Source organism: Lynx canadensis, chromosome Y (assembly GCF_007474595.2).
Source record: "Lynx canadensis isolate LIC74 chromosome Y, mLynCan4.pri.v2, whole genome shotgun sequence".
Taxonomy (NCBI): domain Eukaryota; kingdom Metazoa; phylum Chordata; class Mammalia; order Carnivora; family Felidae; genus Lynx; species Lynx canadensis.
In genome coordinates, this window is record NC_050200.1 from 226,752 (window position 1) to 497,072 (window position 270,321).

General features: G+C 37.5%; 2 protein-coding genes and 2 long non-coding RNA genes across 7 annotated transcripts; 2 read left to right on the top strand and 2 right to left on the bottom strand.

Annotated features, from left to right (window-relative positions):
* Positions 1-25,323: 25,323 nt before the first annotated feature.
* Positions 25,324-43,803, bottom strand: LOC115508055 (ATP-dependent RNA helicase DDX3X-like). Its single transcript, XM_030306462.3, has 17 exons — positions 43,620-43,803; positions 40,794-40,854; positions 38,083-38,130; positions 35,353-35,482; positions 34,087-34,242; positions 33,909-34,008; positions 33,012-33,147; positions 31,414-31,499; positions 31,063-31,161; positions 30,816-30,976; positions 30,387-30,531; positions 30,138-30,282; positions 29,374-29,555; positions 29,179-29,296; positions 28,652-28,805; positions 28,001-28,134; positions 25,324-27,801 (listed from the first exon to the last, which is right to left on the bottom strand). The coding sequence occupies exons 1-17, from the start codon at positions 43,662-43,664 to the stop codon at positions 27,722-27,724; spliced, it is 1,980 nt and encodes a 659-aa protein (XP_030162322.1). The 5' UTR covers positions 43,665-43,803; the 3' UTR covers positions 25,324-27,721.
* LOC115508056 lies at positions 30,881-31,834 on the top strand. Its single transcript, XR_003966922.1, has 2 exons — positions 30,881-30,967; positions 31,422-31,834. It is a non-coding gene; the product is annotated as an uncharacterized LOC115508056 (long non-coding RNA).
* An 11,692-nt stretch (positions 43,804-55,495) lies between the features above and the next one.
* LOC115508045 (probable ubiquitin carboxyl-terminal hydrolase FAF-X) lies at positions 55,496-240,244 on the bottom strand. 4 transcript variants are annotated; one of them, XM_030306445.2, is made up of 45 exons: positions 239,839-240,244; positions 202,304-202,558; positions 195,972-196,117; positions 194,147-194,226; positions 191,427-191,539; positions 189,965-190,183; positions 183,604-183,719; positions 182,952-183,203; positions 182,742-182,880; positions 180,733-180,885; positions 178,947-179,051; positions 165,470-165,676; positions 163,525-163,661; positions 161,879-162,012; positions 156,183-156,270; positions 153,651-153,993; positions 152,568-152,663; positions 151,884-152,095; positions 150,473-150,713; positions 149,793-149,942; positions 148,681-148,801; positions 137,895-138,025; positions 137,490-137,768; positions 134,437-134,562; positions 127,578-127,703; positions 127,184-127,353; positions 107,225-107,333; positions 106,646-106,792; positions 105,723-105,869; positions 103,710-103,932; positions 101,406-101,626; positions 95,885-96,075; positions 87,274-87,447; positions 84,033-84,174; positions 82,194-82,941; positions 81,673-81,796; positions 80,870-81,095; positions 80,227-80,356; positions 75,260-75,445; positions 74,635-74,855; positions 74,460-74,548; positions 71,584-71,740; positions 71,233-71,445; positions 70,459-70,554; positions 55,496-55,705 (listed from the first exon to the last, which is right to left on the bottom strand). In XM_030306445.2, the coding sequence occupies exons 2-45, from the start codon at positions 202,397-202,399 to the stop codon at positions 55,667-55,669; spliced, it is 7,563 nt and encodes a 2,520-aa protein (XP_030162305.1). In that variant the 5' UTR covers positions 202,400-202,558; positions 239,839-240,244; the 3' UTR covers positions 55,496-55,666. The 4 variants fall into 4 exon arrangements, with proteins under 4 accessions (XP_030162305.1, XP_030162308.1, XP_030162304.1 ...); XM_030306448.2 differs by lacking the exon at positions 55,496-55,705 and adding an exon at positions 67,873-69,420 and having other exon boundaries at positions 81,056-81,095; positions 239,839-240,243; XM_030306444.2 differs by lacking the exon at positions 55,496-55,705 and adding an exon at positions 67,873-69,420 and having other exon boundaries at positions 239,839-240,242.
* Positions 240,245-240,378: 134 nt separating this feature from the next.
* On the top strand, positions 240,379-242,336 carry LOC115508047. Its single transcript, XR_003966916.1, has 2 exons — positions 240,379-240,916; positions 241,156-242,336. It is a non-coding gene; the product is annotated as an uncharacterized LOC115508047 (long non-coding RNA).
* Positions 242,337-270,321: the final 27,985 nt, after the last annotated feature.

Below are 270,321 nucleotides of genomic sequence, written 5' to 3' on the forward strand. Positions count from 1 at the left end.
GGCTCTAAGCTCTCAGTACAGAGCCTGACATGGGGCTCGAACACATGAACTGTGAGATCATGACCTGAGCTGATATCGGATGTTCAATTGACTGAGCCACCACATTTTTTAATCCAGGAAGGAGGCAAATTCATGTTGGGGCAAAACCTAAATGTTAAGTTTCCCCATTCTGTTATTACCTTGATAGATGTCAGAGGGCAACACTATCACATGCTCGGATTCTACAATATCAGGGACTGCTATGTGAGAACCCACAAACAATATTGAAAGCTGTAAAAACTCTAAACCCTGCCAATTTCTTACCCACAGCATTGGGACTCCAAGAGTATGATTGCTTAGAAGTACTTAATGAAGTCTATTCTAGCTGACCCAACTTATGAGACAGGCCCTTACAAAATCCTGACCTTATCCTGTACACCCGTAGCAGCAGCTTAATGAACAAAGGCAAAAGATATGCCGATTATGCAGTAGTCCCTGATTTTAGGGTCACAGAATCAAAGGCCATTCCACAAGGATGGTCAGCCCAAAGAGCAGAACAGTGGGCCCTAATAAGAGCACTAGAACTCAGGAAAGACAAACTGGCCAACATATACGCTGACTCACGCTATGCCTTTGCCACTCTACATGTACGTGGGGCTCTATACAAGGAGAGAGGACTTATGACCACAGAAGGAAGAGAAATAAAAAATTGGGAAGAAATGCTAAAACTATTTAGGGTAGTCTGGGAACCGAGGGAGGTAGCAGTCACCCACTGCAAGGGACACCAAAGAGCAAAGGACTCCGCGTTGGAAGGTAACCAACAAGCTGAAACTGCAGCTAAACAAGCAGCAGGAAAACAAACAACACCATCAAAAATCCCTCTGGCCCTGGAACTGCCAACTTCCCCAAAGTACACAATCCAAAAAACAAAATGGGCACAATAGGAAAAAGGAAGACAGACAAAAGAAGGATGATGGGTACTTCTAGAACAAAGAGTCTTTATACCAGAGCAGCTAGCCCACCAGGTGGTTCTCCAACAGCCTGAGCTCACCCACCTAGGAAGAACCGCCCTTGAAAAAATTATTAAGCTGTTACTAGTAATTGTTCAACTCTCATCCCTCTGTGCCTTGGTCTTTCAACACTGTGTGCAAAGTAATGCAAACAAGGATCCACTGGGCCTATGGGAATCCAGTGCTGTGGTCAGGCCCCTTCAAAGATTTATTCTGGTTTACCAGAATAACCCGCTAACCATAGACTCAGACAATGGCCTAACTTCCATGGCCAAGGTGGTACAACAAGTAGGCAAAGCCCTAGGTATCCAATGGAACTTACATGCATCCTACCAGACCCAGAGTCCAGGGAAAGTGGAACTTAAGAACCAGGACCTTAAATCAGCCATGGTAAAACTATGTCAGGAAAGTAACTTGTCCTGGCCAGATATACTACCCCTAGCTCTTATCCAAATATGCTGTATACCCCGGGGAAAAAGAGGATTAGAGATCCCATATGGAAGACCCCTCCACTAGTCAAATTCAAGGGGAACCTGACAGAGCTAAGGAATTTAGAAATACAAAAACAACTACAGGGGCTAGGGGAAACTGTATTTGAGACACATAGATGGGTGACAGACAAGATACCTATTCCCCTGGGAATAACTGTACACCCCCACAAATCTGGGGATCAGGATTGGATACAAGATTAGAAAAAGGACCTGTTTAAACCTACCTGGAAGGGATCTTATTTAGAATGCTAACTATGCCCACAGCCCTCACAGTTGCAGGACTAACTGCCTGGATCCACCATTCTCTAGTAAAGGCCTGACCTTTAAGAAGATAGCAGGCAATAAACCACCTGGAGCTAACACCTGAGAACTCTCTGTAATCAGAAGCTTGAGAAAAATAAATCACCAAGCACTCTCTCAGATTTCATTGTTATCCCCTACCTCTATACTCTTTGCTATAGGGCTGGACCTGATCCCTGTCAAAATGGGAGGACTATGTCTCTTCCTAAATGAAGAATGTTGCTTCTCTGTCAACCAATCAGGAATAATCAGAGATATGGTCCAGCAGTTAAGGGAGCAAATCAACAAATGAAGCAGGACTAGCCGACTCATGGAACTCTTGGAGGAATGTATGGAATTGGGCATCCTGGCTCCTTTCTATAGCTGGTCCTCTCCTAATGCTTTTCATACCTCGCCTGTTTGGTCCTTGTATTCTTAATATGCTAACAGGTTTATTTCCTCTTGTCTAGAAGCTATAAAATTCCATATGATATTCCAGTTGGACCATTCTAGCTGTCACTACTCTCCTTTGAGTGACTAAGAACGCTAGCTGCCTCACCTCTCACTTCAACATCCCTGTCCAGCAGGAAGAAGCCAGAATGGTTTTTGCCCTCCCTCCAAAGGCAGCAAAGGGTTCTCTAGCTCCCACAAACTGATTTTCTCTCAGTCTGCTACAGCAACTTGAGAATCAAGACAGGGGGATGAGAAGAAAAGCTAGTAAAAACAAAATAAAAGGGGTCAGCCACATGCCCAAGGCTGGATACTCTCCTTGTGTACTTTTGGCTACTGTAGTCTGCCTCCACCAACTATCTGTGTAACACCACTGATAACGGGCCCCTCCCATTTTTCTTTTGTCTCTCAAACCTCTACAATTCCAGCCATGAAAGGAAGCTCAGCCTTTGGAAGTGACCCGCTGGGCCAGCACCAGTACACAATAAGTAGTCTTTTCTGATTCCCCCAGTGCATGTGGCTTGTGTCTTCCTGGGCACCAAGTATTTGCTGTAACATGTCTATATGAAGATTTTTAACTATGTATTAAATTTCTTACTGGATTTTGAACTATTTGGTAACATTTCTTCTTATATGAGATTTGGAGGTTTGTTCCATTAAGAAATTTATCTGGGGCGCCTGGGTGGCGCAGTCGGTTAAGCGTCCGACTTCAGCCAGGTCACGATCTCGCGTTCCGTGAGTTCGAGCCCCACGTCAGGCTCTGGGCTGATGGCTCAGAGCCTGGAGCCTGTTTCCGATTCTGTGTCTCCCTCTCTCTCTGCCCCTCGCCCGTTCATGCTCTGTCTCTCTCTCTGTCCCAAAAATAAATAAACGTTGAAAAAAAAAATTTAAAAAAAAAAAAAAAAAAAGAAATTTATCTGTTCTGGGGGCACCTGGGTGGTTCAGTTGGTTGAGTGTCTCACTCTCGATTTCAGCTTAGGTCATGATCTCCCACTTTGTGGGTTTGAGCCCTGAATAAGCTCTGAAATGACAGCAGAAAATTGTCTCCCCTTCTCTCTGCCCCTCTAAAACGCCCATGTTCATCCCTGTGTCAAAATTAATAAAATTTAAAAAAATTTTTTTTCTAATTTATTCATTCTGGGGGCACGTGAGTGTTCAGTCAGTTAAGCGACTGGCTTCAGCTGAGGTCATGATCTCATGGTTCATCTCTTTGAGCCCCACTTTGGGCTGTGCGCTGATAGTGAGGTGCCAGCTTCAGATTCTCTCTCTCTCCTCTCGCTCTGTCCCTCCCTCTGCTCACTCATTCTCTCTTTTGAAGTAAAAAGCTTAAAAAAAATTTACCAGTTCCTTCCAAGTTTATAGCACACTGATTATAAGTTTCACACACTGTTGTTTTTATTGAAATAATTGCCTTTTGAAAATATTTATGGATGAAGGAAAATATCCTAAATACTTATCCATGTAGTTATCATTTCATGCTGGTCATGCACTCTATAGATAAATATTTCCATCTGCTATCATTTTCATCTTGTTTGAAAAAGTTTCTTTAAAATATATATAAGTCAGGGTACCTGAGTGGCTCAGCTGGTTAAGTATCTGACTCTTGATTTCAGCTCAGGTCAGGATTTTAGGATTTGTGGGATTGAGCCATGAGTCAGCTCTGCACTGATAGCATAGAGCCTACATGGGATTCTCTCTCTCTCTCCCTCTCTCTCTGTCCCTATCCCACACTCTCTTTCTCTCAAAATATATAAGTATTAAAAAAAAAAAAATCTAGGGGTGCCTGGGTGGCTCCATCAAAGCATCTGACTTCAGCTCAGGTCATGATCTCAGGGCTTGTGAGTTCAAGCTGGGCATTGGGCTGACTGCTTTTTGGATCCTCTGTCTCCCTCTTTCTATGCCTCCTCCACTAGTTCTCTCTCAAAAATAAACATTAAAATAAATAAATAAATAAATAAATAAATAAATAAATAAATAAATAAATAAATAAATAAAATACATTAAAAAAGTTTAAGTAAGATAAAAAATAAAATCTATGTAAGTCTGGTAATGATTTATTTTGGCTTTTACATGAATAAAGCATCAATTTTTCTATATTTTTTGAAAGATTTTTTACAGAACATAGAATTCTGGGTTGGTGTTTTTTAATCAGTATTTTATTATTTTTCTTAAGTTTATTTAAGTAATCTGTAAACACAATGTGGGGCTTGAACTCAGGATTTGAGATTAAGAGCCACATGATCTTCCTGCTGAGTCAGCCTGGTATTCCATTCCTCAGTACTTTAAGGATGTTATATCACTGTTATTTCATTCATTATATATGTTAAGCAACCCGGGGATGCCTGGTTGGTGCAGTCGGTAGAACAAGCAGCTCTTGATCTCAGAGTTGTGAGTTTGAGTCCTACCATGGGTGTAGAGATTATTTTAAAATTAAACAAAAGAAAAAATACTACCTTTGTTCCTGAGTATAAGAGATGTGTCTATTTCCTCTGGCTATTTAATCAAGACTTGTGAACAATTTAATTTGGATATGCATTGTAATTTTGTTCATATTTCTGGTGCTCGGAAAATTTGAGATTCTTGAATTTCTGTGTTTGTACTCTCAAGAATCTCAAATTTTCTTCTTTAACGTTATCATACACCAAAAACTTGTAACTGTATGAGGTGATGAATTTAACTAACTTTGTTATAGTAATAATTTTGCAATATATATATTAAATCATCATGTTGTATACCTAATATGTCAATAGAACTGGAAAAAATAAAAATAATAGAAATAAGAACGTGGGGAAAGCAAATCTGGAAATTTATTTTGTCTATATTCTAATTTTTTTCTTTTTTTTTTTTTTTAATTTTTTTTTTCAACGTTTATTTTTATTTTCGGGACAGAGAGAGACAGAGCATGAACAGGGGAGGGGCAGAGAGAGAGGGAGACACAGAATCGGAAACAGGCTCCAGGCTCTGAGCCATCAGCCCAGAGCCCGACGCGGGGCTCGAACTCGCGGACTGCGAGATCGTGACCTGGCTGAAGTCGGACGCTCAACCGACTGCGCCACCCAGGCGCCCCTAAGGCTTATTTAGTTGGGACGGCAAGGAGGGATAGAGAACCTCAAGCAAGACCTGTGCTGCTAGTGCAGAGCCCAATGTGGGGCTCAATCCCATGAACTGTGAGATTGTGACCCGAGCCAAGATCCAAAGTTGGAGGTTTAAATGACCAAGCCACTTAGCGGACCATTCTAATTTTTTCTATTCTCTCTTCTTCTGAAACATAATTTTGTGTATTTTAAAGTACTTGACACTTTGTTCATTTTTTTCTCTCTCTATTTAAACTTTGATCATTTCTATTATTACACTTTCATTTTGCACCACTAGTCCTTTTATGTCTCTAATTGACATTTCAGCCTCTAATCTCTAAACATATTAAATACACTTGTAATAATGTTTTCCTGTCCTTGTTGGGCATTTCCAACACTATCAGTTTTGAGTGTATTTTCATGGGCTTAAATTTCTTTTTTTTTTTTTTATGTTTATTTTTAAGAGACAGAGATAGACACAGAGCACAAGTCGGGTGGAAGTGCAGAGAGGGAAACACAAAGTGAAGTAGATTCCATGTTCCCAGGTGTCAGCACAGAGCCCAATGTGGGGCTCAAATTCATGAGCTGTGAGATCATGACCTGAGCCAAAGTCGGATGCCCAACCAACTGAGCCACCTAGCTGCCCCATTCATTGACTTTACATTTCTGATTATTATATTAGTTTCATCCATTCTGGCATGCAATTAAGTTACTTGGATACAGGCTGATGCCTTTGAATCCAGTCTCTCTTACACCACCTTGAATAGAAGTAGAAGCCAAAATTATTAAGATTAATCATTAAGTATCTTAATCCCTTGCCTGTCCTATCCCAACTTTAAAAAAAGTTTGAGCCTTTTTTTTTTTTTTTTTTTTTTTTTTTTTTTTAAGTAATCTCTGTCCTCATGGTGGAGACAGAACTCAAACTTGGAGATCAAAAGTCACATGGTCTACTGACTGAGCCAGCCAGGCCCCTTTCTTCTTTTATTGTTGAAATAGTCTCATACATATAAATAAAATGATGTCACAGTGCATTTATTGCTTGTGTCTCTTGCCTTTCCTTGGCATCCAGGATCCTCATAGAAAGCTTTCACCAATGCTGGTGGCAGCCACTGAGGGTTCTGCCTTTCTGAAGTACAGAATAGATACATGACTTTTGATCTTTGTTTGAACTGGTAGAGCCTAGAATTCTTACTTGCTCTCTTGACAAGAAGTTCTTCTTTTTCATGAAAATATTCGCTTTTTATTTTTATTTTTTTCTTTTCATTCTTTGGTATTTCTTCCATAGTAGATGAAAGAGGGAGAAAACAGATATGAGCAGGGGAAGGGCAGAGTGAAAGCCAGTGAGAGAGAGAAAGAATCTCGAAGCCTAGTGAGGAGCCTGACTGGGATCATGACCTGAGCTGAAATCAAAACTTGGGGGCTCAAATTATAGAGTCAGCCAGGTGCCCCCACAATAGGTGAATCTTTATTGTTCTAGTCCAAGTTCCCAATCTGTTGGGGTATCTCCTACTTCATGGTCTACAGTTCTTTTATTCACTCCTTCTACAGTTCTTTTCTCTTGAAGAGTCTGTCCTCTAGTTCTTATATTCTCAGATACAGTAGTCCTAGTCTGTGCCCATTTGCTCCTTCACTTCCTATGCTTAACTGACTGAGCCCCCCAGGTGCCCCCTCCTTCACTTTCTATGAGTGCTCTCCTCAAGGCCTGGGAAAAATCCTGAGATCAATCCATGCCATTCACCTGGCTCCCAGTGCCAGTTGCAGCCTGAGCTATTCCATCCTTATATTTCTTTTGGAGATGATAAGTGCAAATGGCTAAGACCTACATTCAACAATTCTTTTAACAATTATGAGTCATGCTAACTAGATATACTTGGTGCTTAGAGATACACCAAGAAAAAATAAGGAAAAATTCCTGCCCTTAGTATGCATACAGTTTCTTGGACTGTGGTTCAATCATTTGTTAATCAAAGCTGAGAAATTCTCAGCTCTTATCACTTGAGGTATTACTTTTACTATATTTCCTTTTTTTTTTTTTTAATTTTTTTTTTCAACGTTTATTTTTGGGACAGAGAGAGACAGAGCATGAACGGGGGAGGGGCAGAGAGAGAGGGAGACACAGAATCAGAAACAGGCTCTGAGCCATCAGCCCAGAGCCTGACGCGGGGCTCGAACTCACGGAGTGCGAGATCGTGACCTGGCTGAAGTCGGACGCTCAACCGACTGCGCCACCCAGGCGCCCTATATTTCCTTTTTAAAAATTCTGGAAATAATTTATATTTTGTAGACACTTTGAATCTGTTATTCCTTTTGTGTTCTGTGTGTGTGTGTGTTCTTTTTTTTTTTTTTTTTTTTTTTTTTAGAAAGAGAGAAAGAGATGGTGCAAGTGAGTAAGAGGCGAAGAGTGAGCGAGCAAGAGTAAAACAGAGCTTATGCTCTCCAGGGGCTTGAGGTCACCCAGGCAGACTCAAGATCAATCAAACCATGAGATCAGGACCTGAGCCAAAGTCAGATTCTTAATAATGACTGAGCCACCCAGGGACCCCTGTGTGTGTTCTTTTCTTAACTTTGCATATTTTAGTTCTCTGTTCTTCATCAAAGTTATTTTTTCCTTATTTTTTTAACCTATTTTCTCTGAAGCTATGTTTAACTTGCTATTAAATCTATTCACTGATTTATTAAGTCTAGTTCTTATGACTTTTAGGTCTATGTCTATCTTTCCCATATATATAGACTTCCTTTAATGTTTAATATTTCTGTTGAAATACTCAGTCTTGTGTAACTCAATGTGCATAGCCAAAAATAGTTAAAACCTATATTTGAATCCCATATTTGAAGCTCCCAGGGTCCATTTCTATTTTGTGGTGGTTCATACACCTTTTTAGTTCATCTTACCTTTTTTGTTTGCATTATTTTTTTTTTTTGCTTTTAAACATTTTAATGTTTAGAACAGTTTTAGATTCACAAGAATATTAAGCCTCCTCCATTACCAAAATACCTCAGCCAACTATAAGCAACATTTGTCACAATTCCTAAAATTGCATTGACACATCATTATCACCCAAAGTCCCTAATTTTACAGTAGGGTTCATTTTGGGCATCCTACATTTATTGACATGTGAAGAGTGTATCAAGCATAATAGTAACATACAGAACAACTGCACTGCTCAAAAAGTGAAACACCTATTTTTCCACTCTCCAACCCGTGACAACACTAATCTTTTTACTATCGCCATACTTTTATCTTTTTCCAGAATATCACATAGTTGACATCATATAGCATGTAGTTTTTTAGGTTTACTTTTTTTTTTTTTTTTGTAAGTACAGTATGTGATTTTATCAGAGCGCCTGGCTGTCTCAGTTGGTAAGAGGATATGACTCTTGATCACAGGGTTGTCAGTTTAAGTTCCATGTTGGGTCTATACCCAACTTTTAAAAAAATTTCTTTGGGGCGCCTGAGTGGCTCAGTCGGTTGAGCGGCCGACTTCGGCTCAGGTCATGATCTCGCGGTCCATGGGTTCGAGCCCCGCGTCAGGCTCTGTGCTGACAGCTCAGAGCCTGGAGCCTGTTTCGGATTCTGTGTCTCCCTCTCTGACCCTCCCCCGTTCATGCTCTGTCTCTCTCTGTCTCAAAAATAAATAAATGTTAAAAAAAATTTTTTTTTAATTCCTTCATGGCTTCATAGCTCATTCTTTTTTAGTCCTTTATCATATTCCATTGTCTGAATTATCTATTTATCCATTCACCTACTGAAAGACATCTTGTTTGCTCCTAAATTTTAGCAATTATAAATAAAATGACTGGAAACCTTTGTATACAGGTCTTGTGTGGATATAATTATTGAATTCCTTTGGGTAAATATCAAGGAGTGTAATTGCTGGATGTTTAGTTTTGTCAGAAACCACTGAATGGTCTTCCAAAGCAGCTGTAACATCCATTCCTACCAGCATTGAATGAGAATTTCTGTTGTTCCATATCATTGCCAACATTTGGTGTTGTCACTATTCCAAATCCTGGCAATTATAACAGTCATTTCCTAGTATCTATCTCACTGTTATTTTAGTTTGCATGTGCATAATGTCATATGACGTGAAGCATATTTTCATATGTTTATTTGCCATCTGTGTATCCTCTTTAGTGGTTTGTCAAGGTCTTTGGCTCACTTTTTTATTAGATTTTTTGTTTTTATGTTAAATTTTATAATTTCTTCATATATTTTAGGTATTAATTCCTTATCAGATGTATCTTTTGCACATATCTTCATCCATTTAGTAGTTGCCTTTTGTTAATGTTTTCCTTTGCAGTGCAAAAGCTTTTTAGTTTGATTTAATCCCATTAGGGATGTACAAGTAAGGTATTGAATGAATTACCTGTTTATTTGCCTTACACACAAGTTGTACGGTGAAAACTCAAAGTAACACTGATCAATTATATCTCATGATACGGAAGAGAGAATTCTATCATATATTGTAATATTCTACTATTCTTCTGTTATAGAATTTTATATTCTATAATATTATTTCTAGAATATGTATACCCATAGGAAGTTTGTTTTCTTTGTTTTTTTTTAATGATTATTTATTTTTGAGAGAAAGAGCATGAGCAGGGAAGGGGCAGAGAGAGAGGGAGACATAAAATCTGAAGCAGGCTCCAGGGTCTGAGCTGTCAGCGCAGAACCTGACATGGGGCTCGAACTCACAAATTGTGAGATCATGACCTGAGCCGAGATTGGATGCCTCACCCACAGAGCCACCCAGCTCAATAAATTTTTTTAAAAATTTTGAAAAATGTTTATTTAAAAAAAATTTTTTAAAGGTTTATTCAGTTTTCAGAGACAGAGAGAGACAAAGTGTAAGTGGGGGAGGAGCAGAGAGAGAGGGAGACAGAGAATCTGAAACAGGGTGTAGGCTTGAGCTGTCAGCACAGAGCCCAATGTGGGGCTAGAACTCACAAACCGCAAGATCATGACCTGAGCTGAAGACAGACACTTAACTGACAGAGCCACCCAGGCGTCCCTTAAATATTTATTTTTGAGAGAGAGACAGAGACAGAGACAGAGTGCAAGCAGGGTAGGGACAGAGAGAGAGGAAGACACAGAATCTGAAGCAGGCTCCAGGTTCTGAGCTGTCAGCACAGAGCCTGAAGTGGGGCTCGAACTCACAACCTGTGACATCATGACCTGAGCTGAGGTTGGATGACTAACTGACTGAGCCACCCAGGCTCCCCTCATTAATTTTTTTTAACATTTATTTATTTTTGAGAGACAAAGAGAAACAGAGCATCAGTGTGGGAAGGGCAGAGGGAGAGGGAGACACAGAATTCAAAGCAGGCTCCAGGCTCCGAGGTGTCAGCACACAGCCTTATGTGTGCCTGGGACTCATGAGCCAGTAAGATCATGACCTAAACCAAAGTTGGACACTTAACCAACTGAGCCACCCAGGAGCCCCAATATACCCACAGAAGGTTTTATATGTAACTTCCCGATTCCTGATGCTAGTCCTAAGAGTGTCTGTCTTCACACATAGCTATAAAACAATTTTTTTAATGTTTATTTTTGAGAGAGAGAGAGAGAGAGGGAGAGAGAGAGAGAACAAACAACTGAGGAGCAGAGAGAGAAAGAGACAGAATTTGAAGTAGGCTTCAGGCTCTGCCAACCAAATGAGCCACTCAGGTGTCTTCACACATTAAAGAACCCAACTCAAGAACTGCCAAAACTCAATGCACCTGGGTAGCTCAGTTAGTTAAGTGTCTGACTTTTGATTTTGGCTCGGTCAAGATCTCATGGTTTATGAGTTCAAGCCCTGCTGTGGGCTCTGCACAGACAGCACAGAGCCTGCTTCAGATTCTCTTTCTCCCTCTCTGCCCCTTTTCACCCCTCTCAAAAATTAGTAAATAAATGTTTAAAAAATATATTAAATACTCGACACATCCCCAAAGGCAAGGGAATTAAAAGCAAAAGTGAATTACTGGGACCTTATGAAGATAAAAAGCTTCTGCACAGCAAAGGAAACAACCAACAAAACTAAAAGGCAACCAACCGAATGGGAAAAGATATTTGCAAATGACATATCGGACAAAGGGCTAGTATCTAAAATCTATAAAGAGCTCACCAAACTCCACACCCGAAAAACAAATAACCCAGTGAAGAAATGGGCAGAAAACATGAATAGACACTTCTCTAAAGAAGACATCCAGATGGCCAACAGGCACATGAAAAGATGTTCAGCGTCGCTCCTTATCAGGGAAATACAAATCAAAACCACACTCAGGTATCACCTCACGCCAGTCAGAGTGGCCAAAATGAACAAATCAGGAGACTATAGATGCTGGAGAGGATGTGGAGAAACGGGAACCCTCTTGCACTGTTGGTGGGAATGCAAATTGGTGCAGCCGCTCTGGAAAGCAGTGTGGAGGTTCCTCAGAAAATTAAAAATAGACCTACCCTATGACCCAGCAATAGCACTGCTAGGAATTTATCCAAGGGATACAGGAGTACTGATGCATAGGAGCACTTGTACCCCAATGTTCATAGCAGCACTCTCAACAATAGCCAAATTATGGAAAGAGCCTAAATGTCCATCAACTGATGAATGGATAAAGAAATTGTGGTATATATACACAATGGAATACTACGTGGCAATGAGAAAAAATGAAATATGGCCTTTTGTAGCAACGTGGATGGAACTGGAGAGTGTAATGCTAAGTGAAATAAGCCATACAGAGAAAGACAGATACCATATGGTTTCACTCTTATGTGGATCCTGAGAAACTTAACAGGAACCCATGGGGGAGGGGAAGGAAAAAAAAAAAAAAAAAAAAAAGAGGTTAGAGTGGGAGAGAGCCAAAGCATAAGAGACTGTTAAAAACTGAGAACAAACTGAGGGTTGATGGGGGGTGGGAGGGAGGGGAGGGTGGGTGATGGGTATTGAGGAGGGCACCTTTTGGGATGAGCACTGGGTGTTGTATGGAAACCAATTTGTCAATAAATTTCATATTAAAAAAAAAATATTAAAAACAAAAACTACCAAAATTCAGTTGTCTTTTTTTTAAACATATTTACTTTTTTTTTTAGCACTTTATTTTTTATATATTTTTTATTTTAGAGGGAGAGAGAGAGCATGAAGTGGGGAAGAGGGAGACAAAGAGAGAATCCCAAGCAGGCTCCACACTCAGTGCAGAGCCTAAGGTTGTAAGGTTCCATCCCATGACCCTGGGATCATGACCTGAGCTGAAATCAAAAGTTGAGGGCTTGGGGCGCCTGGGTGGCTTAGTCGGTTAAGCGTCCGACTTCAGCTCAGGTCATGATCTCGCAGTCCGTGAGTTCGAGCCCCGCATCGGGCTCTGTGCTCACGGCTCGGAGCCTGGAGCCTGCTTTGGATTCTGTGTCTCCCTCTCTTCCTGCCCCTCCCCCATTCATGCTCTGTCTCTCTCTCTCTCTCTCTCTCTCTCTGTCAAAAATAAACATTAAAAAAAATTTTTTGGGGGGGCGCCTGGGTGGCTCAGTCGGTTGAGTGGCCGACTTCGGCTCAGGTCATGATCTTGCAGTCAGTGAGTTCGAGCCCTGCGTCGGGCTCTGTGCTGACAGCTCAGAGCCTGGAGCCTGTTTCAGATTCTGTGTCTCCCTCTCTCTGACCCTCCCCCATTCATGCTCTGTCTCTCTCTGTCTCAAAAATAAATAAACGTTAAAAAAAAATTTAAAAAAAAAATTTTTTTTAAGTGATGAAGAAAACCTCACAGTATGTTACCTCACAGAAGTTATGTCTAAATTGACCAAATGATAGAAGTTGTATAGCATGAGAACATCTCTTTTTTTTTTACTTTTATATTTAAAGCCACACGAAGAAGCCATCTGTAGGATTATGATCTGCCTTAGTCTAATACAGTTGGGTATTTTTTGTCTGTTAGACTATTTACACTCCTCACAAACCTGCTTTTTATAGTATACTTCACTGCCATCATCATGTTGACCAGGCAGAGAATCAAGGAGGTTTTAAGAGACCCATTCTTCTCTACATGTCTTCATTCATGCATGAAGTTCATCCATGGTTCATGTTATGAAACTACATATTAAGGGAACATAAGTTCCCTTAATATATGTGTCATAGACTCTAAGTTTATGTGTCATAAACTCTATGTTTATGTGTCATAGACTCTAAATATATGTGTCATAGACTCTAAGTTTAAAGTTCTCTCATGTCTAACAAAAGAGCAGGATGCAGGATGAAAAGGAAGAGATGGCTAATGTCTGGGAATAGACAAGAGCCCTGTGTCAGGGTCTTTCCCTGTATTTATTAAGATCAGAAGGCTTATAAATGTGATGGGCATGCACAAAGAGACAATGAATCGATGAACATTAACTTGGGGATGTGAGGGAAAGAGAGGTTTTGAAGATATATGCTGTTTGGGGTTTGGGTCAATATAAAACAAAATCCTGGAGCCAGGCAGAGGGGCAGATGGTTGTTAAAAGTCAGACATGAAGCACGCTGGGTTTGTACATCTTAGCTAGCCTAGGGGGTGAGACAGATAGGGGGAATAATCTTAGGGCTAACAAGCCACCTTTTCTTTTGTTAATCAGCTCTGTTCTGGGCTGCTTCACCTGCAGCGCGGCAGTCCATAGTCTAATTCACCGATTTACCTGACCTGGCCCTATCCTCCTGTGAAAGCAGCTTTTTGGCTTTTGTGCTAAATTGGGGGGCATTTTTTGCCCTGCATGCCTGATCTCACTTACCTCACATACCTTTGTTTTGGGAGCCTTTCTGCCTGTTCCTATTTTGGGCCTTTGCCTTCCCCCTCTCTATTCTGGGGTCTTGCCCCTCCCTCTCTATTCTGGGGGCCCTGGCCCCTCTCAATTCTTGGTACCTTTGCACCTCCTATTCCTGAGTGCCAATCTTGTTTACCCAAACTCGGTGTGAGCATCCTATGGCTTTATATTTCTTTATGCCTTGTTAACCCATTGGTGTAAGGCCAGGAGGATTCCTAAACTTATTCCCCACATAGATGGGAGAAATTAGAATCCTAAATCACATTCAGACTACAATAGGTATGAGTTCTCTCAAACAGAGAGCCTAACTTTTTAATTTGGAGAATCTCAAATTATTTCTTTTTTTTTTTTTTTTTTTCCAACGTTTATTTATTTTTGGGACAGAGAGAGGCAGAGCATGAACGGGGGAGGGGCAGAGAGAGAGGGAGACACAGAATCGGAAACAGGCTCCAGGCTCTGAGCCATCAGCCCAGCGCCCGACGTGGGGCTCGAACTCACGGACCGCGAGATCATGACCTGGCTGAAGTCGGACGCTTAACCGACTGCGCCACCCAGGCGCCCCTCAAATTATTTCTTTAGACTGCTTAGTTTAGATATACAGTACTTTGTCAAACTCACAGATTTAAAGCTGTCAACACAGAGCCCAATGTGGGGCTCAAACTCAGGAACCATGAGATCATGACCTGAGCCAAATTCAGATGCTTAACCAACTGAGCCACCCAGGTGCCCCTAAAGATTTTATTTTTAAGTAGTCTTTACACCCAACACGAGGCTCAAACCCACAATCCAACAATTGATGGTCTCATGCTTCACTAAGACATCTATCAGGTAGGTATTTTCATCAATGAGAGTAGGTACTTTCAACAACACCCCTGTTTCTCACCTCTGAAGAACTCAGAGGAGATAGTGATTGGATTATAAAAATTTTTGAACAATGATACTCAGAGAACTTACTGCTGGATGAACACGTCAAGGTGTAGCAGGGCACCAAAAATGTATGGAAGATCTTTGTCATCCTTCCTTCTCTATACTTACCCTATGCTTCTCTTCCACTTAGATGTTCCTTTGTAAACTTTATAAATAATTGGTAATAGGAAATTCCTTCTGGGGCACCTGGGTGGCTCAGTCAGTTAAGTGTCTAACTTTGGCTCAGCTCATGATTGTGGATTTGAGTCCTGTGTTGGGCTCCGTGCTGACAGCTCAGAGCCTAGAGCATGCTTTGGATTATGTATCCCTCTCTGCACTCCCCCTCTTGCACTATGTAAAAAATAAACATTTAAAAAAAAAAGGAAAGTCCTTTCCTGGGTTTGTTATTCTAGCAAATTATCAAACATATGGTGGAGAGTGGGGGCTGGGGAACCCCAAATTTGTGGTTGTTTTTTTTTTTTTTTTTTTTAATTTTTTTTTTTTTTCAACGTTTATTTATTTTTGGGACAGAGAGAGACAGAGCATGAATGGGCGAGGGGCAGAGAGAGAGGGAGACACAGAATCGGAAACAGGCTCCAGGCTCTGAGCCATCAGCCCAGAGCCCGACGCGGGGCTCGAACTCACGGACCGCGAGATCGTGACCTGGCTGAAGTCAGACGCCTAACCGACTGCGCCACCCAGGCGCCCCATGTGGTTGTTTTTTAAAAATGTTCAATGTTTATTCATTTTTGAGAAATGGAGAGAGACAGAGCATGAATCGGGGAGGGGCACAGAGAGAGAGAGGGAGACACAGAATCCAAAGCAGGCTCCAGGCTCTGAGCTGTCAGCACAGAGACCGATGTGGGGCTTGAACCCACAGACTGCAAGATCATGACCTGAGCCAAAGTCCGATGATCAACCGACCGAGCCATCCAGGTGTTTTGTAATTTGTAATTTTGTAATTAGGCAAAAATATGTGTAGCCTGAACTCCTTCTTATTTTCGACTGACATATAAAGTGGGAGTCATGGAGCACCCAGCTGGCTCAGTGCATAGAACATGTGACTCTTGATGTCAGGACCGTGAAATCAAGTCCTACACTTGGCCTAAAGCTTACTTTATTATTATTATTATTTTTTTTAATTTTTTTTTAACTTTTATTTATTTTTGAGACAGAGAGAGACAGAGCATGAACGGGGGAGGGGCAGAGAGAGAGGGAGACACAGAATCGGAAGCAGGCTCCAGGCTCTGAGCTGTCAGCACAGAGCCCGACGCGGGGCTCGAACTCACGGACCGCGAGATCATGACCTGAGCCGAAGTCGGCCGCTTAACCGACTGAGCCACCCAGGCGCCCCTATTATTTTTTTTTAATCCTCATGTTTTTATGTTTTATTTTTTTAATTAAAAATTTTTTAATTTAATATTTTTATCTATTTTTGAGAGAGAGAGAGAGACAGAGCATGAGTGGCAGAGGGGCAGAGAGAGAGGGAGACACAGAATCCAAAGCAGGCTCCAGGCTCTGAGCTGTCAGCACAGAGCCTGGCACAGGACTCAAACTCACAACCTATGAGATTTTAACCTGCGCAGAAGTTGGATGCTTAACCAACGGAGTCATTCAGGCATCTCCATAGAGCTTACTCTAACAACCACAAAAACAAAAAACTAGGATTCTTGGCAGTGGGAGCTGGCAGTCTTGTGGAACTGAGCCCTTAACCTGCATAATCAGTGCTAATTCTAGGAGTTAGTATCAAAATTGAACTGAGTTGTGATGAGCACTGGGTATTATACGTAAGTGATGAATCACTAAATTCTACTCCTGAAACCAATATTACATTATATGTTAATTAACTTGGATTTATAATACATACATACATACATACATACATTCATACATATATACATACATACATATATATAATATATGTACACACACATTGTATTTAATTGTCAGAGAACTGAAAAACTACGTGCAGAAACTATCCCCCACCTCCACAACCCAACTTAGTGTCAGAATTTTATTAAAAAAATTATTTTAAGTTTATTTTTGAGAGGAGGGGGGGCAGAAAGAGAAGGAGACACAGAATCTGAAGCAGGCTCCAGGCTCTGAGCTCTCAGCCAAAATAGAACATCAACTGACTAAGCCACCCGGTGTCAGAATTTTAAAACTGTAGGCTGCAAAAGCTTACTTATGGTTTATTACTAGCATACAGCCATCATAATCAGAGGTGGGTTGAGTGAAACGGCAGGCAAATACAAATACCCCAAAACTTTGGCAGGAGAAAAGAAAAGAAAAATTAGGACAGTAGCTACTTCTATTTCTAAGACAGTTACTTTGAAAATCCAGAAAATAAAAATATACATCTAAATTTACTAAGAGAAGTATACTTTCCCATGTTAAGAGAATAAGATTTTCTAGATAAAATTACAATATTGAGATTTTTGAATTAGATAAAAACAATAGGATTCTTTATTTAAGTACATAAATTTCATAAGTACAGATTACTAATATGTGTAATGTTATCTGTTTTAGGTATCTATATCTCCATATATTTACAAATTTTTAACATAGAATATCCGTAGGGGCACCTGGGTGGCTCAGTGGGTTAAGAAACCAGCTATTGATTTTGGCTCAGCTCATGATCTCACGGTTCTTGAGTTCGACCCCTGATTGCATCTCTCCACTCTGACAGTAAGGAGTCTGCTTGGGATTCTTTCTGCCTCTCACATGTTTGCACTCTCTCTCAAAGTAAATAAACCTTAAAAAAATATCCCTAGAACAATTTTTGAAAATGCATACCAGAATACATGCCCCAAAAGACTAGTTACTTATGGAGGAGCTTTCTGATATTTTTCCTACCTGGAAATCTTTAGTATAATCCTTAAAAGTTTCAATTCCCTGAGTTCTGTTATATGTACAAATATTCAGATTATCAACGATATTTTGATATTGTGAGGAGGCCTTATTCTAAGTGGTCTAGGGGCACCTAGGTAGCTCAGTTGGTTAAGTATTGGATTCTTCATTTCAGCTCAGGTAACGTTCAAGCCCTTCATTGGGCCCTGAACTGACAGTGTGGAGCGTGTTTGGGATTCTCTCTTTCTTCCTTCCTCTCTGCTCCTTCCCTGCTTGTACGTGCTCTCAAAATAAATAAACTTAAAAAAAAATTGTCTAACTCCTTGTCAGAGCACAAATTATCTCATACATTTCAACGTTGCTTTAGACATTTTAAAATTTTTATTTATTTATGGGTTTATTATTTATTTACTAAGAAGACATATGCCCAATGTGGAGCCCAACACAGGACTTGAACTCATGACCCTGAGATCAAGACTTGAGCTGAGATCAAGTTGAACATGTAAGTGAGCCACCCAGGTGCCCCATAAGCATTTTTCTTTAGATTCTAGGGATAAATCACAAAATAGCACAGTGAATCATAGTTTGTTGAGGAATTATATGCAGTATATTTCTAGTCAGAATGTTATGGGTAAGAAACCAGGGAAAATAAAGAAAGAACAATGACAAATCCTTCTTAGATTTTTTTTCCCCCTTCTAACAATTTTCCTCTAATGTCCTTTTTGAAGGTACCAGGACCAGCTCACTTAGGGTCTGGTCTAAAGAAGCTGTGACTAGAGTAGTAGTCAGTGCACAACTGGTTAAAAGAAGGATAAAACAGGCAAGATTGAAGGTTAGAGTATGTGCAGGAAATGAAAGGGCTTCTGCATGGGAATGGTGGCTTTATTAAGCCATCTTGTAGGGAGTAGCTTTTACTAAGAGGGGAAGGTTTCCTCAATGTTTGTCCATCTTCTCATAGCACATTAGATAAAACTAGCTATAAAGTCTCCTGTAACAAAGTACCTCCTTTGCTATGTTTCCCTGCATTCCATTTCCAGGTTTTAGGCTATTGTGAGAAGGAATAGGGTAGCCTATAGTTAAGGCAATGAAAGCAGCAAGTAGTAAAAGATGGTGTAGTGGGGAGTGCTATGGATTTAAACTTATGCTTTTGATGTTTATTTATTTATTTTTGAGAGGGAGAGAGACAAAGTGCAAGTGGGAGGGACAGAGAGAATGGAGACAGAATCAGAAGCAGGCTCCAGGCTCTGAGCTGTCAGGACAGAGCCCAACGCAGGGCTCGAACTCACAGACTGCAAGATCAGGACGTGAGCTGAAGTCGGACGCTTAATCGATGAGCCACCCAGGCACCCCTAAGCTTATGCTTTTGAATAGGGCTAAGGAGTGTTCTTCAGTTTCCAATGGGTGTCAAAAGTTGTATGGTAAGGAGACTCTTAGGCTGTTTTCTTAGATTACCTGTCTTAGAGCCCAATGTCTGTGTATACTCATGCTTTATATTGATCTTCCCCACATTGTAGCGTATCTAATAGGTCTTTCTTAAGCATTTGATGACTGGTGTCTAACTAGACACAGGTGGGTCTTGCTAAATATTGTCAGGCACTTATTAAGGTGGAGGTTGGCAGCAGTCAGCATGGAAGCCCATAGTGAATCAGAAATTGAATGTGCTGAGTAAAAAAGATATAAATTGGCAGATTACATATTGTCTGTAAAGCAAGTTTTATATGTTTATTTTGTTTTTGAGAGTACATATGTGTGTGCGGGACCGGGAGAGAGAGAAGGGACCAAGGGAGCTGAAGCAGGCTCTTGCTCTGTCAGCATGGAGCCGGATGCAGGGCCCAAATTCACTAACCATAAGATCATGACCTGAACTGAAGTCAGACGCTCAACCCACTGAAATGCCCAGGTGCCCCCTACCTGGAAAATGATTAACGGCAGGGCCCAATGACTCCATGTGATTGTGTTACTAATTGGAAAGTTCTGGTAACTGCTGTCCAGAAGTGTGATATAAACTAACCTTTAGTTTCCTGTTAAGATTTTGCTCTGTCAAGGGAACAAGTGGATACCACACAGAACACTGTTGGTTTTGCATCAGATAAACTGAAAACACTGAGCTTAAATCTTTTATCATGGGCAGTAATCAAACTCATTTGTTTTTGTCTAGAGACATGCATTATCTTTATGTATGGACAGGAAAGAATATGCCCTTCACCCCAGAGGGCATCATTATTTCTAACTTTTAAACTTACTGCTGTAAAAAAAAGTATCACAAAAATGTGCAAAAACAAAAGGTTAGAAATTGTCTTACTAACATGCTGGATTTTTCAGGCTAATAGTTACTGTTCAGAAACTCAGTTGGCAAGCAACTAAAACTGTCTTGTTGTTTTTCTAAACACAGTATTATCTTGTTCTTTCATCTCCTGTCCACTTACATTATGTCTATGTCTCCCCAGTCTTGTTTGGCAGTTTCCCTATGAGGTGGGTTAGAGGAGAGAGCGTTTTTTCCCCCTCTGGGCCGTTACTAAACTCAAAGATTGAGTGTGTACATACTGACAGCAGCAAAATTTCCATAATAATTTTACATTTTGAGATTGGATCTGTATAGAGTTGTTGAGAGTAAGTAATCATTCATATAGAAGACTCAATTCTCAACTACTGGAGGCCTTTTAGAATTTTAATTCTTGGCTTGAGATGTGCATTAATTTGTGCCTATGGAATGAAAACTTAAAAAAAACAATCAGTGCGGGCACCTGGGTGGCTCAGTCAGTTAAGGATCTGAGTGGCTCAAGTCATGGGTCCAAGCATTCATTGGGCTTCCTGTTGTTAGTGGCAAACCTGCTTTGGATCCTGTCTCCCCCTCTCTCTCTGCCCTTCACATGTGCTCTTTCTCTCTCTCAAAAATAAACAAACGTTAAAAAAAAAAAATCAATGGACACACTTAACTTTTGTTAACAATTAACAATGGTATCCTGAGATAATGTACTGGGTCAGTCTTAGGGCAGACTGAGGTATGAGACAAGAAAAAAACAAAAAACAAAAAAACACAAGATATTCCATGAATTTTCCCTAGTGAACAGTTAGTTAAACATCATCAAAGGTCAGGGAGACCCTCACATTTGTATGCCCACAGCTTTAGCCTTCTTTGGAGTCTGGATTAGAAGCTGCCCATATCGGAAGAAACAAACATGAATCCCATAGTTTATGTACTGGACTGGCAAGCCTCTTGAGAGCAGTTTTTAGCCTACATTTCACACCACAGCACCTGACATTGAAAACACTGGTACTGGGGCACCTGGGTGGCTCAGTCGGTTATGTGTCCGACTTCGGCTCAGGTCATGATCTCGCAGTCCGTGAGTTCGAGCCCCGGGTCGGGCTCTGTGCTGACAGCTCAGAGCCTGGAGCCTGTTTCAGATTCTGTGTCTCCGTCTCTGACCCTCCCCCGTTCATGCTGTGTCTCTCTATGTCTCAAAAATAAATAAAACGTTAAAAAAAAAAAAAGAAAACACTGGTACTCCAGAGCACTTTGGAAGATGATAACGGGAGATGGCTCCATAAGACTTGTGTACCTTATCTTTTTTGTTTGTTTATTTATTCTTGACAGAGACAGGCAGAGCATGAGTAGGGGAGGGGCAGAGAGAGAGGGAGACACAGTATCCAAAGCAGGCTCCAGGCTCTGAGCTGTCAGCACAGAGACCGACGACGCAGGGCTCAAACCCACAGACTGCGAGACCATGACCTGAGCCGAAGTCAGACGCTCAACCGACTAAGCCACCCAGGCGCCCCCCCACCCCTTATCTTTTTTGTGCCGACTGGTCACAGGGAAAAGGAACATGTTCCAGAAAGACAATACAGTAAGTACAAGACAAAAGGCAGTTTTCTTGGTCATGCTTCTGTTCTTCTGCTAAAATAGTAACCATTTCAAGCCAGTATATATATTTTTAATTTTATTTTTGAGAGCAGGGGAGGGGCAGAGAGAGAGAGAGACACAGAATCCAAAGGAGGCTTCAGGCTCTGAGCTGTCAGCACAGAGCCTGATGTAGGGCTCGAACCCATGAACTGTGAGAGCATAACTTAGATGAAGTTGGACATTCAACTGACTGAGCCACCCAGCCACCCCTCATGTCAGTATTCCTCAGTGGACATGGAATATAATGGCATAGCTGCACTGGTGTGAATATAAAATGACATGGACTCTCAGGAACGCTGAAAATTGTTGCAGGCCCTAGGTGGCTTAGTTGGTTAAGTGTCTGTCTTGATTTTGGCTTAGGTCATGATCTCATGGTTCATGGGATTGAACCCTACAATGGGCTCTGCACTTATAGCAAAAAGTCTGCTTAGGATTTTCTCTCCCTCTTTTCCCGCTTCTCCCTTCTCTCTCAAAAGAAATAAACTTTAAAAATCTAGACCTGTTCATTAAGATTACCGCAATCAAGCACTCTTGGCAAAACAAAAAGAGACAGTGGACTACCAAACTATTTTGGTATATTGGTAGTCAACATTTTTCAGTGTTAACAGAAAAAAATGTATCATAAATGTACATGAATGTATTACCACCTCTCTGTTGCACCTATGCCTGAAAAATGAACATTCATTAATTAGCATACCAGAGAACGCCTCTTCACTCTTCTCCTCTTCAAGCTACTTTTCTTCAAGGTAATTTCTATTCTCATTCCCCTAGTACAAGAACACATTCAGAGGAATATGTACTTTTGGCCATGGGTCCCAGATTCTAAATCCAAGTTTCTGAAGCTTAGAATAAATGATATCCCTAGAACTTGGAAAAATGAACTGTCATATTAAAAAGGCAAGAAAACTCTCCTAACTTCTGAACAGGCTCTGAGTAGTGAAGGAGACAGATACAATACATAGTAAGCAGGCATAGTAAGTGAGTGACATTCAAGATTGGGAGAATTTTTAAACTGTTAGGTAAAATAGCTTTTAGTTACTATTAGTTTCACTGCCGTATTCTCACACAGAATATGTTCTATTGTCTTTTTAAACTTAAAGTATTTACTTTTCTGAGTGAGCACAAACTGATAAGGGACATAAAGAGAGAGAGAGAAAGAGAGAATCCCAAGCAAGCTCTGTGCTGTCAGTGCAGAGCTGTACACATGGCTAGAACTCATCAGTCATTAAGACCATGACCTGAGCTGAGATCCAAAGTTGGATGCTTAACTAAGCCACCCAGGGACCCCTTATTTTTAAACTTTTAATATAGAAAACTTTCAAGCATCAACATGTTTATTGAAGTACCCAAATTTCAACAACTCATGCATAACATTGTGTTAACCCAACTTCATATACTACTTTTTTTCTAGAAAAACGTATCTCAGCTACCAATCCCCTTTGGCTATTATCTAAGTTACTAACTGGTAACACCAAATTCTGACTGCATGAACCTAAACAAAATGGTTCAAGTGTAAATAACTAATCATCAGGATATAATAAATTATTGGGATGCTTGGCTGGCTCTGTTCATAGAGCATGTAACTCTTTATCTTGGGGTCTTGAGAAGTCCTGTTGGGTGTAGTGAATAATGAAATAAATGAGTGCGTAGGTGGCTCAAGTCAGTTCAGTGTTCTGAGCTGTCAGCTTAAGTCATGATCTCATAGTTCAGTTGCTGCCCCATGTTGGGCTTTGTGCTCACAGTGTAAGGCATGGTTGGGATTCTCTGCCCTCTTCCCCATTCACTCTCTCTGAAAATAAACTTTAAAATAAAACTTAAAACGAAATAGAGGCTCAGTCAGTTAAGTGTCCTGCGTTTGTTCAGGTCATGATCTTATAGTTCATGAATTCAAGCCCTGTGTTGGGATCTTTACAGACAGCCCTGAAGCCCTGAGCCCACTTCAGATGCTCTGTCTCCCTTCTTCTGGCCCTCTACTGCTCATGCTCTCTCCCAAAAATAAACATTTGAACATATAAAAGTAACCAACACACACCTACTTAGAATCTAAAATAAAAAATAAGCCAAGTATAAAGCTAAAGATGTGGAATAACCAGCTCCTTCAAACTATGGGAGAAGTCCAAAATGATAGAAGGCTGGTGGTACCTAACCTAGCAACTGCACTTCAGAATGCACCCAAAAGAAATGGGTCTATCATAATTACTAGTAATTGTTCTAATCAGGCTCCTGGAGATTTTTCAACTGGGCAACTTCTGGTTTTCCAGGTTTGTCTCTGGGCTTTTACCCAGCACCCAAAGTCAGGGTAGCCAGAATCTCATCCTCAAAATGTTTTCAATGACGTGTTTTTTCAATGCTACCAACCCAGTGTTGTATATGACGACCCTGGTCTGCTTTCAGCTTGAGTCCTGTTATCCAGAATCACTGTTATCATAGTTGTTACTCTCTTAGGAATTTTCCAACTGCCTCGACTAGAAATTCCTACTATGAATGCTGCATTTGGAGTTGAATCCAAGCTCTCCCTGATACACAAGATCCCAAAGCACAGTTCCCCACCCTCCTTTTTTAAAATTCAAGCTACTTAACATACTGCAGTATTGGTTTCAGGAAAACCATAGTCCCTCTTTAATAGTCTTCTCTCTCTGCCAACAACCACTAGCTAGAAACCACCCAACTCTTCAGTACACAACGGATTCTATAAATCAGAGCTTACAACTACATGAGACACCTGGGTGCCTCAGCAGGTAAGCTCAGGTCATAATCTCAGGGTTTGTAAATTTGAGCCCCACATTGGGCTCGCTATCAGCTTAGTGCCAGCTTCATAACCTGTCTCCATCTCTCTGTCCCTCCCCTGCTCTCCCTACACTAGACATATTTTATCTCACAAGTGCAGAGTTGAAAAAGTTAAAAGCTCTGCCTTCATTTATATAAATTTTAAGGACTGCCTTCATTTATATAAATTTTAAGAACTCAAGGATAGTGCTTATTGCCCTCCAGTAATGAGAGATAAGTTCCAAAGGGACAAAAGGCGGAATCACTTTTAAAAAAAATTTCAAAATATTTATTGTAATGTTAACATGTTAAGCTCGTTTAGTTCTTACATTAAATATTGGCTGCCTGCATCAGTATGTGGTAATAATTGAGACACAACCGAACAAACCAAAGTTGGGAGTCTGGGAACCCAAGCCATCTCTGCTACCATTCATCTGTTTCAATTTTTTTCTTTTAAAGTTAATTTCTATATTTTAAATTTCTATAAATTTAAAATAAATTTCCTTTTTTAAAATTAATTTGTGGAGCTTGAACTCACAACTTTGAGAGTTGCAGGCTCTATAAACTGAGCCAGCCAGGTGGTCCCAAATTTATTCTTTATTCTTACATAAATCAATGTAATAAATGCTCTATATAAGCCTTTTACGTGACTTGTAATAAAAAATCCTGCTTCTACATATTCCAATCTCACACCACCTTTATCATTTATTCCAATACCTAAAAAGCATAGCACTGGCTTCATGAAGAGGAGGCATTTCATAAACAGCTTTGATGGTTAACCAAGAAATGATTTCCAATCCTCCAGGCTAACAGTACCATTTCAACATCTCACAATTAAACCACAAATGGCAGCAAAAGATGGTGTTCAACTTTTTATTTTAGTAAAATCAGAATAAACACACCACATGCAGTGCTAGCATCTAAAACTAATACAATAAGCAATTACTAACTTACAGTGACTTGAGGTTCAATGTCTACATTCAGCAAGTTTAAATCCATTCTTATTTACTGAAAATGTTGCTGGATGAAAAAAAACTGAATGTAAAAGTCACTAATTATGGCAACACACAAAGATAACCACATGTATGAGGTTTGCAAATAGGCCAGACAGTCACTAGGAAAACCAAACCAAACAAAACACATAACGAAACAAAACTCACAGAACCTTTGAGAAACATGGACACTTCATATCAATGTTTGGAAGTGTTTCTTCAATATTTTAAGACAAGTATATCAAAACCTTGGCATGTTTTAATTTCAAGTTGCCAATTTTGTCTTCAATTTTGTCAGAAAGTTATAGCTAGCTACATCACCAATGCCGGGTCTGCTTAATTTGACTCAATTGTTTAATAGAACTTAACATTAAAAGCTCACACTACCCCGAAATATATTATTTCACATACGGTGACATTCAACATTCAAGTGCCAGTGTTTTTGTACTGTCTTTTGGTCAAGTTTCTTAAAACTTTCAAAGAATTCACTTTTAGGCTTACAAAAATAAATATTTGTCAAAATGTTCAATAAATATTACACAAACTAGCAGCAAAAAGTATCTAAAATCTGACGTGTGCAAAGTTTTCTTCTCAACTATCATTCCTTGGTCCCCCAAAAAATGTTAGAATCTAGTACTAAACAACCTGTGTTCAACAATCTCCAAGAGACAAAATAAGATTGGAAGTTGAAGGACACGCACACGAGACATATATATAAAATTCTCTGAATGTGCAATAAAATAAGTACTTTGTATAAAGTTATGGGCAAAATGTACAAGAGTCTAAACCTACACTAATTGAAATAGCACCATAACAAATGACCTCAATACTGTCAAGTGCACCTACTTAATGGTTTTTAGAACAAGGCACAATATACTTGAAAATCTATTGCACTTTTAAGAAAATTTTTGCCTGCTTATGCTATCACAAAGTTTAGTTTTTAAAGATCACTGTTCTGGCCATAAAATTAGCACAGAAGTCCATGTGGCAGAAGCATTTTTAGTAGTGGATAATAATCTTTGGCCAAATTTATCATAAAGAGACTATAAATACAATGGAAACCTGTGCAACTAAAATAGACTAAAACTGCACTATATAGGAATAACATCTTATGCAGTTTAGTACCTATCCAACCTGTGTGATCTCAAGGATTTCAGTTTGTTGTTCTTCTGATCTACAAAGTCTACAAGTGTAAGCCATTGTTAACATTTCCAAGCAGCTTAAAGAGAGCAATGTGAATCTGCATTAAAATAAAGCCTGCTGCATAATCTGTCCTGCTCATACATCCTCTTGACCAAAAAACATTAACACTAGCATGCATTAAAAACCAAAATCCAACCAGGTCCATAAAAGACTGGACTTCTATGGTCAACCATTCTAGCATTTCAATTATATTTACGGCAGGCATTAAAATAATCTAATTAGAAGAAATTTCCCTCCAACGCTTTTTTTAATCAAACCTGTAAACTTTTCCTGTAGTACTATGCCCACATTTGCTTAACTTAAAATTAATAACCTAAATATTAAAAGAGAAATTGCTGTATTTATTTCTATTAACTTTGAATAATGCTTTGAAAAATATATAAATGTATTCATTCAAGTCACATCCTGACTGGAATGGCTTATTTTATAACTACAAGATTCTAAGTGCCTATCCAGGATAGAGTGAGCAAGTCGGAACTTTAAACTTAGTACAGTTTGCCACATTAGAAACTAAATCTGCCTTAAGATGTTTTTCTCCCCAGTCTGCAAGAACCAAAAATTCCTAATGCAGGCTACTGTCTGTTTTTCCCTCATTAATATCTGCAGATGAATTGATGATTCCTGTTAAGTTGGATCACACCTGTGTGCCAAGGTTTGATTTTAGCCCAGGTTCAATAAACTTACTTTTTCAAAACAACTGGTATCTTGAGCAATACTAAGCCAACAGGACATCAAAATAATAAGTTGTCTAAAGTTAAAGTCACAGTACATTAACAAACAAATGATCCTCAGCCACAAAATTATAAATGCAATTTGGGGTGAGAATAAGCAGGAGGGGAGTTTTTCCCAACTACAGCAATTAAATCTTCAAACCAACTTCTGAATAAGGCTGCTAATTGTTCCTTTCTTCTTGTGACTTTGAAGCTCCCTTGAATTTTCAGGAGAATCACAGCTGGTAATGTACTGCAAGGTCTTGAAGCTATAAGATACAGTCTGGCTAAGTTACATGTGGTTTCCATATTAGCTTGTTTGAAAGGGTGACTTTATTATTGCAAAGCAGATTCAGTTGCCCCACCAGTCAACCCCCTGGGAGTTATAATTGCCTCCATATCCATCACTGTTGTAGAAGCTTCCATAGCCACCTATTAAGAAATGTGTGAAAAGAAAAGTTAGGTCAGCCATTTTAAGTTTCTTCCTTCTATCTCTTTGAAGCCTAATTTAAAAAACGTTATTGCACTGATTTTGTGTTCTTTGGAAATAAAATTTCTGACAAATTATGCTTTAAGGGTGGAGGGGAGGGGGAAGCACATGCCCAAAGTAAAAAGGAAAAACTAACATTACCTCCACCATATCCTCTGCTGCTGCTGTGACTACCTCCACCACTTCGGCTGCTGTTTGCACGACTACTACCAAAGCTAGAACTGCTGGATCCGCTACTTTGTCGATAGTCTCTGGCACCAAATCCTCCGCTGAATCTAGTATGAAAAGGAAAACATTGTGGGTGGCTTAACAGTATGCAATTCAATTAAAATGACCATTACCAATTTTTCAGTACCAGATTTTCAACTCGATTACCACTGTGGTCAATTCTTGTAACAGCGTTTCCAAAGCCATCAGCAGGTAAGAGCTGACACTTAACTCTTTATCACCATTAGTTTCCTTTCTTTTTTCTCTATATTCTTAAAATAGCTTTTAGATATATATATTTTCAGTATTTATTTGAGAGAGACAGCAGAAGAGCATGAACAGGAAAAGGGCAGAGAGATACAGAATCTCAAGCAGGCTTTGCACTGTCATCACAGAGTCCAATACAGGGCTTGACATCAAGAACCATGAGATCATGACCTGACTAAAATCAAAAGTTGGATGCTTAACTGACTGAGCCACCCAGGCGCCTGTCACCATTTCTAATATCTCTTGCCAAAAGTATGCAAGTAGTGGCAGTGTTTTAGTTAACATGGGATACAACTTCCTGCGCAAAGCAATCTGTACCTCTTCGAGCGTCCACGACTGCTGCCCTTGTAGTGGTGTTCGTAAGCCATGTTTTCTAACCAAGATGGCACTTCTTGTTTAGCTTCAACAAGAAGATCCAACAAATCCTTCGTGATATTTATATTTCTTTCATTAAAGAATGAGGTAGCAAGGCCTATAAGAGTCCAAAAAGTACAGAAAGGTGAGTATTCCATAAAGTAATCTAGTCTTCTCACTTTTGTATGTTAAGCCATAAATAGAACAAAAAAATATGACATTACAATTTGCAATGTAACCAAATTAGATTTAAATGTTTTTAAATTGTTTTCAAGTAAGCTTCATGCCCACCATGGGGCTCAAACTCATGACCTGAGATCAAGAATCACATACTCTACCAACTGAGGCAGCCAAGCGTTCCACCGTTGGAAATTTTAACAGTAATTTTTAGCTGACATCAGATGTCAGCTTCACCTTAAAACTAAGTTCTAGTATTTAAGATTTCATAACAAACTCAAAGTTCTAGTATTTAAGATTTCAAACAAACATACCAAGGTTTCCTACACGTCCTGTACGGCCAATCCGATGCACATATTCCTCAATGTCACTTGGCAAATCAAAATTGATTACGTGTTTCACATTTGAAATGTCTAGTCCTCTCGCTGCCACCTGAAAAATAACTTTTGTTAAAAAAAAAAAAAAAAAAGCAACACTCAAACATGTTTAAATAAAAAATATATACACACAGCTGTAGCCACTAGAATAGGGCTTTTTCCTGAGCGGAACTGGTGAAGGGCCTCCTCTCTATCTCTCTGTGATCGGTCACCATGGATACTGGTACAAGCATATCCTTCATGGTATAAGAAATCCTCCAGAGAATCAGCACCCTTTTTGGTCTCCACAAACACTAAAGTCAGTGAATCCTTTCCTGAAAAATTATATAGAAGGTCTGGTTTACCAATAGCAACTCAGTATCATTACCTGATCCAAGTATTAAGTGACTTAGTTGTCTTTGCACACAGTAAATAAACACACAGAAATAATAAGTATTAACTGCTTAGAAAAGTGAACAGAAAAAAGGTTAGGAGCCAAAGAGATGCAAATACCATTATAAGGCTGTTTTTTTAAAACTAGGTTTCATGCCCAGCGTGGAGCCCAATGTAGGGCTTGAACTTAGGACTCTGAGACCAAGACCTGAGGTAAGATCAACAGTTGGATGCTAGGGGCGCCTGGGTGGCGCAGTCGGTTAAGCGTCCGACTTCAGCCAGGTCACGATCTCGCGGTCCGTGAGTTCGAGCCCCGTGTTGGGCTCTGGGCTGATGGCTCAGAGCCTGGAGCCTGTTTCCGATTCTGTGTCTCCCTCTCTCTCTGCCCCTCCCCCGTTCATGCTCTGTCTCTCTCTGTCCCAAAAATAAACAAACGTTGGAAAAAAAAAAAAAATTAAAAAAAAACAAAACAGTTGGATGCTTAACCCACTGAACCATGCCCCCGCCCTTATTTTTAACTTTACCTGTTGCATTTAAGAGGTCAAGAAGAAATGACCGTTTGTCTACTTCTTCCACCCAAACTACTTTCTGTGTGATGTTCTCAGAGGTAGAGCCAACTCTCCCTACAGCCAGAAAGATATATTCATCCAAAAAATCACGAGCAAGCATCTGCAAAAGGGGGGAAAAAAACTTCTTATACTCTACTTAAAAATGTAAAATTATCTTGAAAATACTTACTTGCAAATGCTCTAAAAATTTTTACCAGACAATACCTGTATTTCCTTAGGGAAAGTAGCACTAAACATCATAGTGTGGCGAATACCCTTTGGTGGCATGGTATCTTGTTCAACTATACGACGTATCTGAGGTTCAAATCCCATATCCAGCATCCTATCTGCTTCATCCAATACTAAGTATCTATTATGAAAAGTACTCATTTTAGAATTTGATGAGAACTGACCACTGAACGTAGTAATATAATATTCATTCTAATATTGGCCTCACAATTTAACACTTGTGAAACCCATACATCCTGTAATATTTAACTGTGTCCCAATGAATAGTACAGGTAAACTGATTTTCAAAAACCATGTTAAAAGTTTAATCACTAAAATTACGTTTTAATGTTAAAACAGTATTTCTGAAACACTACAAAATGACCATCAGTGTAAAAGAAGTCACATTTCATACATAATACATACTTGCAGAAGTCTAATCCAATCTTTCCTCTTTCCATCATATCCACCAGCCGTCCTGGGGTGGCAACTAACAAATGACATCCACGTTCTAAATCTCGAATCTGCTGACCAATATCAGCACCACCATAAACAACACAAGGACGAACTCTTGACCGGTATGAAAACTATAAACAAATAATTAGATGTTCGTAAAAAAAAAAATTATTAGAATGAATGAAAATTAACAATCATCAGTGCAATGCATACTTACTTTTCTGGCTTCCTCATAGATCTGTACAGCCAATTCTCTTGTTGGGGCTAAAACCAAGGATATTGGATATTGTTTACGGCGTCCATATCTTCCGTTTTCCTAAGAAAGGAGTACAATTTATAAATTAAACTCAAGGACCCTGACTCTTGTTCTTTAAAAAAAAAACTCATTACAGTAAAATGACCTCTATAACAGTTTAAGGATTATAACCAAAAATAGGTCTTCAGGAGAAATATATATTGAAAATCAAAAGGAATTAAAATAAAACGTATTTAGCGTTGCCTAGGAAAGTCGTAACGAATATTTATGAAACTTTTTCTAGGACAACTTATTTCATAAGGAAATCTTTACCTTCACAGCCTTCAAAGCCTCGCCTGGACCGTCTCTATAAATTTGACTTAAGATGGGCAACAGAAATGCTGCAGTTTTTCCAGACCCTGTCAAAAAAAACCTTGTATTTCAAATACATTTTCAGTGAAATAAAATTTTCACTGCCCAGTATTTTGAGAAAATAGATTTATAAAATCAAGCAAAGAATGCCAAATGAATTCTGTAATCCATTTTAAACTATGCCAATACTCAATTCTTTACATTTTAAGGTATATGAAAACAATCACCTTGCCTCTCCCATGGCATCAACTTCCACTTCTATATACTATTGGTATGTACAACAGGAGTCCACAAACTTTTTAAGACTTTAACAGTGAAGTCCTTTGTGCACTGGTCTCTACTTTTGCAGAATAAAGCCTTGGTTTTAATTGTGCCAATAAAACTTTGTGTGTTTTTAATTTTTAAGTTTTAAGTAATCTCTATTCCCAAGTAATCTCTGTGCTCAACATAAGGGCTTGAACTCACAATCCTGTGATCAAGAGTTTTTTAAAAGTTCCACAAACTCCACTGGCTGTCAGGCTGGCACCCATCAATAAAACTTTTTTTTTTTAATGAAAAAATTCTTAAACATTTATTGATCTTTGAGAGACAGAGAGTGAGTAGGGCAGTAACAGAGAGAGAGGGAGACACAGAGTCCAAAGCAGGTGCCAGGCTCTGAGCTATCAGCACAGAGTACGATGAGAGGCTAGAACCCAAGAACCACAAGATCATGACCTGAGGCTCAAATGACTGAGCCACCAGGCACACCTCCACCCTGCAATAAAATTTTACTCCTAAAAATAGACACTGGATGGGCATCATTGATTTCAGTTCAGGTTGTGATCCCAGGGTTGTGGGATTGAGCCCTGTGTTGGACTGCACGCTAAGTGTGGAGCATGCTTGGGATGCTCCTCTCTTCCTCTGTCCCTCTCCCCGGCTTGCATGCTCTTAAAAAAAAAAAAAATTAGCAAAAAAATTTCAAAAATAAAATAAAAACACATGCCAGATTTAGCCTAACAGTCACACTTAAGTAAAGAAGAGGTAATCCCTAGGTGGCTCAATTGGTTAAGCGTCCTACTGTAGCTCAGGTCATGACCTCATTGTTTTGGAGTTTGTACCATGCGTCCAGCTTGACAATGACAGTAGGGAGCCACTCTGGATCTTCCATTCTCCCTCTTTTTCTGCCCCTCCCCTACTCTTTCTCTCAAAAATAAACGTTAAAAAAAAAAGTAATCCTTAAAGAAGGAAATATATTACAAATGGCAGTGACTGAAGTTTCCTTTTTCTATATAGAAGTTTAACACACACGGAAAAAGTTCTGCCATCTCTTTTATTACTGTAAAATTCTCATACAGAACTAAACTGCCCCCGTCCAATTCCCAAAATATTGGAGAATGAGAGGCACAATTCCCTTTCCCCACCTATGTTTTTATGGGTCCCAGGCTCTTGACAAGACCTCCCCAAATAATCTTTATCTAACTCCAAATCAGGCTGAACTCAGACCCTCCCTGTACTAAGTACTAGTTTTAGAGCAAGCCCAACTGAGATCTTAGCTTTACTTCTTCATGGAGTCAGTTTACCTGTCTGGGCACAAGCCATCAAGTCTCTTTTTTCTTTGATGATTGGAATGGCATGTTTCTGCACTGGAGTTGGACGAGTATAACGAGTAAGCTCAATGTTTCCCATGATGATTTCTCCCATCTCAACATCGCTGAACTGTCAAAGAAGAAGCAAGTCAAACACGCCATTATCTGTTGCAACTTGTTTTGTACTAATAGGACAACAAAAACAAGTTTTATTTATTGCTGCTTTTGGTTGTGTTTACATATCTGCTATAATCTTAATTTAAAAGTGCTATGGTGGTTTTTAAGACTATATACTTTTGGTTGCACACACTAGTTTTTAAGAAAATAAACTATTAAAAAAAAAGGAAAATAAACTACTTTAGGATTAATATATTTTCACACATTTTGTATTTCAGCATAGTTCATTATGATGACATAAAATCTGAGTCTCTTCAGGGTGCCTGAGTGGCTAAGCATCCAACTCTTGATTTCTGGTCAGGCCATGATCTCATGGTTTGTGGGATTGAGCTCCATGTCAGGCCACTTAAGATTATCTCCCTTTACCTCTCTCCCCCAGTCTCTCTCTCTCTCTCTCTAAAGTAAATAAATAAAAAAATCTCAGTCTCTCCTTTTTTATACCCTAATGAAAAGTTAAAAAAATTTTAAATGTTTATTTTTGAGAGAGACAGCACAGTTGAGGAGGGCAGAGAAGAGGAAGACACAATCTGAGGCAGGCCCCAGGCTCTGAGCTGTCAGCACAGAGCCCAATGTTGGGCTTGAACTCAAAAACCGTGAAATCATGACTTGAGCCGAAGTCAAGGCTTAACCGAATGAGCCACCCAGGCGCCCCAAACTAATGACACTTTTAAATGGTTAACAAAGAACTGTTAAAATGCCAAAAAAACAACTTACACTTTCAATATGTGGAGGACAGTTATTGCCAGTTGCCTCTACTGGAATATCATCATATTTCTCAAAGTTAATTCCAGTATTTCCTCCAGAAAAGAGTTCCCTGTAATCAAATGATCATTACATAGGTTATACTAGATTGTAAGTTTCTTATCAGTCACCACATGTTTCAAAAACTTACTGCTCTAGTCGTTCACTTGGTGGAAGTGGTTTTGACCAATCATCTTCATCTGATCTGTCACACCAACGACTGTGTCCACCGCGTTCAAATTTGCCAAAGCCAGTCCTATCACGACTGCCAATACCATCATAGTCACTCCGTCCACGATCATCAAACCTGAACAGCAAAAGCAAATGATCCAAATATGTTACTTAACCAATACCATAGTATCTCTCTAGATATGTACCGTGTATTAACTGAATTGTTTGGTCACAAGTACCTTTCAAAGATGTCAAAAATTCAACACTGGCAATGTCGTGTATGAAATAAGGCTAATTAATTGTTACGTATAAGTTACATATCTTCAATTAAAAAAAACCCACATTGGGGCGCCTGGGTGGCTCAGTCCGTTAAGCAGCCGACTTCGGCTCAGGTCATGATCTCACGGTCCATGAGATCGAGCCCCTCGTCGGGCTCTGTGCTGACAGCTCAGAGCCTGGAGCCTGTTTCAGATTCTGTGTCTCCCTCTCTCTGACCCTCCCCCGTTCATGCTGTGTCTCTCTCTGTCTCAAAAATAAATAAACGTTAAAAAAAATTTTTTTTTTAAAAAAGAGAAAAAGAAAAAATAAAAAAACCCACATCCACTTTTACCTTATATAAAATTATATACAGCTTCAATCAATGTCTCATATGCTAAGCATTAAGTTTTACAGAACTTACATCCAGAATGCACTTAACACCTTCACTTTAAACGTGATAATCTAAATACACTCACTTACAGAAAAGATAACATCAGTTATCCTAGTTATACGTGAATATAAAATAAAATCCACTAACGTGACACGCTTTTAGAGTTTTATTCTTAGTACTGAAAAACAATACGGGACTGACCACAGACACAAAGCTCTTATGATCATTTCATCATACTTGTGAGGTCATAAACTGTGTTTAAACTGCAGGGATACTACAAAATAATTTAGTAAAAACACAGATCATGTCAAATAGCACATTCTTATTGCATATAATCGGACTCTTCCCTCCTCTTCCCTTATACTATGGGGGTGGAAGGTGGGAATCAAGCTTATTGCATGTAATTTAACAGATTAAATTTAGGGAAAAAACCTTGCATAGCTGACAATAAACCAACATTTTGCTTAAAATTAAGTAACAAAAAGATGGTTTGTGGTTAGGGAAAACACTGTGATTAAAGATCAATAAAAGGACAAAAGAATGAGAATATATGAAACTAAGAGTTGATTCTTAAAACTGTTACTTTCAATAATTTACCTTCCCCTTGGTCCACTTCCACGATCACTGAAGTAACTGGGCTTTCCTCTTGAATCTCGGGATCCAAAACTGCTGTAGGCATCCTTATCTTTACTACAACTCCACCCTGGACTCTCTTTATCATAGAATCCTTCAAAAAAAAGTTAAGGAAAAAAAAAAAAAAGCTGACAGCACTCTTACATGAGTAAGATTATTTGAAAAAATAAGCTCTTCACATACACAGCTTCTCTTTTATTTTATCCTTCTGGAATCAAACATCAATAGAATTACTTTTATCAAAATATAAGATTTAAAATAACTGGTTTCATCAGCAAATAGAATTTTTACTATCTTTAATTCTCTTTTCCACCAGAAATTATCGTGTAAAGCAAAGCCACTTCATCCTCTCAGCAAGGACAGTGAACTTAACGTATATCACATCTAACATAATTTACATGAAATACAAGTATACAATTCTATAGCCACTATCAGAGTAACAATTTATATTCCATTCTTTCAGTGTCTTTCCTATACACCAAAAAGAATGAAACAGCAGCCTATTCCAATAAAATTATTGGAATATAAGGCTGTGGCAAAATACCTTTTTAAAAGTGTAACTGCTTTCAGAGGTATCCCAAGTGCCTCCCCACAATTTTTAACCTCAAAGGCAGTAGCCAAGGAAACTAAGTCAGTAAGCTTTTTAGTTATGCTGCATCTCTAAAAATGAATCTCACAAAGCTCTGCGTTGATAAAACTTAAGATATATACCATATAATGTATATGATACACATTCTGAAATTTCTAACCTAATAAAAGGTTATCTCAGGTAGTCAGAGAAAAGCTTAAATTAAGAAATACACTATATAATTACCAGTAACAATAAATATGTCAGATGCATGAGGACAACTTGGTTGGTAGCCAACAGATACAAATATAACAAGTCAGTGAGTATCTTCAATACATAAAAAAGCAATCTGGTTTGGGGTGCCTTGGGTGGCTCGGTGGGCTGAGTGTCCGACTTTGGCTCAGGTCATGATCTCACAGGTCTGTGAGTTCAAGCCCCGCATCAGGCTCTGTGCTGACAGCTCAGAGCCTGGAGCCTGCTTCAGATTCTGTGTCTCCCTCTCTCTCTGCCCTTCCCCTGCTCATGCTCTGTCTCTCTCTGCCTCAAAAATAAATAAAAAACATTAAAAAAAAAAAAGCAATCTGGCTTAGTTTAACACCATTTAAAGGAGATTCAGTAAATAGAGGGGTGCCTAAGTGACTCAGCCAGTTAAGGTAGGCTTCTTGGTTTCGGCTCAGGTCATTATCTCATGGTTTCATGAGTTTGAGCCCCATGTTGGGCTCCATGCTGACAGTGTGGAGCCTCCTTGGGATTATGTCTCTCTCTCTCTCTCTATGCCCCTGTTCCCCACTTGCACTGCCTTAGTCTCTCTCAAAATAAACAAACTTAAAAACAAAGAATTCAATTTACCGAAATAGCATGGACTTTCACACTGAGGTATTGCCAAAGCTTTGTTTCAGTGCTAACAACAGAAATTTACTTATACTACTGTGAAAACCTAAGTCCAACAGTAAGAGTTTTCAGCTCAGGAAGAGCTAAGTATACCAGGGAAAAAAGAAACTATCATCCTTGCCTAATTTCTACATGGACATACCTCTAAGGCAAGTTACAGACTGATCAAATGGTGACAAGAGTAAACCCACTGGAGTTGAGAACTCAGCTAGATTCAGACATTTCTTTCATGTTTTGAAGCTCCCTAAGTAATGACATTACTTTTGCTCTGCTTTACAGTTAGGGTTAGTTGACCATGGCCTTTATTAGGAAGAAAAAGATGTTTTAAAGTCTCTTCCATTTCTTGCCATGCTGCCATTCTCTTTGAAGCATTTAATATACACTGGATGCAACTCTAGACACATACATTGAGAAATGAATACACATTATGAAATAATTTCTGCAATTTGAAAAGAAAAATCCTATTATTAGCTCTAAGTGACCCTGTGGTTTTATATATACACTTTTATAAACTACAGACGATGTATAAAACCACCCGCCAAATCCATAAGCCAGTTTATTTTCCCTCTCCCCAAATACCTGCCCCATTTACCCACCATCTTTCCTTTTGACTTTTCCTGAGTCTCTTGATAATTTCAGATCATTCATGATAGTGAATATACAACACTCAATATTATCATCCTAACACTATCACTCTACGTGAAATAACTCAGTGCTAAGAGTTATCAGGTGTTTTCAAAACATTTCAGACAAAGCCTTTCAAATGAAGCAGTTGAGGCAAAAAACAAAAACAAAACACAAAAAACAACAACAAATCAGACAACCCTCCATCCTACTGACTGTGCCATAATTGCAATTCTTCAATTGTTAAATACTGTTCAATAGCTCATTTTCAGTGTGGCAACATTTCATGGAGGACTTTATTGTTCTGCAGTTAGTTTTACAAAATAGGGCACATTCTCCTTTCAAACTGAAATTATGTTTTCAACGTTAAAAACAGAGCAATAAAAAGTAGTGAAACTTTGGGCTCAAAGTAAGTCAGAAGAAATGAAATATCCATTACTCAACAGCAGCTGAATGTTTACAAACCTAAGAAGTGTCTGAAAACAGAAGCTTAAGGGCAAAAATGTGTATAATATACTCCTTAAAGTTACACCTCGTGTTTCCCTAGGCTTTGACTAACTTACCTAATGTAAACACAGAAAAGATGGACATAAAGTTGCACAATTACCCACCTTTGGAGGCTTCTCTGTTCCTTAAGTGAGGAGGTATATAGCGTCCTTCTGCAAGAGAAAACTAAAATCATATCCTCAAAGACACAACTTTTTGCAAAAATATCTATTAAAACACTGGTGATGGTCAGTTAAGCACTCAACTCTTGATTTTGGCTCAGGTCATAATTTCACAGTTCACTATGTCTGAGCCATCCAGCAAGCGGGCTCTGTGCTGATGGTGTGGAGCCTGCCTGAATCTCTTTCCTCTCTACCCCTTCCCTATTCTTTTTTTTTTTTTTTTAATTTTTTTTCAACGTTTTTATTTATTTTTGGGACAGACAGAGACAGAGCTCGGAAACAGGCTCCTGGCTCCGAGCCATCAGCCCAGAGCCTGACGCGGGGCTCGAACTCACGGACCGCGAGATCGTGACCTGGCTGAAGTCGGACGCTTAACCGACTGCGCCACCCAGGCGCCCCTACCCCTTCCCTATTCTTATGGGTGCTTGTGTGCTCTCTCAAAAATAAATACACTTGGGAGGGGGTGGGGAGGGGGAGGTAGTAGAGGGGAAAGAAGAAAATAAATACTGGTCCCAGAAGACAAACTTGTATTAATTAATTAATTATGTTTAAATGTTTATTTATTTTTGAGAGACAGAGAGAGACAGAGCATAAGGGAGGGGCAGAGAGAGAAGGAGACAGAATCTGAAGCAGGCTCCAGGCTCTGAGCTGTCAGCACAGAGCCTGATGCAGGGCTTGAACTCATGGAATGTGAGATCATGACCCGAGCCGAAGTCGGATGCTTAACTGACCAAGCCACCCAGGTGCCCCGAAAACAAACTTTTAACACTTCTATTCTCCTGGGGTTCCTGGGTGGCTCAGTGAGTAAAGCATCTTTCACTTTTGGTTTTGGTTCAGGTGGTGGTATCACACTTCCTGGGTTGGACAGCGTCCTTGGAATTTTTCTCTCTCCTCTCTGCCCCTTAACTGCATGCTCTCTCTCCCTTTCTCTCATAAAAACTTGAAGCAAAACAAAGTTCTATTCTCTGAGTTATCTTACAATGGTGGGGAGGGGCACCTGGGTGGCTCAGTTGGTTAAGAATCTAACTTTGGCTCAGGTCATGATTTCACAGTTTGTGAGTTCAAGCCCTGTGTCAGGCTCTGTGCTGACAGCTCAGAGCCTGGAGCCTGCTTTGGATTCTGTGTCTCCTTCTTTTTCTGCCCCTCCCCGACTTGTGCTCTGTCTCTTTGAGTCTCTTAAAAATAAATAAATGTAAAAAAAAACAAACACAAAAAAACACACAACAATGGGGAAATCTAAATAAAAATGGGTAATACCTTACATAACAGTCTTTATCCTAAACCAAAAAGATACAGAAAAGGAAAAGGCAAGGGACAGCAGCATAAATTAGGCAAATTTGGGAACATATTAAGAAAATTTCTCAATACAAATTGGTGGTGCCTGCTGGCTCAGTCAGTGGAGCCATGACTCCTGATCTCAGGGTCTTGTGTTCAAGCCCAACATTGAGCACAGAGCTCTCATACACACAAGCCCCTATTTCAGAAAGTTTTATTAATTACAGCTCTTAACAAGGATAACAGTTACTGTAACAAAAATGACAAGGAAAAAAAGAATATGCAGTAAATTATCCAAAAAGGGCTGTTTCTTTTCTGTAAAAGGAAAACATACTATATAAACAGTTGAAAGCTAAAGAATTCCAAGAAGGAACTGATACTTTTAACCTTGAGCTTCCTAAATTAAGTCAACAGCCTAGTTTGTGATTAAGAAATAAAATGGGGCGCCTGGGTGGCTCAGTCGGTTGAGTGTCCGACTTTGGCTCAGGTCATGATCTTGTGAGTTCGAGCCCCGCGTCGGGCTCTGTGCTGACAGCTCAGAACCTAGAAACCTGCTTCGGATTCTGTGTCTCCCTCTCTCTCTGCCCCAACCCACTCGCATTGTGTGTCTGTCTCTCTCAAAATTAAATAACTGATTTAAAAAATTAGGAAAAAAAAAAAAAAAAGCATTTAACCTACAAAGTCTAAGTCAACCAGGGTTAATATCCAAATTTTAACCAATTCTCTAGCCTTTGGATTTAATTAAGTGTCCCAAATTATCAGTATAATGACATCTTAATAATATGTGTACCAAAGACAGCTAAGTATGTATTAACCAAACATACAGATCTGCTGCCAAATAAACTATCAACTTCTATCTAAAATAGTAAACTCTATCAAGTCTCAAAAAAAAACCCCAAAAATTTAAAAAATAAAACAAAACCCCCACAAAACACCATTTTAAAAGAACTCTTTTCAATTTAATATGGCAGACATTTAAAATTCTAACTACAACCCAGGAATCAGTAGAGCCTAGTGCTACCCTAAAGTCTGTTTCATTATGCATCATTGGTAGCAATAGCTGTAATATCTAAACGTACAGGTTCCCTTTATTAGTTTAACATAGTTCAGGTCAGTTTCACAAGAGGGATGAGTATCCTTCACCTCTTTCATGCCAGAATCCATACTGATCCCAATTCGTTTCCTAAAAATTGGACTATGACATTGCCTTTAACTCAAAAAGAACGAACCAATCTCTTTTATTATACAGATATGCCAAAACACTTAAATATTTATATGGTGAAAAAGGGAAAATTTCAATTTAAAATTAGTAAACACAGTAAGATATTAAGTTCTTAGCAGATTCAAGTAAAAAAGTTTGTTTTTTTTTTTAAACTTACTGCTCGCTGTCCTTCCTCCTCCACTCTGATTATCAGAGTTGTTCAGGTCTAGACCAGCAAACTAGAAGAGAGATATTAACACGTTACATGCTGACACACTACAATAAGGGGGAGAAAATGAAACACAGACAGCACTGCAAAAGACAAATGAGTTCTAAATTCCAGTCCTATTCTGTAGTATTTACTAGCTAGCTTCCCTGTCTGCTTTTAAGCGTGTAAAAAGTGCGGAAAACAAAAGGCAAGACCCAGATGCCAGCAGTATAATCTGTTGATGGTACAAACATGAGGCAGCTGGGTGGCTTGGTTGGGCACTGGACTTCAGTTCAGCTCATGATCTTGCAGTCTGTGGGTTCTAGCCCTGTACTGGCCTCTGTGCTGACAGCTCAGAGCCTGGAGCCTTCTTCAGATTCTGTGTCTCCCTCTTTCTCTGCCCCGCCTCCCCCTCCCCTCCCCTCAAAAAACAAACAAACAAACAAACAAACAAACAAACAAACCAAAAACAAAAAGTTTCCAAGATGGTTCAAACACATGAATCCCAAACAAGTTTTCCCAGCAAAATGCTCTTCAATCACCAAACTAAATTGTTACATCAATTTCTCAAAGTCACTGGTTTCCCATTTTATATTATTTTAAATCTAAATATTCTTTAAACAAAACAATACAAAACCAACCACCTAAAAATTAAACCTGAAAAAATGCTAAGACAAGTTTTAAGATTTCTTAATTTATTCCTAAAACGGTGCAAACGGGTTTAATTTTGGATAATTCCTAAGCAGCAGCAGCACCACCACCACTTAATAGGTGATGAATAATACCGTGTCACTTTGACTCCATCATTTAACTCTAGCTACACTGAAGGCAGTGTTTATTTCTACCATTTCAGAGAGGGGACAAATTCAGGGAGGTTGTTGGTTACAAAGCTATTAAGTGGTACAACTAATATCCAAGGCTTTTTGAAGAAAATTGTCTTTAATTTCAAATTACTACTTGTCCCCTTACCAATGGGTTTCAATACCCCAGAAAAAAAGGTTATTTTGCTTTATCAGGTTTTATGAAACAATAAACTCAGAACTACTTTCAAATAGGAATTACATGTCAAAATAAAATTTAAAAAACACACAAAAAACGAAGCGAAGGCCAGTGTTGCATATTTGCAAAATACACTATGCAATAATTTTTAAACACTATACTGAAAGTCCAAGATGTCACCAATTACACACACCATCAGTTAAGATATTATCACTTTACCAGGCCTAATTTGCTTACTACTAAATGCTAACCGAGAGAACATAGTTTTATCAAAAGTTTAAAGGGAATCCAGCCACAAAGAAAAGGTTACAAATACAATTTTGTTTTTGCTATCGGATTTTCAATTTCCAATGCACTTTTTAACATTATCCAGGCTCACAGCAAATTGCAGTCCTTTACACAAGTGTAACGTTAGGAGCAAACCATCAAATCTCTCCAATATATAGAGAAACAACACGAAATCTGGAATCCATTATTGTCAGTGGGGTTTGTTTCAGAATTTAGCAAGACTTCCCCAAGTATTTTTTTGGTGAACGGTTTATGCCCTAATTCAACTACGTAAAACGTGGAAGACAAAAGACGAGGCAAGCTGTTCACATGAGTCCCCACGACTCACTGGTGATTTTCTCTGGATGAATACCGCTATAATGAAACGGATATTCTTGCCACGGAAAACGAACCTATTACCTCTCACAGATCACGTATCCTTTTCCGCATTCCTAAAATCTCAGACAGGCCCTCGATTTGCCCTAGCTCAATGTCTTTCTCCTCACGCGTATCGAAGTTAGTAACAATAAGCTCATCTGCCCTACCAAACCACTTTTCGAGTTTTTTTTCCAGTCTGCACTCCAACGTCCTATTCCTAACCTATGGACATATAAAACAAAAACAAAAAATCCACATCAATGGCTAAATGGCCATCAGTGACTTTCTGTATTAACTGAAAGAAATATGGCAGTTCCAGACCACTAACCTGAGAAAGAGCTACCCCGCGTCTAATTTCCATTATTTCCGGACACCGGTCAAGGGAAGCACGTGGCGGCCATTCCTCCCTTCCTTCCCCAGTCTCCCTTTCCGGCTTTTCTGCGTCACAAAACTTTCCAGTCCGGAAACACCACCCCGCCATCCTTAGTACTCGGCTGAGATACGCGGCCAATATGGGCCCGCAAAGTAACAAGACAGCCATTTCGTAAAGAGTTTTATAAAGCCAGTCGCCGGTTCAGGTCTTGCAGGCCTGCACCTTCTCTTAGTAGGGTGCACGCTGCACAGCCACGCAGCATGAACAAAGGAGACCGCCGCCATTACCCTGGAAGAAGTTCCATGCCTTCCCCCTGCTCCGTCCCCATTCCCTGGCTACAACCAACTCTTCCCTTATATACCAACGGTATCTCCGGGCCAGAAAAGGTCAACCAGTGAAAACCAAAGCCGTATGACCAAAAAACGTCCCCATTTGCGGACCTCTGTCCAGTTACTACTGAGTGGGTACTCGCACATGCGCGTCTCTGCGACAGCGCGACCACACAATAGCCGCCATTGTGCGCCCGCCGAGTTACAATCCCTTAAACCGAACCCGGGCCAAGTAACAGCTACTACCGACATTAATGTTACACCCTCATCTTCTTCGCTATGGCCAATGGTTTAAGACAGTTGCTTTCCCTCTCCGTTCACAGTTCCCCCACCAAAAACCACCGTGACAGAAGGGAAACGAAAGGCGGCTAGTTACTACTGCGCCACAAGTCACGTTAAACTAGGAAAGAAGTCCACGGAGACAGCACGGGAAGGTTTATTTCGACTTACCTGCTGGTCAAGCTCGAGCGCATTTTCCATCACCACATCACTCATGCCTGAAAGGAAAGGAGAACTCGGAGTTTCCCAACTGTAAGTCTACAGTAGCAGAACAGAAACAGTCTCATAAGAGAACTAAAAGCCCTTTGAAGCACAAGGTTTGACTACAGCCGTAATATAGCCACGACTGTACGTCAGCACGTAAGTCGTACGTCTTCCTCCTCTGCACCACCCCCCCGCCCCGCCCCGCCCCGCCCCCAGCAACCTATTATCAGTACCGTTAGTTCTGCCTCACTAAATCGCGTACGTTTAGTCATAACATCGCGGTATCTTCTAGTCAGACTGGTAGCTAAACGCTTTCATAGTTCGCGAGAGCTTTATTTCCTCGACCTTCCCCCAAAGTCTTGGAATTTTTGGAAGCTAGCGAGAACTCGCCCTCTCCCGCTTTTCAAAAGTTGGGAGATCTTAAACATAGCTTCTGTCTATATCCCTTATGTCACCCTCCCGCCTCCTCACCCTCCTAGTTTCCCTCCGTTTTTCTCTAGCGCTTTCCCTTTCCCTTCCCTTTCAGTTACTGGGATCGTAAAATCTGTTTTAACCATTCCCCACCAGCCTTTGGGAGATTCATCAAAGCCGGAATTAGTTTAAAAGAAGCCCTGAAGCCGAGATATCGAGGGCACCATTTTGTAGAATGGTCAACGATGGGTTGAGTAGAATCTTCTGGCTGGAGGAACGGAAGGAGAGAAGGTGGCCAGACGATCTGCAAAAGGTGGACCGGTCGCGGTCAGCGGAGGGGAAACCGGAGCACGTGCGGGCAGCCGGCTTCCTCCCCGTGTGAGCTTAGGCTGCGGGGGCTTGGCCAGGAACTCAAGGTCCCTCCAGTTTCCTAGCAGCGAGTTTACGCTTCTGGGTCATGCAGCTTCTGCGTCACGTAGTGAGGAAACAATGAAACAATTACACCCTCAATGACGCTGTTGGAAAGCACTTTTGGGGGACCTTGCTTCCCAACCCCCCTCCCCCCGCCCCGTCACTCACATCCCGTTGAGCTTTTCCTCCTTTCCCCAGGGAAATTATAGCCATTTGTGCCGTACTGTTTACCCAATGAAATAGGGCTCCGGAAATTGTGAACTACCCTCCTAAGGTCCAAAAGCCTTCCGGACTGTTTCTCGCTTCACGGAATCAGCCTGATAAAGGAACTGTGAAGTTTGTCTTGAGTTACGTTCAAAGTGACCCTCGGGCCATACTGGGAGGGGGGGGGGGGCGGTAGTAGGATGGGAAATGGAAGGACATGAGCTAGTTGCTGTGTAAAGAATTGCTTCCTTTGGCCGTCCTCTAGATCACTTAGTCCAGATTCAGTACTATAGGCCTCTAAAATGGAAAAACGTGTATCCTGGTTCCCGTGCACCCTTCCGTGCCTTTTAGCGAAAAAGACATATGAAAAGGTTTTGCCCCATCTTCGTAGGTCATTTGCTGCTAGGATTTAAATGGCTCCGTTCTCATTTATCACAAAAAGACGTTCTAAATTTTCCTTTTCAAAACTTAAACGTTCAAAGGTGGTTAGTACAAGTTGCTTTACTGCTTTTTGTTACCTTATAAGCTAAATTTTATAACTTTTTTTATAGGAAATATTTGGTAAGACACTTTTATGATTCTGAAATTAAACAGATCCATGGTATAAATTAAACCTAGTGATCATTATGCTCCAAAGCTATCTAACACAAATAAACATAACACATAGTAACATGTGAAATATCCTGTGCTACCACACTAATAATAAAGGGCTTCCTCATTTAGCTACTAATACAATGTGGTCACAACTCAAGAAAATAAACTGATTTTGGTAATATTAGAAAATACTGAAAATGTGAATTTACCTTGAATTACATACAACATGTGGAGACTAGTAAGAAATACTTTGTATGTAAAGCAGAGTCTGACAAACAGTATTTTCATCCATGTGAATGATCTTTGTAAATAATGGTCCACTGCATTGTAGAACATGTCACATGCCTTGCCCCTGCCTACTCAATGCTAGTAGCCTTTGCCAGTCGCTGTGAGAATCAAACTGCTCACACAGATTTGCAAAATGCTCTCTTGAGAAACAGTAACCATGATGATTTTTAGGGTCTTTCCAACTCTGAGATTTGTGAATTCAAATTAGAGGGCACTGGTGAGGTGTGTTTTGTTCATTTCTTTCTCTGTATCTTTTTATTATTTGACAGAGAGAGAGCTGGGGAGAGGTACACAGGGAGAGAGAGAATCCTAAGTAAGCTGCAAGCTCAGCACAGAGCTGGATGAAAGGCTGGATCCAGCAACTTTGGGATCATGACTTGAGCTGAAATCAAGAGTCAGATGCTCAAACCCACTGAGCTACCCAGGCACCGGCTCCCCTCATTTCCTTTTCATGTTTAGCAGGGCAAACCGGAGTCTGAGTTTGCTCTGCATTCTGACAGCTCTTCTGGCTGTATGTGCTTTAGCAATAATAAGAATAATGACTGAGGCTCTGTGCCTTATCTTACTTCTGAGTAGTGTTAGAGTGTAGATACTGGCATTGGAATACTTAAAAGAGGTTTAAAAAAAATTCAACTAAGTAAATTTGGAAGTTTAATTGGCCTGAGTGATTCATGAATTGGGCAGCATACCATCTAGCAAATATAAAGAAACCCCAAGGAGCTGGACAAGCTTGAAGACTTTTATATGCAGCAGTGGGCAGAAAAATTGAGTGGCTTGTTTCAGGAAAAGTAACCTACCTTTGGGGAAGGCAGGAGTGTGCTGTGCAGCTTACATCAGTTGTACTGATCATGTACTTCCTGATGGACTGGTTTAAGGACACATTCCTGGGAGAGGCTGAAACTTAACAGTTAGGGTAGATATTAGGTCTTGATTTACTGAAGTGTGGCTTAGCAGAAATGACTTCTATTGAGTTTTTTTTCCCTTGCTTTTATAATTTCCCCTTTTTGATTAGAACGCCAGTTTCACTCAGATGTGACCAACATTTAAAGCATTAGTGCTACTCTTACCTATTCAATTCAGGTTGATTCTTTGTGTAATATTCAAGTTCATCATGCTTTTGCTTAATTTCTATGATATTCACAGGTGATGACTTGAGATTCATAATTTAAAAATATGATTTAATTTTGAGAGAGAGAGGACACATGTGAGTGACTGGCAGAGAGTGAGGGAGACAAAGGATCTGAAGTGGGCTTTATGCTGACATTAGAGAGCCGCCAGGGCTTGAACTCACAAACTACATCATGAGCTGAGCCAAAGTTGGACACTGAACCAACTGAGCTACTGAGCCACCTCCATATTGACAATTTTTTTTTTTACATTTTAAAAATAGGTTTATCTATTTATTTTAAGAGAGACAGAGACAGCTCGAGTGGCGGAGGGTCAGGGAGAGGGAGAGAATCCCAAGAAGAATCCGTGCTCAAGCACAGAGCCTGACTTAGGGTTTGATCTCACAAAACTGGGAGGTTGTTATGACTTGGGCCAACCCCAAGAATCAGACACTTAACCAGCTGAAACACCCAGGTGCCCCTCTAGATTCATAATTTTTCAACATTTATTTATTTTTGGGACAGAGAGAGACAGAGCATGAACGGGGGAGGGGCAGAGGGAGAGGGAGACACAGAATCGGAAACAGGCTCCAGGCTCTGAGCCATCAGCCCAGAGCCCGACGCGGGGCTCGAACTCACGGACCGCGAGATCGTGACCTGGCTGAAGTCGGACGCTTAACCGACTGCGCCACCCAGGCGCCCCTAGATTCATAATTTTTAAGTCACTCATCCTCTTCATTTCTTTTCTGATAGTCTTAGGGAGATCATTTGCTTGGTATTCAGCAGCTACAAACACACATTTAAAGCTTTTGAGAGAGCGGTACCTGGATGTTCCAGTCAGTTGAGCATCTGATTTCAGCTCATGTCTTGATCTCACAGTCCATGAATTCAAGTGCCATGTCAGGCTTTGTGCTGACAGCATGGACGCTGCAGCCGGCTTCCAATTCTATGTCTCCCTCTCTGCCCCTTCACCGCTCATCGTCTGTCTCTCTCTCAAAGATTAAACATTTAAAAATTAAAAAAAAAAAAAAAAAAAAAGGAAATAGGGGCACCTGGGTGGCTTAGTCAGTTAAGCGTCCAGGTTCGGCTCAGGTCATGATCTCGTGGTTTGTGAGTTCAAGCCTCATGTCGGGCTCTATGCTGACAGCTGAGAGCCTGGAGCCTGCTTGGGATTCCGTGTCTCCCTCTCTCTCTACCCCTTGCCTGCTCACAGTCTGTCTCTCTCTATCAAAAATAAATAAAATGTAAAAAATACAAAATAATAAAAAATCTTTTGAGAGAATAAAGTGCACTGGAGAGATTACTATGATTATTTTATTATTATAACATTGTTACTATTATTAATGCTACTATTTGTACTCCCATCACCACTACAACTATGGTTATTACCCAATGTCTAGAGTGCACAAAACCCAAACCATTAAAAGCAAGTAAGTAAAAGAAAGACCCTCCTAAGGGAGTTATCTTTTTTAACCCAAATCACCTTTTTAAGTTACCTTAACATCTCAGTGGTCTGTAACTGAGTTTCACCTTCTTCAGAAGTGGTATTTCAGGTATTTCAGGTGGTTCTGGTAATAGCACAGATACCTCTCTGCTCAACAAAAGATAATCAATGGCTCTTAGCATCCAGATCAAAATTATTCTAAGGATCTTTGTTGGTTAGTTATAGCCTCTGTAGCAGATTCTGGATATTCTCAAAAGTTTAGAAGTTCTTGGGGCACCTAGGTGACTCAGTTGGTAAAACATCTGACTTCAGCTCAGGTCATGATCTCCATGCTTACAGAGTAGAGCCTGCTTGGGATACTGTCACCCTCTCTGTGTGTCTCTCCTGCTCTCACATGCTCACTGTCTCTCTCTCTCAAAATAAAATAAACATAAAAAAAAAAGTTGAGAAGTTTGTGATTACAGGGGCACTTGGGTGTCTCAGTCAGTTAAATGTCCAACTACCATTCAGGTAATGATCTCACGGTCCATGGGTTCGAGCCCCGTGTTGGAGTCTGTTCTGACAGCTCAGAGCCTGGAGCCTGCTTTGGATTCTGTCTCCTTGTTTCTCTGCCCCTCCCTACTCTGTCTCTCTCTTTCAAAAATAAATAAACATTAAAAAAAGTAGTTCTTGATTATAGTCTCATTTCCATTTATCCCTAACCAGGGAAGTAGGAACTTGAGAAAAGGAATGAAATCCTGAGTTATGAAAGCCTCCTAGAATGTCCTTTCTTGATGCTATAAATTCAGGAAAGTCAACCAATAAGGTGTCTCAGTCTGTTTTTGAACATTTAAGGGCATAGTTAGGTAACCCCAAGAGGCTTGTCTTATGTGCCAGCCATCTAGGCATTGAAAGACCCAAGGAAAATTATTACAACCACAGAGAAGATAAACCCTGTCAGGGCACAAACCACTCCTGCTAAGTAGCAGTGTTAATGGACAAATCACTTTTTGATGACAAATATATGAATTTGAATGGTCCCCTCCTCTCCCCACCCCTTCACCCCAGCAATGGCCTGGAAGATATACATGATGGCCTGGAAAATCCAAGCCAGGGGCGCCTGGGTGGCGCAGTCGGTTAAGCGTCCGACTTCAGCCAGGTCACGATCTCGCGGTCCGTGAGTTCGAGCCCCGCGTCAGGCTCTGGGCTGATGGCTCAGAGCCTGGAGCCTGTTTCCGATTCTGTGTCTCCCTCTCTCTCTGCCCCTCCCCCGTTCATGCTCTGTTTCTCTCTGTCCCAAAAATAAATAAACGTTGAAAAAAAAAAAAGAAAATCCAAGCCAATGTCAGAGTAAAGGAAAGAAAGAAAAGAAGGAAGTATTTAAAGTGTAGTTAAAATAGGAAGTCTTTTCTTTTTAAAAAAATTTTTTAATGTTTATTTTTGAGAGAGAAACAGTATGAGCAGGGAAGGAACAGAGAGAGAGGGAGACACAGAATCCAAAGCAAGCTTCAGGCTCTGAGCTGTCAGCACAGAGCCCTGCAAAGGGCTTGAACTCATGAACCATGAGCTCATGACCTGAGCCAAAGTTGCACATCCAACAACTGAGCCACCCAGAAGCCCCTAAAATAGGAAGTCTTGATCTGATCTCTTGGGAGGAGACAATCTACAACAATATCAGCTATTTCTATGATTTGTCAATTCATTATTATTATTATTATTATTATTATTATTACTATTATTATTATTATTATCATTATTTTATTTTATTTGAGAGAGAGTGAGAACATGCAAATGGGGGAGAGGGGCAGAGGGGGAGAGAAAATCTTAAGCAGGCTCTCTGCTCAGTGCATATCCTGACAGGCTCAGGTTGTAATGTCATAGCTTGTGAGTTTGAGCCCCATATCAGGCAGCATGGAGTCTGCCTGGGATTCTCTCTCACCCTCTGTCTCTCTGCCCCTCTCCTGTTTTCTCTCTCACTCTCTCTCAAAAATAAATAAGTAGATTTTAAATAAATGAATAAATAAATAAATTTTATTTTTAAGTTATCTCTACATTCAATATGTGGCTTGAATTTACAACCCTGTGATTTTTTTCCCCTTTATTTTAGAGAGAGAGAGCACAATCAGGGAAGAGGGCAGAGGTAGAAAGAGAGAATCTCAAGCAGGCTCCATGCTTAATGCAGAGCCTGACATGTGACTTGATCCTACAACTCTGGGATCATGACCTGAGTAAAAACTAAGAGTTGCACACTCAACCAACCACCTGAGGTTAAGAGTCACAGGCTCTAGGCTCAGTTGATTAAGTGTCTGACTCTGTGCTGACAACCTGGAGCTGCTTTAGGTTCTGTGTCTCTGTCTCTCTCTGCCCCTCCCCTGCTCATGCTCTGTCTGTCTCTGTCTCAAAAATAAATGAAAACATTAAAAAAAAAGATTAAAAAAAAAAAAAAAAAGAGTCACAGCCTCTGTTGACTGAGCCAGCCAGGTGTCCCTACAATTATCCACACTTCTTTTAACAAAGAAAATCACAGTAAAATAAATTTGTTTGCCTTAATCTTGCCTGACTATTTCCATAGTGCAGCAAGAATAGCAATGGACCTGGGCAACTGGGTAGCTCAGCTGGTTAAGCATCCAATTTCCACTCAGGTCGTGATCTCACGGTCTGGTCTGTGAAGTTTGAGCCCCACATCAGGCTCTGTGCTAACAGCTCCAAACCTGGAGCCTGCTTCAGATTCTGTGTCTCCCTCTCTTTTATCCCTCCCCCACTCATGCTCTGTGTCTCTCAAAAATTAGTAAACATTAAAAAAAAGGAATAGTAATGGATCATATAAGCTATTTTAAAGATGGCTTTCCTGGCCTTTTTTTTTTTTTTTTTAAGTTTTTATTTATTTAGGTGACATGTACACCCAGCGCTCATGACTCTGAGTGGTATGTTTTTCCAATTGGGCCAGTCAGGTGCCCCTGGAAATTTTTATAAGGGAACTCAGACTGAATTATTTTGTCATGAAAAGAATACTTAAGAGTTTCTGAATTCTTGGGGATCATGTAGGGGAAAAAAGTAAAAAAAAAAATGTTTCAGGGGAACCTAGGTGGCTCAGTCAGTTGAGCATCTAAGCTTTTGTCATGATCTTGTAGTTCATCAGTTTAAGCCCTGCATCAGGTTCGCTGCTGTTAGCGTGGAACCCACTATGGATCCTTTGTACTCCCCTTGCCAAATAGATATTTACACTCAACCTATTTTATACTTAGCCTCCAAATTTCTTCCATTTTTCTGAGTTTCCCTTCTCACCTTTGACCTCCTGTCTTTTAGAAAAAATTTTTGATTGGTGCCAGGTTACTCAGTTGGTTAACCATCTGACTTCATTTCAGGTCACTATCTCATGGTTTATGATTTCAAGATCCTTGTCAAACTCTGTGCTGAGAGCTCAGAACCTGGAGCCTGCTTCAGATTCTGTGTCTCCCTCTCTCTGCCCCTCTCCTGATCACTCTCTGTCTCTTTCTCTCAAAAATAAATAAACATTAAAAAAATTTTTTTTGAATTCTAGTTTGTTATCATAGGGCAATATTAATTTTAGGAGTGGGTCTCTTTCTTTTGCTCCATTGAGCTACATTTGTATCCTTTTGCAAAATCATGCTGCCTAGGTTACTGTAGCTTTTTTTTTTTATTTAGATTTACATTTATTTATTTTATTACTTTTTAAAACTTACATCCAAGTTAGTTAGCATATAGTGCAACAATGATTTCAGGGGTAGATTCCTTGATAGCCCATCTCCCCTCCCACAACCCCTCCAGTAACCCTCAGTTTGTTCTTCATATTTATCAGTCTCTTCTGTTTTGTCCCCCTCCCTGTTTTTATATTATTTTTGTTTCCTTCCCTTGTGTTCATCTGTTCTGTGTCTTAAAGTCCTCATATGAGTGAAGTCATATGATATTTGTCTTTCTCTGACTAGTTTACTTAGCATAATACCCTCCCATTCCATCCACGTAGTTGCAAATGGCAAGATTTCATTCTTTTTGATTGCTGAGTAATACTCCGTTGTATATATACCACATTTTCTTTATCCATTCATCCATCGATGGACATTTGGGCTCTTTCCATACTTTGGTTATTGCTGATAATGCAGCTGTAAACATTGGGGTGCATGTGCCCCTTTGAAAGAGCATACCTGTATCCCATGGATACATGCCTAGTAGTGCAATTGCTGGGTCATAGGGTACTTCTATTTTTAATTTTTTGAGGAACCTCCATACTGTTTTCCAGAGTGGCTGCACCAGCTTGCATTCCCACCAACAATGCAAAAGAGATCTTCTTTCTCCGCATCCTCACCAACATCTGTTGTTGCCTGAGTTGTTAATGTTAGCTGTTCTGACAGGTGTGAGGTGGTATCTCTTTGGGGTTTTGATTTGTATTTCCCTGATGATGAGTGATGTTGAGCATTTTTTCATGTGTCAGTTGGCCATCTGGATGTCTTCTTTGGAAAAGTGTCTATTCATGTCTTTTGCCCATTTCTTTACTGGTTTATTTGTTTTTTGCATGTTGAGTCTGATAAGTTCTTTATAGATTTTGGATACTAACCCTTTATCTGATATGTCATTTGCAAATACCTTTTCCCATTTCATTGGTTGTCTTTTGTTTTGCTGATTGTTTCCTTCTCTGGACAGAAGGTTGTTATTTTGATGAGGTCCCAATAGTTCATTTTTGCTTTTGTTTCCCTTGTCCAGAGATGTGCTGAGTAAGAAGTCACTGCAGCCAAGATCAAAGAGGTTTTTGCCTGCTTTCTTCTCTAGGATTTTGATGGCTTCCTGTCTTGCATTTAGGTCTTTCATCAATTTTGAGTTTGTTTTTGTGTATGGTGTAAGAAAGTCGGCCAGGTTCATTTTTCTGCATGTTGCTGTCCAATTTTCCCAGCACCACTTGCTGAAGAGACTGTCTTTATTGCATTGGATATTCTTTCCTGCTTTGTCAGAGATTAGTTGGCCATACATTTGTGGGTCCATTTCTGGGTTTTCTATTCTGCTCCATTATTCTGTTTTTGTCCCAGTTACCATACTGTCTTGATGATTATAGCTTTGTAATACAACTTGAAGTCTGTAGATTACTGTAGCTTTATAATTTGCCTTGTGGTTGGGAAGTATAAATTATCTAGAGGCATCTGGGTGGCTCAGTTGGTTAAGTGACCTACTCTTGATTTAGGCTCAGGGCATGATCCCATGGTTTGTGGCTTTGAGCCTAGTGTAGTGCAGACAGAGTTTGCTTAGAATTTTCTCTCTCTCTCCCTCTCCCTCTGTCCCTTCCCTGCTCTTGTGCATATGCCCTCTCTCTCTCAAAATAAATAAACTTTTGGGGTGCCTGGGTCGCTCAGTTGGTTGAGTGTCTGACTTCTGCTCAGGTCACAATCTCATGGTTCATAGGTTTGAGCCCTGCTTCAGGCTTTGTGCTGATAGCTCAGAATCTGGAGCCTACTTGGGATTCTGTGTCTCCCTCTTTCTACCCCTCCCCTGCTCATGCTCTGTCTCTGTCTCAAAAATAAGTAAATGTTAAAAAAATTTTTTTTAAAGAATCAACTTCTTAACATATATGGTAAGTATGATTGAGCCAATGCTGACCTTGATCTATCCCATGACCGTGGGATCTTGACCTGAGCCAAATCAAGAATTAAGACACTCACCTGACTGAGCCACTCAGGTGTGCCTGACTGCATTTTTTTTTTTTTTTCTAACTGACTTTAGTAGTGCCTGGGTGGTTAAGAGTTGGGATCTTGATTTTGGTTTAGATCATGGTCTTGCAGTTCATGGGTTCAAGCCCTGTATTGAGCTTCTGCACTCAGAGGAGCAGAGCCTGTTTGATATTCTCTCTTCTTCTCCCTCTGACCTTTGCCTACTCTCTTTCTCAAAACAGATAAATATTAAAAAATACACACACACACACACACACACACACACACACACACACACACACACACTGACTTTAAAATAAAGCCATAGTTCTTAATTGATGATGATTTTGGATTAGGGCAAGAAAGTAAGTAAACAGCATTCTAAAGTACACCCTACACACTCTGAGAAAGTTTCTTGCTTCTAGAATAGAAACACCAAAATGACTTGTGAAGTTGTTTTAGCATGATGTTGTGTGGGAAGAATATTTTCCTCACTCTCTTAGGTTATTCTGCTAGGTCTGTGAAATGAACTAACAACAGAGAGATTAACAGGAGAATGGGGCACCTGGGTGGTTCATTCCATTAAATGGCCAACTCTTGATTTCAGCTCAGATCATGATCTCAACAGTTCATGAGCACAATTTCAGCACAAAGCCTGCTTGGGATTCTCTTTCCCTGTCTGCCCCTCTTCTGCATACACACACACACACACACACACACACACACACACACACACACACACACACACTTTCTCTCTCCTACTCTAAGAATTTTACATGGCATGTTTCATAGAAAGAGAACGATCCCCTCCCAGTGGGAAGCCTTGGAGATTTTTATACACCATTAGAGCAAAAGAGGATAAATTTTGTTTATTTAAACATTTTTTTTAACATTTATTTATTTTTGAGAGAGAGAGAGACAGAGCATGAATGGGGGAGTTAGGCATTTATGCCTATTAGTTCTAAAGTACCTTTCGTTTTTATAAAGAATGCTCCTGGAAATGTAGTTAGGGGTCTTCAAGGAAAAATTTTTGGCATTTACAGCAGGGCTGATCTCTCAGCATTTAGCAACTGGAAGGACATCTTGAAATCATGACAACTGGACTTCTCAATATTTTAAATTCACCAAAATCATGTTTTTTGTTTGTTTTGCATGACGCAGTTGAAGTGGCTTTTAACTCAACAAAGGTTACACACGTAACTCACAGGTTTTTGGGTCATAGGCTACATTTATAGACTTAGTCTCTAGGAGAGGAAAAAAACTTTGCCTTAAAAACTCTCCAGGTAGTCCTTCATGTACTTCAAAGTGAACTCTTCAGCTGGCCTAAGTATCATAGCCCTACGAAAATAGTAATTTGAAGTGGATTTAAAATTCACCTTATAGGAGATCCTGGGGACTCAGTTAAGTGTCCGCCTCTTGGTTTTGGCTCAGGCCATGATCTCACAGTTCAGACTGTGTCCCGCATCAGGCTTTGCGCTGAGAGCCTGGAACCTGCTTGGGATTCTTTCTTTCTTCCTCTCTCTCTGCCCCTCCCCCGCTTGTGTTTGCGTGCCCGAGCTCTCAAAATAAACTAAAAAAAAAAAAAAAAAATTCACCTTAGTGAATAGTTTAAAAATATGCTGCAAATAATTATTTTTAACATTCTCTTATCTTTCTAGGTAGAGATTCACTGACCATGATGCAATCAGAATTAATGTTGAAAACTGACCTCTATGCTTTAGAGTCAATATATAATGCAAAGACAGAGTCTGAGATGAAAAGGAATAGCTTTATTGCTTTGCCGGGCAAAAGACAATGCAGCAGACAGTGGTCTTCAAAAAGCTGCAAGGCTTTGTGGAAGAAGGGGCTGGATTGTTTTATAGGAAAATATGGGATCTGGCCAGTTTTGACAGGAATTGTATCTGTGCTGCCACCCTTCTTTCTTCACTTCTTTACGGTGTTACCAGGTTCTTGTAACAGAGGCTAAGAAGGGAGGAGAGGAAGAGAAGAAAAAGGTTACTTTAAAATTGAGCTTTGCTGTAGCATTAGTTCATTTTACTTTTGTTCAGCTTTATGCATTTACATGGTTTCAGTATACCACTGTTATTTTAAGTGTTCCATTTCTGTGGAAGAGGGGCATCATACTCATCTGGTTGCTTCCTGTCAGGGGACTTTTATGGTGTAAAACTTGAATTTGCTTTTCCCAGTTACCCTTTCTGGCTTTTCAGATGGATAGGGTATGTTTACAGACATAAGGCACAGAACAAAGGATAACGTTTAGCAGTGCATACATTCCTGGGATTTCTAGAAGAAAACAAGAAATCCCCAAGAATTTAACTCCATCTGGGATCCATGAGAACAGACCTGAGAACCAGTTGGTCAGAACTTGTCCATTCCTTCCAATATAGGAGTTTGATGAGCTAGAGATTGTTGCATCCAGGTTGTAACCTATTGTTGCATTTTTCCCACACCAGTCTCAGCTTGGTAAGTATTTACATATGCATAGCAGGATGTATTTGCAATCGTACAAACACCTCCTTGGTTGGCCAACATATAATCTGAGGCCATGCAATTCCGAATTACTTCTGTGAGGATAATATATTATCCTGAACCTATAATCACTGTGCGGGATCGGGAAGCTTCAGCAGTAGTCCCTTGTCCATTAGGGTGACTGGGTAAACTTCCTTACTGGATGTACAAGTGTGTCACAGTAATACAGTGCACACTGTGCTCTCAGAAGGCAAATCCAGCACTCAGTGGCCCATTTGGATGAGCACAAGGCCTGAACAGGGTGAACTAGGGAATTATCTCTCCATCCTAAAGAGAAGGCAAATAGAAAGTAAAGTATCATTGCACCATTACTCATTTTTATTTTCTTAAATAAGTATTTCAAATCTCCCAAGGGTTGACTTTTCTTTGGGACTGGTTCCGTTTAACCTGAATATGGTGCACCCAAGGTTAATTTATTCCAGCCAACTTGAGGGATATGTGGGTTGTCAAGAGAACATTGTATGGTCCTTTCCGTTTCTCTTCCAACTGATGATCTGGGCCCTGTTCTTTCCTCATGTTGAATGAGGAAGTCTAGCTGCAAGCCTTAAAAGTTTTGTGGTGCTTCTGGTTGGGCTGGATTTCTGAAAGAAACAAACTCATACATAGTTATTATTAGTAACTGATTCAATTGTTGAATATATCATTTTAGTTTTATTTATTGAACCAAATGTGTATTTTCCCTCCTACCTTGGGGTGTTAGGACTGACCTATAATACATAATCTCATAGGGGCTTAGTTGGAGCCCATTTCTAGGGGTCATTCAGATGCAGAGAAGGGCAATTGATAGGACTTGATCCCATTTCAGTTGTTTATCGGCATAGCTTTTTGTCTTTTCTAAAGTAGGATTCATTTTGGGGCACCTGGGTGGCTCAATCGAGTGACTCTGGGTCAGGTCACAATCTCACAATACATGGGTTCGAGCCCTGGGTAGGGCTGTGTGCTGAGTTTGGCGCCTGGAGCCTGCTTCAGATTCTGTCTCCATCTGTCCCTCCCCAACTAACACTCTGTCTCTGAACAGTAAACATTTTTTTTTAAGTAGGATGAGAATTTTTTTTTTTCCTATAGAGTGGGGCTTCCATGATGCATGTAATTTCCATTTAATACCCAAACCTTGCTTACTCATGGAGTTGCTACTGTAGTAAAGGAGGGTCCATTATCACTTTGGATAGAGGTAAGGACCCTATAACTTGGATTTAACTTCCTTAAGGAACACTTTGACAACCTTCTCAATTGCCTTTTCACTTCATGTGGGGAAAGCCTCCACATAGCCCAAGATATACACAGAGACTAGTAAGCATGGAAAGTCCCCAGTAGTTTGTGGGATTTGGGTAAAATCAGTGTGCCAGTCATAATAAGGGCATTCTCCCATATGTTATATTCCCACTGGAAAATTTATTAACTTTTAGATTATTCCTTAGGCAGACAGGGCAAATGTGGTAACAGGCAGTATCACAAGACCATGAGAACTGATTCCCATTAATGAGTAGGGTACCACCAGTCAAATTCGTATTCCTCTACCCTTTTGTTGTCCTCATCTTACACAGGAGAAAACTGGATCAAATCCACTTGGGGCAATAGGCTCCTTCAAACTGATGACTGGCTGCTGCTCATTTGTCTGCTCTATCTGCTGCTTGATTACCTTGAACCACACAAGAGTCTAATTTTTTTTTTTTTTAATGTTTATTTTTGAGAGAGAGACAGAGAGAGAGCGTGAAAGGTGGAGGGGCAGAGAGAGGAGTCACAGACTCTGAAGCAGGCTCCAGGCTCTGAGCTGTCAGCACAGAGCCTGACATGGGGCTCAAACCCACGGACCTGGAGATCATGACCCAAACTGAAGTCAGATGTTCAACTGTCTGAGCCACCCAGGTGCCCCAGCAGTCTAATTTTTGATGTCCCAGGTAGTGCATGCTAGCCATGGCCTTTGGCTCAGACCGAGTTTGCATGACAGCACATATCTCTGGGATATATTTAATATCCTGATTTCCTGCTGTCAGCAAACACCACCCATCCCATGTTACCTTGTTGATACTGCACCACCATAAACTGTATTTAGAAATCTATATAGACATTTTTTTTTCCCAAGGGAAAGTTGCAAAGCTTGTGGGGGTTTAATTCTGCCCTTTTGGTCATGTGCCCTGGGGGTGGGAGATTGTGAAGTACTCTTGCTTCACAACCCCCGCCCATTCACCATGCCATAATGTGCTTAGCAGTGTTTGTGGTCAAGAAAACCACCATTAGTAAACAAGTGCGAGTCAGCCTATGTCAATGGCTGGTCACATAAATCAAGCTTCCTAGAGTACATAGTTTCAAGAATTTCCAAACCATTATAGAAGAGACTTGTTTGAAACAGAAAGCAGCACAGCAGTTTATTTAAAGAGCTCATGGTCTTAAGTTCACTTATGTATTTTTAGAGAAAGAGACAGAGTGACTGGGGGAAGGGCAGAGAGAGGGGGAGACAGAATCCCAAGCAGGCTTGGCACTGTCAGCACATTGTGATGTGAAATTCGTTCCCATGAATTGTGAGGTCACAACCTGAGCTGAAATCAAGTTGGACACTTAACTGACTGAGCCACCTGGGCATCCCAAGAGCTCACAATCTTTAAAGTGACATTTGGGCTATCAGAAAGTATTGCTTGGGCTTGGGGTCAACCAATAGCTTCCCCTTTATTCTAATAGTACCAACACTTGGTGGGGCACCTATGTAACCATGGACTGTCCTAACCATAACATGAATTTTTCTGCTTCCTGTAGTAAGTCACAGGTGGCAGCCAGTGCACATTAGCACAGGGCAATACCGTTACCACACTGTCCAGGGACAGGACATGGCATTTTCCCATCATTTGTATTAGCACTCCCAAGGCCAGCCTCTGCCTTTCAGGAATACACAATTTAAAACTTTTTCAGGGGCGCCTGGGTGGCTCAGTCGGTTGAACATCTGACTTCACCTCAGGTCTTGTGGTTCATGAGTCCGAGCCCCACATCGAGTTAGCCTGATGTGCTAACAAACAGCTCAGAGCCTTTCTTTTCTCCTCCCCTGCCTCTGTCTCTCAAAAATAAGTAAATGTTAAAAAAAAATTATTTTTCGTATCAGAGTGTCCTAAGGTGGTGGTGGACTAAGGTGCCCATTTTGTCTCAAAGGCCTTTTGACAATCCAGACCATACTAGGGGCTCTAAATTGAGCCCTTTTAAGGCTTCATAAAGGAGCTTAGCCATAAGGCCAAAATTCACTATTCAGATTCTGCAAAATCAAGCCAAACCCAAAACCTGCATAACTGTCTCTGATTTCTTGGAATATTCAAATCCCAAATGGCTTGCTTTCCACTAGCCATTAAACTTCAGTTTCCCTGACTTAACAGGAAATCCAGATAGGAGACTTGCTGTTTACAAAGTTTAGCTTCCTAGTGGAAACCTTGTGCCCATACCAGCCCAAGTGATTAAACACACTGATGGCATTTTCTAGACAATGTTCATAATCAGGGCTGGCTATTAACAGATCAACATATTGCAATAATATATCTTGGTCTACATGTAGTCTGTAGAAGTCCTTACCTAGCTCCTTACTTGAATTAAGTAAGCGAATTTTTGAAGCCTTGAGGGAGTACAGTCCAACAATACTGGATAATGACCCATGTCTGGGTCTTGTCATTCAAAGGCAAACAGCAATTGAGACTTTCCTTCCAAAAGAGTATCAAAGAAGACATCTTTTGACTCCAACACTATAAACCATCTATAGTGTCATGGCACACTAGTCATTTGTATGGATTGTGGGATGGATATCCTAAACTTTATAGCTCTTAAATCTTGAACAAAGACATATTCCTCCAAATGAGGTTTCCTCACTGGTGAAATGGTAGGGTTACAGGGAAACTGGTAAGGGTGAATCAGTCCATGTTACTAGAACTGAAAACTAGTTGTAGGCTCTTACTACTTTATGTATCTATAGATCTATTGATCCATCCATCCATCCACCTTTTATAGACCCCAACCATCTATCCATCCACCCATCCATCCACCCATCCATCCACCCACCCATCCACCCATCCACCCATCCACCCATCCATCCAGTCTGTCTTGTCTTTGTCTATCTACCTACCTATATTTAAGTGGCCTCCATGACCAATGTGGGGCTTGAACTCATGTCCCTGAGATCAAAAGCTGCACTGTCTACTGTTTGAGTTGGCCAGATACCCTAATGTTTCCTCCTTTAAAGCCACTGTTTAATATGAAGAAATTTTGTTTCTTCTTTCAACAGTGCTACTATTGGAGTGGCTGACTTAATTCACCCAGGTATCCCACCTGCCCAAACAGTGGTACTCACTTGTTCACACAACTCAGGTAGTCCCAGGCCGCCTTACAGTCTTCTGCATTCAATACCATCAGCTGAAGCCTTATGGCACGATCTTGTAATCGTGATTGGCATTTCTCAGATGAGAAAGTTATTTGAGCATTTAAATTGCTTTTTATAAAACATCTTGCAGAACAAGAGGAATTGGACAATCAGGCATGTGTAAAAAACTATGTCTCAACTTCTGTTTACCTCATTTACATTACAGTGGCTGTGAGAGGACACTGTTGTACCCAACCAGTGACGCTAACCATAGACAGAGTAGAAGGACTTAATGAAGTCAGTTACTATTTAAGACCGCATAGATTTCTCCAGTATTTACCAAATAGTTTGGTTTAATGTGGGGTTTAAATTAAATGCATGTGGGGTTTTTGTGGGGCTATTCTAATAGGGGCCATTGATATGGCTCTAAGCGCTGGGTCCCTTCATTCACTATCCTTGTCCCATCCTTCCCCTTGAATGACCATCTGTTTCCCAGAAGTTTCAATGTGGCCTTCCTTTCCCTGTCTAGAAAACGTTGAGCAATCTCACTTCCTATGCCTTTTTTACAATAGACACATTGGTCTTTGCTCAACCTGGGATGTCCCGACTTGCACTTTGGTTGGTCTCTTTGACCAGATGACAAAAGCAAAACTCAAATCAGCCTCACCTTTTCTTCTTCCCTAGCATTATAAGTCTTGTATATAATCTCCACCAAACAGGCTGGACACAGCACCCTCAACTTTGTTTAGCTTTTGTCTGACGTCAGGAGCGCTCTGCCCAGTGAAGAACATTTTGACTAGCCGTGTATTCTCAGGGCCCTCTTCATGTAAATCAGTGTACTCAAATTTTTTTTTTTTTTTTTAATGTTCATTCATTTCTGAGAGAGAGAGAGAGAGACAAGTGTGAGCAGGGGAGGGGCAGAGAGAGAGGGAAACACAGAATCTCAGGCAGGCTCCAGGCTCTAAGCTGTCAGCACAGAGCCTGACACGGGGCTCAAACCCATTAACTGCGAGATCATGACTTGAGCCAAAGTTGGGACACTTAACCAACTGAGCTACCCAGCACCCTCAACCATTTTTTAAGGATCATCTCTACATGAAGAGTTTTTAGATTTCAACAAATCTGAGGCACAGAATGGACTTTGTAAGCCCAGTAGTAAGTGGTTATTTGACTTAGTCTGTTGGCTCCAATGGGTAGTTGGCACATTGGGAATTGCCTTATGCCCTTATCAGGTGGACCCTGTTGAAACTGTGTGCCCTGTTGGGTCTTTGAGGGGCAGACCATGCCTGCTTCTGGGTCATGACTTGGAAGTTCTTTCATTGATGGCAACCTCTCTCCACTCCTCCACTTAGCAATGAAGGGCAGAGGGATGAGAGAGAAACAGACTCAACTGCAGTGTTTTTTCTGTTACCAAAAAGTAGCTGCCCTAGTTATTATAAATTGGATTAAAGAGATTCACTACCCTCAAAGTTAACATGTCCTCATTCACTATTTTCCAGGGTTCTAGAGGAGTGGAACACAGGATGTTGCCATTGACATTTCCACTGCACCATCAATTTACTGCCTAGTTGTATACCATCCCTCCTATGCAATTGGACAAAGACCTGTATATGCAGAATATCATCCTCTTTCCCTTTTCAAAAAATCCAGAAGCCAGTCACAATTACATAAAACACCATGACCTTTTCTGACATACACTTATATAGTCAACCAACCAGCCAAAATTCTCCCTAGGGACCTGTTACATGGAATAGAAAGGATGCCTTCCATGTTATTTCACATACAAAAACTGCATGCTGTTCAGCAAATCCCAAACCTTGCCCTCTTAATGGAAGTGGTTTTCTGGTGATGAAATCAGAGTAAGAAATCTCTGGTTTCCTCTGTCCCACTAAGCCAATACCCACCTGTGTAGCACCTGCCACTTGAGAAACTGGGGCCTTAAACCTTACCTACAGTTTGGCAGAAGCTCTTGAAATACCACTTTCTCAAGTTTGAGGATCTGGTCTCCACAGAGTGATTCCATCCCTCCACTCCTCAAGGGAGACCTGGTGGAAAACTGCCCTAGGAAGCTCCAATCAAGCTACAAAGTTTCTGCAGGGGATTATCCCCAGGGACTCTTCACAGTTGCCAATTTTGTTGTTGAAAATGGACCGAAGGAGACTTATATTGAAAAAAATGTCATTTTGATGAGGCACCTGGGTAGCTCATCTGCTTGAGCTTCAAACTCTTGATTTCTGCTCAGGTGTCAATCTCAGGGTGTGAGATAGAGCCCTGCACCCTGTGTGTGGCTCTGCAGAGTCTGTTACAGATTCTTTCTGCCCTGCCCCTGCCTCAAGCTCTTTCTCAAAATAATAAATAAACATAAACAGAAAAGAGATTACTTGTTAAAAATCTCTATTCATGCCCTGTTGGCCCGCTCTCTCTCAGACAAAAAAACACAAAAAACTCAACATTAAAAAAAATTATACATGAATTTAGTACACAAATTTGTTCTTACTAGTGCATCTTGTTTTGACAAAATATACTTTCTTTACAAGCTAGTGGAATTGGGCTATTTTTAAAAAAATGTTTATTTTTATTTGAGGAAGAGGCAGAGAGAGAATTCTAAGCAGGTTGTGCACTGTCAGTCCAGGGGTCAGTCCCCACTTGGGACTCAATCTCACCAACACTGAGATCATGACCTGAGCTTAACTGAAGAGTCCCACCTTAACCAACCCAGCCCTCCTGTGGGCTACATTTGTTTTATAGGAGATGTTAAAGTTTTGCACATTTAAGGAATCTCTTCAAAACTTTCATTCTGCAAAGTGTCTTAGAGCTCAGACAGCAGGTTCAGGGGACAGAACAGAGAGATAGGAGACAGAATGAGACAGGCAGGCCTGGGGCCCCCCATGATGCAGCTGCCCTACTGGTTCCCTGCCCCTGAAGACCTGACAGGAGCCAAGCTAGTGACCTAACCCTTTCCAGTGTTCTGGAGTCAGTCAGGGAGTGTTAAGTACAGGACAAGGCCTGTCATACAAAAGTGATGAGGAATCTGATCTGGCTGACAGCAAACCAGCAGGGGTACATTGTTGGCAGTTGGGTCCCCAGGTTTGGCAGCCCTGATCGAAGACCTGGCATATACTTTCACAGGCCCCTTGAAGCTGCTGGTGAGGGCCCAATGAAGCGCCAAGAGAAGGTCATGGTCAAGTATGACCCTGGAACAGCATTCTTGCCTTTACTACTGGCAGGAAGAAGAAATCTTGGAGCTGGAGACTGATGTGTACAAATTCCTGGACATGCACAGTGATGATGCCTAGGTGGCTACGGTCAATAAGCTGCTGGTTGTTATAAACCAACTGAGGTCTTCATCTCTGGCCTGCTGCACAAGATCTGAGGCATGCAGAAGCTGAGGACAACTCAGAAAATAAGGGTCTTTGGCCCAGGTGAATAGTAACAATATCCCCCCACCCTCCCTCCCCAGTAGAAACAGCCAACACCAGGCTGTGGTATTCCCTATCCTCTGGACCATGGGACTTTTCTCTGCTCCTTCAGTTGTTTTTTTTTTTTTTACCACCTTGGTTTTCCAGTTTTTCATTTATTATTATTATTATTTTTTTTTGTTTTTAATTTTTTTTTTCAACGTTTATTTATTTTTGGGACAGAGAGAGACAGAGCATGAACGGGGGAGGGGCAGAGAGAGAGGGAGACACAGAATCGGAAACAGGCTCCAGACTCTGAGCCATCAGCCCAGAGCCCGACGCGGGGCTCGAACTCACGGACCGCGAGATCGTGACCTGGCTGAAGTCGGACGCTTAACCGACTGCGCCACCCAGGCGCCCCACATTTTTTATTATTATTAAACTGATGGCACATTCTGTGTTTTTATATTGGCTCTGCATTGCAGCTCTTAGTAAAGCTAGGCTACGCCTTTGGTGCAGCTGAAAAATAAGTTTTAGTGGTATAAGAATATTTCCCATTTAAATTTTATACAACCATGGACAGTGAGTTGTTAAAATGTAGTACCTTCAAAATACAGACCCAAATTGGAAAGAATTAAGCTTACTCTCCTCCTCTCTCATTTTAAAAACAATTTCATTGTTAAGTAATCCCTACATCTAACATGTGGCTCAAAATTACAACCTGCTGCTGAAGAGCTGCATGCTGAACAAATGAACCAGCCAGGTACCCCATCTTGGAGAGAACTTCTAAGCCGTATAATGCCCTGCAAACAATGTGTTTACATATTGTGTTTACATATGTATCCAGGGAACCTGAAGTCATGCCAGACAACCTATGCTAAATGTGATTTACAAAGGGGTGTTTGCTCCATATGGTATTAGTTGACCTCTAGAGAGGCTGCAAATCATTTCAGCCATGTAAGTAGTCTACTATATCTAAGTGACTGAATCCTAATAAAAACTGGACAGTAAGGCTCGGATGAGCTTTGCTGCTCGTGCAGTTCTGTGTGTACTCTGTGTGCACATTACTGGGAGATGTTAGTGCTGTCCACAACTCCAATGACAGAGGACAACAGCTTTATTTTTAAGTAGACTTCACGCACAACTCTGAGCCTGAACTTACAGCCCTGAGATCATTATTTGTGCTGAGATCACTTAACTGACTGAGCCACCCAGGCACCCTGAGGACAAAAGCTTCATAGTGTACTCTCCAAGACTGTGTCCCACATAAGTCTACCCTTGGCCGGTATTAATCCGTATCTTTTAATTGTAATACACCATAAATGAGGTTGTAAGAGCTTTCAGTGAGTTCAGAGTCTTCATAGTGAATTATTAAATAATTGAATCCTAGGATGATTTTGGAACAACTGAATGTTACCTCTGTTGTCAGAAATGATCAGCAAGAATAGCTCTCAATGAAACAACTGGTTTGGATAGAAGAAGAAGGCAGGAGTTAACAAACCTTTGATTTCTGGGAGATAACACAGCTACCCATGGAGTAGGATTACTGCTGCCGAGACACTGCTCACTAAAGGTAAAAGTTATCAATGTAATTTAGAAACGGTCTGACTCAAGTCCTAGATTATTGGCTACTGGGTATTTAAGGAAATTTAAGATAGTAATAAATATAAAATTCTTGGTGTGTTGGGGCAGATTCTACTGCTAGATATGCAATGGGGGTATCTAGGTGGCTCAGTCAGTTAAGCACCCAACTTTGGCTCAGGTCATGATCTCAGGGATCATGACTTCGAGCCCTGCATCAGGCTCTGTCAGCCTGCTTTAGACTGTGTCTCCCTTTCTTTCTCTGCTCCTCAACTCATGTGCTGTCTCTCACTCTCAAAAACAAACATTAAAAAAAATTTAAAGAACCAACTTGAATTTCATATGCTACACTTTTTCTCAACAAATGCAGATGTAATACAAAAAAAGTTAGAAATATAATCTCTATGGTTTTAAAATTGCTAGTTACTACGAAAAACCTAAAAGAACAGATAAATTATATATAGTGGAAACAAATGTTCCCCTTTAATCCTAAATTTATTTCTTAAAATGTTTTTTAAAAAGTTTATTTGAGAAATATAGAGACAGTGTGAGCAGGGGAGGGACAAAGAGAAAGGGAGATTTGGGAGAATCCCAAGCAGGCTCTGTACTGTCAACATAGAGCCCGATGTAGGCTTGAATTCATGAAACTGTGAGATGAAACTCATGACGTTAGCTAAAACCAAGAGTTGGACACTTAATCAACTGAAATACCCAGGCACACCTAATCACAAGTGTATTTTTTAGTTCAGGGGCACCTCAGTCAGTTGAGCATCTGACTCTTGATCTTTGCTCAGGTCATGATCTCATGATTCATGGGATTGAGGCCCTGTGTTGGGCTCTACTCAGTGTGGACCCTACTTACCATTCTGTGTCACATCCATGCTCATACTATCTCTGAAAATAAATAAATAAATAAAAAACCAAGTATATTTCTTAGTTCAGCTCAACGTAGGCTTTTTGTCAAAGAATTCCTTACTAATCCAACTGCAATACCATTGAACTGTGCTTGTTAATTTATAGAAATGAAGACTCTGTTCACGAACTTGCCCTGTCAAGTAAAATTTCTTTATGATTTTCATGACTCAAAATGAGTATTTGTGTGGTCATTCATGGACATCCACAGAGCAGGAAAATTTTTTAGGTGCTTGATGTGAATGGTTTGAGATACAGCTAAACACAGCTGAAAATGTGCATCCGTATTTCAGCTACAGACTTTGGATCTATGGAGAGGCACATTCTGTTCTTTATGTTCGGTGGTAATTCTGTTTAAAAAATGGGAAAAGTGCTTAGCTCCCCAGTGGTCTTATGCCTTAAAGAGAAATCACAATTTATTTTATGTTGGAGAGAGAGAGAATATGTACATGAGCAGAAGACAGGATCAGAGACAGAGGAAGGAAGAAAATCCCAGGCAGTCTCCATGCCTAGCAGAGCCTGACAAGGGGTGTATGATCTCATCATGACTGTAAGGTCATGACCTGAGCCAAAATCAAGAGTCAGATGTGTAACCAACAGAGCCACCCAAGCGCCCAGAGAATTTAAATTTTAGAGAAGGATGCCTTATGAATGAGTTTTGGTGCTGTTGGCATTGAGTTAAGTGTTAATCAGCAGTATATATTAAATGAAGAATCTTTCAAGAGAAACACAAAACAAGGTTATGTACTGATAGGTTGATGAAACTGTAAGCACCAGTTTGCATGATTCTAACCCAGTATTTCTCTAAGGAACCTAGGTTCAGTATTTGTAAACTCAGTGTTCCTAGTGACTCCAGAGAAGACAACAACTGTAAACAATAAGAAATGACTACAAAAATGTGACAAAAGTAGAAGGCTGATTAATATTGGATTTTTTCAAGTGCCAATAGTTTTTCTTTTCTCCAAATCCATAAAGAGCAAAGAAAAAACCATTTTAAGCACAAAAAATGTCTGAAATGCTGAATTCAGCATTATGCCAAGCTGTGCTATGCAAATAATTAATTTTATTTTATTTTTTTATTTTTTATTTTTTTAATTTTTTTTTCAACGTTTATTTTATTTTTGGGACAGAGAGAGACAGAGCATGAACGGGGGAGGGGCAGAGAGAGAGGGAGACACAGAATCGGAAACAGGCTCCAGGCTCTGAGCCATCAGCCCAGAGCCTGACGCGGGGCTCGAACTCACGGACCGCGAGATCGTGACCTGGCTGAAGTCGGACGCTTAACCGACTGCGCCACCCAGGCGCCCCATAAATAATTAATTTTAATGAAAGTATAATGCTTAAGAACAAAAGAATAATGAACAAAAACAAAGAAACAAAAGTCTTCTTAAATCAAATTCTATTTGTGAATTCAGCAAAATAATTTCTATAAAACAAAACAGCAAAATATTTAAATAGTATAGGACACGCCGTATCTGTTTGCAGGAATATTTGGTTTTTAGGCGGTTCCAAAATATTACACACATTCCAAAGTTACCAATTCTTTTTTAAATATAGTATTAACTCATGAGTTTTGAAGAATCCTGAAACAAATGTTTATTCTAAAATAGTATTTCAGAATTATATTAACCAGAAGTTTATGCTTTAATTAAACCCCACAACAATAAGAATTTTGGAATGGAAAAAGAACTGGGACAATTCTTGCTTTCAAGTAAAACTGTGACTGACCAGAAAACCAGCCAGGTATCTAGGTGCAATGGTACTTCAAAATATTGTGGATTTCTGATGATGTCCAATTCAGTGGACTTCTTTAGAAGTTTCACCTTATAAACTCTATCATAAAACAAAACAAGCACACAAAATACAGTCGTCTATTACGCTCCATACATTCTGGCATATTTGCGTATCTGTATATTTGTTTTAAAATTCCTATTATCAATACTTTCACATTGTTTATCCCACCCAGAGACTGAACTGTCAAACTTTAAACACGATGAATAAATGAGTAACTAAAAACCTCTGGTTTGTCACATTTCTCCTCTTGTTTTATATTTACTCTAGGTGTAACAAAACCTCTGGTAACACAACTGTCACTTTGGAGAAACTGCTGTATACTGGTAATTTTACTTTTTATTGGCTACACAAACTTAGTGTGAGGCCATGCTAAATGTTAAAGCATAACTATAGCTTTAAACTGAATTAACCAGAATAAAAAAGTAATGAGAAATATCCAGAAACAATGTTACATCACCAATTTTTCCACATCATCCACACATTTCAAAGGTTACCAATCAGCCTTATATAGCTCTAGTAACTAAGAATTAACAAGAAACCAATGGGGTGTGACTGATAACGGATGGGCTGTTTTATAGAATGTTTCTGTTTTTCTTCTTCTTTTTTTGGTAAAGAATTTGATCCAACTGCCATGAAGCAGACAATACTGGATGCAGAATGCAGCAGACGTAACAAGAAAATTATTTTTTTGGTAGATCTTTAACTCTTCATCAAAAAAAAATTTTCTTGGTTAAGAATTAACAGTCAAACATTAATATACTATATACATCTTTGCCATTTACAGATTAGTGTCAGCCATTTAATACAAAACACTATACACTTTCCCCTGCAGGTGGCTTATATATATTGACGGAAAATTTCTGCAAATGACAGTGAATACAATCTCCGCTCCATATTGAACAGCTTCTCTAGTTTGAATAATAGCCAGACACAGAAAAAGTTTGGATAATAAGGCCTGAGTGCATGGTCTTAAAAGGAAGCAGTTAATGATAGGCATTTTACTGATCCTTCATTTGAGATGAGGGTACTTCTTCATTGCCTTCATAATTTTCTTGTGTGAGCTGGCCAGTTTTTTGATGGTTGTTCAAGTGATGTGCTGCTGGCCCTGTATATGGCTGTCCATGCACATGATTATTCTGAGAGGGTGAAAAAGACTTGCATGTCAAACTTTTCACATACTAAAATTAAAAATCATGGGCTAAAGTTTGTCTAAAAGTAGACACATCTCTTCTAGGGACTTATCTTTTAAAAACTGTCATGTAATAGTTACAAAATAACCTACAAATCAACTCTGATATTGTAAGGAATGTAAGCATAATATGATAAACTGTTTTGAAAATGTGACTTCATGATAAAATTTGATTCTACATTCACAAAGGAGGTATTTTAAAAGTGTTTATGACCCAAATGCTACACCTAAAAGAACTGGTTCTCTGAGAGTATTCCCTAGACCAGCAGCAACAGCATCACCTGGAAACTTCTTTGGAATGTAAAGTCCCACCTTTAATGAATCAGAAATCCTAGAGGCACGGAACTTAGCAACCTGTTTTAAAAAGCACCTTTATAGGATTCTGAGGCATATAAATTTAAGAACCACTGCCTTAAAAGGCCTCAATTAGTCATGTTTGTGGTTTAAACCACAATCTTTCCAGAAAGATTTGTCCAAATTCTTGTTTCTGAATGAAGGTTTCCTTATGGATATTTCTTGTCAGAAATCTATCATTTTTCCAGTGACTCATTTATTGAAATCTGTCAAACTGCTGATTTTAAGAACATCGTTACTGCACCTGAATACTGGGGCAAAAGTAACCAAGACATTCACATCGTAACATTTCTTCTGATAGTTATTAATTTAATGTTAATAAAATTTATGTTAATGTGAAATATCACACACTTAAATTAACTATTGCAATTAGTAGAAGAGGGCTATGTGACAAGGAAAAATACCATGAAAAATACCATGAGGATAGATTGCAACATGCTGCAACATGACCTCAACTCTAACCACCCTTCCTCTGATCATCTTGGCAAAGCTATTCTAGATAATCACTTTATTACTTTATACTCACAACCAATAATTTATAAAATATTTAAGAAAAATAATTAAATCCTCTTTAGATAAAGTAAAATAATTTGGTGAATAAAAATGAAAACAAAAAACACAAAAAAGTCACCTGTTGACAGTGAGATCCAGATGGATGAGGATATAATGGAGTATCTTCTGGTAGAGATGACTCATGCTCATCTGGGGCATCTTGGTCATCTGGCTCCTAATTTTAAATATTTAGAAATTAATAATTTGATTATGAAAGCAACTTTAATTTATTTTAATCTCTTTCTGGATAAAATTTCTTAAAAATCCACAAGGCTGACCTCATTAACATTTTTTCATTTAAAGCAAATACAATAATTAACAGAGGAAAAAAAATAGACTTTCCTATATATATATATATATATATATATATACACACACACACATATGTATATATATATATATATTTTGTTTTTTGATAATTTCACAGAAATACCTCCAAAAAATTCTAGCAAAGGAGTTAATAAACTCCTTTGATTACTAAAAAACAAATCAAGCAACAATAGACATTAAAGCCAACAAAATAACATACAAATTTTTTTTTTTTTTTTCAACGTTTATTTATTTTTGGGACAGAGAGAGACAGAGCATGAACGGGGGAGGGGCAGAGGGAGAGGGAGACACAGAATCGGAAACAGGCTCCAGGCTCTGAGCCATCAGCCCAGAGCCTGACGCGGGGCTCGAACTCACGGACCGCGAGATCGTGACCTGGCTGAAGTCGGACGCTTAACCGACTGCGCCACCCAGGCGCCCCAACAATACAAATTTTTTAATACAATGAACCCTGGCCTATAAAAATAAAAATTACTTTTCTTTCTTCCATTTTTATCTGCTGCCCATTGGTGGCTTTTTTTACCTCCTCTGGACAGAGTTCACAAGCTTTTGCAAGTGTCATCCTCGCACTATGTGATCTTTCTAAGAAATAACCATTTGATGTTTCATTGCTTTGCACTGGAGGAGACCAATTATTATAAGCATATTGAGGATTGCCAGTGTATGGTCTTCTTTCAAGTTCATCTCCAAGCCATTCCACTGCCCAGGTCCACTTTCTTTTAAGATCTCCATTACCCTTCAAAAGAAAATAAAACTGTGTGAAAAAATTTAGAATAATTTTCAATGTTAACTTAAATTTCAAGTCCAAATTTTCACAAGTCTTTTAAGGCAGTCTTTTACAGATTACTACATGATTTAAGAAAAAAATTCTCACCTGTAATATTTGGTAAGCAATGGGACAATTGCTAAAGAGTGCTACCATACATTTTATACATTGGTATGCTCTTTTTTGATAGTGATTCTTAGAGCGCTGGATTGTATCAAACAAACCATCTCGATCATCTGGGATTCCTTTAAGTGCATTATGAATTCTAAAAAGAACCAGATATAAAAATTTATAATATCTACTAGCTAACACTGTGCCTAGTATCATTCAATACATGTTTTGATGTAAGCATCTAACCTATTTACTTCTAGAGTTACTTACCTGAGTATGCAGCATTAAAAATAAACCCACTTAATAAATGAGAAAATAACTACAGAATTCAGCTTGCCTAATGTCATAAAGCTAGGAAGTTGGGAAGATTGCTAAATTGTGAGCTGAGTCTGAAGTATCACACAAATTACTGTCAATCCGTAATTATTTTGCTATCTCACAGTTTAAGTGCATTATCAGTGGTAAATTAAGGATATCAATATTACATTATTTTTGTTAAAGTTAACTACAACTATGTCTGCATGACTGCTTCACTTGAGAAATTTACTCTGGAGTTAGATCATTTTTAAAATTTATTTTATTATTTACTTATTATTATTATTATTATTTGAGAGAGAAAGAGAGAAAGAGTGCACAAGCAAGGGTGAGGGGAGCAGAGTGAGATAATCTTTTTTTTTTTTTTAAAGTGTATGTGTTGGGGTGCCTCAGTTGATTAAACGTCTAACTTTCTCTCAGGTTATGATCTCATGGCTGGTGAGTCTGAGCCTCATGCCAGGCTCTCTCCTGACAGCTCACAGACTACAGCCTGCTTCAGATTTTGTCTCTAAATTTTTTTTGTACATTCGTTTATATTTGTAAGGAGAGACAGGAGAGAGACAGAGCATGAGCTGGGAAGGAGCAGAGAGAGAGAGGGAGACACAGAATGTGAAGCAGGCTCCAGGCTCTGAGCTGTCAGCACAGAGCCCAATGAAAGGTTCGAACTCATGAACGTTGAGACCATGACCTGAGGTGAAGTCAGATGCTTAACTGGTATTTATTTTTAAGAAGAGAGAGGGTGTGTGTGTGAGAGCAAGTGGGGGGATGAGCAGGGAGAGAATCCCAAACCGCATTCTGTGCTTAAACCCATGGCCCTGGCTGGGATCATGACCTGAGCCAAAACCAGGAGTAGTACATTCAACTGACTGAGCCACCCAGGTGCCCCCAGATAATTTTTTTCTAAGACTGCAGATTCCAGTGACTATGCAAGTGGAAGTAATCTGACAGTACAAAATGAACCTGAAATCTACACCATTAAAATACATGCACAGTGGATAAAGCAATCTTTTTGGCAAGAGTCATCTTGGATGATTAGTGATTTCAATGCAGTTCTAACCAAATCTCAGTATAACATTTTATACAGCCAATTATATCTTGTTCTTCTCAAAAACAAACTAAAAACTATTTATGGGCAAACAGATGCCTTATTTCTTGTCACGGAGGACCTAGTCTAGAAAGTTCTCCTTTTCATCATTTATTTTACTTATTTACTTATTTTACATCATTATATTCCAAATCAAAAACAATTTTTTGGTATTGTGACTTTCTAAAGTTTATTTATGTAGGTAATATCTACCCTCATTGTGGGGCTTGAACTCAGAACCCAAATATCAAGAGTTGCATTCCAAGCCACACCACCATTACTTCAACTGTTTATTATATATAACTAATTCATATTGTGTTTGTCCTGTTGTCTTGGCACAATAGTAGACACTTTGTAAATATCACCTATTGCTTAGTGAATAAACTAAAACTAATGTTCATTAAATGAAACATTATGGCTCATAATAAAAATACTTTACTGATTTCTTCACAAAGCCCACTATTTTATGTATTAATCCAGAATTTATACTTTTACTATATTTGCTTGGATGAAACAAGATGGCTGAGTAGGATTCATGTGTCTAAAGCATACATAAGAATACACACAGTAAACAAAATAAGTTCTTTACACTAAAAGTAAAAATTACATCCCATTAAAATAAGCATCTTACAAAATTTCAAACTCCCAGGGTGCCTTGGTGCCTCAGTTGGTTAAGCATCTGACTCTTGGCTTTGGCTCAGGTCCTGATCTCACAGTTTCGTGAGTTTGAGCCCCACATCGGGGTCTGTGCTGACAGTGTGATGGAGCCTGCTTGGGATTCTGTCTCCCTGTCTGCGCCTCCCCGACTTGTGTTGTCTTAGTCTCTCTCTCAAAATAAATAAATAAACTCAAAAAAAAAAAAAAAAAGTCAAATTTCCTCATGATACTGAAATAGGTACTGAGTAATAAATGATTGTAAGTTGGAGCTTGTTATACTTTTATCTCACGGTGACTGAGATAATGGCATTTAAACATTAACTGATTTGTTTGGAATCTATGATAGTGAATTAGGTTACATAACAATTTTAAAGTTGTCTGAAATTGAATCCTAAATTCAAGATTGTAGTGATTAAGTACTACAAATTTATTAAAAAGTGTAAGGTTATTCTGAGGTTTTTCTTTCACTGTTATGACGAGTGGTGACAATTTGTTGTATTTGTTTCATTAAAGAAATCATGCTAAAATAATGCCAGTGGGGAGAAAAGCAGGCATCACCTGGCAGAACTGGGGAACCAATTCTAAATCATCACTTGTAGACTGAATTTTTTGGCAAAGAACACAGACAGGAATTTGGAGAAAAAGTCTTTATATAAAGACTTGTTAGTATGAAAATTTTAGTTCTAAAAAGTTACCACTTATAAAATATAAACAGAGCTTTAAGAAGTAAAAATGTATTTGGCTGCTAGCAATTTCCTTATTTTTAGAATCTAAAAAAAAAATGTAAGTATTCTGGTAGCAAAAAATATGTATCTACCTGTGAGTCTGCCAAGAATCTTCAATAAGTAAAATCTGCAAAAGTAAATCCAAGTATGGCCGAAGTTCGTAAGTGTATGAATATGCAACCTAAAACAATAAAACATAGCTGAGTTCCTAATTTAAGGGAATCATGAATCAAGTTATGGACATATCAATATTTATTTTCCATTAACCTGCCAGAGAAGTTCACTGAGGACAGTGGATGAGAACTGAGGATTCTCCCAGCAGCAAAAACGAAGCAATTTGATGGTTTCCTCTGAGTTACTGCAGTCTTCAATAATTTTCTTCACATAACTTGTTCTCACAAATAAAAGGTCTGCCACATTCTGCTGAATTGGCATTATAGGCTGTGATAAATTAGGATCACCAAAAGGATTGGGAAGAGGGGGATTACCTAGAATAGATTTGTCATCAATGAAAAGCCAATAAACTTCTATACAAAATTAAGATACTGAATTTTTTTACATGAAAAACTGATTATAAATTAACTTTCCTAAGCTCAACAAAACATTAAAATGATCAGATATATACCAAGATGGGAAGATGCAAAAAACCATGTTTTTTTACCAAGTTAAAATTCTGAAGTAACCATTTCATAAATAAGGCATTTATCACATTAGGGAGTAAATTTAAAAAAAATCTTCTAACACGTGGAACAACTTAATGGTTTAAAAACATAGAAGAATGGACCTTCAGACTCTTACTTCATTTTTATAAATATTCAGAATTTTAATGAAGTACTATAGTAGCCTGCCATTAATTTTAAATCATTGTATAGAATAAAACATTTTACTTTACCATTGATTGAAGACTGCATTCTTGATGAGACATTGCAACAGCGGATCAGCTGAGACACTACTGAGTATAACTTGCCCAATTCAGCATACTGATATTTGATTGGAGGACCTGGTCCTTCATCTAAAGATACCAGCATGAATGTAGCAGGTACACTCAATTTCAAAAGCTGTGTCTTTTCTGCCATACCTATAAAAAAAAGGGAGAAGAATAATGTGCAGGAGAAATAAAGAGACAAAAAACAATTAGAATGGCAGGTACTGAATAAAAAATAATATACTTGCTTATACTTTTTATGATTAAAGCTCATTGTGTAAGCTGAAGAAGTGCAGACTGCATAACTGCTGAAAGTACATTGATTTAGTTTATTCTAACTGTGAAATTGTGGCATTTTGATTATACTGAGCTCTGATACTGTTTGGGGCCTAGATAGCAACTCTCATCAACATATGGTAAAGTGATAAAGACAGAAACAAAATTAAATGAGAAATTAAATTTCTTGGGGCACCTGGGTGGCTCAGGCCATGATATTAGTCTGTGAATTCAAGCCCCATGTCGGGCTCTGTGCTGACAGCTCAGAGCCTGGAGCCTGCTTTGGATTTGTGTCTCCCTCTCTCTGCCCCTCCCCCACTCATACTCTGTATCTCTCTCTCTCTCTTTCTCTCAAAAATAAATGTATTAAAAAAAAAAAAAATTAACCTTCCCAAATGGGCTCCTCCTCTTAGGTTTCCTCTGGGCAAATTGGCACTATTATACCTTGGTCTTTTTTTTTTTTAAAAGATTTTAATTTTTTAAAGTAATCTCTATACCCTATATGTGACTGTAACTCCCACACCAAGATCAAGAGTCACATGGTCTACTCATGGAGCCAGCCAGGCACACCTACACAATGGTTTTAAACATCTCTTCTCTGGTCAAATATCCAACCTTCAAGTTCTGATTTTCTTATAATGAACTTCTAAATCTGTCCATGTTCTTTTTTTTTTTTTTTTTTTTTTTTAATTTTTTTTTTTTCAACGTTCATTCATTTTTGGGACAGAGAGAGACAGAGCATGAACGGGGGAGGGGCAGAGAGAGAGGGAGACACAGAATCGGAAGCAGGCTCCAGGCTCTGAGCCATCAGCCCAGAGCCCGACGCGGGGCTCGAACTCACGGACCGTGAGATCGTGACCTGGCTGAAGTCGGACGCTTAACCGACTGCGCCACCCAGGCGCCCCTGTCCATGTTCTAAATCTAAATCTGTCCAGTCTATATATAAAGCAGCAATGATCTTCTCAGCTTATAGATCAGTTTTACAATGTTTTGCTCCACTGTAATCCAGTTTTCACTGCAACCTTAATTTTTTTAAATGTTTGTTTATTTCTTGAGACAGAGCACGAGCAGGGGAGGGGCAGACAGACAGGGAGACACAATCTGAAGCAGGCTCTATAGAGACTGACAGGGGTCTTAAACTCATGAACAGTGAGATCATGACCTGAGCCAAAGTTGGATGCTTAACTGCCTGAGCTACCCAGGCACCCCTAGTCAGGGTAATCTTTCTAAGGTAAAGATTAATTAAGTAGCCCCTCCTTATTTTCAAGGATTATGTTCCAAGACTTCTAGTAGGTTCCTAAAGCCTAGTGAACTAGTAGTGAACCCTATATATGTTAACTTTTTTCCTATACTCACATGCCTACTTTGTAAATTAGACATGGTGATTAACACCAAAAACAATAAAATAGAATTATAACATAATGTAGTAAATTATATGGATGTGATCTCTCTCTCTCAAAATCATCTTATTGTGCTGTACTCACCATTCTTGTGATGATGTAAATGAGATGATAAAAATGCCTGTGTAATGAGAACTAGCAAGGTGTATCCTGCTGTGATATAGTGTTAGGCTACAACTGACCTTCTGACAGTACCTCAAGGGGAGGACTATATGCTTCCAGACCATGGTTGACTGGGTACATATTGAAACCACACAGAGCAAACTGGAGAAGCAGTCTATTGGTGGTCTACTATGGTATAATGGCCTTCAATGCCCTCAATCAACTATAGACTTTCTCACAAGACTTGTCAAAAGACCATGGGGTTACAGTATCTTACTAATTCCTTCTTCTACCTCATATCTTTCACCAATTGAAGTCAGACTGAGTAATTTCATTATCTAAGGAGCCCTTCACTCTAGTTACCAATGAATTCATTTTCTCCAGCAAGCCCTTTCTTACTAAGTGTAGTTCAGATATTCCTTGGATGTACATATTAGCATTTTGTATGTTCCCTTGTTTCCTATCCTATTAAAATTCCTTTATGCATTGTAGCATTCCCAGGACCACAATAAAGATAGGTTTGCATTGTTTTATGTGAAATTCAAAAAGATTGATAAACATGGGATGCCTGGGTACTCTGTTGGTTGACGGTCTGACTCTAGGTTTTAGCTCCAGACATGGTCTGACAGTTCATGGGTTCAAGCCCCGCATCAGGCTCTGTGACGGCACTGTGGAGTATGTTTGGTATTCTCCCTCCCACATCTCTGTCCCTTCTCACTTGTGTGCTCTCTCTCAAAATAAATAAACTAAAAGCAAACAAACAAAAAAGGACACACTTAAAAAAAAGGGTGAAAATATTGATGAAGTTTCTTTAAAAATAATGTTCGTGCCATGACACACTTTTTGGTGAAATTTGTTTGACCTGTTATGAGACCACTAGCCACTGTCACAGAATGAGTATTGATTACTGAAATACTCACATGTTTGATTACAGGGTGATGCTGGAGACCTTACTGAGAAAGTCAAATGTGTGGCAAATGAACTGTTTTACCTTGCTAAAATCCAAAAAAAGTTGAAAACTAAGCTACATCTGGCTTTAATGACTTAATGTTAATATTTATCAATCCATATATTTATGGAAATAAAGATTATACTATGGACCAATAATAAATGACTTGTGACCAACTGTTTAATATATGATTTCTGTGAGGGCTTCAATTTGATAGTTTTGTATTAAAAACAGGAATAAAAACAAGGATTTATTTATTTACTAAATGTATTTTTGAGAGAAAGAGAGTGAGTGCATGCATGCATATAAGCGGGAGAGGGACAGAAAGAGAGGGGACAAAGGATCCAAAGCAGACTCCGCACTGACAGCAGTGAGTCTGATGAGGGGCATGAACTAACAAACTGTGAGATGGTGACCTGAGATGAACTTGGATGCTTAACCCCAACTGATCCACGCAGGTGCCCCAATACTGCAAAACTTTTAACTAGAATACATCTGAAAACATTAGTAATTTTGAGCCACTGATGCATCAACACCTGAATAACTAACATTGCAATTCTATGCTTGTAAATGCAACATAGTTACTTTTTCTCTTTTCTCTCTCTCTCTTTTTTTTTTTTTTGAGAGTGGGAGGGGCAGAGAGGAAGAGAAAGAGAGGGAATATCAAGGAGGTTCCATACCCAGCATGGATCCAATGTAGGGCTTGATCTTAGGGCTGTGAAATTAAGACCTGTGCCTAAATCAAGAGCTGGGTACTTGGGACACCTGAGCTGCTCAGTTGATTGAGCATCTGACTTTGGCTCAGGCCATGAACTCACAATTTGTGAGTTCAAGCCCCACATCAGCCCCATCTCTGTCAGTACAGAGCCTGCTTGAGATCCTCTGTCCCATCCCTCTGTGTGCCTGGCTCATACTCTAACATAAACATTAAAAAAAAACAAAAAACAAAACAAAAACAAGTTGGACACTTAATTGACTGAGTCAACCAGGCGCCACTACTCTTTCTCCTCTTAATAAATGTGACCTAAGAGAATACAGAAAATTTTAGAAAATTTCTTATAAATTTCTTGATGATCCTTCCATTCATTTAGAAAACATGTTTACTGTGAAAAAGGCCCTCATCACCAGAATTTTATAATCTAGTTGTTGAGCAGCAAGACTAGACTTAAAAACAAATCAAAACAAAAATGGAATGAGCATCAGAGTATAATAAAACATACACCATAATATTTTAGGTAAGCACTCTGGAGCCACTGAGAAGAAATGAAGAGAAGTGTATTTTGACAACAATGATATTGATACTGATTTCAACAGAATTTAAGTGCATAACTTATACACAGTTTTAGTGAATTGAACTGATTTTATTTTAACAAAAACAGGTATAGGCCAACATTTTTAGGTAGTGATTCTTTTTTTTTTTAATTTTTTTTTTCGTTTATTTATTTTTGGGACAGAGAGAGACAGAGCATGAACGGGGGAGGGGCAGAGGGAGAGGGAGACACAGAATCGGAAACAGGCTCCAGGCTCTGAGCCATCAGCCCAGAGCCCGACGCGGGGCTCGAACTCACGGACCGCGAGATCGTGACCTGGCTGAAGTCGGACGCTTAACCGACTGCGCCACCCAGGCGCCCCAGGTAGTGATTCTTAAAGTTGACAAATACAACCACTTTCCTTTGAAAACAGTTTTTCCTAGCTCTAGGAATTCTGATTCATATCATGTAGGATATAGCCTGTGCATCATTTTTTTAAAACCAGCATTAAGAGATAAAAACATGAACCAGACACATTTTCTGAACTATAGTCCAAGATAAGGACTGCTACTGAAAAGCTAATCAGGGGTACCTGGGTGGCTCAGTCACTTAAGCACCTGATCTCAGCTCAGGTCATGACCTCACAGTTCCTGAGTTCAAGCCCCTCACTGGACACTGCTGTGAGGACAGAGCCCGCTTTGGATCCTCTGTCCCTCTGTCTGACCCTCTCATGCTCATGTTTTCTCTCTCAAAAATACACAAACACTAAAAATAAAAAAATAAATAAAAAATACAAAAAAATACAAAAAGTCTGCAATGGATTTTAACATTTATATGAACATGGAATACTGCTTCTATTTCACAAGGAATTAGATCTCATCATTACATTAAAATACTTTCATCATTCAGTATTAAACATGAAAATAATACATTAAATAAGTTATGAAAAGTTTTTACCTAAATTGGCATACATTACAAACAGATTGAAATATTGCTGTAAATGACGGCCATGCTCTGAAACTTCCCTTCTGAGGAGATTTAATACTGCTCTTAGTAAGTGATCACTCAAACTTAAGTTATCACATGCCTATAAAAGATAAATATTTAATTAGCACCATATGGAGAAAAGGATTCTTATATATATGTTTGCATCATGGATACGTTTGTACATATGACTGCATTAAGCAGAAATATGGGAAAGGAAATTACTAAAAATAGTTGCTTTTCGAGAGGGAACAAAAAGTTAAGAACTTCATTGCAGATGCTCAACACTTTTATGCTCAACAAGCTATTTAAAACATTTAAATTTAGCAATTTATAAAAGTAAACCTTCATTAAACATATTAAAACATATATAAGCTGAAGACCTATTGCATAACTAGAAGTAACTGAACAGAAAAAATTTTCCTTATATTTTGAAGGTGCCCAATAATCATTACTCACTGCTGTGAAACAACTGTAATAAACTAAAAAAATGCACACATGCATATATGGTATATATATTAAACAGATGTTTAGTGATTTGATCTTGTAGGAAAGATCAAATACAAATTAATACAAATTAACTGTATTTCATTGTTAGAAAAAAACTTTCAATTACCTGACCAGAAAGCCCGGGAGATGTAAATGATGAAGGACAAGGCCCATCTTGCAAAGAAAAATGTGCAATAAATACTATAAGTTTTGCAAATGCACCCCTCACTTCTGCACTAGGGCACTCAAGAAGGTATTCAGAGAAGCGATTTGAAACATTAAAAAGAACATTATGAGCAAACCAAAAACGCACATTTTTGCTATGACGGAGTAAAATGCACAGTGCATCGTACCTAAAACAAGAAAAATACATGAATATCAACTTTTTATTAATGTGCTTCTGTTTTGATTTCTACAGTGAACCAACAGATATCTATGAATCAAATAAAGAAGAAAATCGCCTTTACAATTAATGGTCATAGTTGAATTAAATGAGAACCTGTCTAGGCTTTTGCAAATCTGTTACCAAATCTATTATCAAAATCCATCATGTTCCTCATGGAGTGGTCTTATATTCTCAAAGATGCTGAAAACAGCTGTTAGATCAGTGTGTTCTCTGTAACTTTACAATTAAAAATGTAAGACCATAAATACTTAAAAACATCTTTTTTTTTAAACGTAAGCCAGAATTCCAACTAGAAGATAATTTCATGATGAAACAGTAAGAGATACGATACAGTTTAACAGAAATAGGGGCCAATATATGACTAAAAGAAGGCACGTTGATTTTAATATTCTTTTCAACATTACTACCAAATCTTTATCCTGTATTTGAAATAAGATTTTTATGGCTAGGGAAAAATTAAGCAGTGCTATAAAGATTCAAACAAACTATTAACAATAATATGAATAAAATCCAAACCCATGTACCAATCACTGGCAGGGCCACGGATGATTTTCTTGGTATGAAATCCAGTGGTAAAGAGGAATCTAGCTGCAAGCTGAATACTAATCATAGTGATTTCTTCTGCTTCAGGCAACAAGTGATCTTGTCCTTAAGAAACATACATATAACCAAATACATTTTTGTTTACATTTGTTTGAACAAATGCTCCACATTAAAAAGACTAAGAGTAATCTTTAATGGTTACCTTAGCACTTCCAACAAACCATGTTTGAAACTAATGCTTGTTCAAAAAACACAGATAAAAGCTCTTCTAATGTTTCTAGATATGATTATCAGTATTAAAAAATACAGGGATCTTAAATATTTGACTTTAACTGGAACTAAAAATGCTGACATAGTTAAAATAAAATGAGCCTAATAATTTTATGGGGAAAAAAAAGGATACAAGAAAAATATTAAATATGTATTTATCACTGATAAAAAATCCTGTAAGTGAAATAAAAATTACTCTTTACTGATAAGAAACTGAATTGCAGAAACTTACCTGGAACAGGGCTTAGATAAATACTATTACATGTAAGCAGTTTTTTCACAAACTGAAAATACTCTAAACTGTACTGCATTCGGTTATGCATAAACTGCACATTTTGTTTTCGGACACTTCTCTCAATGGCTGGTGACATAATTTGATGGGGTCTTGTGATAGTTAGCTCTGATATGTATCTTATCATCTCATCATCTTGGTCTATTGTGTCCATTCGTTCATAAAAGAGTATATAAGCATTCCACCATCTTTTCTGTCTCCTGTATGACATGTGCTTCATCATATGATCAAATACTTCTCCCATGTACTCTCCACCAAAACACTGATTTTTCATTTCTTCGTCATCATCCATTTTACATTCTGTTACATCTCCATCATCAAATTTATACCAGCGATTTCTCTCACCATCTTTGCCATTTCTCTGAATGATGTAAGAATAATAATGTCCACCACTTGCTTGACCACTGTGTACAAGCACACCTACAAGTCTGTATCTTGTGCTTCCTGTTTTCTCACTTTCAGACTCCTCATTCTGTTGTATCAACTGACTGTCTGGTTTTACATTATCTCCTTCCAGCTTCGCAACACCTGGTACTGTGTAAGGTTCCATGTCCAGCTCTCGTGGAAATTCAAAATAATCATTGAATTTAATTGCACACTCTCTTTCCCAATCATAGTCAAATCGTTTCAATTGGATAGCAAGAACAGGAGGCAACTTTTTAATTAGTAAGCGCTTTACTGTATCAACCTATAAAAAATAGAATGAGACTTTATGATCTAAATTTATTTACAAATAGATGAGTAAATAGTAATGAACACAATGAATATCATTTGTTACTACTTTTTCAAAACATTTAAATCAAACCTTAAAATATGTAATTATGGTCTTATGTGAAACGGGAAATTAGTGATACAGAAACTAATGGCTGTTTCCATATTTCATGTTACTTTTCTGATGTTTAATTTTTATGTTAATGATCAGAATCTGGTATGAACAAACCCAAGAAACTGTGCGTACAATATCATCTAATACATACAACATTTTAGATGCCACATAATGTGCTAAATGCTGCACACACAGTAATGTGTTAATTCTGTGTTCTGAAAAGGTCCTTAGTTTAATAAGTATCTGGGGGAAAAAAGTGGCAGGATGTGTGAAAAACAAAATGCTTCACACAAAACTATCTGAGATCTGCAGGTAGCAGAAAATATTGTGGCTTCAGAGGCCATAATCTAAATGCGTTTTAATGTCAGAATAATACGGGTCATTAGGGAGATGACAAGGTGGAGCTCAGAAAAATATTTCCATAATACGTGTCTTCAAAAACATGTTATCATTCCATCTCATAAACTGTTTAATAGACTAAAATAAAATCAGTTGGATGGGCTGAAAAATCGAATCTGGTGTTTAAAGATGCAAGTGGTTCTGAAAATCTGATGTAACCAAATAAAATAAGCACACATATTCTTTTAAACATGTTCTTCTAAACATGAAGAGTAATCTAGAATATAAAAGGGAACGGTGTCTTTGATTATCAGCAATTCTGCTTTGAGGAATTCAACAGCAATTGTAACAGCAAAAATATATCAACCAAATGAAAACATTTTTCCTAGTCCTGGCATTATTTTCTCTCAGTAGTTCCCCTGATAAATCTTTATTTTATTTTATTTTTTCCTGTCAAACCCTTAAGTAAATCATCTCAACTGCCTCTCTGCCACCACTGCTACAAAGTAGAGACAGGAGAGACGTAAATTTTGAGGTTTAATAGAAGCAACTATGGCGTCTTCCAGTTCTGTTAAATGTTAATTCCTGATTTGAAACTACTAGACAATACATACCTTTTTATCACATTTTTCACATCGATAAGCATTTGCACCTTCCAATAAATCTCCTTTGATATACTGTTCCAAAGAATCAAGAAGGTTTTGGTGATTTCTAATATCTACATTCAGAGTTGTAAAAGATTCTTCACACTCGTATCTAAAGATATTATTTTAAGAGACAAAAGAATTTATTCCTTGGGTTTCTAATAATTTTTAGTTGTACACTTGATACAAAATACATTTCAACTATTTATTATATAATGTCAGATACATTAGCCATAGTTATTAGTAAGTTTCCAGTTACCACTTACTTTTCTGTAGGCAATACAGATTTTTTTAAAAAATTTTTAATTTTGTAGGTAATCTCTATACCCAGTACAGGCCTCAAATTCATGACCCCAAGATCAAGAATGTTTCACTCTACTGAGTCAGCCAGGCAACACTGTATTAAATTCTTTAAAAAAAAAAAAAAATTTTTTTTTTTTTTAACGTTTATTTATTATTGAGAGAGAGAGACAGAGCATGAGCAGGGGAGGGGCAGAGAGAGGGGGAGACACAGAATCCGAAACAGGCTCCAGTCTCTGAGCTGTCAGCACAGAGCCCGACGCGGGGCTCGAACTCACAAACTGTGAGATCATGACCCGAGTTGAGTGGCTCAACCAACTGAGCCACCCAGGCGCCCCCCAAATTTTTTTTTAACGTTGGCTAACTAAAATTTAAATTAAAAAAAAAAAAAGGGGCGCCTGGGTTGCGCAGTCGGTTAAGCGTCCGACTTCAGCCAAGTCACGATCTCGCGGTCCGTGAGTTCGAGCCCCGCGTCGGGCTCTGGGCTGATGGCTCAGAGCCTGGAGCCTGTTTCCGATTCTGTGTCTCCCTCTCTCTCTGCCCCTCGCCCGTTCATGCTCTGTCTCTCTCTGTCCCAAAAATAAATAAACGTTGAAAAAAAAAATTAAATTAAAAAAAAAAAAAAGTAATAGGGAATGGAATCAGCATGCCACATGATTTTCCATAAAAGAAACTTGCAGGACTAGGACACACGCTAAACTCAGGAAGTTGATAGTTTGAGAATACATTCTCAACCATTACATTTACTCATCCAACAGATATATTAAGAGTGCCTTGGGGCGCCTGGGTGGCGCAGTCGGTTAAGCGTCCGACTTCAGCCAGGTCACGATCTCGCGGTCCGTGAGTTCGAGCCCCGCGTCGGGCTCTGGGCTGACGGCTCGGAGCCTGGAGCCTGTTTCCGATTCTGTGTCTCCCTCTCTCTCTGCCCTTCCCCCGTTCATGCTCTGTCTCTCTCTGTCCCAAAAAAATAAATAAACGTTGAAAAAAAAAAAAAAGAGTGCCTCATGTATTAAAGCACAAGGGGATATTATGTTTTAGACACAGTCCTTCAGATTTAGAAGCCTGTAACTTAAAAAGAGAAAACAAGTGTACAAGTATCTATGAATGACTCATTACTACTGTAATAGGAACTGCACACGAGGAAAAAAAACTTTTAGTGAATAAATGGAATTGAGTGTTTCTGAAAAAAAACAGGACTCTCTAAGAAACCAGTGCTCTATAATATTGAAAAGAGTTGGAACTCTAGCATGAAACCCCCTAATTTATCTAGTGATAGTAACATTAGTTGGAATTAGTTTCAAATTTACTTAATTTGCACTTTACTTTTACTTAATAAAGCAATAATTTACAACTAAGTTTGAGAACTGATAAAAAAAAAAACACTGAGGACTGCTGGATACTTTTTATTGCCCATCTGATGTAAAATATCTTTCATAAGAATGAAACATTGGCTGAACCAGGTGAATAAATGTCTTGCTCCCCACCAACCTTTTTCCAAAAGAATGGCACTAGGACGTGATAAAAATTTCTCAGTTATGTAATACTATCTTTCTCTAAACATTTCCCTATGTTAAAAAGAATCTGCTTTACCTACTATACCCAGCTAATGTTTATAGAGTAACAGAATGGCATATAGTTTGTAGAATAATAGACTATAGAAAATACTCTTCTTGTGATTATTTTGGTGAGAAAGGATTTGAAATCAACACTTATAAAAAACAACAGTTAAGCCCCAAACTAAAGCTTATACACCACAGACACAAATGTGTATCCATCAGCAAACTTTCTGAAATATTAATGCTAACCAAGGGTCACTGTTTATTTCCATTAGAAACTCTTGATAAATCAATTTCTTTTTAAAATTAATTTTTAAAAACATAATCTTGGCCCTTTATCTGGGTTTAAAACCATAACCCTAGGGGTATCTGGGTGGCTCAGTCAGTTTAGTGTCTAACTTTGGCTGAGGTCATGATCTCATGGTTTGTGTATTTGGCTATTTCCTCCTCTCTCTCTGCCCAGTCCTGCTCTTGAGTGGTCTCTCAAACACACAAACACACAATACCAAAATCAAGAGTCACATACATGCTCTACTGACTGAGCCAGCCAGGTGCCCCAAATCAATTTCTTTTTAACTCCCAAACAAAATAATGCCTTGTGAAATGTTGCCTAATGGTTTTATGCGCAAACATAATGAACCTATCTCAAGAATGACAAGGATCAATGGTAATTTAAAAGTTAGCTTTTGTATTTGTACAGGAAATAATGCCCCACACCTGCCAGTTACCTTCTAAGTTTACTATATTTAAGATATTTCTTTTTTTTTTTTTAATTTTTTTTTTCAACGTTTATTTATTTTTGGGACAGAGAGAGACAGAGCATGAACGGGGGAGGGGCAGAGAGAGAGGGAGACACAGAATCGGAAACAGGCTCCAGGCTCTGAGCCATCAGCCCAGAGCCCGACGCGGGGCTCGAACTCACGGACCGCGAGATCGTGACCTGGCTGAAGTCGGACGCTTAACCGACTGCGCCACCCAGGCGCCCCATGATATTTCAATTTTAATTTTGATGATGACATAAATCTCTAAGTGTAGATGTAGGGAAAATGACATAACAAAAGATACAAAAATGTTAGAGAAAGTAGTGAGATATATTCAATAGGATAAAAAGTGAAAAGACAAACACTTGGTTATAATATAGAATTGTAACTCATTCACAATCCTAGGCATTTAGTAGTATTTGGTACACTGTGCTTTCCTACATAAGCAAAAGTAAAAATTTCATTTATACTATTATAAAAGAAAAGAAAAAAGGACTAATGCAAAGCAGACACTAAAAAACCTTAATTAATTGTGCTCATTTTGGCAGCACATATTCTAAAATTAGAACAATAAAAATCTTAATTACCACTTACCTATGGGGGCAGCCTTGACAAATCTTCTGATCAGCAAAGGAACCTCCCAAGACTTGACTTAGCATAGCTGGATGTCCTAAAGCTTTTAGAGCTTCATCTAAGCTATCCACTAAAGAATTAAAAAATTCTAAGGCATCATGTTGTTCACGTAAATTAACAGGTTCACCCCAAAGTCTGAGGAAAAAACAGAATAGACTTAAGTACTATATTATATATCCCCAGAATATCCATATTTTATTTTTCATAACCACAAGAAAAATGTCAGAAATTTAAGTTGAGCCTTAGATAGGAAGTGGAAATAAAGAAATAAACACTATCTCTTGAGTGGCAATGATTACTGAAAGTGAAGCTTACAGTAATAATTACGCTTCATGAAAGGATTATCATGAAACTATGGGTAGCAGGCTTTGAGAATCATGTCCTTTTTATAAAACACTGTATTTGGGCATTCTGAATTCAAGTAAAGATACCATTAACATGAAAATGACAACCCCAGAGTTGTCACAATTACTAGATTGGCATTTAATTCTGCTTAAATCTTACATGCTATCTTGTAAAGTCCATAGCCATTTATTATTAACTAAAGGGATTTTTTTTTTTCAAATGAAAACAGAGAAGAGTTAATGTTCTAGAATTAATGTATTCCCAGTAATCCCAATGAATTTAAAATTTAGGCAAGGAATGACTTGCTGGCTCAATCAACAAATTGATATCAACAGATACAATCAAAAGATAATATAAAATAAAACATAATTTAGGCAAACAATCCTGAGAAAAATACCAACAGTGTGAACAAAAAAAAATGAAAACTATTTGCTGCTAACACCCATTTCATCTTGGATGGTATTAATACTTTTTAACAGTTATAGAATAATATATGTTAAGAGGATAAAATATATTCATTTGACCAAAACATGGTAAAATATTAACTTTGCTGAGGAAGTTTATTGTGTTTCATTTGTGTGTGGTGTACTTTTGTAACTTAAAAACTAGGTATTTTTTATTTTTAGATGGTTATTTTTAAAAATTAATTTTGGGGGTGCTTGGGTGGTTAAGCACCTGACTACAGCTCGGATCATGATCTCACAGTTTGTGGATTTGCCCCATGTCGGGCTCTGTGTGGAGAGCTCAGAAGCCTGGAGCCTGCTTCAGATTCTGTATCTCCCTCTTTCTGTCCCTCCCTAGCTTGCACGGTCTCTCTCTCTCTCAAAAATAAACATTAAAATAATAATAATAATAAGTTTACATACAGTAACATTCAATCTTTCTGAAGCACAGTAATGACTACCACAATCAAGATAACAACACTTCAGTCTTTACCCACCGAAATCTGCTAAAGCTACTGTGTTAGTAGTCAAACTCTGCCATAGCCTTAATTTCTTAAAACCAACTTTTTTTAGTTTTACAGTATTCGAAGTACTGTTCTCCAAAGTTACTTGAATTTGTTCTTTCAACTTTTCTTATATTAAGTGATTGGATCATTTTGAGACAACTGCAGAATCACAGAGTTCTAAGAAATAACACGAAATATGCCATCTGTGCCTACAGAATGTCACAATCAGGATATGGATAGTAGTACAAACTCCAATTTTACTAAGATTTCTCTAGGTGTACTTCTACTCCTATCTCTGTGGTATTTAGCTATATGCAAAACAAAACAAAACAAAACAAAACATTTAAAGATTTGATTTTTGAATCGATCTCTCCACATATTGTGCGGCTTGAACTCATGAATCTGAGACCAAGAGTTGCATGCTCTACTGGCTGTGCCAGCCAGGTGCTCCAAGCTATATGCAACAACAAAAAAATTCAAAAGAAAAAAAAATGGTTTATTTTTGACAGAGAGCAAGCGGGAATGGGCAGAGAGAGGGAAACACAGAATCTGAAACAGGCTCCAGGTTCTAAGCTGTCAGCACAGGGCTCAACACGTGGCTTGAACTCAGGAACTGTGAGATGACCTGAGCCAAAGTTGGATGCTTAGCCCACTGAGCCACCCAGGTGCCCCACAAAAAATTCTTAGATGTTTATCCATTTGTATTTGTGATAGAGAGAGCATGTTATCACATGCGAAAGCAGGGGGAGGAGCAGAGAGAGGGGGACAGAGGATCTGAAGCGGGCTGTGCTGACAGCAGAGAGCCTGATGTGGGTGCTTGAACTCCCTAGTAGTGAGACCATGACCTGAGTTGAAGCTGAACACTTAAACTACTGAGCTGCCCATGCGCATCAGTAAGCAATTTTTTACTTCCTGTGTATCTGTTGTGTCCACTCTATGGTCAAAATGCAGAACAGTTATAACGATCTCTGAAGCACTAATTTACAATCACACCAATCTATCTGCCACTGATTCCTAATTTCTGGCAAACAGTAATATGTTTCCATTCTAAAACTTTGTCATTTCAATTATTTTATGTGAAGGGGCACTTAGATGGCTCAGTTGGTTAAGTGTCCGACTCTTGGTTTTGGCTCAAGTTATGATCTCACAGGTTGTGAGTTCTAGCCCCGTGTCAGTCCCTGTGTTGGGCTCTGCATTGACAGTGCAGAGTCTGCTCTCTGCCCCTGTTTTGCTCCATCTCTCCAAATAAATAAACTTAAAAAAAATTTTATATGAAGAAAATTATATAGTGTGTACATCTTTTTCACTCAGCATAATACTGAGATTCACCCAAGTTGTTGAAGGTACTAATAGTTCATTGCTTTCTGGTACCTAATATGGATGTACCAATTCATTAAACTTACGGAGTTCTGGAAGAAAGCTTGCCCCCCCCCCCCCCCCCCCCAGTTTATGGCTATTTAGAGCTGCTTTGAATTACTGTGTACAAGTTTTGGTGTCAACCTAAGTTTTCTTTTCTCTGGGAAAATTGTGCATGACTGCAACTCCTGGATATATAAGAAACTGCCAAACCACTTTTCAGAATAACTGTATTATTTTATGTTCACAGCAGCAAAAGGTGACCCTATTTCTTGGCATCCTAGCCAGTAGTTGATGTTTCCAGTAATTGTAATTTTATCAATATATATGTGTACTGGTATCTCATGTACTGTCATCTCTTTACTTTTAAAAGTATTATTGATTTATTTTGGGAAAGAATGAATGGGACCAAGGGAGTGGCAGAGACAGAGACGAGAGAGAGTCTCAAGTAGGCTCTGTACTCTTAGTGCAGAGGGGCTCAAACTCACAAACCTAGAGATTGTGACCTGAGCCGAAATCAAAGAGTCAGATGCTTTGCTGACTGAGCAACCCAGGTGCCCCACATCTCTTTACTTTTAACCCACAGCATTAAATTTAAATTTGCATATACAGGATGTATATAATTGGAGTTCAGATAATTGGAGTTCTGATCTGACAACTTAACAGCTTTTAACTGGATCAATTTCATTTTATATTACTACTAATATAACTGAATTTAAGCATAGAATTCTATTATTTTATTGTTTGTATATCAGTTTTTTCTTCCTTATCCTTTTGAGCATGACTTAGTTATGTAATTCTACTTCAATGAATATACTGGTTTTTTCAGACTTCTCTTTATTTGAGAATGTACTTATCACCCCTTCACTACTGAAGAATATTTTCCCTGGATATAGAATGTTAGGCTAATTCTCAATAAGATACTAGCAAATTGAATTCAACGGCATATAAAAAGAATTATTCACCATGATCAAGTGGGATTCATTCCTGGGATGCAGGGCTGGTTCAACATTCGCAAATCAATCAACGTGATACATCACATTAACAAAAAAAAAGAGAAGAACCATATGATCCTGTCAATCGATGCAGAAAAGGCCTTTGACAAAATCCAGCACCCTTTCTTAATAAAAACCCTTGAGAAAGTCGGGATAGAAGGAACATACTTAAAGATCATAAAAGCCATTTATGAAAAGCCCACAGCTACCATCATCCTCAATGGGGAAAAACTGAGAGCTTTTTCCCTGAGATTAGGAACACGACAGGGATGCCCACTCTCACCGCTGTTGTTTAACATAGTGCTGGAAGTTCTAGCATCAGCAATCAGACAACAAAAGGAAATCAAAGGCATCAAAATGGGCAAAGATGAAGTCAAGCTTTCGCTTTTTGCAGATGACATGATATTATACATGGAAAATCTGACAGACTCCACCAAAAGTCTGCTAGAACTGATACATGAATTCAGCAAAGTTGCAGGATACAAAATCAATGTACAGAAATCAGTTGCATTCTTATACACTAACAATGAAGCAACAGAAAGACAAAGAAAGAAACTGATCCCATTCACAATTGCACCAAGAAGCATAAAATACCTAGGAATAAACCTAACCAAAGATGTAAAAGATCTGTATGCTGAAAACTATAGAAAGCTTATGAAGGTAATTGAAGAAGATTTAAAGAAATGGAAAGACATTCCGTGCTCATGGATTGGAAGAATACTGTCAAAATGTCAATACTACCCAAAGCTATCTACACATTCAATGCAATCCCAATCAAAATTGCACCAGCATTCTTCTCGAAACTAGAACAAGCAATCCTAAAATTCATATGGAACCACAAAAGGCCCCGAATAGCCAAAGGAATTTTGAAGAAGACCAAAGCAGGAGGCATCACAATCCCAGACTTTAGCCTCTACTACAAAGCTGTAATCATCAAGACAGCATGGTATTGGCACAAAAACAGACACACAGACCAATGGAATAGAATAGAAACCCCAGAACTAGACCCACAAACGTAAGGCCAACTCATCTTTGACAAAGCATGAAAGAACATCCAATGGAAAAAAGACAGTCTCTTTAACAAATGGTGCTGGGAGAACTGGACAGCAACATGCAGAAGGTTGAAACTAGACTACTTTCTCACACCATTCACAAAAATAAACTCAAAATGGATAAAGGACCTGAATGTAAGACAGCAAACCATCAAAATCTTAGAGGAGAAAGCAGGAAAAGACCTCTCTGACCTCAGCCGTAGCAATTTCTTACTTGACACATCCTCAAAGGCAAGGGAATTAAAAGCAAAAGTGAATTACTGGGAACTTATGAAGATAAAAAGCTTCTGCACAGCAAAGGAAACAACTAACAAAACTAAAAGGCAACCAACCGAATGGGAAAAGATATTTGCAAATGACATATCGGACAAAGGGCTAGTATCTAAAATCTATAAAGAGCTCACCAAACTCCACACCCGAAAAACAAATAACCCAGTGAAGAAATGGGCAGAAAACATGAATAGACACTTCTCTAAAGAAGACATCCGGATGGCCAACAGGCACATGAAAAGATGTTCAACGTCGCTCCTTATCAGGGAAATACAAGTCAAAACCACACTCAGGTATCACCTCACGCCAGTCAGAGTGGCCAAAATGAACAAATCAGGAGACTATAGATGCTGGAGAGGATGTGGAGAAACGGGAACCCTCTTGCACTGTTGGTGGGAATGCAAATTGGTGCAGCCGCTCTGGAAAGCAGTGTGGAGGTTCCTCAAAAAATTAAAAATAGACCTACCTTATGACCCAGCAATAGCACTGCTAGGAATTTATCCAAGGGATACAGGAGTACTGATGCATAGGGGCACTTGTACCTCAATGTTCATAGCAGCACTCTCAACAATAGCCAAATTATGGAAAGAGCCTAAATGTCCATCAACTGATGAATGCATAAAGAAACTGTGGTTTATATACACAATGGAATACTACGTGGCAATGAGAAAAAATGAAATATGGCCCTTTGTAGCAACATGGATGGAACTGGAGAGTGTGATGCTAAGTGAAATAAGCCATACAGAGAAAGACAGATACCATATGGTTTCATTCTTATGTGGATCCTGAGAAACTTAACAGGAACCCATGGGGGAGGGTAAGGAAAAAAAAAAAAAAGAGGTTAGCGTGGAAGAGAGCCAAAGCATAAGAGACTGTTAAAAACTGAGAACAAACTGAGGGTTGATGGGGGGTGGGAGGGAGGGGAGGGTGGGTGACGGGTATTGAGGAGGGCACCTTTGGGGATGAGCACTGGGTGTTGTATGGAAACCAATTTGACAATAAATTTCATATATTAAAAAAAAAAAAAGAATGTTAGGCTATTTTTCCTACTAGTGTCATACCAAGATATCACTGCAAAACCCAATGTTTTCTAATGCTTTCTGCCTTTGCTTTCTTCTATAAAAGTTTTATATTTTATAGTTTTATTTGGTATGCTTAGGTATTTGATCCATTTGGGGTCAATATTAATACATATGATGTAAGGTAAAGGTCAAATGGTAAAAATGAATGCTTGTTTTTTTTCTATTAAAAAAACTTAAAAAAAAATTCTTATTTAGTTTTGAGAGAGGGGCAGAGAGAGAGAGACACACACAGATTCCAAAGCAGACTCCAGGTTCTGTGCTGTCAGCACAGAGCCCAACATAAGCTCAAACTTGTGAACTAGGATCTGAGCTGAAGTCTGACACTTAACCAAGGAGCCACCCAGGTGTCCCAAAAACTTCATTCTAAGATCAGGAGTGAGTCAGGGATGCCTATTTCTTCACTTCTATCAACACAGCACTGGCAGGTCTACCAAAAGATCACACCACACACACACACACGCACACACACACACACACACACACACACACACACACACACCCAAACAAACAAAAACCTTTCAGCATTCAGCAAAAATACAGCCAAGTTGCAGGATATAAAAATCACCATGTAAAACCCAGTATGGGGGTTACTAATTAATGCATATGGAGTTTCAATTTAGAAGGTAAAACGTTCTGGATTTCAGTGATAGTGCACCAAAATATAAATGTGCTCAATGCCACTGCACTGTAAACCTAAAAGCATTTATTTTATTTATTAAAAAAAATTTTTTTTTCAACATTTATTTTTGAGACAGAGAGAGACAGAGCACGAACAGGGGAGGGGCAGAGAGAGAGGGAGACACAGAATCCGAAACTGGCTGCAGGCTCTGAGCGGTCAGCACAGAGCCCGACACGGGGCTCGAACTCATGGGCCGTGAGATCATGACCTGAGCCGAAGTCCTAATGTCGGACGCTTAACCGACCAAGCCACCCAGGCGCCCCAAACCTAAAAGCATTTAAAATGGGAAGTTTTTAAGCTATATGTAACATATATTGTTCTACAATAAAAAAATAATACATTAAAATAGAAACCGAAAAAGAAAAAATACCTAAATGAACCTTCAGCAAAATTTACAAGTTTTGTATATCAAAGGATACTGCCAAATGAATGGAAAGCAAATCCACACAATGGAAGAAAATAGGTGTACATCATCTATAAGGGCCTAGTATGATGAATATACAAAGGACTGTTACAACACAACTACAAAAAGACAATGGAGAAAGTACTTGAATAGACACTTTCTTAAAAACAAAACAAATGGCCAAGAAATATATGAATCCATATTCAATACTACTACTCATTAGTGTAATGCAAATTAAAAGCACAATGAAATGTCACCTCAAACCAACTCAGAAGGTTGTGACAAATACAAAAAAAAGAAAAATAAAAAATAAAAAATAAAATACTGGATGTTGAAAAACACACTTTGCTGGTGACAAAGTAAAATGATAGAGGAAGTGAAACAGTTTGAGGGGTTCCTGACACTTAAAACAATTACCATGTGAGCCAGCAACTACATTCCTACCATGTATACCAAGTGAATTGAAAACATAAGCCAACACAAAAACTTATACAACATGAATGCTGATAGAAGTACTACTGAAACAGCCAAAGGAAGGAAACTACTGAAATGGCCATCAATTTATGAACAGATAACCAAAATGTGGCATATCCATACAATGGGATACTGCATATTCCAATACACACTTTGTGATGAAAGAAGCTAGATGAAAATGCCATATTCATATGGAAAGAACACTGGCTTTTGTGCTGCCTGGGTTGGAAGAAAGGAAAACTAGGGAATAAGTATTTAACATTGCTTTTTGGTCATGAAAAATTTGTGGAACTAGGTAGTGTAATGATGGCACAAACATTTCGAACGCACTAAGCTGCCAAGGAACTGTATACATTTTTAAATAGTTACAATGGTTAATTTCATGTTGTCAACTTTACCAAAAAGAAAAAAACACAACAAACACAGCATATTATGTCTCTAGAACATAAGTAATACAAAAGTGCAGACAAACTGTAAGCTTGTCTATTAAAAGAAGAAAACTATGAAGAGAAAAACATAAATATATTCAAGTACAAATATATTACAATTTAGTACATTTAAATTCAAACACACCATAATTCAGGGGCAAAACTAAACCTGTCTATAAATCTTGCTGTATATGAAAAAATACATACATGCACATAAGATACATTATACACGAGTACAAATAACTGAGTGAAAGATTTTAAGATAAAAGGTCAAAGTATAGGATACTATGGTAATTTGGAAAAATATGTATGACTAGACTACTGACAAAAGTCTTGAGTCAGACACATGATGGGAAAACATAAGTACCGGAAATAACTAGAAAAGAGAAAGGTATTCGCAAGTGACAGAACTGAAAGAATAAAGGCGTTAATCAGAAGGAAGCATTATACATAATATGTATATATATACATATAATAACACATTCTAACATTTTAAAGTTAGTATACTGAATCAAAATTATCCCCTATTGATGATTTACCTGAACTGTTTCCAAAATCCTCTGGGCACATAGTACTGCAGTCGAGAAGCAGCTAAATGACCAAAGATGACTTGAAGGTGCCTTAAAACAGCAATATTGTACTCCTTCCTATCTTCTGCCTTACTTAAAGGTGGTTTGTCTTCAAACTGATGAGGATATCCAAATACATCATCTCGGGGATCAACATTACTCTGGAGACAAATAAAACAAAACCCCCCAAAAACAAAACAAAAAGATCACTGATGATCTAATCTAACTTTAGAAGTAAAGTAAGTTGAGACAAATAAAAATAGTGAATGAATAATTTGCATTATTTTACACTTCATGTTTCCAAAGCACATAACTTTTAGTTTATTAATATTAGTGCTAATTCCCATAATTTCACAGATGAACTATCATATAAAAATCAAAAAGGAATAATCCTGAACATCCATTGGAGGTGGTATAATATAAGAAACAAAGATTTAATTTAGTATCCTACACTGGAGACAAAGGAGTACTTTGTTATAAATAACTTTGTGAAATGAGTTATTTAACCTTCTCAGGATTCAATTTTTCTTCCAGAGATTAACACATTCTTTATAAATTACATGAAATAATTTATGTGACATGATCAGGATTATTAATATACACAGTTAAGACTACCTTTGGTAGAAACAGCAGCATAAACAGAACATCTAAAGGTCTTAATTATGCTACAAAAGCAAAATTTAGTTATTACAGAGTACTGAATACCCATTTTATATTGTTTCCTCTGTGTCAGAGGGTTATGATAGAAGTAAACAACATCCAGTTCCTGCCCCTCAGAAGTTTGCTATCTAGGAAAGCATACTGGTAAACAGGCAGACAACCACACTGTACTGTTGAAACAACATAAAGCACAGGGTTATCAAATGGTAAAAACAAATTTGGTATTTTCTCAGTATTATTTTTTTCTTGCTATTATGTTTAGACATCTCTATGTTTAATTCAACATCTTAGCAGTAACATGAGATGCAGAACTAAGATTTAAATTCTAATTTTCTTTCAAACACTCGTTCTTAACCAGGTATTGGTGTCAGCACCTCCTATGGGGGGCTTAAAAAAAAATAAACAGTAAAAAGGAAAAAAACTAAACAAATTCAGACACTAATGCCTGGGGAGTGTTTTATTGGATATGAGAAGAGTAGGCAGGTATATGTTTTGGAATCTCCACAACCACTAGACTGCTAAACTAGTTTTGGTCAGTGAAGGAAAGAAGTGTAGGAATAAGGATGACCCACCCACTTACTATAAATAGAATATTTTCTGTCTTCTCTATTAATTCCTATGAAACTTGTAGAAAGGAAAAAGTAAAAGAAAAATAAACATTTTTGATATAAAAAACTAAAGTTAAGTCCTCCACATTAATGTATAAAAAACTACATCCCAGTTTTATTTACTCTGATCTGCCACTAAAATGTAACTTTTCTATATATACACTGAATACTCTCGGTAGCATGATAATGTATTACTGTTTAATGATATTATTAACAGGACCATATGGTGTTATTTAAAGTAGCAAACAAGTTTGATCTTGTACCAGAAAAAGCAATAAAGTGAGAAAAACTTTATTAAGAGTATTCTAAAAATACACACAGATGGTAAAACTGATAATACAAAAGGAACACTAAATAAAACAATATACTATCAAAGGTTAAGAATATCAAAATACAAATTATTTTATTTTATTTATTTATTTATTTTTTTTCAACGTTTATTTATTTTTGGGACAGAGAGAGACAGAGCATGAACGGGGGAGGGGCAGAGAGAGAGGGAGACACAGAATCGGAAACAGGCTCCAGGCTCTGAGCCATCAGCCCAGAGCTCGACGCGGGGCTCGAACTCACGGACCGCGAGATCGTGACCTGGCTGAAGTCGGACGCTTAACCGACTGCGCCACCCAGGCGCCCCTAAATTATTTTAAAATAAAGATACTTGCCACTTTACAACACCAAATTTTGCTTAACATATGGCACAAACATCCTGCTTTTAAAAAAACACAGAACTTGTAATAGACATTATCCCCAGTTTCAGCAAGCAGACAACAAAATGAAATAAAAGGCATCCAAATCAGCAACAAAGAAGTCAAACTTATACTCTTTGAGGAGAACATGATTCTATATATGGAAAACCTGAAAGACTCCACCAAAAAACTGCCAAAACTGATAGATGAATTCAGCAAAAGTTGTAGGATATAAAATTAATATACAGAACTCAACTGCCTTTCTATACAACAATAATAAAGCAGTAGAAAGAGAAATTAAGGAATCAATTTCATTTACAACTGCATTTACAATACCTAGGAATAAACCTAAACAAAGAGGTAAAAGAGCTGTATGCTAAAATCTATAGAAAGCTTATAAAATAAATTGAAGACAAAAAGTAATGTAAAAACATTTCATACTCCCGGACTGGAAGAACAAATATTGTTAACATGTCGATACTGCCCAAAGCGATCTACATATTCAATGCGATCCCTATCAAAATGACACCAGCATTCTTCACAGAGCTAGAACAATCCTAAAGTTTGAATGGAAACAGCAAAGATTCCAAAGAGCCAAAGTAATGTTGAAAAAGCAAACCGAATTGGAGGTATCACACTTCTGGACTTCAAGCTGTATTACAAAGTTGAAATCATCACGACAGTATGGTACTGGCATAAAAACAGACACACTGATCATGGAACAGAATAGAGAAGTCAGAAATGGACCCATAAATGTATGGGTAAACTAATCTTTGACAATGCAGGAAAGAATATCCAATGGAAAAAACAGTCTCTTCTGCAAATGGTGCTGGGAAAACTGGACAGCAATATGTAAGAGAATGAAACTAAACACTTTTTTATACCATATACACAAAAATAAATGAAGAAATAGCTGAAAGACCTAAATATAAGACAGGAAACTATAAAAATCCCAGAAGGGAAAACTGGCATCAACCTCTTTGACTTTGGCCACAGCAATTTTTTAATAGACATGTCTCCCAAGGGAAGGGAAATAAAAGCAAAAATGAACAAACTGGACCCTATCTAGATAAAAAGCTTCTGCACAGCAAAGGAAACAATCAGCAAAACTAAAAGGCAACCAATGGGATAAGGAGAAGATAACTGCAAATGACATATTTATGGATAAAGGATTAGTATCCAAAATCTAAAGCACTTTTGAAATTCAACACCCAGAAAACAAATAATCCAGTGAGGAAATGGGCAAAAGACATGAACAGAACTTTTGAAAGGAGATGTCCAGATGGCAAACAGACACATGAAAAGATCCTCAATATCACTTATCATCAGGGCAACACAAATCAAAACACAATGAGATACTACCTCTTAGCAAGTCAGAATGCCTAAAATTAACTCAGGAATTGACAGATTTGGAATTGACAGATGTTGGAAAAGATGTGGACAAAGAGAAAACCTTGTGCACTTCTGGTGGGAATGTGAAGTGGCTGCAGCCACTCTGGAGAACGTTATGGAGGTTTCTCAAAAAATTAAAAATAGAACTACCCTATGAAGCAGCAATTGCATACAAGGTATTTATCCAAAGTATACAGGTGTGTTGTTTTGAAGGGGCATAAGCACCCCAGTATTTAGCAGCACTACTGAATGTATAGCAGCACTACTGAAAATAGCCAAACTATGGAAAGAGCCAATGTCCATTGAATGACAAATTGATAAAGAAGATACACACAATGGAATATTACTCAGCAATCAAAAAGAAAGAAATCTTGCCATTTTCAACAATGTAGGTGGAACTGGAGTGTTTTACATTGACTGAAATAAATCAAAGGCAAATATCATATGATTTCACTCCTATGTGGAATTTAAGAAACAAAACAGATGAACATAGAGGGGAAGGCAGGAAATACAAGATAAAAACAGAGAGGAAGGTAAACCATAAGAGACTCTTAAATACAGAGAACAAACTGAGGGTTGTGGGAGGGAAGTTGCATGGTGGGGAGGACTAAATGGGTGATGGGCATTAAGGGAGTATTTGTTGGGATGGGACTGGATGCTAAATTAAAGTAATGAATCACTAAATTCTACTGCTGATCGGGGCGCCTGGGTGGCGCAGTCGGTTAAGCGTCCGACTTCAGCCAGGTCACGATCTCGCGGTCCGTGAGTTCGAGCCCCGCGTCGGGCTCTGGGCTGATGGCTCAGAGCCTGGAGCCTGTTTCCGATTCTGTGTCTCCCTCTCTCTCTGCCCCTCCCCCGTTCATGCTCTGTCTCTCTCTGTCCCAAAAATAAATAAACGTTGAGAAAAAAAAAAATTAAAAAAAAAAAAAAATAAATTCTACTGCTGAAACCATTACTACACTGTATGTTAACTTACGTGGATTTAAATAAGATTCAAAACAAAACAAAACAAAAACAATATAAAAACCAACTGGATTTGACGTGGAACTCTACTCAACAATAGCATGTACATTCTTTTGAGGTGCACAAGACACATTTTACACAAAAAAACGTTTGTTAGGACACACATTAAATCAACAGATTTTAAAAAGATAATATATTGTACAAAATATCTCCTCCAAACACAGTGGGATGAAGTTAAAAAGAAATGATCTATCAAGCTATAATAAGACATAGAGGAAACTTAAATGCATACTGCTAAGTGAAAGAAAGGCAGTCTGAAAAGATTACACATTGCAGGATTCCAAGTATGTAACATTCTGAAAAGGCAAAACTGAGGAACAGAAATATCAGTGGTTTCCAGGGGTTGGAAAAGAGGGATAAACAGGTGGAATCGAGGGGATTTTTATGCCAAGAAACTATTCTGTACAATACTTTAATGATGACCACATAACATTATTCCTTTGTAAAAACTCTTACAACATACAACACAAAGAGTGATCCCTAATGTAAACTATGGACTTTAGTAAATAGTAATGCGAAAATATTGACTCATCAGTTGTAACAGAAATATGAAACTAATGCAAAGATACTTATAATGGAAAAACTGAGAGGGGCAGAAGTATGAAAAAAAATCTCTGTATTTTCTGGGAAATTTTTCTGTAAACCTAAAACTGCTCTAAAAGAAACTCCACCGGGCACCTGGGTGGCTTAGTTGGTTAAATGTTCAACTTCAGCCCACGTCATGGTATCCTGGGTACCTGTCTCCCTCTCTCTCTGCTCCTCTCCTGCTTGTTCCCTCTCTCTCAGAAATAAGTAAACATTAACAAAAATTAAAAGCAAAAAAACAAAAACAAAAAAACCCTATTAAAAAAGAGAAAATTTCAACTTCAGTTTTAAGTCTGTTAGATGATAAGCACTAGGATAAGCCACAGATAGTAGCTCAGAGATCTTTGTCCTATCACCAAAAGTGTGATCAAAAAGATCCTACAAGTACAATATTCTCAGAAACAAAAAACAAGAACAACAAAAAAAACACTACAAACAACAACCACAACCACAACCACCACCACCACCACCACCACAACAGTATATCTGCTAATCAACTTTGTTACTTAGGGATAATACAGTATAATTAAAATTTACCTCATTGTCCTGCTTCTCATCACCAAAGATATCATCATCTACATCACTACCTGTGCCTTCAACGGCAAGAATACTGTTCCTAATGGAAGGAATCATGTAGAGCTGCTGGATCACAGAGTTCATATAACAAGTGGCACCAGCGTTTTTAAGTCCCACAAATCCTTTTGATGGGCGGGGTCCAACAGGTGGTAGATATTCCCACTCAGTAAGTGCTTCACAAGCTGAGAAAAAAAAAGATTCTCGTAACATGAAAATAATGATTCTGTCCATTGACAGCTGTGTTATGCTGATAAATTAACATTGGCAACAATTCTATCACTATTACAAGCCATTTTATTTATTTATTTTTTTTTAAATTTTTTTTTTCAACGTTTATTTATTTTTGGGACAGAGAGAGACAGAGCATGAACGGGGGAGGGGCAGAGAGAGAGGGAGACACAGAATCGGAAACAGGCTCCAGGCTCTGAGCCATCAGCCCAGAGCCCGACGCGGGGCTCGAACTCACGGACCGCGAGATTGTGACCTGGCTGAAGTCGGACGCCCAACCGACTGTGCCACCCAGGCGCCCCTACAAGCCATTTTAAAGAGTACTCCAAATTGTTACTTCACTAATGTGTGTGCCACTACACAGATCCATTCTAAGAAGTACGGAGTCTGTATTTTATTGATGCTGTTTCTAGGACCATGAGTAAAGACAGCCTACAGTTTCATCTTGAGGAATTAACAAGACAGTATATTTGAAAGGTCTGTCAGAACTGTAAATCACTTTACATTATTCACTACTTTCCAAAAACAAAAAAAAAATCCTTAACATTAATCATTATCTGGGTGATAGATTATAGTATATTAAACTGCAAACTATATAGCCAATAAATAGAATTAGATGGATCTTGATGTGCTGTTAGATATATTATTAAATGTAAAACCAAACAACAGAAAGTGAAGAACAATGTGTGAAGTATATCCCAATTTGTGTTAGAAAGGAAAAATGTAAACACATACACAAAGAAAGTTAGCACTTTCAGTGTTAAGTTGTGGTCTTTTTTTTTTTTTTTTTAATGTTTACTTATTTATTTTGAGAGGGGGTGGGAGAGAAGCAGAGACAGAAGGACAGACAGAATCCCAAGCAGGATCTTCACTGTCATTGCAGAGCCCCACCCAGGGCTCACAAATTGTGAGATCATGACCTGAACTGAAACCAAGAGTTAGACACTTAACTGACTGAGCCACCCAGGCGTCCCATGGTAAGTCTTTTATATGTGAATGAAGTAACCAGAAGTTTCATAAGCTAAATTTAGAAAAACAAACCTAAGTTTCCAAACATTTCTCTATATATATTCCACAGTACAAAAAGTTTAGCTAAAAACTCTGCAGTGTGACTGAAAACTTTCTTACACTCAGCAAGGCCAAGATAGTTTCAGATGCAAATAAATTAATAAATAAATCAGTGAAGACATTCTTGAAGTATGTTGTGTTTGCAAATCCATGGTTTGCTCTTAAATTAGATACTATGTTATTATTTGTTATTTTACTTATTACTCCTTTCCCTTTGCGTTTCAGTTGTAATAAACCTATCTAATAGAGATAACTTACTATGTCATCAGACTGATGTGGGCATTAATTGAGTAAAATGTACATAAATGTTATCTTTTTACATTCTCATTTTCAAAACTTTAACTTTCTTAAAACTCAGATTAAAATAACACTGAAAGGGGCGTCTGGGTGGCGCAGTCGGTTAAGCATCCGACTTCAGCCAGGTCACGATCTCACGGTCCGTGAGTTCGAGCCCCGCGTCAGGCTCTGGGCTGATGGTTCAGAGCCTGGAGCCTGTTTCCAATTCTGTGTCTCCCTCTCTCTCTGCCCCTCCCCCATTCATGCTCTGTCTCTCTCTGTCCCAAAAATAAATAAATTAAATAAATAAATAAATAAATAAATAAATAAATAAATAAATAAATAAATAAATAAAATAAAATAACACTGAAAAATCTCAAAGTGAGGGCTTGCAAATCTTTCCATTCATAACCTGTAGTATTCCGTAACATCATTTTACATTTGATAAAATAAAACAATTTGCAAAGTTACTTGAAACACTTAAATGAAGGCATTTAAATAGAATTTGAGAATTTTTCTGTATGAAGTTTCTAATACTTATAATAATATTAATTATACACATTATTAAACTTATTAAACTACTTACTAGTTGCTAAAAACAAACACAAATTAAACATTTTCTAAAGGAAAGAAAAACCCATTAATTTTAAACAAAGAGGTATCTCAACCAACAAAACAACTTAAAATACTTACTAGTTATTGCTGTGCCTATGTAATACATTTCAGTCAAAGAGTCAACTATTTGTTTGAGGTTCTTTACACAGCCAACAGCTAAGGCTACAAGCAACTCAAAACCAGCACTGATAGTAGCTGGTGAACTACAGACTGGAATAGCCTGCTCTGCTGGCAGTTCTCCACTTCTCATACATTGTAAGTAAACTTTGGAAGCAGGAAAGATGAAATCATCAATTAATTCCTAAAGAGGTGAAAAAAATAGATGACATATTATTGGCAATAATATATTCTAAAAAAAAAACCTCCCTTGGAAGGTAGTATTTTTATATTATTTGAGAAAAATTAAACATCTTTTTACATTTTATTAAAAAAAATTTTTTTAACGTTTATTCATTTTTGAAAGACAGAGAGAGGCAGAGTACAAGCAGGGGTGGGGCGGAGAGAGAGGGAGACACAGAATCTGAAGCAGGCTCCCGGCTCTGAGCTGTCAGCACAGAACTTGACACGGGGCTTGAACTCACAAACTGCAAGATCATGACCCTAGTCAAAGCCGGACACTCAACAGACTGAGCCACCCAGGCGCCCCAAATCTTTTTACATTTTGAAAACAATTTTGGATTTTCAAATAACAAAATGAAATTTTTCAAAGCACTATTAAACACACAATTTTAGAGCTATTTTAAGGAACAAAAAAAGCTGACTACAAGAAAAACATTCTAAATAAGCCTACACCTTTAAATAAATATGAACTAAAATCTTTTTTTTTTTTTTTTTAAAGGATGCCGAATTTTTTTTTTTTTTTAAATTTTTTTTTTTTCAATGTTTATTTATTTTTGGGACAGAGAGAGACAGAGCACGAACGGGCGAGGGGCAGAGAGAGAGGGAGACACAGAATCGGAAACAGGCTCCAGGCTCCGAGCCATCAGCCCAGAGCCTGACGCGGGGCTCGAACTCACGGACCGCGAGATCGTGACCTGGCTGAAGTCGGACGCTTAACCGACTGCGCCACCCAGGCGCCCCGAACTAAAATCTTTAATGAAAAATTTTTAATGTTTATTTTGGATAAAGGGTGAGTGCGTGTGGGGGAAGGGGAGAGAGGCAGACACAGAATCTGAAGCAGGCTCCAGGCTCTGAGCTGTTAGTACAGAGCCTGATGTGGGGCTTGAACCCACAAACCATTGCAATATCATGACCTGAGCAGAAGCTGCATGCTTAACCGACTAACTCACCCAGGCACACACCAAAACCCTTTTTTTTTGAAAGAGAAAGACAAAGAAAATGTATTTTCTTCAAATACAGTATACAATACACATAATATAGAAAATAAATGTTAATCAAGTACTTATGTTGTTGGTATGGCTTGTGGTCAACAATAAGCTATCAGTAGTTATGTTTTTAGTGTGTCAAAAAGTACATGTGGATTTTCAATTGCCTCAGGGGTCAGTGCCCATAACCCTTGCATTGTTGAAAGGTGAACTATAATTTTAAAATCTCTTGAATTAAAGGAGGCACACATTTATTTAAAAATCACCATTTAATGCTAAGCAAAATAAGAGAAAGACAAGTATCATATGATTTTACTCCTGTGGAATTTGAGAAAGAAAAGAAATGAATATAGGGGAAAAAAGAGAAAAGGCCACACCAAAAAACAGATTCTTAAGTACAGAGAACAAACTGATAGTAACCAGAGGTGCAGGGGCAGGGAAACATGGGGGTGGTGAAATAAATAGGTGATGTGGATTAAGGAGAGCACTTCCTATGATGAGAACTGGGTGTTGTACAAAGTGTTGAATCAACTATATTATATATGTGAAACTAGTATTATGCTGTAGGTTAACTGGAATTTAAATAAAAACTTAAAAAGTAAACAAATCTGTGTAACCTTTGAGATCAAGGTTTTTATAAGGTAAGTAACAAAGATGGTATCTCAAAGGAAACTATTGTAGAGCTCAACCAGACAGATTTGCTAACAAACAAATGTTTGTTAAAAGGTCATGATAAGTAGGTATAGTGCTAAAATTTAGAACTTACTTTAATGAGATTAGCACCTCCTTTTTCACAACCAATATGATACTTTTTCTCAGGCGTTTGAAAGGCTAGTAGCTCTTTTGTTACCCCAAGGTGACCTTCCAAGATTGGCTCTTCAACACCCGTTTCACCTGTGGTTTTAACATTATCCTGCCAAAATAAAAATGTTAGAGATCTAACTCATAGGAAAGGAGAACAAAAAAAAAGAAAGAACAAAAGGGAGCTGGAGGAAAGTGGCATCTCAGATGCAATTACTCCAAACCTTTCCATTCATGTGATTTCTTCTTCCTACTGCAGCACTCTTTGAACAGTAAATGTGGAAATTTGCCCCAAGAAGATACTGGCTATGTCTGCAGATAATTTTGGTTTTCACAATTGGGAAGGGAAGATACCACCTAACAATTAGAGGCTAAAGTGTTGGTCAACATCCTATAATGCACAGCACAGCTCCTCAAAACAAGGAATAACCTGGTCTAAAATGTCAATGGTTCAAGGTTGTGAAATACTATTTTGGAAATAGGCTTCACAATCCTCTACAAGAATGCTAATCTGCAGCCAAAAGCTATACACTTCAGAAATATACTCTCACAGAACTGGTAAAACTGGTATAAGGTACCAAGTGGTTAAATGTAAATGGCAACTTATCAGACTGTATTATTTAGAAACAAAAAATCAAGACTATTCATTAAATACAATAATGGATAAAATAGGCCAAAAATATCAAAGTGGAAAAACACTGAACATTAGCTTTCTGACTCCCAACTGAAGTAAAACATTTCTATAAAACTAGTTTTATGTTCTGTGAATTAGGAGTTACCTAGTAATGAAAAGTATACTCTTATTTTTATTATTCCCAAGGATTTTTTGTTTAACATACTCAAAACTATCAGCCCACTTTTAATAAAGCAGAATATTATACCACTTACCCTAATCCTTTGGAGCCAATCTATTTCACTGTTCAGAAGAACTTCAGCATTGGGTACATTAATATTGCTGTTGTAAGCGTAGTTAAGAAGATGCCGCAGAAGAGTGAAATAGTCACCTGAATGTTTACCTCTCTCTCTTGCTGTGTTCTGCAATATGATTATGTACTATGAATTTGCAAAGTCATGTTAAAAATTCATGTTAATTAAAAAAAAATCCAGATCATAAAGTAGGAACATCTATCTAGCAAAGACATAAAACATAAGGAGTTTGAATTACCTTTTTCCAAGAAAGTTTTATAAAAAGTAAAAGTCAGTTTACAAACATTACAGACATTATTAGAAAATATTTTATTTACTAAGCATAAACCAAATTTTTTAAAAAAGATTTTTTAAAAACAGCTATCTGTACATCCAATATGGGGCTTGAAATCAAAACTCTGAGTTCAAAAACTATATACTCTGCTAACTAAGCCAGCCAGGTGCCCTACCTACCAAATCTTAATAAAACTTAAAACTAATTTCCTGAATGTTCTTGGTTTTAAGAATGAATCATATTAAGTCCATTAAAAAATGTCTTACCCCCAAAATGGTAAACAGCAGAGTAATGAAGAAAAGTAGAGGTCTGTGTCCCATGCAACATCTGGTGCACATTAAAAAAAATTGCTCCTGTGCCAACTGACGAACAGTTCTGAAATGAAAACATTTTTTATTTAATGTATTACATTAATGAAAAAAAAGCTCCAATACATTATTCTGACACTGGGGTATCTTTAGCAGGGGAGATGAATTAATTGGAAATTACAAGGCAGTGACTTATAACTCATTAAAAATGAGATAGCAGCACAGGATAAAAATAAACTATTTTTCAGAGAGTGAAACTTCAATCTATAACCATAGCTTGGAAATTAACTGGTTAAAGTTTCTTGCATTATGATGTGGGGGTAAGGTTTGCTAAAAATGAAAAGGGCAAATGTACATGAATAAAATCAGTATCTGCAGGATACCTTTAAATTTTATTTTATTTATTTTGACAGAGAGAGAGAGAGAGAGAGAGAGCAAGTGAGTGTACAAGTGGGGATTCTAATGTGGGTCCTACCTCACAAACCATCAGATCATGACCTGAGCAGAAATCAAAAGTAGGACGCCTAACTGACTGAACCACCCAGGTGCCCACAGGATATCCTTTAAAATGTCCCTTGGAAAAAAAAACAACCCCAAATCTTGCAATAACCCTAGAGCCCCAACAGAACATGGCATATAGTAATGAAAACTATTTTTTTGGCCCCGTGAAGAACTGTTTCAACGATCCGTACTTTGAAGCAAGTAACTCAAAACAGATGAAGCCATTTGTCATTTTTCAATGGTTGTCAAAATGATCATCAGATGAGAAGCATGTGTGTTACCTGGGAAATAGAGAACTTCTTAAAAATACACATTCTTCAGCCCAATCTATACTTTCTGATTCAGAAACTCAGAAAGAGAGGTCCAGCAATCTACATTTTAATAAGGAATCTTAAGGATTCTGATATATACCAGAGTTTAAGGATCATTTGAACACTATATTGATTATATATTTTCATCTCATTGAGGATTAAAAAAAATTTTTTTTCAACGTTTATTTATTTTTGGGACAGAGAGAGACAGAGCATGAACGGGGGAGGGGCAGAGAGAGAGGGAGACACAGAATCGGAAACAGGCTCCAGGCTCTGAACCATCAGCCCAGAGCCTGACGCGGGGCTCGAACTCACGGACCGTGAGATCGTGACCTGGCTGAAGTCGGACGCTTAACCGACTGCGCCACCCAGGCGCCCCTAATTGAGGATTTTTAGAAACAGTCTGTAATTTCAGTACCAAAAATTTCATGTAACTTTTATTTATTTATATCTTCAAAAATGTTGAATAATATGTTGATCTCTCTGGAATATTGTGTTTATGATGATGATTCTGGAACCTACAAAAGAGGTATTCTATAGTTACCACGCTGGTAAAGACTACTTGTTTAAAAGCTAGAGGTCTGTCTGCAATTCCCATTAGAAAATGAGACCTTAAAGTTTTCACAAATTTGAGAAAAGCCTTACCGTTAGTTGGGATAAAATGAAGGCAACAAAATTAGCTTAAAATCTATGAAATCAACAAAGCACAAATGCCTCAGTCAACTTTTGAGCTTTTGGAAAGAACCAAAGAGCGTGTTAACAAAAATCAGATCAGAAAAAGACTTCAATAAAGCACCCATCCAGCAACCCCCTGTCTCACCTGAATATGTGAATGTACAAAAAACATCAACCTACTGATGTCTGTGCAAATCTGCCAGTGCCTGAACTCCATACAGTCTGCTTTACTCAGAAAATGTGCCTAATTGGCATAGTTCTCCCTTACTATCCTCAGTGATAAGATTCAAGACAAGACAAAAACAAGTCATTTTTTTTTTTTTTATCAGTTTATCAGTGATAAATCCACTTCTGTCTTTTTGATTTCAGGTTAAATGGTGATCTCTTTAATCTCTGACAAAAGCAAAGTCTTTCAGGCTTTATAAATGAAGAGAGATATCCTGGTTATTAATAGCCTAACACATGTTTAGGTGTTAACTGGTGGGTAAAAGGGCATTATAAATTACTTGTATTTGTGGATAAATGCCACATTTCTTTCTTCTTGACAGCTGCTAGATTCAAATTTGTGGTTCAAATTTGAAACAGAACATAATGCCCATATTCTAACTTTAAAGTATTTTCTCAACTGGTAAAAATTACTACTGAAGTTAATGCCTTAGGAATGAAAATTCTGCCTACCCCTACTATAATTCTTGAGAAAAACTTTTGGGTTGCTTGCTGGAAAATCATTAGCACCTGTTGTACCACAAGAGCAATTATGTATTGGGAGAGGAAAACATAAACATCAGAATATGAATGTTGTGGTGTGGTGTTTGAATAGACATGTATTCCAGTTCTAGTCCAGATTAGTTCCCCAAATACCAAGGATCTAGTTCTGTGCTCCTCTTCCTTCAATTACCTTAGAGACGGAAGCTCTTATTCACACATATTATGGTTTCACAAAAGTGTTAATAAGCAATGAAGAAAAAAGAAGACAAGGAGAAGAGGAAATAATACATAGTTCAGTTTTAGTAAGCCAGATTACTAGCCAGACTTCAATTTATGTAGTCTGCCCAAATGTAAACACACAACTTTTAAGGATCTTAAAATTAAAAGTTCCTCTCATTTACAAATACCAAAGATGGGATTCAAAAAAACCTCCAAAATACATCTAAATACATCCACATATATAACTTCCTTCAAAATTTTCTGCAGAAGTGGTTTAATACTTTTAAAGAATTCGCAGGTGTCTCATAGTACACTGCTCAAACTCAGAAAAAATAAGTACACACTGAAAATATCTGATACTTGTCATTTTTCTGAAGGAAAAAAAAAGCAGCCCAAGAAAATAACTTGAAATGTTAAGTCAAACATATCACCTCCACTCAAAACACTGCAATCACTTCCTATTTCACTTAAGTCAAGGTGCAAGAGAACAGCTCTGCAAATTGTAGGTATACTTGCAATTCCACCTTCAGTTGTTACCACGGACTTAAAATAAAATCCAAAGTCCTTACAATGACCGATAGCTTTACATAATCACACACATTGCTAGTTATCTTTTACCTCATCTCTAAAAATGTCCCCCTTACTCACTCAGTTCTAGCAACAATGACCTTGTTTTTCTACTAGGAGGTCAAGAAGACGTGTCCAGAGCTTTTACATATGCTGACACTTCTCTAAACCTATGTGTTCATTCCTTTAGTATTTCTTTCAGGTACTTAGATGAAAGTCAATTAGTTAGTGAAATACTTATTTCCTAATTATCCTATCTAAAGTATCAAATTTTATATGCAGTACATGGATTCACTTAAAAACAAAACAAACAAAAAATTGACATCACTAACAAAACAAAAGCTCAACAATAGTGAAACCAAGTTAGGAGGTTAATATTCTATTAAAGTATTTTTATCAGGTTTTTAATGGGTTAAAACAAACTTCTTATATGAAAATTTGGAAATTAAAAATAAATAATGCTAAAAAGGATAGAAGCAATATTGCACAGCAGCCAGTTCCAAGCTCCTGTTCCTCTATGGAAACATCAGAAACCAATCAAAAACTTACAGAACTCTTGAAAAACCAATCTGTATCAATCAATCAAACACCATATCACAAAAATCACAACTTAAAAATGATAGGAAAGTTTTTTGGTGCTCTCCCCACCATCTACTCTGTGTGGTGTAAGTCCTTCAAGATGGCAAGCCACATTCACAATGTGAGATCCTGTTCCTGCTTCTGGATGGAGCAAAGAAGACCTTATTTGTAAACTATTGTGTTTGTGGCTAGTTTATCTAAGGCTTCTGCAGAACTCATGTACACAGAGAACACTCAATTTCTGTTTCTTCAGAACTCACTTATGGTGGAAAAGACAATGTAATGGGCAAAAACATCCTATGGCAACAGAAAAACCCAAAGCTCTTAGGAGCAAAGATTGTAACTGAAACCTATAACTGACAAAGTAGCAAGACCTAGAGAGTTTTTTTGGGGGAGAGGAAGTCAGGACTTTGAAAAGCAGCCAAAAACACTGAAAGAAAAGTCACATTAATAGGACGGGACAAATACTAAAAAATACATGACAGTTAAGCTTTCACCTCAGGCTAATATGTAGGATAGTATGATCAGAGAGTGAATGATGAAGCATGGTTACAAATGTTTGCACAAATGTTTGCATAAAGTACTAAAGGAATGTACTATTAATACAGTTCCAATTTGTAAAACAGATTTTTCTTTGTACTTTGCCAAAATACTGGCACAACAAAATCTTCTTTAAAAAGCTGAATTTATTTAAGCAATTTACACCCCATGTGGGGTTCAAACTCATGACTCCCATATTAAAAGTCGCATACTCCACTCAACTAAGCCTAAGCCAGCAGGTGTCCCTGGCACTACATAATTAACTCTCCAACATCAAGAAGAGCAAGTCTGGAGAAGAGGACAGATCTAATTTCCAGTTATTACATGAATTGTAAAATTGATATATACCATTTTCAGGGGGAAAAAGAAAAAATTATACAAAGGAATAAAAAAGTATGGTGAATACAAAGAAAATAAATAAATTAACAGTGTACCTCAGGAAGCTAGATGTTGAACTTTCTACAAGATTTGAAACACTCATAAACATGATCAAACCACCAGGGTACAAAGGAAAAACAAGAATGTATGACAAAGTTTTATGAAAGAGATAGAAACTGTTAGAAGATTTAAATAGAGATTCCAGACACAAAAAGTAAACAACAGAAATAAAAAAACTCCACAGTGGCATTCAAGACTAGATTTGAGCAGGCAGAGAAAAAGAGTAAGATAACAACAGATACAATCTAGTATGAGGAACATAAAGAAAAATTTAAAATGTCTAAGGAACTTGTGACATACCATGAAGTAAACCAAAAGTCCCAGAAGACAGAAAGAATATTTTAACAATAATGACTGAACATTCCTAATTTTGATGAAAGACATTAAAATACACACCCAACAAAGGCAACAAACTTGAAACTGGAAAACCAAAGACAGAGTCACAGGGAAATACATTATAGCCAATTTATTGACAGCCAAAGACTAGATTGTGAAAGCATAAAGGATGAAGCAATTTGTCATACCTAAGTAATCTTCAGTAAGATTTACAGATGATTTCTCATCATAAACTCCCAATCAAGAAAGCAGAATGACAGATATAAAGTGACAAAAGAAAAAACTATCAACCAGTACAAAACATCTTCAATGAAGAAATTTCAAGATAAGAAAAAGTTAAGGGAATGTGATGAAGAGCTGTCCTAAAAGGGCATCCTACAAACGAAATGAAAACACACTAACCAGTTATATGAAGCCATATTCTGTAAACAACACTGGTAACAGTTAACTATATTTGAAATGCAAAAATCAGCACTGCTCTGAGCATGTAGCCTCTCTTACTATGATACTCATGGATTTTGAAGTTTATTTATTTATTTTGAGAAGGAAAGCATGAGCAAGCACACAAACAGGGGGGAGGGACAGAGACAGAGAGAGAATCCTAAGTAGGCTCCATGCTGTCAGAGCAGAGGCAGATGTAGGGCTCAAACCCATGAACATGATGAGATGATGACCTGAGCTTAAGTCAAAAGTCAGACCCTCAGCCGACTGAGCCACCCAGCCTCCCTTTACTATGAGATTTAAAAGGCAAATGTAAGAAACAATTTTACATCTGTGTGAATGGTCACACTAGTGTTTAGAGATGTAATCTTCAACAATAAATATACAAAGGAAAAGGACTAAAATGGAGACAACAGTATTTATATGTTAGTAAAACTAACTTGGCATTTTTCAAACACACTGTTCTTATTCAAACTAGGACTGTTTAAGTTTAGGGTATTAACTGATATTCTTGGGATAACAACTATAAAAGATAAATACAGAAAAATAAAGGAATCAAAATGGTACACTATCAAATATCCAAAAAACAATATCAGATTAAGTCATTACTTTATTTATTTACTTTTTAAAAAAGATTTTATTTTTAAGTGATGTCTACACTCAACATTTGTGGCTCAAATCCACAAATTTGAGATCAAGACTCATACATTGCATGTTATACCAAATGAGCCAGAGAGGTGCCTGTCATTCACTTACTTTAAATTTAAAGAGATTACACTCTCCCATTAAAAGGCAAAGATTGCCAAAATGACTTAAAAAAGAATCACTTATGTCATCTACATGAGGCTCACTTTAGATACAAAGACACATAATTAAAAGTAAAAGATAATTTTGGAAGATAGCTGAATAGAGTCCCAAGATTCCATCTCCTAGCAAAAGTTGTGTCATGAAACAAAAGCAAATATTCTAGCAGCAACACATGTAAGTCAGAATGGTCAGTTAGGCACTATGTCCTCCAAATATCAGAGATACGTGTTTTGATTTTTGGTTCCTGCTTCTGGTAATACAGTGTAGATATAGACGCGGGAAGTCATTATTCAACTCTCACTCCCACTGGGGAAACCACTCTGCTCTGGCTTAGCACTTCCAGAGCATTAAAAAGGGCATATGGATTTTGTCACTAACTTTTCTGATTCTTCTCTTATAATTCTGATTCTTCTCTTTTCTTATTCTTCTCTTCTCTTCTAACATTTCAGGATTAGGACATTCAACAGCAAACACATATATGGGGGAATTTAGAAAAGTCACTGTATGTGCTCAAGGAAGGGAAAAGGTTCAGAAAATACCTATGAAAACGTACAGTTTACACCCCAGGTTGATTATGAGAGCAGAGACTGCGTACAATAATAACAGCAATGACAACATCAAACACCAGCAAAACTGTGGGAAAGGGAAAATCTGATTTTCAGAAATACAACACTGTATATTTCTAATGTCCAGGTTTCATCAAAGAACATACAATGCATAAATTGCCAGGAAACTATAGTCCAGTCAAGAAAAAAAACAAGTCAACAAAGATGTCCCTGAAAACAATCAGATACTGACTTCAAGAAAAAAAAAAAAAACAACAAACTGTCTTAAGGATGCTCAAAGCATGAAAAGAATGAGAACATCAAGAAAGGAGGTATGTATAAAATTAAAAACAAAACAATGAAGAGGCAGAAAACATAAAAAAGAAATCCCCTAAAAAATTATGCAGCTGGAAAGTATAATACCTTAAATGAAAAATCCATTTTAGAAATATTTAAGTAAGTAGATTTAATAGGTAGATTAAAGAAATCATCAAATGTGAAGACAGAACAATTGTAATGATTGTGTCAGAAGCAGAAAGAATAACTGAAAGTGAACAAAGAGTCCAAGTAGAGGAAAAGAGATAGAAAGCAGCAGAGATTATTCGAAAAAGACTGAAAAATTTCCTCAATTTGAGGAGTGACGTGGACATGCAGTTTAAGAACCTAAATGAATCCAACAGACCCACATATACACATGTAATACATCTGAATTATCAAAAGCCAAACAAAAGAAGAATCTTGCAGCAAGAGAAGCAACAAATCAGGCACACAGGATTCTCACCAAAATTATCAGTGGGTTTCTCATCAAGAAGGCTATGGTCCAAAAAACTCCAAGCGCTGAAAAGAAAAAAAAAAACCTACCAAACAGAAATACTACGTCTGACAAAACTGTATTTCAAATATGAGGAAGAAATTGAGCTGTACACAGATAAGCAAAACCTCAGAGTTTGTAACGTAAAGATGAAACTATATGGTAACTTCCTCTAACTCACATCAATAGGCAGCCCTTATAATAACATGGAATTCACTGGAAAAAACTAAACTTCTCAGATCTTATTAAAGAAGATGTCTCTAGAGAAATGTAACTCAACACAGGAAAAAACAAGGATACCACAGGAAATTTTAGCCTCTACAACTAGTATCTATAACAGACAATAAACACAGCCAAGTTCCTCCCCAATAAGGTCTATTTACCTAATAATGTCAAGTTCAGCTTTCAGCAAAATATAAAAGACACTAAAAGAAAAGTAAAAAACAAATTTTGAAGAAACAGAGCAAATATGCCAGACTTGGAATTTGAAAATGTATAATTAATATACCAAGGGATCTAACAGGTAAAACAAAGAACATGTATGAACATGGGGGTGATGTAGACACAACAGTGGCAATTTTAGGAAACAACCAAATAAATGTTAATTATATATATAAGTCACTGTAACAGAAAGGAAGAATGCCTGTGGTGTTATCAAAAGATTACACAACTGAAGAAAATAGCTGGTGAAGTTGAAAAAATGGCAATAGAAACTCTGAAAATGGAAACGCAAAGGACAAAAGATGATGAAACAGAATACCAAGAATTGCGAGACAACTACAGAAAGTACAACATATGGATAATGGGTATATAACAAAGAAACAAAACAAGGAAATTATTTTAAGCAATAGCAATGGAGAATTGTCCAAAATCAACGACACTCTAAATCAGTGATCAAGAAAACTGAGGCCACCATGAAAGATAATACCAAAACAGGTACACATAGGCATTTTTTCTGTGTCCAGAAAAATCAAAGAAAAAGTGGAAATCTTGAAAGAAGCGAGAGTAAAAAAACCTTACCTATACAGAGGAGCAATAATAATTACCTTTGACATCTCTTCAGTAACCATGAAAGCAAGAAGAAAATAGAGTGAAATATTTAAAGTATTGAAAGAAAAACCCATCAACTTAGAAATCTGTACACAGCAAAACTATCATTAAAACATGAAAGACAAAAAACAATTAAAAAAACCACTTTCTCAAACAAAATATAAGGAAATTGTCAGTAGACTTATCCTGCAAAATGTTAAAAGAAATATTTCAGAAGAAAGGAAAATGATACAGGTCTGAAACTTAAATCTATACAGAGAAATACAGAGTTTTAGAGAAGTACTATACTAAGGGGGAAAATCTTACTTTTCTTACTATTAATAGATAGTAGTGTATTCAAAATAATAATGGGGACAGTAACTTGTTGAGTACAGCTTATGGATATATGAAATGAATGACAGCAATGTTACAAAGAAAAGAAGGCGATTTGGAAACTCTATGTTATAAGGAATTTGCCTCATTCTTGAACGTGCAGTGTTCTTGCAGATTCAAGAGTAACCACATTAAAAAGTAATTAAGGGAGTATAAGTGATAAGATGGGGAAGAACAGAATCAGATCAAATGCTGAATTAAAGCCAGATCAGTGAACCCACATTAGCCAGATTATGGATAGGAGGTTTCCATGCTTGTCCCTCCAACAAAAACAATTAATAAACCACTACGTATCCACAAAAATATCCCTGGGACAGATTCAGAGTTGAATGAGGCTGCAGCACATAAAAATCAGGGCACAAAAACTGAGAATGGCCACATAGAAAAGTTACATTAATTACCCCATCCCTGAGGAAAATGCAACTCAAAGCAAAGAGAGATCGACTCAGTTGCAATTTTCTCTCATGGAGGAAAATGAAAACAGGAGGAACCCAGATAACCTTATCACTGCTGCAGCCATGCTCTCTACTTCTCCAGTGGCTTAAAATTTCTGCTTTTGACAACTAATATCTATGGCTTTGGTTATTCAGAATAGGGCCTGTATCTTTCTCAACCCTGACCTTAACTTCTCAGAATTGCTATACTCTCATGAAGCGGGAGCTTGCACATCCCATCATCCAGCACCAATATATTAACACACAACAGCTAAAGATCTTTCTGTCTGGAAGAGGTGACTGCTCCCTCAAATATGCACACAACTAAGAGCTACTATAATATGGAGAATCAAGGAAGCAAGACACCAGCAATGAATAAAATAATCTTTAAGTAACTGACTCCACAGAAACGAAAACTACAAACTGCCTCACAAAGAATTCAAAATAATTGTTTAAAAAAGATCAATGAGTACAAGAGAATATACACAACTCAATGAACCCAAGAACACAATACATGAATATATGAAGACTGAAAACAGAAATATTTGAAAAGAAACAAAAGGGAAATTCTGCAGCCGAACAATACAATGAATAAAATGAAAAAATTCAGAGAGCTTCATCAGCAGAAATCAAATAGAAGAAGGAATATATGAATACTAAGAGATATCATTTGTAATTGTCCAGTTAGTGGAGGAAAAAAAGAGAGAAAAAAAAATAGTAATAAAAAGTCTTGTAACATCAAGAAACACCAATAAATACATGTTGGGAGTCACTGAAGGAGAAGAAACAAATGGGTTTATTTTGAGATAGAACTTCCAAATTGTGGGAAGGATACAGATTATGAGATTTATAAAATTCAAAAGATCCCAAATGCAAACCAATATAAAGACTTCACCAAGACACATGTGTTACAATCCAATTATCAAAAGTTAAAGACAAAGAAGGAATTTTGATAGCAAGAAAAGTGACTCTCTTCAAAGGAAAAGAATCCTCCATAAGACTGTAAGAGGATTTGTCAGCAGAACTTGACAAACCAGTAGAACAAGAGAGAAATATTCAAAGTGTTAAAAGGAAAAAAATGCTATACTTGGGAAAACTGTCCATCAGAAATGAATAAAATATAAATGCATCTGAAGCAAACAAAGGTAAGATAATGCATTACCACAAGATTTGCCTTATAAGAAATGCTAAAGGAAGTTCATGTTGAAAGAATGTTAATCAGTAACATAAAAATATATATAAAAGTATAAATATAGTCAAATTCATTCATTCATTCATTCACTCGTTCGTTCATTCATTCATTCATTCATTCATTCATTCATTCATTCATTCATTCACCCACCATTATGGTGGTGTATAAATCACTACTATCTCTAACAGTTGTAGAGGCAAAAGTTTTAAACTCGCTGTAGTTATAATTTGTTAATGGACACACAATAAAAAGATATAAACTGTGAATAAAAATGGCCAAAAGACACGAATACACATATATCCAAGAGAGATACCTGACTAGAGCTAATCAGCACATGAACAAGTGCTCACCATTAGGGACATGCAAATCAAACCCACAAGGAGATACAACTTTATGTCAAAAACAACAGATGCTATTGAAAAAAAATCAAGGATGCTGGGGTGGCTCTGTCAGTTAAGCACTGAATCTTGTTCTCAGCTCAGGTCGTAAGTGCAAGCCATACTCGAGAAAAATGAATCAAAGTGTATCATTACACAAAAAAATCAAATCACAAAATAGAATAGCAAAGATGGAGGGAATAGTCAACAATTAAGAAAATGGCAAGAGTAAGTTTGTATGTATTAACAAACTATTATATCTATTACTTTAAATGTAAATGGCGTAAATCTGCTAATCAAAAACAAAACAAAAAACCTCCACCCTGAGTAGATAATGGATTAGGAAAAAAACCAAGATCTCACCATCTGCTGCCTACAATAAAGTGACACTGGCTGACGATTAAGAAAAGAATAAAGATTATTCCATGCTAATGGTAACCAAAAGAGAACAGGGTAGACAAAACAACGTTAAGTCAAAAACTCTCACTAAAAGCAAGGAAGGATATTAAATAATGATAAAGGGTCAATTCAACTGGATGTTCAACACCAACATCAAAACACCTAAATATAAAACAAATACAGATTTGAAGGTACAAATATTGCAATACGATAATACAAAGAAACTTGATATACTCCATTCTTAAGAATAGATTACTCAGCAGGAAAATTAGTAAGAAAACAGCAGAACTGAACAACACTATAGACTAAATAGACCTAACTAGATATATTCAGAACTTTTCACCCATGCTTCTGAGCAAGTATTAAGTAAGAGAATCAAAACAAGGGAACTTATGAGGCGCCTGGATGGCTCAGTTAGTTGAGTGTCTGACGCTTGATTTTAGCTCAGGTGATGATCCCAGGTCTGAGATGGAGCCCTGTGTGGAGTGGAAAGCCTGCTTCAGATTCTATTTCCACCCGCCTTCTCTCCTGCTCTCTAAGATACAAATAAAAGATATAACAAAAACAAAAAAGCACAAAAACGGAATTTAAAAAATAATCTTGAGAAAATGAAAGCAGAACATACCAAAACTTGTGGAAGGCAGGAAAAGCAATCTCAAAAGGAAGTTTCAAATTGAGAAACCCTTACCTAGACTAAGAAAAATAGAAAACTTAAATAAAATCCGAAAATGAAAGGGGAAACACTGTAATGTATGTCTCAGGAATAAAAGGGATAATGAATTATGAAAAAATGTTATTGTAGTGTTACAATCAAATACTAACAAAAATCTAAAAAGAACTGGTAATTTCCTAGAAATATACAATCTACCAAATCTGAATCATGAAAGAGAAACAATGAACAAACCAAAACAAATTAAGAAGCATGAATTAACAATTAAAAACTCCGAACCAATACAGAGAGTTTCATGGGTAATTCATGGCTCTACCACTGACAGGCAATTAATACCTATTCTTTTAAAGTTTTCCAAAAACACAGAGGAAGTGAGTACAGTTCCAAACTTCTTTTATGAGGATAGCATCATCTCTATATATATCCAAGCTAGCTAAAAACACTTTAAGAAAACTACAGGCCAATATCCCTGATGAAAAGATATAAAAATCACCAATACTATTATACAAACCAAATTTAACAGCACATAAAAAGGGTTACATCATGACCTTGTGGAAATTACTTCTGGAATGCAAGGATGACTCAATATATATAAATCAGTCAGTGATACGTCACATTAACAAAATGTAGTAGTAATAGAACGATCAGCTCAATACATGCAGAAAAGCATTTGGTAAAAGTTAAATATTCATCTGTGATTAAAATTTAAAAAGAAATAGAAGGAACTTACCTCAATACAATTAATGTGAAAAGCCAATACTTAACATCATAATCAATGGTGGAAACCTGAAAAGCTTTCTAACATACAGTATAAGGTAAGGGATACCCACTCTCACCACTTCTATTATCACAGAAGTAAAAATTCTTTCTAGAGCAATTAGACAAATCATAAAATGGATCCAGAAGAGTAAAACTGACTACAGAAAAATGAAAATATACGTAGAAAACTTTACTCAATAACAAAATATCTGTTGGAACTAAAGTTGTGGAATACAAAATCAAAACATAAAAAAGTTTTATTTCTATAAACAAACAAGGATAAAAAAAAGATACTAAGAAAGCAACCCTGTTACTAATATGAACAAAATAAGATGCTTACAATAAACTCAAAGAGGTGTAGGGCTTGTAAACTGAAAATTTTAAAACTGATTAAGGAAATTACAGACAGACATCCCATATTTATGGATCAGAAGTATTAATATGGTTATAATGTTCATTCGAACAAAAATCTACTTCAATATAATCCCTGTCAAAATACTAATCGCATGCTTACAGAAACAGAAAAACAATCCTATATTCATATGGTGCCACAAAATACCCCTAATAACCAAAGCAATCCCAATTAAGAACAAAGACAGAGGTATCATACATTGTTGGATATGACACCAGAAGTACAGCAAAACACAAAAATAGATACAGGATTGAATCAAACTTTTTAAAAAGCCTCAGCAAAGCAAAGGAAACAACAGATTGAAAAGGCAACCTATAGAATGAAAGAATCTATTTGGAAACCATGATTCTGATAAGAAGTTTTTATCCAAAATGTATGGAACTTATGCAGCTTAACATAAAAAAAAATAAAATCCCTCAAATGGGCAAAAGACATTAACGGACACATTTTTCAAAGAAAACATATAAAGGCTGATAGATATGTAACAAGAACATTGTGACTCATCATCAGGAAATAAAATTAAAACCAAGATAGGTATCACCTTAGACCCATTAGACCTATTTTTAAAAAGGCAAGAGATAACCAGTGTTTGCAAGGAAGTGGATTAAAAAAAGAACACACTGCACAATGTTGGTGAAATGTAAATCTGTAAATCTGTTACGGATTCCTTAAAAGAAACTAAAAACAAAACTACCATATCATCCAGCAGTCCAATTTCTGCATATATATCCAACTGAATGAAATTAATCTTTAAGATCTACTCTCCAATTCAGTCCAGTGTTTATTATAGATGGCTAGACAAAGAAAACATGATACATATGTACAGTGGAGAACAGCTCAGCTGTTCGAGAGAAGGGAATTCTTCATTTGTGACAACATGGGTGAACCAGGAGGGCAAGAGGCAAAATGAAACAAGCCAGACCTACAAAAGACAAGTATGCATGCACAATCTCACATAAATATGGAATTGAAAAATCTCACATTTTTAAAAGTAGAGAGTAGAATGGTATTTAGGAAAATCTTGGTTAAAGGGCACAGATTTTTGATTATCCAGAATTTTGACAAGTTTTGTAGAAATAAAGTACAATTTGGTAACTATATTTAGTGCTTAAAATTTGCTAACAGATGATCTCAAGTTTGCCCATTTGCAAAAAATAGAAAAAATAAATAAATGAACTGTGTGAAGCAAAGGATGTATTAGTTACCTTGATTTCAGTAACCATGCCACAATTTACATATTTAAGAAATTCACAGTACATGCTGTACATACACATAACTTTTATTTATCAGGTACACCTCAGTAAAGCTGGGAAAATTTTTAAAAATAAAAATAGGTCAGTATACAATATTAAACAACTGATTTTGTTTTCTTAAGAAAACTTTTCTTTAAAATTATAATGCATCAGGGGAGCCTGGGTGGCGCAGTCGGTTAAGCGTCCGACTTCAGCCAGGTCACGATCTCGCGGTCCGTGAGTTCGAGCCCCGCGTCGGGCTCTGGGCTGATGGCTCAGAGCCTGGAGCCTATTTCCCATGCTGTGTCTCCCTCTCTCTCTGCCCCTCCCCCGTTCATGCTCTGTCTCTCTCTGTCCCAAAAATAAATAAACGTTGAAAAAAAAAAAAATTAAAAAAAAAAAAAATTATAATGCATCAAAAAAACCTTAATACCAATCTTTTCAATGTTGATCTTAGCACTTGTGATCAATTTGCAAATTTTAGAAAATAAACATTAGTACAGGTAAACTTTGTACAGGAAATGTAGTAACAAGTTACATAGTTATATATATTTAAGTGAAAAATATAAAAAGGCAGAAAACATGAAAGAATCAATAATATGGAAAATGAGTAGAAATATGGTAGATAATATTCAAAAGACACCAATAATCACTTTAAAATTCAAAGGTCTAAATACACAAAAATACATACTTTAGCATTTAACAGACTAGTATATATTACTGAAAGAAACCCCTATTAAAAACATGGATTAAAATTAAAGTGCTGAAGAAGACATTCTATACTACTCCATAAGAAAGCTGGAGAAGTGATAATTCAGACAAAATTATAATTTCACACAGAGCAGACTACAGAGCAAGGAAAGTTATCAGAACATTATTTATACAACTATCAATAGCACAAAATTACATGAGGTAGAAGTTGATAAAAATTCAGGGAGAGATAGAAGCGCTCACTATTACAGTTGGAGACTTCGGTACCCCACTACCAGTAACCGACGGATCCATCAGTCAGAAAATGAATAATGACACAGCTGAATTGAAGAGCACCACCAATTAACTGTATATAATGAACATCTAGAAAGTACTTCCTCTAATGAAAGCAGAATGTATATTCATCTCAGATTGACACCGACAAAATTTTCTATCAATGGGATAGAAATTTCTGGGATGTAAAACATATCTTAAAATATTTAAAAGAATGATCATACAAAGTATGTTTTCAGATCACAATGGAATTAAAAATCAATTAACAGAGAGATGGCTAGAAAACCCTAACATATGCTTGATAGAGAGATGAAACTACATAATTCTAAGTAACACATGGGTCAAGGAAGAAAAAATTAAGCTATTTAAAAACTATTCATTTAGGGGCGCCTGGGTGGCGCAGTCGGTTGGGCGTCCGACTTCAGCCAGGTCACGATCTCGCGGTCCGTGAGTTTGAGCCCCGCGTCGGGCTCTGGGCTGATGGCTCAGAGCCTGGAGCCTGTTTCCGATTCTGTGTCTCCCTCTCTCTCTGCCCCTCCCCCGTTCATGCTCTGTCTCTCTCTGTCCCAAAAATAAATAAACGTTGAAAAAAAAAAAAAAAAACTATTCATTTAAAACACAAACAAGGGGGGCGCCTGGGTGGCGCCGTCGGTTAAGCGTCCGACTTCAGCCAGGTCACGATCTCGCGGTCCGTGAGTTCGAGCCCCGCGTCAGGCTCTGGGCTGATGGCTCAGAGCCTGGAGCCTGTTTCCCATTCTGTGTCTCCCTCTCTCTCTGCCCCTCGCCCGTTCATGCTCTGTCTCTCTCTGTCCCAAAAATAAATAAACGTTGAAAAAAAAAAAAAAAAAAAAAAAAAAAAATAAAACACAAACAAGGGGCGCCTGGGTGGCGCAGTCGGTTAAGTGTCCGACTTCAGCCAGGTCACGATCTCACGGTCCGTGAGTTCGAGCCCCGCGTCAGGCTCTGGGCTGATGGCTCAGAGCCTGGAGCCTGTTTCCGATTCTGTGTCTCCCTCTCTCTCTGCCCCTCCACCGTTCATGCTCTGTCTCTCTCTGTCCCAAAAATAAATAAACGTTGAAAAAAAAAATTAAAAAAAAAAAAAAACAAAAAAAAAAAACCACAAACAAAATATACTTCATCAAAATTTTGTAGGGTATAGCAAAAGCAGTGTGCTCAGCAGCAAATACATACTAAGAAAGGAAGACCTACTCCAATGATTAACCTACGCTCCCAACATGAAAAAAGTAGAACAGTAAATTAGATTTGAAACCAATGAATAGATCTGTAACAAGGAAGGGAATCCAAACAGTTATCAAAAAACATCCCCCAACAACAGCAACAACAAAAGAAGCCAAGGAATAGAAAAATTCACTGGTGAATTATACTAAAGAAGAAATGAAACAAATCAATAATTTTTAGTGAATAATTTAAAGGGAGAGACTTCCTAAATACTCCTTAACATGAAAATCACCTCGATAACAAAGCCCAACAAAGATATACCAAGACCCTAAATAACCCCGTAAGAATATAAATATATAAATATTCCCAGAAAGGCCAACTAGTATATGAGAAGAAACTCAAAAGTGAAATGTCAATCAAAACACAACAAAATGTCACTCTGCACCCATTAGGATGACCACTATCAAAGTAAGAGGTGTCATACAGCCTGTGAAATAAGTGGAACAATTGCACCATCTTGGTGGAAATGTAAAAAGCTGCTCTCACTCTGAAAATGGTATTGAGATTCCTCAAAATATTAAAAACAGAATTAACTGGCAGTAAAGTGTCTGACGTTGTTTCAGGTCATGATCTCACAGTCTGTGAATTCGAGCCCTGCGTTGGGCTCTACACGGACTACTTTGGATTCTGTCTCCCTCTCTCTCTCTCCTCCCCTGTGTGGACGCTTCCTGCTCCCTCTCTCTCTCAAAAATAAATAAGTAAACATTAAAAAAAGGGAATTAACTATAACCCAGTAATCCTACTTCTGGATACAGGCAGAATAATTCAAAAAGTAGGCTCTGAAGAGATGTTTGCACATTCAAGTTCATCACAGAATTGTTAACCATAGCCAAGAGATGGAAGCAACAGAAATGTTTATCAACAGATGAATGAATAAAAAATATGTGACAATACATACAGTGCAATTTTATGTAGCCTTAAAAAGGAGGGAAATCCTGTCCAGTGGTTTGACATGGAAAAACCTCCAGGATATCACACTAAACAAATAATCCATTGACATAAAGACAAACACCACATGATTCCAATCATACAAAGTATCTAAAGTAGTAAAAAATCACAGAAACAGAAAGTAAAAAGGTGTTTGCCAAAGCAGAGTAGTGGTGATGTGCTGGGGGACAAATTAGCATTTAGTGGGTATGATGTTTCACTATTGCAAGATGAAAAAATTCTAGAGCTCTATTATGCAATACTATAAATGTATTTAATATTAATTAGCTATATGGTCTTTAAAGAGGAAATTTAATGTTATATATTTGTACCATAATAAAAATAAAATCCTCAACAAATTAGTAACAAATTCATAAGTGTATTAAAAATATTCTATGTAATGATCAAGTGAGATTTACTGCAGTAATGCAAGAGATTTAATACATAAATCAGTATTTTTTTTTAATACATCACATAAATACAATAAAGAGAAAAATCCTGTTACCATTTCAATGGATTCAGAAAAAAAACCTCACTGAATTCCAACCTTTTTATGATAAATTCACTTAACGACCAAGGAATAAAAAGGAAATTTCTCAAAAGGATGAAGATCATACACAAAAATCTTTGATTTAACCTCCTAACCAGTGACTAAAGACTAAAATCTTTCTGTATCAGGACAACACAAGTATGTCATTATCACCACTTCTATTCAAAATATGCAAAGAAAAGGCAAATGAAACATACCAAAATTGGGAAGGAGGAAGTGAAACTATTTCCATTTGTAAATGACACAATGTCATATATTAATAAAATCCTGAAGAATTCATCAAGAAACTGAATTCAGCAAAACTGTAAACTATGAAGTCAATATGTAAAAGTTACCTGCATTTCTATACACTAAGCAATGAATATCCAGAGACAACAAGAAATTAGTTAAGAAAACAGCACTACCCACAAAAACAGCAAAAAGGATAAAACACTCAGGAATAAATAAATGTAACTAAGAAGATACAAGGAGATGTTGAAAAAAATGGAAGATCTAAATAAAATACAACATGTGTTGATGTGCTGAAAGACTTCATTATATTAAGATACTAATACTACTCAAAGTGATCTACAGATTTCATGTAATCTTGCTCAATATTCCAACTGTACTTATAGCTGAATGTGGAGAACCTATGTAAAATTCACATTAACAACCCAAAATATTTATTTATTTAAACAATTTTATGTTATTATTTTTTTTGAGAGAGCTCATGGAAGAGTGCACATGCGTGAGCAAGGGAGGGGTAGGTTACACAGCATCTGAAGCAGGTTTCAGGCTCTGGGCTGTCAGTACAGAGACTGACATGGGGCTCGAAGTCACGGAATGCGAGATCATGACCTGAGCCAAAGTTGAATGCTTAACAGTGAGCCACTTAGGCATCCCTGAACAATCCAATTTAAAAATGAGTGTAGGAAAATATTTCTCCACACTAGATATACCATAGGCACATGAAAAAAATCTCAACTTTGCTACAGAAATAATCTAAACCATGATAAAATGCCATGTTGTCTCATCCACTGGAAGGGCTACTATTTTGAAAAAGTTAACTAATAACAAGCATGGGAGAGGGTATGGAGAAACTGGAATCTCTGTACACTGCTGGTGGCAATATAAAATAGTGCACCATTGTGGAATTCAGTTTTGTGGACCTTCAAGAAGCTTAACATAGAATTACCATTTCACCTAGCATAACTATTTCTCAGGCACATTTTTAAAAGAACTGAGCATGTGTACCCCAACAGATATCCAGGTTCATAGCAATTAGCATAGTAGCATTATTGATTTATAATAGCCATGGGTGGAAACAACCCAATTATCCAACAACTGATGAATGTATAAGTAAAAACATGGCATATATACAGACAATGGATTATTCAGCTTTCAAAAGGAAATTCTGCAACATGCTCCAACATGGATGAACTTTGAGAACATCGTGCTAATTGAAACAATACAAGCACAAAAGGACTAATACTTTGTGATTCCTGTTATGTGAGATACTTAAAAGATGCAAGTTCACAGAGACAGTATGTAGGTCAGAAGTAACCAGGAGCTAGAGGTTTGGAAAATAGGAATCATCACTTAAAAAAAAATTGTTAGGGGGATAAAAAATTTAAGAGATAGTGGTGATAATTGCATAACACCTTATTTAAAAGCCTTAAGGTCACTGAACTGTCCACCTGGGTTAAGTGAAACATGAAATAAATGTTTCCTATACATAAAAGTGCTAAGTAAACAACGAAAGTTTCCTTATTTAACTTCTGATAAATTATGGTAAGAACTAATTCATTTCTGTTTAAAAGAATAAGGTCAGCTTTCGTTTAGAATAAAAAAAACATCACTTACTTGCTGGGACAGTGCAACAATAAGTCAATGATAAATGTCTGCCAGGCTTTTTCTTTACTAAGTGCATCCAAGGCTGTTGGAATTAGAGCAAAACATAATGTCATCACTTCCAATGCTTCACAGCAAACTTGTTCATCCTCCAGTTCTGGCTCACTGCTTGCACTGGATGTCTGTAAAGTTAGGGAATCAAGAATAAATTACTCATTAATTTAAGATACACTGAAGTGTTTTCCTTTCAAGATAAAATTATATATTGTTACGTTAAATATAGCAATAAGCTTACTTTAAACTATTAGGTACAAATGACTTGGTCTTTAAAGATGTAAGAGATGATGAAAATTTAGTTATGTGCACAATTAACATAAAAGAAACACAGTTTTGTAATCATTCTTACCATCTCATACACTTTTGTGATTTCTTCATTTGGGCTAAATACCAGCTCTAAGGCCCCACATCCTGATGCCCAGATGATTTTTTGTATAGCTCTAATTACACAAGTATCAGGCATATACCTTGAAGCCTGAAAGAAAATGAATACTTAAAAATGCTGACAAAATATGAAGTGAAATAATCAAAAACAAAATATTTCTCTTTGTGCAAGTAGTAGTATAAATGACTGTAAATAACACAAGTATGGTACACACTATCTAGTGTCTAAAAGTAGCCTTGGTACCATTTTTTTACCTCTTCACCTCAAGTCATAAAATATACGCAGATGAAGCAAAAACATGTTGATCTGCTACAGACTAAGTATGCTTTAGGTTAAAATGTAATCTGGCTTATTACATACTTTTAAGAATTTTTAAACACAGGAAAATCAAATCACCCAGCCATTAATTTCTATGTGTGTACATGGATAAGGAAAAATAAGCCTACCAAAGCATGTGTGACTTGGTTACTTTTCACAATACTACACAATATGACCGCATTTGTGCAAAATTTAAGAAACCGAGAACTACTTTATAATGACAAAAAGCAGAGCAGCGATTCCCTGTGGGTCAGAGTAGAAAACTGCTGGGCTGATGAAAAGCCTATTTTCTTGACTGTTCCATATGCTCACCATATGCTTTATTTTGACATAGTTCATGCAGTATAAAAATTATACCTCAAGTAACCTGTTTAAAAGTTTTAAAAAGTGTTTTCTAAAGTACTATTATTAATAGAGAACATTAAATACAATTTCATGAAACTTACGCTAAAATAAAAGAGTTATAGTCTCAGTATTTAATCCTAAATTATGATAATCTTCATTTATTTATGAGTAAGTAGATAGTGTGTCAAGAATAATAAAAAATAAACCATTCAAAGGGGGAAGATGGCAGTGTAGGGGGACGCTGGGCTCACTGCGTCCTGCTGGTCACTTAGATTCCACCTACACCTGCCTAAATAACCCAGAAAACTGCCAGAAGACTAGCAGAACAGAGGCTCCGGAGCCAAGCGCAGACGAGAGGCCCACGGAAGAGGGTAGGAAGGGCAGCGAGGTGGTGTGTCTACCTGGACTGGCAGGAGAGAGCTGGGGTGGAGGGGCAGCCCGCTGGCCAAGTAGAGCCCCCGAGTCTGGCTAGCAAAAGCGGAGGGGCCAGACGGAGTATGTTCGGGCGCAAGCGGGACTTAACAACTGGAAGGTTAGAAGTTAACAGCTCTGCTCAGAGAGGGGGAAGGCTGAAGGACAACGGGAGGGAGAGTTGTTGAGCCCCGGACGACATAGCTCAGCTTGGTGGGGAACAAAGGCGCTCGCCAGTGCCATCTCCCTCGCCCACCCCCTAGCCAAAATCCCAAAGGGAACCAGTTCCTGCCAGGGAACTTTTTTGCACCGCTCAAACACTGAACGCTGTGCTTCTGTGGATCCATCCTTCCGGCGGCAGGTCTGACTCCCTCCAGGTGCCGCAGGGCCCCTCCCGAAGTGGACCTCTGAAGGAAAAGTGAGCTAAGCCTGCCCCTCCCATCCCTGTGCACCTTGCGGATCCACCCCAGCTAATATGCCAGATCCCCAGCACCACAAGCCTGGCAGCGTGCAAGTAGCCCAGAAGGGCCATGCCACACCACAGTGAATCCTGCCCCTAGGAGAGGGGAAGAGAAGTTACACACCAGTCTGACTGGGGCTCCTGCGGTGGGCTGGGGGCAGACATCGGGTCTGACTGCAGCCGCGCCCACCAACACAAGTTATTCAAGACAGCACAGGGGAAGTGCCCTGCAGTTCAGCACCACTCCAGGGACTATCCAAAGTGACGAACGAAAGAATTCCCCTCAAAAGAATCTCCAGGAAATAGCGACAGCTAACGAACTGATTAAAAACGATTTAAACAATATAACAGAAAGTGAATTTAGAATAATAGTCATAAAATTAATCACTGGGCTTGAAAACAGTATAAAGGACAGCAGAGAATCTATTGCTACAGAGATCAAGGGACTAAGGAACAGCCAGGAGGAGCTAAAAAATGCCATTTATGAGCTGCAAAATAAAATGGAGATGACCAGAGCTCGGACTGAAGAGGCAGAGGAGAGAATAGGTGAACTAGAAGATAAAATTATGGAAAAAGAAGAAGCTGAGAAAAAGAGAGATAAAAAAATCCAGGAGTATGAGGGGAAAATTAGAGAACTAAGTGATGCATTAAAGAGAAATAATCTACGCATAATTGGTATTCCAGAGGAGGAAGAGAGAGGGAAAGGTGCTGAAGGTGTACTTGATGAAATAGTAGCTGAGAACTTCCCTGATCTGGGAAGGAAAAAGGCATTGAAATCCAAGAGGCACAAAGAACTCCCTTCAGATGTAACTTGAGTCGATCTTCTACACGACCTATCATAGTGAAACTGGCAAAATACAAGGATAAAGAGAAAATTCTAAAAACAGCTAGGGATAAATGTGCTCTAACATATAAAGGGAGACCAATAAGACTCGTGAGGGATCTCTCCATTGAAAGTTGGCAGGCCAGAAGGAATGGCAGGAAATCTTCAATGTGATGAACTGAAAAAATATGCAGCTGAGAATCCTTTATCCAGCAAGTCTGTCATTTAGAATAGAAGGAGAGATAAAGGTCTTCCCAAACAAACAAAAACTGAAGGAATTCGTCACCACTAAACCAGCCCTACAAGAGATCCTAAGGGGGATCCTGTGAGACAAAGTACCAGAGACATCGCTACAAGCGTGAAACCTACAGACATCACAATGACTCTAAACCCATATCTTTCTATAATAACACTGAATGTAAATGGACTAAATGCGCCAACCAAAAGACACAGGGTATCAGAATGGATAAAAAAACCAGACCCATCTATTTGCTGTCTACAAGAGACTCATTTTAGACCTGAGGACACCTTTAGATTCAGAGTGAGGGGATGGAGAACTATTTATCATGCTACTGGAAGCCAAAAGAAAGCTGGAGTAGCCATACTTATATCAGACAAACTAGACTTTAAATTAAAGCCTGTAACAAGAGATGAAGAAGGGCATTATATAATGATTACAGGGTCTATCCATCAGGAAGAGCTAACAATTACAAATGTCTATGCGGCGAATATGGGAGCCCCCAAATATATAAAACAATTACTCACAAACATAAGCAACCTTATTGATAAGAGTGTGGTAATTGCAGGGGACTTTAACACTCCACTTACAGAAATGGATAGATCATCTAGACACATGGTCATTAAAGAAACAAGGGCCCTGAATGATACATTGGATCAGATGGACTTGACAGATATATTTAAAACTCTGCATCCCAAAGCAACAGAATATACTTTCTTCTTGAGTGAACATGGAACATTCTCCAAGATAGATCACATACTGAGTCACAAAACAGCCCTTCATAAATATACAAGAATTGAGATCATACCATGCATACTTTCAGACCACAATGCTATGAAGCTTGAAATCAACCACAGGAAAAAAGTCTGGAAAACCTCCAAAAGCATGGAGGTTAAAGAACACCCTACTGAAGAATGAATGGGTCAACCAGGCAATTAGAGAAGAAATTTAAAAATATATGGAAACAAACGAAAATGAAAATACAACAATCCAAATGCTTTGGGATGCAGAAGGCAGTCCTGAGAGGAAAGCACGTTGCAATCCAGCCCTATCTCAAGAAACAAGAAAAATCCCAAATACAAAATCTAACAGCACACCTAAAGGAACTAGAAGCAGAACAGCAAAGATAGTCCAAATCCAGCAGAAGAAGAGAAATAATAAAGATCAGAGCAGAAATAAACAATATAGAATCTAAAAAATCTACAGAGCAGATCAATGAAATTAAGAGTTGGTTTTTTGAAAAAATAAACAAAATTGATAAACCTCTAGCCAGGCTTTTCAAAAAGAAAAGAAAGAGGACCCAAATAGATAAAATCATGAATGAAAATGGAATTATTACAACCAATCCCTCAGAAACACAAGCAATTATCAGGGAATACTATGAAAACTTATATGCCAACTGGACAACCTGGAAGAAATGGACAAATTCCTAAACACCCGCACACTTCCAAAACTCAATTAGTAGCAAACAGAAAGCTTGAACAGACCCATAATCAGTGAAGAAATTGAATCAGTCATCAAAAATCTCCCAACAAATAAGAGTCCAGGACCAGATGGCTTCCCAGGGGAGTTCTACCAGACGTTTAAAGCAGAGATAATACCTATCCTTCTCAAGCTACTCCAAGAAATAGAAAGGGAAGGAAAACCTCCAGACTCATTCTATGAAGCCAGTGTTACTTTGATTCCTAAACCAGACAGAGACCCAGTAAAAAAAAGAGAACTACAGGCCAATATCCCTGAGGAATATGGATGCAAAAATTCTCAGTAAGGTACTAGCAAATCGAATTCAACAGCATATAAAAAGAATTATTCACCATGATCAAGTGGGATTCATTCCTGGGATGCAGGGCTGGTTCAACATTTGCAAATCAATCAACATGATACATCACATTAATAAAAGAAAAGATAAGAACCATATGATCCTGTCAATCAATGCAGAAAAGGCCTTTGACAAAATTCAGCAACGTTTCTTAATAAAAACCCTCGAGAAAGTTGGGATAGAAGGAACATACTTAAAGATCATAAAAGCCATTTATGAAAAGCCCAAAGCTCACATCATCCTCAATGGGGAAAAACTGAGGTTTTCCCCTGAGATCAGGAACACGACAGGGATGTCCACTCTCATCGCTGTTGTTTAACATAGTGTTGGAAGTTCTGGTATCAGCAATCAGACAAAAGGAAATCAAAGGCATCAAAATGGGCAAAGATGAAGTCAAACTTTCACTTTTTGCAGATGACATGATATTATACATAGAAAATCCGACAGACTCCACCAAAAGTCTGCTAGAACTGATACATGAATTTAGAAAGCTGCAGGATACAAAATCAATGTACAGAAATCAGTTGCATTCCTATACACTAATAATGAAGCAACAGAAAGAGAAATAAAGAAACTGATCCTATTCACAATTGCACCAAGAAGCATAAAATACCTAGGAATAAACCTAACCAAAGATGTAAAAGATCTGTATGCTGAAAACTATAGAAAGCTTATGAAGGAAACTGAAGGAGTTATAAAGAAATGGAAAAACATTCTGTGCTCATGGATTGGAATAATAAATATTGTCAAAATGTCAATACTACCCAAAGCTATCTACACATTCAATGCAATCCCAACCAAAATTGCACCAGCATTCTTCTCAAAGCTAGAACAAGCAATCCTAAAATTCATATGGAACCACAAAAGGCCCCGAATAGCCAAAATAATTTTGAAGAAGACCAAAGCAGGAGGCATCACAATGCCAGACTTTAGCCTCTACTACAAAGCTGTAATCATCAAGACAGCATGGTATTTGCAGAAAAACAGACACACAGACCAACGGAATAGAACAGAAACCCCAGAACTAGACCACAAACGTATGGCCAACTAATCTTTGACAAAGCAGGAAGGAATGCCCAATGGAAAAAAGACAGTCTCTTTAACAAATGGTGCTGGGAGAACTGGACAGCAACATGCAAAAGGTTGAAACTAGACCACTTTCTCACACCATTCACAAAAATAAACTCAAAATGGATAAAGGACCTGAATGTGAGACAGAAAAGCATTGAAACCCTAGAGGAGAAAGCAGGAAAAGACCTCTCTGACCTCAGCCGTAGCAATTTCTTACTTGACACATCCCCAAAGGCAAGGGAATTAAAAGCAAAAATGAACTACTGGGACCTCATGAAGATAAAAAGCTTCTGCACAGCAAACAACCAACAAAACTAAAAGGCAACCAACGGAATGGGAAAAGATATTTGCAAATGACATATCGGACAAAGGGCTAGTATCCAAAATCTATAAAGAGCTCACCAAACTCCACACCCGAAAAACAAATAATCCAGTGAAGAAATGGGCAGAAAACATGAATAGACACTTCTCTAAAGAAGACATCCGGATAGCCAACAGGCATATGAAAAGGTGCTCAACGTCGCTCCTCGTCAGGGAAATACAAATCAAAACCACACTCAGATATCACCTCACGCCAGTCAGAGTGGCCAAAATGAACAAATCAGGAGACTATAGACGCTGGAGAGGATGTGGAGAAACGGGAACCCTCTTGCCCTGTTGGTGGGAATGCAAATTGGTGCAGTCACTCTGGAAAGCAGTGTGGAGGTTCCTCTGAAAATTAAAAATAGACCTACCCTATGACCCAGCAGTTAGCACTGCTAAGAATTTACCCAAGGAGTACAGAAGTACTGATGCATAGGGACACTTTTACCCCAATGTTTATAGCAGCACTCTCAACAATAGCCAAATTATGGAAAGAGCCTAAAGGTCCATCAACTGATGAATGGACAAAGAAATTGTGGTTTATATACACAATGGAGTATTACGTGGCAATGAGAAAGAATGAAATATGGCCCTTTGTAGCAACGTGGATGGAACTGGAGACTGTGATGCTAAGTGAAATAAGCCATACAGAGAAAGACAGATACCATATGGTTTCACTCTTATGTGGATCCTGAGAAACTTAACAGAAACCCACGGCGTAGGGGAAGGAAAAAAAAAAAAAAAGGTTAGAGTGGGAGAGAGCCAAAGCATTAGAGACTCTTAAAAAAACTGAAAAGAAACTGAGGGTTGATGGGGGGTGGGAGGGAGAGGAGGGTGCGTGATGGGTATTGAGGAGAGCACCTTTTGGGATGAGTCCTGGGTGTTGTATGGAAACCAATTTGACAATAAATTTCATATATTGAAAAAAAAAATTAACCATTCAAAACCCTAGAGCTTTCAAAATCTGATACTAACCTCATCAGATATTTGTTGGGCAAGACGTATAGATACATTTCTAAGCATGCACTCAGATGATGGATTAGGAATAATCTGAAGAGCATTCTGTAGCACCACTGCTTGATCATGAGTTACTTGGCTGATCTGTAAACATTAACATTTTTACTTGGAGTAAAAATCTTATACGTAAGCACAGTTTCAAAAATCTGCACATAACAAAAACCTCTCTGCTATTCATTTATCACCTCTCTTAGAATGTAATCCTTCCACTTATCCACTGTACGATTTTCAGTGATCTTCATAAAAAGCATTTCAGACTGCCAACACGGTAGACTTCTCTTAGTTACCTTTTGGAGTGACAATACTCTACTGTAAACTCCACTCTTAGATGAATATTGTTTCTACACCTGAATTCACTATCTTTCTTTTCTTGAGAAAGAGAGGGAGAGAGACAGAGACAGAGACAGAGACAGTGGTGGGCAGTGAGAATGAGGGAGAGAGAGAGAGATCATAAGTAGTCTCCATGTTCAGCACAGAGCCCAATGCGGGCCTCTCACAACTGTGAGATCATGACCTGAATTGAAATCAAGAATTGGAAACTTATCTGACTGAACCACCCAGGAGCCCCAGAGTGCACTTAATTGCAGAAGATAAATGACATGGCTTTAAGTAATCTTTTACAAATTTCCAGGTAAAACCTTTTCCCACCCTTCTGGCTATTCCTGTCAAGATAACATTGAGAGAAATGAATAAATACACCTTCAAACTACATAAATACACCTTCAATTTTTTTCTAACTTTTAAATTTATAACCACTCAATTATTTCCCCTTCAGTCTTCTGTACTCTCTCTCTCTGCCCCTCCTCTGCTTGTACTCTGTCAAAATAAACTTAAAAAACTGTCTTTAAAAAAATGCTAATTCAATTTTAACAACCAATTAGATTTTATTTTTTACGTCAGTAGAATCTTGTTGCACTTTTCTTATGCTGCAACTATTCTTATTAAGGTCAGCATTGGTATTAATTTCAATTCAACCCAATAAACTGTAATTAAGATTAGGTATATTCTTCAGGATAAAAATAACTCTTTTTCTCCCTATGCTACCTTTGGAATTAAATATTTTTCTATTCAAAAAAAAAAAAATAAAAAATAAAAAAAAAGGCCTCAGGAGCGCCTGGGTGGCTCAGTTGGGTTAGGCGTCTGACTTCGGCTCATGTTATGATCTCACGGTTTGTGAGTTTGAGCCCTGTGTCGGGCTCTGTGCTGACAGCTTGGAGCCTGGAGCCTGCTTCAGATTCTGTGCCTCCCTCTCTCTCTGCTTCTTCCCCACTCACACTCTGTCTCTTTCTCTCCTTCAAAAATAAATAAAAATTAAAAAAAAAAAAAAAAGGCCTCAAATGCTTCATGGAAAAAGAAGTTAAAACAAGGAAAAATAAAAAAATAAAGGTCACAAAATTTTACTCAACAGTATATACAAGCTCTTAAATTTAAAAGGAAAAATTCCTAGAATTAATTTTTTTCAATAGTTATTCTAGTTCTCAAATTATAACCCTCTTCTTTATATTATTGATAATTATACAATGAAAACTTTTAATTTTTTAAATGTTTTTATTTTTGAGAGAAAGTATGAGAAGGGGAAGGGCAGAGAGAGAGGGAGACACAGAATTCATGAAGCAGGCTTCAGGCTCCAAGCTCTCAGCACAGAGTTCAATGCAGGGCTAGAACCCATGAACAAGATCATGATCTGAGCCAAAGCTGGATGTGTAACCCACTAAGCCACCCAGGCACCCCTATAATAAACATAGTTTTAAAATGAATTTTGTATTTAGTACCATATTAGAATGTGAGCAACCTGCAACTGGACAGTATTAAGTACACCTTTGTATTTTAACGGCACATTTTCTAAACAGTAAATATTAAAAGTATAAAGAGATACATAAAATTGCTTTCCATGTACTTCATTAAGCTAGTATGGAAAGGATCATGACAAAAACCTGTTTTTATATAAATATGTACAGAACCCACAAATAAAGCATCACACCTGGAGTAAAGTTATTGTAATTTTCTTTTTAAAATTTTCTTGTACATAGCCACCACTTTTCTTTTCATCCATTTATATGCAGAAAATTGCAAAATTATATAAAAGTGAAAGAATATAGGGGTGCCTTGGCGGCTGAGTTGGTTAAGCATCCGGCTTCTGGTTTTGGCTCAGGTCATGATCTCACAGTTAAGGAGTTCAAGACCCACATGGAGTTCTGAGCTGACAGTGCAGAACCTGCTTGGGATTCTCTCTCTCTGCCCCTTCCCACTCTCTCTCTCAAAAGTAAATAAATAAAAAATTAAAAAAAATTAAAAACAAAAGTCTAGTTCTGACCACACCTCCAGAAATATGTTACAGAAAATCTCAGACATTATATTTTATTTAAAATGCCTCACTATATGAGTCTTCTTTGAAGTAGTATCCATAATACTATTAACTCACCTCATGTTATTAAGGGGATGTGTAAGTATCAAATGTGTAGTAATTCAAATATTTGTGATGAAGAACCAACGTATTTATAAAGAAAATCTATATCCCTAACCCATTTTTATCTTTAGCTGGTGTTTAACAAAACAATCATAAGTAACCATCACTGATGAACTAAAATCTAGTGTGAAGTAGATGCCCCCATTCAACCCCATTTGCATCAAATCTCAGTGTATCAGGATGATACCACAGGAGAGAAGAGTTTTTGTCAATAATGGTTGTCACAATGGCCACACTGGAAGAAGAGGTGGGCAATATGCCAATTAGATCTTTTCTTTTCTACCTTTATATATCGTTATATCTTTCAGGTATCAGTTAATAAAGGCTCAGGTGAAGTCTCTGAGACCTAAAGAACTGACACTCAAAAGGGACTTAAGGATTAGTGACATCAGTATAATCACCAGAGAGTATTTACATTTACAATACAAATATAACTTAATAGATTGAATTGAACTTGCATTCTGTACTTAATCATTTAGCAGTTTAGCTTTAAAAATTAAACATCCCCCATAAAACTTGTTAAAGATTTTTAAAGTTTTATTACCGGTGTTACAGGATCTGCACCCTCTACAACTGGCTGACAAGCTTCTGCTACAGCTCGAACATGGCCATAGCCTATGGCAGTTAACAATAGTTTGGCTATCTTAAGACCATTGAAGTAAGCACCCCTTCGAGTTTCTATATCTGTATTTGGCAGGAAGTTATTTCTTGTTAACATACTCAGTACAAGGGTTAAGCCACCACTTTTTAAAAAGTGAAACTGAAAGTCAGAGGAATCATCTGCCAAATGTGCACCAGCAGGCATCAACAGGGCATAAACTACCTGGGGAAAAAAAATAAGAGGGGGCTGTATTAAAAGATGTTAAAATTTCCAAAGATTATAATCTTAATGCATGTTATTTCCATTACCACATGATATAAAAATCACATTGTGAAAAATAAAACAAACCTCTGTTAGATACAGCACTCGGGAGGCAGAAGGACCAAGGAAAAGTGAATCAAGAGATGATCCAAGGTTATTTTCTCCAAGTTTTGCATAGTCCAAACAAACAGCTTTTAATTTTTCTACTGTTGTGCTATCTGCAAAAAAACACAGACTAAAGTAAAATGTAATTCACATGTTCTTAACATTTGACATTTAATATACTGAAGAGTATATTATCTTAATTAGAAAACACCATCAATAAATATTAGCAAAGCTGATCTGTAAGATCAAACGTTAAGATATAATCAGACCTGGACTGATTAATAATCAACCACAATTCTTTAATTGTCAACCCAAAATATGAAAGGAGCAATTTCCTATCCAGAGACGGCAAATCAACGTGTCCTCCCACACCCACTGGAGACAGAAAAAACCCCAAAACACTCAAAAGGAATTATTCTCCTTAAAACACAATCTCCTCCCACCAACTGCTTAATTATTTGCCTCATATGATGAACGGTTTGTTTTTAAAATTAAGTCACAATTTAAGACAATAGAGAAAAGAAAACTTTCCTGATGTACAGACAGTGCAAACCCTTTGCATTGTTGTCATATTATCAACAGAGACTTAAAAAAAAAAAGATACATGATGCTAACCAGAATATCCCCACTTAAAAGAAAACGTAGCGGTAGATATTCATGACCTGAGACTACACAATGATTTCTTATGTATTGTGCCAAAAGCACAAGTGACAAGAGGAAAAACATTAACTAGACTACATCAAAATTAATCTTCTGTGAATAAAAGTAAACTATTTGGAAATAAAAGAGAAAATGGGACAAAACGGGAAGAATATTTATATACTATATATCTGATAAAGGACATCTATCTGAATGTACCAAGAACACTTACAATTCAATAACAGAAAGAGAGGGACAGCTGGGGGGCTCGGTCAGTTACACCTCTGACTCTTGGTTTCACAGCTCAGATCATGATCTCACATTTTGTGGGGTCGGGCCCCATGTAGGACTCCACACTGACAGCATGGAGTCTGCTTGGGTTTCTCTTTCTCTTCTTCCCCATCCCCTGCTATATGCCCCTCCCATGCTTGTGCTTGATCTTGCTCTCTCTCGCTCGCAAAATAAATAAACTTAAAAAATAATAGAAAGACAAACAACACAATTAAAAACTAAGCAAAAGCTGTAAATAGACATTTTTCCAAAGACGTACATATGGCTGGTAAGCCCTTGAAGAAACAATCATTAACTATCAAAGAAATGCATATGAAAGCCTCTTTGAAATGCTCCTTTAATACAACTTAGCAAGACAAAATGGAAAAACAGTAATAGATTATCAATGAAATGTGGAAAAACTGGGACCCTTATACTTGTGGAATTAGGAGTGGTGCACCAACTTTGGAAAACAGTTTGGCAGTTCCCCATTACGTTAAACATGGAGTTACTTCCTCATCCAGCAATTTTTCTCCCAGATATATATATATATATATATATATATATATATATATATATATATATATATATATATATACAAAAAAAAAAAAAGTTCACACCAAAACTAGTACTGTAATGTTCACAGCAGTACTATTCACAACAGCCAAAAACTGTACAAAACTTAAGCAGTTGCTGACAGAGAAAATGGATGACAAAACTGTGATTTCCATACACTGAAATATACATTTAGTCTTAAAAAGAAAACAAATTCAATTCTGACAACACTAGAACATGGAAGAACATATCTTTACACTAAGTGAAATAGGCTAGTCGCATTAAGACAAATACTGTATGAATCCACTTTTATGGGGTATATAGAAGAGTCACATTCAAATAAACAAAGTAGAATGTAGTTGGGAAGAGAAGGTAAAATGGGTAGTTACTGTTCAATGGATACAGAGTTTCAGTTTTTCTAGATGAAAATGTTCTGGAATTGGCTGCACAATTGTGCATACAGTTAACATTACTTAACACATTAAGACGGCCAATTTTATGTATTTATTTTGTATAGTAAATATTTTGTAAATTTTGTATATTTTGTAAAGTGCAGATTATAAAAAAGCATACAGAAGTCCAAACTGAGATGTAGTCTGCAAAACAAGTGGTCTCAACTTTTCACCTCAGGTAATGATCTCACAGTCCATGAGTGTGAGTCATACAATGGGCTCCGCACTGACAGCATGGAGCCTGCTTGGGATATTCTCTCTCTCTCTCTCTCTCTGCCCCTCCTCCACTTGTGCTTTCTCTCTCAAAAAATAAATAATAAACAAAAAAAGCAAAGGTGCTATACCCCTTTCTCTTAAGTTAGAAAATTACATAAAGGAAGACTAATACAGCAAATGTACCATAATGTTAACAATTATTGAATTGTGAACAGTGTTTGGAAGTTCTTTTTATCATTTTATGTAGCTTTAAAATTCCTACAACATAGGGGAGCCTGGGTGGCTCAGTCAGTTAAGCATTCGACTTTGTTTCAGATCATGATCTCACATTTCATGAGTTCAAGTCCCACACTGGGCTCTGTGCCAACAGCTCAGAGCCTGGAGCCTGCTTTGGATTCTGTGTCTCCCTCTCCCTGATCCTTCCCTGCTCACATTTTGTCTTGCTCTCTCAAAAATGAACATTAAAAAAAATATATCTTGCAACATAAAGAGTGGGTTTTGGGGGCACCTATAAAAAAAATCTTACAATATAAAGAGTGGGTTTTGGGGGTACCTAGGTGGCTTAGTCAGGTGAGCTGTCGAACTCTTGATCTCGGCTCAGGTCTTATGTCACAGCTGTGAGTCTAAGGCCCTTGTTGGGCTCTGCACTGGGTGCGAAACCTACTTAAAACAAAGATGCCTGCGTTGGCTGAGCATCTGACTTTAGCTCAGGTCATTATCTTGCAGTTAGTGGGTTTGAGGCCTCCGTCAGTCTCTGTGCTGACAACTCGGAGCCTGGAGCCTGCTTCAGATTCTGTTCCTCCCCTGTTCACGCTCTCTCTCAAAAATAATAAAAATTAAAATACAAAGAAAAGGAGTGGGTTTAATTAAGAAAAAAAAAAGATTTTTTAAAGTCTATTTTGAGAGACAGACAGATGAAGGGACTGGGAGAGAGAGAATCCCAAGTCGAGAATCTCTGCACCATCAGTGCAGAGTCCAATATGGGGCTCAATCTCACGACTGTGAGGTCATGACCTAAGCCGAAATCAGGAGTCCAGTGCTCAAGTGGCAAAGCCATGCAGCCCCTGTCCCCCATGACAAATGATTAAAAAAAATTTTTTTATTTAAAAAAAAAAATTTTTTTTAAAGTTTATTTTTGAGAGACAGAGTGCAAGCGGGGGAGGGGCAGAGAGAGAGGGAGACAGAATCTGAAGCAGGTTCCAGGCTCTGAGCTGTCAGCACAGAGCCCGATGCGGGGCTCGAGCTCACGAACTGAGAGATCAGCACCTGAGCTGGAAGTTGGGTGCTTAAACCAACAGAGCCACTCAGGTGCCCCAACAAATGATTTTTAATCGAAAAAGAAGACATTTTGTTTCTCTGCCTGACCACTGCCATCATGGGTCACATGTACATACCCAGTGGCTGAAGTTGAACTTGATGGCTGCTAATATGAAGGAGCTGATGTATAAATTTGCCAAGAAGGGCCTGACTGACTCAGTCTCTCCCTGTAAGACTCCCATGGTGTTGCACGTTTTGTGAGTAGGCAATAAAATTTTGAAAATACTTAACTTGAAAGCACTTGCTCCTCATCTTTCTGAGGATCTCTGTTATTTGATTAAGAAAGGTACTGGTGTTTGAAAGCATCTTGAGAGGAACAGACAGGAAGGATGCTAAATGCCAATAGATTCTGACTGAGAACTGCTGTAATCACCAGTTGGAAATACAAGTCATCCACAGTCTCTGCCCTGGTTGCATAAATTTGTGTATGCACTAAAGCAATAAAACTACTGTCTAACTAGAAAAAAAGAATAAGACAATGCAGTCAAGAGGAGAAAAAAAACCTCACTACCAATTATAGCATAAGAAAAATGAGTATAGTCTGTCCTACAAGAACTTATTTCTGTAACACCAGTAAGCTCATATTCAACTGGCAAAAAGGAGAATATATGTATAATATGTGTATTAGTATAATATGACATATTAAAAGATGCTCAACATTATCAGGGAAATCAGGACCTTAACACAAGTCGGAATGGCTAGAATAAAAAAGACACCAGAATAAACTGAGGGCGGGGGGGGGGGGCAGATGGCATGGGCAAAATGAGTGACAAGAATTGATAGAAACAGGTTAAATACAGGAATGAAAGGTACAGCGTAAGAAATATAGTCAACAGGACTGAAGCACTGTTGTATAATGACAGATGATAACTACTTTTGATGAGGACAGCATAGGGGCGCCTGGGTGGCGCAGTCGGTTAAGCGTCCGACTTCAGCCAGGTCACGATCTCGCGGTCCGTGAGTTCGAGCCCCACGTCAGGCTCTGGGCTGATGGCTCAGAGCCTGGAGCCTGTTTCCGATTCTGTGTCTCCCTCTCTCTCTGCCCCTCCCCCGTTCATGCTCTGTCTCTCTCTGTCCCAAAAATAAATAATAAAAAAAAAAAAAAAAAAAAAAAAAGTTGATGAGGACAGCATAATGTACAGTTTTGCTGAATCCTTTCCTTGTATACCTGAAACTAAAGTAACACTATATGTCAACTATACATCAATGTTAAAAGAAAATTAGATAAAAAAAAGAACAACAATTAAAGTAAAAACTATTCACAGGTTTTGCAATGCTTCAGCCGTCTAAGTAGGCTCCATTTCCTTGTTTATGTCCACTTTTTGGAAATCTTTTTTATTTCATACCGCTTCTTCCAGGTGAATGCCTTATCTCAAAGCTGTCTTGGTAGTATCTCTTTTTTTCTTTTCTAAAACATTTAATATATACCCCAACAGGATCTAGTATGCAAAGATACCTGCCAGAGTTGTACAGGTTATCTCCAAAGATACCAATTATGGTTTCTCATAGTGCTCTGCTTAAATTTTATGTGGAAGAACAGCATGGGCTCTAGAACTGGAGAGCAGGCTAAGTAAGTTCGAGTATATGGAAAAGGGTGGTAGTACAGCAAGGGACTGGTGCATTACAGGATTAATTACATAAGCACATGTATCAAACGTAGTATCAAACCAGGTTTGTCACTGTCAGGTAAGTAAATCTAAAGTACTGACAAGAAAAAAGCATAAGGAAGACTGTAGAGTAGACTGCAATTGGAGGCACTATTGTTAACTCATGTGTATAAGTACATATATGTACACATCTAAGGCAATCAATACTTAGCATCCATATCTTAGCTTCTAAATACCATTTTACTCTAAAAGTAGTTGGGGCTCAGGAAATGGCTGATTGCAGAGCTCAAAAAAACTTCATCTACTGGCCAAGATATAAATGACATTTAACTCTGATGAGGTCTCTTGAGTGCAGGAGAAAGAGAAATGTGTTCAGAGAAAATAAATGTCTTTTACAAGGAAATCTCCTTAAGGGTTGAGTGCACTGGAAACCACACAGCCAATTAAAAAACAAGGCACTGGAAAAAGTGGTGATATGGCATAAGGATACAAAGAACTCTGTGCATATAATTAATGTTACTTTGAAATGGCTACAGTGGCAAATTTTTAATTATTTATATTTTACCAAAATAATAATACAAAAGTAATGCAGTAAGTGAATGCAAAAGCAATTCAATAAATAAATTTGAGTTATTTTTGCTAGGCCCACGATAAGGTAATGGTTATCAGTGTAGCTTAATAATTGTTTAGGCTCAGTCAATCTCAAGTTTTCATTCAGTAACTGAGGAATTGGCCTAGAATAACATCTACATTGAACAACTGCAGAGCAAAATTTCAAAGAAGCTGACAAAACATTAATTGAGTGCAATCTAGTAGAACCTGCTAAAATGTATTACAACTCATTGTAGTTATGTGTGGAACAGAAAAAGCCTTAAGAGGAAAGATTTATATAGTCATGCATTTGTCCATTTTCATACATTAAACGTATTTGTTTCATTTCATCCATGGTCAGTCATTCACTGTTATTACTCACCAGCAAGTATTCTGTGGAAAACATGTGAAAATTTATCATCTGTTATTAAACCAGCAATGCCAATAGTAAACTTCATTGACTTTCATGGACTTAACATCATTCATTAGTTTAATGAATTTCTGTTGGAACTAGAATCTGGGTATCTTAACTTGCCCTATTATACAGCAGTTTAATAGTTTAGCAGTAATAAAGTACAACTGTGATTTTGTTGTTGTTGTTGTTAGGGAGAGAGAGAATAGAGAGAGCATGAACACATACACACCACTGGCGGAGAGGGAGATCATCCTAAATGGGCTTCATGTCCAGTATGGAGCCTGATGTGGGGCTCAATCTCATGACCTTGAGATCATGAACTGAGCCCAAATCAAGAGTTGGACACTCAACCAACTGAGCCACCCAGGTGTCTCAGTTTATCTCTCACTTCTAAAAAGTTTATGTATTTATTTTCAAAGAGAGAGTGAGACAGCATAAGCGTGAGTGGGATAGGGGCAGAGAGAAAGGGAGAGAGAATCCCAAACAGGCTAAGCACTGTTAGCACAGAGCCTCAAGTGGGGTTTGATCCCATGAACCATGAGATCAGGACCTGAGCCTAAATCAAGAGTCAGACATAACCAACTGAGCCACTTAGGCACCCAATATAATTCTGATTTTTAAACTACAGGGTTGAGAATGAAACTTCTTCTGAACAAGAAGAAAGATCCTCAACTAGTGTTACCAAACACTGAAAAGTTTAGAAATTTAGGTTTTGTTGCAGACTTGACGCTTAATAAATTCAGCCTGTAATCCTAAGGCAAAAGATTACTGTAAATGAAAAATGCTGCAGTGGAGTCATTTAGATGCTAACACGTTTTAATTCACAAGAAATGTCAAGCATTATACATTTCCCACTCCAATCAAAATTAAAAAGTGATTTCCATCTCTATACAAATTTACAGCTGACATACTTTCCAAACTGTAAATGTAGTTGCTGTATAATTTTCAAACCCTGATGTAAATGCAAAGAAGATTTCACTATTTCAGAATGCATTTAACTGTGCAACTGAGAAACTTCCATCCTGACCTTTTTTATTTTTTTTTAAATGTTTATTTATTTATTTTATAGAGAGCAAGTGAGCGAACGTGCACAAGCAGGGGAGGAGCAGAGAGAGACACACACACACAGAATCCGAAGCAGGCTCCAGGCTTTGAACTGTCAGCACAGAGCCTGATGCAGGGCTCAAACTCACAAACCGGGAGATCATCGCCTGAGGCGAAGTCGGACGCTTAACCAACTGAACCACACAGGTGCCCCCATCCAGCCTAAATTTCAAAGGGCATTAACCTGTAATGTAAGGACATGCTAAAAATAAAAAGTTAAAGAATACTGACACAAGGATGGAGAATTCTATAAATTTCTTTCATGAAATAAGATAAGCAGCAGTACCTGTTTGTGGAAAAACCATGTCAAAGATAAAATATACAAAATTCTATTTTATTTATTAAATTTTTTTCAATGTTTATTTTTGTGAGACAGAAAGAGAGAGTCAGAGAGAGAGAGAAAGAGCATGCACACGAGCAGGGTGGGGAGAGAGAGAAGGAGACACAAATCTGAAGCAGGCTTCTGAGCTATCAGCACAGACCCTGACTGGGGCTCGAACTCATGCACTGTGACATCATGAACTGAACGGAAGTCAGATTCTTAACCAACTGAGCCACCCAGGCAATGCTACAAAATTTATATTTTAAAGGCCCAACAATAACAAATGAGTGTTTACAACTAATTTAAAGATAGTGAATACAAATTTTCAGTCCTTTCCTGGAATAGTCATACCCACCATAAAAAATTACATTAATTCTCATTAGGAAACATGTATTATAAAAAAACTGCACTTATTATTTTTATAGGAAGAATGTTACTAATACAAAGTTTGTGAAAAAAAATTTTTCACTCTAGTTATGTAAATTCCTACATAATTTTTTTTCCAATGTTTATTTATCATGCCTGTTGGTTGACAAAACCTAGAATATTTACTATCTGGCCATTTATAAAAAAAGTTTTTCTATCTCTTTGCTAAAGATATTACTGGAGAAACTGGTGCCATCTTAACTGGGGTCAGTCAAATATATGGCAGAATATGTCAATGTTAATTTTCTGATTTAGATGTTACATAGGAGAATGCCCTCATTTGAAGGAAACATGGCTTACTGTTTTGGGATACAATAAAAACATCCTGCCAACAAATAACTGTGATATGGTTTAAGAAATAAAAAGTTCTTTGTATTATACTATCCATTTTTTTATTTTTGCAATTACCTCAGTGAATAATACACACATGATTTTGTAGAACATAAAGTTTAGGTGATCATATATAGCAGAAACTCTGTAAAATGTTCATAAAATAAAACAGAAAGCTATGAAGAAGCAATAGAAAAAAATAACATTAAAATGCTACAGAAAGCTAAAAAGAAAAGGCCCCAAAAGAAAACCACAAGATTGAGTAACAGAGGCAAAATTGTTAAGGGATTTAACAACATCCTAACACAAATATATAATAGTATATCCTAAAGTAAAGGAAAAAAAAAAAAAAAAAAAAATTTTTCAAAAGCACAAATAAAGCCATGAGGAAAGAAAAGGAAAAAAAATAACCTTTTTACCAATAAGGTCCACTGAACCTTCATCAATAGCACACACACACACACACAAATCTACCCCAAGGCACTTCATCAACAGATTTCAGAATTTAAGGGTTTAAAAATATATGACATACAAACAGCTTCAGTTTTCCCACCAGCCAACACTCTTATGGCACTATAATGGAACATTCAATCAAAGACACTATGTTTAAAATATTGCTTGTAAAAAAAAACAAGAACAAAAAATATGTAATACTGCAAGTAAGAGTTTGGTTGTATTCAGCTAAGTGATTAAAAAAAAATCTACTCCCCATGGACCCCTTTATCAGAAGAATATGCTTCAGCAAAAATGAGGACTGACTCAACAAAGGATTACAGCAGGATTCACAGTAAAAAAGTCTGTTATAAAGAGGTCCCAGAAAGGGATGCCTGAGTGGCTCCTCAGTTAAGTATCCAACTTCAGCTCAGGTCACAATCTCATAGTTTGAGTTTGAGCCCCCACATCAGGCTCTATGCTGACAGCCCAGGCTCTATGCTGTCCCTGCTTTGGATTCTGTGTCTCCCTCTCTCTTTGCCATTCTCCCATTCATGCTCTGTTGCTCTCAAAAATAAACATTAAAAAAAGGGAGGGGGGCCAGAAGAGTAAATGTATCAAAGAGAAGAACTACACTAACAGGAAAGGAGGAAACACCCCAAAAATATAATACAATGAATTTGACCATGTGGAAAATTGTTTTACAAAATTATTAAAAAGAATGTGAGAAACAATAATAAATGTCATATAAAATCAAATGAACAGGTGCGCCTGGGTGGCGCAGTCGGTTAAGCGTCTGACTTCAGCCAGGTCACGATCTCACGGTCCATGGGTTCGAGCCCCGCGTCGGGCTCTGGGCTGATGGCTCAGAGCCTGGAGCCTGTTTCTGATTCTGTGTCTCCCTCTCTCTGCCCCTCCCCCGTTCATGCTCTGTCTCTCTCTGTCCCAAAAATAAATAAACGTTGAAAAAAAAAAATTAAAAAAAAAAAAAAATCAAATGAACAGAAGGGGAGAATTTATTTTATTAAAGTTTATTTTGAGAGAAAAAGAATCTCAAGAAGGCTCTATCTGCACTGCTAGTGCAGGGCTTGAACTCACGAACTGTGAGATCATGAATTGAGCTGAAATCAATAGCTGCTGCTTAACTGATTGAGCCATCCAGGCCACCCAAAGGGAAATTTTTACATCTAGAATAAACAAGTGTGAGTAGCCTAGGAAATTAAAGTTTTTCATATACTGCTGCATCACTGTGTGGTACATGTACACTAAAATAACAATGTATAAACTGGAATTAAGAAAGAATTTAAAAAAAACAGGGGCACCTGACTGGCTCAGTCAGAAGAGCATGTATCTCTTGATCTTGGGAGTGTGACTGAGCCCCACATGCCAGAGATTACTTAAAACAACAAAAACAAACTTAAAAAATAATAAAATAAAAATATTTTAACAGTCTTGTTAAAATATAACATTTTATTGAGCCTAATATACACCTACTTACATAGTTTTGGAAATGTAAATGATTGATACAAATTTAAGCAAAAAACATTAATGATCAAAAACGAATGGGAGTAAGAAATGTGTTTTTGTCTATACTGAAATCAGTATACAGTAACTGACATAAAAGTGATATGAATACATTATTTAGAGGTAAACTGCATAACAATAAGAGCTAAATGATGAAAATGGTCATTTCTTTGAAAAGAAAATGGAAGGTGGCGATGGGTGCAGTACCAGATCATTGTTCTTCATTTTGGCCTTTGAAGAATCCTAATTTTCTAAATTGTGTGAACTAGTTTACTATGAATATTTTAAAATTATGCTAAATATTATTACTATTTTTTAAAGTAATCTCTAAATCCAATGTAGGGCTTGAACTCATGACTCTGAGATCAAGACTAAGCCAGCCAGGCACCTCCTATGTTAAATATTCTTATCTATCCATGAAAAATCTCTCAGTGACAATGTTGTGGGTAACACGTGATCCATATTATAAACTATACCAAAGTATATATCATAGGGAACAGAATCTATCATGTACTTGTCAACACTGAAGGGGAGAGCGTTGGCAGAAAAGGTCAGGCAATTTTCTTACCTGGTGGCATGAGTTTCATAAGTATTCTTGCTCCATCTCTAAGAGATGGCATATTGAGACTGCAACCTAAATCAGCAACTTGCCAGAGGAAAGCTATGTATCTGGGATGTAGTGACATTATCTGGAATACAGAAAACAAGAAGGTTTATGTATAAAATAAGTTTAAAAGGTTTTGTTATTCAGAATTAATCTCTTTACTGTCTCCAAGCAAGTTTTCTAACTGTCTTACATGAAATTACCTCCTTTCCCATTTTTTCACATTTACAAATCCAATGATTCCATGTTTGCATCCAGTTATGATGCAAACTTAATAACTCATTAAGCTTTCTGAACTACCTGGTGTAATTTCTTTGCTTGTTCTACTGTTTTTATAAAGCAGGTGCTGTTTTTACAAAAGGGACTTTGCCCCTTGAGGGGTTGCTGGTAAATCCCTAATCTCATTGTTGGCAATCTTAAATGACGCTTAACACTGAAGCAGCTGGTATTACTGCAGCTATAACAATTCTTAAAAGGTAGAGGGAAGAGAAAGTGTAAGAAATTGAACAGTTGTTGTTTCTTTAGGTATGAAAAATACTACTAAAAATTTGCTGAAGACAGATTATATATTTCCTTAAAAAGAGGTTCAAAGAAAAGATTGACAATATAGTAGTATTTTCGTAAGTAATAGTATACTCTAATCCAATTGTAATTGATTAATTCTACCCCAAAATAATACCGTATCTATGGAAAAAAATTTTTTAATGTTTATTTATTTTTGACAGAGAGACACAAGAGCATGAGCAGGGGAGGAACAGAAACAGAGGGAGACACAGAATCCAAAGCAGGCTCCAGGCTCTGAGCCATCAGCACAGAGCCCGACACAGGGCTTGAACTCACAGACTGTGAGATCATGACCCGAGCTGAAGTCGGATGCTCAACAGACTGAGCCACCCAGGCGCCCCTCTATGGAAAATTTTTATTTTAAATTCCAACAATTAAGAAATCCATCCAAAAGTTATAGTTAGCTGTATATATTTACTTGACATTTGACCCATCTATGAAACTTGTTTAATTCCTTAGAAAAAGGACCATTCCAAGAAACATGTAATATTTTGCATACACAGCTGACTCACCACGCCAGGCAAACAACTCTCCACTTCTGGATTGGGACCATCACTGTAGTGATTACAATGGTTGCCAGGAGATCCAGTTGATGAATCAGAAGAACTATCAGGGCTTGAAGGCATGTTGGAACTTACTTGTGTAAGTTTAGCTGTAATTACCTAAAAAAGATAGAATATATTAGTTGCAAAGACAAGGGAAAATACTTTTCCAAAATACATAAATTTGATATACCAAAAGACTACAAAATGTATCATGCTTTATTTTAGATATATACTAAAAAAGTACTGTACAAAATAACCATTTTAATAGGGTACTTTCTTCACTATCCTAGTGTCATGATACTTATCTTTTTCAGGGTTATAATCCAGAAACTTAACAGACAAGAGTTCACACAAAGTTTATTAATCACTGAATGAGTGAAAAATAGCCTGGATGTTTAATTCTTTGGGAATACTTGGAAGTTATATATGTATATGGGGAGCTTGGGTGGCTCAGCTGGTTAAGTATCCAACTGTTGGTTTAGGAACAGGTCATGATTTGGGAATTCAAGCCCTGTGTCAAGCTCTGTGCTCAGCATGGAGCCTGCTGGGATTCTGTCTCCCTCTGTCTGCCTCTTCCCCACTCATGCTGTGTCTCTTAAAATAAATAAACTTTAAAAATTAAAAAAGAAAATTACATATGTACTTACTGATTTATCTTTTAAGTTTAATTGTCCTATCAGCTTTCTGTCATCTTCGGAATCTATTAGCTCACCACCCACAAAAAGTTCAATTTTTGTATGGGCTACATTTGCTTTAATACGGTTCAGAATACATCGTCGTACTGAACCAACTGTATCATTTGTATGAGACCATATGTCCAAGTCATCAACCTGTCTGCCATGGTTTGGAAATCGAACTATAAGAGAGAGGTGTTTACCACGGAATGCCCTAAAAAATTTTTAAAATAAAAAAAATTAAAAAAATGAACAATCATATTCAGCAATTACCAAGAACATGAAACTGGGATTTTAATATTTTCTTAAAAGAGGAAGACACTTTTACTTTGTTTTGAGAATATTAAATATAACTTCTTTAAATTATAAACATTAAATTTTGGAATTACAATATAATTATATCCCACTGTGGCTAATCTTTGTTTCTGTGGCTGCAAAATGAAAAATCTCTACTTTATGATAAAGAGATATCAGTTAATTTTAAGCTACAAGATCTCAATTCACTAAGAATATTTTCAAATGAAAACATACACAACTTGAAAGTATCAAAATAAAGTGCATGTTTCTATTACACATTTATAGAAATTCTTAAAAGAAGTCACTCAAAAATATTTACCTTTCAGTATTCTCTTCTTATAGATGAGATACAAAACAAAAATTATATTCAAGAATCATTTTACACTTTTAACTTTAAAACTGATCACAATTAAAAACCAGACAGTACCAGTTCTACAAACTTTACCCAAATCTAAAATTGCCATTTAAATGTTTTTTAATTAATTGAGCTTGTGTAGTTAACGATTATCTGATTTATACTGCATAATACTGGAATTATTTATAATTTATGATTATACTAACATGATTTAGTAATTTTTTATTTTTTAGTACTTTCCAAATCTAAAGACAACTTGGCAAAGACCATTTAAAAATATTCTTGTTCATCATATCTATTAAATATGTATCTTTCAAGAATTTTATTTTTATTAGAGTAAGTGAATATTATCAACAAAATAAAATACACAGCTGGTATGAAATACCATTCCCATTTAGTAAGTTATAATAGCTTAGAACCAAACCAATCAAGAAGAAAGGAAGGAAGGAAAGAAAAGGAATAGAAAAGAAAGAAATGAGGCAAAAAAAAAAAAAAAAAGAAAAATTATAGTTAATGACTGATGACACGTAATGAAAATGAAACTCAGAACTTTCTACTTAAAAAACAAAAGAACTTGAGAATGCAAATAATGTTTTTAAAAGGACACTGAAATCTAGAAATGGAAAAATTCTTTACAGCCCTTTTTACCTATATGTCATTACTTTCCTAATTCCCTGGCTAGGAAAATAACAAATGACTACAAATTAACTACTAAATGAATTTCTTACAAACCTTGACATAGGTAGAATTGTTCTTTCCTCGTGATAATCACTGTCACATTCATTTATGTATTCCCTTAAAACAGTTAATACTCGAACCATTCGAATGGCTTCCTGTCTTGCACAATTAATACTGTCTTCATCACCATCCAAAACACACAATGTATCATATGAGGCTTTCAAACGATCAAAGCAAGACTGGATGAAGTCTTCATGGATAACAACCTATAAATAACAGACCAAAGAAAGACAATTTAAGTTGATTCACAATCAAATATGACAACAATCTAATAAAATAAAATAAAATTTCAACTTGTATCTAATTATCAATCACATATTTACTCACTAATAATACACAAAAGAAAGCTGACAGTAAGAACACAAGCAATTAAACCAATTATTGAAAACAACCACAATAAAAAACCTTTAGGACTAAGTATCAAGTCAGTCAAATTTTTGGCTATCTCAACAATAATTAGCTTTATTCAAAATAATACTAACCACCTCAGGATAATTACCAAGCCAACACTCTTTGAGTTAGAATTTTTATAAGGGACAAATGTGGATCAAATACTTAAATATTTGGCAAGAGCTAAAAAAAATTAATTTCTAGTTTTAAATTTAAAAAGCTTCCTCTAAACAGAAGAATACTTTTGACTTAGCTCATGTGAAAGTTTTTATGCACTTTAAACCTCACCTGATTGACCTGTAACCTGGGGCCAAGGTTTGTGTATATCTCTTTAAGGAGATCTATAGCTCTGTTGGCAATGTCATCATTACTCTGAATCACAACCTAGATCCAAAAATTAGAGTATTAGTAATATTCAAGAACTATTTTATTTGGCACTTAAATAATGTAAAATTAAATAACCTAAAATGAAGGATTAATGACGCAAAATGTAGGTGCTCTGATAGTGCAATTATTTATATATACATACACACCTTCCTCCCCGTCTTCAGATAACATATATTTTAATCAGGATTATTTAACTCTGCAATTTGGTAGACAAGCTGTGAGATTTTCAAGGAGTGTTTCAGCTAGCATTATATGAATTTTCATTATGGCGGTTACTGATGTTTAAAACTGTTTAAAAACCTTTGATTTTAATTAAAAAACCCAGAAAATCTTAGTCTACATACAGTTTGCAAAAACTACAAGCAAGAACAAAAACTCAATATAAGAAAAATATATGGAAGCTGAAAAACATAATGATACAACAGGTTAGATTTAAGATGACAATAAGATTTATTTACACTATCAAAATGGAAATGTTAACCTTAAATGAAAACAGTTAACATTTTCTCTTCCAGGTACTTAAACACATACAAAATTAAACAGTGTAAATAAAGGTATTAAAACACAATTCTTCTGTAAAAATAATTCTCCCTTCTCTCCATTATTCATTTTGCATTAAATATACAATAAGCCTGGAGACCTAAGTTAAATAAGAGACAATAACTTTCATGAGGGAGGGATGAAAAATGTGTAGGTAGACAATGGAACAGTACATTCATATATATCTCAGTCTAAGTTAAAACAGATTATCAGTGGCAAATGATAAAAGACAAAATTGAGGGGAAAAACCGCAAATCACTGGCAAGCAAAAGTGATGTTAACAAGAAGGTAAAGATGAACAATCTCTCCCCCCAGATTTCTATGACAAACAGCAAAGCAGGATCAGTACATATAACTTACAAGTAAAATTCTGATTTCCATAGTGTATTTAAAAACAACCCCAGGTACAATAATTGTGAACAAGAGTTCCTACTTCTCACTTACCCTCCAGAGGTAGTCTAATCCTATTAGTTCCAAATCATCCATCATATAGGCTCTTCTTTTTGCTATTAGTTTCCCTTCACGACAATTAACTGCTTTGAAGAATCGTTCAAAACATCTCATTCCATTTTCAGTTAACAAGGAGGGATCAAGCTGAAGCACATTACTTTCAAAGAAGTCCTTATTAATATCAGGATCTAAGTCTGGTTCATCCCCCATTAACTTGGAATACCACTTAAAACAGGCTTCACGATCACAAAGGTAAACTGCATTCTCTGCTAAGCACTTCCATATCTGTTTTGCCTGAGGAGCACAGAGCCACAGTTGGCCATCCTTCAATAAAAATCTTGGAAAAATTAAAAAAAAAAAACAACAACAGTAATTAGGTCTATGTAATCCTCCAACACAATTTATTTCAATATGTCTTAAGTTGTATTTATCACAAATAGGTTTTAACTATAGCTTAAAGAGGTATTCTTTCAAAAGAACTTATTTCTTATATTGTATCTGGTAGTAAAAAAATAACATTCATTTATTTGATAAGCATATATTTATGATATTGTATGCACAGAATCTAGTTAATTCTATGACTATTAAAGTCACAGCTATTAAAGTAGAATTATAATAAGATTGGTGGGTCTGCTTCAGGTAGTCTTTCTTCAGATTCTAGTTTCCTGTAGCTAGAAGTTTGCTCCATCTACTGTTTGCCCTTTCAGTGAATGACAGTGAATGAAAACAGAAGCTAACTTTAACCTAAATAATACTTTTTTTGCATTTAATTCTTAATTAACAAAATGATAATGGCTTCATGTCCAATAGAATATGATATATTTATTTCCTGTCAGTAGGTTTCTTCTTTTGGGTATTAACTACATGTTTCCAATATCTCCATAATTGTAGGACTGAATATGAAGAGGCCTTGTAGCTTTCAATCCTTATCTAATCCTTCACACCTTCATATATACATGAACATGGGATCCAGAATAATAAAACACAAAAAATGCACTACTGTTTGTAGTAAAATGCAAAACTTTTCAAAATATGGCCCCCAGGTAAGTTTGGTAAATTACTGGATGTTGCAGAAACAGCAGACATTTTAAAGTGAGATACACTAAATATTAGTAGTTCAGTTCTATCACACGCAGTTGTGTGATTTCAAACAAGTTACTTCCCCCAACTGAATCACAGTCTTATTTCAAACTGGAGTAACACTGCCTCACAGAGCAAGAACTATACAAGGTCTCTAGATTCTAAATTTTATTAATAGAGTAAATAAATTCTACAACATTTTTTTTCTATTCCAATAGATCTAAGTGACACAGTACACTCATCAACAAAATGGCTTTTGGGAGAGTATCTATATAGGGAGGCATGTTCTTTTTCTCCAGGTGATTGAAAAAGGGGAGTGCACTTTATTTTTTTTAATATTTTTATATATTGTTGAGAGAGAGAGAGCGCACAGGGGAGAGGCAGAGAGAAAGAGGGACAGAGGACCTTAAGAGGGCTCTTGCACTAACAGCAGCAATCCCAATGCGGAGCTCGAACTCCATGAACTATGAAATCATGATATGCATCAAAGCTGGATGCTCAACTGAATGAACCACCCAGGTGTGCTCCCCCAAAAGGCACTTTAAATAAATATTACATAATTTGAGAACTAGAATTCTTCTCAAGTTGAAGTGATATACACTTCTATCTGAAAAGATCAGATCAATTTGGTATATTATGAAATTATTAAATGTAGCCATGGGACGATCTGGAAACAGACTATGTATCAATCTAAATATTTCCTGATAAATCATTACATGGCTCAGTAACAGAAATACGGTATATAATAAATACCCCAAACAGAAAATCCCCCAAGAGTAATACATCTGAAAATAACAAATGCAACAGACTTTATGAAAAACCAAGTCTCATATTTTTTCTTACAATATTTACTATTCAAATATGTTTTGCTAGGATGGAAACTGCATTCCTAAAAAAAAAGTCTCATTTATTTAAGCCATATATACATACCCACACACATACATGTCATTAAAAGCTAAACATTACTGAACAAATTCAGCCTACCACTACATTTTTAACCCTATGTGAATATATTACATAGAACTTTAGATTATTTTTATTAGCCATTGTTATTATAAACAAAGCACCAAAAGCCTATCAACAACACTGTCCCTTACTGCCCCAACAACATTAAGTCCCCTTGAGCTGTTTAGTGCCTTAAATTTTAAAGTATGAAAATGTGTAATGAATCAACTTTTATTTCTAACATAAAAAAATATAAACTGTATTCTGAAATTTAAAATGCATTTTCCTCAAAATTCAAAAAGAAAAAAAGTTAAGGCTTAGCAAATAATTTTAAATATAATAATGAACACAGGAAACATCACATTAACTTTTGTCAATGCTTTCTATGTGGGGAAGTATTTAGCTGCAGGGTGGAATGGCCACAGAAACGCAGGTATAATGATATTAACATTACTGCATTTATGTTCTTAAAAGGAACAGTGCTATTTATTTAAAACCAACCTGAGGAAGTTAAGCCGTTCTTGGACTTCTTGAACGTGACTATACCTACTTCCAAGCCTCACAGTTTGTGGGTCATAGTCTTCATTGTCTGTAAGTTAACAACAATTAACAGTGCATAATGTGTATGTATATCCAAATCAGCACTAACCTTAAAGAAATTATAAAGTCAATAATCACTTTATCATTATGATGCAACCTAGAATAGTGATATTTACATATATCCAATGTTCCCCACAAAAATAAACATTTTTTAAAAAAAAATTTTTAATGTTTATTTATTTCTGAGGGGGGAGAGACAGAGCATGAGTGGGGGAGGGGCAGAGGGGAAGGAAGACACAGAACCGGAAGCAGGCTCCAGGCTCCGAGCTGTCAGCACAGAGTCTGACATGGGGCTCAAACTCACAGACCACGAGATCATGACCTGAGCTGAAGTCAGACACTCAACTGACTGAGCCACCCAGGTGCCCCACAAAAATAAACATTTTAGACAGCCCAAAGGAAAATACAATCTGTTAAATATGCAATTAAAACTTTAGCACAACTCCCTATTTCACTCTTCATATATACTGAAGCAATTTGTGAATACAGGTTATGATTTTGTCTTAATTTTTTTAATACTAAAACTACCTTACAAGGAATAGTATGTTTGCATAAAAAATATTATTAAGAGCACTTCATACAGAAATACTAGGGTGACAGAGAAGTTACTGTATTTGATACTTATCAAAGTACACCATCACCAGATTATGAATGTTTGTCTCATATTAAAAAAAGACCTACCCTCACAATATTATGAAAACAAATTAGTAATGAGGTCTAGCCTCAGTGGGAAAATCCTATTTTTTAAAACTTTTTGTGTTGATTGTTGTTGTTGTTGAGAGAGTGCACAGAGAGACTCTAAAAGCAGGTTCCTTGCCCAGTGTTGAGCCCAACATGGGACCCAATCCTACTATCCTGGGATCATGATCTGAGCCAAAATCCAGACTCCCACGTTTAACTGAGCAAGCCATCGAGGTGCTCAGGAGATCCTAAGTTTAAAACATAAAATTAGTAAGTACTATGGACTTCCTTTATTAACATACATGCTGCGTGAAAAATCCTTAGTCAATGACAACGCAAAGTAAAAAATTAAAAATAAACATCGTAAAAATGGTATGTATACTGTTATGTGTACGTATGGGATGTTTATTTTTAAAAAGCAGAAGACAATGAGAATTTAGACCTACACTATAACAGCCTGTCTTAAAAAAAAAAATCTTATGAGATTATCTCAGTATCAGGCAAAAAAACTTCACAAAAGAATTAGAAGTTTTGGATAACTCCTCTGCATGGAAATGACCAAGTTGGTTCGTGGGTGGAACAAAAGGGTAATAAGTAAATGCCTCCAACAGCTCAGCCACTCAGGAATCAATGACATTTATTTCAAAACTTTGAGGCAAGTTATAGAGGATTTAGAAATTATACAATTCTTTTTTAGTAAAATGTTCTGATATTTATCAGTTATGTAGCTTTAGAACTTGATCAGGTCATTTGGGTTATCATCTAATCCTTTTAAATTGGTGAAGGCAACCCAAGTTTTCCAAATGCCAAGATTTTTCCATTTCAGAAAAACTGCAATTGGATGTAACATTTGACTTGCTTTATAAAGATAAATCATCTAGAATATTTAGCAATGTTATCTGGATTTGAGTTCTGTAAAGACAGGAGACTATCATATTATGACTTTTTTGTACTTTTCATTTGAGTGAGCAACTGCTAGCAATTTTAGCACTTCTTTAAAGTGTCATCAGTTACATCAAACCATAGGTTTCCAAAATGCTAAAAAAAATTTTTCCTACTACATGTAAGTTTTCTAGTTTTTCAGGAAACTAAACTTGAAATATTATGACTAAAGTCTGGACTGCCATGTTAACTGCTTTTTTTTAAATACCATAGACTTCTGTCTAAAAATGTGTGTGATTACTTCCCAGGATCAGTTGAGGGCCAGAGAGGACAGCTTTGTGTAACTTTCTTTTCTGATATAATTTCAAAGTGCAAAACTAATATAAGAAATTATTCTTTATCCAGATACACACAATTGTTTACATTTTATCCATTTCTTTTATCAGTATTTCCATTTATACATGTTGTATCAGTTTTATTAACCATCTGAAGGTAAATTGTACAGAAGTCCCTTTAGTCCTTAGCACCTGGGTGTCTTAGGTCGGTTAAGAGTCTGACTTGGGCTCAGGTCATGATCTCATGACCTTGAAGAGGTCAAGGCCCATATTGGGTTCAAGGCCCATATTGGGCTCTGCTGATAGCTGAGAGCCTGAAGCCTGCTTTGGATTCTGTGTCTCCCTCACTCTCTGCCCCTCCGCTGCTCATGCTCTGTCTCCCTCTTCTCAAAAACAAAGAAACATAGGGGCGCCTGGGTGGCGCAGTCGGTTAAGCGTCCGACTTCAGCCAGGTCACGATCTCGCGGTCCGTGAGTTCGAGCCCCGCGTCGGGCTCTGGGCTGATGGCTCGGAGCCTGGAGCCTGTTTCCGATTCTGTGTCTCCCTCTCTCTCTGCCCCTCCCCCGTTCATGCTCTGTCTCTCTCTGTCCCAAAAATAAATAAACTTGAAAAAAAAATTAAAAAGAAAAAAAAAAGAAACATAAAAAAAAAAAAAGCATAAATGACAATATACTCATCTGATTTTTAGATTAATAAAAGAGTATCATCTGACCCACAGCCTACATTTAAATTTCATCACATTAATATCCTACCCCCAGAATGATCTCCGTTTTTCCGAGTTCAGAATCAAGTTTGGATTCATACACCATGTAAAGTTGTTTCCTTAAGGCTACAGTTTCTTTAGTTCTTTTTTGTGTTTCTTACCTTGATCATTTTAAAGAATAAAAAGCTACTGGTCTAATGACACCTAATCTGGGTTCATGTTTCCTCTAGTAACATTCAGGTTATCCATTTTTAATTAAGAAATAACACAAAAGTAAAGCTGTATGTTTGACAAATACTGTTATCCGATACCATGTCAATTTGTCCCGATATTAATAATGTTTACTTAGATTACTTGGTTAAGGTGTTTCTACCAAGTTTTTCCACTGAAGGGTTACTTTCCTTTGTATTAATAATTTGTGGAATGATTCTCCGATACTATGTCATTATTGTGGTCCTCATCTAAATTTCACTCGCTAGTTTTTATCATCTACTATTTTTTCCTACATTTTTAGTTGACATTCTCCTTCATTTATTAATATCATTGTGAACTCAAGCACTAACACACTGAAAATGTTGTGATCCAGAATATCATTTTAATGCTCCAAGTATTACAAATTTACCTAGTAAGAGATGACTTATCTTTTTCACATGCTATTGATTCTTTAAAAACACTTTACAAACACTTTGACACAATAATGTTCCAAAGTCTCATCCTGTACTTACTTTCCTGCTGTAGGCCTACCTAAAATGACTCTTCTCCAAAGAATGATTAGCTTAATAAAATGTGTATTAGGTAAGAGTACTTTTTAAATTACAATAACCCACAAATATCTAACAGTTCTTTATGACCCATGTGTAGAACTAACAAGTGAACTGAATCAGGATATGCATTCTGCCATAGCACTTTTATTGAATGACACTTGTAAAGAGAACTTTTTATGTTAGCAAGTAGTCCTGAAAAAAATCAGGTGACAAAATGAAACCAAAGAGAATAGGAAAAGGTAATGCAATGTCAGTACTTAGAAAACAAAGACCTAAATGAATTGCAATGTGTCCTATAACCAGAATAAGTTGTTATAAATCCCATCCAGAAATTAAAGAAAATGACACTTAAAACTTTCATTAAGTGCATATCAGTGCAAAGGGTCCCATTCTAATGAACTAAACTGAAGTGTACTATGCAATAAAGTGTGGGCAAATGCATAATACCAATGAAATGAAACAGAAGGAATCAGTGAACTGTTGGAATCTTACATCATCTGGTAGCATATTTTGTCACATCCTTGAGAAGGCATACGAAACATGCTTCTTACAGAGATGCAATCACTACATTTTGTGTTGGTCAGTTCTATATCATACAAATAATTTAATGTTCAACTATCTAATCATTTAAGAAGCAGACATATACTCCTGCTATCTTTATTTTACAGATTTGGTAAATCTTAACTATAGAAGGCTTAATCAAGTGCTGGAACTAGGCTTTTAATATAGACAGTTAACTCTAAAGGCTATGTACTCTTCTTTCTAATCTTGCAAGAAAGCAATATAAATTTATAAAAAGATTATGAAAAATGCTGACACTTGAGATCATGAAAGTGAGGTATGTCAATGATATAGATACAATATTTAGTATCATAAAAATCTCAAAAGAACCATATACAAAATTTCTTTAATTTTTGTATGGGGAAGTATAAATTAACAAAAACTTTGGGATTTTTACAAACCTTATTACTCAACCACACCAAACTGCAACCATCTAAGACACAAACACAATCAAAGAGCATACTATTCCAGTCAGATAATGAGTATTACAAATATCCACATGTTAAACATATATATAACTCAATTTCACACATCCTGATGTAGCATGTCAACAGAGTATTTTTCAGTTCCATATTATGCTCATTCCTGTTTTAAACTGCACAAATTTTTTTTTCTTCTCTATTCTCAAATATACAATTGGGCCTACTAGGCAGCCAGGATTTTGTTGGTGTATGAATTTGGTGTAATACAAAGGAGTTATAGACATATAAAGAATGCTTTGAGGGACCCCTGAGTGGCTCAGCTGGTAAAGCATCAGACTTAGCTCAGGTCACAACCTCGCGGTTTGTGGGTTTGATCCCCGTGTCGGGCTCTGTGCTGACAGCTCAGAGCCTGGAGCCGTTTTCAGATTATGTGTCTCCCTCTCTCTCTGTCCCTCCCCCCCCCCCCCCATGCTCTGTCTCTCTCTCTCTCTCTAAGGTAAATAAACATTAAAAAAATAAAAAATAAAAAGAATGCTTTGTGTTCCAGCACACACAGATTTTAATAAAACTCTTAAAGGACAAGTAACAAGGAATTGATCTTTAAAGTATCAAGGAGTGAGCCAAGCCTCTCGTATAGTAAATATCAAAAGTTTTCTGTTGGAACACAGAAAAATTTATTGTAATATACTTAAATAGTTTCAAATTCTGTGCCAATGTGAACTCATTCAGTAAAGTGCTGATCATTATTTTCAACAAATTAAAAATATTAATTCAGGGTCATTAAAAACAAGTGTAATGTGTTATTCCAAAACAGACATGGGCAAAATTAACAGAGGAATTATTAATCAAGTTTTCTTGAAAAGGCAACATAAGTGGCAGCATGAGGAATGTAAAATTTTAAAATGAGTTGGGTATATATCTAAAAGTGTAGTAACCAATGTAGGGTAAAAGGAGATAGAGCTCCCAGATATGGAAAAAAATGAAACCAACTTAAAAAGGATGACCAGGAACATAAGCACTTAGCAATGGGCCTTGAAAAACTGACTTAAAAAATTTAGTGTGTATAAGATTTGGAAGTCTGAGTGCATTTATAAGTATGTAATTTATACACAAATTCACTTGCACTTTCTGGTCCTTGTAAAAACAAGTATGTTTTCATTTTTTAGGTAATTAACATTAGAGGACAAAATAAAAACCAGGAAAGGGAAGCCTACACTGATTTTAGTTAATTTTAGTTTAGAATACATACCTCTAGCATATAGTCGAATGTTATTCATGTAAGTTGCAAGGTTTTCTGCTACCAAAGTAACTAAGGCATGATTGTGCTGAAGCTGGTTGATTAAATCATGACGATAAAATACATGGGGACTTCGCTGAGTTTGACTAAAACAAGAAGTAATTAATTAGTATTACTAATTACTGTAATTAGTAATTACAGTATAATTAGGCAAATGAACACTGTTGTAACTAACAGTTTACACAGATTAAATTCTAGCTGCTAATTCAGAAATTTAAAAAGTTTTATATTCATAATAAAATTTGGCTCAATATCCTCTGGTGAACAGCAAATATCAAGCATTTTAAAGAGAAAAAACCAATACCTCAAAACATATTTATTCTAATATTCATACCTTACATGAAAAATCATCTATTAATGTTCTTCAACTTTACCCAGATTAATTGTACAGAAGTATCAAAACACAACTGGTTACATGGGCAAGTATATTAGCCATTAAAAGTTCATTCTGGAACACTCAATTCACAGCCAATTAGGTCCATGAACATAACCAGAAGGATCCCTAGTTCCCTTTCTATTTTGCCATCTTCAGTGAAACCACCCAATCCTCACATCAGTGTTAATCCAGTGGTGATTAAATCACCTGCTCTTGAAAACTATGTGTAATACTGCATGCATAAATAAGCAATCAGAAAATGGTTATGTTTGATAAAAGACAAGTATAGTGAATCAAACAAAGCAAAACATGCCCTTTGTAAATAAATGTAAATAAATATTATCAATAGATTAGATTATTTCAGGAATTACCCTAGTATTTTTCACCAGGGACTTTCCTAATTTCATGTTAATTTTCCCAGATTTAGAAAAAAAAAACAACTTGAAAAATAAAAGCAAAAAGTGGCATTATGCAATTCAGTTTGAAGAGGAATCTTGTTGGTATACACAATTATATCAATCTAGAGCTGTAAAAAACATCTTGGCAATCATGTATCTATCTTATAAGAAAACTACTTCTAAACAGTTATCCCTGATTACTGATAGACAAAACTAGAGCTCACTTCAGAAATCCCAATGTGTTGTAAACACTGTTTACCTAAGCCTTTTTTCCATGTTTTATTTTCTCTGTATGTCATTATTTCCAAATACATTACAAGAAAATAAAAGGTAAATTATTCCCATAACCACAACTTAGCATCAAGACCAAACAAATAAAATTAGCTGTTTAAGAAAATTCTAGCTAAGACAAATTAAGAGTAAAAAATGTCCTTAAACACAACCTTGTTATCTTTCATAATTTAAATCACTTATTCTTATCTTAAAACCCATAAAAATGGTAAGACAGATTGAAGAGTGAGATAAATACAACCCATGCCAAAATGTGTGGTAGATCTGCTAGAAGTCTCAGACAATTCTGAACTATGACACGAAAGCAACATCTTGACTGATACTTAAATGCAATATGACACTGCACAAATTAACTTAAATTCTGTGTCATAAAGCATATAGGAAATGAATAAAATCAAGGTTACTCATTTTGTTCCAAACCCTCCTCTTGTTTTCTCACTCTAGTTTTCTTTAACATTTACTTTTATTTGTATGCTGTCTTCACCATAGTATGTACGTGAAAATTAGATACTTTTCTGTATTAAAAATCTTACCTCAAATTTTGAGGTGCTTCACCAAATAAACTACAAATTTCTCTTATTTGTTTCAATGCAGGAATTACCCACTTGTCATTTGTACGAAGTTCTTCTATAAAGCGATCTATCCACTGGATCTTCTGTGTGTCTCGATCCTTAAATACACATACAAGAAATTAATGGTTACATGACAAGTATTCAATATAATTCTATCTTCAAATTATTTTGACAATTACAAAGCAGAAAACCTTTTAATTATTCTCCATTTCTGTGACATCTTAAAAGTTTTTCTGACTGCATGACATGCTGTAAAGTGTATTTGTGAATTTAAGTGGTTCCACTTTGAATTATTTAAACAATAAGGTAAGCCTAGTTTGTAAATATCATGCTTTCATTATTATTCCTTAGGAAAATATTTCTACATGTGATATTCCTGGGCTGAGTTCTATGCACGTTTTCAAGGCTTTAAAAATATTTATACGTGAGGGGTGTCTGAGTGGCTCAGTTGGTCAAGTGTACAACTCTTGCCTTTGAGTCAGGTCATGTACCATCTCATGGTTTGTGGGATTGAACCGTGTGTTGGGCCCTGCAGTGACAGCGTGGAGCCTATTTGGGATTCCCATCCACCACCCTCTCTACCCCCGACCCCCATTCATGCAATGCTCTCTCTCTGAAAATAAATAAATGGAAACAAAGTGGATACGTGAATACTAAAAATGTCAGGACTCAAAAAATGCTTTCGGTTGACAGGGCAAAGAATAACTAATTATTCCTTTGTGAGGATCAAGTACAATATAACACTGTCATTTAATCAAATAACTGAACTAGGTTTTTCCCTCCCCTTTGATAAATCTGAAACTTCTACAGATTACTTCTACAGATTACTACAGATCCAATGTATTACTGCAACTACAATTAAAAAAAAAAAAACCTCAATGTTTTTAATCTACTTGTAAAGGACAATAGTTGGACAAATTTTAATCTGTGTCTTCTTCAGAACTAAAAATCAGTTTTATATGGACATTTGCAACTAACTGGTTCATCATCATTTGTTTAACCCAGGTGAAGCTACTCTCCTCTGAATTTATTCACTGGGCTCTCTCTCAATGTATGTATGATGGTACTTTTTTGATTCAGGTAATCAGTACAGCTAATACTTCTAAGCCTTCACAACTACATACTTTCCAAAACCTAAAAGTCAAACTAATAACCCTGCCCAGTCCTTTTTTTTTTTTAATTTTTTTTTTCAACGTTTATTTATTTTTGGGACAGAGAGAGACAGAGCATGAACGGGGGAGGGGCAGAGAGAGAGAGGGAGACACAGAATCGGAAACAGGCTCCAGGCTCTGAGCCATCAGCCCAGACCCCGACGCGGGGCTCGAACCCACGGACCGCGAGATCGTGACCTGGCTGAAGTCGGACGCTTAACCGACTGCGCCACCCAGGCGCCCCCCCTTTTTTTTTTTTAAATCCTTAACCAACCTAGTAGAAGTATGGGAAGGCACTGATAAAAATCTGGAAATACGTTTAAGAATATAAATAATATTCATATAAAAATATATACTCCTAATCAGTAAACATAAACAGAATTTAAATACAGGGAAGATGTTGTGATTTACTTGTAAACAAAGGTCTATTTAGGAAATTCTGTTAGTTTTATTAACTTCTATTAAGCAAAACAATCTAAGTATCCTTTCTAGCTTATGATACTTTATGATTCCATTTTATCTTCATATACTCAACTACAGTACTACTGTAATGCCTTGTTTTACCTAGGCAAATCTTTTTTTGTGAAGTAAAAATGCTTAGTAAATGATATGAAAAATGTGGGAAAAAACAAAGAAATGCCAACTTTTCAAGATTACTTTAAAAACAAAAATAATGGAATTACCCTACACCTAAGTCATCCTAATAGTGAAGGACAAAATGTAAGAAAAAATGAGTTAAGGAAGCACTCTCATACCTGGGAACAACTATAATCTAGTATTTTTATGTGGGCACTGAGGGCTAAGTCCATGATGTCTACAGGCACATCATCACGATGGGCCAGATTCCAAAGAAGGTTCAAAACTTTGTGGGCCATCACACCATCTTTATCATCTTCTGCAAGACGACGAATCAGCTCCAGTAGCTTTTCACGCTGCTTTTTACTTGCATTTGTCCAACTTGCCTAAAAGAAAATTTAAATTCTGTAAACATCACAATTTATACATTTATATTAAGTCATCACTGTTTTAATTTCATGGCTTTCAATAAACTAGATTCAATTCATCACAGCCAGATATATAAACGAACAGCTTGGCTTAACACAGTACTTAATAAACCATGTCTCATTTGAGAAAACAAACCATGTCTCTATTCATGGGATAGAATAATCTAAACTCAAGGGAAAAAATGTTTACAAATAACTCTACTGACTTTAAAATCAGTTACAAAATATACTAAGAAATCCGGAAATTCAAAAATGAAACAAACTTAATTTAAAAATCGGCAAATGACTTAAATAGATGTTTTTCCTTTCCTTCTTCCCTCCCTCCCTTTCTTTTTGAGAGGGAGTCAGAGGGAGTGTATGTGCGCATTCAAGTAGGGTAGAGGGACAGAGAGAGGTACAGCAAGAAATTAGCAGGTTCCGACCTGGACTCTGAGATCTTGAGCAGAGCTGAAAACCTGGACTCTTGAGATCCTACCTGAGCTGAAATCAAAGGCTCAACAGACAGAGCTATCCAGGTACCCCTAAACAGACATTTTTTTAAAGATACACAAATTATCCAACAGCACATGGAAAGATGCTCAACATCATTGATTATTAGGGAAATGCAAACCAAAATTACAACGAAACAGTTAACTCCCATTCTTTAGCATGGCTATTATGAAACACACAGAAAATATTAAGTGTTTGGTGAATATGTGGAAAAATTTAAACTTGTGCACTGTTTATGGGAAACTTGTGCACTGTTTCCTTAAGGGAAAAACTGGTACAGCCACTATGGACAACAGTACAGCAGCTCCTCAAAAAAATAAACATAACATTACTACATCATCCAGCAATTCTATTTGTAGGTATATGTAAGTATATATACCCAAAGCAAGCTACAACAGTCTCAAAGAGCTATCTGTACACTCATGTTCAAGGCAGCATTTTTATTCACAATAGCTAAAATATGGAAGCAACCCAAATGTCTATCAATGAAAAACTGGAGAAACAAAATGTGGCCTATCCTTACAGTAAAATATTACTCAATTAAAAAGAAAGGAAATTCTGAAACATGTTATAATATGGATGAAAGGTGAGAACAGAATAGCAGTGAAATGCCAGTCACTAAAAGATAATACTGTATGATTTCACTTATATGAGATAACAGAGCAACCAAAATCATATAGATGGAAAGTAGAATGGTGGCTGCCAGGGGCCTGTAAGACTGGCAATGAGCAACATTGTTTAATGGGTATAGAACATGACTTTTGTAAGAAGAAAAGAGCTACAGAGATGACTGCTGTAATGGCTGCACAACATCATTAACATATTTAATATCAACGAACCACACACTTAAAAATGGTTTAAGATGGTAGGGGCACCTGGGGTGGCTTAGTTGGTTAAGCATCCAACTCTTGGCTCAGGTCAGGTTGTGAGACTGGGCCCCATGTCAGGCTCTGTGTTCAGTGTGAAGCCTGCTTAAGATTCTCTCTTTCCCTCTGCCCCTCCCATGCTATGATTTGGGGCACACATGCACTCTCTAAAAAAAAAAAAGGTTAAGAGGCTAAATTTTATGCCATGTGTATTTTACCACAATAAAAAATGGGGGAAAAACATTATAAATGAAGAGAGCAGACCATCAACTAATGTATTTTGAACATTTTTAAAACAAAAAGCAAAAGGGCACAGAAAAAGTTTTGACAAATTCTAAATTGTTGGCTACAAATCTTTTAAATCTGCAATTTTAAACTTAGAAGGAAATAAAATGCTCATTAAAAAAACCCAAAAGTAAACTCGTTCTGTGTTTGAGAAGATTGATATTTATTCTCCCAATACAGAGTAAGTAAACTCTGGATGTTATACATAAACAGATGAAAACTAAAAATAGAAGAGAGAGGAAAGCAGAACTGCTAGGGACTTCAAAATTCCCTAGATTCTGTTTTAAAATTTTATATATCCCACACTTGAAGTTGAGGATCCAGCAATCTGGAAGCACTAACAGGCACAAAGAAAGCACCTCAAAAGGCCAACTAAGTAGTCAAAGAACCAGGAAAAGGACAAGCTAGCAAGACAAAAACTTGTAACAACTGACCTATTCCAAACAAAAGCATAAACAACTGTGTAGAATAAATTATGGCTTATATGAACCCAAACCAAATAATTGAGTGGGAAGCCTGCACTTCCGTAAGCTGTAATAAAGCATCCCAATACCTAACTGAGGTGATACAAAAAGAAGATCAAGTAGGGAGTTGGGATTTCAATCACCTGCCAAGTGTAGTGAGGAGCCACTGCTTTTTTTTTTCTTTTTAAAGCAGCCACTACTTAAGTGGTGCTAGAGGATGACTGATAGAAAATCAGAACTTTACTATGCCAATCAGTAATAAAGCCCCCATCCCCAGGGGTCAGAATGAAAAACATGAAGTGTCAGAACTTCTTTCCTACCCAACAGTCAATAATGCCCCAGTTTGGGAGACAGAAAGGCTTAAAGCAGAAACTATGGTTCCATTTGGAGCAGGCAATAAAAAAGGAGCATTGTTTCATTCCATGAGAAGCGTACCAGGCAAAACCGGCTAAAACAGAAGATTTATTTATTTTGAGAAAGAGTGTGAACAGCGGAGCGGCAAAGCAAAAGCAAGTCCCAAGTAGGCTCTGTGCTGTTAGCACGAGGCCCAATCCAGGGCTTGATCTCATGAACTGTGAGATTATGACCTGTGCCAAAGTTCAACTGTTAACCAACTGAGCCACCCAGGTACCCTTTTGTCTTTTACTCTGTAAAACAGTTTGTTTTTTAAGAAATCTCTACATGGGGTTCCAATTTATAATCCCATTAACAAGAATCTCATGCTCTATTGACTGAGAGAGCCAGGTGCCCCTAAACCAGAAGATTTAAATAATCCCAAGACTTAAACATAACATAATAAAACATCCAAGTTTCAGTGGAAACCTACTCAAATTAAGAAAAAAATGAAAACCAGAAGAGAACAAACAATATGATAAATAAAAGAGCAAACTTAAACCTTAATGTTTCAAAAATCACATTAAGTATAAATGGTTTAGCTACCCCAGTTATAATGCAGAGCTTATGGAAATTATATATTAAGATATAAAGTAGGCAGGGTGAAAGCAAAAAGATATACAAATACTAAAGATGAGAAAGACAGGCCATAGTAGTAATAGCTAAAACAGATTTCAGAATGTATGAAACATTTATTGACTGTCAGTCCACCAATAAAACACAGCAATCCTAAATGCATATGATCAAGTATGTGTACACTAAAAAACTGTAAAGCAAAATCTGACAGAATTCAAAGGTGAAATAGGAAAATCCGTAACATACGCAGACATCAACATCCATCTTTATTTAACAAAAATTTTTTTAATGTTTTTATTTATTTTTTTTATTTTTGAGAGGGAGAGACAAAGTGTGAGCAGGGGGAAGGACAGAGAGAGGGAGACACAGAATCCGAAGCAGGCTCCAGGCTCTGAGCTGTCAGCACAGGTCGAGACCCTAAACTGTGACATTGTGAGGTGAGCCCAACTTGGATGCTCAACCAACTGAGCCACCCAGGTGTTCCACAACATCCATCTTTAAACAACTGATAGAACCAGAGACAAATCAGAAAAATTCTGAAATCAACAAAAACCATCAACAGGATTTAACTGACATTTATAGTACCATTCGCCATCAGCAGCAGAATACACCCTCTTTTCAAAATACCCACAGAAAAATCCCAAGATAATAAATGCACAATGGAGTATTACTCAGCCATAAACATGAAATTTTACCATTTGCAACAACATAGATGAAGCTAGAAAATAGAACGTTAAGCAAAATCTGAGAAAGACAGTGTCATATGATTTCACTCATATATGGAATTTAAGAAACAAATGAGCAAAGGAAAAAAAAAGGAGGGGGGTAGGGACAAACTAAGAAATAGATTCTAGAGAACAAAAGGATGGTCAACAGAGGGGAGATGGGTGGAGGAAAGGAGAAAATAGGTGAAAGGGATTAACGAGTACACTTGTGATGATCACTGGGTATTGTGTGCAAGAGATGAATCACTATACTGTACATCTGAAACCAATACAACAATGAATGTTAACTGTACTTGAATTAAATAAAAAACAATAAAAAATACATACACATACATAGATATATATATACACACACACACACACACACACACACCAGGATAGACCATTTTCTGGCCCATAAGACAAACATCAGCAAAGTGATGGGATGGAAATCAAACTGAGTATTTTTCCAACCACAATAGAAACAAGCCTAACTATAACCCAGTAACAAAAGATGACAGAAAATTTACTAGTACTTGGAAACTAAACAACATAGTTTTATGTTGTCAAAGAGACCCTAAAGAGATTAAAAATACAATCAACTAAATGTAAATAAAACCACATGTTCCAAAGTTTACGTAAGTATATATAACAATAAGTGTCAAGAGGGAAATGCATAGCACTAAATGCACAATCAGAAAACAGGGAAAGCTCAAATGACTAATTCAAAGTATTTTTTAAAAATATTAAAAAAAATTTTTTTTAATATTTATTTATTTTGTTGAGAGAAAAAAAAAGCTCAACAGCAGAGGGAGAGGCAAAGTGGGAGACACAGAATTTGAAACAGGCTCCAGGCTGTGAGCTGCCAACAAGAGTGAGATTGGGGACTCAAACTAATAGACCATGAGAGCATGACTTGAGCCAAAGCTGGATGCTCAAATGACTGAACCACCCAGGTACCTCGAAAACTATTTTAAGAAACCAGAAGAAGAGCAAAATAAAGCCTGAGACAAGAAGTAGGAAGGAAATAGAGAAGAAAGGAAAGAAGGAAAGAAACAAAGAAAGAAAACCTAATAGAACTGAAAACAGGAAAAAAAACAGAGAATTAATCAAATGAAGAATTGGTTCTTTTGAAAGATCAGTAATCTGACAAATTTCTAGTACAGCCAAAAAGGAAAAATATGAATGTGCAAATTACTAAGATGAAGAACAAAACAGAGACTTCACTATAGTCATAAAGGATAATAGAAAATACCGAAACCAATTTTACACACATAACTTTGAGCAATTACATGAAATGAACCATATCATGTAAAACACAAATTACAACTCAGCCAATATAGACAACATGAATAAAACATAATTAGTATAAAATTTAATTAATGATTTAAAAACTCCCAGACAGAAACTGCCAGATTCAGATGCATTTCACTGGATAATCCTAACATTTAAAGAAATAATAGTGTATTTCTTCCAGAAAAAAGGAGAACACACAAAATTTACTTTATGAAACAAGAAACACTCTGAAAATACAAAGAATAAAGAAAACTACAGACTATATATCCCTCATGAATACATATAGAGTACTGAACATAATATTAGTAAATGAAATTCAGGAAAATACTAAAAAAATAGATAACCGAGTACAGTTTATCCTAGGATGTCATGCTGATTCAATTGAAAATTATTTACATAACATATCACATTAACGAGTAAGGAACAGAAATGGTACAGTAACATCAATGTCATATAAAACAACTGAAGAATTCAACTTCCATTCATAAAAATAATTAGAAAAACAGGAATGGAGGGAAACTTTCAATCCTGATAAAAGGGCAGCTATATAAAATATACAGCTAACGTTATTCTTAACAGTGAAACATTGATACATTTTTGTCCCTAAAACAAGGATGTCTGCCATAGCTACATCTATTCAATTATTGTACAGAACTGGGTAGAACTGGCAAAGGAAGAGACAAATGGAACAAAACTGAGAACCCGGAAATAGATTTGTACAAATACATCAAACTGGGGAACCTGGCTGGCTCAGTTACTAGAGCCTGCAACTCTTGATCTCATGGTTTGAGTTCAATTACTAAAACAGTTCTGTGTTTGAGAAGATTGAATATTCTCCCATTACAGAATAACTGATAATCACACTGGGTGTTGAGATTACTTAAAGAAACAAGCATGTCTAAATGATATTTGACAAAGGTGCAAAAGTAATCTAAAATGGGCAAGATGAAAAGACTGCCTTTCACTAAAAAGTACTAGAACTGGGCATACACACTGACAAAAACAAAAAGTAAAAAACCCCTGGAATCTACGTCTTACATCAAACAAAGCTAGCTCAAAATGGATCATACTTAACTGCAAAGTTATAAAACTTACCAAAAAAAGAATGTAGGAAAAATTCTTTGGGGGTCTACAGACAGGCAACAAGTTCTTAGTTTTGACACCGAAACAGTGACACATACAGGAAATAAATAAACTAGACTCATCAAAATTAAGAACTTCGTTGGCCAAAGGTCCTATTAACAGAATGCAAACACAACCTAAAGACCAGAACCACATATCTAACAAACAACTAGTAACTGGAATACATAAAGAACTCTATAAGTTGAATAATTAAAAAATAGACAACTCCCTTAGAAAATAAGCAAAAGGCATGAACAGGCATTTCACTGTATCATGGCAAATATGCACATGAAAGATGTGTAACATAACAATTAACCCAAATATAAACTGAAACCATGAAGAAAGTTCACTGCACACCTTTAGAATTAAAAATAAATAAATAAATACACCAAAATCTGGGAAGGATATGAAAAGAAGGAATTATTCATAACTGTGGATGGGAACGTGAAATATTACAGTCACTCGAAAAAGTTTGGCAGCTTCTTAAAAGCCTAAAAATACTTTCAACAAAATACAAATAAATCCAGCAATACATAAAGAATTTGTACAAATTAAAGAATTATATATAAAGTAATTATACATCACAATAAGTGGAACTTATTCCTAAAGTGGAAGACTATCTGAACATAGAAATATCAATCAATGCAACAGAGAACAAAAAGTCTGTAACACTGAATAGACCCAGTGAATGCAACTGACAAAGTCCAACACCCTTTCTTAACTAAAATACTCAATAAATATGGAAAAGGAGGGAATTTCTTAAATCCAATAAAGGGCATCTACAAAAACCCAACAACTGACAAAGTTTTCCACTCAAGACTGATAATATCCACTATGAACATATCCTTCAATAGTTTGCTGTAAGTTTTAGTCAGAGCCATTAAGGCGAACTGGAAAAAAAAAGGGTAATGACATTAAGAAGTAAAACTATCTTTTTTTTTTTTTAATTTTTTTTTTTTTCAAATTTTTAATTTATTTTTGGGACAGAGAGAGACAGAGCATGAACGGGGGAGGGGCAGAGAGAGAGAGAGACACAGAATCGGAAACAGGCTCCAGGCTCCGAGCCATCAGCCCAGAGCCCGACGCGGGGCTCGAACTCACGGACCGCGAGATCGTGACCTGGCTGAAGTCGGACGCTTAACCAACTGCGCCACCCAGGCGCCCCAAGAAGTAAAACTATCTTTATCTGCAAATCATATGATCTTGTACATGGGATACCATTAAAAAAATATACATACAAGTAACAAATATAATAGTTTTAGGATACAAAATGAATATTAATAAATTGTTAGATATATTAGGTATGTTTTACTATATATTAGGTAAGAACAACCCCCAAATAAAGAAAACGGTTACACTCACAGTAGTATCAAAAACCACACCCTACTTTGGTATAAATTTACCAAAAATGCAATAAATACAAGGAGAAAAAAAAAACACTGCTGAAGTTAAAGGGTACCTAAATAAATGGAACGACATCTCTAAATAAATTGAAGGATATTTCAGATTCAAGCACTGAAAGACTAATACTGTTGGGATAATAATATAATATAAAATAATCTACAAGTACCCCACAATCTCTTATCAAAATCTCACTTCTGTGCAGATATTGACAACCACATTCTAAAATTTGTAAGCAGAGTCAAAAGACTTCAAACATCCAAAGCAATCTTAAAAGGCAATAGCGAAGGACTCATACTTTTTAAAAATTTTTTATTAAAAAAGATTTTTTTAATGTTTATTTATTTTTGAGAGACAGGGAGAGACAGAGTATGAGCAGGGGAGGGGCAGAGAGAGAGAGAAAGACACAGAATCTGAAGAGGCTCCAGGCTCTGAGCTGTCAGCACATATCCCAACGTGGGGCTCGAAGTCACAAACCATGAGATAATGACCTGAGCCGAAGCTGGATGCTTAACCGACTGAGCCACCCAGGTTCCCCAAAGGACTCCTACTTCTTAACTAGAAAATCATTTGTAAAAGTTATAGTAATCAATGCAAAGTAGTATTGACATAATCACATACAGATTAACAGACCAGAAGATGTCAGGACAGCTGAATAAAAAGAACTAATTAATTATTAATAATGTGTGCAATTTTTGAGGGAGGGGGATAGAGAGAGAGCAAGAGACCATGCACAGGAAAGTACTGGGGAGGGGCAGAGAGAGACAAAGGGAGAGAATCTCATGCCACCCCTAACCCCGTCCCCCCGGCCACGTGGGCCTTGATTCCCCCAAACGGTAAGATCATGATCTGAGTCAAAATCAAGAGTTAGGAACTTAACCGACTGAGCCACCTGAGCATCCCAAGAATAGTCTTTTTATAATTTTCTTTAACATTTATTTATTTTGAGAGACAGAGAGACAGAGCATGAACAGGGGAGAGGCAGACAGAGACAAAGACACAGAATCTAAGGCAGGCTCCAGGCTCTCAGCTGTCCAGCCCAGAGCCCAATGTGGGGCTCAAACTCATGAACCGTGAGATGATGATCTAGGCTTAAGTCAGATGTTTAACCGACTGAGCCAACCAGGCACCCCAAGAGTGGTCTTTTAGACAAATGTTGCTGGGACAAGTAAACATCATAAAAAAGAATGAACTCGAACTCTACATCACAACACTGCAAAAAAGTAATTCAAAATGAAATGTAGATCTAAATATGAACTTATATGGTTATACCTAAACTGTACTTGTAAGTATGCATTTATAGTAGGAAGAAGACATTAAAAATAAAAACCTCTGAGATTGTTAATTAGGCAAGGATTTCTAAATAGGAAACAATGCATAAGTGATCAATAAAATGAGTAAATACATAACTGGACTTTACAAAGTTAAAAACTTTTGCCAGAATAGACACGTCTTTGACAGAAAGCAGGCTGATTTATAGGGTGCAGCAAGGAAGGGTTCAGAAGAGAAATAACTGAAGTGATGAAGGTGTTTTGGAACTTCATAAAAGTAGTGGTTGCACAACACTGAATGTACTAAAAAATTACTAACTTTAGTTTTAAATTTTGTTTTTAAGTTTTATGTATGTACGTACGTACGTACGTACGTATGTATGTATGTACGTGTGTGTGTGTATTTACTTTGAGACTGAGGCAGAGAGGGCAAGAGGTGGAACGGCAGAGAGGGAAGGAAAGAGAGAATCCCAAAAAGGCTCCAAACTGTCAGCATGGACCCTAATGTGGGGGCTCAAACTAATAAACCGTGAGATCATAGCTTGAGGTGAAACCAAGAGTCAGACAGACACTTAACAGACTGACCACATTAATTTTCGTTTTAAATTGGTTTATTTTATTTACATTATGTCAAATCCACCTGAATTAAAAAATTTTTGAACTGTGCTATAAATACCATGAAGAATGAGAAAAAAACGTAACCTATCAAAGAGAAAATATTTGCAAAACATAATTTGATATTGGGTTTGCATATGGAATGTATAAACAATCTATAAATCAAAAATTAAGACCTACAGTCAAGAATTTGAAAAGAAATTTCAAGGATAAAATACAAACAGTCTTTAAGCAAATATATTCAACATTATTAGCCATTATGAACATGCAAACCAAAACCACAATGAGACATTCATTACTTGAACTCCACTAAGATGGCTAATAATTAGAAGACAATAGCAAGAGTTAACAAGGACAAGAAGAAACAGCAACCCTCATACACTGTTGGGAATATAAGGTATTGCTATTTTGGAAAACAGCTTGTCAGTCCTCAAAATGTTATACTTTAAATTACCATGTGACCTAGCAATTCAATTTCTAATATATACCCAAGAGACCTGAATATATATGTCCAAACTGTTCTCAGCAGCATTATTTACTTTGCAGAAAGTGTGAAATACCCAAACGATTCATAACTAATGAATTGATACAACAAAACATTATCTGGTAATACAAAGGAACAGATATGCAAACAAAAACCTGTACGTGGATGTTTTGAGTAGCAGTATTCACACCAAACAAAAAGTGGAAACAACTCAAAAGTTCATTGATTGATAAACAAAATTAATACATCCACACTGCTGAACAGGAGTTATCAAAAAAAAAAGGAATGAACTCTAATACATGATATGGCAGAAATTAACTCTTATGCTTATTCATATATCAAGTCAAAACAGGCCACATATTTAGATAAATGTCCACAATAGGAAAATCCATAAAAACAGAAGTAGTAGGGGCAGAGGCTGGAAGATGGACAGAATAACAACTGAAATTTTCTGCTGTGATAATGAAAATATTCTGACATTAGTGGTTGTAGTAGCATAATTTTGTGAACATACTCAGATATACCGAATCATACTCCTTAGTGTGAATCCACAGTTTGTAAATTGTATCTTTCTAAAACTCATTTGTAAAAAAACTAAATAAACTAAATGTGCAACTACTATGCAACACAGCAACTGCAATTTCAGTGAAAGATTAGGTTCATGTACAAAAAAATCTTCACGCCAATGTTCACAGCAGCTTTATTTGTGAGAGCTCCAAATGAGAAATGCATTTATTTATGGGGGAATAGTTAAATAAACCATAAGTAGTTAAAGTTGTATCATGAATACTACTCAGCAATAAGGAAAACAATCTATAGATTCACATAACAATCTGTATGAGCCTGCACAAAATTATGCTGAGTGGAAAACACCCCAAATCTCTAATGGCTACATACCATATTACTCCATTTATTTAAAAACCTCAAAATGAAAAAAACTGTGGAAATAGAGACCATGCTAGTGGCTGCCAGGGGTTAGGATAAAGCAGGGGCAGGACAGAGTGTGGACATGGAAGAACTAATGTGGAATCCATATGGTGATGGAAACAGATCATAAAGTATCAATGTCACTATCTTGGCTAATACCATTCTGGAAGAGGTTTTCAGAAGAAATATATGAAAAAAACCTGCATTATTTATTAAAATTCATGTGAAACTATTATTTTCCCAAAATAAAGTTAGTTTATAAAATAAAAATAAAAGTGTTCTATAAGGCTCAGTAATACAACATTGAGGGGAAGTGCTATGTATTCTCTTGTATTCAGTGGTTACTAGAATGTAAGAACTGCTAGCCACCTAAATATCCAATAATTAGAGAAAAGAATAACTGTTAATGGAATTATACAACTTAGAATGATAAATATGGGGAAAAGATAAAATGACAAATATGGGACTTCTAGGAAGACAAATTGAAGGCTTCCTTCTAAACTGTTCTTTACCCTACAAAATTCCCTCTGAAAATGATGAAAGGAATACAAAAACTGCTCATGATTTAGGAAAATGATTATAACAATGTATGTGACAAAAACAAAGTAGATAAAGGGAGCAGAATCAAAGAGGATTAAAATACATCAACCAGTTATACAGTCAGGAAGATAACAAAGTGCTAATAAAACTCTAAGAAATTATTTTTAGTCCCTATGGGCAATGACTGAGCAATCAGATGTACAAAAAACTTAGGAATGAGTAAAAAAAGAGGAAAAATCAAATAGGGAAAATAAACAGGTAAAAGATAGGAGTAACCAGTCACCACAAAAAGAAGACACATAGTTCATAAACCTGTTTTTTTTTTTTTTAAATTCAATCTCATAAAAGACTAAAAAGAACACTAACACAAAAACAATTTCAAACTCATGAGATGTGAAAAATTAATTCTGACAAAAAATGCTGGTAAGGAATGTAAATTAGTACAAATGCTCTGGTAGATGAAGACTTAAAAGGAACCGAAACACTTACAGACCACCAATTGAGCAATAACACAAGGAAATACAACTAAGTATTTAGAGAAAGCCAGGATCATTTAGTTACAACCTTTAAAAAAATTGTTAAGTCACTTACACTTTATGCTTTCTTTCAGTGGTTTTAGTAAGACATTTCTCTGTTTAGTAAAAGGTCTTCCAAGACACAATAAATTATACCATACTACATCTTAAAATATAATGCCTTTAACTGAACAACAGGTATTCAGCAAACACCCGGTACGCTAAAGGAGTATGAAAAGATGATGGAATTTTTATTATGATTATAGTTATAGAATCTTGAGAATATTAGAATTAAAAAGAGGAAAAATTGATACCCCTCCATATTTCTGTCATTATGGTTTTTATAGATATATCACCATTTCAGAAGTGATCTCAGAATTTAACTTTTATTTTATTTTTACCTTCTTAAAGGTTTTATTTAAGTACTTTCTACACCCAATGTAGGGCTGAAACTCACAATCCTGAGATTAAGAGTCACATGCTCCACCAATGGAGTCACCTAGGTACCCTGCTGCAGGCATTTCTGAACATGTATCCTGGTATATGTATAGTGTATTTCTCCAGGATACACTACAGAAATACAACAGTTGTGTCATGGGACACAAGAATACACATAGTAACAGATAATGTCAAACTGCTTTTTCTCATTGGTTGTAGCAACTAAGTTGCCAGGAACAATGCAAGTTATTTTTAGCAAGAAATCCTGGGGTTCTAATGCCTATGGTTACTTGAATACTCATTTATAAATAATAACATATAATTTTTTCTTTCTGATCTACAAATTCTCCAACCAACTTTACCAACCACAGAGAATGAACACAAAAAAGTGCCCCATTAGATAAATGAAGACAGGTAATAGAGATTCTTGGGAGTTCTTTCTGAATCTCACTTCTAGGTCTTTATACGTTATCCTAGAGAACTCTTTGCAGTTAGTGTATCATTTTAGTGTTCACATTTGTTAAAAATGTCTATTTATTATAACAGTCCTCTGCAATTCCACCTTATTTAACTTAAAGCAAAAATAAAAGTTGTCAGAGAAAGTTAAAGAAACAAATAAACTGAGTAAAAAAGAGCAGTATACTGTAATGGAAATCAGAAATACAATAAAATCTACTGTTAAATTCTGACCAGAATATGAAACAAAGATGAATTTTTCTTCATGAAAGATTGTTTGGTGAAATTTGTTAGTAAGTAATGTTGGTTGGGTAAACTCAAATATATCTAATTAATTCAAGTTTACTTAAAATGAAGTGGTACTATTTTACTACTTGAATTACTACCTTAAAGCAATCAAAAAGATGATCAAGTTGTTCAGGAGAAAAATCCCAAGCCAATTTTGCCAGCAGATCATGTACATTCTTCACAATAGCTTCATGTTTCCCTGCCTGTTGAAAAACAAATATGAAATACATAAAAGTAAAACATAAAGAATCAGCAGTAGAGTTAGGTTTAAATAAAGATGTGGGGGGCGCCTGGGTGGTGCAGTCGGTTAAGCGTCCGACTTCAGCCAGGTCACGATCTCGCGGTCCGTGAGTTCGAGTCCCGCATCAGGCTCTGGGCTGATGGCTTGGAGCCTGGAGCCTGTTTCCGATTCTGTGTCTCCCTCTCTCTCTGCCCCTCCCCCGTTCATGCTCTGTCTCTCTCTGTCCCAAAAAGAAATAAACGTTTAAAAAAAAAAAAAAAATCAAAGATGTGAACTAAGTAGCTTTACTGAGTCTACTTGCATTAATAAAATATTCCCACATGGTTCATCTGAGGTTATGGAGAATTCTTTTTTTTACTTGAGGGAAAAAAAACCCTTTTTTTGAGATATGTTTTTATTTATTTTTGAGAGACAGAGAGAGAGAGAGAACATGAGCAGGGGAGAGGCAGAGAGAGACAGACAGGAACACAGAACCTGAAGCAGATTCCAGGCTCTGAGTTGTCCACACAGACCTGACCCGGGGCTCAAACCTGTGAACGACAGGATCATGACCTGAGTTGAAGTTGGCTGCTCAACCGACTAAGCCACCCAGGCGCCCCGAGGTTATGGTAATATTTTAAATGCTGAAGAGGGGCCAGTTACATTCATTTTATACTCAATTTCTTGGTATTAATGATAATGCACTTCCAGAATTCAAATGAAAATTTATTACAGGTATTTTCAAAAAAAATGAAGAGGAAATATGGCAAAATAGCGAATCATCTCAAAACCGAGGACTGAAGTGGTCAATGACGGAAGACAGTATTTTGTTAGTTTCTCTTTAAAAAAGGGTAGACTGGACAGGACTTTGTAATCTAGAGCTTAATAACACTCCCCAGTTTATTCATGCAAAAAATAAATAATATATTCCTGTAACATCTTTCCTCACATAATTTGCAAGAAAAAACAAATTTACTATTGATTTGAAAATCAGATTTATTCTTGTAAGTACATAATATAGACAATTGTAAAATTTATGATCTATACCATTAACAAAGGGTATCAAGATGAGGGAGGTTTTGTTTTGTTAAGTTTATTTACTTATTTTGACAGAAAGAGAAAGTGCCTGTGAGCAGCAGAAAAGAGAGGGAGACAGAGAATCTCGCAAGACATAGAGCTTGAACTCACAAACCATGAGATCATGACCTGAGTTGAAATCAAGAGTCAGATGCTTAAGCAACTGAGTCACCCAGTCACCCTGGAAAACTACAGTTAAACTCCAAAAAGTCAAGTAATACAAATTCACATCACAATATATAATTACTACCAATGATTATTTAACTTTTAATATCTTCTTTTTTTTTAATTTTTAAAGGTATTTATTTAGAGAGAGACAGAGACAGCAGCATCAGTGGGGGGGGGTACAGGGAGGGGGAGAGAGAGAGAGAGAGAGAGAGAGAGAGAGAGAGAGAGAGAGAGAGAGAGAGGAGAGAAAGAAAATCCTAAGCAGGCTCTGCACCGCCAGCACAGAGCCCAACACAGGGCTCAAACTCATGAAATTATGACTTGGGGGATCATGACCTGAGCCCAGAGAGCTGGACATTTAACTGAGCCACCCAGGAGCCCACTTTCTCATAAAATAGCTACCATCTTAAATTCCTTACCTGTGCTGTCCAGATATTATCAAGATCCTGCAATGTCAGAGCTTTTTCTTTAATCACAAAACGAAGAATCTTTTCTAGCTTTTCCACATACTGAGGCTGATGAAGACTATCTCGCAGGACTATGGATAAGATATTGTTCTGCTGTATCCACTCCTAAATGTAATACAAAAATTTGTTTCAAAGCAGAACTAAAAATTAGAGTGGGCAACTTAGGGCCAAAAGGTAAAAACTTCCAGTTGTAAGGTAAATAAGTAATGGGAATATAATGTACAACATGAAACATGACATCAATAGTTAAGCTGCTGTGATACAGATAGTACATCCTAAAGGTCTCAATTTGATAAAAATAAAAAAAAAAACCTATATGAGATGATACATGTTAACTAAATTTATTGTACTAATCATTGACAACACAGGTTTGAAATGTGTTGAGTCCACCTATAAACAGATTTTTGAAATAAATACACTATTGTAGTATAAATATATTTTCTTCTCCTTACGATTTTCTTAATTTTTTTTGGATAACTTTATTTTAAGAATATGTATTATTTACATAAAATACTCAATTGACTTGTGTCATAAATAAGGCTTCTAGTCAATAGATGGCTTTCAGTAGGTAAGCTTTTGGTGTTTCAAGTTATATAAGGATTTCCAACTGTGCTGGGGGTCAATGTCCACAATCCTTGGTTATGCTGTATACTTAAATTTATATAGATATATATATCAATTACACCTCAAAATCTGGAGGGAAAAAAAAACTAGTTCAGATTCTGAATTAACATTATTGTAACATTAATTAGAAGCCTAAATCGTGTTTATGTTTACAAATCATAACATACTAATGTAATGTGTTTATATATTTTAGTGCAAAACTATTCAATATTACAGTATTAGAATCCAAATTTGCACGCAAATGCTCACATATACACTAAATTTAAAACTTACAAAAATCACAAATGTAATGTGCTTCTTGTTGTTTTTAATGAAAATTACTATAAAACATAGTTGTACTGAATTTTTTTTCCACATTCAGGAATGGCCCCATTAAAATGTACCATAGCACATTTCTTATACTATCTGTGAAGAATAATTAGTGTCATATTTTTGGTGGGAGAAAAATCATTAGAAATGCCATGGTGATGACAAAGTGCTTCAAAACTTTCTTAACACTCTGCTATTCTGTACCTTTCAAGGACTTGTAATAATTCACAACTAGTGAATTAAGTAGTATTATGCTGGCATTTCACAGAGCAGACACACCGTATAGTTGACACCTGACTCCTAACACTATGTCAGAACACCTGGGTCTAGGTTGCATACCATTTGCCAATAACAAAGAGTCCTCAAAGACCTTTTATCACATTTTGATCATTTTCACTATTAAACCAAAGACTCCTTTAAGGTGGAGATCATTCTTCAGATATATTCCCAGTACTGGCAAACATATACACTCAAAATATGTTACCAAGCAAGTAACTTACAAGGCCTACTACTATTCATTTTAACACTAAAATATATAGAAATACCTCTGGTATACTGTGTTTCACTGTTAAAATGATAGATGTAAACAATTTTAAAAAATAAGTTTTAAAAATCATGATAAAACATTAATTCAGATTTTACTGCTTTAATTATAATCACCACTTTAGAACTTCAAAACTGAACTGGCAAGTTACCATGCCAATTCATTCACTAGATTCCAGATCTACCTAACCCCTCTGATGATCACCTTAACTGTATGTTATTTCAGCCAACCCACTGAATTATAACTGCATCATGAGCAACTATTTGCAACAATGATAAACTTACCAAAGACACAATAAGTTAACCTATAAATTTCTAAGTAACAGATTGTTTGCTATTACCATTATAAGAACAGTTTTAGAATAGTTATACATCAATCTCCCAATTTCAGAATTATTTTTGTTATATTGCTTCTAACACTAATTGGTGCCAATCTAGTTTTCCTTAAGCAGATTCTAATTCATAAAAGAATGAAAGGGGCTTACTGCCATTCGTTCAGCTGTCAGCCACTCTTCCTCTTCAGGATTTCCATGACGATGAGTATAATATGATAGACTAGATATCACTTTGTTAATTTCATTCAGTGCATTCATCTTTCCATTAAAAGAAGAAATCTGCAACAATCTGCAAGAGAAACTTTGATTAAGTGTAAAAAAAAAAAGTCAGGAAAATATTTAAAGATGGAAGTATCTTACCTGAGTATCATTTTCAACCTGAAAATTTCTAAATTTTTTACAGTTTCTCCTTGTCCTGGAATCCTTGAAGCTAAATTCTTCAGAGATTTAATAATCATGGAAAGGGCATCATTTTTTGTTTCATTCTTTGCTTCTTTTTTCAGTTCTTCGTCAGTTAAATTTTCTAAAAACTGTGGAACTATTTCTATAACTGGAATAAAGTATTTCTTCACTGTATGTTGACTAAGAAACTCATAGCATTGTCCAAATGGTCTAAAAAAAGAAAAAGACAAAATTTCTGTTAATATCTGTATTTTACCAAAACTCAATTTCCAAAGTTTTAAACATCACGTTAGCATTTAACGTAAGAAAGTAGACTAGAAAAGTAACATTTCATGATTTTCAAGGTAACAAAATTAAGTTTATTGTTTTTAAAAATTGTTAATGTTTACTTATTTATTTTGAGACAGGAAGCACAAATGGGGAGGGGAAGAGGAGGAGGGAGAAAGAGACAGAAAATCCCAAGCAGGCTCTGCACTGTCAGCGCAGATCTCCACTTGGGCTCCATCTCACGACTGTAAGATCATGACCAGAGCCGAGATCAAGAGTTCAACGCTAAAATGACTAAGCCACCCAGGTACCCCCTAAATATTAAATTTAAACTATAACTTACTTAATAAGGGCTGCAATTATTTGAACGCTTAATGCTGATCCATTAATAAAACGATCATGCAAAATCTGGAAACCATTTAAAGTGCCAAATTTATTGATGAGATCCACTAGCCAACCCTGCAACACAGTTAATGCTGGGAGTTAATTTTTTCCTGTAATAAAAATCTTAGAAGTTATACCTGAAATATGTATTTCATATAAATTAGAACTAGCTCAATAAAATAATCACACAAAATTATTTTTCAAAAGAATTAAAACTATCTGTAACATATAGTCATTTACTATTTAGGGAGATGTAAGATTTCTTCTATAGTATTTTGTTCTTTGTTTCCGAGTCAAAATCAGCACAGGTTGCAGCTACAGAGTACAGAATGGCACAGTTGTTATTTATTCATGTCCCAAATATCTGATGAACAGGAATCAGGCAAAGGTTGTGCACCTAGCTAAAAAATTTTTATATGTAAGAATATAAAATAAACTTAAAGGTTATGTAAATATAAAAATCAAATGTATAAACAAATGCACAAAATCTTTAAGTCTTACCTTAAGACTAAAAAGCCAATTTTTAGGAAAAAACAAACCAAAACCAAAAATAGAAAACAGATTAGAGATAGAAATGAGTTCTACATGTAAAAACAAAAAAATTATTCAAGATACACAGGAAATGCTAAGTAATAGGAAACTGTTATAAGAAGAATACATTGGTATACACCAAATGCTAAATTTGATACAGGAGCCTAAAATTTTAAAACCTCCAGTAAACAATTATTTAATTACTGAATAAAATCACTATAATATTTTCTGACCTTTACATTTCATTTAAAAGATTAAACTGGGGAGTGATTTAAACAAGATGTCAAATTAAGAAGCTCAAAAACCGTTTTATTGTGAAATAACTTTATTTCCAGCATCAAAAATTTATGAGAACCAAACAAGCACTGAATCAAAAACAGTCACCAAGGCTCAGTCGGTTGAGCATCCGACTTCAGCTCAGGTCATGATCTCACAGTCTGTGAGTTCGAGCCCCGCATTGGGCTCTGTGCTGTCAGTTCAGAGCCTGGAGACTGTCTCAGATTCTGTGTCTCCCTCTCTCTCTGCCCCTCCCCTGCTCATGCTCTCTCTCTCTCTCTCTCTCTCTCTCTGTCAAAAATAAATACACATTAAAAAAAAAAACAAAACAGTTTTACTGTTTTCACTGAAAACAAAACAGTTTTACTATTTTCACTGAAATAGTTAGGCAATTCCATTGTTTTTACTTACCGATGCCTAACCTGCCGAGAGCAGCACATTTTAGAGTCTTATCCTCAATTCCCTTACATGAACTGAAGATGACTAAATCTGTACCATTATAATCTATTTCTGATGAAGATGACTAAATCTGTACCATTATAATCTATTTCTGAGCTGTCTGAGACACTAGTCTGTGTCACCGATTTTGCAGGTCAGAAAAAAAAAAAAGCAGTTTGGAACTCAGGCTAGGGAAAAGCCATGGAAAGGAGCAGGCATAGTTCATGAAAATGGCAAAGAATAAATAGGTTACAAGACTCCCAAGGCAAATTACTGATTGAGAAATACAATGGGAACTCCTAAAACTCCCACAAGCAAGAGTGAGATACTCTAGGGAATGAAGGCATTTAAAAGCCATTGTGTACAAAGAGGAACTAGAATGGGAAAAAGCAGGTGAAGACACATGCCCAGAAAAGGCTCATTAATGAAAGTCTTCCCTTCCAAGTAATCACTCTGCAAAGCCTAAGAGCACCAGGTGACTTTTTAAATAAAACTTCCAGAAACCATCCAAGGAGAAGCAGACACTGAACTTACTTGACAAAACCTTAAAATTGCCTAAATGTGCTTAACATGTTATAGAAGACACACAAAAATAAAAGAAACAAGGAATATGTATATGAACAAAATGAGAATACCAAAAAGAGATAGAAATTATAAAAAGGAATCAAAAGGGATATTATGGAGATGAAAATATAAAAACTTAAAATTCATTAAACTGTTCAACAACAGACTCAAACAGGCAGAATAAAGTAACAACTTGAAGACAGAGCAAGTCTAAGGAATAAAAGAACAAAAAACAAACGAAAACCAAACCAAACCACACTAAAAAAACAGTGAACAGTGCCTAGGGCGTTTAACATCATCAACTGTGAAAAGTGACACTACGGGAATCACAAAAGAGCAGAAAGCTTATGAAGAAATTATGGCCCAAACTTCCCAAATCTAAATATATAAGCTCCATACACTGTAAAAAGGATAAACCCAAAGAGACTCACACCAAGACAGATTATAATCAAACTAAAATCAAATAAATGGAAAGAATCTTACAAAGAACAATAAAGCAATGATTCTTCACACCCAGAAGATCCTCAGTAATGTAATCAGTTGATTACTCACAAGAAACACACAGGCTAGATGAATATTATTTATATTGTTAAAAGAAAAACTGTCAAGTGAGAACTCTATTTGGTAAAACATTTCTTCAAAAATGAGGAAGAAATCAAGACATTCTCAGAGAAAAGCTGAGAAAGTCTATTACCATTAGACCTGCTCTAACAGAAATGCTAAATAGAATATGAAGTTGAAAGGATGCTTGACAGTGACTCAATGTTCAAGGTAACATATAAAAAGCATGTAAAAAGTAAATAAATGGACCAACTTAATGAGTTTCATTCTGATTTTAGCACATAACTTCATTTTTTTAATCCCTTGCAAAATTTTTAAAAGGAAAAATATGAATAAAAATTATAAAGATATAAACCTACGAAGAAGTAATTTATGACATCAATAACATAAACAACAAAGTGGTGGAGCTATAAAGGAATAGTTTCTGTATGCAACTAACTTAAGTTGGTATCAGATTAGACCAAACTCTTTTAACCCTAGAATGTTACACTTAACCCCTATTGTAACTAGAGTGAACACTTATACCCAAAACAGAATGAGAAAGGAATGAAAACATGTCAGTCCAAAAAAAAATCAACCTAATAAATGAAAGTCAGTAAGGAAGAAACTGATACACCAAAAATTGTAAGATATATCAAAAACTATAAGATATAAGAAAAACAAGTAACAAAATGGTACTAACACATCCTTCCTTATCAATGTAACAACACTGAATGTAAAAAGACAGACTTTTTTTAGTTAAGCCTCCAACTTCAGCTCAGGTCATGATCTCGTGGTCTGTGAGTTTGAGCCCTGTGTCCAGCTCTGTCTTAACACCTCAGAACCTGGAGCCTGCTTCGGATTCTGTGTCTCCCTCTCTCAAAAATAACTAAACATTATAAAAAAATTTAAAAAGACAGACCTTCCAATCTGGGCATATAGATCAGCAGAATGGATGGGAAACCAGAATCCAATGACACACTGTCTTCTAACAGAGTTACTTTAGATCTGAGGATATGTATAGCTTAGAAGGAGAAAGATGGAAAAATATATTTGATGCAAATAGTAACCCAAAGAGAAAAGTCTACAAACTCAACTGTACAAAACTTGATAAAAGAGTCAATTAACCAGGAAGATAGAACTTCAGGGTTCATAAATAAATGAAACAACTACTGACATTGGAGACAACAGTTCTACAGCACTACCTGGAGATTTCAATACAGCATTTTCAATAACAGAACAACTAAAGAGAAGAAAATAAGCAAAAAGCAGTCTTACATGACAATACAGAACCAAACCTTTCAGACATACAGAACATTGTAAACAAGAGCAGAATACATATTCTTTATAAGAATACATTCTGCAGAAGCAAGTCTTTAAATAACAGTAAAATCATACAAAACATCTTTTCAGAACACAATGGAATGGAATTAGAAATCAGTAATAGAAGACTATCAGGAAAACCCACAAAATATGCAGAAAAAACCCAAAGTACTCTTTATCTAACTGATCAAAAATGAATCCATGCCCAAAGGAAAATTTATATGTTCAAAACTGTTTTTAAAAAACAGCTTTGAAGGCAACAATGTAACTTTACATTTTAAAAGGAACTAGATGGGCGCCTGTGTGGCTCAGTGCATAGAGGGCCCTTGATTTTGGCTCAGGTCATGATCCCAGGATCATGGGATCAAGCCTTGTGTTGGGCTTTGCATTAAGCATGCGGCCTGCTTCAGATTCTCTCCATCTATCTCTCTATCCTGCTGTGGTCTTCTCCCCTATTTTGCGCGCGCGCGCACACACGCGCACACACACACACACAAATATACAATCAAAAACAAAAACAAAACCTGAAAAAGAAAAAAGTAAAATAGAAATAGAGGGGAAAAAAATCAACCAAAATTGTTTTCTGAAAAAAGAAACAAAAAAGCTGATAAGCTTTTGGACAGGTTAACTAAGTTGAAAAAAAAAAGACTCAATCAAAATCAGAAACAAGAGAGAACTGACTATAGAGTTAACAAAGAATAAAAGAAATTAGCACTATGATTAACTGTATTGAAAGTACTATACGTGTCAATAAAAGGTGGCATAGATAAAATGGACAAATTTCTAGAACACACACCATATATCACAGCTGATCAGGAGAAATAATTTGAACAGGCCTATAATTAGGGAAGAGACTGAATGAGGAATCAACCACCTTCCAACAAAGAAAATGAGGGACCAAACAGTGTCACTGAAAAAATCTAACAAGCATTAAAGAGTTATCACCAATCTCCTGAAGTTTTTCCAAAAAAACTGAAGAGGAAGGAATATACTCAAACTCATTTTAAGAGACCAGGATTACTGTGATATCAGAGCCCGACAAAGATTTTATTTAGAGATGAATCCTGCAAATACAGATATAAAACCACTCAATAATACTAGCAACATGAATAAGTGGGATGTTCCTTCTTAGAATGCAAGGATGTCTTAATATACAAAATTAATGTAACGCACATTAGCGTAATGAAAGAAGAAACTCACATGATCTGAATTCATAAAAGAAAAGGACTAGGCAAATTCAACAATCTGTAACAATAAAAACACCAAAAAAAAAAAACAAAAGAAAATTACCTCAAAATAAGAAAGGCTACATATCAAAAACCCGTATCGAATATCAAACTAAATGATAAAATGAAAGCATTTCCTCCAAGACTAGGAACAAACAAGGATGCTTGCCTTGACCAAACCTGTTCAGCCAGGTACTAAAGTCCCAGCCATGAAAATCAGGCTAGAAAAAGAAATGAGCAGCATTAAAACGGAAAAATCATCTGTGTATCTACATATCTCACATTTCTTTACAGGGATTTTGTGTTGTTCTGTTATTTTTTATTTGTGTATGTGCACTAATAACCAATAAAGCTAAGTTTGTTTTCTGCTTCTACTGCTATGTTCTTTCAACATGTTCAAATATTAATCAAAATGAATATAATAAGTTGTCTCTGAGAAAAAGCCATTAAAATGACATGTAAGTTACTGACACATGAGAATGAACATATACAAAACAGAGCTTCTCTCTATACAGCCAGGTCTAATACAGTGCTTTTGGCTGATTTCTCAGCTCTGTTGATGCATCATTAGTTTTTTTTTTTTTTTTTTTAAATTTTTTTTTTTTCCAACGTTTATTTATTTTTGGGACAGAGAGAGACAGAGCATGAACGGGGGAGGGGCAGAGAGAGAGGGAGACACAGAATCGGAAACAGGCTCCAGGCTCTGAGCCATCAGCCCAGAGCCCGACGCGGGGCTCGAACTCACGGACCGCGAGATCGTGACCTGGCTGAAGTCGGACGCTTAACCGACTGCGCCACCCAGGCGCCCCAATGCATCATTAGTTTTTAAATTTTCTGCTGTGCTTCCCTGAAATTTGTTATAATTTGGGCAGACTGTATCTTCTCTGTAAAATGAATACAAACTGAAAAATTATTTACTGGACTCAAAACTCAGATGCTAATCAATACTAAGATTCTCTCATAAGAAATCAAATGTATTTTAAGAAATGACTAACAGCATGTTACAAAAAAAATTAAAATTCAAAAATCTGTTTATATCGCCTATACATAAATATATGCTATTAAATATACATCTAAGTGCAAAGTACAGTTCACGCCCTTGGCTTATAGCAGTTATATTCTCGAAAGTCATTCTGAACATTGCAGGAGCAAATACTGTATCCTGCTACTAGGGGAGATACAGAAAAAGCTTCCAATATGAACATATTCATCAAATGATCAATACATAACTTGTTCAGGCATGAATTATTGTGATGCTGGCCCCTGGCTCAATGAATCAACTATACATATTAAATAACGTGCTTTTTAAGCAAAAACCCATACAAAACAAAGTTATACACTGATCATTATGTTAAAGTAAGGTTCATGTCACAAGTTTTGTAACAAACACAAAAAAAGATTTAATATTGAAAACCAACACACTTTTGGTGATCGAGGATCTGAGGAACGAGCAAATAGTTCATCTTCAGGCAACTGGGCATTTGTAGAAACTGATTCACATGGACGTGTACCATTGTAGATATGGAATTTGCAATGAGGATTTAAGGCCATGGCAAGAAGATCTAGAAGTGGAAACCAGTCCTGGGACAACTTGGTCACACAAAGCTCCACTAGACGATGAGTATTGTTAATAATACACCTCTGTCATATGAAAGGAGACAAGGACAAGAGAAGTTCATTTAAAAGAGATTTGTGATTTCTAGCACAGAAACATTCTAATCTTGTTATTAATGCTCACTTTCTCCATTTTCTATATTGGTCATCTGAATTCTGTGTAACTTCACTAATACTGTGATCGAGCGGACAGTAAAAATAAATCAGTAATTATTTACTTCATATTTGTAATGCATCTAATTTCAACAGCTATGTGAGAAAAGTTACAGATGAAGTAGGCACCATACGTTGTCCACTTCTACTCTGTGTGCACAAAGGAGCCATGCAAATTACCATTTTCTTTCTTTGGAATTTGTACTCTAGAGGCAGTAATTCTACACCCTAAACATTCAAAGTTACGTCAGTATCTAAGATTAGGAGATCTGTCATCTAAACATCAATTCAAAAATCAGGTATGTTATATTTTCCAAGCTGAAGTCCACAGACCATGTTTGTTTCATAACTCTTGATTAATTCTGTGTTATACACAAGAAGCAGGTTACAGAGTTCAACGAATCAAGTCAGGTGCATATTATTTCACTTTCAAAATCTCTGGAACACAAAGGTATCTAAGAATCAATGGGAGCTTGCATTATTTTGCATTTGCTTGCACTGTCCTAGACTAAACGTATGTACTGAGTATTCAAGTTTTCTGCAGTCACTCACTTAGAGACACTTCCAATTTGAGAACTGTTTAGATTTTGTTGGGACTTTTTTAATTACTAAAAAACTGTAGTCTGAATTCATACCAAAACCTTGTGAGAATACTGGCTTGTGGTTTAAATTTCCAGGTAAGATTTTCTTTTCTCACTCTACCAAAGTTAAAGCTTGTAAGGTTTCTTGCATGTCAATGAATTTATCAGCTGTATCTCTCCTAAAATTATACCTGATACAGCGCTATCTATACTGGGAATCTTTTATTTGTCATCTTGGGTGTTTTTCTTTCTTAAAGGTATATAGAACAGTCAACTCTTACAATCAATAACATGACACATTCGATGAAATGTAGGACCTGCATACGATTATAGGTACTTGGGATTCCAGAAGAGCTTAAACCAAGATTTCATAACTCAAATCTCAAATTCATTCTAAAAGATAAGACTGTTCTTAAAGACCTTCAATTCTGTCAAATACATCAGCAGACTTGATATACTATTCACAGGACTGTTTTCCAGAGATAAATCTATAGGCATCACCATATAAATATGAGTCTCCAAAACCTAAGACTCACATGAATTTCAAATTTCCAGCCACTCACTGCCTCATCCATAAGAATTTTAGTGAAAGATACTGTTAGACCATCTCGAAAAAAACGTTGGCATGCTTCACTTTTAACATCAAGACCTAAGAACACATAAAAAAAAAAATTGAATTTAACATAAAGAAAAAAACATTTCTCTAGCCAATTAGACCATTAAAGATAACCTGTTAGAAGTATTGATAGTTTCTCTCACAAACAGTACTGCAGCTTTTGAAATAAGACATGACTTGTCTCTGCAAGAGGGTAAAAGGTAACTTTTTTACAATGAAAAAGAAAAAAGGTTCAGAAAAATGAAATGCTATATTCAACTTTAAAAATACCAAGTTGTATAAATGCTGTGTATGTGAAATCAAGTCATGTGATGATTAACTGAAAATGCTTCAAGACATGAAACTACATTTTAAACAAAAAAGTTACTGGGGAAATAGAGAATGAAAGCATTTCACATGGTTTTACTCACCAAAATTACAGTTCAAAACTTAAAAAAAAAAAGGTAACCATTTAAAAATTTCATTTGGCTCTAAATTATCTGTTTAATACCAAATTTAACACACGAATCCTGTATCTTCATAATTAATTAGTCCTTTCATCACTTCCAGGCATCTAGGCATGCGTACTTCCTTTATTTCTTATGATTTAAAAAGTACCTTCAGTGCCAAAAAGAAAATCTGTAATACTTCATAAGAACTCAAACATTAAATCTGCACAGTTTGGTTTGGTTTAGATCATTTACACACTGCTAGATCATTTATACCTGGGACTTCCCTTAAAAAAAAACTTAAATTTTTGTTGCAAAAATAGGATCCCACAGAAAATGAATGGGGAGAGAAAAGCCTCTGCAACTGAATGGCAATGCTTTATTTAAACAAAGTAGCATTTCAATTTTTATTCATTCTATACCTTTAGATTGATAACAGTTCATAAATCCTTCAATTAATGAATACACAAAACAAAGAAACTTGAGTGTTGGTAAAATACTTTTATAGTTTGTAAAATTAAAAATGAAACATTCTTGGGGCGCCTGGGTGGCTGTCAATTAAGCAACCGACTTTGGTTCAGATCAGGATCTCATGGTTTGTTGAGTTCGAGCCCCGCAATAGGCTCTGTGCTGACAGCTCAGGACACTGTGCTGGCAGTTCAGAGCCTGCAGCCTGCTTTAGATTCTGTGTCTCCCTCTCTCTCTGCCCCTTCCTGCTCATACTCTCTCTCTCAAAAATAAATAAACATTAATTTTTTTTTTAAACGTGATGGACTCCAATATGATACTTTTAGTTTTAGGTAATAGTGAAAAATACCAGATTATTTACTGGTTTCTTTAAAAAAAAAAAAATTAGGGGCGCCTGGGTGGCGCAGTCGGTTAAGCGCCCGACTTCAGCCAGGTCACGATCTCGCGGTCCGTGAGTTCGAGCCCCGCGTCGGGCTCTGGGCTGATGGCTCGGAGCCTGGAGCCCGTTTCCGATTCTGTGTCTCCCTCTCTCTCTGCCCCTCCCCCGTTCATGCTCTGTCTCTCTCTGTCCCAAAAATAAATAAACGTTGAAAAAAGAAAAATTAAAAAAAAAAAAAAAATTAATGGGGCGCCTGGGTGGCGCAGTCGGTTAAGCGTCCGACTTCAGCCAGGTCACAATCTTGCTGTCCGTGAGTTCGAGCCCCGCGTCGGGCTCTGGGCTGATGGCTCGGAGCCTGGAGCCTGTTTCCGATTCTGTGTCTCCCTCTCTCTCTGCCCCTCCCCCGTTCATGCTCTGTCTCTCTCTGTCCCAAAAATAAAAATAAAAAACGTTGAAAAAAAAATTAAAAAAAAAAAAATTAGTAAAAGACCTCATTTCTCAAGATACTTTTTTGCAAAAAATTTAGTTTTTAAAAGTCAAAATATTGGGGCGCCTGGGTGGCGCAGTCGGTTAAGCGTCCGACTTCAGCCAGGTCACGATCTCGCGGTCCTGAGTTCGAGCCCCGCGTCGGGCTCTGGGCTGATGGCTCGGAGCCTGGAGCCCGTTTCCGATTCTGTGTCTCCCTCTCTCTCTGCCCCTCCCCCGTTCATGCTCTGTCTCTCTCTGTCCCAAAAATAAATAAACGTTGGAAAAAAAAAAAGTCAAAATACAATCTTGAGTTTTCACAACAAAATATTAATGAAATAGTAATTTTCATAAAAATATAAGATTAGTGTATCTTTTGGTTCAGTGGCTGTTCAGTAAGTCACTCAAATAGTAAATTTAAATATGTTTTACTGAAATTACTTGCAAATTAACATTATTTCCCAATTATAAATGCCTTACATGCAAAAAAAGTCAACAGATAAATCTGAAATCTATGGTCATTTAGTATTTTTTAAATTGTGAAACACTCTTTGATGTATACTACTTCACACATCAGATTTTTAAAAAATTATTAGTCTAGAAAATATTTTAATGTTTAATTAACAGGGCCTTTAAAAATATACAAGCAGATCCTGCACTTAGAAATGTTAATATATACATAAAATTCTGCATAAAATTTTAAAGAATTCAGAGGTCTTTAAAGACTGTCAAAGATACACAAAATCTTTGTTCTAAGCATACATATAAGCCCTAACAGAAAGTTTAGGAAGACAGTGTGGTCTAAGAATATATAGCAACTTTTTATAAAAGAGAAGTCTCAAGAACAATATGCAAGTATCAATAATGCATTATGGAAAACATAGTAATCTATGTACTCACCTTTTTTACTAAGATCAATAGCAGCTTCTAAAAGCACTTCTAATTCCCCTTTTGGCAAAACTGGAACCACCCATCGAGGCCTAAAAATTATTATGCAGTTTTAAAATGCCGTATTAGTTGGCCACAAATGAAATACCAAAGATAACTTACCTACAAAATTAATTTTACTATGAAAAAGTGAAAAATCTGACTACATTAAACACTCACCACAAACTGAAAGAAGAGATTGGCAAATTACCTGCTTTGTGAACTGAGATATCTACATACACAATTTTTAAAAGCACTGTATAACTAGAGATATAGCAATGAAGGAGAATTCAATAAGTAACTTTCACAGCCCCCTAAAACTAAAATTAATCAATTATCAAGTAAATGTACACTCATTGTTAAAAGTCAGTAGCAAACTGTTCTTTTGAGGTTTAGATACATTAAGAGAAGACAACACAACATCCCTTTTCTGTTCTTCACAAAGACAAAATAAACGTGGAGACAAATGGCTGATTTTTACTTCAGTTCATCTCAACATGACATTTACCAACTTTTCCTGAAAACTGTATGACTTACAGAGCCTCTGAGCCTGTGTACCATACTAAGTACAGTCCTGTATCAAAAGCAATATAGATGCCACCATACTCAGGCTAGGATTTTTCCTCCGTTACCTAGAAATATATTACACTGACTAACTCTCTAATTCCTAGAAAGAACTGTATTCTGTCTGTCCCTAAGTCCTTTTCAGAAGGACAACAAAATCCCTGAATACCCTGTTTTACTAAAAAGACAGCCTATTACAAAAAATGTAATAGATACTTTTGTTATAGGTTATGCAAAAGCGATTTTTAAAAATTTCCCTTAACTTAAGATTTAATATAACTCAGTCCTCCAGTCCTAATTAGAAGTACACTCTAATAAAAATCAACAACCACCAGACAAAACAAAATCTTTTATAATAATTTCTCTGAATAGAAAATGGACATAGAAAAAAGGTCATCTAGCAAGTCTAGTAGTCAAAATACCAAGGAGACATAACCTTTATAAATACTCAAAAGGAAATTCCCACCTACGGTTCTAGGCTAGAAACACATCCATTAAGATCACAAAGCATTATTAATTTAAAATCTTTTTTCATATCATCTTTTAATTTTTAAAAATTCACATAAATGCCTGCGTTAGCAATGAATTACAAACTATCTGGCAATGTCTAAAGCGTTAATGTTATTAGGGAAAGGGCAAAATTTCTTTTGTGACACTGCAATCCAGTCTTTTTTTCATTCTTTAGCAGTGGCAATGCTTAAAAATCTGGTTACGGGCACCTGGTGGCTTAGTTGTTAAGAATTGGACTTCAGCTCAGGTCATGATCTCACAGTTCATGAGTATGAGTCCCACAATGGTAGAGCTGGAGCCCTGCTTCAGGTAAAAAACAACAACAAAAACAAACAAACAAAAAACATAACCCCCCGCCCCCCGCCCCGGGCGAGCCCCACTCCTCTCTCTCCCTCTGCCCCTTGTGGGATTCTCTCCCTCTTTCTGCTCCTCACTCACTTGCTCTCTCAAAAAAAAAAAAAAAAGAAAGAAAAAAAAAATTTTGGTTAACAAGGGGTGCCTGGGTAACTCAGTTGGTTAAGCGTCTCTATCTTGATTTCAACTCAGGTCATGATCTCACAGTCTCACAAGTCAGAGTCCCACAATGGCCTCTCTGCTGACAGCATGGAGCCTTGCTTGGGATTCTTTCTCCCTTTCTCTCTGCCTTCCCCCATGGTATGAGCTCTTGCTTGCTGTCTCTCAAAATAAACTTAAAACAACAAATAAACAAAAAAACCCAACTCACCTGTTGATCATGTCATCCAACTTTGCGAGGTCAGTATGTGGAAATGCAGGTTCTTCATCTTCATGCTGTGGTGGAGCATCTCCCTGACCTTGTTCATCTGGAGGAGATGCCGGGGAATTCTCATTGGAGGAATTGGCCGATGAGGTCTGAAAAATTAAATACGCCAGACTTAAATTTCTATGACATTTGTATAACATTTAGCAATTCAGTACCAAGTAAAAATGTTACATACTTAAAATTTTTCCATATATATCTATAAATATTTAATACAACTGTGATCACACTGCTTATTTTTTTATAAACTGGTATTTTGCACTTACTGTATTTAAAAGATTAAGAATTTTTGAAAAATTGAGCATATAGCATTGTATGGATTGAGCAGACTAAAATTAGAGAACATTAGTTTTGTAATGTTTACTGCTAATGAAACAGCTGTAATGAGTATTTTTTTTAAGTTTACTTTTTTATTTTTCAGAGAGATCAAGACGATGTGAGGGTCGGGGACGGGGGAGAGGGAGAAAGAATCCCAAGCAGGCCCCATACTCAGGGCTCAAATCAACAAACTATAAGGTTATGACCTGACTTGAAATCAAAAGTCAGACACCCAACCAACTAAGCCACCCAGGAGCCAAACTTTCTTAATTATATATCCTTGTGGAAATATCAGTATAACTTCTGAGGTGACTCCATAGAAGTTATGCTTGTTTTCTTCCTCTCTTAGAACAATCTTTCTGGGAAAACGTAAGTGTCATGACTTGAAGACACTTAAGCAGCCCTTTGCAGAGGTCTATGTGGTGAGAAACTGAGGCATCCAATGAAAAGCCATGTGAGGGAGCCACTCTGGTCAAGCCTTCAGATGACTGTAATCCCAGCTGAGATGCTGACTACAACCACACAAAAAAAGTCAGAACCATTAGTTAAGCCATTCCCAAATTCTTAAGGCACATACACCATAAAAGACAAATATCCCAAATATTTCAGCATTTATATTAAAAGGACTAAAAATACAACTGAAAATCAAGACAAAAACACAAAACATAGCTACAAGCTACATAAAATATAGATGCTTAAACATAAGGACATAAAGGAGAAGAAAGTAAAAGGACAGGAGGAGACTTCTGGTTTCTGGTTCAGCATATAAACAGCTTTGAAGTTGTTACTCTTTCCTAACAAGTAAAAAACTGAATAAACTGAAGTAACAACTCTTCACAGATCTGATGGAGAATGAAGGTCATAAGGAAACTGCTGCCTATAAAACCAGAAGAGTGTCTCAGGGACAAAGAGAGTAAAAAAATAACCAGCAGAAAACCATGACCAAAATCTCCATGGGAATAAGGATTGGGAGAGGAAAACTTACATTGCACTTGATTAATTGCTTGGAAGCAAAGAGTGGAAAGTCTGAGTTTAAAACTACAGAGGGTCTAGACTGAAGAGAACACTCAAAGTTTTGTGATTTTACCTGCAGAAATCCTATCAAATTGTCACGTGAGGTTCACAGAGAATTCCATTTCCAGGAGAAGATGCAATGTAGCCATTCTGAACTATGGTACAACATTCAGCTCTTCTTTAAAAAACAACAACCCCCCCCCCCCCCCCCCGTACCCTTGGGGTGCCTGGGTGGCTCAGTAGGTTAAGCATCTGACTTCAGCTCAGGTCATGATCTCACCATCTGTGAGTTCGAGCCCTGCACCCGGCTCTGTGCTGACAGCTCAGAGCCTGGAACCTGCTTCAGATTCTGTCTCCCTCTCTCTCTTGGCCTCTCCTCTGCTGACCCTCTGTCTCTCTCTCTCTCTCTCTAAAAAATAAACACTGGGTCGCCTGGATGGCTCAGTCGGTTAAGCATCCGACTTCAGCCCAGGTCATGATCTCACAGCTTGTGAGTTCGAGCCCCGCGTCAGGCTCTGTGCTGACAGCTTGGAGCCTGGAGCCTCTTCAGATTCTGTCTCCCTCTCTCTCTGCCCCTCCCCTGCTCATGCTCATGCTCATGCTCGGTCTCTCTCTCTCTCAAAAATAAATAAAAACATTAAAATTTTTTTTTAATTAAAAAAAAAAAAGCATACCCTCAAGAGAGGCTACTTTACGAGGTTCTAATCTTCTAGATTTTTATCAGAACCTAACCAACCTAGAAGGGAAATACCAAACTCCAGCCTGCTACAGACTTCCATGTGGACAGCTTCCATGTGGGGAAGGGAAAGGGGAAACAAAACAAACAAAAAACCTGCAACATTTAGTGTTGAGAAAAAACAACCATCAGTCTAGAATTCCCTATACTTGAATATTATACTTCAAAGTGAAGAAGAAATTTCTCAGATAAAAACTGGGGGAATTTATTGCCTATCTTGCAAGAAATGTCAAGATCTTCCAAGAGAAGCAAAACAGTCAGAAATCTGAGTATGTGTAAAGAAAAGTATTACAGCCAGGAGTAAGAGAAGATAAAATAAGGACCTTTATTCTTAATATATATATATATTAATGTATATAACATATTAATATAATAAATACATGTATTATGTAAATATACAATACATTTATATAAATATAATTATATAAACATATATATATATACACATATAAACATATATATATATATATATACATATTTGTTTTAAGAGAGAGAGAGAGAGACAGATGGGGGATAATCCTAAGTACGCTCCATGCTTAGCATACATATACGTACACATATATATATATACACATATATGTGTGTGTGTGTGTATATATATATATATATTTTTTTTTTTTTTTTTTTTTAAGAGAGAGAGAGAGAGAGAGAGATGGGGGAGGGAGAATCCTAAGTATGCTCCATGCTTAGCATGAAGCCCACTGTAGGCTTGGATCTCACAAGCCTGGGATCATGACCTGAGCTTGAAATCAAAAGTCGAAGCTTGAAGCTCTGAAGCTCCTGCTCAACTGATTGAACCCCTGAGGTGCATCCTTCATATTCTTAATAGAATTAATATGCAACAATCTGTCCAAAAGCAACAATGTGTTCAATTAATGGGTAGGATAAAGGAGGAGAATGATACAAAGCAGCAGTGGGAGAAGTTAAACATAAATTGTGGTAAGGAATATGAATTTCCCATGAAGCTGTATAGGTTATTTGTACGTGGATAGAATGTATTGCAAACTCTAAGGCAACCACTATAAAAGGACAAAAAAAAAAAAAAAAGGTAGGAGGCAAATAGTTGGCTCAGTCAGTTGAGCAACTGACATCAGTTCAGGTAATGATATCATGGTTCCTGAGTTCAAGCCCATGGGGGTAGGGGGAGGAGGGGTTCAGCTCAGAGTCTGGAGCCTGGAGCCTGTTTCAGATTGTGTGTCTCCCTCTTTCTCTCTGTCCCTACCCCCCTCTCAAAAATAAATAAAAACATTAAAAATATATATTTAAAAAAGTATCATTTGTAAGATGTTACAAAAGCAGAGAAAAAGGAATTCTATAAAATGCTCACTCAAAACCACAAAAAGTAGAATCAAAGTTGAAGGCAAAAGAAGGAACCAAGGACAAGGGCAATAAAATTATCACTATTTTCAATATGCATACATCTTATAGGTTCAAACTTTTATTTCACTATAATTGATAACACTACTATTCTCATTTTTAAAAAGAAATGGTCAAGTCCACAATCCCAAATAGACTTTAACACACCTCTCAAATACTAATAAAACAAGTAAATTAAATGACAAATGAATTCTATAATGAAATATATCGACTTTTTCTAAGTTCCCTTATGTTCCAAATTACTATATGCTGGGCAAAATATCAAGCCTCAATAAATTCCCAAACAGTGACATCACTGAGAACATACTGTCTATCCATAAAGGAATTAACCTATAAGCCAGTGACCAAATTGGAGAAAACCTCCAACTGCTTGAATATGACACACTACATTTCTTTTTTTTTTTTTTTTTTTTTTTTTAAATTTTTTTTTCAACGTTTATTTATTTTTGGGACAGAGAGAGACAGAGCATGAACGGGGGAGGGGCAGAGAGAGAAGGAGACACAGAATCGGAAACAGGCTCCAGGCTCCGAGCCATCAGCCCAGAGCCCGACGCGGGGCTCGAACTCACGGACCGCGAGATCGTGACCTGGCTGAAGTCGGACGCTTAACCGACTGCGCCACCCAGGCGCCCCAACACACTACATTTCTAAATATATTCTTCTTGAAAAATGTTTATTTTGAGAGAGAGAGAGCACATGCACAAGTGGGGGAGGGACATACAGAGAGGAAGAAAAGAGATTCCCCAGTAGGCTGTATGCTGTTCAGTGCCCAGGGCTTGAACCCATGAACTGTGAGATCATGACCTGAGCTAAAATCAAGAGTCAGATGCTTGAAGACTGAACTGTCCAGGCCCTCCTAAAAATATTCTTATGTAAAATATCACCACACAAATTTTAAAATATGTTAGCAAAAGGGTGCTAACTCAGTCAGTTGGGTGTCCAACTTAGGCTCAGGTCACGATCTCAAGGTCCATGAATTCAAGCCCCGCTTCAGACTCTGTGCTGACAGCTTAGAGCCTGGAGCCTGCTTCTGTTTCTGTGTTTCTCTCTTCCTTGGCCCTCCCCTGCTCATGCTAGGTCTCTCTCTCTCAAAAATAACTAAACATTAAAAAAAAATATGTTAGCAGAATGACAATAGATACAAATGCATTAAAAGCTGTGGTATATGATTTGATAGTCTAAAATGCAAGTTTTAGAATACATCGAAACTAAAAGAAAAGTACTAAACAACTGTCTAAATTTCCACACAGAGAAACCAGAAAACACACAGCAATGGAACCCAACGGAAGCAAAAGGAAAGAACTAATGAAGATTAAATAATAAAATTCCTAATGTAAAAAGAAACCTCATATTCCAAGCCAATACTTGCAAAACTTTGCAAAGTTGAATGAAACTAACCCCCTAGAAAAACTGAGGAAGGAAAGGAAATGCATATTACCACTTTCAGAAATAAAGAAGAATTAATGTTACATTAAGTCTTTAACAACTATTTTCTATTAATCAAATGGAAATACATTTCCGTTAACACAAATTCTTTCACAGAAAAGAAAAATTAATTACATCCATTATAGGCCAGCATTAAACTAGGCTGCTCAGTCAGTTGGGTGTCAACTGTTGATTCTGCCTCAGGTCATAATCCCAGGGGTTGTGGGACTGAGCCCCATGCTGGGCTCCATGCTCAGTGTGGAGCCTAAGATTCTCCCTCTCTCTCTTTGTTCCTTTCCCCTACTTACGTGCTCCCTCTCTTAAATGAAAAAACTAACTAAATAAAAATAAAATAAAATCTGAGTTAAGCCCTGTACATACATTATTTTACTTATCCACACTTTAAATATACAGACACTGGTAGTTCACAGATCTCTAATTTATATGTCCTCAGGGCCAGCAAGGTTATAAAAATGTAAGTAGGCCTTTGAGTTGTGAGGTTTTGTAGTGCAACTCTGACTTCTATTACTGGGGATAGGAGGACATAAAGAGACATGGCTTTGTGATAAGTATTTGAATGATTACGTAACTAATGGCAAGTGGCTTCAAGTGACAAAGCAGATTCCCATCTGAAATGGGTGGCTGACATTCAACGACAGCTAATTGTTGTAAAGTGTGAGTGTGGGTCTAACGTGAAAAATCTGGAGAAGCCAAAAATCCAGATATTTATGTGAAATATTCTGATTTTTGAGTTGTTGGCAACCAATGAAAAAACATTTTAAACACGGTCAGCCAAAAAAAAAAAAAAAAAAAAGGCTTGGGGGTAAGCTGTGGACCCTGTGCTGCCATACATTCCTCCAGGACAGTCACTGATGGGGTCATGGCTGCTGTGCCACTCAGGAATGCCAGGAGGTGCTGAAGATGTGCAGAGTTTGGGGAAAGTGACTTGAAGATGCAGGCTGGACAGTGTCCTCAGGTCTCTGACAGATACAGGCTATGGGTGGTTTGTACATGCTATAATAAACATAGTTCACAATTTTAAAAAATAATTACTTCCCTAACTAACTAAAGATACAGAAATTAAGGCATAGGTATTTTGCTTAGCAACAGCTATAAGGTTAGTATGGCACAAAGATGGGATTCCAAAATAAAGAGCTGACTTGAGTCTATGCTTCTAACAGTTGTACAAACCAACTAATTTAATGATTTTGTCATTAAAGACTTGTATTAAAAAATGGAAGGGACCTTACCTTCTTAACCATTTACAGTAGGTTTCTTATACGTCTCAGTGACTGTTCTTAAGTGTAACTTAAAATGACAATGAGCTTCTAATGATTATAAATTATTCAGGACATCTGTCATTATTTTGTAATTCAGAACAACACAGCCTTAGCACATCATGTCCTACCTGATTATGTTGGAAGGGGGGCTGAGATTGTCCATCAGGGGCTTGGCCCTGGCTGTCAGTTCCTCCTACTGGAGAGCCACGAGTTGTGGCTGTCATACTTGACACAGAACAGATCTTTGCTATTTTCTCTGCTTTATATAGCAGTTGTAACAGACGAAATTATAGTCCAGTTAAAGGAGAATAAGTACCAGCATATGTCAGGCTTAAGAATTTCAAATTCAAGGACAGACCATCTTGCAGAGACCATTTCATAACCTAAAAACAGAAGAAAAAAAGGCATATTTGTTTTAAATATTAAAAAGGCAAATAATGAATCATTCCAATTTTATGGTGATAGTGGTAGTATCACTCTCTATAGTCATTAACAGATGGCTATAAAAGACCGAAGTAAAATCTTTATTACTACTGTTATTCAACCTACTAAATTCCTACTGCACCTACCAGTAGTTCTAACACGAAAACGTAGAAAGTACATTAATATTATATATAGTAGCACTAGAAAAAAATACAAAATTTTTACTCATCATATATGACTTAATAAAGAATCAGAAAATGTCTATCAACTGCTCTTAAATACACTGAAATATACTAAAAAAATAAGATGTAGACTACTTTTTAACAAACAAAATGAAAAACCAAGTTAGCCAACAGTAATAGTATTCCTTATTATACACAGCATCAGAAAGTAGTTTAAAAAAAAGACCCCAAAACATACACATAAATGCACACACAATCCCTCCATAGGGTCAACTACTATAAGATCACATTAAGTACGTTTTTCCCTAGCATATAAACATGCTTTATACAAACTAAACTTTTTTTTTTTTTTTTAAGTTTATTTTGAGAAGAAGCAAGAGCAAGGGCACAAGCAGGGCAGGACGAGAGAGAGAGAGAGAGAGAGAGAGAGAGAGAGAGAGAGAGAGAGAGAGAGAGAGAGAGAGTGAGAATATGAATCTCAGGCAGGTTCCACACTGTCAGCCAAGATGCAGGGCTTGAACTCAAGAACCGTGAGATCAGGACCTCAGCTTTAATCAAGAGTCGGTTCTGACTGAGCCACCCAGATGCTTCTGAAGTAGATGATTTTTAAAACTTAGAGAAACTCCCTACTTTTTAATATTTGAGTCCTGCTGCTTACAAAACTATTTAAAAATCATTTTTTCATGCAAGTTGAAAAAAATTTGACGTCTTCTTTTCATTGTTCACTACTTCAAGTTTGTTCTCTTCTCTTCTGTCCTTTTAATGGGCTCCTGATCCCAGTTTGTCCATAATCTTAATCCTCTGAATTTCTTTTTTTTCCTTAGTCTACAAATATGCCTAAATTCTTCTTATTAAAAGCCCTATCAGTCCTTCTCCAGAAATTTCTTGAAAGAATGTCTACGTTATTTCTTTTTCCTCATTTGATTCACGTTCAAAACTGCATTTGTCATGATTGTTTTAAAGGAGGTCCATACATGGCATTGGAAATAAACCAGTTTCTCTCCAAACAAACATGCAAACCTCTCTCCCTAAATGTTTTCTGGGGGGGAGGGTAATAGAGATTATGTATGATTCAGGATCAAGACTCTATTTATCCCTATAACTTGTAGTTTGTGGGGCTCGGGTGGGTATTAGTTATCATTAACCTCACAGTTAATGATAACTTACATTTGGCACATGACTTACATTTCTATGAATTAGGAACCTGAGATTCTAAGAAGTTTTTTGACCAAAGCACAGGTATGTTAAGTATGCAACCCTAGAACTAATCCCATCTCTTTGCAGGTAGGGAGGGATGGGTGGGTATTATTTCTACTTAAATTTTTCTTCATAAGATTTTCCATTGCAAGTTGAATTCCTTTTGGTATGAGAATATTTGAAATAAAATATCCTAAAATTGTTTTCCTGTCATTTTGTGTCTGCTCATATCCTTATATCTGGAGATACACAGTTAAGTAACTAGCAAAAGGCCGAAGTCGTTTTCTTTTTCCTTCCTTTCCTTCCTCTCCTCCCTCCCTCCCCCTCTTTCTTTCTCTCTCTCTTTCTTTCATGTTTAATTTATTTTTAAGAGAAAGGAGAGAGAGAGGAAGAGCAAGCAAGAGTGGGGTAAGGGCAGAGAGGATGGGGATAGAGGATCCAAAGCAAGCCCAATGCCTCAGAGCCTGAACTTATGAACTGTGAGATCATAACCTGCCAATGCTTGACAAGCCAGATGCTTGACCCAGGTGCTCTAAGTCATTTTCAACAAAAGGCTGTTATAAGAATAAGTGGAAAAAAAAACTGACAGTATAATCTCTGCTTTCTCTCAAACGAACTATGTTTTTCCTATATCATAGAATGATCTTTTGCCTCTGAGAAAGCCTTACCTGGACAGTACTTTTTCTCTTCTCACAGTTCCAGTTCTCTAGGAGTTCTGGTCTTTTCCTGTTAACTACCCATTAATATGCTTCGCTCTTAGCTATTCAGTAGGGCTGAGCAAACTTCCATCATAGGGTATATCAAGTCTTAGTTTACAGACTTTACTCTATTGTTTCTGCCTTATCACTCACATCATCTCTGCCTCCACATAAAATTCGCCTTTCCTAAGCATGCTAGATTGATGGCTTCTGACACCTGTAAGCACTGAGATGGCTGGTCTTTTGGTAAATGAACAAGTAATATGTATGGAGCAAATACATTTCTAAAGTCTAACCTGAACTCAGATCTCAAAGTTACCATTTCCACTAAAATACCTGCCTATTTTAAAAGACAGAGAGAATAACCAATCTGTTTTTGGAAATGGAAATACCACCATACTCATAAACATATGTAATTACTTCAGTACAGTGTCTCACTATTACTAGGCAAAAACTAATTTTCAACAAATACCCTGCTTTCTAACACTACAGTGTACTGTGAGGCATTTGAATGTTTGAGAAGTATTTTGGAAAGCAAACTTTTCAGATATAATTTGGAAAGATCTGAGTCAAAACCAGAAAAGCTTATGCCATATATCTGTTCTTTAAGAATGATACTGAGGGTGGGGGCTAGAATGATACTGGGGACTATATCTTAGATTGCATTTAATTAGAGAGAAAACAGGTAGAAGTTAGTGCTTTACTTGACTTCATGTAGGAGTCTCAAACTTTAAATAATACTGTTAAAATTATCATATAGATTAAGGTATACCAATCAGACCAATCAAGGGAGAAACCCTGCATTACAAAGACAGTTTCTGAAAAAATTAGCAATTATTCAAATAACTTAAAATGTAATCCAAAACAGCAATGCTACATTCCTTTAGATCACAACAGCAGTTTTTTCAATACAAACTGCAGCGTCTCTTAACATATTCTAGGACTGGAAAAGTTATCACCTTTCTTTTTTTAAATTTTTTTTTCAACGTTTATTTATTTTTGGGACAGAGAGAGACAGAGCATGAATGGGGGAGGGGGCAGAGAGAGAGGGAGACACAGAATCGGAAACAGGCTCCAGGCTCTGAGCCATCAGCCCAGAGCCCGACGCGGGGCTCGAACTCATGGACGGCGAGATCGTGACCTGGCTGAAGTTGGACGCTTAACCGACTGCGCCACCCAGGCGCCCCATCACCTTTCTTAATAAGATAAAAATTAGTAATGTGATGTCAGCAAGATAGCGGAATAAAAAACTTCAGGTCCTATCTTCCAGAGACACCAAATTAACAGCAATATGCAAACAAAACTAAATTTATGAGAAAGCTAGAAACTGGCTTTAAGCATGCAGGTAAGTGAGAAACTGGATTCAGGACCCAGGTGAGTGAATAAATTTAACAGAACTGATGACTTTTAGGAGTTTATGTTTTTAACTCAAGTTTTATTTACGCTAGCCCATCCCCCAGTACAATGTAGCTCAAGACAAAATTAAAAATAACACCCAATTCCAGCATGGCTCCTAATGGATCCTTCACTCAGATCAGCAGGAGTATGGGGAACTTAACTCCAGATTTCTAGCTTCAGATCCCAGAGATCTAAAATTTGCAGCATAGTTTGAGTACAGGTTGAAGGCCACTGAAAACAGGGTAAGTGCTGTAGCATGTTATAGCAGCAGACACTATAGGCACAGGCAGGCCAGGACAAGCAATAGATTAGTCAAAAATAACACAAGCCCAAAACTGCTGAGAAAAGAAAAGAAAAACAAAACGAAATGAAGACAGTTCAAAGTATCCACATTTACCATTAAGAAAACACACAACACCCAAAACACGCATTCCTAGGATGGCCTGACCTAGACGTCCAACGGCACTGAATGGTGAAGGAAAGTCCCCCCCCCGCACAAAGATGATCAAGGAGCATGGGGCAAGCCTAGGGAAAAATACAGGTGGCACAAACCCTCCCCTTCCCTCAGCCCCCACCCCTGCCCAGGTCCCAGCCCAGGTGAAATAGATGTGATATTCCTCAGACGCTCCAGCTACCCAAGAACAAATGAAAGGGGTTTAAGTGCTTGCCATGGTATGTGGGAAACTAAGGCAAATGAAAACTTCAATTCCCTTACTGCCTACAGCCCACTGACAAGTTCTTTAAACAGGGAGAGTGACCCCCTTCTAGCAGCTCTGCTGCTTTGATGATGACACTTTGCTCGGGGCAAAAGAGAACCTTAGCTTAACATTATTCCAGCCCTGAGGATCCTGTAAGTTTACTTCCTTTATCTCAACTGTCCCAGGATATATGCTGGTATTCATGCTCCAAGCTTACCATCCCCGATACACATCTGAAGGGTCTCATGATTCAAGTTTCATTAAATAGTGATAAATGGTGTTTCCCTACCAACAGCTAGCCCCTCAAGGTTCTGGAACTATTGCTTCAAAAATTCCTTAGAAATTTATTCTATACCTGACCCCCTCCCAAACTGAACATATATAATGAGGTACCCATCACAACCCTAGTGCAGCTCTTCCTGCCCAAGGGTCTTGTCCCCATGCTTTACTAAAATCACCTTTTTGCACCAAAGACATCTTCAAGAATTCTTTCTTCACCTGCTGCCTCTGGAGCACTCCACCAGGACTCCAAACTTCATCATATGGTGCCCAACAGGTGGGACTCAGTCTGTTCATTTGAAATCTGAGCCTTGGTGCAAATAAGGTTGAGAATACTTTTCTCTTTTGCTTCTTTATTCTCATTTCAGGGGTTGTTCAAGAAGTATGGTCTTACTGAAACACTTTCATGTTGACTACTTAGGCTGCCTCTGAGAAGACAGCCTGCCTTTTGGCTGGAAGTTAGTATCCTGGCTACAATGGGAGTAAGTCCCAGAAACGTGATGCCCTCTATTCCTGGCCTTACACAAAGTTGTCTGTCTTGGGCACAGGATGACTGCCAATCTTAAGACTCCTCATTGGTTTAAGGAGATCCCCTCCAAGTCTCTGGTCAGGCCCTATCAGTCCAGGAGAACTGCATTGGGAGCTGGCTGAAACCAGTACCCAACTGAATTAAAACCAGGGACTATTTCCTAGGATGCTGGCTGTAATAGACTAGATGTGTTGCAATGTCACTCAGATCATGATGGATTTCTGCCTTTACTGTTTTTGATCAATGTCTTCTACTATTACTTCAGTTACAAAATTGAGTAATTCCCCCTTGTAAAAGTTTTCTAGTGTTTGCCATGGGTTAAAAAAAAGGCAGATTCTTCAGGAAACTAAAGCATGGTCTCCACAGCATGCTCTTCAAACTAGGTAATCAGGGAATGACCATGAGGACATGTTCTTCAAAGCATGACCTTTTTTAGGGCATGGCTTCCAGGGTACAGTATTTCTGTTCAAATGCCAGGCACCCACCTGTAGTCTAGAATGCAATGGGGAAGTAGGGGGACACTAACATCCCTCCTTCAGAAGCTGTTTGTCAGCTGGTTGGTGGTCCTAGCAATTTTGTTTGAGGGATGCCTTAGGTAGCTTTGACACCAGGAACCTCTGCTACATTCTGTGTGTGGAATGCCACGGAGGAGTTGGGGGTGGGGGATTTTAGGGGTAATGGACCTCCTCTCTTTTCTTTCTACTTATCTCTTTAGGAAAAGCATGGGAGCTTCTCTTTAGGAAAAGCATGGGATTCTCCCTTGGGATGCCTTTTTAACCCACTGGAAACAATCTGGATTGCAAAATGCAGAAATGATTGATCCTGTAACACTGCATGCCTTTAGTAAATGGCAAATGGATGTAGGTACTCTAGGTCCAAGCCGTCATGGCTACAGGGATCCAGGGGCGTCTTGCAGACATGTGTTTGGTCAGCAACCAGGTCAGTAAACTCTCTCCTGATATACTGGACAATAACTGTCTAAACAGGCCTCCTCCTAAATAGAACTCAGTCACTGAAGAAAACACAGGCCATTCTTGACAAAGGGGATGCTGTCTTGCTGTTTACCCTCGTAACAGATGTGACAGCTGATCCCTCATTCATTTCCTGGGCTCCAAGGCTATAATTGGAGCCAACATTGGTTGAGTCTACCTCAGGATGGAAACTTTAAGAACAATTCCAAAGCAGCTGCTGAAATTCCATTTGTTTCAGGGAAATTCTGTGTCTTCTCCAGCCAAGCATGGACTGCCTACTTTCACTAATTGGTGGGGGAAAAAAGAGAGAAACAGAGAAAGCATCTGCTCCTCTGTCCCAGCTGACAAGATTTAAAACCCAGGAATTCTTTTGTCTTCTTCTGGTATCTCACCTCTACTATCTTCCCCTCCCCTCCGGTTTCTGCACTATCTTGGGTGTGGCCTACATAACTGGTTCCTAAATCATCTCCGTGCTTAAAGGAGGTCCAAGGAGGTGCTCTTGGACCACTCATTTCAGATTCTCCCACTGGTGTCCCAAGTAAAAAGTGACAATGGGAAAAAACTGACTTTTAAGAGAACACAGGTGAAACAATTCGGTGTTTAAACTAATTTAAGTTTCTTGGACCTGTCTTTAGAGTTATCACCATTAAATATGAAACTTTTATCCTATCAGAGTTTACTAAAGATCAAATAAGCTCACGTTATCTCTGTTGCAGTTTGTTAGCAAAAAGAGGACTTAAAAGGATGGTTAATTTTGTCTATCTCAAAGTTTTCGTGGGTAATTCTTAAGACAGCTTTCAAAGTCTTTGGCAACCTGAAAAAAGTTTTGCTTTAAAGTCTGCACAGCTAATGACATTAAATTCACTGGACATCTAGGTCTTTTCCAAATAGAATGGAGTGCTAGAGCATGGATTACTAAATGTAAGGTTTATCAGGCTTTTGTCTTGTTGCAGAGAAACTAAGGCTATTTTTGGGTCTATTGGAAAACATGCTTTATGACTGATTCATGAATTTGCCATATAAAAAAAATTCTGATGTAACAGTTCACAAAGATTTCACTGGAAACTAAGGTTTCTCACAGTTCAAATTCTGCTACGATAGTTAAGACTGATGGAAACATGGAAAGCAACTCTGTATGCAGGAAAGTAGATGTGTAAGAAAGATATAAGGAATGGAAATACGATTTCTTGCTGAGGGTAAAAGAGTGTAACTTTGTCCTAAATAAGACTGGTTGTTTGCAGAGAAATGGTTTGGAACAAAATGTGAAGGCAAAGGAAAAGTTGTAGAAGGCTCGTGAAGAGAAATCTTTGGAAAGGAATTTTATATATGTCAGGATGTACTATGGTTTAGATGAATGGATTTTAAAAGTACACTCATGTAAGATTAAAATCCTGCTTTTCTCTCTATTCAAAAGACAAGGTTTTTCGGGGCACCTGGGTGGCTGGGTTGGTTGTCTGACTTTGGTTGGCTCAGATCATCATCTCGCCGTACATGAGTTCGAGCCCCGTGTCGGGCTCTGTACTGACAGCTCAGAGCCTGGAGCCTGCTTCAAATTCTGTCTCCCTCTCTTGATAAGAAAAGACAAAGTTTTTTTCTCTTTTGTCTGCAGGGAAAACCAAAGCTTTGTTTCATCTTAATCAGGTCTTTGATGACTTAAAAGTTAAAACTTCTCAATGTTTGCTAACAACTATACAATGTCACATATTTGCCTTTAGGATTCATATTTCCAATTCAGGTAAATAAATTAGGATTTATAATGATCTGCGATCCTAGTTAGGATTTGCTCTATAACTTTATAAGGTTTTAACAAACTTTCCCAAGATTTAATTTGTAAATGAAGTCTTTTTGACCAATTAGGCCTTTTTATTTGGTACACTAAGTTACTTGGAAATACAAAAATAACAGAAATCCTTAGGTTGTATTGCATGGGTAAATGCTGTAACTGCTCAAATATATACGCAAGTCCTAAGTTTTAATGTTTTGGTATAAGTCATCACTCGATATTCTGATTATTGAAGTTTGGTAGGTATCACAAAATAGCCAGGTTTCCTTGTCAATTGCATCATAATGAACTCTCATCAGATCTTTACCAATGTCCAGTTCTGAGATTTTTGTCGTTTATAATTGTTCTTATCTCTCACAAAACGTGTTTCATCTTCAAGGAAATTTATAAAAAGAACTTTTAGGACAAATACAGGTATTTGAATCTTTAAAATCCTAAAACTAAAATGGGTAAGAATTTCCAGAACTAAAAAGCTGCATTCAAACTGAACAAGAATTAGGAACATGGCACTAAATGACTGAGGAAAATTATAGTTTTGTGACTCAGGAAAATATCACTGTTCCTTGAATGTTTGCTCTTCCAGATTAAGGAAACTTTCTCTTAAGATATCTATAAAATATACAGAGATGTCAAAAAGTATTCATATGTAAACTGAAGCACTTATCGTTTCCATGTAAGTCCTCTGAAATTCAAAAAATCTCAATGAGTATTCTTCCAGCAATCATACTTATTTGAATAAGTTCAATAAGAATCTTGTTGTAACAGGACACCACTGGAAACACTGGTTATTTTACCAAGGCTTTGATTGGAATGTCGTATTTGAGAGTCCTGCAGACTCAGATATGACCAGACAGCTTTAAGGAACTAAGGCTGGCTTTGTGAAACATGGAGCCATAAAGCCCCCCTTGCAATGTTGGCCTGATACCTTGCTTAGAGAGTTCCCAGCAGTCTTACCAGGAAGGTGCAGGAACTTCAAGATATCTTGGGGACCTCATGAAGTGGAATTCACCCAATTTACAGGTATCACAGACATGCTCGACATTAAGTACTTGGCTTGGCTTCTGGCCTAGAGAGGGTACTGAAAGTTAAGTCCGGAGATTCCTTATAAAACATTCCAGCAAAGGAAACTTTAAAGGATCCTTATGGGGGCCTGGGTGGTTCAGTCTGTTAAGCATCCAACTTCAACTGAGGTCATGATTTCAGTCTGTGGGTTCAAGCCCCATATCATACTCTATTTGGACAGTACAGAGCCTGGAGCCTGCTTTGGATTCTGTCTCCCCCCCCCCCCACCCCCCCTGCTGCTCATGCTGTCTCTCTCTCAGAAATCAATAAAAACGAAGAAAATATTTTTTTAAAAGATCCTGATGATGAATCACTATTCTTGCTGAATTTATGTAAATAATTAGACCAAGTTTATTAAAAATGGACTTGTTTTACAAATGAATTAGTCTCAATTTGGCTATCTCTGGAAATGAGGATGTTTAGAGAGAAAAACTGTTTCAATAATGTATACTTACGGGTGTTAAATTCTAGTTGTCTTAAATGTTTGCCTAACTAGACAACTTGAGGTAAACTTAAGAGATACTGTCACTATAAGCACAGGTATGGACAATCTTCTTGTTATTCTGTGGGATAATAACAAGACTCCAGGGGTATATTATTTAAACAATTGGAAAATGTGATGGATTCCCCCAACAACTGTATGCAAAGACTTTTCTCACTGCAGACCTATCAGTAGGTAACAATATAGTGGTTTATTATTCACATGAGGCTGGGTTAGTTCATAAATCTCTAAATATGCAAACCATATTATTCCTAAACCTGATCTGACAGTTACTAGAAACCCACCTCATATAAACCCAAAAGACCTGTGTATTCAAAGGATGGTCAGTCTAATACAACAGGGGATTTAAATCCAAATAAAAGGGCCCCCCACCGGGTCATATTATGAACTGCCAATGCAGTAAAATTAGAGGGGCACACTTCATGGGTTCCTGTATCTAAATAAAACCTGAACCCCCTTCATAGGAAATCTATGAACAAACTAATGTGCCTTCTTATTCCTGTGAACCTCTGAAAGATCTCAAATGGTTGCACCTTTTTTTTTCCTTCCCCCAATTTATACTAATGATCTTACAATGGGCCATTCAGAAGGATCACCACAGAGATTTGAGTCAAACCAGAAAGACCAACCTGATTTCTGCTGCCTGTTACCACTCCCATCTAAGGATGCTTCAAGGCACCTATCTAAAAATCTCACTTGGCAGCACTGGTAGACCCTGGGTTTGTAACATGCTCTAACCACTAAGCTATATTTTTCTTGTTGCTATAAAAGTATCTCTTATTAATTACCTAATTGCTTACTGGACAATGTATCTATATACCACCTGTTACACAGTTAAGGCCTTAAATGAGGCCTCAAAATAACATTATGTTATTAAATACTAAAGGAACTCAATGCATACAACAGTTCTACAAAATAAAATGGCATCGGATCCTTTAATTGCTGCACAAGACTTAGAGTCTTATAAAAACAAAATGCTGTGTGCAGTTCCCAGATTACTGCAAAAAATATACCTGGATTTCTAACTGACCTGAATACTCAAAATTGGTGCTTTAAACAATCCCTCTCTTTCCTTTAATGATTGGTTCAACTCCTGAACTGGATGATTTTTGTCAACTACCAAGAGACTTTTTTTGGGCTAATCTTTCTAGTTATTCTAATTTTGTTTTGCTGTTTTCTCCCGTGTCTCTTTATGTGGTGCCAAGACTCCATCAGTACGAAAATAATCATCTGACCGATGATCCTTTCTACTCCTGCAGGTTCATACACATTGCCCACCTTGGATTCAGCTGCATCTGCCTTTTGTAACCCCTCCATGTATTCCCTACCTGATCAATACTGACCCATAGGTAAGGACATCTCTACACCCTTACTCAGCAGGAAGAAACTACAGAAGATGACAACTTCCACTTTCAACAACCTTTAGGGTTAAGGATTTAAGGGTCAAATTGTTCAGGGGGCATATGATGAGGGAGCATGAGGCAGGCTGAGTGTAAAATCCACCCCCCACCCCCTCAGGTGGAATATGTGTGATATTCCTCAGACACTCCAGCTACCCAAGAACAAAGGAAAGGGGTTTAAGTGTTTGCCATGGTACGTGGGAAAATAAGGCAAATGAAAATTTAAATTCCCTTACTGCCTACAGCCCACTGACAAGTCCTTGACACTAGCAGAGTGACCTCCCTCTCAGAGCTCAGTTGCCTCGATGATGACACTTCTCTGGGGGCAACAGTGAATCTTAGGCTTTACATTATCCCAACCTCGAAGATCCTGTAAGTCTACTTCCTTTATCTCAACTGCCCCAAAATCTATGCTGGCATTCCTACTCCAAGCTTATATGGTCCCTGTGATAAGCATCTGAAGGGTCTCAAGAGTGATGTTTTACTAAACAGTAATACCTGGTATTTATCTAGCAACAGCTAGTCCCTCAAGGTCCTGGAAATATTGCTTCCAAAACACCTTGGAGACTTCCTCTATCTCTGACCTCCTCCCAACCTGAGTATATAATGAGTTATCCGTCACAACTGCAGTGCAGCTCTTCCTGCCCAGGGGTCCTGACCCCTTTTTGCACCAAACACGTCTTCAAGAATTCTTTCTTGGCTGTGGGCTCCAGACCACCCCACAATCACCCCAAAACTTCATCAAGGCCATGTCGTCAAGACTGGAACCACTGCCTTTTTCTTTAAATGCTCAGATCTCAACAACAACAACACAGGTCACAGAGGAAAATATAACCTTATCAAAGAAATATAGTCTACAAAACAAATTCTGAAGAATATCTGAACTGCCTGAAGCACTTTTTAAATGCTTAAAAATGCAGAATGACCTACAGAACACAGTGATGAGGAAAAGTATTTCCGCTCTCCTCAAAGTCCTTCTATAAGATATTGGCTTGAGACAGATGTAAAGGAGAAAACCAAATTTAATGTTGTACATATGGGGAATCCACAGACATTAAATTCCAAAGACAGTGAGAAAAAGTGAGGCTTACAGGAGCTGAGAGGCGATGGCGTGAAGACAGGAGGGTTGAGAAAAACCATTACCAGGAGGGTGATAGAGGAGGCGTTTCAAAAACAAAGGTTGCTGTCTTATAGAAAAAAAATTTACCTAAACAGGAATCTTGGTTAATAGCTCTCTTCCTGGTACAGGCACACAGATGAGGGGGAGATAAAGAGCTTTTCTTGAAGCTGTTGGGTTTTGATTGCTTTATCTCAAAACATAATTTATGCCAAGGTATGCCACGTTGGGATGGCCTGCCCTTAGCCTATATAGGTAAGTAAACAAAATCAGAACATCAACAAAGAACTCCAAGGAGTATAAAAGCAAACATCCATGCAAAGGCATATTGGAGTCCAACTGTTACAATGTATACAAATCTCAAAAGGGACAGGAGAAAGATAACTTGTCCCACACATACCAAGGGAACCTCTGTAAGATAATCAGACCTTTCTCAAAAAGAAACCTTATCCCACAGAAGGTAGTGTGAGGTTGCTAAGGCAAGCTGAGGGCAAAGAACAAGCTAGCACACCTCTCGCCTCCAGGTAGGATATATGGGATATTCCTCAGGTACTCCTGGCTGCCCAAGAACAAAGGAAAGGACTGAAGACAAAGGGGTAACTGATAGAGATCACAGGATAGGGCTCCTCCATCAGTTTACAAATGTTTGGTAAATTATAAGAAAAAGGCAATCTTATCAATAGACTTAGTTTCCTGGAGCCCCAACATTACCCTCCCTCCCTTCCACAGTGATGTGGGGAACAAAGGCAGGAAGGAAATGGCAGGTAAAATTAAATTTCCTTATAACCTGCAGCCCATGGACAAATACCTGAAATAGAAAGAATATAAAAAACGCTCCAGGAATTCCTTAGTGTTATAATGTTAATGCCTTACTAGAGGGAAGGCAACCTTAGCTTGGCAAATAGCAAGGCCTCAGGTGTCACAGGAGTCCTCTTTAGCATATTAAAGATCCTCTGGAGGCCTCCCTTTTGACTTTACCTTTCCCAACTAGTTTCTAACCAGTCACTCTGCACAATCCCAGTGCAACTCTTTCTGTCCATTGGTCCTGTCTCCGTGCTTTAATAAAATCACTTTTTGGTGCCAAAAATCTCAAGAATTCTTTCTTGGATATCAGCTCTAGATACCTACTCCAAAACCCAATCAAGGATATATTCAAAATGCTGAAAAGAATGCTGTCAAGTGCTTCTTGCATCAGTTGAGATTATCCTGCATTTCCCCTCCTTACTCTATTCATTTGGTGTATTATACTGACTGACTTTCATATGCTGAGTCACGCCTGCATTCCAGAAGAAAACTGCATTCGGTCATGGTGTATACCTTTTTGACATGCTGCTGAATTCAGTTTGCTAATATTTTGTTGCTAGCTTTGCATCACTCTTCACAAGGGATATTAGTTCTCTTGTCTTTCTGACTGGTTGTAGTATTTCCTTTTGCCTTTGTTTCCCACATCAAACACCAAAAAAAAATCAGGTGCATACTTAACACTTAACAATCCAAAAGGAAAATTAAGAAAACAACTCCAGGGGCGCCTGGGTGGCTCCTGTGAAGCATCCACTCTTGTTTTTGGCTCCCATCATGATATCGAGCCAGTGGGATCAAGCTCTACATTAGCTTTATGCGAAGGGTGGAGCCTGCTTAGGATTCTCTCTGTCACTCTTTCTCAAAAGTAAACAACAACAACAAAAACAACTCCATTCACAGTAGCACAAACAAGAATTAAATGCTTAGGAATAAACCTCACTGAGAGATAACATACTTACACACTGAAAACTACAAAATATTCCTGGAAAAAATAAAGTAAGATATAAATGAATGAAAAGACATCCCATGTTAAAGTCTAAAACACTTATGACTGTTAATACGTCATTACCACCCAAAACAATCTATACAATCAATGCAATCCCTTAACGTCCCAGAAAGCATTTCTTTGCAGATAAATAACCTTCCTAAAATTCCTCTGGAATCTCAAGCAACTTCCAAATAGCCAAACAATCTTGGAAAGTACCAATGGTGGCTAGGTCAAACTTTCTAATCGAAAACATTCCAGCTACTTGTTGGGAGGAGTGCTGCCAGATTTATGAAACGTGTAATAAAGCTAATTAAATCTTTAAGTTTACTTGGTTGAATTTTGTTTTCCAATGAATCTGGATTTGAAGCTAACCTCCTTTGGCAGTTGGGAACAAGAAACAGAATTCTGCTGCCCCTAGAATTCTTGAGTTCATGGTCTTTCTGGCTGTTTCTGAGGCCTGTGGTGTGTCAGAATGAAGAGGTGAACACAAGCCTCTTGATGCTACTAACACTACCTGAAAAAAGATCCTACAGAGACTACTGCCCAGTGGCTGCTCAGAATGATGATTCAGAACCACTGGATGCTGGAGCCACTGGGCTGGCTTCAAACCACAGCTAGATCTCACTGATCACACAATTGATGCTGGGCAACAATGACTCATTGAATCATCATCAGAGCCCTATGAAGGTTACTTAGAAGAACAAATCACAGCACGCCTGGTAGAAGGTCCAAACACACCACCACTACAAGTAAGGAGGAGCTTTGCAGAGGACTGACCAGTGGGACAGAGCAGCCAAATACGCATGAACAGAGTGCACGCAACACACTCCAAAAATACTTCCTAAAGTGCCAGGCCCTAGACAATGTGTGACCCTTTTTAATATAGTAGCAGCAGCAGGTGCAGCACACACAAGCTATTAAAGACAGAAACTGAGCCAAAAACACAAAGCAGAAGAAAGAAAGTCAAGGAAGAAATGACAGCCAGAGAGAAAATTGCTCAAAACAGAGATATACCTATACCTATACCTATACCTATACCTATACCTATACCTAGATCTATAAACACGTGAGCAAGAATTTAGAATAACACTCATAAGATTAATAGCTGGGCTTGAAAAAGCATACCAGACAGCAGGGAATCTACTGCTGCAAAGATCAAAGACTTAGGAAACAGTCACAATGAATTTAAAAATGCTATAAATGAGATGAAATAAACTAGCTACAGTGACATGGAGGTTGGAAGATGCAGGAAAAAGAACAGGTAAAACAGAAGATAAAATTATGGAAAAGGATAAAGCTGGGAAAAAAAAAAAAAAAACAACAACAGGGAAATTACTAGACCATGAGGAAAGAATTAGAAATCTAAGTGATTCCATAAATCAAAATACTATCTGTATCACAGGAGTTCCAGAAGAAGACAAAGAGAGAAAAAGAGAAAGGGGCAGAAAAGTTTATCTGAGCAAATTATAGGCGAGAAGCTCCCTAATCTGGGGAAGGAAACAGGCATCCAAGTCTGAGAGGCACAAAGAACTCCATTCAAAATAAAACAAAAAACAAAAACATGTCAACACTATGACATATCATAATGAAATTGGCAAAACACAAAGAGATAAAATAAAAAAGATAAAAGAACTCTGAAAGCAGCTAGGGACAAATGGGCCTTAACCTACAAGGCAGACACATAAGGGTAGTAGCAGACCTGTCACTGAAATTTGGCAGTGTAAGAGGAGTGGCAGGAAATATTCAATGTAATGAACAGGATAACTATGCAGCCAAGAGCGCTTTATCCAGCAAGCCTGTCATTTATAATAGAAGAAGAGATAAAGGCCTTCCCAGATAAACAGAAACTAAAGGAGTTCATGATCACTAAACCAGCTATGCAGGAAATCCTCAGGGGAACTCTGAATAGAGAGCAACAAAGACTACAAAGGACCAGAGACATCACTACAGGCATGAAAGGTACAGGTAACACAAGTCATTAAATACATCTTTCAATAATCACTCTGAATGTAAACGGACTAAATGTCCAATCAAAAGACACAGGGTATCAGAATGGATTAAAAAAAAAAAATCCATCTATATGCTGCCTGCAAGAGACTCACTTTAGACCTGAGTTTACTTGCAGAATGAAAGTGAGAGGATGGAGAACCATGTATCATGTTACTGGATGTCAGAAGAAAGCTGGAGTAGCCATACTTAGATCAGACAAACTAGATTTTAAGATAAAGACTGTAACAAGAGATTAAGAAGAGCATTATATCCATTGAGAAGGCTTCTATCCATTGAGAAGAGCTAGTAATATTTGTAAATGTTTAGGTCCCCAATGTGGTGGTACCCAAATGTATAAATCAATTAATCACAATCAAGTGTATAGTTAGTAATACCATGTTTGTATGGGCTCCACTTAACAACAATGGACAGATCATCTAAGCAGAAAATCAATAAGAAAACAATGGCTCTGGATGATACATGGGACCAGATGGACTTAAGACATACTCAGAATTTTGACATAGGCTGCAATATGGATGAACCTTAAGTACATTATGTCAAATAAAATATGCCAGTCATAAAATACTTTATGATTGCATTCATGTGAGGTACCTAGAGTAAGACAACAGAAAGGCAGTGGCCAGGAGTTGGGAGCTGGGAGCAATGGTGATGCATATAATTTGATGTATACAGTTCCAGTTTTTTAAGATCAATAAAGCTCTGGAGATGAATAATGATGATGGTTGCATAACAATGTGAGTTTACTTAGTTACTTAATTACAATGTTCTGCACACTTAAAAACAGAAAAATGACGAATTTTGTTTTATCTTATGTTTTACTACAATTTAAAATAAACACTTGTGTGATACAGACTTAGGAAATGGGCAAAGAGTAAAACTGAAAAGCTTTAGGTTTTCACCTCATTATTTTCACAGAGCACTGTAATACAGTAAATTTTAATAGCAACTATAAGCTATTTTGCAATATTACAGAAAGAAAATATAGGGGCACCAGGTGGCTCAGCTGGTTAGGTGTCTGTCTCCTGGTTTCAGCTCAAGTCCTATCTCTGGGTTTAACCCTACCTCCCTCTCTCCCTTCTCCCCCACTGGTCTCTCAAAATAACTAAACAGAACTTGAAAAATACTTTAAAAAACACAAAAAGAAAATAAAAGTCACAGTGACTTGAAATGTTTAAGTGCATGCAATAAACTGTTTACGCTGCATTACAGTTCAATAAGCATTTAAAGTCTTATGTAAAATAAGTTAAAGTACAAAAATACTTCTAAATTAACAGTATATTTTTAAATATTAATAAAAGCATTTAAATTCAATAGCTAATTGTTACATCTGATGACTGAAAGTGTATCTTTAGGGGCGCCTGGGTGGCGCAGTCGGTTGAGCGTCCGACTTCGGCCAGGTCACGATCTCACGGTGCGCGAGTTCGAGCCCCGCGTCGGGCTCTGGGCTGATGGCTCAGAGCCTGGAGCCTGTTTCCGATTCTGTGTCTCCCTCTCTCTCTGCCCCTCCCCCGTTCATGCTCTGTCTCTCTCTGTCCCAAAAATGAATAAACGTTGAAAAAAAAAAAAAAATTAAAAAAAAAAAAAAAAAAAAAAAAAAAAAAAGAAAGTGTATCTTTAATGTACTACTACACACACACACACACGCACGCACACACATATACATATATGTATATATACATATATACACATGAGGGTAGTAGTAGACCTATCTACTGAAACGTGGCAGGCCAGAAAGGAATTGCAGGAAATTTTCAATCTGCTGAATAGGAAAATGATGCAGGCAAGAATTCTTTATTCAGCAACCATGTGATTCAGAATAGAAGGAGAAATAAAGGTTTCCCCAGACAAACAAAAACTGAAGGAATTCATCACCACTAAAATCAGCCCTACAAGAAATCCAAAGGGGACTCTGTGAGTTTCGTAAGTTGCCAAGACCACAAAGGATCAGACATCACTACAAGCATGAAACCTATAGATAACACAATGACTCTAACCCATACCTTTCAATAGTAACACTGAATGTAAATGCACTAAATGTTCCAATCAAAAGACACAGGGTATCAGAATGAATAAAAAAACAAGACCCATCTATCTGCTGTCTAGAAGAGACTCATTTTAGACCGGAGGATACCTCCAGATTGAAAGTGAGGGGATGGAGAACTATCTATCATGCTACTGGAAGTCACAAGAAAGCTGGAGTAGCCATACTTGTAGCAGACAAACTAGATTTCAAACTAAGGCTGTATGAGAGATGAAGAAGAGCATTATTTTATAAATACGAGGTCTAGCCATCAAGAATTGCAAATGTTTATGCACCCATTGAGAACACCCAAATATATAAAACAATTAATCACAAACATAGGCAATCTTAATTTGGTAAGAATGTGGTAATTACAGGAGACTTTAACATTCCACTTTACAACAATGGACAGATCATCTAGGTAGAAAATCAATAAAGAAACAATGGTCCAGGATAATACATTGGACCAGACAGACTGTATAGATATATTCATAACTCTTCACCCTAAAAAAACAAAATGCACATTCCTCTCAAGTGCACATGGAACATTCTCCAAGATATATCACATACTGGGTCACAAAACAGCCCTCACTAAATACAAAAGAACTGAGACCATACCATGCATACTTTCAGATCACAATGCTATGAAACTTGAAATCAACCACAGGAAAAAGTTTGGAAAACCTCCAAATGTATGTAGGTTAAAGAACATCTTGTTAAACAATGAATTCATCAGTCAGGCAATCAAAGAACAAACTTAAAAATATATGGAAACAAATGAAAATGAAAACATAACAGTCCAAACACTTTGGGCTGCACAAAGGCAGTCCTAAAAGGAAAACACATTGCAATCTAGGCCCATCTCAAGAAACAGGAAAAAACCCAAATACAAAACCCAACAGCACACATAAAAGAAGCAGAACAGCAAACAAATCCCAAGGCCAGCAGAAGAAGAAAAATAATAAAGATCAGAGCAGAAATAAACAATACAGAATCCAAAACAACCCACAACAGATAAATGAAAACTAAGAGCTGGCCTTTTCGAAAAAATAAACAAAACTGAAAACTCCCATCAGACTTCTCAAAAAGAGAGAAAACCCAAACAGGTAAAATCACAAATGAAAGTGGATTTATCACAACCAATCCCTCAGAAATACAAGCAATTGTCAGAGAATACTATGAAAAAATATATGGCAAGAAACTGGACAACCTGGAAGAAATGGACAAATCCCAAATACCCACACACTACCAAAACTCTAACAGGAAGAAATAGAAAATCTGAACAATCCATAACCAGAGAAGAAATGGAATCATCAAAATTCTCCCACCAGTAAGAGTCCTGGGCTAGATGGCTTCCCAGGGGAATTCTACCAGACATTTAAAGCAGCATTAATACCTATCCTTCTCAAGCTCTTCCAAAAAATAGAAAAAGAAGTAAAACTACCAGACTCATTCTATGAAGCCAGCATTACCTTGACTCACAAACCAGACAGAGACCCCACAAAAAAGGAGAATTACAAGCCAATATCCCTGATGAACAAGGATGCAAAAATTCTCAACAAGATACTAGCAAATCAAATTCAACACCATATAAAAACAATTAGTCACCATGATCAAGTGGGATTCATTCCTGGACTGCAGGACTGATTCAATATTTGCAAATCAATCAATGTGATACATCACATTAATAAATGAAAGGATACGGGTGCCTGGGTGACTCAGTCGGTTGAGCGTCCGACTTCGGCTCAGGTCATGATCTCGCGGTGTGTGAGTTCGAGCCCCACATAGGGCTCTGTGCTGACAGCTCAGAGCCTGGAGCCTGCTTCAGATTCTGTGTCTCCCTCTCTCTCTGCCCCTCCCCTGCTCATGCTGTCTCTCTCTGTTTCAAAAATAAATAAAAACATAAAAAAAAAATTAAAAAAAAAAAATGAAAGGATAAGACCCATATGATAATGTCAACAGATGTAGAAAGAGCATTTGACAAAATACAGCACCCTTTCTTAATAAAAACCCTCAAGAACACTGGGATAGAAGGAACATACCTAAACATCATAAAGCCACATATGAGAAGTCCACAGCTAATATCCTCAATGGGGAAAAACTGAGAGCTTTCCCCCTAAGGTCAGGAACACAATAGGGATGTCCATTCTCAACACTGTTGTTTAACATAGTGTTGGAAGCCCTAGCATCAACAATCAGACAACAAAATGAAATAAAAAGCATCAACACTGGCAAAGAAGAGGTCAAAGTTTCACTCTTTGCAGACAACATGAGACTCTACACGGAAAACCTGAAAGACTCCACCAAAAGGCTAGTAGAAATGATACCTGAATTCAGCAAAGTTGCAGGGTTCAAAATCAATGTACAGAAATTGGCTGCATTTCTATACACTAATAATGAAGCAACAGAAAGATAAATCCATAAATCAATTCCATTTACAACTACAACAAGAACCATAATATATCTAGGAAAAAACCTTATGTAAAAGAGGTATATGCTGAAAATTATAAAAAAATTATGAAGGAAACTGAAGATGACACAAACAAATGGAAAAACGTTCCATGCTCATGGATTGGAAAATAAATATTGTTAAAATGTGAATACTACCTAAAAGCAAATTCAGCACAATCCCAATCAAAATTGCACTGGTACTCTTCTCAATGCTAGAACTAACAATCCTAAAATTGTCCCATACAGGGACCACAAAAAATCCCAAATAGTGCAACTCATACTGAAGAAGAAAATCAAAGTGGGAGGCATCACAATCCCAGACTTTAGCCTCGTCTACAAACTATAGTCTTCAAGACAGTATGGTACTGGCACCAAAATACAGAGACTGCTGGAATAGATGAGAAAACCCAGAACTGGACCCACAAATATATGGCCAACTAATCTCTGACACAGCAGGAAAGAGTATTCAATGGAAAAAAGACAATCTCTTTAGCAAATGGGTGCTGGGAGAACTGGAAAGCAACATGCAGAAGAATGAAACTAGACCACTTTATTACACCATGCATAAAAATACTCAAAATGGATGAGAAACCTAAATGTGAGACAGGAAAACCATCAAAGCCCTACAGGAGAAAGTAGGCACAACCTCTTTGCCTTTAGCCTCAGCAATTTCTTGCTTGACACATCTCCAAAGACAAGGGAATTAAAAGCAAAAATGAACTACTGGGACCTCATCAAGACTAAAAGCTTCTGCACTGCAAAAGGTAAGTGACAGAATGCGAAGGTATTTGCAAATGACATATGGGATGAAGGGTTAGAATCCAAAATCTATAAAGAACTTACCTAACTCAACACCCGAAAAACAAATAACCCACTGAAGAAAGGCAGAAAACATGAATAGACCCTTTTCCAAAGAAGATATCTGGATGGCAACAGACATGAAAAGATGCTCAATGTCACATATCATCATGGAAATACAAATCAAAACAACAGTAAGATGTCACCTCATACCAGTCAGTGTGGCTAAAATAAACTCAGGAAACAACAGATGCTGGCAAGAATGTGGAGAAACAGGAACTCTCTTGCACTGTTGGGTGAACATGCAAACCGGTGCAGCCACTCTGGAAAACAGTGTAGAGGTTCCTCAAAAAACTAAAAACAGAACTACCCTAAGACCCAGCAACTGTACTACTAGGAATTTACCCAAGAGATACAGGAGTGCTGATTCACAGGGGCCCATTTTTTTTTTTTTAATGTTTATTTATTATTGAGAGAGAGAGACACAGAATGTGAGCAGGGGAGGGGCAGAGAGAGGGGGACACACAGAATCTGGAATAGGCTCCAGGCTCTGTGCTGTCAGCACAGCTGTGAGATCATTCCTGAGCTGAAGTCAGTTGCCCAACCAACTAAATCACCCAGGCGCCCCCACAGGGGCCCATGTTTAACTCAATGTTTAGAGCAGCACTTTCAACAATGGCCACATTATGCAAAGAGCCTAAATGTCCATCAACTGATGAATGGAAAAAGAAGATGTGATTTATATATTCAATGGAATACTACTTGACAGTGAGAAAGAACGAAATCCTGCCTTTTGCAGCATCGTGGATAGAACTGGAAGGTACTATGCAAAGTGAAATCAGACAGAGACGGACAGATATCCTATGTTTTCACTCATATGTGGATCTTCAGAAACTTAACAGAAGACCAAGGTGGGGGGGGGGGGGGGGGGGAGGAATAGTTACACAGAGGAAGGGAGGCAAACCACAAGAGACCCTTAAACACAGAGAACATACTGAGGGGTTAGAGGGGGTGTGGGGAGAGGGGAATACGGATGATGGGCACGGAGGAGGTCAATAGATGGGATGAGCACTGGGTGTTGTATTTAAGTGATGAATCATGGGGAATCTACCCCCAAAACCAAGAGCACACTTTACACACTGTATGTTAGCCAGTATACAAATAAATTATATTAAAAAATAAATAAATATGGCACAAAAACAGACACTTAGATCAATGGAACAGAATAGAGAACCCAGAAATGGACCCCACAAACATATGGCCAACTGATCTTTGACAAAACAGGAAAGAATATCCAATGGAATAGACAGTCTCTTCAGCACGTGGTGCTGGGAAAACTGGACACCGACATGCAGAAGAATTAACCTGGACCACACCTTCTTATACCATACACAAAAATAAACTCAAAATGAATCAATGACCTAAATGTAAGACAGGAAGCCATCAAAATCCCCAAGGAGAAAGCAGGCAAAAACCTCTTTGATCTTGGCCACAGTAACTTCTTACTCAACATGTCTCCAGAAGCAAGGGAAACAAAAGGAAAAATAACTATTGGGACCTCATCAAAATAAAAAGCTTCTGCACAGTGAAGGGAACAACCAGCAAAATTAAAAGGCAACCGATGGAATGGGAGATGATATTTGCAAATGACACATCAGATAAACGTTTAGTATCCAAAATCTGTAAAGAACTTCTCAAACTCAACACCCAAAAAACAAATAATCCAGTGAAGAAATGAGCAAAAGACACAAATGGACACTTCTCCAAAGAAGACATCCAGATGGCCAACTGACACATGAAAAAATGCTCAACATCACTCATCATCAGGGAAATACAAATAAAAACCCCAAAGAGATACCACCCTACACGTCAGAATGGCTAACATAAACAACTCAGGCAACAACAGATGTTGGCAAGAATGTGGAGAAAGAGGATCTCTTTTGCACTGCTGGTGGGAATGCAAGCTGGCGCAGCCACAATGGAAAACAGTATGGAAGTTCCTCAAGAAAGTAAAAACAGAACTATCCAACGACCCAGCAATTGCACTACTAGGTATTTACCCAAGGGATACAGGTGTGCTGTTACGAACGGACATATGTACCCCAATGTTTATAGAAGCACTATCAACAATAGTCAAAGTATGGAAAGAGCCCAAATGTCCATCGATGGATGAATGCATAAAGAAGATGTGGTGTGTATATATATACAATGGAGTACTTGGCAATCAAAAAGAATGAAATCTTGCCATGTGCAACTACATGGATGTAACTAGAGGATATTATGCTAAGTGAAATTAGCCAGTCAGAGAAATACAAATACCATATGACTTCACTCATATGTGGACTTGAAGACAAAACAGATGAACATAAGGGAAGGGACGCAAAAATAATATAAAAACAGGGACGGGCACAAAACAGAAGAGACTCTTAAATATGGAGAACACCAGAGGGTTGCTGGAGGGGTTGTGGGAGGGGGATGGGCTAAACGTGTAAAGGGGCATTAAGGAATCTACTCCTGAAATCACTGTTGCACCATATGCTAATTTGGATGTAAATTAAAATTGTAATAATAATAATTAACTTAAAAATTAAAAAATAAAAATAAATAAATACAAATGCTTCTTGGCCTTTTGGTTAAGATTAAGTGTAAAAATAAATAGATAGATAGATAGATAGATAGATAGATAGATAGATAGATAGATAGATAGATAGATAAAATCAGAGAATAAAAAAAGAAAAAAGAAATCTCATCAAATCCAGAATCTTAATGTCATGTGTGATCAAAAACTATCTCGAATCATTTTGACTCATTTCTTTCCTCAAGATCTAGAAACATGACTATAATGGCTACCAAAATGGAATAATAAATCAGTACCCTTATTTAGTCTACTTACACACACACACACACACACACACACACACACACACACACACACACATACATACACATCTTTTGGCCCTCATACCCAGATGCCAAATAGCTTTACACTCTTAATTAGAGAATTTTCTATATTCCTGGAAATACAAAACAGTAGTCCACCAATTTGACAGTATCGCACACAGCTAAAAATAGGCTTACCATAAAATTCAGCAATCACACTCCTAGATACGCAAATGAAAACTTATATCCACACAAAAACCTACACACAAAGGTTTGTAGCAGCCTCATTCATTTTTTGCCAAAAACTGGAAACAAGGGGTGAAAAAACTGGTACATTCATGCAACAAAATATTATTTGGTGATAAAAATGAATTATCAAACAGCAAAAAGACATGCAGAAGTTTTAAATTTATACTAAGTGAAAAAAAGCTATCTAAAAAAGCTCCATACTGTTATAATTCCAACTATATGAAAAAGGCACAGACAGTAAAACATGTAATTTGTATATGCAGTAAACATATACATAGGCAGTAAAACTTATAGTCAGTAAAAAGACAGTAGCTCTTAAGTGTTCAGGGAGTGGGAAGGAGAGATGAACAGGTGGCACACTAGGCGTTTTGAGAGACCTAAAACTATTCTATACTATACTATACTATACTATGACAACAAATATAGAACATTATACATTTGTCATAACCCGCAGAACTGTACAAAAAGTGAACCTTAATATAAACTATGGACTTTCCTTAACACTAATGTTACCAATACAGGTTCATTAATTGTGACAAATCTACAATTAATGTGCAAGAAGTGAACAACAGGAATCTTTGAGGAAGGGACTAGAGGAACTCTATTTTCCACGAGATTTTTCTGCAAACCTAAAACTGTTCTTAAAAAGTCTATTAAAATTGTAAAATAACTTTCTGCTTGGAAAACAATTATCTTTGACAAGTAATTTAGTAAGTAACTGATCTTGTACATTCTTCAAATGAAATGGGAAATAACTTTAAAACCTACAAATTCTAATTTATACTATGGTGAATATTAAGAGACAACACACATAAACCTAAGCTTCATGAAATTCCCAAAACTTTTACAGTGTGAAGGGAGCCTTGAAACCAAAAGGTCTGAGGACTGCAAGCTTAAGAAATAAAACATACAGGGTCACTGGGGTGATTCATGGGTTAAAGCCCACATCGGACTTTCTGCTGTCAAGCCTAACACCACAGAGCCTGTTTCAGATTCTCTGTCCCACCAACCCTCTCTTCTGCTTGCATGCTTGACTCTCCCCAAGATAAATAAATATATACATTAAAAAATCTCTTCTTAACGTAATAAAGAAACAACAAAGAATTCAGATAAAATGTTATCTAAAATCATCAACTCCAAACTTGAATCACTGCTTATCTCTATTCTTCATAGGAGTAAAACTAAAATTCCTCTTAAAATTATTTTCACTAGAAGGCTCTAATAATCTTTAGCAGTATTAATATTGTTACTTGTTAACAAGGATATTCTCAAGATGGAAGATATCATTTGCCCCAAAAAGCTGAAGCAGCACTACAGAAATAGCAACAAGGCAACAAACTGAGGTTGTCTGCCCCAAGTCATTAAGTTTTTGATAGACACGGGATACCTCAGCTCCAGTCAAGCCCTCAGATGGATGACTGCTATCTACTGCATCCTGAATGCAATCTCTAGGAGACCCTAAACTAGAACTATCAGTTGCCAAGTTTTGTGATATTCTGTTATTCCACTCAGTAACAGGAAAAGTCCAAGTGACATCAGGAGCACCTCTGCCAGACCACAGCAGCCCTATGAATCTCAATGCTTAATTTAATTTCTTTTTTTTTTTTTTTTTTTAAATTTTTTTTTCAACGTTTATTTATTTTTGGGACAGAGAGAGACAGAGCATGAACGGGCGAGGGGCAGAGAGAGAGGGAGACACAGAATCAGAAACAGGCTCCAGGCTCTGAGCCATCAGCCCAGAGCCCGACGCGGGGCTCGAACTCACGGACCGCGAGATCGTGACCTGGCTGAAGTCGGACGCTTAACCGACTGCGCCACCCAGGCGCCCCTAATTTAATTTCTTAAAACAGGTCCCCAAACATTGTTTACCTAAACAGCTAAAAATGTCTCAGTTCTACAGGAACCTGATTTACCTGCAACCTAACCTCCATAGTCACCAGAATTTCCAACATCTCTACAAAATAGATTTCATAGTATCTCTTTCCCCTAAAAGTAAAAGGCCCATTTCACTGTTTAAAAATAAATGTAACTACCTTAACATGGCACATGAAATAACTTCTAATCTAATCTCACTCAAATGAGCTTTCTAGCTTCATCCCATAATTCCCAGTGTTCTTTCCATATTCCACTACTAGTCTTTTCCTAAATATACCACACATTTCCATTCTTCAGTCTCAAATGTTTATTCTCCCTGGAAGTCCTTGACCAAATCTGTACAGCCACCCAAATCCTACAGCTTTAAGGACAAGCAAACAGTATACAACCTGAAATGGAAATGATTTCCTTCACATCTTCTACTATCCTACTTTTTATACCTCTATTTTAATACAGCACTTACTATCTGGCCCATTAGATTTACAGTCTAAAGAGGAAATTAGTCATGCATCTCCCAGAGACTAGCATGGTATTAAATCAGTGAATACAATTCAAGAACAATCATTTAGTTCAAGTCTATGAGGTTCAAGTCTGTAACTTCAGTGAGGTTAAATAACTTGCTCACTAGTTGACTGAAGACATACGGCAATAGGTCTCTTAATCATCATAACACTTTATATTAACCACCACATTCCCTCAACCAATCCCATACGATCATTCAAAATTGAGCTTCACTTCAGAAACCAACTTCATTCAAGAGACATCCCAGAAAAATCTACAAGTTGCATGTATAATGGCACTGTTTTAGATTCTGTAACAATTAATAAATCTAACTTATCAATCAATATTACTGTGATAAATTTAGAGTCTGTAATGATTCTTTAGAGCCTATGTAATCACTGCACAAATGTTGATAAGTAAGCAAAACTGAAGTATTCAATGGCACTTACTAAGCAAAAGACTATCAAGTACAAATGTACTGAAAATACAAAATTATGAAAGGTATCAAAAAGAAACAGAAAACACTGAATTCAGTAGACAAAGTGCTACTGGAGTTCAAATAAAGTAGCTGAAGATGACATAGGAAGTCAGGAGTGTATATCAGACCTGAGAAGGGAAGATACTTGAACAGAAAAACAAGAGTCAGGAAAAGTAACAGGAAACATCAGGGCATTCACATCAATGACAGATAGTTCAGTTAAATGCAAGAATAAATAGGGGCGCCTGGGTGGCTCAGTCGGTTAAGCGTCTGATTTCAGTTCAGGTCATGATCTCACGGTCCATGAGTTTGAGCCCCACGTCGGGCTCTGTGCTGACAGCTCAAAGCCTGGAGCCTGCTTCAAATTCTGTGTCTCCCTCTCTCTCTGCCCCTCCCCTGCTCATGCTCTGTCTCTCTCTGTCTCAAAAATAAATAAAAAAATATTTAAAAAAATGCAAGAATAAATAACCATAAAAAACTACATGGAAGCTGTGTCAAAATAACTTCACTCTAGTGGAATTAGCATGGTAAGAATTTTGAAGAGTATTTGGGAAGAGAAGAAACAGAAAAGGAGGTACACTTGAGGAATCTGTGGTGCCATGTAGCTGAAAGGAAGCCAAGGAAGTTTCCCATGATTCTCTTTTCATTACTAATTTCCCCACTAAGCCTGCATTGAGGATTATTAAAATAATCCTCTAATAACAGCAACTCAATCTCAACAGCTGATATTTATGTGTCTCACATAATAAATACCCCCTCATATGTGGCAAAGGATACATTCTTTGGACACTACTACTTTAGGATTCTTTACACTCAATCCTTCTCCCTTTAGTTCACCACATACACATCTATGGAACACAAGTCTAATAAAAAAGGTATGAACTTGGGATACCTGGGGCGGCTCAGCTGGTTAGGTGTACAACTTCAGCTCAAGTCATGTTCTCACAGCTCGTGAGTATGAGCTCTGCATTGGGCTCTGTGCTGTCAGCTCAAAGCCTGGAGCCTGCTTCAGATTCTATCTGTCCCTGCCCTGCTTGTGCTTTGTCTCTCTCTCTCTCTCTCTCTCAAAAATAAATGTTAAAAAAATATATTAAAACAAACAATGACCTTAATGAAATACCAATAATCCTGTAGATGAAGTTTTCTCAACTTAAGCAACGTAGACATTTTGGATCAGATAACTTTGGGAAGGCTGATGGGCAGAGAGAGAAGATACTAACTTACTTGGTTCTGTGTACTGTCAGATGTTAACACCATCCTTGTTCTTTAATGATTCACTGGCATCCACTACATGCCAACTTGCCTTTAAATCTTTTTTTTTTTTTAACGTTTTATTTATTTTTGAGACAGAGAGAGACAGAGCATGAATGGGGGAGGGGCAGAGAGAGAGGGAGACACAGAATCGGAAGCAGGCTCCAGGCTCTGGGCCATCAGCCCAGAGCCTGACGCGGGGCTCGAACTCACGGACCGCGAGATCGTGACCTGGCTGAAGTCGGACGCTTAACCGACTGCGCCACCCAGGCGCCCCACCAACTTGCCTTTAAACACAACAACCAACACTACCTCTAGACATTGCTGAATATCCCATAAAGAAACAAGTTTAGCCCAAGTTGAGAACTACTAATATAAACTCTGATACTGAATTACATGAAATATTTAAGGAGTCATTTACTGCTTGCTAGTCTGCCTGTTTCTCATAAATGGAATAATATAATAAACCTATTAAGTGATTAAATGAGATTATTCTACATGCAAACATAATACATCTCAGTTCACAGATTAAAAAGAGAAACTAAATCTCCAAACCAGAACTGTCTCCTTAGAAAAATGAGGAAGACACCTTTTAAAAAGATTTATTTAAAACAGCCAGAGACCACTTTATAGTTCTATGTAAACCATCCCATAAACCTCAGTCATTAAAGATGAAAAGTAACTGACATCAAAAATCACAAGGAAAACATTCCCAAAGAAACAGTGTAAAGTTGCTAAGTTGTAAGCCTAAGGCATACATGAAGAACCCAGAGGGGCGCCTGGGTGGCGCAGTCGGTTAAACGTCTGACTTCAGCTCAGGTCACGATCTCGCGGTCCGTGAGTTCGAGCCCCGCGTCGGGCTCTGGGCTGATGGCTCAGAGCCTGGAGCCTGTTTCCGATTCTGTGTCTCCCTCTCTCTCTGCCCCTCCCCCGTTCATGCTCTGTCTCTCTCTGTCCCAAAAATAAATAAACGTTGAAAAAAAAAATTAAAAAAAAAAAAAAAAAAAAAAAAGAACCCAGAAAGTCAACATAAATGGAGGATATGAGAGGGGTTTTTGTTGTGTGTGTGATTTTTATGGCAGGAAATATGTTAGAAACCTATACGAAAATTAAGTTCACGAAGCTAGTTTTGAGCAGTATTTGACACGGAAATAAGGAACATGAAAACAATGTCTCCACGGTAGAATGAACAAATGGCACATACCTAACTTCTAGGAGAACAGTATGTAAAGGCAAAGGACATTAGAAGGGCACCTGGGTGGCTCAGTCAGTTAAGTGTACAACTTTGGCTGAGGTCATGAGCTCATAGTTCATGGGTTCGAGCCCCATGTCGTGCTCTGTGCTGACAGCTCAAACCATGGAGTCTGTTTCAGACTCTACGTCTCTCACTCTCCCTGCCCCTTCCCCACTCACACTCTAGTTCTCTCAAAAATAAATAAACGTTTAAAAAAAATTTTTAAGGGCAAATGACATTAGAAAACCTTACTAAACTGAAATGTACTTAAACTAATGAAAATTTTGAACATAATTTTCAAATCAACCCCAAATGTTCACTACAACATATTAATAACAAAAATTGTTGATAATGTGAAAGAGGCACCAAGGACAGGATTAAATCACAACACTTATGATAAATGTCTGAAATTACACCTAATTAAAAAAAATGAATTCAGGGATGCCTGGGTGGCTCAATAGGTTAAGCATCTGACTCTTATGCTTTGGCTCTCTCCCACTCTAACCTCTTTTTTTGTTTTCTCCTTCCCCTCCTCCATGGGTTTCTGTTAAGTTTCTCAGGATCCACATAAGAGTGAAACCATATGGTATCTGTCTTTCTCTGTATGGCTTATTTCACTTAGCATCACACTCCCCAGTTCCATACACGTTGCTACAAAGGGCCATATTTCATTCTTTCTCATTGCTACGCAGTACTCCATTGTGTATATAAACCACAATTTCTTTATCCATTCATCAGTTGATGGACATTTAGGCTCTTTCCATAATTTGGCTATTGTTGCCAGACACTTTCCAATGCTAGAAATATCAGTGCCTTAGAGAATCTTAATCACATAGATGTCACTAAACCTAAAAGAATCTGAAGGAAGACATTACTACAAAAGCACCTCAACAAAACAAATTAAAACAAAATCAGAACAGCACACACATACATGAAGACAACTAATAAGAGCACACATACTGAAGGGAAGAAGAATCATGCCAGAATACATCACCCAAACACAAATTGTGATGACTTATCCAAGTCCAAAATTATTCCTAAAGCCAATACATAAAAAGAATCCCGTTCTACTATAGTTGACACTTACATTGCACTGGGGAAGGCTAAAGTTCAGAATGATTTTTTTGGTAACTTTTTTAAACTGAAAAGAGTTGCAAAAATCCCAATAGTTTAACACCATCACATTTAACTTTAATCATAGCACATTTATTGAGGCAGAATAAAATGATAGAAAACGAAAGCTGGAAAAATTATCTAGCCTCATAAAATTAACTGACTTAATAAAAAATAGGTTTCTAGAGAAAAGCTATCTGTGAGTTTGGGTGTGCGATTTCTGATACCACTACTAACACGAAACACTCAAAAGAAGATACTGCTGCCTAATGGCAAAATAACAAAATTACTGAATGGTGTGAGAAATTCATAATCTATTTCTAATACGTTAGGATCACCTGTTAAGTAGTAAGAATTCATCTGTGAATAGATGACTGACTGAGACACCCAGGCGCCCATTTCAAAACATTTTTAAAGAATAAAATCTACCAGGGTACCTGGGTGGCTCAGTCATTTGGACATCCGACTTCGGCTCAGGTCATGATCTCACAGTCTATGAATTGGAACGTCGTGTCAGGCTCAGTGCTGACAGCTCAGAGCCTGGAGCCTGCTTCGGATTCTGTGTCTCCTTCTCTCTCTGCCCCTCCCCTGCTCATGTTCTGTCTCAAAAATAAACAAAAACATTTAAAAAATTAAAAAAAAAAAAAAGTCCGGCATATTTTGGGAGGTAAATGAAAGAGAACTTTATTCAATGCAATTTAAAATTTCTGTGGCTAACCACTTGTTATATAGCCGAATACTTAATCTTTGAAACAAAATTACAAGCCAAAATTTTTAATCAAACCTAAGCCTATTCTGAGATTTAAAGCAAGCCAAATTTCAATGTTTAAATATGTAAAAGCACATATAATCAGTGATTATAGAACATTGGCAATGACAGGTATGGTGGCTCTAATCACTACTAGTTGAGCCTATTATGTCTCAATTTTCACATCTAGCTATAGAAATATCTATGTAAGGTAATACAAAATGCTAATAACAAACATAATTAGAACTCAAATGACTTTGGTATTAAGTTATCAACATAAAAAGTAGTGTTCTGTGCACCTAGCTGGGTCAGCTGTAGCCAGCATGAGACTCCTGATCTTGGGGTTATTAAGTCTGAGCCCTATGTTGGGTAAGGGCTTACTTAAAAATGAAATAAAAACAAAAACAAAAAAAGCCATGCTCTTATTTATCTAAAAGATTTAGAACTGCATGATTAAAAATAACAACCTAGTAATTTTTATCCACAGTGATTTTAAAGATCGCTTATCTAACTCTATATCAGACAAATTAAATAGGAGGATGAGGTAATGGTGCAATGAACACTGAGTACCAGTATTATTCCAAAGTTCCCCAAGTGACTATAATGTGCTATCAGGGTTGAGGAAAAAAAAAACACCTCTGCATTAACCCTTTCCCAAACATTAATGTCAGGCTCTGTTCAAATAATTAAGACAATGACATTTGAGGACACAACACTGAAAAAAAAAAATGAAAGCTAAAAATCTATTACTCAAGTATTGAAAGAATGAAAAACACAAAAATCTATTAACAACTGTAATAAAAAAGTGAGAAGTAAAAATGTAATGAAGGTTAACATGAAAGTATTAAGTTCATGATGGCTGAAAAAAATATGTGGTCATTTTTAATACTGATGAATTAGTGAATTAATTATGAATTCATAATTCATAATGAATTAGGATGCTTAATTTTATGTGTACTTTACCACAACTAAAAAAGTTTTAAAGGTTGTTCTCATTTGAAATAAAAAGGACATGCATAGTTCAACAGTACAGAGTTGACAATCCTGAAATGAACCCTTAATTATAAGCCTTTTTCAACATGTCAAATAATTCCCAACAAGGGAATCAAGACTTCACTGGAAAAGAAAGTCTTTTCAACTAACTAAAAGGACAGAATTGAATGTCCACCTGCAAAAGATGAATTTAGATCTCTAATTCTTGTAATACACAAAGTTAATTCAAAATGAACTGCACACCAAAAGGTTAAGTACTTTAAATATAAAATCCTTTGAGAAAACTGTAAGTGAATCTTTGTGATCTAGTTATGTAAGATTTCTTAGGAAAACCACAAACAAAAATAAAAAATTACAATAAACGATTTCAACAAAATTAAAAATACTTGCACGTCAGCAATTCCTATCAAAATAATAGCACCAGCATTCTTCACAGAACTGGAACAAACAATCCCAAAATTTGTATGGAACCAGAAGAGACCCTGGATAGCCAAAGCAATCTTGAAAAAGAAAACCAAAACTGGAGGCATCACAATCTCGAGCTTCGAGCTGTAATCATCAAGACAGTAAGATACTGGCACAAAAACAGACAGTCATTACAATGGAATAGATTAGAGAACCCAGAAATGGACGCACAAATGTACGGCCAACTAATCTTTGACAAAACAGGAAAGAATATCCAATGGAATAAAGACAGTCTCTTCAGCAAGTGGTGCTGGGAAAACTGGACAGCGACATGCAGAAGAATGAACCTGGACCACTTTCTTACACCACACACAAAAATAAACTCAAAATGGATAAAAGACCTAAACTTAAGACAGGAAGCCATCAAAATCCTCTAGAAGAAAGCAGGCAAAAACCTCTATGACCTTGGCCACAGCAACTTCTTACTCAACATGTCTCGGGAGGCAAGGGAAAAGAAAAGCAAAAAGAACTACTGGGACCTCACCAAAATAAAAACTTCTCCACAGCGAAGGAAACAATCAAAAAAACTAACAGGCAACTGGAACAGAAGAAGATATTTGCAAATGACATATCAGATAAAGGATTAGTATCCAAAATCCATAAAAGTCAACACCCAAAGAACAAATAATCCAGTGATGAAATGGGCAAAAGACATGAATATACACTTCTTCAAAGACATCCAGATGGCCAATACATGAAAAAATGCTCAACATCATTCATCCTCAGGGAAATACAAATTAAAACCACAATAAGATACCACCTCACACCAGTCAGAATAGCTAACATTAACAACTCAGGCAACCCCAGATGTTGGTAAGGATTCAGAGAAAGAGAATCTCTTATGTGCTGCTGGAGGGAATGCAAACTGGGGCAGCCAGTCTGGAAAACCAGTATGAAGGTTCCTCAAAAAATAAAAAAACTACTCTACAACCCAGCAATTGCACTAACAGGTATTCTTCCAAGGGATACAGGTGTGCTGTTTCGAAGGGGCACATGCACCCCAATGTTTACAGCAGTGCTACTGACAATAACCAAAGTATGGAAAGAGCCGAAATGTCCATCGATGGATGAATGGAGAAAGATAATGTAGTATATTTATACAATAGGGTATTAGTCGGCAATCAAAAAGAATGAAACCTTGCCATTTGCAAGGATGTGGATCAAACTAGAGGGTATTATGCTACACGAAATTAGTCAAAGATAAATATCATTATAATTTCACTCATATGAGGAATTTAAGATACAAAACAGACAAACATAAGAGATGGGAAGCAAAAATAACATATAAACAGTAAGGGGGCAAAACAAAAGAGACTCTTCAATGTAGGGAAAAAACAGGGTTGCTGGAGGGGAGGTAGGAGGGGGGGGATGGGGTAAATGGCTTAGAGGCATTAAGGAATTTACTCCTGAACACTCTGCTGTACTATATGCTAACTAACTAGGATGTAAATTTAAAAAATAAGAAAAAAGAAACAATCTGCACTTCAAAGATGCCATTAAGCAAAGAGATAACAGACTACTACGAAAAAATATTGCACATCATGTCAAATAAAAGATATAACCTAAACTGAAAAAATTAGATATTAATTTTTTTTTTTTTTAATTTTTTTTTTTCCAACGTTTATTTATTTTTGGGACAGAGAGAGACAGAGCATGAACGGGGGAGGGGCAGAGAGAGAGGGAGACACAGAGTCGGAAACAGGCTCCAGGCTCTGAGCCATCAGCCCAGAGCCTGACGCGGGGCTCGAACTCACGGACCGCGAGATCGTGACCTGGCTGAAGTCGGACGCTTAACCGACTGCGCCACCCAGGCGCCCCTAGATATTAATTTTTAAAAAAGGCACAGTATGAATACACATTTCTCTAAAGATTTACAAACAGCCAGTGAGCATACACATCATTACCCAATCGGCAAATGCAAATTAAAACCACATGATATTACTGCACATCCACTAAAGCGGGTGTAACCAAAAGTCAGGATACAGAGAACTACAACACTTATAAACTGCTGGTAGGAATAACAACACTTTGGAAATGAGTTGGAAGTTTCTTAAGCTAAACATAAATTCACAATGCAACAATTTTGCTCCTAGGCATGTACCTATACTATTCATGTACCACCAAAACTTGTAATGTTCCTACCAGCTTTAGGTCCGTATTAAATAGAGCCACAATACAGTATGAATGAATCTCAAAAACATTACCTAGGTGAAAGCAGCCAGATATAAAGAATAAATATTATATGATCACATATGAAATATTCAAGATAAGCAAATCTATAGAGATACAAAGATTAGAAATTGACTGTGGCTACAGAGGAAGGGAATAAGATAAAAGCTAATGATCAGGAGGAACTAGGGTGATGTAAAAATTTTAAAAATGGAATTGGGTACTGTTTTCCTATTTCTAAATTGAATAAAAAAGGAATAAATCTTATAGTATGTAAAAATTACACCTCAAAAAAGCTGCAGAAAAATTTACATGATAACCAAGACATAATTGCCTTTTCACTTTATAAGTGCATACACTTTAAAGTACATATATCAAAGCAAGAAAAAGTTCTTATTAAGAAAATTATCTTTAATTCAGTGTAGGCAAAGGATGGTTTCCACATTAAATTTTGAAACAAAGGTAAAAGTATTAGAAAGCTAAAAAAGTAAGTATCTGTTCAGCTAAATAACAACTAAATGCTTAATTTCTTGGCAAACATCCAGTTTCAATAACCATAAGCTGCATTATAAATATCTCATCAAAGAAAAAAATCTGAAATAGATACCAAATGTTTCTTACCTATATATTGAAAATGTATTTCAGAATTCCAGAAAAAAAAAAGTATTGGTAAATACTATTTGACAATTTCTGTTCAGTAATGTGTCTTAAGGTAGAAATTACCTGTTTGCTGGTTAGTGGCTACAGAAATTACTTGTAAGTTAGACCAAGTATTTTTAGCGTAAACCAATAAAAGAAAGTAAACATTAAAACAATATAATGTTACACATTCATGTAAAAACTGAATACTTAAAATCTAAAAATATTATTTTTAAATTCATGAAACAAAAAAAACTCTCAAGTGATCCTTGGAACACTAACTGCAAGTACCTCACGCTTTCCATGTTCCCAGACACTGGAACAAAATTTTTAGTGTTTAAGTTGAAACTACAGGCATGTTTCTGAATTGAGAAAAATAGTGCTGACCTCTTTGTATAACATGTTTTTCAACTTTCCAGTTTTGTTTAGGCAAAAATGACCGTTAAATTAGGACAGCAAGGAAAATATAAGAGCCTACGCTCAGTTTTAAGTCACTCCAAAAATAGGGTTTAAGATAGCCACCTTAACCTATAGTTTTCTCTTATTCACAATGTAATTGGTAGTGATAAGTTGCAAGAACACATTTACCGAATGTTTCCTGATCAAAGAACCTAAACTTATTTTTTTAAAGCGTTAAGTATATACATGTTAAGCGCATTTACAAAATGAACCTATTTCCTGGTAAGAAAATACTACAGTGTACCCCCCCCTTAAAAATTACAAGATGAATAATTTAACCCACATTTACAACCGGTAAACTGAATTCAGAAACTATTTTTAAAAATTATTCAGTTGTAAAGACCTGTGGGACAAACTGCACAATGGGAATACTCAAGTAGCGTAATAAAGGAAATCCACACAATAGCATAAATGGTCTCAACGAACCGTACTTTCCCACAGAATGCTAAATGTATTCTATAACCCCAAATTAACATTTTATAATAAAAAATCCGTATACGAAATCACAATGAGATTTTACTAACCAACTCAAAAACGCTCTTTCTACATTAAAAGCGAAAAACAAATACGTAAAAGCTAACGTGGAATCGACCTTTCCGTGAAAACATCTTTCACTGTCCGTTAGCTCTCAACACTTTGAAAGAAGGGAGAAGGCAAAAACTGTCCCACGGTCTCTGGCTACTGCGGAAGGGGAAAAACGTAACCCCAATAGCCAGGAATAACTGTGGCCTAGCGGTAAATCCCAATCACTGCACCTCAGTGAGGCGTTTGATGTCGAATCTGGCGAAGAGACCCGCTTGGGATCTTGAATCTGTACTATATAAATCCAATAATCGAGAGCGTTTATACCCGTAGTACAAATAGGGGACTACAGTAAACGTTGGGGAGGGGGGGGGGTTGGGGGAGGCGTCAGAGCCGTCAGCCATTTTCCCTTACCTCCCCCAACCGACATGATTCTAGAGCCGGCTTGGCACCCATTAACGCTCTCACAACCGAGCGCCTACCCTGTGCGGAGAATGGCGGGGCCGATGGGTTTGGCTAGAAAAGGAAACACACTCACACGCCCCTAGTTCGTGAATTCTCTTTCAAATCCTGCTGTGGGTCCGCAAAGGAGCAGGTATTCACTGTACGACACCGTTACTTTACCCTGAAACCAGAGTATGCGAAAACAGCAAAGAGCGGCAATGCTGAATCCCAAGTCTGGCAAAAACAAAAAGAAAAACCCGCTACAGCCTTTCTTGGGACTTCGGCGCTGAGGAAAAAACCACCCACTCCGTTCAACGTACGCTGTGGTCCTCTTACCTAATTTTTTCCCCCTCCGGCAAGGTCTCCCGCTGGGTTTAGATAAGCTCCAGGTGGTGCGTTCGTCTTGCGTCACCTTTTAGTCCTACTGCAAGGCTGGCTTCACCGTTCCTAGATCCAGGCCTGGTCTTTCCACCGCGACTCTTTGCTCCCGACACCGACACCAGATCCTGAGGCGGCCGCCTCCCGTGTGGGAGAGGCTGCAGCCGCGGCGAGCTCCCGAAAGGCCTAGTAGCTGTTTGAGGATGAAAGGGGCTGGACTCGAGAAAGCCCTTAAAGGGCGGGGTGCGGGGAGGTTGGGGCTCAAGCAGTCTTCTAGGCCGGTCCTCTTCAATATGGCGGATCCGCCGAACCGAAAAAAAAAAAAAAAAAAAACCAACCCGCCGAGCCAGTGGCAACCGAACAGGCGCAGACTCCCACCAGCCCCAGCGCCACCTGGAACCTAGAGGACCCCGGCTCTTTCCAAGTCCCGCCCCACGGCCCTTTCCAAGTCCCGCCCCTCGGCCCTCCCCCCGACTTCGGCCCAGCCTCTTTTCCCTCAGCTCTTCCGGCTTTCTCCCTTTAGCCCCACCCGTTTTCCCTTCATTCCACCGGAATTAAGAAATCCTTGCGCCAATCCAGGTGTGTCGTTCTGGTTGATAACTCTTGGTCCGGAAGGTCTGAGGTAAAAACGGGAAAGATCGCAGAATAAAGGCAGCCGTCGGGTCATTAGCTGTCGCACCACCCTCAGTATGGGCTACAACGCAGCTCTCCAACCTTCTTTGGTTCTAGACCGCCCTAGGGAAAAAGCTAGGTCGCGTACGAGCCAGACTAAGGAAAAGGGGGCATATTGAAACTGGGAATCTGTTGGTACAGTGGGTGGCTTGAACGGGTGAAGCAAAATGGACAGAAGGGTAACTACGTATTTAGAAGAAAGGATTAATCGCGTGTGGTGACGCAGCGGCGTCGCTATGACAGTTTCACTTGCATCGCTCGGTTTTGTTGTATTATGAATCTGCCCAGGCGGCTAATACGGATGAAAACGCCACCAGTCCTAAATTACGTAATGGAGAGGAGAGAGATAGACCTTCATAAAGAGGTGCTGAGTTGGGGCGCCTGGGTGGCGCAGTCGGTTAAGCGTCCGACTTCAGCCAGGTCACGATCTCGCGGTCCGGGAGTTCGAGCCCCGCGTCAGGCTCTGGGCTGATGGCTCGGAGCCTGGAGCCTGTTTCCGATTCTGTGTCTCCCTCTCTCTCTGCCCCTCCCCTGTTCATGCTCTGTCTCTCTGTCCCAAAAATAAATAAAAAACGTTGGAAAAAAAATTAAAAAAAAAAAGAGGTGCTGAGACTAAGCACTGACTTTTCCGCTGTATGTGGACGATCAGCAAGGCACACTTTGGGCTCACCGTTTCCCTCCATGATCTCTGTACTGATGCCTGGGGGCGCAGAGGTGGGAAGAAGGGGTAATTGTACAGGATTTAGTGATTCAGGGCCCCTTACCCTGATGAATAAGAGGAAAGTCCAATACATTACTCTTGATATATTGAGATGACCATGTGGATTTTGTACTTTATTAATATATTTCTTTCATTGATTTTCATAATGTGTAAACAAGCTTGTATTTCTGGGATGCTTCCCACTTCACCATGGTGTAACATGTGTATATATGTACCTATACATGTGTGTATATATACGTACAAAACTTTACGTAAAGGGTTGTTTCGCTTTGTAATTTGTTCCTTCTTTGTAACTAACTACTAGCATAAATCCATGGAAGATGCAGATATGCTATTGATAGAGATGTCGTTAGTAATTATTACCATAATCAAGTCTTCAAAACATATCTCCCAAATGATATTCTGAAAAGAAAATATTTAGTAGATTAGTTGGTCAAGATCATCAAAAAGGAAGTGAAAATGGAAATCTCATCCCTAGCAAAATGTGCTTTGTGCCCCAAACCTGCCTGCGTGTAATAATTACAAGCAAAACATTATAGAGGCCTTATTTTTGCTTCCTGCTTCTTGCCTTACTGTTTCCATGAAGGGTCTTGAATATGGGTGATACTTAGACACCAGTCTTTTTATTTATTTATTTATTTTTTGGTAAATATATTTACTGAAATATACATACATCCTGTAAAGTTCAGAGCTCAAGTTTTTACTAAGTATGTACATTTCAGAGATCATATTCTAAACTTCGTGTTTAGATCTGAGCTAGGTCTATCCTGTTCCACAGATTTGAATAACTTTACCTAACTCTGTGGAACAAGACTATGAACACCCAAGTTTGCAGATTTCCTTTCTAAAATCTACAGAAATGATATGAAGGGGTATTTGTGGTTGTCGCAGGTATAGTATTATGTAACAGCTGAAGGACAGTGAGCGTGGGAATTCCATTTATTTTTCTATTGTCATAAGCAAGCTTGCTCTTTCTGTGTAGGGGGTAGGAACGGATATTGCCTTATCATTCAGGGTTTCTAAGAAATGACTTAGGAATAAAAAAAAAGGCAAATGACATGGGTTAAAGTATTTAATTGTTGATAAACCCAGGAAGACAAATGAGGAGCGCAACAGCCATAGAGTACTGTCTCACAAAAAATACTAGCAGTGTGTATATACAATAGAATATTACTCACCAATAAAAATACTGATGAAATCTTGCCATTTGCAGCAACATAGATGGAATTAGAGTGTATCATGCTAAGCAAAATAAGTCAGTCAGAGAAAGACAAATATTTGACTTCACTCATATGTGGAATTTAAGAAAAAACATCAGATGAACAGAGGAGAAGGCAAGGAAAAATAGAAAAGATAAAAAGTTGCTGGAGGGGAGCAATGGGCTAAGTGGGTGATGAGCATTAAGGAGGGCACTTGCTGTGATGACCTCTGGGTGTTGTGTAAGTCATGAATCACTGAATTATACTCCTGAAACCAATACACCACTATATGTTAACTAACGTGAATTTAAAAAACAAGAAATGCTGCCAGTGCAGCACATATATATCCTACCAAGATACATCCTGGCAGTCATGCTCCAGCATATGGCCCTTGATATACATTTGAAGGGTCTCATGACTGAAGTTTTATTAAACAGTAATAAATGATGTTTCCCTAGCAACAGCTAGCCCCTCAAGGTCCTGGAAACCTTGCTTTCAAAATATGTTAGATACTTTGCTTATGCCAGCCTGAGGAGATGAGTTACCTGTCATGACGCCAGTGCAGTTCTTCTACCCACAGGTCCTGTCCCTGTGCTTTAATAAAATCACCTTTTTGCACCAAAGACAACTTTAATAATTCTTTCTTGGTTGTTGACTCCATCCCCCACCATCACCCCAAAATTCATCATATGGCACCCAACATGGGGCTATGAGTCTTTTCATCTGGACTCTGAGCCTGTGCAAATATGGTGAGTATACTTTCTCTTTTCCTCCTTTACTCTCATTTCAGAGGTGTTTTGAGGAGGATGGTCTTATTGGAACATTTTCACGTTGATTGTTCAAGCTGTAATCCTCTAGCCTGTGGCTACTCTACAGGGAAGAGAAAGCCTGCCTTTTGACTGGAAGTTAGTTCCCTGGCTTGAATGGTGGTAATAAGAACCACAAACTTGATGCCCCCTCTTTATTCCTGTCCTTGTACAAAGTTGTCTGCCTGTGGCACAGGACAGCCAGCTAAGCACCAGGATGCCTGCCACTCCTAAGACTCCCTTGTGACGTTTCCTCCTCATTGGTCTAACATGATCCCCTCCATATCTCTGGTCTAGCCACTTTTGGCGACAGGACCTCCACTGACAGCCGCCCAAAACCAGTACCCAATTGAATTAAAATCCAACTGGGGACTATTTTCTAGGAAGTTGGCTGCACAGACTATAAGTGTTGGGATGTCACTTAGATCATGATGGATTTCTGCCTTTACCATTTTCCGTCAGTGTCCTCTACTAACTACTACTTAAGTTATAAAACTGGGTAATTTCCCCTTGTAAAACTTTTCCAGTGTTTTCCATGGGCTAAAAAGGGTAGGTTCTTCAAGAAACTAAATCTCAGCCCCCCCAGCATGCTCTTCACAGACTAGATAATCAGGGCATGACCCATCAGGACATGTTGTTCGAGGCATGGCCTTTTAGGCCACAGGCTTCAGGGTAGGGTATTTTGGTCCATACGGTCCATTCTGTAATCTCGAATGCAGTAGGCAAGTTGGGGGACACTAGCATCCCTCCTCAGGGGTCCTTAGTCAGTGGTGATCATAGCGACTTCATTCAAGGGACGCCTTGGGTCTCTTTGACACCAGGAGCCGCTGACATATCCTGTGTGGGGGACACCACCAGGGAGTTGGGGAGAGTCGAGGAGTAATGGACCCTCCCTCTCTTTTCTTTCTACTTTTCTCCCTAGGAGAAGCACGGGAGCTTCTCCTCAACCCCCATGGATTCTCCCTTGGGATGCCTTTTTAACCCACTGGAAACAATTTAGCTTGAAAAATGTAGAAAGGACTGATCTCCTGTAACACTGCATGGCCTTAGTAGGCAGGGCCAATGGATAGAGATACCCTAGGTCCAGTCCTTTACGGGTCCAAATCAGGACCCAGAACAAAAAGTCTCTTGCAGAATTCATTGCCCAAATGAGTTTGTCTAGTAAACTCCCTCCTGACATAATGGATGGCTAAACAGGCCTCCTTCTAATAGAACACTGGAGGAAACACAGGCCATTCCTGACACTGTTGACTCTTTGTTCTTCCCTGTAATAGATATGGGGGCCTCTCCCTTGTTCTTCCCTGTAATAGATGTAGGGTCCTCTCCCTCATTCATTTTCCAGGTTAAGGGATGTAATTGGAGGCAAGTATGGTTAGTCTACCTCAGGAAAGGGACTTTATCCAGGACTATTCCCAAGCAGCTGCCAAAACTCCATTTGTTTCGGGGAAATTCCCTGTCAGCTCCAGCCCTACATAGTTTCCAGATTTCCACTTTGGTGACAAAAAACATGGCATCTGTTCCTCTGCCCCAGCTGACAAGGTTTAGAACCAGAAATGCTTCTCTGCCTTCTGCTGGGATTTCACCTCTTCTGCCTTTCGACCCCCTCTTCCTGGACCACCTTGGGTGCAGCATGCATAACTAGTTCCTATACCATCCTCAGTACTTCAGGCACCATTGGCTCCTCCTCCCACCCATGATATGAACGAGATAAGCAAAGGAGACCCACTTGGATGGCCCATTTCAGATTCCTGCACTGGTGTCCCGGGTAAAAACAGGCAATGGGGAACAAGTGATTGACTTTTAAGTGGACACAGGTGGAACATATTTGGTATTTAAACTAATTTAAGTTTGTTGGTTTAATTAAGATAGACCTGTATTTAGAGTTAATAGCATTAAATATGGAATTTATTCTATGTTTGTTGAAGGTCAAGTAAGCTCATGTGTCTGTTGCAATTCATTAGCAGAAAAGATGACTTACAGAAATGCAAACTGGTACAGCCACTCTGAAAAACAGTATAGAGGTTCCTCAAAAAACTGAAGCTAGAACTACCCTATGACCCATCAATTGCACTACTAGGTATTTATTCAAGGGATACAGGTATGCTGTTTCAAAATGGCACATGCACCCCAATGTTTATAGCAGCACTATCAACAATAGCCAAAGTATGAAAAGAGCCCAAATGTTCATCTTGCAAATGGCAAGATTTCATCCTTTTTGATTGCCGAGTAATACCCCAATGTGTGTGTATGTATACATGTGTATATATACATATATACATACTATACATGTATATATATACATACATATTTATTTTTTAAAAAAAAAATTTTTTTTTCAACATTTATTTATTTTTGGGACAGAGAGAGACAGAGCATGAACGGGGGAGGGGCAAAGAGAGAGGGAGACACAGAATCGGAAACAGGCTCCAGGCTCTGAGCCATCAGCCCAGAGCCCAACGCGGGGCTCGAACTCCCGGACCGCGAGATCGTGACCTGGCTGAAGTCGGACGCTTAACCGACTGCGCCACCCAGGCGCCCCCATACATATTTATTTTTGATGAACATTTGGAATGGATATATATATACACACACACACATATATATATGTATATATTGTTATATTATACATATATATATATATTGTTATATTATACATATATATATATATGTATGTGGGTGGCTCAGTTGGTTAAGCTTCTGACTTTGGCTCGGGTTGTGATCTCGCCATTTGTGCATTCCAGCCCCACAAGAGGCTCTGTGCTGATAGCTTGGACCCTGGAGACTGCTTCGTATTCTGTGTCTTCCTGTCTTTCTGCCCCTCCCCTGCTCATGCTCTGTCTCTCTCTGTCTCTCAAAAATAAATGTTAAAAAATTTTTTTAATAAAAAATAGATGTAAATTATCCCTAATTGATCTATGGGTCTAGTGCAATCTCAATAAAAATTCCCAGCATTCTTTATCTATGTGTGGAAATAGACAAACTGATTCTAAAATTCATATAGAAACACAGAGGACTTAGAATAGTTCCAACTTCTTTGAAAAAGAATAAAGAATATCCTACCTGATTTCAAGACTTAATATGGAATATCATAATCAAGACAGTGTGTTGATGGTTTCCTGAGTCTCTCTCTCTCTCTCTCTCTCTCTCTCTCTCTCTCTCTCTCTGTATGTATATATATATGTCAAAACTAATCACATTGTACACTTTAAATATGTGCAATTTATTTCATGTCAATTATACCTCAATAAAACCGTTAAAAGTGAAAAAGCAAGACGACTTAAAATAATGGTTACTTTTGTCTGTCTCAAAGTTTTCATGGCTATTCAGATAGCTGTTAAAGTCTTTAAACCTGAAACTTTAAAGTTTTACTTCATGATAATTGGGATTGAATTCATTGGATATCTATGTCTTGTATAAATAGAATGGAGTGCTAAAGCATTGATTACTAAACATAGGTTTGTGCTTTTAACTTACTGAAGAGAAACTAAGGCTATTTGGCTGTATTGAAAAACACACTTTGTGTTTAAGTGGTTCCTAAATTTATCATACAAAGAATTCTGGTGTAACAGTTCACAACTGATTACCACTTAGTTTTCACTGGAGACTAACATTTCTAAGAGTTAAAATTCTGCCAAATGTAGTTAAAACTTATGGAAATAAGGGAAACAGTGCTGTATACAAAAGATAGGAGATGTGTAAGAAAGATATAATGAATGGAAATACATTTTTGTTAAAGGTAAAAGTAAGTTAATTTTGTCCTAAATGAGATTGGTCATTTGGAAAGAAATGGCTTGGGACAAAATCTGAAGGCAAAGGAAGTTGTAGAAGGTTCAGAAAAGGGAAATCTTTGGAAAGGAATTTTATGTGTGGTCAGGATGGACTAAGGTTGCAATGGATGGATTTTAAAAGTACACTCTTTTAAGATTAAACTTCTGCTTTTCTCTCTGGTCAAAAGACAAAGTTTTCTTGGATTGTTGATTGTTCTGGATAAAAATATATGCAAAGGTTGATTTTCTCTTTTGTCTGCTAGGAAAACCAAAGCTTTATGTTTCATCTTTATCAAGTCTTTGATTACTTGAAGTTAAAAAATGCTCAATTTTAAATGAGCTAAGTTTTGCTAACAACTATATAATTCTACATATTTGCTCTTATTGCCACCTTGGTTAAATAAAATCATTTAAGGTTTTAAAGTTTGTAATGATCTGTAATCCTATTTAGGATGTGTTCTATACCTTTTTAAATAAGGTTCCCAGGACTTAAATTGTAAATGAAATCCTTTTGACCAATTAGGCCTTTTTTATTTGGTATGTTAGGTGGAAAGCCATGTCAGAAGAATGATGGTAAACATTAGGTTGTATTGCACAGATCATGGTCATCACTTGATATTCTGATTATCAAAGTATTATGTGTCACAGAAATAACTGGGTTACCTTGTCAATTCTACCATAATGAATTCTAATCATATTGTAACTATGTCCATTTTTGAGTCTTTTGTCATTTATAGTCATTGTTCTGATACTCTAACAAAACGTGTTTCATCTTCAAGGAGATTTATAAAAAGGACTTTTAGGACAAATACAGGTATTTGACATCTTTAGGATTAATACTAAACTGGGTGAAAATTGCCAGAACTAACAAGCAGCGTTGAAACTGAACAACGGTTAGTAACTTGGAACTACATGAACTGAGAAAGACTAAGTTTTTGTAACTGTTGTTGGAAACATTGCTGGTTCTCTTCCAGATTAAAAACAACAACAACAACATTCTATTAAGATGTCTATATTTTACAGAAATGTTATGAAAGTATTCATTTGTAAACAAGCTGAGGCATTTAACTTTTCTCTGTATCTGAACCTTCTGAAATTCAAAAGCTCTCAGTAAGAATTCTTTCTTTCTGACAATTACAGTTATTTGCATTAAGTTCAATAAGAATCTTCTTGTAACAGGAACCATTGCAAATCCTGGTTATTTTACCAAGGCTTTGAGTGGAAAGTTGTATTTGAGAGTCCTGCATAGACTCAGATATGACCATACACCTTTAAGGAACTAAGACTGACTTTATGAAACATGGAGCAGCCATAAAGCCACTTGGAAATGTTGGCCTGATACTTCGCTTATAGAGTTTCCAGCAGCCTTACCAGGTGAGTAAAGAATGTCACTTCCTGGCAGGTGCAGGAACCTCAGGATATCTTGGGGACCTCGTGAACTGGAATTCGCCCAATTCTACAGGTATTGTAGGCATGTCTGATGGCAAGACCTTGTCTTGGCTTCTGGCCTGGAGACGCTACTAAAAGTTTAATCTGCAGATTCCTTATAAAAGGTTCCAGCAAAGCAAATTTAAAAGATATATATAAAAAATGGATGTTTCCCTGAACTCATGTAAAAAATTAGGCAAAGTTTGTTAAAATTAGACTTGTTTTATAAATAAATTAATCTTGATTTGGCTGTCTCTGGAAATGTGTATTACTTGAAGAGAAATTATATTTCCATAATGCATTGTTATGGATGTTAAATTCTAGTTCTGATTGTCTAAATGTTTGTTGCTTGCCTAAACCAGACAACTTGTTGTAAACTTAAGAGATACTGTTACAATAGCACAGGTATGGACAATCTTCTTGCTTGTTATTCTGTGGGGATAGTAACAGGACCCCATAGGTATATTATTTAAAGTGGAAAATGGAATGGATTCCCCCAAAAATTGTATATAAAAAGCTTTCTCTCACTATTGACCTATCAATAGATAAAGACTATAGTGCTTTATTAAATTATATACTTGAGCGAGTATTAATTTATAAATCTCTAAATAAATATACAAACCATATCCTCCTTAAACCTGATTTAACTACAAAATGTAAGGAGCCCTAGCAGGTCATGTTATATACTCCCACTGTGATATACTCCCACTAGCCATTAAGCTATATTTTTCTTGTTTCTATAAAAGTACCTCTTATTAATTACTTGGTTTCCTACTGAACAGAGTCTATATGATGGCTATATACCACCTGTTACAGAGTTAAGGCCTTAAATGACCCTCAAAATAACATCGTATTAAATACTAGTATTAAATACTAAAGTAACGCAACTGCATAAAACAGTTTACAAAATAGAATGTTATTAGGTGTTTTAACTCTGCATAAGGTGGAACTTGTACTCTCATAAAAACAAAATGCTGTGTATACATTCCAGATCACAGTGAAAATATTTCTGGATTTCTAACTGACCTGAATACTCAAATGGTGCTTTAAACAATCCCTCTTTTTCCTTTTATGATTGGTTAAACATCTAGATGGGAAGAATTTGTCAACTACCAAAGAACTTTAATTTGGATGTCTCTTTTTTATAATTCTAATTATGTTTTGCTATTTTCTCTCATGTCTCTCCATGTCTCATACCAAGACAGCATCACTGCAATAAGTTCAAGCCAACAAATGATCCTTTCTACTCAAGAAGATTCACCTTGGATTCAGCTGCCTATGCCTTTCATAACTCCACTATACCTTCCTTACTTATTAATGTTGACCCATAGGTAAGGACATCTCTATGTCCCTACCCAGCAGGAAGAAGCTACAGAAGATGAGATCTTCCACTTTAAAGATTTAAGGATCAAAATTATTCAGGGGGGATATGATGAGGAAGCATAAGGCAAGCTAAGGGCAAAGCAAAAGCTAACAACACTCTCCCCTCCACAGTGATGTGGGGAACAAAGACAAGAAGGAAATGGCAAGTAAAATTAAATTTCTTAGTACCTGGTGCCCTTGACAAATACTTGAGGCAAAGGCAAATACAAGGTATAACGTTTCTCCAGGACCACTCTATTGTTGTAATGTTAATGACTTGCCAGAGGGTAAGGCAAGGCCTCAGGTATCTTAGGAGCCCTCTTTAATATATCTCAGTCCTTCTGGAGGCCTCCCTTTGTCTTACCTCCCCTGACTCCAGAGTATATAACCAGCCACTCTGCACAACCCCAGTGCAGCTCCTCCTGCCCATGGATCCTGTCCCTGTGCTTTAATAAAATCACCTTTTTGCACCAAAGATGTCTTCAAGAATTCTTTCTTGGCCATTGACTCTGAGACCCACCATCATTCCAAAACTCCATCAGTATGTTGTTTATTAAACTAGATGTCAAAATTAGAAAGCTGTATATTCCGGGCCTGTCTTAAAGTCTGGTGCTTGTGGATAGCCCCATGGCACAGGAAGAACAACTGTTAGTGTACTCAGTTTGATTAGTAAGTTTATGTGGGACAGCTAATGGGAGTATAAAGACTAAACCATATGAAACTAATCATTGTTTGGCTGCTTTTTGATGAGGTTTTTGAAACAGGGTGCTGTCGAGAAAGACCATCAGATGCCAAATAGAAGCGAGGCAAGATTTTATTCACGGCCAGTCGAAACCTGATCTGATCTTAAGGAGAAAAGTGCAGAGAATGGCCCTGAACAAAGGTAGCAGTGAGCTTATATGGATTTTAGTAAGTCAGAGTACATCATTATTTAGTTAACCAGTTACAATTTACAGCATTTCATGGTAGCCAATTGTGACATACAGATGTAAGTTTTGGCAGGAACCTATCAATTTAAAGGTCTTTGTCCTGAGGGTTTAAAATGACCAATCATAGTTAGACACCTAAGGGGCTGCGGGGCAGCCAGTATGTGACTTTTTATATGTTGGTCTTCCCTAAGGCAGATCTTGGTAGAAGGGGTAGGGGAGCGTTTTGCATCCTAAGTTATCTATTTAGCAAGCAAGCGAAGTTAAAGAAGGGAGATAGGGCAGATAGGGCAGATAGTAATTTCCGATAACCCTAATAGGGGACTACATAAGCCTTTTATCTCACTTATTCATGAAAGGTGAGTTCAAGCCAAACTTATATACAGTAAGCTTTCTGATATCTTAAGTTGACCTATTACAGTTTTGGGGGTGATGGTAGGGTTCATGGGGTCTAGCGTTGATGGCCAAGAAAGAACTCTTGAGGACATCTTTAATGCAAAAAGATGATTTTATTAAAGGATAGGAGTAGGATCTGTGGTCAGGGTGAGCTGCACTGGGGTTGTGAGGAATGACTAGTTATATACTATGGAGTTGGGGGAGGTAAAGCCAAAAGGAAGCTTTCCAAAGAGACTTTTATAAGCTAAAGACTCACAGTACAGATGGCCTAGCTATTGCCAAGCTAAGGTTTTTCCCTCTAGCAAAACATTAAGACTGTAGGGAGTTCCTAGAGGGATATTATACCCTGTATTTGTCAAGGGCTGCAAGTTATAAAGAAATTTATTTTTACCTGTTATTTCCTTCTTGGCTTTGTTCCCCACCGGAAGGTGATGTTTGGGTTCTGGGAAACAGACTCTATAGGGTTTTGGAGATTAGGCCGTTGGTGATGATGTTTTGAGGTGATGGTGGGGTGGTCCAGAGACGACAACCAAGAAAGAATTCTTGAAGATATCTTTAGTACAAAAAGGTGATTTTATTAAAGCATGGGGACAGGACCAGTGGACAGGAAGAGCTGTGATGAGTAACTCTATATCCCCTCACACTGGGAGGGTGTCAGAGATAGAGTAAGTATCTAACTTATTTTGGAAGCAAGGCTTCTAGGACCTTGAGGGGCTAGCTGTTCCTAGGGAAACATCATTTATCACTGTTTAATAAAACTCAGTCACAAGACCCGTCAAATAAATATGGGGAGGGGAGGGGGTTATAAGCTTGAAGTATGATTGCTGGCATATATCCTGGGGCAGTTGAGATAAAGAAATTGACTTACAGGGTCCTCTAGGTTGGGATAATGTTAAGCCAAGTTCCCTTTTGTCCTCAGCAAAGTGTCATCAATTGAGGCAGCTGAGCTACTAGAGGGAGATCACTCTGCTGGTCTCAAGAACCTGTCTTACTACCTGTAGGTAGTAGGGGATTTAATTTTTCATTTGCCTTAGTTTCCCACATACCATGGCAAGCATTTAATCCCCTTTCTTTTGTTCTTTGGTAGCCAGGGGTGCCTGAGGAATGTCACGCATATTCTACCTGGGGTGGAGAGAGGGTGGTGCTAACTTGTGCTTTGCCGCCCTCAGCCTGCCTTATGCTCCCTCATCAATAAAATTGACTTTTTTTTAATTAAAAAAAATTTTTTTTTATTTCTTATTTTTGAGAGAGAGTGCAAGCAGGGGGAGGGGGTGGAGGGGTGGTGCACAGAGAGAGAGACACAGAATCTGAAGCAGGTGCCAGCCACCAAGCTGTCAGCACAGAGTCTGATATGGGGCTTGAATACATGAACCTGAACCTTGAGATCATGACCTAAGCTGAAGTGATATGCTTAACTGACTGAGCCACCCAGGCACCTGTTATGCCCAGAATTTGTGATCCCCAAAGACTACCAGGGAGCCAAGTCCGATGTAAAAGCAAAAGAGCCTTTATCTGAGGTAGCTTGAGCTCAATCCCCTACCTGCACTGATGCAGCGGTGAGAATCCGGGGAGAGAGAGCAAGTTTCAAAAGCATAAAGGTTTTATTGGGGTCTAGGGGCAGTTGGTGAGGTAATGGCTGTAGCCTCAGCCAACTGACTGGGGAAGGGTCATGGCCTCTGCCGATTGGCTGGGGAAGGGTCGGAGTCCTGTTACACAGGTCGCTGGGCGTTTTGATCGGGAAGTTTGAACTGGTGAGCGGGAGGTTACTCAAGGGGAGGAGGCGTGGTCAAGGTGGAGGACACAGAACAAGATGGAGTCGGCCGGCGTAGGCCCGCCCTTTCAACACCCTGATAAAATTATCTTTATCTTGTAATTTACTGAAATATTTGCAAACTGATGGAGATTCATGTCCTGTATGACTCAGATCTTTATGAGTAAACCATTTATTGTCTGTCCTTTCCTTTGTCATCAGGCAGCCAGGAGCACCTGAGGAATATCACACATATCCCATCTGGGGGAGTTGCTATCTTGTATTTTGCCTACAGTCTTCACCACACTCCCTCATCACTTTTGACATACATAAAATGGAAAATGTATGATTTGAATAAGCAAAATCACATTGGGAAATTTTTTGCTGTATTTATTAAATATGAACACATACATACTCAAAAAATCTAGGAATTCCACTCATACACATATTGTTGCATTCAAACGATTCCTGAAACAAATGCTATGGGCACCAGTGACAGTCACAACAAAAATTATTGCAATGAGAGGCAAAACCAACCGATCAGGACCGACACTCTTGACCAGAGTGCGGTCTCCAACATCCGGGGTAGAGTTTTTATAGCCAACCACATCATCTTATCATCACCTGGGAACAAGACAAAGAAATAGTTTCCAGATGGGGGTGGAAACAGTTCAGACATGCCCTTGCCCCAAACCAGTCAAACACTAATCCAGTTGATTTTCCTTGAAAATTTGTTCCTTTGATTGATAGGATGAGGCTGTTATTTCTTAACCTACCGTGTTAAGAAAAAGCTGTTATTTCTTAAGGCTACCGGTTAGCCTTACACTACAATTTAACCCTTACAATATGCCTAATAAAAAAAAAATGACATAGGTCCCTGAAAACACATCCACACTAAGTTGATTCATAAAGTTCCAATCTGCAAATGATTCACATGTCCATCAATAGTAATTAGATAGATATCTTTGATATATTTACATAATGCAATATTATAGTTACAAAAATTAAGCTCCAGCCTTTATGTTAACCAAGGAAGACAAAACAAATGTCTACATGCTGTGTGATTCTGATGAAGTTTTGGGGCAATGGTTGGGGGAGGGGGTCCAGGACCGACGACCAAGAAAGAATTCTTCAAGACACGTTTGATGCTTTTTTTTTTTTTTCAACTTTTTTTTTTTTTAATTTTTTTTGGGACAGAGAGAGACAGAGCATGAACGGGGGAGGGGCAGAGAGAGAGGGAGACACAGAATCAGAAACAGGCTCCAGGCTCTGAGCCATCAGCCCAGAGCCCGACACGGGGCTCAAACTCACGGAGTGCGAGATCGTGACCTGGCTGAAGTCGGACGCTTAATCGACTGCGCCATCCAGGCGCCCCTGATGCTTTTATTAAAGAATTGAGGGGAGGGTCTCCTGGGTGGCTCAGTTGGTTAAGTGGCCGACTTTGGCTCAGGTCATGATCTCGTGGTCTGTGAGTTCAAACCCTGCGTCGGGCTCTGTGCTGGCAGCTCAGAGCCTGGAGCCTGTTTCAGATTCTGTGTCTCCCTCTCTCTCTGACCCTCCCCCATTCATGCTCTGTCTCTGTCTCAAAAATAAATAAACGTTAAAAAAAAAAAAAGAATTGAGACAGGACCCAAGGGCAGGAAGAGCTGCACTGGGGTTGTGACAGGTAACTCATTACATACCCTCTGGTTGGGAGGGGGTCAGGAATAGAGGAAGTTTCTGAGATATTTTGGAAGCAAGGTTTCTAGCACCTTGAGGGGCTGTTGCTAGGGAAATGTCATTCATTATCCTTTAATACCACCTCAGTCATGAGACCCTTCAGATGGGGGGGGGGGTTGTCAGAAGCTTGGAGTATGATTGCCAGCATGTATCTTAGGGCAGCTTGGATAAAGGAAGCAGGATCCTTGAGGTTGGGATAATGCTAAACTAATATTCACTTTTGCCCCCAGCAAACTGTCATCCTTGAGGCAGTTGAGCTCCTAGAGGGAGGTCACTTTGCCAGTTTCAAGGACTTGTCAGTGGGCTGTAGGTTGTAAGGGAATTTAATTTTTCATTTGCTTTGGTTTCCCACTAACCATGGCAAACATTTAAAACTCTTTCCTTTGTTCTTGGGTAGCCAGGATTTTCAGAGGAGTATCACACATATTCCTCCTGGGGGTGGTGGGGTCAGCCTGTATTTTGCCCTCAGCTTGCCTTCTACTCACCAATCACATTCCCCCTGAACAATATTGACCGTTAAATCTTTAATGTTGCTGAAGGTGGAAGGTCTCATTTTCTGTAGCCTCTTCCTGCTGAGTAAGGGCATAGAGATGTCCCTACCTATGGGTCAGTATAGATCCGATGGGGAATGCATGGAGGAGTTACAAAAGGCAGAGGCAGCTGAATCCAAGGTGGGCAACGTGTATGAACCTCCATGAGTAGAAAGGATCATCTGTTGGCTTGAAGTTATTGTAGTGATGCAGTTTTGGCACCAGAGTTTTGGGAGAAAACAGCAAAACATAATTAGAATAACTAGAAAGATAAGCCCAAATGAAAGTCCTTTGGTAGCTGACAAAATCCTCCATTTTAGATGCTTAAAACAATCATTAAAGGAAAGAGAGGGATTGTTGAAAGCCTCAATTTGAGCACTCAGGTTAGTGACAAATCCAGAAATATTTCTGTGGTAATCTGGAATGTTTACACAGCATTTTGTTAGAGCAAATTACAAACCCAGTGTCTACCAGTGCTGCCAGCGAGATTTTTAGATGTTAGCATTGAAGCATCGTTAGATGGGAGTGGGAATCGGCAGCGGGAATCAGATTGGTCTTTCCAGTTGGTAACTCAAATGTCTGTGGTGATCCTTTTGAACGGCTCATTGTAGAAAGGAATTATTAATATAAATTGGGGAAAGGAAAATGAAAAAGAAAGTTACAGCCATCATAAGAGAAATTTGAGGTCTTCCACAGGTTCACAGGAATAAGAAGTCACCTTGGTTTGCACACTGATTTCCTGTGAAGGGGGTACAGGTTTTATGTAGATAGAGAAACCCATGAAGACTGCCCCTCTAATTTTATTGCAGTGGGAGTACCTATTATGACCCAGCAGGGGCCCTTTTATTTTGGAGTTAAATCTTCATTGTATTAGACTTTCCAACCTTTGAATACACAGGTCTTTGGGCTTATATGAGATGGGCTTCTATAACTGTCAGATCAGCTTTAGGGAGGGCATGGTTTGTATATTTTAGATATTTATAAATTAACCCAGGCTCAAGTGAATAAGAAAGCACTATAGTGTTATCTGTTGATAGGTCTGCAGTGAGAAAAGCCTTTGTGTTAAATTGTTGGGGGAATCCATCCCATTTTCCAGTTGTTTAAATAATATACCCATGGCGTCCTGTTACTATCCCCAAAAAATGACAAGAAGGTTATCCATACCTGTGCTATTGTGACAGCATTGCTTAGGTTTACCTCAAGTTGTCTATTAGGCAAATACTTAAAGACAACTAGAATTTATACCCATAGATAAGCATTATTGAAACATAGTTTTTTTTTCTCTCTCTGAAAACCTCATTTCCAGAACAGTGAAATCAAAACTAATTCATTTAAAAAACAAGTCCAGTTTTAACAAACGTGGCCTGTTTACATAAATTCAGCAAGAATAGTGATTGATCATTAAGGATCTTTTAAAATTTGCTTTGCTGAAAACTTTCATAAGGAATCTCCAGGTTGAACTTTTAGTAGCCTCTCCAGGCCAGAAGCCAAGTCAAGTACTTGCCATCAGACAGGCCTGCAATACCTGTAGAATTGGGCAAATTCCACAATGTCCCCAAGATATCCTGAGGTTCCTGCACCCACCAGGAAGTGACATTCTTTACTCACCTGGGGAGACTGCTGGGAACTCTGTAAGCAAGGTATCAGGCCAACATTTCCAAAGGGCTTTATGGCTCCATGTTTCATAAAGTCAACCTTAGCTCCTTAAAGCTGTGTGGTTGTATCTGAGTCTATGAATATCATCTTCAAATATGATGTTCCAGTAAAAGCCTTGGTAAAATAACCAGTATATCCAGTGGTGACGTGTTACAAGATGAACAGATTCTTATCGAACTTATGCAAACAATTGTAATTGCCATGAAAGAAAGAATACTCACTGAGAGTTTTTGAATTTCAGAGGATTTAGGTAAAGAGAAAGATAAATGTTTCAGTTTACAAATGAGTACTTTTTGACATCTCTGTGTATTACAGATATCTTAAGAGAAAGTTTTCTTAATCTGGAAGAACAAACATTTGAGAACCAGCAATATTTCCAAAAATCACCAAACTATAATCCTCCTCAATTCATTTAGCCCCATGTTTCTAATTCTTGTTCAGTTTAAATGCAGTTTTTTAGTTCTTGAGATTCTTACCTATTTTAGTATTAATCTTGAAGATGTCAAATGCCTATATTTGTCCTAAAAGTCCTTTTAATAAATCTCCTTGAGGATGAAACATGTTTTCTGAGGGAATAAGGACAATTATAAATGATAAAAATCTCAGAAATGGACATTGTTAAAGATCTGATGAGGATTCATTATAATACAGTTGACAAGGAAATCAACTATATCTGTGACACATAACACTTCAGTGGTCAGAATGTCAAGTGAGGACCTTATACTAAAACATTAAAACTGTAGAATTGCATCTATATTTAAGCAGTTACAGCATTTACCCATGCAATACAACCTAAGGTTTACCATTATATGACAGTGCTTTTCCAAGTAACTTAGCATACCTAATTGGTCAAGAAGACTTCCTTTATGGGGTGCTTGGGTGGCTCAGTCAGTTGACTGTCTGACTTCAACTCAGGTCATGATCTCACAGTTCGTGAGTTTGAGCCCCGCATTGGGCTCTGTGCTGACAGCTCAGAACCTGGAACCTGCTATGGATTCTGTGTCTCCCTCTCTCTCTGCTCTTTCCTCGCCCATGTTCTGTCTGTCTCTCCTTCAAAAACAAATAAAAACATAAAAAAAATAAAAAAAGTCTTCCTTTACAATGTAAATCTTGGGAAAGTTTGTTAAAACCTTAGAAAGTTATAGAACGGTATAGAGAAATTTCCAAATAGGATTACAGATCATTACAAATCTTAAAACTTTAAATTATTTATTTAACCAAGGTGACAATAAGAGATTCCAAAGGCAAATATGTGGCATTAAATAGTTGTTGGCAAAACCTAGGTCCTTTAACATTGAGAAGTTTTAACTTTAAATAACCAAAGACCTGATAAAGATGAAACATAAAGCTTTGGTTTTCCCAGCAGTCAAAAGAGAAAAAAAACTTTTATCTTTTCCTATCAAGAGCAAATGAACAGTCCAAGAAAACTTTGTCTTTGAAAAAAATTAAAAAAAAAAAAAAAAAGAGGTAGAGAGGGAGAGAACCAAAGCTCAAGAAACTCTTAAAAACTAACAGCAAACTGTGGGTTGATGGGGGATGGGAGGGAGGGGAGAGTGGGTGATGGGTACTGAGGAAGACACCTTTTGGGATGAGCACTGGGTGTTGTATGGAAACCAACTTGACAATAAATTTCATATTAAAAATTTTTTTAATGTTTATTTTTGACAGAGAGAGACAGAGACAGAACATGAGTGGGGGAGGGGCAGAGAGAGACAGAGACACAGGACCCGAAGCAGGCTCCAGGCACTGTGCTGACAGCTGGACATGGGGCTTGAACTCTTGGACTGTGGGATAATGACCTGAGCCGAAGTCAGACGCTCAACCAACTGAGCCACCAGGCACCCCAAAAATCTTTGTCTTTTGAATAGAGAGAAAAGCAGAATTTTAATCTTATACGAGTGTACTTTTAAAATCCATTCATCTAAACCTCTGTACATCCTGACCACACATACAATTTCTTTCCAAAGATTTCCCTTGATGAACCTACAACTTTGCTTTGCCTCCAAATTTTGTCCCAAGTAATTTCTCTCCAGATGACCAGTATCCATTAGGACAAAATTACTTTCATTTACCCTCAACAAAAGACTGTATTTCCATTCCTTATATCTTTCTTATACATCTCCTACTTTCCTGCAAACAGAGTTGCTTTCTTTATTTCCATCAGTCTTAACCATACTAGCAGAATTTGAACTCTTAGAAACCCTAGTCTCCAATGAAAACTTAGTAACCAATTAAGAACTGTTTATCCAGGGGCGCCTGGGTGGCGCCGTCGGTTAAGCGTCCGACTTCAGCCAGGTCACGATCTCGCGGTCTGTGAGTTTGAGCCCCGCGTCAGGCTCTGGGCTGATGGCTCAGAGCCTGGAGCCCGTTTCCGATTCTGTGTCTCCCTCTCTCTCTCTGCTCCTCCCCCGTTCATGCTCTGTCTCTCTCTGTCCAAAAAAAAATAAATAAACGTTGAAAAAAAACATTTTTTTTAAAAAAGAACTGTTTATCCAGAATTTTTTAGATGGCAAATTCATGAATCAATTAAGCACAAATCATGTTTTTCAATAGACCCAGATAGCCTTAGTCTCTGTGCAAAAGACAAAAGCAGATAAACTTTATGTTTAGTAATCCATGCTTAACACGTCATTCCATTTGGAAAAGATCTAGATGTCCAAAGAAGTTAATCTCATTTGTTGTGCAAACTTTTTTTTTTGAAAAAACATATATTAACAGTTTCATTTACAGTATTTACATTCCACTGTGATGAATTTTGTTAAACTATTTCCGAGTTATGGATTGGTTTTATTTGGGGGGGTGGGCTTTATAAATAATTTCTATGAAGAGCCACATACAAGTCTTTGTGTGTATATCATATATTTTCATTTTTCTTAAGTAGATAACTGAGAATGGATTTGCTAGTTTACAATGTAAGTATATGTTTAACTTTTAAAAGAAATCCAGGGGCGCCTGGGTGGCGCAGTCGGTTAAGCGTCCGACTTCAGCCAGGTCACGATCTCGCGGTCCGTGAGTTCGAGCCCCGTGTCGGGCTCTGGGCTGATGGCTCGGAGCCTGGAGCCTGTTTCCGATTCTGTGTCTCCCTCTCTCTTTGCCCCTCCCCCGTTCATGCTCTGTCTCTCTCTGTCCCAAAAAAATAAATAAAAACCGTTGAAAAAAAAAATTTAAAAGAAATCCAACTGCTTTCCAAAATAATAGTACATTACATTCCCACCAGTAATGGATGAGGGTTGCAGTTTCTATACATATTCACCAACACGTGGTATTGTCAGTCTTTTCCATGATAACCATTATAGTGGGTCTGTATGGCATCTCACTACAGCTTCAATGCATTTCACTGATGACTAATGATATTGAGCATATTTTCATGTGCTTATTTCTGTTGTGCAAACTTTAAAGCAGAAGTTTAAAGTTTTAGGTTACCAAAGACTTTAAAAGCTATCTTAACAACCACTCATGAATACTTTGAGACGGACATAATTATTTTAAGTCATCTTTTTGCTAATAAGTTGCAACAGAGATAAATGAGCTTTTGACTTTTAGTATACCTTGATAGAATAAAAGTTTCATGTTTAATGCTACCAACTCTAAAGACAATTGAACAAACTTAAATTAGTTTAAACACCAAATGGTTTCAACTGTGTCTACTTAAAAGTCAATTTTTCATCACTTTTTACTTGCGACACCACTGGGGAAATCTGAAGTGGGTGTTCTAAGGGGATGCTCTTTGCTCAACATGTAGGGTGTGAGGATAAGCCAATGGTGCCTGAGGGTCATATAGGAATAGGCAGAAATAAGAGGAGGGGGAGGGGAAGGATGAAGAGGCAAGATGCCATCGGCAGGTAGAGAAAGAGCATTCCCTGTTCTTAACACCTCCTGAAGAGCAAGGCCCTGAACAATGTATGACTCCCCTTTTAATATAGCAGTGCTCACCAGTGAAGAGCACGTAACAAGCCCTACAAGACATCCTAAGGGGGACTCTGAGAGTGAAATGTTGCAAGGACCATAAAGTACCAGAGACATCACTACAAGCATGGAACCTACAGACATCACAATGACTCTAAACCCATGTCTTTCAATAAAAACACTGAATGTAAATGGACTAAATGCTCCACCCAAAAGATATAGGGTATCAGAATGCATAAAAAAACAAGACCTATCTATTTGCTGTCTACAAAAGACTCATTTTAGATCTGCGGACACTTTCAGATTGAAAGTGAGGGGATGGAGAATGATCTATCATGCTACTGGAAGTCACAAGAAAGCTGGAGTAGCCATACTTATATCAGGCAACTAGACTTTAAATTAAAGGCTGTAACAAGAGATGAAGAAGGGCATTATATAATAATCACAGGGTCTATCCATCAGGAAGAGCTAACAATTATAAATGTCTATGCGCCAAATACAGGAGCCCCCAAATATATAAAACAATTAATCACAGACATAAGCAACCTTATTGATAAGAATGTGGTAATTGTAGGGGATTTTAATACTCTACCTACAACAATGGATAGATCATCTAGACAGAGAATCAGTAAAGAAACAATGGCCCTAAATGATACATTGGACCAGATGGACCTGAAAGATATACTTAGAATTCTGCATCCCAAAGCAGCAGAATATACTTTCTTCTTGAATGCACATGGAACATACTGGGTCACAAAATAGCCCTCAGTAATATAAAAGAATTGAGATCATACCATGCATATCTTCAGATTACAATGCTATGAAACTTGAAATCAACCACAGGAAAAATCTGGAAAACCTCCAAAACCTTGGAGGTTAAAGAACCTCCTACTAAAGAATGAATGGGTCAACCAGGTAATTAGAGAAGAAATTTAAAAATATATGGAAACAAATGAAAATGCAAAAATCCAAATGCTTGGGGATGCAGCAAAGGCAATCCTGAGAGGAAAATACATTGCACAATCCAGGCCTATCTCAAGAAACAAGACAAATCCCAAATACAAAATCTAACATCACACCTAAAGGAATTAGAAGCAGAACAGCAAAGACACGTCAAACCCAGCAGAAGAAGGGAAATAATAAAGATCAGACCAGAAATAAATGATATAGAACCCAAAACAACAACAACAACAACAACAACCCAACAACACAAAACAAACAAAAAACAAAACAGTAGAGTAGTTCAATGAAAGCAAGGTTTGTTGTTGTTTTTTTTAAATAAATAAAATTGATAAACCTCTACCCAGCCTTCTCAAAAACAAAGAGAGAGGACTCAAATAGATAAAATCATGAATGAAAATGGAATTATTACAACCAATCCCTCAGAAATACAAGCAATTATCAGGAAATACTATGAAAAATTATATACCAACAAACTGGACAACTTGAAAGAAATGGACAAATTCCTAAACATCCACACACTACCAAACTGAAATGGGAAGAAATAGAAAATTTGAGCAGACCCAAAACTAGTGAAGAAATTGAATCAGTTATAACAAATCTCCCAACAAATAAGAGTCTTGGACCAGATGGCTTCCCTGGGAAATTCTACCAGACATTTAAAGCAGAGTTAATATCTATCCTTCTCAAGCTCTTCCAAAAAATAGAAAGGGAAGGAAAACTTCTGGACTCATTCTATGAAGCCAGCATTACTTTGATTCCCAAGCCAGACAGAAACCTGTAAAAAATAACTATAAGCCAATATCCCTGATAAATAAGGATGCAAAAAATTTCAACAAGATACTGGCAAATCTAATTCAACAGTATATAAAAAGAAATTATTCACCACAATCAAGTGTGATTCATTCCTGGGCTGCAGGCCTTGTTCAATATTTGCAAATCAATCAATGTGGTACATCACATTAATAAAAGAAAAGATAAGAATCATATGATCCTATCAATCGATGTCAATTTTGACAAAATTCAGCATCCTTTCTTAATAAAAACCCTCGGGAAAGTTGGGATAGAAGGAACATACTTAAACATCACAAAGGCCATTTGTGAAAAGCCCAGAGCTAGTATCATCCTTAATGGGGAAAAACTGACAGCTTTCTCCCTGAGATCAGGAACACGACAGGGATGTCCACTCTCACCACTGTTGTTTATCATAGTGTGGAAAGTCCTAGCATCAGCAATAAGACAACAATATGAAATCAAAGGCATCAAAATTGTCAAAGATGAAGTCAAACTTTCACTCCTCACAGATGACATGATAGTCTACATGGAAAACCTGACAGACACCACCAAAAGTCTGCTAGAACTGATACATGAACTCAGGAAAGTCGCAGGGTAAAAAATCAATGTACAGAAATCAGGTGCGTTTTTATACACCAATAATAAAGCAACAGAATGAGAAATAAACTGATCCCATTCACAACTGCACCAAGAAGCATACAATACCTAGGAATAAACCTAAGCAAAGATGTAAACGATCTGTATGCTGAAAACTATAGACAGCTTATGAAAGAAGTTAAAGAAAATACAAAGAAATGAAAGAATATTCCATGCTCATGGATTGGAAAAATAAATATTGTTAAATGTCAATACTACCCAAAGCAATCTACACATTCAATGCAATACAAATCAAAATTTAACAAGCACTCTTCTCAAAGCTAGAACAAGGAATCTTAAATTTGTATGGAATCACAAAGGACCCCCAATAGCCAATGTAACATTGAAGAAGGAAACCAAAGCGGGAGGCATCACACTCCCAGACTTTAGCTTCTACTACAAAGTTGTAATCATCAAGACAGCATGGTATTGGCACAAAAACAGACACACAGACCAATGGAATAGAATAGAGACTCCAGAATTGGACCCACAGAAGTATGGCCAACTAATCTTTCACAAAGCAGGAAAGAATATCCAACGGAAAAAAGACAGTCTCTTTAACAAATGGTGCTGGGAGAACTGGACAGCAACATGCAGAAGAATGAAACTAGACCACTTTCTTACACTATGCACAAAAATAAAGTCAAAATGGATGAAGGACCTGAATGTGAGACAGGAAAACCATCAAACCCCCTACAGGAGAAAGCAGGAAAAAACCTCTTCGGCCTCAGCCACAGAATTTCTTAGTTGACACATCTCCAAAAGCAAGGGAATTAAAAGGAAAAGTGGGCTATTGGGTCCTTATCAAGGTAAAAAGCTTCTGTACTGCAAAGGAAATGGTCAACAAAACTAACAGGCAACTGACAGAACGGGAAAAGATATTTGCAAATGACATATCAGACAAAGGGCTAGTATCCAAAATCTATAAAGAACTCACCAAACTCCACACCCTAAAAACAAATAATCCAGTGAAGAGAAGGGCAGAAGACATGAATAGACACTTCTCTAAAGAAGACATCCAGATGGCCAACAGGCAGATGAAAAGATGCTCAATGTCACTCCGCATCAGGGAAATACAAATCAAAACCACACTGAGATACCCCCTTATGCTGGTCAGAGTGGCTAAAATGAACAAAATCAGGAGACTATAGATGCTGGCGAGGATGTGGAGAAAGGGAACCCTCTTGCCCTGTTGGTGAGAATGCAAACTGGTGCAGCTCCTCTGGAAAACTGTGTGGAGGTTCCTCACAAAATTAAAAATAGACCTACCCTATGACCCAGCAATAGCCATGCTAGGAATTTACCCAAGGGATACAAGAGTGCTGATGCATAGGGACACTTATATTCTAATGTTTATAGCAACACTTTCAACTATAGCCAAATTAAGGAAAGAGCCTAAATGTCCATCAACTGACCAATGGACAGAGAAATTGTGGTTTATATATGCAATGGAATACTACTTGGAATACTACAATGAGGAAGAATGAAGAAGGATATACCATTTGTAGCAACATGGATGTAAATGGAGGCTATTATGCTACGTGAAATAAGTCAGTGAGAGAAAGACAGATACCATATGTTTTCACTCTTATGTGGATCCTGAGAAACTTAACAGAAACCCATGGGGGAGGGGAAGGAAAGAAAAAGTTGTAGAGGGAAGGAGGCAAACATAAGGGACTGTTAAAGACAGGATAAACTGAGGGTTGATGGGGGGTGGGAGGGAGGGAAAACTGGGTGATGGGCATTGAGAAGGGCACTTGTTGGGATGAGCACTGGGTGTTGTATGGAAACCAATTTGACAATAAATTTCATTTTAAAAAAGAGAATAAAAATAAACTTAAAAAATAAAATAAAATAAAATAATAATAATAAAAAAAAGAAAAAGAAATTGGATGTGATGTGTGAGGCCCTGAAACCCTAAAATGAAATCACTTACGATATATTTAAACAATTGAATATGTTATTTTATCTAGTGTCTTTTTCAGAATATTTCCTCAAGCTTTTACATTATAATTCAAAATGGACAGAGAAGTTTTGCACACAAAAGTTTCCAAGACTACCTGGGGAAAATAGACAGGAGTCCAATTAGAACTTCAGTTTAGGAGACTTGATAATACCTAGAGAGAACCCTTTCACATTTGATGTTGTTTGTACTCCCCTTCCCCTCCCCTCATCAGGAACCCCCTCTTGAACGGTGCTGACCCTCCAAGTTTTGTTTGCTTCCTCAAAGAAAAGTTTTTGCCTGTAATACTCACCAATGATCAAGACTGGCACCAGCCAACTCTTTGTTTGTTTGTTTATTTTTACATCCAAGTCAGTTATCATATAGTGCAATAATGATTTCAGAGATTTCATCCTCTACATATAACACCCAGTGCTCATCCCAACAATTGTCCCCTTAATGCCCCTGACCATTTAGCCCATCCCCCCCACCCAAAATGCTTCAGTTTATTCTCTGCATTTAAGTCTATTATATTTTATCCTCCTTCCTGTTTTTATATTATTTTTGCTTTCCTTCCCTTATGTACATCTGTTTTGTATCTTAAATTCCACATATGAATGAAGTCATATGATATTTGTCTCTCACTGTCCAATTTTGCTTAGTATAATACTCTCTAGTGCCACTCATCTAGTTGCAAATGGCAAGATTTCATTCTTTTTGATTGTCGAGTAGTACTCCATTTTATAAATATACCACATCATCTTTATGCATTCATCCATTGATGGACATTTGGGCTCTTTCCATACTTTGCCTATTGTTGATAGCACTGATATAAACATTGGGGTGCATGTGTGCCTTTGAAACAGTACACCTGTATCTTTTGGATAAATACCTAGTAGTGCAATTATTAGGTCTTAGGGTAGTTCTATTTTTAATTTTTTGAGGAACTTCCATACTGTTTTCCAGAGTAGCCGCACCAGTTTGCATTCCCACCAGCAGTGCAAAAGGGTTCCTCTTTCCTCATATCCTTCACGACATCTGTTGTTGCCTATGTTGTTAATCTTAGCCATTCTGACAGGTGTGATGTGGTATCTCATTGTATTTTCCTGATGATGAACGATGTTCAGCATTTTTTTCATGTATCTGTTAGCCATTTGGATGTCTTCTTTGGAAAAGTGTCTATTCATGTCTCCTGCCCATTTCTTCACTGGATAATTTGTTTTTTGAATGTTGAGTTTGATATGTTGTTTATAGATTTTGGGCACTATTCCTTTATCCAGTGTATCATTTGCAAATGTCTTATCCCATTCTGTTGGTTGCCTTTTAGTTTTGCTGGTTGTTTCCTTTACCCTGCAGAAGCTTTTTATCTCAATGAAGTCCCAATAGTTCATTTTTGCTTTTGTTTCCCTTGCCTCCCGAGACATGTTGAGTAAGAAGTTGCTCTTACTCAAAGACCTACTCAAAGACTAAGCCAAGGTCAAAGAGGTTTTTGTCTGCTTTCTCCTCAAGGATTTTGATGGCTTCCTGTCTTACGTTTAGGTTTTTCAACTATTTTGAGTTTATTTTTTGGAGTATGGTGCAGGAAAGAGGTCCAGTTTCATTTTTCTGTATGTAGCTGTCTAGTTTTCCCAGCACCACTTGCTGAAGAGACTGTCTTTATTCCATTGGATATACTTCCTGCTTTGTCAAAGATTAGTTGGCCATGTGTTTATGAGTCCATTTCTGGGTTCTCTATTCTGTTCCATTGATCTATGGGTTTGTTTTTGTGCCAGTACCATACTGTCTTGATGATTACAGCTTTGTATTACATCTGGAAGACCAGAATTGTGATGCCTCCAGTTTTGGTTTTCTTTTTCAGGATTGCTTTTGCTATTTTGGGTCTTATCTGGTTCCATACAGATTTTAGGATTGTTTGTTCTAGCTCTGTGAAGAATGCTGGTATCATTTTGATAGGGATTACATTGAATAGGTAGATTGCTTTGGGTAGTATTGACATTTTAACAATATTTATTCTTCTAATCCATGAGCATGGAATATTTTTCCATATTTTTATGTCTTCTTCAATTTCTTTCATAAGCTTTCTATAGTTTTCAGTGTACAGATTTTTCACCTCTTTGGTTAGTTTTATTGCTAGGTATTTTGTGGGTTTTGGTGCAATTGTAAATGGGATCAATTCCTTGATCTCTCTGCTGCTTCATTATTGGTGTACAGATGTGCAACCAGTTTCTGTGCATTGATTTTATACCCTGCAACTTTACTAAATTAATGTATCATTTCTAGTAATTTCTTGGTAGAATCTTTCTTTTTTAAAAAAATTTTAAAAAATGTTTATTTATTTTTGACAGAGAGAGAGAGAGACAGAGCATGAGCGGGGGAGGGGCAGAGAGAGAGGGAGACACAGAATTAGAAGCAGGCTCCAGGCTCTGAGGTGTCAGCACAGAGCCCAATGTGGGGCTTGAACCCACGAACTGTGAGATCATGACCTGAGCCGAAGTTGGATGCTCAACCAACTGAACCACCCAGGTGCCCCCTGGTATTCTACCAGGTGCCACCCAGGTAGAATCTTTCCAAGGAACTGTAATTTTCCTACACTGGATTGCTTAAGTGAAAGTTTCTGATCTTAATTAGTATTCATTGGAGATGAAGAAGATTTGTGTTCGAAATCTTTTGGAAGGTATTGGACTGATGCCTTGTCAAATATACAGATTTTTAGGTTTTTATTGACTTTTAGTGATTTTCATTCTAGGGGTATGTTACTGGACTAATAGCCCTCCTAGTTCTTGGTCAAAATATTTGGGGGCTCTCATAATGTAAGTTGACATTATTTTTGAGCTGTTAAAACAAAACACTAAAGATAGAAAATGTATTTTCTGGCTAATGACAGCACATCTTTAAAATTTATATTATAATTATTTATTAATAAGTTTTAATGCACAGAATATATTGTCATAAAATAATCACAAAATTTTAATGTTTTTTTCTCCCCTCTGGGATTTTACAGCATTATTTGGTCTTCCCACATTTACATTAGTTAAAAGCTGTGGTGGTTTTTTTTTTCTTCTTTTTTTTTAATGTTTTGTTTTGTTTTTTTTCTAATGTTTTGTTTTGTTTTTTTTTCTAACTAGTTGTTATTTATCTTTTGAAGTTCATAGTTTTAAAATAGCTATGCTTCCATAAAAAGCCTTACCATGATTAGGAATTTAAGTTTTTCAGACTGTATTCACAATATACTCTTGAAAAGACAACCACAGACACAATATGGTATCAGTTAGATCAAGTCACAAAACCAGGGCTAACTACCTAACTTATCAGACTTTCATTCCTCTTGATATAAATAGTCTTAACCAGTCAGTCAGGAATTTTTTTGGTCAGCACCAATAATCTGTTATATAGGCACTCTCAATTCCCCAAAGTTAGGTGCGTTGATCTACCCAATAAGGTACTGTGCTATTCTCCTTAAGGGAATGAGAACTTACTGGGAAAACACCTTTCATTTCTAACTCTCTTGTTCCATCCTACTACGAAAGCCTTCTGTTGTGTACAAATCTTTGAGCTTCCTTCTACTTGCTAGAAGGGTTGCTATTGGATTCATGAATCCCTTAATTAAAGCGAATTAAACCCTCAAATTTACTCAATGGAATTTTTATTCTTTACCCCTATGAAAAAGTGTTGTTATGTGAAGTCAAAAAAGTGTTAAAACCCACAGCTATTGTTTTTTTTTCCTATGACAGGGATAAAATTTCTTGAATTATATTATATACAATTATACACCATGTTCCTAACCATGATATGTGTGGCATGTTTGAATGGTATTTTTGAGGTGGTTTGATAAAAATGGAACTTTTGTGGCATTTACAGATTTTGTTCTTGGGGAATGAGGTATATATCTCTGACAGAAAGATAGGCATCTTTTTGAGAAGCTGAAAATTTAATATTACAAGAAGTGTTTAATACTGACACACACATATTAAGATGTTGAAAGAGAAAATAATAAGAGTTGCCAACATAGGCCACAGAGAGTCATTAGGAAAAATTACATATATTAATTTGAAATCAGGCTACCTCTGACATGGGAACCTCTATATAGTGAGTCCTATAGAGAATAATAGCAGAGTAGCATTCATATATTGTCTAGAGTGGTTAATGGTTAATGGTTCTCTCTAGTAAGATAGGGTAATCCAGGCAATTTTGTTGTTCAGTCCCTATCCCCAATACATTCCATATATTATAATCCATAAAAAAATAAGCAGCTATTTTAAGTCCTATTTCCATTTGTTTACTCTGTCCCTCAAAAAATGCAAATGATAGAAATGGTATATCCATGAAACTATTCATATGAACATGAAAATTGAAAATACATTAAATGTCATATGTGGGAACTTAAGTAGTTATGTCCTAGGTTAGGAGATTATAGGGAACACACTGCAAAGCAGAACAGTGCTTTGCTTGGGCACCTGGATGGCTCAGTTGGTTAGGCGACCGACTTTGGCTCAAGTCATGATCTTGCCGTTTGTGGGTTTGGGCCCCACGTGGGGCTTTGTGCTGACAGCTCAGAGCCTGGGACCTGTTTTGGATTCTGTGTCTCCCCCTCTGTCTGCCCCCTCCCCTGCTCACACTCTGTGTCTCTCTGTCAATAATAAATAAACGTTAAAAAAATTATATATATATAAAAGAACACTGTTTTGCTGAAAACAGCGGCCAGCCTTTACTTATTTAGTTAATGTAAAGCAAGGGGGCACTCACTTCATTTACCTAGTTAATGTATGTGTAGGGGTTAGGTCCTGCCTATACCCATAAATTCCTTGGGCCATGTTATCTCATGGAATCGTTTATCCTGTCTTAACTTGTTTTTCTGCATGCTTTTTATATGTTCTTACTGGCATGAAGCCCACTGATGTACTGCAAAATGTTATCTTAAATATATGCTCAACATACATGGGAGCTTGGGAGCAGCACAGGGAGTTCCCTTAGTCTCTCTCTCACCTCTCCTGTCTTGCATAGAGTCTTGAGTAATTTTTTTCTGCTGCCCTCAACCTTTCTGGACAAAGCTGAAAGCTGAACCCATAATCATACATAAAGATATGACCAATTATGTTGCCTATACATAATAAGAATGTATTACATGCAACCTTTAAAAGTTGTTATTATTTTTTTAATGTCTAGTTATTATTTTGTGTGGGTCCTTCTGCCATTTGCTTTAGTTTCAGGGTCTATATCATGGAAGAGTCCATGTTATAAAAGAAGTCAAAAGCAGTGTTGACTAATTGGAG

What these genes read in the sequence shown, in the direction of transcription:
- LOC115508055 (XM_030306462.3), bottom strand. Translation starts at nt 43,664, where the DNA reads ATGAGTGATGTGGTGATGGAAAATGCGCTCGAGCTTGACCAGCAG. An exon ending in TCTATGAGGAAGCCAGAAAA is followed by an intron (nt 30,977 to 31,062) that starts GTAAGTATGCAT and finishes ATTTGTTTATAG; the next exon opens with TTTTCATACCGGTCAAGAGT. An exon ending in AGTCGTGGACGCTCGAAGAG is followed by an intron (nt 28,135 to 28,651) that starts GTACAGATTGCT and finishes TTTTCATACTAG; the next exon opens with ATTCAGCGGAGGATTTGGTG.
- LOC115508045 (XM_030306444.2), bottom strand. Translation starts at nt 202,399, where the DNA reads ATGACAGCCACAACTCGTGGCTCTCCAGTAGGAGGAACTGACAGCCAG. An exon ending in ACAATTCTACCTATGTCAAG is followed by an intron (nt 150,714 to 151,883) that starts GTTTGTAAGAAA and finishes AAAATTTTTTAG; the next exon opens with GGCATTCCGTGGTAAACACC. An exon ending in GAGTGCTGTATCTAACAGAG is followed by an intron (nt 137,769 to 137,894) that starts GTTTGTTTTATT and finishes TTTTTTCCCCAG; the next exon opens with GTAGTTTATGCCCTGTTGAT.